Source organism: Symphalangus syndactylus, chromosome 3 (genome assembly GCF_028878055.3).
Source record: "Symphalangus syndactylus isolate Jambi chromosome 3, NHGRI_mSymSyn1-v2.1_pri, whole genome shotgun sequence".
Lineage (NCBI taxonomy): Eukaryota > Metazoa > Chordata > Mammalia > Primates > Hylobatidae > Symphalangus > Symphalangus syndactylus.
In genome coordinates, this window is record NC_072425.2 from 110552974 (window position 1) to 110841331 (window position 288358).

General features: G+C 38.4%; 5 protein-coding genes and 1 long non-coding RNA gene across 23 annotated transcripts; 2 read left to right on the plus strand and 4 right to left on the minus strand.

Annotated features, from left to right (window-relative positions):
* The first annotated feature begins 4277 nt into the window (after positions 1-4277).
* On the plus strand, positions 4278-61483 carry LOC129479521 (uncharacterized). Of its 3 annotated transcripts, none has more exons than XR_008656715.1 (2): positions 4278-4429; positions 61259-61483. It is a non-coding gene; the product is annotated as an uncharacterized lncRNA (long non-coding RNA). The 3 variants fall into 3 exon arrangements; XR_008656716.2 differs by lacking the exon at positions 4278-4429 and adding an exon at positions 11621-11804; XR_010120079.1 differs by lacking the exon at positions 4278-4429 and adding an exon at positions 59877-60650.
* On the minus strand, positions 9584-52922 carry GTPBP10 (GTP binding protein 10). 3 transcript variants are annotated; one of them, XM_055272777.2, is made up of 10 exons: positions 52769-52922; positions 46170-46363; positions 44315-44406; positions 43637-43781; positions 23686-23759; positions 21565-21617; positions 18309-18416; positions 17711-17788; positions 12858-12981; positions 9584-11046 (listed from the first exon to the last, which is right to left on the minus strand). In XM_055272777.2, the coding sequence occupies exons 1-10, from the start codon at positions 52799-52801 to the stop codon at positions 10784-10786; spliced, it is 1164 nt and encodes a 387-aa protein (XP_055128752.1). In that variant the 5' UTR covers positions 52802-52922; the 3' UTR covers positions 9584-10783. The 3 variants fall into 3 exon arrangements, with proteins under 3 accessions (XP_055128752.1, XP_063492480.1, XP_055128755.1); XM_063636410.1 differs by lacking the exon at positions 52769-52922 and adding an exon at positions 48405-50880; XM_055272780.2 differs by lacking the exons at positions 43637-43781; positions 44315-44406 and having other exon boundaries at positions 52769-52870.
* A 6289-nt stretch (positions 61484-67772) lies between the features above and the next one.
* FAM237B (family with sequence similarity 237 member B) lies at positions 67773-69618 on the plus strand. The gene is made up of 3 exons (XM_055272785.2): positions 67773-68000; positions 68213-68262; positions 69196-69618. Exon 3 carries the CDS (start codon positions 69199-69201, stop codon positions 69616-69618), a length of 420 nt encoding a protein of 139 aa, XP_055128760.1. The 5' UTR covers positions 67773-68000; positions 68213-68262; positions 69196-69198.
* Positions 69619-78471: 8853 nt separating this feature from the next.
* Positions 78472-151957, minus strand: CFAP69 (cilia and flagella associated protein 69). 5 transcript variants are annotated; one of them, XM_055272763.2, is made up of 23 exons: positions 151561-151949; positions 139912-139971; positions 137224-137289; positions 133298-133407; positions 130055-130131; positions 127092-127136; positions 123744-123893; positions 123461-123638; positions 121307-121430; positions 118302-118350; positions 118091-118212; positions 115600-115816; positions 112391-112555; positions 109057-109175; positions 107101-107219; positions 97692-97773; positions 93268-93460; positions 84657-84794; positions 83937-84013; positions 81628-81825; positions 80884-80970; positions 79384-79488; positions 78472-78686 (listed from the first exon to the last, which is right to left on the minus strand). In XM_055272763.2, the coding sequence occupies exons 1-23, from the start codon at positions 151678-151680 to the stop codon at positions 78516-78518; spliced, it is 2772 nt and encodes a 923-aa protein (XP_055128738.1). In that variant the 5' UTR covers positions 151681-151949; the 3' UTR covers positions 78472-78515. The 5 variants fall into 5 exon arrangements, with proteins under 5 accessions (XP_055128738.1, XP_055128737.1, XP_055128739.1 ...); XM_055272762.2 differs by having other exon boundaries at positions 127038-127136; XM_055272764.2 differs by lacking the exon at positions 81628-81825 and having other exon boundaries at positions 127038-127136; positions 151561-151957.
* Positions 151958-160050: 8093 nt separating this feature from the next.
* On the minus strand, positions 160051-187922 carry STEAP2 (STEAP2 metalloreductase). 7 transcript variants are annotated; one of them, XM_063636404.1, is made up of 7 exons: positions 187670-187922; positions 187379-187439; positions 183153-183258; positions 173527-174051; positions 170857-171384; positions 168310-168474; positions 165123-166016 (listed from the first exon to the last, which is right to left on the minus strand). In XM_063636404.1, the coding sequence occupies exons 4-7, from the start codon at positions 174016-174018 to the stop codon at positions 165729-165731; spliced, it is 1473 nt and encodes a 490-aa protein (XP_063492474.1). In that variant the 5' UTR covers positions 174019-174051; positions 183153-183258; positions 187379-187439; positions 187670-187922; the 3' UTR covers positions 165123-165728. The 7 variants fall into 7 exon arrangements, with proteins under 7 accessions (XP_055128742.1, XP_063492474.1, XP_063492478.1 ...); XM_055272767.2 differs by lacking the exons at positions 183153-183258; positions 187379-187439 and adding an exon at positions 160051-161133 and having other exon boundaries at positions 165869-166016; XM_063636408.1 differs by lacking the exon at positions 187379-187439.
* A 52356-nt stretch (positions 187923-240278) lies between these two features.
* Positions 240279-250664, minus strand: STEAP1 (STEAP family member 1). Of its 4 annotated transcripts, none has more exons than XM_055269991.2 (6): positions 250533-250620; positions 246883-246927; positions 245212-245326; positions 243762-244274; positions 243000-243164; positions 240279-240629 (listed from the first exon to the last, which is right to left on the minus strand). In XM_055269991.2, exons 2-6 carry the CDS (start codon positions 246915-246917, stop codon positions 240372-240374), a joined length of 1086 nt encoding a protein of 361 aa, XP_055125966.1. In that variant the 5' UTR covers positions 246918-246927; positions 250533-250620; the 3' UTR covers positions 240279-240371. The 4 variants fall into 4 exon arrangements, with proteins under 4 accessions (XP_055125966.1, XP_055125969.1, XP_063492481.1 ...); XM_063636411.1 differs by lacking the exon at positions 240279-240629 and adding an exon at positions 242365-242763; XM_055269994.2 differs by lacking the exon at positions 246883-246927 and having other exon boundaries at positions 250533-250664.
* Between the last annotated feature and the right edge of the window lie 37694 nt (positions 250665-288358).

A 288358-nucleotide genomic window follows, 5' to 3' on the forward strand; every position in this document is an offset into this window, starting at 1 on the left:
TTTAATGTTATATCCTCTTGCTGAATTGATCTCTTTATCATTATATAGTGACCTTCTTTGTCTCTTTTCAGTCTTTTATTTGTAGTCAATTTTATGTGGTTTAAGTATAGCTACTCCTGTTCTTTTTTGGTTTCCAGCTACATGGAATATCTTTTTCCACCCCATCACTTTCACCATGTGTGTCCTCACAGGTGAAGTGGCAGCATATACTTTGTTTTATATCCATTCAGCCCCTCTATGCCTTTTCATTGGAAAATTGAATCTATTTACATTCAGAGTTATTATTTGATAAGTACTGCCATTTTTTTGCTTGTTTTCTGGTTGTTTTGTAAGTCCTCTCTTTCTTTCTTCCTGTCTTCATTTATGGTTAAATGATTTTCTCTCATTGTATGTTTTAATTAGTTGCTTTTCATTTTTAATAAATCTATTATAGGTTGTTGTGTGAGATTACCATGAGGCTCACAAAAAAAGGTTATTTTAAGGAGATGACAACTTAGATTTCAAAAAAAGTGAAAAAAAAACTTGTACACTTTAACTCCATGTCCCACATATTTTGACTTTTAGTTATCTCAATTTACCTATTTTTATATTACCTACCTCTTAACAGGTTGCTGTAGCTATTATTGTTTTTGCTAGAGTTGACTTTTGGGCTTTATACTAGAGTTATAAATAAATTGCACACCATAATTACAATACTAGCATATTCTGGATTTATCTGTGTACTTAATTTTACCAGTGGATTTTGTATCTTCAAATGTGTTGGATTTTTTTTCTGCATTTTTTTTTTGAGACGGAGTCTTGCTCTGTCGCCCAGGCTGGAGCGCAGTGGCGTGATCTCGGCTCACTGCAAGCTCCTCCTCCCAGGTTCACGCCATTCTTCTGCCTCAGCCACCCGAGTAGCTGGGACTACAGGTGCCTGCCACCACGCCTGGCTAATTTTTTGTATTTTTAGTAGAGACGGGGTTTCACCGTGTTATTCAGGATGGTCTCGATCCCCTGACCTCGTGATCCACCCGCCTCAACCTCCCAAAGTGCTGGGATTACAGGCGTGAACCACCGCGCCCGGCAGCATTTCTTGTAAGATGGATTTGGTGGTATTCTGGGAAAGGACATACATCTCCTTCATATTTGAAGGATTACTTCTGGTTCCAGTATACTTGGATGGCAGGTTTTTTTTTCTTTCAGCCCTTTGAAAATGTCATTGCACTCCCTCCTGGTCTATATGGTTTCTGTTGAGAAGTCTGTTGCCAGATGAACTGGAACTCCTTTATGGTATTTGCTTATTTTATTTTGCTGCTTTTAGGATTCTCTTTGTCCTTGACTTTTGAGAGTTTGATTATTAATGCCTTGTGGTAATCTTTTTTGCATTGAATCTGTTTGCTGTTCCCTAACCTTCCGGTACCTGGATATTTATCTCTTTCTCAAGTTTTGTTATTATTTCTTTGAATAAGTTTTCTATCCCTGCTCTTGCTCAACTCCCTCTTGAACACCAATAATTCTTAGATTTGGTCTTTGGAGGTAATTTTCTGTATCTTCTAGGTGATTTTTTCCCCTCAGATATCTTTACTCCCAAAAGGTGATTTTCATGGCTTTTCACTGTTTTCTTTTTTCTCCTCTGTGTATTTTCAACTAGCCAGAGTTCACTGATTCTTCTGCTTGATCCACTCTGCTGAATTTTTCAGTTTAGCCAATGTATTTCTCAGCTCCAAGATTTGTTTAACATTTAAATCTTTGTTACATTTGATAAGTTTCTGAATTGTTTTTCTGTGTTATCTCGGAGATCCCTGAGTTTCTTCACAACTACTACTTTTAATTCTTGGTCAGAGAGCTCACATATCTCCAACTCATTAGTGTCAGTTACTGAGGAAACATTCTTTTGATTCTTCCTTTGAAATACCCACTTGCCCTTTATTCACTACAAATAATTATCATAATTTTATTCAAGGCCTCACCTCCTTAGATAAAGGTAGGCGCAAAAATTTCCATAAGTAATTGTGAATTTAAAATATTAGAAAACTCAATAATTTATTATTATTTAACATTTTTGTTTTGTTTTGAGACAGAGTCTTGCTCTGTCACCCAGGCTGGAGTTTAGTGGCACAATCTTGGCTCACAGCAACCTCCGCTTCCGGGTTCAAGCGATTCTCCTGCCTCAGTCTACTGAGTAGCTGGGATTACAGGTGTGTGCCACCATGCCTGGCTAATTTTTGTATTTTTAGTAGAGATAAGATTTTACCATGTTGGCCAGGCTGGTCTCAAACTCCTGACCTCAAGTGATCTGCCCGCCTTGGCCTCCCAAAGTGCCATGGTTGCAGGTGTGAGCCATGGCGCCCAGCCTATTATTTTAAATTTAAAACAGAAAACCTTATTACATACTAAGCAGTGGGCTTTCACAGATTATTTAATTCCAATAACTCCACATTACAAGCAGAGAAACTGAGATACAGAGTAATTAATGTGCCCCAAATCAAGAAGTATTAAGTGGTGGACCTTCTTAAAAGGTTGCTGTCATTGCTCAGAACTCTATAAACTCAGGCCAATCTCCTTATTTTAGATTTCTGTCTCTAAGACTTACTCTAAATGCTGATGTCAGGTATTCCTGAACTTGGAATGGCCTTACACTATTCTTTTAACCCAAATCTTATATACATTCACCCTTCTCTGAATATTTGTGTCTTCTCTAAGCTTTATACAATTCATAGACTCCAAAATGTAAACTAACTTGCAGATACTGTTCCCTTTTTGTTAGTCATATCTCACCAGAGCATTTCCAAGTCCATGACTGAAATTCAATAAATACAGATTCATAAAAATTACTCGCCATATACTTTTTCAGAAAAAACCTGTGAAATAAAAAAATAACATTATCTATTAATTGCAAAATTGGAAAATGTAATTGCAAGGTATATTATCACTATTAGTTGAGAAGTGAAAAGGGGAAAAATAGTGAGTCTGTTCTTTAATTACTATTAAAAAAATCTGAGGCTGGGCTTCTGCAGGCTTTATACAAAGCACAGTGCTGGCATCTGCTTCTGGCGAGGCCTCAGGAAGCTTACAATCATGCTGGAAGCTGACAGGGAGCCAGTATGTTACATGGTGAGAGTGGGAACAAGAGATAGAAGGGTAAGTCCCAGACTCTTTTAAACAACCGGATCTCATGTAAACTGAGCAAGAATTCATTCATCACCAAGGGGATAGTGCTGAGCCATTCATGAAGGATTTGCCCTCATGATCCAATCGCCTCCCACCAGGGCCCAACTCCAACATTGGGAATCACATTTCTACATGAGATTTGGAGGGAGCATTCAAACCACATCAAATAGGGAAGTGTTAAGTTTTATGCATCCCTCAAAAACTGTATGTTGAAGTCCTAATCAACATTACCTCAGAATCCAACCTTATTTGGAGATAATGTCTTTATAGAGGTAGTCAAGTTAAAATGTCATTAGGGTGGGCCCTAATCTGACTGGTGTCCTCATAAAAAGGGTAAATTTGGTGACAACCACACACACAAAGAGAACACCATGTACAGATGAAGGCAGAGACTGGGATGATGCTTCTACAAGACAAGATATGCCAAAAACTGGCTCCAAATCACCAGAAGCTAGACTAGAGGCATGAACCGGATTCTCTCTCATGGCTCTCAGATGCAATCGGCCCTGCCAACACCTTTATCTTGGATTTCCAGGCTCAAGAAATGTGAGATAATAAATTTCTGTTGTTTAAGCCACCTAGTGTGTTGTACTTTGTTACAGCAGCCCTAGCAAAGTAATAAAGGAAGGGAAGAAAGTTCTGAGTAAATTAAACAGTGAGATGTCACTTTACAAACTGTTAGAAATTTGTAGTGCGCCATCAAATTTGATAGCACATTTGCTTCTAAGATTCTTGAATAAAGCTACTTAGTGAAGAGGGGGAAGGAAGAGAGTGAAGAGGATTTACAAAAGAATTGGCCAATTAATAGGATAAGTAAAGGCTTTTGCCTGTAACTGCATTAAGGTGTTTTAAATCTTTGTCTCTTTTCATGCCTACTACCCGCTCCTACCATCAACACTAATTTTTTTTCGCAGTTTTAAATAGAAACTTTTATGTTGAGTTTTTGATGAGGTATTATAAACTTGGATTTACTGTAGTCCTCCGTTCCCCCCCCCCATCCTCAGTTTGTTACTTACAGTGAACTGTGGTCCAAAAATATTAAATGGAAAAGTTCAGAAATACACACTATTCTAAATAACACGAGGAAATCTCATTCCATCCTGCCAGGAGGTGAATCATCTTTGTCCAGCGTATCCACGTTGTATATGCTACCCTCCCATTCACCATGGATATAGATATCATCTGCTCCTGACAACATGGCTCGATGATCCAGGATCATCAAAGCAAAATATTCTCCTGAGGTATTGACAGAAGGTCAGCAGTAGCCTAACATCAGGTACGTTACAATGCCTACGTCATTCACCTCACATGACCTTATCATGTAGGCATTTTATCATCTCACATAATCAGTATTTCGAGAAGGAGACCATATTAACATAGCTTTTATTACAATGTTGTTATAATTGGTCCAATTTAATATCTTTAATCTCTTACTGTGCCTAATTTACGAACTTTATCATAGCTGTGTATATATAGAAAAAAACATAATATATATAGGGTTTGGTACTACCCAAGGTTTTAAGCATCCCTTCCCCCCATCCTCAGTTTCAGTTACTTATAGTTAACTGTGGTCCAAAAATATTAAATGGAAAAGTTCTGAAATACACACTATTCTAAGTAACATGAGGAAATCGTGGGGGAGTTTTCTGGTTCATATCTTTATAGGAAAGGAAGGTCATCTGTGCTCATTTTATTGTTCTTACAATTTCTCTTGACCCCAGAGTGGTACCACTTCCTGGAAAGATTCGTTTTCAAAACAGAGGTTCAATTTTTATATAGTCCTCTTATTTCCCCCATTAGAATTCACTGACTAGGCGCTTTTATTTACTCTGTTATTTAATCATGTTTCAAATCCATCCAAAGTCATAAGCTTTTACTCAATGTCTGCCCTTGATTTAAAATATTCTCAATCTCCCTCAATTTGTAGCACACAAAACTGAAGCATATTTTAGCTTATAATCATGTCTTTTTTCTTAAGAAAATTATACTACAGTCTTCTTAAAGCCTTTTATATAGAAATAATACCAGTAATAATATTTGGTAACCAACTAAAAAAATGAAAGTACCGATCAGAAAATATTGGCAGTTTCAGAAAAATATACTGGAATATGGGCCATGAACAAAGGAAGCTTTTGTCCTTTGCTTTCAACTTTCAATGCACTCAGAATTCAGATAGGAAAATACTATCTTGCCATATATTGCTTGCAAATTAGTTATAACATAAGCTGCATGTCCTGTTCTTCAAATTCCAAGTATTTCAAAGGCACATGACTTGGATAACAGCTATGCTTCACATAGCTTAGTATCTTATCTGTACATCCCAAAGAATTTAATTTCTATTATAAACACATTAATAATATATACCAAGGTGATTACTTTCTCTGAAATCTTCCAGGTACATTTTTTAAAAATTCTAACAAATTGCTTAAAATTTGTGGTTGATGGTCAGAAATGGTAGTTGAAATTGTCCCTGGCTTTTTCATGCTTACAAAAGCCAACTGAGCTATCCAGAGAGACATACAACAACTTTCCAACATCCATATTTTTTCTTCTTCCCTCTCTCCCTTTCTCATTTCTACTACCTATTTCATTTTGCTTTTTCTTCAGCTGGCTACTGACACCCACTCAAAACTAAAGCTATTTCCCTAATACATTTCCCTCTACTTGCCAAGCTCCAATTAGAAAAAAGAAAACTGGCTGGGCATAAATGGCTCATGCCTATAATCCTAGCACTTTCAGAGACTGAAGCGGGAGGATTCCATGAGGCTGGGAGTTCAAGACCACTCTGGGCAACATAGCAAGACCCTGTCTCTACAAAATAATTTTTAAAAATTAGCCAGGTATGGTGGCGCACACTTGTAGTCATAGCTACTTGGGAGGATGAGGCAGGAGGATAAATTGAGCCCAGAAGATTGAGGCTGCAGAGGGCTATAATCATGCCACAGCACTCCGCAGAGAGACCCTGTCTCTAAAAAGAATAAATAAAACAAATAAAACAGATACGAAATATCTCTTTAAGAAAAAAAGATGCTTATTTTTCACTGCTTAACCTTGCAATTAAAATTATGCATGTTATCTGCCAACACTTTTTGTCCACTGTTCATCTCATTAATTCTTGAGTTATAAACTTTGATAAGGCATAGACTTTTTTTTCTTTAATAAATGTCTTTTAAAAAATTTTCCCATCCTGGCCAACATGGTGAAACCCCGTCTCTACTAAAAATACAAAAATTAGCTGGACGTGGTGGTGCATGCCTGTAATCTCAGCTGCTCGGGAGGCTGAGGCAGGAGAATTGCTTGAACCAGGGAGTCAGAGGCTGCAGTGAGCCAAGATAATGTCACTGCACTGCAGCCTGGCAACAGAGCAAGACTCCGTCTGAGAAAAAAAAAAAAAAAATTCAAATTTTTTAGGCTCCCAAAAGAGCTTAAAAAACAACTCATGTATTCACCACCCAACTTTAAAAAAATGACATCGCTAGCAGGCAATACAGTGCAGTGTTTAAATAAGTTAAAATATGTGATTTACTCAGCCCAGTACCCAGCATATGGTAACATTACCACTTTAGATACGATTACTAGCACAGATCATGTACTCAAAAACAAGATTTCCGGATTTGTTTCACGTTCTATTCTGTAAGGAGAGACAGATTTAAACCAGATTTGAGATACTATTAAGGATTTAAATATATGCATTAAATTCAATTCACTATTTGGTCTTTAAACAAAATGTTGCCATATTTTTGCAATAAGATATCTTTTGTGTAGGTTTACACAAGTTGTATTATTGCTAATTTTTATTTTTAAGCTAGTTTTAAAGTGCACATGTGCTGTTGCTTTGAAAAATTATTTTTAATATATCTTAATGATAATGCAAATTTCTAGATGGGATTTGTAAAACTGGGTTTTCAATCTGAACTTTGCAAACATTGTGAAACTGCTTGGAAAATATTTTATGTGTTTATGTACATTTTTCGGCAAGACAAGTCTGTAGCTTTCATTAACTACTGAAAGGAATCTCTAACCTCCATCTTTGCAAAGCAAATAAGCACTGAGATAAAAGAAAACACATAACTTTACAAGGAATCTAATTGGATAAAACCTGAAATGAAATATCCTTGACCTAATTTTTCTCATTATAAAAGATGACTTTTTTCCTGATTATGTAACTAATGCATGTTTACCATTTTAAAAAAAGTTAATCTTGCTATGACAAATAATAATATGAATATATATCACAAAAAGCACAACATAATAGGTATTTTGGAATTTTTCAGTGCACAGGCCCAACTTCATAGTACAATATACTTAATACTGTATAAACTTATATTTCATGATGGTAAATAAATTTGATATTATAGAAAGCTCTGCAAGAACTACTGGGACTTTGTAAAAATTTGCTATACATTCAATTTAACTCTGGTTATTCAGTAATATAATAAGTGTTTCAAAAAAGCATATATTTTGAAAATTGCATTCTGAAAGGTAAAAATGAAAAGTCTTACTTAAGGACAAAATAAAATGCATCTGAGAAAATGTTAAAAGACTTACTTCAAAATAAGTCTTTGTTTCAAAATTATTTTCTATAAGATAAAAAAGGAATCTGATTTTCTCCATCAGAATAAAAATCAAAGGTCAAAAAAAGGTACATAGAGTACACTTTCAGTAACCAGAAAATACTAATGAATTGAACATCTTAGTGAGTCACGTAATAAAATGTTTTGGTTAGTCATGGAGTGGCACCCTGGGCACTACTGACAGCGCAAATAATCCTGAACAAACATCTACTACCCTTTGCCACAGCGCAAAATGAGATTATGGTGCCAGTACTTCTGACATTCACCTGATGAAATTGTCCTTACATTGCTACTTGTTTACATTTAGAAAATAATGGAGCTTAAAAAAAATAGCACTGAAGTTACAAATGTAAAACATACCCAATACAAAACCTGGTCACTGTGATCACTATAAATTCCAAACGCTTTTCCTCACTCTTATTCTTTTCTTGTGAAGAGGCTATTCCAATCCCCTGCAGTTTCTGTCATCAAAGGCAAGATATACAAGGGCACTAGGTCCTGTCTGTTCTCTTCAACATGGTACATACAGCACCTTGGACAGTGCCTGATAGAGGCGAGACACTCAATAAATACATGAGCAATGAAGAAAAAAGAAATGCAAGAAAAGCCAGTTTGGGGACTGGAATGAGAGGTAGGAGGAACAGAAAATAAAACAAATGTAAGTGAAATAATACTGGGAAAACGTCACTCACATTGTCAAATCAGAGAAAATTTAAGCTGAGAACGATGCATTATTTTTCTTTAATACTTTACAAAAGGATGAATAGCCATATCTCAGGCTGTATGCAACATTAAATTCCAAAATAATTTCTAGTAATTTAAAAATAGCATTGAAGAATAATTTTTTGAAGTACAATTTTTTTTTTTTTTTTTTTGAGAGGAAGTCTCCCTCTTGTCCTCCAGGCTGGAGTGCACTGGTGCGATCTCAGCTCACTGCAACCTCCGCCTCCCGGGTTCAAGCGATTCTCCTGCCTCAGCCTCCTGAGTAGCTGGGATTACAGACATGCACCACCATGCTCAGCTGATTTTTGTATTTTAGTAGAGATGGGTTTTCGCCACGTTGGCCAGGCTGGTCTTGAACTCCTGACCTCAAGTGGTCTTCCTGCCTCAGCCTCCCAAAGTGCTCAGATTACAGGTGTGAGCCACCGCGCCTGGCCTGAAGTACAATTTTTTAAAGCTCATTAACTTGCTACTATTTTGTAAAAAAACATTAAGTTGGAAAAAATTTATATAATGAATTCATTTGGGTAAAAATTTATACATAAAAAATTTCCGCAAGAACGTAAACTAATAATCATTTTCCCTGGGAAGAACTGAGCGGCCTAATGCAGAAAGGGAGCTTTTATTAGTTACTTATATGCTTTTGTACTATTTGAATTTTTTGTTTTTACAATCAATATGTACATTTTATAATAAAACTCATTTAAAGGGAAAATGTCCAATTTGTATTTGTGAAACACTCAGGTAGAAATTTAGAAATTGCAATCTCTTATAATATATTGATTGTTGATAATATTAAAGTTTGAATTTTATAGAGAGCCAGGGTCTTGCTATGTTGCTCAGGCATGAAGTCCTGGGCTCAAGCAAACCTCCCGCCTTGGCCTCCGGAAGTGCTAGGATTACAGGCATGTACTGCTATGTCCGGCCTGCACCACCATGCCTGGCCTGCACTTTCTATTTATTCTCTCTTTACTAAAATAAGAAAGTGGGAAATTAAATAGATTAGGACAAAAGAAAGTGAAATAGACTAGGACAAAAGAAAAGTGAAACATACAGATCAGTCTCCTCCAATTCAGGAAAAAATACTATAAGAAACGAAAATTTTCCAAAAGCTCAAATCACAAATATCTATCTTCTAGTTTCTGTTATATCTTTATTATCATTGAACATGTGTTCAAATTTAGGGTTTTAAGGTCTCCACAAAAAATAACTATTATATATTTAGTGCAACCAGATACAAGACAGGCTCAAAAACAAACAAAACTGAATTGCTCATTCTAATAATAATCTAGAGAATCCTTCTACATAAATTTAAAAAATGATCTCAATAGGGACAACCTAAGTAAAGGAATATCAGAGAATGTTATTACAGGTGGGCTGGCCATAAACTTGTAAAATGTAATTTTTTAGCTCTTTTTTTTTTTTTTTGAGATGGAGTCTAGCTCTGTCACCCAGGCTGGAGTACAGTGGCGCCACCTCGGGTTCACTATATCCTCCACCTCCTGCATTCAAGCGATTCTCCTGCCTCAGCCGCTAGAGTAGCTGGGACAACAGGCATGTGCCACTATGCCTGGCTAATTTTTTATATTTTTAGTAGAGATGGGGTTTCACCATGTTGGCCAGGCTGGTCTTGAACTCCTGACCTCAAGTGATCTGCCCTCCTTGGCCTCCGAAAGTGCTGGGATTACAAGCATGAGCCACCATGGCTGGCCACTGGTTATTTTTTACTGTGGACATACTTAATTACAAAATAATAACTTTAAAGGTATGGTTCTGCAATAATGACACATATATCAGAAGGTAATAATACCAAAAAAAAGATCTGTGAAAAAACTTTCAAAATAAAAAAATTAAATATAATTTTAAAAAATGATGTAGAAAAACTGGATTTATCATGTGTAACATGTTTTGAAATATCTATACATTGTGGAATGGCTCAATATAGCTAATTAACGTGCATTACCTTATGTGCTTTTTTGGAAAAACCACTTAAAATTTACTCAGTGACTTTCAAAATACATTGTTGTTAATTACAGTCACCAAGCTGTACAATAGGTTTCTTGAACTCAGTTGCCTTGTCTAACTGAAATTTTGTATATTTTGACCAACATCTCCTCAATCCTCCACTGCCCCAACAGCCCTTGATAACCACCATTCTATTCTCTCCTTCTATGAGTTCAACTTTTTAAGATTCCACATGTAAGTGAGATTATGCAGCATTTGTCTTTCTAAGCCTGGCTTATTTACTTAACATGTCCTCCAAGTTGTCACAGACGAAAGGATTTCCTTGTTTTTAAGCATTAAATACTATTCCATCAATACCATTTTTAATATATTTAAATTATATCCATTTTGGAAGTAGTAACAGCATGCTTTGATGGTGGCTCACTAGAAGATACTGTATCAGAAATCCACAAATTAAGCAATTGTTTCTTATGATGTGCATCATTTTCCTGGTTGGCCTGTTCATCCAGTGACTTTCTTATACAATTCTTTAATTCTTCGATTCCTTCTCCAGTAACTGCAGATATGGGGATGATATGTTGGAACTCTACAGTCCTCTCTGGAATCATGTTTTTTCCAAATAAATGCAGAAAATCTAAAAGAAAGAACACAAACTAAGCTGATTTCCATTGTTTTTGAAAGTTAGTTAAAACCATGTTAATGGTTTGATTTGTGAAGCAGGGAACCAAAACCAGCATTTTTCATGCCTTTTTTCACCTTTTCTAATAAGTTCTCAGAGCCTTTGGATTTTACTATTGATTATGGTAAGGTTCTTGACACATAATATACTTGTTAGATAAATATATTTTAAACCAAACTAAGTATGAGTAGAAGATGAATCATAAAAATGACTTACTTAAGGAAGTAATAAATTTTGTGTGGGGAGGTTAAATAAGGCAAGGCAGCATTGATTCTCTGAAAGACACTTTCTGTAAAAATAATAACATCATTTATAATTTGAGACATTCTACTTGGCCTCAGTACACTGGAGACCTTTAACTTCCCCAAAGTATAGGTTTATCATCAATGATGCTAGGATCCATACAAAAACTGAAGAGGGATTATAGAGAATTCAAGGGAAGATAATTTCAGATGAGTCCAATCTATCACCCCACAAGGGCTAACAACTGTTATATTACTTTTACCTCTTCCGTGTCACCATGGCATACTGTTTGGCTGGGGAGATGGCATACTGATTGGATGGATTAACTGATATGAACTAGAAAGGCTGGACTGAAACAGATTGGTGGAGAAGACAACATGCAGCTTGCTTTCTGAGATTCAAAGGCCCCGAAGAAAGTCCAGAGAGGATAACTCAGGATTATCACTAAAGGGCCTATATTTTATTTCACGGTATGTCAGAACAGCTACGGACTTCTGAGTCACCCCCACTTTCGGTATTTCCTCTGAAAATTCCCTTCTCTGCAAGATCAACTAGCAAACAGAACTAATGACCATATAAAGCAAATGTCATTAGGAATGAAGGCTATTTAGTATCAGAGAATATTTATATCCCATGAGTAGTTTATTAACTCAAGGACAGCTCCAACATATAGATTACACAGGGGAAAGATTTTTGAGACGAAAGGACCTTCTGGTGCTGTTTCACAGTCTTAGTATACTATAATCTATTTTCCCACAATTGTTACCAAGAATAAAAACAGAGACATATTATTGAAAAACATGTTAGCCACATACCATACACCCTAGTTTTCCTCATTTGTGCATGAGGTTCTCTACTAGACTCTGAATGAAACCACCATTGCCATAGGACAGAAGGTATTCTGCAAATGTCAATATTCAAAACTGTGGAGAATCCCTTTAAGTTACTTTACATATAGTTCAGGAAGTAAATTCCAGACAAATAAATCATTTTGGAGTCACAGCTTCTATTTTTGTGTCACACATACACAGGAAAAATGAAGTTCTTTTCAGAAGACTCATCCTCTTCAGAAACCTATAGAGTTAGTTTTGCCAAGAAACATACTTCTTTAGAACTTCTTAGTTCTGTTTTTAATTTTCTGATGTATAGTACTAGAGGAATGAAGAGCTTGTGAAGTATGTTAATGAAAGTGAAAGACTTCACAGGGAGATGCTGACTTTTTCCTCCTTTTATTCAAATCCCACATATGCTTTATGGGTCCAATTTAAGTTTCATTCTTCATGAAGCCTGACCTTTTTAGTTCAAATTAATCTTTCTTTTGTCTCCTTTAATTTACTGTCCATATCAAACATTCTAGAATTTGATAATTATTATGTTACAATGTTATTTACATGTTTTGTATATTCTTTCTTCAAACTTGACTTTTAAGAGCAGAAACTGCCAGTTTTCCACTGATTATAACAGCATTCTCTGTACCTTGTAATTATTCTTTAAATTAAAATTAAATGAATACATAGGTTTACCTTTAGGATTCTGGAGCTGGCTCATCAATTCATGGAACTTATCTTGGGCATCTGGCAAGTCCATTTTATTAACTGCCAAGAGTGCAGGTTTTGTCTGAAGTTCCTCTTTGTACAATTCCAACTCCTTTAAATCAAAAGAGAAAACTCAATAATTTTAGTACTGGTTTCTGTATAAACTACTTATTTGGTAATTAATGACCCGGGTGATCTAAAACCCATTCACATCACTGAAATGCAATAAATCCCAACAACAGAAAACAAAAGGAAGAATTTCAGAAAATGACTCTGGTTAGGTCATGTGTTAGTATGTTTTAGCTTAAATGATATCCTAGAGACAGTTGTAATTTTGCGTCTAGAGTCAAATATGGGTATCTGGACCTTACACAGAAAATATTCAGAAGTCAGTAATGATCAATGAATGTTATACCTCTAGTATTCTTGGAAAAAGTAAATGTACTTAGGAATAAATCTTTGTTACCTTGGATTAAACAACTGTTTCTTAGATAGAACATGAAAAGCACAAGTAAAAGAATAGATAAAAGGCAGAAGACTGCTTAAGGCCACCATGAGTTTGAGGCTACAATGAGCTAGGATCATGCCTGCACTCTAGCCTACATGAGAGAGTGAAGCCCTGTTTGTAATAAAAATAAATAAATATGTAAGACTGGGCATGGTGGCTCATGCCTGTAATCTCAGCACTTTAGGAGGCTGAAGTAGGAGCATCGCTTGGGCCCAGGAGTTCAAGACAAGCCTTGACAACATAGCAAGACCCCATCTCTACACAAAATTTTAGTTTAATTTTAAAAAAGGAAAGAAAAGAATGAAACAAATGGAATTTCATGAAAATTAAAAATTTTGGGTTGTTTTCTTGCTATTGAGAGTTGTTTTGCTTCCTTATGTTTTGGATATCAACCACTTATCAGATATATGATTTACAAATATTTTCTCCCATTTCCTTGGTTGCCTCTTCACTCTGCTGACTGTTCCTTTTGCTGTGCAGAAGCTTTTTAGTTTGATGTAATCCTACTTGTCTATTTTTCTTTTTGTTGCCTGTGCTTTGGGGTCACATTAAAAAAAATCATTGCTCAGACAAATATCATGGAACTTCTCTGTTTTCTTCTAGTGGTTTTATGGTTTCAGGCTTTAAGTCTTTAATCAACTTTTTATATATGGTGTGAAGTAAGGATCTAATTTCATTTCTCTGCATGTGGATATTCAGTTTTCTCAGTATCACTTATTGATGAAGAAAACTGTCCTTTCCTTACTGTGTGTTCTAGGTACCTTTGTTGAAAATTAATTGTAAATGCATGGATTTAATTCTGAGCTCTGGATTCTGTTCCATTGGTTCATGTGTCTATTGTTATGCCAGTACCATGCTGTTTTGATTACGATAGCTTTGTAGTAGGTTTTGAAATTAGGGAGTGTGAAGCTTCCAGCTTTGTTCCTTTTGCTCAAGATTGCTTTGGCTATTCAGGGTCTTTTATCGTTCCATACAAATTTTAAGATTTATTTTCTATTTCTGTGAAAAATGCCATTAGAATTTTGATATGGATTGTGCTGAATCTGTATATCACTTTGGGTAATACAAACCTGATTTAAAAATGGATAAAGAACCTGAATTGACATTTCTCAATGACAAACAAATGACCAATATGTGTATGAAAAAATGTTCAACATCACTGATCATTAGGGAAATGAAAAGGAAAACCACAATGAGATAGCTCCTCACACTTGGAAGGATGGCTATTATCAAAAAGACAAAAGATAACAAGTGTTGTCAAGGATATGGAGAAAGAGGAACCCCTGAACACCGTTGAGTGGGAATGTAAATTAGTACAGCCATTGTAAAAAGCAGTATAAAGATTTCTCAAAAAATTAAAAATAGAACTACCATATGATCCAGCAATCCCACTTCTGGGTATATATCCAAAGGAAATAAAATCAGTATGTCAAAGAGATCTCTGCATTCCCATTTTTACTGAAACATTATTCACAATAGCCAAGACATGGAATCAACCTCATTGTCCATCAATGGATGAATAATGAAAATGTGGTATACACACACACAATTGAATACTACTCAGCCTTAAAAAAAGAAAATTTTGTCATTTATTACAACATGGATGAACCTGGAGAACACTAGGCTAAGTGAAATAAGCCAAGCACAGAAAAAAAAATACTGCATAATCCCACTTATATGTGGAATCTTAAAAGGTTGAATTCATAGTAGCAGAGAAAATGGTGGTTGCCACAGTGCTTGGTGGAGGAAGATGGAGGGGTGTTGGTCAAATGGGAACAAAGATTCAGTTAAATAGGATGAATAAGCCCTGGAGATCTATTTTACAGTATGATGACTATAGTTAATGTATTATATATTTGAAAATTGCTAAAACAGATTTTAAATGTTCTCAACACACAAAAAATAGTATGTAAGATGATGGATCATGCTAATTAGCTTGATTTAATCATCTCACAAGGTATACATATATCCAAATATCACTTGTACACTTTAAGTACACACAATTTTTATGTCAGTTACACTTTAATAAAACTGGAAAATTAAATAAATAAATAATAGTTTTGTGCCACAAAGAATACACAAAAAATACACTGAAAAAGTGAAAAGACAAGTCACAGAAGGGGAGAAAATATTTTCAAATTATGTATCTTAGAAGGGACTTAATTTCCAGCTGGGCATGGTGGCTCACGTCTGTAATCCCAGCACTCTGGGAAGCCAGGTGGGCGGATCACTTGAGGTCAGGAGTTCAAGACCAGCCTGGCCAACATGGTGAAACCCTGTTTCTACTAAAAATACAAAAATTGGATGGGCATGGTGGCACATGCCTGTAATCCCAGCTACTCGGGAGGCTGAGGCTGGAGAATCACTTGAACTCGGAAGGCGGGGGTTGCATTCAGCTGAGATTGTGCCACCGCACTCCAGCCCAGGCGACAGAGCGAGACTCCGTCTCAAAAAAAAAAAAAAAAAAAAAAAAGGAGAAGGGACTTATTTCCAAAAATATAAAACATGCTTACAACTCAGCAATTAAAAGACAAGTAATACAAATAGTAATGCACACAGAATCTGAACAGACTTTTCTCCAAAGACACAGAAATGCCTAATAAGCACATAAAAGGATTCTTAGCATCATTAATCTTAAGAGAAATGCAAATAAGAACTGTAACAAAATACCACTGCACTCCCACTAGGATGACTAAAGTAAAAATGACAGACAATAACAAGTGTTGAGGAAAAACTGGAACATACACTGATGGTGGGACTGTAAAATGGCACAATGGTGCTACCAATTCAGAATAGTTTGGCAGTTCCTCAAAATGTTAAACAAAGCATTACTATCTGATCCAGCAATTCCACTCCTAAGTATATATCCAAGAGAAATGAAAACATGTCTATACAAAAACCTGCACACAAATGTTCACAGCAATATTATTCATTATAGACAAAAAGTGGCAAATGAAATAGGATCTATAAAATCCTGGAGGTAAAGCAAACACCATGTTGTCTTAGAGAGAAATCACATGGCTGAAATATAGCATCCAGGGGAGAGGGTTACGGAGGAGGACTGCTAGGTAGGGGCCCAAATTTGCAGATTTCATAAATCATGCTCAGGTTAGACTTTAACCTAACAGCTATGGGGGTCCATCGAAGTGTTTTAGGCAGGGAACATCAGCATCAGCTTGGTGCTTTTACAAAGATCACTCTAGCTGCCATATAAAAAATGGACTGGAGAGAAGTAAGGCAGGACACAGGGAGACTGGAAAGGACCAGATTCAATATTCCAGTAAGAAGGGTTGATGATTGTAACAGTGTAGATGAAGACAAGAGGATGGATTTCAGAGAGATTTAGGATAAAAAACTGACAGGGCTTGTGTAGGTGGTGAGAAGAATCAGTATATCATAGCCTACACATTCACTAATTTATGGGGATGGCTGAAAAGTTTTTTAAAAGTTTACTTTTATCCATATTAAGTTTAAGTGACTAATGGGACATCCAATCGAAGATGTCCAATAGGCATTTGGTCTAAAGAACAACAAAGGCCAGGTGTGGTGGCCCACACCTGTAATCCCAACACTTTGGGAGGCCGAGGTGGGTGGATTACCTGAGGTCAGGCGTTCGAGACCAGCCTGGTCAACATGGTGAAACCCCGTCTCTACTAAAAATACAAAAATTAGCCGGGCGTGGTAGCACACGCTTGTAATCCCAGCTACTTGGGAGGCTGAGGCAGGACAATCACTTGAGCCCAGGAGACAGAGAGAGCCGAGATCGTGCCACTGCACTACAGCCTGGCAGACAGAGCAAGACTCTGTCTCAAAAAAAAAAAAAAAAGAAAGAACAATGAAAAGATCTAGGTATCAGCTACAGATCTGGCAGTCATCAATATTATTAATTGTAACTAAAGCAACGGGAGTGGGTAAGATAGAAAATAAGGTTAGGACAGAACTCTGAATAATGTTACTTAAAGGATGAGAAAAAAGAGCCTAAAAAGTAGACTGAGAAATAGTGTAAGAGTAGAAACAGAACCAGAAGATTACGGGTCACAAAACTAAGAATGAGAAACAAGAAGAATTAGACAACGTGCCAAAGCTGAAGCAAGATAAAAATCTTGGAAGTATGTAATGGGGATTTGGAAGCCCAGGAGTATTTTATCCATTGCAGTAGTTTGAGGAGCAAATGAAGGTAGAGGAACTGGAGACAACAAGTTTAAGTAATTCTTTAACTGTCATCAAAGCTTTAAAGACGGAATATGTATAGACTGTAATTATGTTATTTCATATAGTCTTACATTCCTACATATTAGACCAAATATAGAACACAGTAAAACAGAAAACCTACTTTTGTAAGCAGTATTATGGTTTCAAAAGCTGTTCTGTATTGAGTGTGAGAAGAAAGCTGAAATCCAGAAATATCAACCTAAAAAAAAGAGAAGGAAAGAGACAGCCTTTAACATTAAGAAGAATAGCTATACATTTCTATGTTTTAAAATGTTTTACTCTCTCAAGCTAAAAACAGTTTCTCCATACTCTACTTGTTATTTAGTAATTCAAAATAAGTAACAGAAATCGAGGTGTTAAGATAACTTTAATTATTCTCATAAAATTACAGTCATTAATAAAATAAAAAACTAGGATAAGACAATTTGCATGAAGACAATCTCATATATAACTCTAGCATCATCAATGAAGAATGAAAGAGATACTATGATACTATATAATATGGTAGTATGTTGGAAATCTTAAGGAAATACATGTTGGCAAGTATGGCCAAACTTACATATGATACAGTAAACAATGTCACTTCCATCCCCATATTATAAAAGACTTAGTGGAGTAACATATGCTACCACTTTCTTATTTATAAAAAAATTCTAGAAAAACTAAATTCATTGGTTTTCAATTTATTTGAATATCACATTAGTATACATATGACTTACAACAAAAAGTAGTTGTCTAGTTCTTTCTATATGCTTGAGGAATTTGTGGCCCATTCCTTTGTTCATATGTGCTCCTTCTATTAAACCCGGAAGATCAGCTACTGATATCTAACACAAAGTTAAATGGTTAATGAAAAAGGAAAATGTATGAAAACCACAAGTTCAATTACATCCCAAAATTTTCAAGATATTTCAAATATAAACAGTTCCTAACTTATGATTACCACTACATCTTTGAAAAGCCAAGTATAAAAGTAAAATTAATGTACAGTATTAAGAATTAAAATGTTTTATCAGATATTAGAGTCCCGTATTTACTATTAATCTAATAATCTAGGAATTTTACAGATTAGTTTAACATTTGTTTATTTATTTATTATTATTATTTTAGAGACAGGATCTTGCTCTGTCACCCAGGCTGGAGTGCAGTGGTGTGACCATAGCTCACTGTAGCCTCCAACTCCTGGGCTCAAGCCATGTTCCCAACTCAGTCTCCCAAGTAGCAAAGACTCCAGGTGTGTACTGCCATGCCCAGTTAACTAAAAAAATTTTTGTAGAGACAGGGTCTCGCTATCTTGCACAGGCTGCTCTCAAACTCCTATCCTCAAGTGATCCTCTCACCTTAGCCTCCCAAAGTGCTGGGATTACAGGCGTAAGCCACCACACTAACCCCTAGTTTAAAATTTATTTATAATTTCCTAAATGGTATTGTCCAATATGAACTTTTCACAGAATTTCAACCTTTGCACTCCGAATTCATAAAAATCTACTAGGATATTAATGCAGCAGACATTTACCAGGTACAGCTCTGTATTTTAAACTCAATTTGTAATTATTTATTTGGCACCATTGTTCCTTTTCTGTCCATATTATACTAGCAGGATTATCAACCATTCTTACAAAGTATTAGGTTGGTGTAAAAGTAACTGTGGCTTTGGCATTACTTTTAATAGACTTTACTACATTAATAGAGGTGTGATTCTCCTCACCTGTTCTTTGCAGTGCCATGTTTGTTAATGCTTCACATTGTTGCAGGTCGTTACTGTTTATACTTAAGCAAATCTCATGGCATTACATGAGGAGCAGAGTTCTATCATCTAGAAGTTCATTCACCTGAGCATGCTTCCTTGTCACCTTGTCATCATCTCATTTTGTGCCAGTATTCAAGTAAGATCAGTCACGTGAAACAGCACTCGACAAACCCGAGTTGTAGTTGTGGCTCTCCTACTTTCTCCTACTTTTGGCCGTTACTTTTAATGGCCAAAACCACAGTTACTTTTGTACCAACCTAATTAAAAAATAAAGTTTCCTAGACTCCTTTCAGAGGGAATAATCATTATTAACCATCATTTTACACTTGTGCTTTTCTTTTCTTTTTTTGAGAGAGTCTCGCTCTGTCGCCCAGGCTGGAGTGGAGTGGGGCAATCTCGGCTTACTGCAAGCTCCACCTCCCAGGTTCACACCATTCTCCCGCCTCAGCCTCTGGAGTAGTTGGGACTACAGGCGCCTGCCACCACACCCATCTAATTTGTTTTAATTTTTATTTTTAGTAGAGACAGGGTTTCACCGTGTTGGCCAGGATAGTCTCAATCTCCTGACCTCGTGATCTGCCCGCCTTGACCTCCCAAAGTGCTGGGATTACAGGTGTAAGCCACCACGCCCAGCCACACTTGTGCTTTTCAAACCTCACTGTGCATCATAATCACATAGGGAACTCTTAGAAGCTACAAATGCCCAGGGCCTACCCCCAAGAGATTTAGTTTCAAATCTCTGGGGCCTAAGCATCACTTATCATTGCTGTTCTTAGACCAGCCAGATAATTCTGAAGTGCAATGAAGAAATGAGAGGCAGTACTTGACATCCCCTGCCCAGTGTAGATAAATAATTCAGCGTCTTAAAGGAAGCTGACAAAGCAGGATGCACAACAGAAGTCTCATGTCCTGAAATTTCCTCTACTGATTTCCCTTAAAAATTAGGTATAAACAATGTTCTCTTTTCCTCTAAATATTGTTCTATATATTCATATTATCCTATATTTAATATAATTCTACTTACAGTTAACATTCTATATTATAACAGAAGTTTTATGTTTTACTGTTATATCACTATTATAACTGAATAATTTTTTAATGTTTCTTTAAATTATGTCATAAAACTGTATGAACCTATATTGATGCATCCTTAGCACCCAAAGTCTATACTTTATATTGGTGCATTCTTGGTGCTGTACATTCTATAAATTTTAACAAATGTATACTGTGTCTACCATTACAGCAACACAATGTTGCTGTAATATTATATAGTATCATACTTTACTATATGTATCATACTTTATAGTGTACCCTAAAAGTTCTCTGTACTCTGCCTATTCATCTCTCCTTCCTCCCTAACCCTGGAAATCATTGATTTTTTTTTTACTGTCTCCACAGCTTTGCCTTATTCAGAATGTCATATAGTTGGAATCATACAGTATCACAGTCTTTTCAGATTGGCTTCTCTCACTTAGTAATATGCATTTAAGGTTCCCCTAGGTCTTTTTGAGGCTTGATAGCCCAGTTCTTTTTAGAGCTGAATAATAATCCACTGTCTGAATATATATCACAGTTTATGTACCCATTCACTGACTGAAAGATATCTTGGCTAAGGTTTGGTAATTACAAATAAAGCTGCTATAAGCATCCATGTGCAGACTTCTGTGTGTGCATAACTTTTCAATGTACATGGGTAAATGCTAAGGAGCACAACTACTAGATTGTACATTATATTTTAAATATTGTTACTTTCCTTTTTTTAGTTTTTTTTCTAATTATACAGAAGAGCCACTGCTGTTACTTACGAAGGAAAAATGAATTTTAATAGCTGGTTGAGACTAAAACTCCATTAAAACATTTTTTTTTTTCAAAAAAAGAAAGTTGGAATAAAATCATTGCCATGAACTTTAGAGAGCATTTTTAAAAAATGAAGATAAATAATCCAATATAGTAGTAAAAGAAAGACTTGCAATAAGAAGAAACCAAGACTAAGAAGAAGACATAATGTTGTAGGGATAAACTGGACCTAATCTTTGGAAGAAGAAATTAAATATATTATGATAGTGCTCAGAATTAATTTGACCAGTTTCACTTAGCATAAACAAAATCTTGTTACTTTTTCTCCCCTAACACCACAGAAACAGGCAAATACTATAATATCCAAGTAAGTACCAAAACCAAGTACTCTGACTTCTAATATAGTGTTTTACTTTAAAAATACCTACCTGTTTGAAATCACTGTACATAATCTTTCCAAGTTCAGGCTTTAATGTTGTAACTAAAAGGAAACACAGCAATAAATTAAGGCTAGAATTTATTTTAGGGCTGGTACTCTCAAAACTGTCTTGGCATTATGCATAAACAATATTTCAATTCAGATTTTGTTCTAATTTGCTAAAATGGAAACTATTATTATCTTTGCTATTTAACATGTACTTGGAGGACCAAGTGTTGTGGCTCATGTCTGTAATCCCAATGCTTTGGGAAGCCAAGGCAGGAGGATCATTTGAAGCTAGGAGTTCAAGATGAGCCTGGGCAGCATAGTGAGACCCTGTTTCTACAAAAAATGTACAACTAGGCAGACATGGCAGTGCACCTGTAGTCCTAGCTACTCCAGAGGCTGAGGTAGGAGGATTGAGCTCAAGAGTTCAAAGTTGCAGTGAGGTATGATCATGCCACTGTACTCCTGCCTGGGTGACAGAGCTAGACCCTGTCTCTAAAATAAATGAATACATAGTATTTGGAAAAAGACAAACACAGATTTTTATAATCTGTATAGGCCTAATGTAATTACTGAACCTCAACGTTCTTCTATTGCACTTTAAGGTGTGTGACAGATGTTCAGGAGGGTCAGATATTAAGTTTCTATCACTGGATCTGTGGGTGAAATTTTTCTAGTTCCTTCTCATTCAGTTATCCTCTAGTTCCTTCTCATTAAGCTTCATCAATCCTACACTAGCCTCTTTCCTATGACTTTTTGCTTTTCCTTCTCAAGTCCTACATATCTTATAACAAATACTGGCCTTGTGATTTATAGCAATTAGTCCAAACTTCACTCTACTTTGTCACAGTCTAATTTTGGAATGGCTTGATTTTATTTTTCAAGTTAATGGCATTCTGTGTCCTTTTAATGATGGCAGAGATCTTATCATACTCACCACTTTTAACCAAAGCTTCTTTTATATCTCATCTAGCTACCACAAGAGCCTACTAACTGGTTTTCTCAGACCCTTTCATGTCCCACGCCAATCCATTTTCTATATTTCAGGTGGAGAGCTCTGTGAGGAGCAAACCTAAGCATTTTATCCCTTGCTTAAATGCTTCCAATTGCTCTTAAGATATAAAAATCAAATACAGGCTAAATGGTCTATGTGACATGCTCTCTTACATCTCCAGGCTCATCTTGATTCTTTCCCTTACTTCATGTTCTCTAGACACACAAATCTACTCCCCGCCACCACTAAGCCTTTGTGTACATGCTATTTCCTCTGATTAAAGACCCTTCACCCTCCACTCTATTTTACTAATTAACTCGTAATTATTCCTCATATCTCAGTCCAAAAATCACACATCCTTAAGGAAGCCTAAGGCAGTCATCTACGCTCTTTCATAGTACCCTTGCATATTCCCTTATATTTATTAGTGATATATATGCCTTACTCCACTAGTCTACAAACTCAATACAAGTCAAAACAGTAACTGTTTCTGTTTATCAGTCTTTGTAATCCCAGAACCTAATGTGGCTCCAAAAATAAGTATCTGCTAAATGAATGAAAGTGTTCAACTCAGCCTTCCTGGTACTTATCACAGTGCCTGAAAAAGGGTAAGTGGTTCAAAAATCCTAACTAAACCAAATAAATGATTATGCGACAGAAAAATAAACGCAATAAAATAAGTGTCTAACCTGTTTAAGAAACTTTGCTGAGGGGTATAGAGGTTTCAAAGATTAATGGAAAATACAGCTGGGGAGGGTGGCTCACACCTATAATCCCAGCAATTTAGAAGGCCAAGGTGGGAGATCACTTGAGCCCAGGAGTTCAAGACCAGCTTGGGCAACATGGGGAAACCTCTGTCCCCACAAAAAAAAAAAAAAATTAGCCAAGCATGGTGGCACACACCTGTAGTCCAACTACATGGGAGGCTGATGCAGGGGGATGGCTTGAGCCTGGGCTGCAGTGAGCCATGATCATGCAACTGCACTTTGGCCTGTGCAACAGTAGTCTATCTGCCAAAAGTTTTTCACCTAAGGATACCCTCAGAGTTATCATTTTATTCATTCTCAGAGAAATACTAGTCTTTAAAAGTTTACCTCCACTCATTAAAATATACAATCAAATTATACTTACATGCGTAATCTGCAATTGCAGGTTTTGCATGAGAAACACGACTTAGCAAAGAGGATTTTCCAGCATTTGGGAATCTGAAACAAGAATATAAAATTATACACAAATGTCAATATTATTATCTCTGAATTCCTAACAGTTCAAGTAGCCTTCTTGAATATATTTGGGATTAAAAGTAGAATATAAATGTATTATAAATAATCTTGAAAAACTTGAGAACATACACTTATATAAAAGGTAAAGATAAATTCATGCTGGACACTGAAGATGTTTCAATATTTAAAGTGTATAATAATTATTCTTATTATGATTTAAAAATAAAAACTCGTTGGAAGTCATAGAAAAACAGAAAGAAATTAAAGAAAAAAAAGAAAAACACCAGCAACTTACTAACTCCAGCCATACACTGACAAAACATTACACTGTTTTGTAAACTGCTTTAAAAAAAATTTTTATAGACAGTTTCAAACATATACAAAAGTAGAGAGGTGTAATAAATTCCATTTAGCTATCACCCAGCTTCAACAAATATTAATACATTGGCAATATACTTCTTAAAATTTGGTTTGAACAGAAGTCCCAATAAGGTCTGTATGTTACAAATACCTGGTGTGTCTCAAATCTATTTTCAAGCTTCCCCTCCCATCTTGTTTCCCATCTGCAATTTAATTTTTAAAGAAACTGGGTCATTTGTCCTACAGAGTTTCTTTTCCAAAGTCTTCATTTTTCTACTAGCACCTACAAGGACACTTAACATGCTCTTTTTCCCTGTTTTCTGTAAAAAATTGGCAGTTTTTATAGAGTCTTAACCATGTTCAAGTTTTAATATTTTTTTGAAGGAAGTAGGGGAAAACTACTTTATAGTTGCTTGGCCTACTATTTAAAATGAATCATATAAGGTGAACACTTTTCAATGGTGAAGTGTAATTTACTTAACTAATTTCCTATTGATAGACATTTAGGTTGTCTACAATTTTTCACTCTAAATAACATTGTAAAAAATATGTATACAGGTAGACAGACACTGTTAATAGTCATCTCTGGGTGGTGGAATTCATAGACAACTTTATGCAAACAAGTGTGCATTTTTTTTTTGCTAAATAACTTTAAACAATGCAATGACTATCTTTAAACCTTTGCAACTTTTTTCATCTTTTCATAGCTTAATAGCTCATATCTTTTTATTTATTTATTTTTTGAGATGGAGTCTCACTCTGTTGCCTAGGCTGGCGTGCAGTGGCGTGATCTTGGCTCACTGCAAGCTCCACCTCCTGGTTCACGCCATTCTCCTGCCTCAGCTTCCCAAGTAGATGGGACTACAGGTGCGCGCCACAATGCCTGGCTAATTTTTTTTGTATTTTTAGTAGAGATGGGGTTTCACTGTATTAGCCAGGATGGTCTCAATCTCCTGACCTTGTGATCCGCCCACCTTGGCCTCCCAAAGTGCTGGGATTACAGGCGTGAGCCACCATGCCTGGCCTATTTCTTTTAGTGTTTTTATTTCAATAGCTTTAGGGGTACAAGTGTTTATTTGTTGTTGTTGTTACATGGATACATTGTGTACTGGTGAAGTCGAGGATTTTAGTGTACCCATCACCCAAGTAGTGTACATTGTACCCAACAGGTAGTTTTTCATCCCTCACCGTCCTCCTATCCTCCCTCCCTGAGTCTCCAATGTCCATTATACCACTCTGCATGCTTCTGTGTACCCACAGCTTAGCTCCCACTTATAAGCGACAATATGTGGCACTTGGTTTTCAGTTCCTGAGTTACTTCACTTAGGAAGATGTCTTCATTCTTTTTTATGGCTGAGTAATATTCTACGGTGTGTGTACATATAGATACACACACACACACACACACATTCAATTTTCTTCATTCATTGGTTGATGGGCTCTAAGGTTGATTCCATGTCTTTGCAATTCTAAATGATACTGTGATAAACATGTGTGCAGGTATCTTTTTAATATAATGACTTCTTTTCCTTTGGGTAGATATCCTGTAGTGGGATTGCTGGATGAAATGTTATTTCTACTTTCAGTTCTTTGAGAAATCTCCATACTGTTTTCCATATAGGTTGTACTAATTTGCATTCTCACTCAACAGTGAATTTTAGTGTACCCATCACCCAAGCAGTGTACACTGTACCCAATAGGTAGTTTTGCATCCCTCACTGCCCTCCTATCCTCCCTCCCTCTGAGTCTCCAATGTCCATTATACCACTCTATATGTCTTTGTAAGAGTTAAGTTCCAAGATGGCCAAATAGGAACAGCTCCAGTCTACAGCTCCCAGCAAGATCGACACAGAAGACAGGTGATTTCTGCATTTCCAACTGAGGTACCTGGTTCATCTCACTGGGACTCGTTGGGCAGTGGGTGCAGTGCACGGAGGGCGAACCGAAGCAGGGCGGGGTGTCGCCTCACCCGGGAAGCACAAGGGGTTGGGGGATTTCCCTTTCCTAGCCAAGGGAAGTTGTGACGGTCTGTACCTGGAGGAATGGTACACTCCTGCCTAAATACTGCGCTTTTCCCCAAGTCTTTGCAACCGGCAGACCAGGAAATATCCTCCCGTGCCAGGGTCAGCAGGCCCCAAGCCAATGGAGCTCTGCTCACTGCTAGCACAGCAGTCTGAGATTGACCTGCCATGAGCTGCAGCTTGGCAGGTGGAGGAGTGTTGTCTGCAATTGCTGAGGCTTGAGTAGGTGGTTTTGTGCTGATAGTGTAAACAAAGAGGCCTGGAAGCTCGAACTGGGTGGAGCCAACCACAGCTCAGCGAGGCCTACTGCCTCTCTAGATCCAACCTCTCTGGGCAAGGCATATCAGAAAAAATGGCAGTGGACAGCTTTGGCAGACCTTAACGTCCCTGTCTGACAGCTCTGAAGAGAGAGTGGTTCTCCCAGCATGGCGTTCAAGCTCTGAGAAGGGACAGACTGCCTCCTCAAGTGGGTCCCTGACCCCCGAGTAGCCTAACTGGGAGACACCTGTCAGTAGGGGCCAACAGACACCGCATACAGGCGGGTGCCCCTACAGGACGAAGCTTCCAGAGGAAGAATCAGGCAGCAATATTTGCTGTTGTGCAGCCTCCACTGGTGGTGATTCCCAGGCAAACAGGGTCTGGAGTGGACCTCCAGCAAACTCCAACAGACCTGCAGCTAAGAAGCCCGACTGTTAGAAGGAAAACTAACAAACAGAAAGGAATAGCATCAACATCAACAAAAAGCACATCCACACCAAAATCTCATCTGTAGGTCATCAACATCAAAGACCAAGGGTAGATGAAACCACAAAGATGGGGAGAAACCAGAGCAGAAAAGCTAAAAATTCCAAAAACCAGAGCGCCTCTTCTCCTCCAAAGGACTGCAGCTCCTCGCCAGCAACGGAACAAAACTGGACGGAGAATCAGTTTGACAAACTGAAAGAAGTAGGCTTCAGAAGGTCGGTAATAAAAATCTTCACTGAGCTAAAGGAGAATGTTCTAACCCATTGCAAAGAAGCTAAAAACCTTCAAAAAAGGTTAGACGAATGGCTAATTAGAACAAACAGTGTATAGAAGTCCTTAAATGACCTGATGGAGTTAAAACCACAGCAAGAGAACTTTGTGATGCATGCACAAGCTTCAATAGCTGATTGGATCAAGTGGAAGAAAGGATATCAGTGATTGAGATCAAATTAATGAAATAAAGCGAGAAGACAAGATTAAAGAAAAAAAGCTGAAAAGAAATAAACAAAGCCTCCAAGAAATATGGGACTATGTGAAAAGACCAAATCTATGTCTGATTGGTGTACCGTACCTGAAAGTGACTGGGAAAAAGTATCCAAGTTAGAAAACACTCTTCAGGATATTATTGAGGAGAAATTCCCCAACCTAGCAAAGCTGGCCAACATTCAAATTCAGAAAATACAGAGAAAAACATAAAGATACTCCTTGAGAAGAGCAACCCCAAGAGACACATAACTGTCAGATTCACCTAGGTTGAAATGAAGGAAAAAATGTTAAGGGCAGCCAGACAGAAAGGTAGGGTTACCCACAAAGGGAAGCCCATCAGACTAACAGCTGATCTCTTGGCAGAAACCCTATAAGCCAGAAGAGAGTGGGGTCCAATATTCAACATTCTTAAAGAAAAGAATTTTCAACCCAGAATTTCATATCCAGCCAAACTAAGATTCATAAGTGAAGGAGAAATAAAATCCTTTACAGACAAGCAAATGCTGAGAGATTTTGTCACCACTAGGCCTGCCTTACAAGAGCTTCTAAAGGAAGCACTAAACATGGAAAGGAACAACTAGTACCAGCCACTGCAAAAACATACTAAATTGTAAACACCACTGATGCTATAAAGAAACTGCATCAATTAACAGGCAAGATAACCAGCTAACATCATAATGGCAGGATCAAATTCACACATAACAATATTAACCTTAAATGTAAATGGGCTAAATGCCCCAACTAAAAGACAGACTGCCAAACTGGATAAAGGGTCAAGACCCATCGGTGTGCTGTACTCAGGAGACCCATCTCATGTGCAAAGACACAAATAGGCTCAAAATAAAGGGATAGAGGAAGATCTACCAAGCAAATGGAAAACAAAAAAAGGCAGGGGTTGCAATCCTAGTCTCTGATAAAACAGACTTTAAACCAACAAAGATCAAAAGAGACAAAGAAGGCCATTACATAATGGTAAAGGGATCAATTCAACAAAAAGAGCTAACGATCCTAAATATATATGCACCCAATACAACAGCACCCAGCTTCATAAAGCAAGTCCTTAGAGAGCTACAAAGAGACTTAGACTCCCACACAATAACAATGGGAGACTTTAACACCCCACTGTTAATATTAGATAAACGAGACAGAAGGTTAACAAGGATATCAAGGACTTGAACTCAGCTCTGGACCAACCGGACCTAATAGCCTTCAACAGAACTGTCCACCCCAAATCAACAGAATATATATTTTTCTCAGCACATCATACTTATTCTAAAATTGGCCACATAATTAGAAGTAAAACACTCCTCAGCAAATGCAAAAGAACAGGAAACACAAGAAACTGTCTCTCAGACCACAGTGCAATCAAATTAGAATTCAGGATTAAGAAACTCACTCAAAACCACACAACTACATGGAAACCGAACAACCTGCTCCTGAATGACTACTGGGTACATAACAAAATGAGGCAGAAACAAAGATGTTCTTTAAAACCAATGAGAACACAGACATAATGTATCAGAATCTCTGGGACACATTTAAAACAGTGTGGAGAGGGAAATGTATAGCACTACATGCCCACAAGAGAAAGCAGGAAGGATCTAAAATTGACACCCTAACATCACAATTAAAAGAACTAAAGAAGCAAGAGCAAACACATTCAAAAGCTAGCAGAAGGCAAGAAATAACTAAGATTAGAGCAGAACTGAAGGATATAGAGACACAAAATACCCTTCAAAAAAATCAATGAATCCAGGAGCTGATTTTTTGAAAAGATCAACAAAACTGATAGACCATTAGCAAGACTAATAAAGAGGAAAGGAGAGAAGAATCAAATAGACGCAATAAAAAATGATAAAGGGGATATCACTACCAATCCCACAGAAATACAAACTACCATCAGAGAATACTATAAGCAATTCTACACAAATAAACTGGAAAATCTAGAAGAAATGGATAAATTCCTGGACACATACACCCTCCCAAGACTAAAACAGGAAGAAGTTGAATCTCTGAATAGACCAGTAACAGGTGCTGAAATTGAGGCAATAATTAATAGCCTACCAACCAAAAAAAGTCCAGGACCAGGTGGATTCACAGCTCAATTATACCAGAGGTACAAATAGGAGCTGGTACCATTCCTTCTGAAACAATTCCAATCAAGAGAAAAGAGGGAATCCTCCAAACTGATTTCATGAGGCTAGCATCATCCTGATACCAAAGCCTGGCAGAGATACAACAACAACAACAAAAAGAGAATTCTAGGCCAATATCCCTGATGAACATCAATGTGAAAATCCTCAATAAAATACTGGCAAACCGAACCCAGCAGCACATCAAAAAGCTTATCCACCACGATCAAGCTGGCTTCATCTCTGGGATGCAAGGCTGGTTCAACATACAAAAATCAATAAACCTAATCCATCACATAAACAGAAGCAATGACAAAAATCACATGATTATCTCAACAGATGCAGAAAAGGCCTTTGAGAAAATTCAACGCCCTTCATGCTAAAAACTCTCAAGAAACTAGGTATCAACAGAATGTATCTCAAAATAATAAGAGCTATTTATGACAAAGCGACAGCCAATCTCATACCGAATAGGCAAAAACTGGAAGCATTCTCTTTGAAAACGGGCACAAGACAGGGATGCCCTCTCTTACCACTCCTATTAAACATAGTGTTGGAAGTTTTGGCCAGGGCAGTCAGGCAAGAGGAAGAAATAATGGTATTCAATTAGGAAAAGAGGAAGTCAACTTGTCCTGTTTGTAGATGACATGATTGTATATTTAGAAAACCCTATCATCTCAGCCCAAAATCTCCTTAATCTGATAAGCAACTTCAGCAAAGTCTCAGGATACAAAATCAATGTGCAAAAATCGGGGGTGGGGTTCCAAGATGGCTGAATAGGAACAGCTCCAGTCTACAGCTCCCAGTGTGAGTGACACAGAAGATGGGTGATTTCTGCATTTCCAACTGAGGTACTGGGTTCATCTCACTAGGGCTTCTTGGACAGTGGGTGCAGGACAGTGGGTGCAGCCCACTGAGTGTGAGCCGAAGCAGGGCAAGGCATCACCTCACTCAGGAAATGCAAGAGGTGAGGGAATTCCCTTTCCTAGCTAAGGGAAGCTGTGACAAATGGCACCTGGAAAATCGGGTCACTCCCACCCTAATACTGCATTTTTTTCAATGGTCTTAGCAAATGGCACAACAGGAGATTATATCCCACGCCTGGCTGGAGGGTCCCACGCTCATGGAGCCTGGCTCATTGCTAGCACAGCAGTCTGAGATCGAACTGCAAGGTGGCAGTGAGGCTTGGGGAGGGGCGCCCACCATTGCTCAGGCTTGAGTAGGCAAACAAAGCCACCTGGAAGCTCACATTGGGTGGAGCCCACCACAGCTCAAGGAGCACTGCTTGCCTCTGTAGACTCCATCTCCGGGGGCAGGGCACAGCCGAACAAAAGGCAGCAGAAACATCTGCAGACTTAAATGTCCCTGTCTGACAGCTTTGAAGAGAGTAGTGGTTCTCCCAGCATGGGGTTTGAGAACTGAGAACAGACAGACCGCCTCCTCAAGTGGGTCACTGAGCCCTGAGTAGCGAAACTGGGAGGCAACCCCCAGTAGGGGCAGGCTGACACCTGACACGGCCGGATACCCCTCTGAGACGAAGCTCCCAGAGGAACGATCAGGCAGTAACATTTGCTGTTCAGCAATATTCACTGTTCTGTTCTGTAGCCTCTGCTGCTGATACCCAGGCAAATAGGGTTTGGAGTGGACCTCCAGCAAACTCCAACAGACCTGCAGCTGAGGGTCCTGACTGTTAGAAGGAAAAGTAACAAACAGAAAGGACATCCACACCAAAACCCCATCTGTACATCACCATCATCAACGACCAAAGGTAGATAAAACCATAAAGATGGGGAAAAACAGAGCAGAAAAGCTGAAAATTCTAAAAATCAGAGCACCTCTCCCCTTCCAAAGGAATGCAGCTCCTTGCCAGCAATGGAACAAAGCTGGACGGAGAATGACTTTCATGAATTGAGAGAAGAAGGCTTCAGACAATCAAACTTCTCCGAGCAAAAGGAGGAAGTTCGAACCCATCACAAAGAAGCTAAAAACCTTGAAAAAAGATAAGATGAATGGCTAACTAGAATAACCAATGTAGAGAAGTTCTTAAATGACCCAATGGAGCTGAAACCCATGGCACGAGAACTATGTGATGAATGCACAAGCTTCAGTAGCCGATTCGATCAACTGGAAAAAAGGGTATAAGTGATTGAAGATCAAACGAATGAAATGAAGTGAGAAGAGAACTTTAGAGAAAAAAGAATAAAAAGAAACGAACAAAGCCTCGAAGAAATATGAGACTATGTGAAAAGACCAAATCTATGTCTGACTGGTGTACCTGAAAGTGACGGGGAGAATGGAACCAAGTTGGAAAACACTCTGCAGGATATTATGCAGGAGAATTTCCCCAACCTAGCAAGTCAGGCCAACATTCAAATTCAGGAAATACAGAGAACAACACAAAGATACTCTTCAAAAAGAGCAACTCCAAGACACATAATTGTCAGATTCATCAAAGTTGAAATGAAGGAAAAAATGTTAAGGGCGGCCAGAGAGAAAGGTCGGGTTACCCACAAAGGGAAGCACATCAGACTAACAGCTGATCTCTTGGCAGAAACTCTATAAGCCAGAAGAGATTGGGGGCCAATATTCAACATTCTTAAAGAAAAGAATTTTCAACCTAGAATTTCATATCCAGCCAAACTAAGCATCATAAGTGAAGGAGAAATAAAATCCTTTACAGACAAGCAAATGCTGAGAGATTTTGTCACCACTAGGCCTGCCCTAAAAGAGCTCCTGAAGGAAGCACTAAACATGGAAAAGAACAACCAGTACCAGCCACTGCAAAAACATGCCAAATTGTAAAGGCCATCAATGCTAGGAACAAACTGCATCAACTAACAAGCAAAATAACCAGCTAACATCATAATGACAGGATCAAATTCACACATAACAATACTAACCTTAAATGTAAATGGGCTAAATGCTCCAATTAAAAGACTCAGACTGGCAAATTGGATAAAGAGTCAAGACCCAAGAGTGTGCTGTATTCAGGAGGCCCATCTCACATGCAGAGACACACAGAGGCTTAAAATAAAGGGATGGAGGAAGATCTACCAAGCAAATGGAAAACAAAAAAAGGCAGGGGTTGCAACCCTAGTCTGTGATAAAACAGACTTTAAGCCAACAAAGATCAAAAGAGACAAAGAAGGCCATTACATAATGGTAAAGGGATCAATTCAACAAGAAGAGCTAACTATCCAAAATATACATGCACCCAATACAGGAGCACCCAGATTCATAAAGCAAGTCCTTACAGACCTACAAAGAGAATTAGACTCCCACACAACAATAATGGGAGACTTTAACACCCCACTGTCAACATTAGACAGATCAACGAGACAGAAAGTTAACAAGGATATCCAGGAACTGAACTCAGCTCTGCACCAAACGGACCTAATAGACATCTACAGAACTCTCCACTTCAAATCAACAGAATATACATTCTTCTCAGCACCACATTGCACTTAATCCAAAATTAACCACATAGTTGGAAGTAAAGCACTCCTTAGCAAATGTAAAAGAACATAAATTATAACAAACTGTCTCTCAGACCACAGTGAAATCAAATTAGAACTCAGGATTAAGAAACTCACTCAAAATCACTCAACTACATGGAAACTGAATAACCAGCTCCTGAATGACCACTGGGTAAATAATGAAATGAAGGCAGAAATAAAGATGTTCTTTGAAACCAATGAGAACAAAGACACAACATACCAGAATCTCTGGGACACATTTCAAGCAGTGTGTAGAGGGAAATTTATAGCACTAAATGCCCACAAGAGAAAGCAGGAAAGATCTAAAATTGACACCCTAACATCACAATTAAAAGACATAGAGAAGCAAGAGCAAACACATTCAAAAGCTAGCAGAAGGCAAGAAATAACTAAGATCAGAGCAGAACTGAAGGAGATAGAGACACAAAATACCCTTCAAAAAATCAATGAATCCAGGAGCTGGTTTTTTGAAAAGATCAACAAAATTGAGAGACCATTAGCAAGACTAATAAAGAGGAAAAGAGAGAAGAATCAAATAGACGCAATAAAAAATGATAAAGGGGATATCACCGCCAATCCCACAGAAATACAAACTACCATCAGAGAACACTATAAACAACTTTACACAAATAAATTAGAAAATCTAGATGAAATGGATAAATTCCTGGATACACACACTCTCCCAAGACTAAACCAGGAAGATGAATTCCTGAATAGACCAATAACAGGCTCTGAAATTGAGGCAATAATTAATAGCCTACCAACCAAAAAAAGTCCAGGACCAGAAGGATTCAAAGCCGAATTCTACCAGAGGTACAAGGAGGAGCTGGTACCATTCCTACCGAAACTATTCCAATCAACAGAAAAAGAGGGTATCCTCCCTAACTCATTTTATGAGGCCAGCACCATCCTGATACCAAAGCCTGTGAGACACAATGAAAAAGAGAATTCTAGGCCAATATGCCTGATGAACATCAATGCAAAAATCCTCAATAAAATACTGGCAAACCAAACCAAATCCAGCAGCACATCAAAAAGCTTATCCACCATGATCAAGTGGGCTTCATCCCTGGGATGCAAGGCTGGTTCAACATACTCAAGTCAATAAACGTAATCCAGCATATAAACAGAACCAATGACAAAAACCACATGATTATCTCAATAGATGCAGAAAAGGCCTTTGACAAAATTCAACAGCTCTTCATGCTGAAAACTCTCAATAAATTCAGTACTGATGGAACATATCTCGAAATAATAAGAGCTATTTATGACAGATCCACAGTCAATATCATACTGAATGGGCAAAAACTGGAAGCATTCCCTTTGAAAACTGGCACAACACAGGGATGCCCTCTCTCACCACTCCTATTCAACATAGTGCTGGAAGTTGTGGCCAGGGCAATCAGGAAGGGGAAAGAAATAAAGGGTACTCAATTAGGAAAACAGGAAGTCAAATTGTCCCTGTCTGCAGATGACATGATTGTTTATTTAGAAAACCCCATCATCTTAGTCCAAATCTCCTTAAGCTGATAGGCAACTTCAGCAAAGTCTCAGGATACAAAATCAATGTGCAAAAATCACAAGCATTCCTATGCACCAACAACAAACAGAGAGCCAAATCATGAGTGAACTCCCATTCACAATTGCTTCAAAGAGAATAAAATACCTAGGAATCCAACTTACAAGGGACGTGAAGGACCTCTTCAAGGACCACTACAAACCACTGCTCAATGAAATAAAAGAGGACACAAACAAATGGAGGAACATTCCATGCTCATAGGTGGGAAGAATCGATATTGTGAAAATGGCCATACTGCCCAAAGTAATTTATAGATTCAATGCCATCCCCATCAAGCTACCAATGACTTTCTTCACAGAATTGGAAACAACTACTTTAAAGTTCATATGGAAAAAAAAAGAGCCCCATTGCCAAGTCAATCCAAAGCAAAAGAACAAAGCTGGAGGCATCACTCTGACTTCAAACTATACTACAAGGCTACAGTAACCAAAACAGCATGGTACTGGTACCAAAACAGATATAGACCAATGGAACAGAATAGAGCCCTCGGAAATAATAACACACATCTTTAACCATCTGATCTTTGACAACCCTGACAAAAACAAGAAATGGGGAAATGATTCCCTATTTAATAAATGGTGCTGGGAAAACTGGCTAGCCATATGGAGAAAGCTGAAACTGGATCCCTTCCTTACACCTTATACAAAAATTAATTCAAGATGGATTAAAGACTTACATGTTAGACCTAAAACCATAAAAACCCTAGAAGAAAACTTAGGCAACACCATTCAGGACATAGGCATGGGCAAGGACTTCATGTCTAAAACACTAAAAGCAATGGCAACAAAACCAAAATTGACAAATGGGATCTAATTAAACTAAAGAGCTTCTGCACAGCAAAAGAAACTACCATCAGAGTGAACAGGCAACCTACAGAATGGGAGAAAACTTTTGCAATCTACTCATCTGATAAAGGGCTAATATCCAGAATCTACAAAGAACTCAAGCAAATTTACAAGAAAAAAACAACCCCATCAAAAAGTGGGCAAAGGATATGAACAGACACTTCTCAAAAAAAGATATTTATGCAGCCAACAAACACATGAAAAAATGCTCATCATCACTGGCCATCAGAAATGCAAACCAAAACCACAATGAGATACCATCTCACACCAGTTAGAATGGCGATCCTTGAAAATTCAGGAAACAACAGGTGCTGGAGAGGATGTGGAGAAATAGGAACACTTTTACACTGTTGGTGGGACTGTAAAGTAGTTCAACCATTGTGGAAGACAGTGTGGCGATTCCTCAAGGATCTAGAACTAGAAATACCATTTGACCCAGCCATCCCATTACTGGGTATATACCCAAAGTATTATAAATCATGCTGCTATAAAGACACATGCACACATGTGTTTATTGCAGCACTATTCACAATAGTAAAGACTTGGAACCAACCCAAATGTCCATCAATGATAGACTGAATTAAGAAAATGTGGCACATATACACCATGGAATGGTATGCAGCCTTAAAAAAAGATGAGTTCATGTCCTTTGCAGGGACACGGATGAAGCTGGAAACCATCATTCTCAGCAAACTACCATAAGGAAAGAAAGCCAAACATTGCATGTTCTCACTCTTAAGTGGGAGCTGAACAAGGAACACACGGACACAGGGTGGGGAACATCACACCGGGGCCTGTCAGGGGGTGGGGGTCTGGGGGAGGAATAGCCTTAGGAGAAATACCTAATGTAAATGACGAGTTGGTGGGTGCAGCAAACCAACATGGCACATGTATACCTATGTAAGAAACCTGCTTGTTGTGCATACCCTAGTACTTAAAGTATAATAAAAAAATTTTTTTAAGAAAAAGAAGAGAGGCCGGGTATGGTGGCTCATGCCTGTAATCCTAGCACTTTGGGAGGCCGAGGCGGGTGGATCACGAGGTCAGGATACTGAGACCATGGTGAAACCCCGTCTCTACTAAAAATACAAAAAAAATTAGCCGGGCATGGTGGCTGGCGCCTGTAGTCCCAGCTACTTGGGAGGCTGAGGCAGTAGAATGGCGTAAACCCGGGAGATGGAGCCTGCAGTGAGCCAAGATCGCGCCACTGCACTCCAGCCTGGACGACAGAGCAAGACTCCATCTTAAAAAAAAAAAAAAAGAAGAGTATGAGTTCTCTTTTCACCACATCTATGTCAGCACGTATTGTTTTTTGACTTTTCCATAATGACCATTCTAAGTTGGTAAATCATTGTGGTTTTAATATGCATTTCCCTGAGTATTAGTGATGTTGAACATTTTCTTATACGTTTATTGGACATTTGTATGCATATCTTCTTTTGAGAAATGTCCACGTCATTTGTCCACTTTTTAACGTAATTGTTTTTTCCTTGCTGATTTGAGTTCCTTGCAGACTCTGTATATTAGTCCTCTGTTAGATGCATAGTTTCCAAATACTTTCTCCCATTCTGTAGGCTGTTTACTCTGTTGATTCTTTCTTTTGCCGTGCAGAGGATTTTTACTTTAATTAGGTCCCGTTTATGTATTTTTGTTGCATTTGGTTTGAGATCTTAGTCATAAATTTTTTGTCTAGGCCAACGTCCAGAAGGGTTTTTCCTAAGTGTTCTAGAATTTTTATAATTTCAGGTCTTAGATTAAAATCTTTAATCTATCCTGAGTTAATTTTTGTATATAATGAGAGATATGAATCCAGTTTCATTATTCTACGTTTGGATATCCAATTTTCCCAGCATCATTTTTTGAATAGGGTATCCTTTCCCCAGTTTATGTTTTTGTGTGCTTTGTTGACAATCAGTTGGTCTTAAGTATGCGGTTTTATTTCTGGGTTCTCTACTCTGTTCCACTGGTCTAAGTACCTACTTCTATACCAATACCATGCTGTTTTGGTTACTATAACCTTGTAATATAATTTGAAGTCAGGTAATATGATTCCTCAAGATTTGTTCATTTTGCTTAGGATTGCTTTGGCTAGTCAGGCTTTTTTGATTCCATATGAAAATACTATGAAAAATAATATTGGTATTTAAATGGAAATTGTATTGAATCTGTAGATTGCTCTGGGGAGTATGGTCATTTTCACAGTACTGATTCTTCCAATCCGTGAACATGGGATGTATTTCTATTTGTTTGTGTCATCTATGATTTCTTTCAGCAGTGTTCTGTAGTTCTCCTTGTAGAGATCTTTCTCGACCTTGGTTAGGTATATTCTTATTTTATTTTTTGTAGCTATTGTAAAAGGGATTGAGTTCTTGATTTAATTCTCAGCTTGGTTGTTGTTGGTGTACAGCAGTGCTTTTGATTTGTGTATACTGATTTTGTAACCTGAGAGTTTACTGAATTCATTTATCAAATCTAGAAGTCTTTTGAAGGAGTCTCTAGGGTTTTCAAGGTATAAGATCATATGGTTGGCAAACAGATAGTTTGACTTCCTTCTTTCCAGTTTGAATGCCCTTTTTTTCTCTTGCCTGATTGTTCTGGCTAGGACTTCTCTTCGCAAACGTCTTTGATTTCTTTCTTGGAATAAATGTCTACATGAAGAAATACTAGATGAAATATATGCTCATTTTAAAGGCTTTTGATTATACTGCTAAATTTCCCTTAAGAAAGGCCCACCATGACGGCCGGGCGCGGTGGCTCACGCTTGTAATCCCAGCACTTTGGGAGGCCGAGGCGGGCGGATCACCAGGTCAGGAGATCGAGACCACGGTGAAACCCCGTCTCTACTAAAAATACAAAAAATTAGCCAGGCATGGTGGCGGGCGCCTGTAGTCCCAGCTACTCAGAGATGCTGAGGCAGGAGAATGGTGTGAACCCAGGAGGCGGAGCTTGCTGTGAGCTGAGATTGCGCCACTGCACTCCAGCCTGGGCGACAGAGCGAGACTCCGTCTCAAAAAAAAAAAAAAAAGAAAGGCCCACCATGTATGAAAGACAGTACTAGGAATGGGAGTTGCTTAAAACATACATTGCTAAATCTCATTCATATATTTTCATTAAATTTATCCAACAAATATTTATTGAGCACTGACTTTGTATCAGGCAACATACTGAGCAATGAGACAAAATGATTTCCGCCTTCAGAGTTCTTATTCAAATTTGAAGATGGTATTTCAAAAACTCTGCCAAACTTTCATTTGGAATAATGGTGGAATACTCTGCAAATATTAATTTGGAATTCTATAAAAACATATAAGCTGGAGGTATTTCAACAATTTCCCTCATTAAAGAAATCTTTATGTAATGAATTTAAAATAAAATTAGGTGTGGTTTCTTAATGACTTGTTTCTCCTGGAGCATATATTTTTTTCATACCCTGTTTCATCCAGGTTCTTATAGCTTTTGAAAAGCAAACTGCAGCCATTTTTGTCCATAATTATCACTAGCTGGACTTGCTTGTTTCCAACATCCTCATATTTTCATAATGATTGAGCATATAATGCAAGCAACTATTTCCAAGAAGATCAAAGTATGAATAGAAAGATGATGCTAATGATTGAAGAATAGATATTTGAAATTTTTTCTTGAAAATTTTAGAGGCTAAAATCCAACCTATGCAAAGATCAGATTTGACAACAGCAGCACAAATCTGTTAGTTGTACAATAACTTTCTTCTATGATTCAGTCCATTTCCAAAACCAGCTAAAAGGATATCTACTTATACCAGTATTCATAGTAGTAGCTCTTCAAGAATAGTTGCCTAATTTAAAAACACTAGGAACATTCCACTTAAAAATCTTTTCCCCCCATTCTCATTTGATATGCTTAAGGATCTTGATGCTTTAATTACTGACAGATTTCAAACCTACTTCTGAAAAGCCTAGTATTTCATTATATGCAGTTTTCCAATAAGTTGGCAATATAACGATGATGAAGATAGCAGCTACAATTCATTGAACGTACAAAAATGCAAAGCATGTATTCTGCTGTAAATGCATTATCTTACCCACCAACATTTTAAGGAAAGACCTATCTCCATACACTATTAAAGAAGAGACAACAAATGACGTGGTGAAAAGAAAAAAACTATAGTGAAGGAAGAATGAGAGAAAAGAAAAGAAAAAAAAGAAGAGAAAACAAGGGCTTAGAGAGGCTGTATAATTTACCCAAGACCAGCTGGCCAGTCTCCAGAGAATTTGAGATCCTAACCTAAATAGTCTAACCTGAGTCCTCCATGCCACTCCACTTTTATGACTAAGCCGTGCTAGGCTCCTCTTAGACTGTAAAGTTGTCTCTTCAGAACTTGAAACATTTTTATGCTAAAAGCAATTGTGATTGGCTGGACTGCCAGTCTTGTCCACAATACCTTATTAAGCCCATAATGTTCCTAAAAATACAGATTATAGAACTTACATCTAATAACTCTCATAACTGTGCTTTATTGAAAAAAATAAATGTGAATGGCAAGCCAGGATCACATCTTTCCTTGTTATAATTTTAGCAGGAATGAGGCCTCTGTGAACCCTAAACCAATGGTGGTAAGCTCTAACGGCTGGTCAGGCAGGGCAAAAGGTGAGGGATTCAGACTTACGAGTCTGGTAAAGAAGCAGTGAGATGACTGAAGAGGAAGATGAAAAGAACTTAGAAGCTATGGGGAAGCAAAAAATAGAACAAGGAATTTGGAGTAGGACAGTAATAAGGCAGTTTTCCTTATCTTGTCCTTAAGCTTTCCATCTGAATAACTGTGTAATACTGTGATAGGGCCGGAGGGAGAGGACAGGAGGGAGGGGGGATGGGGAAGAGAGAGCAAATGCAAATTGAAGTTTTCTCTTCCTTTAGGTATTCTGTATCTTGCTATCTATCCCCTTCTAGTGAGCAGCTGCACTGCAAACCCTACAGCTAAACAGCATTTTTCTTTTATTTTTTTAATAAACAACAGAAATTTATTGTCTCAGAGTTTTGGAAGCTACAAGTTTATGTTTAAGGTGTAGGTAGTGTTGGTTCTTTCTGAGTCTGTAAGAATCTGTTCCATGTCTCTCTACCAGCTTCTGATAGTGTCAGGCTTTCCTTGGCTTGTAGACGGCTTACTCCCCATGTCTTCCCATCATCTTCCATCTGTGTGTGTCTGCCTCTCCGTCTGTATTTCCATTTTGTATAAGGATACCAGTCACACTGGATTAAGACCCAGACTTATGACCTCATCTTAAGTTGACCATCTGCAAAGACGGTATTTTCTTTTTTTTCTTTTCTATTATTATACTTCAAGTTTTAGGGTACATGTGCACAATGTGCAGGTTTGTTACATATATATCCATGTGCCATGTTGGTGTGCTGCACCCATTAACTCGTCATTTAGCATTAGGTATATCTCCCAATGCTGTCCTTTCCCCCTCCCCCCACCCCACAACAGTCCCCGGAGTGTGATGTTCCCCTTCCTGTGTCCATGTGTTCTCATTGTTCAATTCCCACCTACCAGTGAGAACATGCGGTGTTTGGTTTTTTGTCCTTGTGAGAGTTTACTGAGAATGATGGTTTTCAGTTTCATCCATGTCCCTACAAAGGACATGAACTCATCATTTTTTATGGCTGCATAGTATTCCATGGTGTATATGTGCCACTTTTTCTTAATCCAGTCTATCGTTGTTGGGCATTTGGGTTGGTTCCAAGTTTTTGCTATTGTGAATAGTGCCGCAATAAACATATGTGTGCATGTGTCTTTATAGCAGCATGATTTATAGTCCTTTGGGTATATACCCAGTAATGGGATAGCTGGGTCAAATGGTATTTCTAGTTCTAGATCCCTGAGAAATCGCCACACTGACTTTCACAATAGTTGAACTAGTTTACAGTCCCACCAACAGTGTAAAAGTGTTCCTATTTCTCCACATCCTCTCCAGCACCTATTGTTTCCTGACTTTATAATGATGGCCATTCTAACTGGTGTGAGATGGTATCTCACTGTGGTTTTGATTTGCATTTCTCTGATGGCCAGTGATGATGAGCATTTTTTTGTGTGTTTTTTGGCTGCATAAATGTCTTCTTTTGAGAAGTGTCTGTTCATGTCCTTCGCCCACTTTTTGATGGGGTTGTTTTTTTCTTGTAAATTTGTTTGAGTTCATTGTAGATTCTGGATATTAGCCCTTTGTCAGATGAGTAGGTTGCGAAAATTTTCTCCCATTCTGTAGGTTGCCTGTTCACTCTGATGGTAGTTCTTTTTGCTGTGCAGAAGCTCTTCAGTTTAATTAGATCCTATTTGTCAATTTTGGCTTTTGTTGCCATTGCTTTTGATGTTTTACACATGAAGTCCTTGCCCATGCCCATGTCCTGAATGGTATTGCCTAGGTTTTCTTCTAGGGTTTTTATGGTTTTAGGTCTAACATGTAAGTCTTTAATCCATCTTGTATTAATTGTTGTATAAGGTGTAAGGAAGGGATCCAGTTTCAGCTTTCTCCATATGGCTAGCCAGTTTTCCCAGCACCATTTATTAAATAGGGAATCATTTCCCCATTGCTTGTTTTTGTCAGGTTTGTCAAAGATCAGATAGTTGTAGATATGTGGCATTATTTCTGAGGGCTCTGTTCTGTTCCATTGATCTATGTCTCCATTTTGGTACCAGTATCATGCTGTTTTGGTTACTACAGCCTTGTAGTATAGTTTGAAGTCAGGTAGCGTGATGCCTCCATCTTTGTTCTTTTGGCTTAGGATTGACTTGGTGATGCAGGCTCTTTTTTGGTTCCATATGAACTTTAAAGTAGTTGTTTCCAATTCTGTGAAGAAAGTCATTGGTAGCTTGATGGGGATGGCATTGAATCTATAAATTACCTTGTGCAGTATGGCCATTTTCACAATATTGATTCTTCCCACCCATGAGCATGGAATGTTCTTCCATTTGTTTGTATCCTCTTTTATTTCATTGAGCAGTGGTTTGTAGTTGTCCTTGAAGAGGTCCTTCACGTCCCTTGTAAGTTGGATTCTTAGGTATTTTATTCTCTTTGAAGCAATTGTGAATGGGAGTTCACTCATGATTTGGCTGTTTGTGATTGGTGTACAAGAATGCTTGAGATTTTTGTATATTGATTTTGTATCCTGAGACTTTGCTGAAGTTGCTTATCAGCTTGAGGAGATTTTGGGCTGAGACAATGGGGTTTTCTAGATATACAATCATGTCATCTGCAAACAGGGACAGTTTGACTTCTTCTTTTCCTAATTGAATACCCTTTATTTCCTTCTCCTGCCTAATTGCCCTGGCCAGAACTTCCAACATTATGTTGAATAGGAGTGGTGAGAGAGGGCATCCCTGTCTTGTGCCCATTTTCAAAGGGAATGCTTCCAGTTTTTGCCCATTGAGTATGATATTGGCTCTGGGTCTGTCATAGATAGCTCTTACTATTTTGAGATACGTCCCATCAATACCTAATTTATTGAGAGTTTTTAGCATGAAGCGTTGTTGAATTTTGTCAAAGGACTTTTCTGCATCTACTGAGATAATCATGTGGCTTTTGTCTTTGGTTCTGTTTATATGCTGGATTACATTTATTGATTTGCGTATAAGGCTGGTGGAAGAGGACACTCTTGTGAGGTCTACAGTGCTGAGACTAGATAGATCCTAAGCAGAGGCAAGAAGGATATACAAACAGTCATAGCAGGATTCAATTTAGCGGCAACAGTGCGTTAAGTCTGAGGATTGAGGTTGAATGTACTGGTCTTTAGCCATTTGATTAATGATACTTTAATGTCTCTATTAAGATCCAAGAGAGTTACATTGATCATTTTTCCCTTTTTATTTCCTTCTATATATTTTTAATAATAATATGGTTTGGATTTATTATTCTTTAATATCTGGTAGCATTATTTAACCTTCTTATAAAATTGCATTTGATTGATTTTTCTTTATTCATTCTCTAACATTCTCACCGATCTGTTCAATTACTCTGGTCTTAATTTTATAAATAAGCAGTAACTGAAACTCTATGTTGGCAATTTGAAAATAATATTTAGCAGCATATTTTCCTAGTACATACACAACACACAAATTCCATAAATTAGAAATAATTATGGCCCCAAATTACCATTTACATTTATTTCGTATTCAAGAACTATCTCTCTGAAAGTATAATAATAAAAATATGAACAATACTTACCCTACTAGACCTACATCAGCTATAAGTTTTAGATCAAGGTGAATTATTCGTTTCTGGCCTTTCAGTGGTAAGAAATTTGTAAGTAATTTACCACCAAGACCTCCTTCAGCTACCAAAATTCTTTCATTCTCTTTATTGAGTTCTCCTTAAAAAGAGGGAGAGAAATACTTACAGCAAAGATTAATAAGTGAAATCACTAATGCAATATATTTCTTTCAGAAATACAGGCAAGGAAATTCAAAATTACAAATCTATGGATTAGTAAGTGGAATCATTAATGTAATATTTTACTTTCAAAAATACATGCCAGGAAATTCTCAATTACAAATCTATAATTAATAAGTAGAATCATTAATGTAATTATTGTTCTTTCAGAAAAACAGTCCAGGAAATTCCAATTTACAAATCTATTAAAAGTTTGACCCCAGAAAAACACTTCAGTAAGCAACTGAAAAGAGTCTAGTTATACATTTTAAGACCAAGTAAGAACTCTAACATCTTTAAAACAATCTTAAATCTAGTAGTCAATTTAACTTTTATAAGTTTTAAAAATGCTCTCTTATAGAGTAGTAGCTAAAATTTGGTTAAAAAATCTTCTGAAACTCAAGAGAAGCTATTTCATTGTTCATTTTAGAAAATGTGCAGTTTTTACAACTTTCAGAGTTATAGTACACTCACCTATAATTTTACCATTTTCATCAGTTACTGAAATACCCACAGGTACAGGGATTTCACAGTCTTTTCCTTTGGAGCCTTTCAGTGCACTAATTCTACCAAAAAAAAGTATATATATATATATATGTATATGTATGTGTGTGTGTATATATATACACACACACACACACAAAATGGTTTACAAAGAAGAGTAGCAATCAATTCTCTGGTTAATGCAGATGTTCAATGGTCAAACACAGGGTTTAAAAAACTAAAATTATCCCTAATTATTTCTTTGCATTTTAGACTATTATATCCCACTAAAATGGCATTAGGTAATGATTTAAGTTACTAAGCTAACCACCAAAGGTCATTTTAACCCGAAACTAAAATATTGCAACCATGAAATGAAGAGATTATTGCTACAATACAAATAGGGTAGAAAAAGCCAGGCATGGTGGCTCACGCCTGTAATCTCAGCATTTTGGGAGGCCGAGGCAAGAGGATCTCTTGAGTCCAGGAGTTCAAGGCCAGCCTGAACACCATAGCATGACCCCATTTCTACAAAAAAAAAAAAAAAAAAAATTTTAAAAATTAGCTGGGCATGGTGGCACACACCTGTAGTCTCAGCTACTTGGGAGGCAGAGGTGAGAGGATCACTTGAGCCTGAAAGGTAGAGGCTGCAGTGAGCTATAATAGTGCCCACTACACTCAGCCTAGGCAACAGAATAAGACTCTGTCTCAAAAAAAAAAGAAAAAAATGAATCTATAAAATCCACCAAACAGCAAAGCTTCTAAAAAACTAACCTCAAATGAGAGTACTTACATTATAGAAGGCAAATCTGGCTACTCTTAAACTGCTCATAAAAGAAAAAATTAGGCCGGGCGCGGTGGCTCACGCTTGTAATCCCAGCACTTTGGGAGGCCGAGGCGGGCGGATCATGAGGTCAGGAGATCGAGACCACGGTGAAACCCTGTCTCTACTAAAAATACAAAAAAATTAGCCGGGCGTGGTGGCGGGCGCCTGTAGTCCCAGCTACTCGGAGAGGCTGAGGCAGGAGAATGGCGTGAACCTGGGAGGCGGAGGTTGCAGTGAGCCGAGATCGCGCCACTACTGCACTCCAGCCTGGGCGACAGAGCGAGACTCCGTCTCAAAAAAAAAAAAAAAAAAAAAAAAGAATAAATTAGTACAAATGTTTTAGTAATTCTACTTCTGGGAATTTATCAAAATAATAATTGAACAAACATGTAAAATAGTTTCTACACAGAATGCTGCACTGTGGTTATAATCGTAAAAAAAAAATCAACAATAACCTAAATAGACACATGACAAAATAAATTATTATTTATTATGCAGGTATTCTGAATAATTTTGACATGTGAAAAAAAGTAAAAATAGCAGATTGTAAAATACTGTACTCTCATTTTTGTATTCTAAAATTTTAGGCACATAATTGCATTTGTGTAAACACACAGAAAAGTCTTAGAAAAGTCAAGAAAAGGTTAATAGTGGTTATCTTGCCTTCTAATGGTGGTGGGGTAGAGTAGCATGGTTAAGACTAAGAAAGTTTTCTTATAGGTTGTCAAAGATAATTTTAGAAGAAAACAGTGGGAATTCAGATAATTTTCGGTTTCTACAGGGGAAGTGCAAAAAGAATACAGATAGACATTGGGAAAAGGAATGGATAAAAAGTTTTAAAACTCTGAAATATTTTTAGTATCAGTCTTTTATGAGTTGAGACATTTTAGGCTTTTGCTCAGTTGTAAATACAGGAAATAATTTACTTCAAATTAACAATTAAGTTTTTATTTTGTAACTTAAAAAGATTTCCAGAAGGGTTTGATTTTCTAAAATTTAAGTCATTCAGTAATTACTTACTTGCTGTTTGCTCCTACTCCAGCCACAAACCGTTTCTGAGGATACTTGTCTTTAAGTTGTTTTAAAGTCATTCTGTTCTGGGCTACAACCCAGACGTCACCACCTTTTCCACCTTCTCCACCTAAACGAGGATAACCCATTCCACCAGATCCTCCCCTGGTGAAGAGTCTTAGGTTATCAATGAAATTTCCATACTTAAAAAAAAAAAAGAAAGAACATTTGTATACCAAGTGTATCATCTTGGAACCCCTTTCTAGTTCTTTCTTCCACTAAAATTTCTTTTAAAAAAATCGTTTGGCCAACTTGGCGAAACATGAAAAATACAACAGACAAACCAACCAACCAACTCAGTGACAACAGAACAGGTCTACCCTGGAGTCATACTCTAATTTTTTCTATTTTCCTCCCTTTCTGATCCTTTATCCCACTTTCTTTTTCTTCCTCTTCCTTCTCCCTCTTCTTTGTCAAATAGAGGATTGAGTTATTATCACTGATCCACATAAAGTCCCTCTCTCATTTATTTTAACTCCCACCCCCCATTTTTATTCCCCGACTTCCCATGTGCAACCTTCCTAATATGTTTGATATGCATCTTTTTGTTTGTATGTATTTTTAGAAAATGTTTGTTTTTGTGTGCAAAAAAAATTAAAAAAAAATCGTTAATTGCTTTTTATATGCCAATTCTATAACATTTTCTTAGCTCACCTCCACACCTCCGATCTGATCCCCTTTCCCATTTGATTATCTCTCTTAAGTCCCTTTTAGTTTTTTCAATTATCAATTATTGTCCCACCTACCCTGAGGGTTTCTGACTTGGCCCTGTTTTCATTCTAGACTTTCTCCCCTGGGTAATTTCTGCTGGTACCAATAACCATCACCTAGGTGAGATATTTTCTATGCCCAACCTGTCAGACATTTCTACCAGGATGAAAGCTTTTAATAGTATAAATCAAATGTGAGCAGAATGTGTATTTAATTTATATCTGAAATCCCCCAATATGTAACTTGTTCTTATATATCAGTTGAATAAATAATAGCCACCTCAAAACTAAATGTTAACATAACAAAACCAAACTCTTCCGCAGGTAAAATCTGTTCCTCCAATGTTTTCTAAAGTAAGGGAACCATGGTTTACATATTAATTGAGACTACACAAATGGAAGTCTTTCAGACTACACCTGTTTCTTGTCCCAAAGCCCTACTAACTCTCTTCTCTCCAGTACCACTGCCCTAGTACCTGCACCACATGAGCTCCTTTCAGTGTCTAGGCATTTTTTCCTTATTGCATTCTCCAACTTGTTGCCTGAAATATTTTTCTGAAATTGATCTGATCTCTAATCATGTTTCTCCTTTACTCAAAAACCATGCATTAAAAAAATGCTTATGAGCCAGGCACGGCGGCTCACGCCTGTAATCTCAGCACTTTGGGAGGCCGAGGCGGGCGGATCACGAGGTCAGGAGATCGAGACCATCCTGGCTAACACGGTGAAACCCCGTCTCTACTAAAAATACAAAAAAATTAGCCAGGCGTGGTGGCGGGCGCCTGTAGTCCCAGCTACTCAGGAGGCTGAGGCAGGAGAATGGCATGAACCCGGGAGGCAGAGCTTGCAGTGAGCCGAGATCACACCACTGCACTCCAGCCTGGGCAACAGAGCGAGACTCTGTCTCAAAAAAAAAAATGCTTATGAAATAAAGTAAAAAATTCTTAGTACTACAATTGACACATGAACAACACTGGTTTGAACTGTGTGTGTCCACTTATATACAGACTTTTTTCAATAAATATATTAGAAAAATTTTTTGAGCTTTGCAACAATTTGAAAAAACTAAAAAAATTGAAAAAAGTTGTGTTACAAGTGCAAAAAATACATAGATACTAATCTATTTTGTCATTTACTTCCATAAAATATACACATATCTATCTTAATTTTTTAAAAACTAGAGATGAGATCTTGCTATGTTGCCCAGGCTGGTCTCAAACTCCTGGCCACAAACAATCCTCTTGCCTTGGCCTCCCAAAGTATTGAAATTACAGGCATGAGCTACTGCACCTGGCCACACATCTATTATAAAAACTTAAAATTTATCAAAACTTACACACACACTTACAGATCTTACATGGCAGCATTTGCAGTCAAGAGAAATGTAAGCAAACGTAAAAATGCAGTATTAAATCATAACTGCATAAAATTAACTGTAGTACATCCTGGAATACTGTAATAATTTCGTAGTTACCTCCTGCAGCTATCCTGTGAGCTCAAGTGTTCCAAGTTGCCACTTAAAAGGCCATGTGATGCTAATCATCTCCCCATGAGCAGTTCGTCTTGCCAGTACATTTTGTAAGTCAGTAAAAAGTAACCTCTCACAGTTCTCTTGCATTTTTCATCATGTTCAGTGCTATACTGTAAACCTTGAACACCACCATGGAACTCATACAACATGCCACTAGTGATGCTGGCAGTGCTCCCAAGAAGTAAAGTCATGACATTATAATAGAAAGATGAATTGCTTGATATGTACCACAGATTAAAATCTGTAGCTGCGATGGCCTGCTATTTCAAGATAAATGAATCCAGAATAAGAATCAATGTAAAAAAAGAAAAAAATTCATGAAGCCACTGCAGCAGCTATGCCAAGAGGTGTGAAAACCTTGCACTTTTTGTGGATTTTTTTATCTTGTATTAAAAATGCAACTTTTATGCAGATGCAGGATTGCTATTTTAAAAACATAGACTAATACAATTCAAGAAAAAGTTAAGTTACTATATGACAACTTAAAAGCAAAAGGAATGTGAAGGATCTAAAGATAAAGAATTAATTGCCAGTAAAGGATGATTTGATAATTTTAGAAAGAGGTTTGACTGTGGAAGACAGTGTGGGGATTCCTCAAGAATCTAGAACTAGAAATACCATTTGACCCAGCCATCCCATTACTGGGCATATACCCAAAGGATTATAAATCATGCCACCATAAAGACACAAGCACACGTATGTTTATTGTGGCACTATTCACAACAGCAAATACTTGGAACCAACCCAAATGTCCATCAATGATAGACTGGATTAAGAAAATGTGGCACATATACACCATGGAATGCTATGCAGCCATAAAAAAGATGAGTTCCTGTCCTTTGCAGGGACATGGATGCTGCTGGAAACCATCATTCTGACCAAACTATCACAAGGACAGAAAACCAAATACCACATGTTCTCACTCATAGGTGGGAACTGAACAATGAGAACATCTGGACACGGTGGGGGAGAGGGACATCACACACTGGAACCTGTCATGGGGTGGGGGGCTGGGGGAGAGACAGCATTAGGAGAAATACCCAATGTAAATGAAAAGTTAATGGGTGCAGCAAACCAACATGGCACATGTATACCTATGTAACAAAACTGCACGTTGTGTACATGTACCCTAGAACTTAAAGTATAATTTAAAAAAAAAAAAAAGAAGAAGAAATAGGTTTGGCTTTGGCTTTAGAAATATCAAGATAACAGGAGAAGCCAGTTCTGCCAACTAAGAGGCAGCAGATGAGTTCCCAGATGCCATTAAGAAAATCACTGAGGAGAAAGAGTATCTCCCAAATCAGGTTGTTAATGCTGATGGAAGTACCCTATTCTGGAAAACATGCTACAAAAGACATTAGTAAGGAAGAGAAGTGAACACCAGGATTTAAGCCAGGAAGGGATAGGCTAACCCTACTGTACTGTGCAAATGCAGTTGTGTTTATAATCAGGACTGTCCTTATCTATAAACCTGCTAACCCCTCAATCTTGAAAGGGAAAGATAAACATCAGCTGCCAGTCTTTGTTGGATAAGAAGGCCTAGAGAACAAAAACCTTTTCTCTGGACTGGTTCCATGGATGCTTTCTCCCTGAAGTCAGGAAGTACCTTCCCAATACGAGACTGACTTATAAAGTTCCTCTGCTATTAGATAGTGCCCCACCTCCCCACTACCCAGAACCCCATGAATTCAACACCAAAGGCACTGAAGTGGTGTCCTTGCCCCCAAACACAATGTCTTTAAATCAGTCTCTAGATCAGGAGGTCGCAAGGACCTTTAAGGCTCATTAAACATGATTTTCTATGGAAAGGACTGTCAACTATGGAAAAGAACACCAATAGAGAAAACTTCAGGAAAATCTGGAAGTATTACATCATTGAAGATGCCACTGTTATTGAAAAAGCCATGAAAGCCATAAGCCCAAAACAATAAGTTTGTGCTAAAGAATACTTTGTCCAGGTGTTGTGTTATATAACTTCACAGGATTTACAACAGAGCCAATCAAGGAAATCACGAAAGAGACTGTGAATATACCAAAAATGGCGGGAGAGTGGGTAAAGGACTTCAAGAAATGGATCTTGAAGAAACTCAAGAGCTAACAGACACTAAACCAGAGGAATTAACAGAAGACAGCTTGATGAGTGCTTCAGATCCAGTGCCAGATAACAAGGAAGAAAACACAGAATAAACTACCAGAAAAACCAACATTAGATAATCTGGCAGAAGGGCTCCTATTATTCAGGACTGATTTTGACTTCTTCTATGACATGCATCCTTCTGTGAAACAGGCACTGAAACTAAAGCAAATGGTGGAAGAGGTATTGGTACCCTATAGAAACTTTTTTTGGGGGGAAAGAGAAAAGCAAAAGCATGACAGAAATTACGATGTACTTCCATAAAGTTACACATAGTGTGTCTGCCTCTCTTGCCTCCCCTTCCACCTCCTCCACCCCCATCCCTTCTGCCTCTGCCACCCAAGAGAGCAAGACCAACTCCTCCTCTTTCTCCTCAGTCTACTCAACATGAAGACTATAAGGATGAAGACCTTTACAATTCACTTCCATTTAATGAATAGTAAATATATTTTCCCTTCCTTCTGACTTTCTTAGTAACAGTTTCTTTTCTCTAGCTTAATTTATTGTAAGAATACAGTATATACTATATATACAATATATTTTATATGTGTCAACTGACTGCTTATGTTATTAGTGAGGCTTCCAGCCAACAGATTATTAGTAGTTGTTATGGAAGGGAGTTGAAAGTTACATGAAGATTTTCAACTGTGGCGGGGGCACCTCTAACCCCCATGTTCTTGAAGGGTCAACTGTATATCCAAAGCTACTAAAATACCCTTCTGGTATCTTTTTTTTTTTGAAACAGGGTCTGGTTCTGTTGCCTGGGCTGGAGTGCTGTGGCACTATCATAGCTCACTGCAGCCTCAAACTCCTGGGCTCAAGCAATTCTTCCACTTCGGCCTCCCGAATGGCTGGGACTACAGGCACCACACCACCCTGACTGTTTTAAAAATGGGGTCTTGCTATGTTGCCCAGACTGGTCTTCAACTCCTGGCCTTAAAGGATCCTCCCACCTCAGCCTCCCAAGTAGCAAGAATGATAGGCTCACCTACCATGCCTAGTTCCTTCCTGTATCCTTTTCATTTGCTCAACCCTTCTTCTCTTCCCCTTTCTCTGTACTACATGAAATACTGCCATTTCTACATGCCATTCTGCTCATCCTTTTCCTCTACTTAGAATGTCATTTGTTTTTCCTATCATAAATCCACCTAAATGTCATATTTTCTAACGTCTTTCTAAATTCCTCTAATCAATTCTCTGACTTCGCTGGCTCTCCCAGCAATTTGATTATATCTCTATTATTACACCTTTATAAATCGTACGCTGCATTTAGTGTTTACCTGTTTCCTTTACTAAATCAAGAACTTCTTGTAGGTAAAGGACTTATGTATTAACCTCTTAGGCTATTAAAATCAAAATAACTTACGGAGTAATTTCTTAAATTCATAATCCACATCTCTAGTCATTTAGGATAGCTATTATAAAAAACAAATGGGATTTTTTTTTTCAAAAAAGTTGAAATACTGACCATTCTGATATACTAGAGGAGAGTTTCTACAGTTCCATTAAATATGTAACACTTTTTTCCTGCTCTAGATAAATCACATTCAGGGGCTTAGGAGTCTTACTTAAAAGGAGTATTTTACTCTGGTCGTTAGAAATAAAGTAACGGCCAAACATGACGCAGGCAACGTTTCAAAAAACATTACTAACAAGATTTAAAAATAAAAATTCAAAGCAGTTGTAAATTTTTACGGAAACGATTCTTAAGACAGACACTACACAAAAATCGACCTAAATGTTCTGCAAGAAGGCACATCAATTACACGCTTTCGTGTCTTCATAAAAATCCATTAGAAAAACCTTAAACAGTGCACTCAAGGAGAAATACATAAAAACAGGCTGAGGACATTACTTAAAGGAAGAAAAAACCACCACCACATTTGGGCCACAGCAGGCAGGTATCCCAGTTCCTCATGCCACGTGCACACGATGTCTCTGAAAAACTTCAAACCCTGCCCCTACCCCCGAACAACCGTCCAAACCACGCCAGGTACACACACCATTGTCACCGCTTACTGACAAAGCGCGACTACAGGAGGGGCGGAGAAGTCTATGGGAAAACCAAGGAAGCAAGAGGCCGCCACGAAGAAAGTCGTGGAGAGACAGGGGAGCAAGGGAGAACCCGAGCCGTCAGCGCTAAGGGGACCAAGCTGAGGGGACCCGCACTGACCTTTCTGAACAACACCCAACTGCAATGCACCATGGCTGCAATAAGCCAGGAAACCTTCTTGCGGAAGCGGCACAAAGCGAAGTACAGCGCGGCCTTTTTACGTCACCCCCGGCCGCCGACGCGTTCCTCCTCCGCCCACACCTGCGGACTGGCGCATGCGTCGTGTGGTGCTCTCGAGCGCCAACAGCCCCATGCGCTGTGCGTTGCAACCCACGGGTTGGGAGAGAAGGCGTTTTATCTATTAAAACACAGATAATCTCGAGAAGCCGTGGGACAAAGGACAGTAGGGCGCAAGTTGCGTGTCTCAGGAATTAACATTTTGAATGGAATGGAACTGAAGACTCAGCAGCCTTGGAGCAGCTTTTATGCTAATTGAGAAAACTAAGAATCCTCACCCTCAGCGTGAAAAAACCAACAACGGACCATAAAACCAAACGTGTAAAAAACACAGAAACTCAACTGGGAAAAAAGAACCCCCAAAAGCCGTTAGTTCAGTGACGAGCTGAGTAGTCTCCCGCCTAAAGCTTCCAGGAGACAATGAGTTTAAAACTTGGGGCCGCACAAAATTTTATTGAAAATAATGTCAGGATCTGAGATCTGTAAGAGGACTCTCCTGTGCAGTAAGAGAAAGAAACTTGTTTTCAACTGTCAGAAAGTAGCTTCTTGGAGTCGGGAAGACGGGTTTTCATCCGTCATTTGAAGCGTGCCTTTGTGAGAATTAAGACACGATGTGAAAACCCCTCTCTGTCTTTGATTACTTCTCAGGACCAGAAGAGAGTAACTTTCCCCAGCCCCTCATGCAGCGAAAAAATGTATGCAGCTGAAGTAAAGGGCCCTGCACAGCGCTGCCAGCCGTATAACTCTTAACAACCCAAACTAATAAATCGTAGAATCCTTTCACACCTTGATACGATATGTCTCTGTGTCCCCACCCAAATCTCATCTTCATTTGTAATCCCCACTGGGGAGGTAGGGAAGTGATTGGATCATGCGGGGCGGTTTCTCCCGTGCCGCTCTCCTGATAGTGAGGGAGTTCACATAAGAGCTGATGGTTTTATAAGTGTTTGGAAGTTCCTCCTTCGTTTTTCTCTCTCCTGCTGCCATATGAAGAAGGTGCTTGTTTCCGCTCCCCCTTCTGCCATGATTGTAAGTTTTCTAAGGCCTCCCCAGCCATGTAGAACTGTGAGTCAATTAAGCCTCTTTCCTATATAAATTACCCAGTCAGCGCAGTTCTTTATAGCACTGTGAAAACTAATACCTCAATGTGACAGTGTCTTCTACCTCTCACTTAGGACAGTGATTATTTGGAAAGACATGATGTGAAAACCCCGTCTTGATTACTTTGCTGCTACTGGACCTCCTGCTTACAACCATCAATCAGAAAAGCTGTAGCTGTCATTTAACATGCAATAGTTGTATTTTTCCTCTGTGGATTTCTTTAATGTTGAATATTAACACCAGCAACAGATGTTGATTACCATCAGTGTTCCCACCTCTCATTAATATGAACATTAGGTTGTTGCTGTGTAGATGTTTTTAATTTAATGTTAATAACATTTGCTGCCATTAAGATTACTATCTTACTAGATTTTCCTATTGTGTCAGAATAGTATTGAGCCCAGTGTACTTATTTTCCAATGCCTATTTCTTGTTAGTGAACACAATCTCAAATACTTTTCTTTCACGTAACATATACATGAGGAAATGATCGCAGCAACTAAAAAAAAAATGAGAGATTGATATAGAAATATCTCAAAATGATGAGGATCATTGTGTACTGTAAACAAAGAAGAAAGCATGATATTTACCTCTGATAAAATGTGGTCAGAGCCTGAAGTATTTATTATAACTCTCGTTACCAGATAGTAAAAGAAACATTGTGTAACTGGAAACTGTCCCCTTTAAAATGTACAGCTAAAAGGAACATGAGGCAAAATGTTTAGGACACTATTCAGACCTAAGGCAGAAGTCATTGTTGGAAAATACTAGTATTTCTGCCATGAAGAGCAAAGAATGCCTCCCTAGGGTTGCTCAGTTTGATGTATGGGCAAACCTTTAAAGTCAGTGGCACTGAAGAGTCTTGAATAAAGTCCCAAATAAGCCATTGACATGACTCACAATTTGGTTTTAAAAATATTTTAACACAGGCAGGGCGCGGTGGCTTACGCCTGTAATCCCAGCACTTTGGGAGGCCGAGGCGGGTGGATCACGAGGTCAGGAGATCGAGACCATCCTGGCTAACACGGTGAAACCCCGTCTCTACTAAAAATACAAAAAATTAGCCGGGCATGGTGGGGGTGCTTGTAGTCCCAGCTACTCAGGAAGCTGAGGCAGGAGAATGGCTTGAACCTGGGAGGCGGAGCTTGCAGTGAGCCGAGATAGCGCCACTGCACTCCAGCCTGGGTGACAGAGCGAGACTCCGTCTCAAAAAAAAAAAATATATATATATATACATATTTTAATACAAAGTAATGAGGGTTACGAAAAAAATTTAATAGAGTTGTTCTAATTACAATTTTAAATAATTTTATTTTGAAGTAATTTTTAATTTACAGAAAAGTTACAAAAATAGCCAAAAGAGATCCCATGTAATCTTTATCCAGTTTGCCCGAATGTTAACATCTTTTATAACCATTTTTCAAAACTAAAAAAATTAATATTGCTAGAATATTATTAACTAAACTACAGACTCTAATTGCTTTCACTGGTTTTTCAGCTATGACTTTACTCCAGGGTCTAATACTAACACCACGTTGCATTTAATCTTGTATTTAGTGTAGATACACTTAAGCATAAAATAGACAAATATATAATTAACAAATCTAGTATTTTGTGATGTTATATTGCTTAATTTTGTCAGCAGACTAAAATGAAAAGTGTCTAACTTCATTCTCGGCCTTGCAGAATATTTCAATTGATCTTGTGTCATCCTCTCAACTGCTCTTAATTAGATTTCTACCTTTTGTCTATCATGCTTTTGGTTCTGCTTGTTCAAGAGTCCCTAACAAGGTCCATCTGGCTCAGGCTTTGTGCTCAGTAGATACTCTAGGAATATTTGTTAATTTATTCAAAGTTGAAAGACAAAAACCAGATTGTTAACTCCTATAGCATACGAATCACCTGAAGTGGAGCATAGAGTTATTCTTACTCATTAGCCTTATAATCCTTCAGATGTAACAAATCAAATATTCTTTTAGTTTCATGCCATCAAAATATTACAAGTCTGAGAACCATTATATCTCCCAAATGATGAAGTTAAATGGATCAAACAAATGAGGTTTGCATAGTAGGTAAGACCTCTTTAAGTAAAAATGAAGTATTGTCAAAGAGATGGCCTCAGGCCATGTAATTATTGTCTTCAAACAAGGCCTATGGGAGGGAGAAAAAAGTGGATTTATCTTACTGCCTTTCTTCCTAGGAACTTATACTTCAACTATTCATTCATTTATTCATGCATTAATATAATAATTTCTGTGTTCTGAATTTGTCCCACATACTCAGCTATGTGCTGGAACACTGTCATGGGTACTGAAATAACTAAGCAAGAATAAGCAGAGTAGTTGTGTCAATGACAGAAAGAAGCAAATTTTAATCTTTCTGATACCTGTATTCATAGTGAGTGGAGGAAATGTATTCCTATGGAACATGATTTTGCTTCGCTGTTAAGGCGCTTTGCTTTTAATTTGAAAGATATAATGTAAAGGTTACTTTTTAAGAAGCATTTCTAGAAATCTTGAGAATTCGTAGAATCATTTTTTAAGACCCCCCATTGTCAACCACCTGTACCAGAGGAATCAAACTATTTTAAGGGTCTTCTACTATCTTACTAGTCATCGGTTAGTCTCATTTTTTATACTTTATTTCAATCATTATAGATGTAAGAATGGCAGTGGAATTATCAGAAGAGACTTCCATGATAATGCTTCCTGTTTGTTCAAACAAGAGGACTTATGAGCAGAAAAGTTGGTAATGTATTCAGGATTCTCACTTACCGAACTCATTTTCTTTGCTTCTTGTTACTGAGATTTCATAAAGCAATAACCACTGACAGTAAATTGGAATTCTTAGATAATATGAATAAAAAACAAAAATAAGAGCCCAGGCATAGTGGCTCACACCTGTAATCCCAGCACTTTGGGAGGCCGAGGAGGGCGGATCATGAGGTCAGGAGATCGAGACCATCCTGGCTAACATGGTGAAACCCCGTCTCTACTGAAAGTAAAAAAAAAAAAAATTAGCCGGGCGTGGTGGCGGGCACCTGTAGTCCCAGCTACTCCAGAGGCTGAGGCAGGAGAATGGCATGAACTGGGGAAGCGGAGCTTGCAGTGAGCCGAGGTCGCGTCACTGCACTCCAGCCTGGGCGACAGAGCAAGACTCCATCTCAAAAACAAAACAAAACAAGAACAGTAAGGGAGAAGTCTGCTGCCATGATCCAGTCATCTCCCATGAAGCCCCTCCTTCAACACTGAGGATTATAATTCAACATGAGATTTACTTGGGGACACAGAGCCAAACCATATTATTCCTCCCCTAGCCCCTTCCAAATCTCATTCTGCCCCCGGCCCCTCCCAAATCTCACGTCCTTCTCACATTTTGGAACACAATCATGCTTTCCCAATAGTCCCCCAAAGTCTAACTCATTCTCTCATTAACTCAAAAGTCCAAGTCTAAAGTCTCACCTGAGACAAGGCAAGTCTCTTCCCCCTATGAGCCTGTAAAATACAAGGGAAGTTAGTTGGGGGTTCGCGACAAGCCTGAGCAACAAAGCAAGACGCTGTTTCTACAAAAAATTAAAAATAATGAGTCAGGTGTAGTGGTGCATGCCTGTAGTCCCAGCTACTTGGGAGTCTATGGCAGGAGGATTGCTTGAGCCCAGGAGTTTGAGGCTACAGTGAGCTCTGATTATGCCACTGCAGTCCCACCTGGCAACAGGATAAACCCTGTCTTAAAAAAAAAAAGAAGCTCAGCAAACCCCAAGAAGTTGGATAAATACAAAGAAAACCACACTGTTGTAAAGAATTTGACCTCTGTCCCTGGTTCCTGGGAGATGACCTCTCAATCCTTGGAATTTTTTGGAGTGATAGAATTGTCTTTTATCCTTGATGGGCCCTTGGGATCACACTCGGGTTTATGCAAATGAGATGACTCAGGCTGGGGGCTGACCATATCAGAATGACAAACTATGTTATTACATGTGATATAAGCTGTACCTCTTGGTAGGATGGTGGGTGGTGAGTGGTGGGTTGTGGGGGTGGGGAGGGCTGGGGATTCAGTTCAATCATGTGACCAATGATTCTGAAACTGATGCAGCAGACCCCTAGATGGTTTTTTTTGGATAAACATAGAAATTGACCCTTCTGGTCTTAAAGCTTGAAACTTACCTATCTTTTATCTGAGTTCCTCAGGAAAGGACCCCCCAGGCCTCTCAAAAAGTATCAAAGAGGCCAGGGACAGTAGCTCTCACATGTAACCCCAGCACTTTAGGAGGCCAAGGTAGGGCAGATTGCTTGAGCCCAGGAGTTTGAGACCAGCCTGGGCAACGTGGTGAAACCTCATCTCTACAAAAACTACAAAAATTAGCTGGGCATGGTGTCATGCACCTATAGTCCTAGCTACTTGGGAGGCTGAAGTGGGAGGATTGCTTGAGTCCAGGAGGGTGAGGCTGCAGTGAGTGGTGATTGTGCCACTGCACTCTAGCCTGGGCAACAGAGTGAGACCTTGTCTCAAAAAAAAAAAAATAAAAATAAAAAAAGTATGAAAGAACTGAAACTCACCAGACAATGAGAGTTCAAGCCCTTCATTCATCACGATTGGTTTCTTACCCTACCTGAGTTCCTGCTTTTCCACACATAATTATGTTTCTTTCCTGCTAAATAAACCCCTAATTTTAGTTGGTCGGGGAGATGGATTTGAGACTGATCTCCTATCTCCTTGGCAGCAGCACCCCATTAAAATCTTCTTCCTTGGCAATAATGATTGTCTCAGTGACTGGCTTTCTGTGCGGCGAGCAGCAGGACCTAGACCAAACCCCTGATATTTCAGTTATAATTCAATCAATCATGCCTATATAACAAAACCCTAGGCTGGGTGTGGTGGCTCACACATGTAACCCCAGCACTTTGGGAGGCCAAGGTGGGTGGATCACCTGAGGTCAGGAGTTCAAGACCAGCCTGGCCAACATGGTGAAACCCCATATTTACTAAAAATACAAAAATTAGCTGGGCATGGTGGTGCGTGCCTATAATCCCAGATACCTGGGAGGCTGAAGTAGGAGAATTGCTGGAACCCAGGAGGCAGAGGCTGCAGTGAGCCAAGATCATGCCACTGCACTCCAGCCTGGGTAACAGAGTGAGACTGTGTGTCAAAAAAAAAAAAAAAAAAAAAAAAAAAGAAAGAAAAAGAAAAGAAAAAAAATGAAAGAAAAGAAAAAAAAAAACTCCAGTAAAAATTCTGGGCATCAAGGCACAGGTGAGTTTCTGTGATTGGCAATTATATATTAATAATTTAGAAAAGTAATGTTCTTAGGACACAGAAGCTTTGTGTTTGGAACCTTCCCAGACTGCACTCTGTAGGTCTGTTCATTTTCTGGTCCTGATCTATATCCTTTATAATAAAACTATAAGTATAATACTTTCCTGAGTTCTGTGAGTCATTTCTAGCAAATTATAGAACCTAATGGGGCAATGAGAATGCCTGAATTTGTAGCCAGTCGGTCAGAAGAACAAGGACCTAGGAACCCTGGGCTTGCAACTAGTTTCTGAAGGTGTTACTGGTGGAAGGTATCTGAGTTACCAGCGATGAATCTGTACAAGTCTGCAGCAACATCAGTTCTTTACTCCTCAGAATAAAGAATTTGATGGAGGGGCATAAAGCAGAAAAAAAAAGAGACTGAGGCAAGTTTCAGAGCAGGAGTGGAAGTTTATTAAGAAGGCATTAGAACAGGAAAGAAAGGAAAGTACACTTGGAAGAGATCCAATCAGGCAACTTCAAGAACAAGTGCAGTGTTTTACCTTGATCCTAGGACTTTATACGTTGGCCCCTTTCCCATGATTCTTCCCTTAGAGTGGGCTGCCTGCATGTGCAGTGCACTCATGCTTGGGAAGTGAGCATGCGCAGTGTGTTTAGTTGTACACATGCCCATCTGAGGCTTTTTTCCCTTTTCTGGTGGTGTGCCCTTGGAAGGTCATACTCCGCCATTTTGTCTCTTAATGTGCATGCCCAGGAAGTTCCTTCTCTCTGGCATCTATATTCAGTGAATACTTCAGTGCAGTAGCTGTGGATCATCAGGAAATGACCTCTCCCTTGCACTGGCTACCAATTTGTCACTTTTAGAGAGTCAGTTTGATAATTGTTGAACTGTACCCTTAACTTGTGAAATTTGACCTCACTCTAGGTAATGTCAGAATTGCATTGCACACACCTGGCACATTGTCAGCAAGTTGCAGAAAACTAAAGATATTTTGAAAGCTGTCAGAGAAAAGTGACACATTACATATAAGGGAATTGTGATTTGAATGATTGATGTTTTCTCATCAGAAAAAAATAATGGAGACCAGAAGACAGTGGAACAACACCTTTAAAGAATAAAACAAAACTCAAAACTACATTAAATTCTATATCCAGTGAAAATAATCCTAAAAGAATGATGGTGAAGTAAAATACATTTCCAGATAAAGAAAACTAAAAGTATATGTAGCCAGTGGACACTTACTATAAGAAGTACCAAAGAAGTTCTTCAGGTTGAAGAGAAATACAACCAGATGGAAAATCAGGTCTTCGGGGCAAAACATAAAGAGCACTGAAAATGATAATATTGCATCATAGGATTTATAATGTGTATAAATGTAATGCATTTGACAAAAATAGCGAAAAGGATGAAAAGGTGAGTAAATGAACTCATACCTTGCAAGATTTCTACATTTTAAATGAATTGATTCAATATTAACTCTAACTAGTCTGAAATATTAAGGATATATATTGCAATCCTTAAACAACCACTGAACAATTATGCAAAGAAGGAAAAGAGGATCCTAGAATACACGATGTTTATATGCCTTTTGTGTTTGTTTTTATGTCCTAGGATAAATTTGTATTTCTTGTTCTTAAACAATAACAAAATATTTTCTACTAATCATCCCTTTTGGAAGAGGCAAGGACTAGTGATCTCTTTTTCACATCCCTCCTGAACTATTTTTTTCCTGTCTCTGAGACAGTCTTTTGTTCATCTTTTTCTCCTGTGTTCCTGAAAAAAGAATGCCTTCTTTCTCTTCAATTAGCTGTCAATAAGTGCTTGTTTTCTCTGAAGGGTACTTACTTGTTTCAGCTTCATTTCCTGCTTTCTTTCTCCCCAAGGTGATTGAATCACACTTTGATAAATACATTGTTATTAAAGTTTACTAGAGGCAATTGCAATTGTAGATGTTTCAAATTAATGTATTTCATTATACTGAGTCAAAAAGTTAATGAATTGAAAAATTATTCTTTTTGTAGGTATTGAGCAGCATTATTCAGTCAACATGTCCCGACGGTGTGTGGAGTGACCTTCTAGATTTTGTGGGGAGTGATGATGGCAATGTTTCCTGGAGAAGCATGCTCAATAAAGGAGAAATGGGATTAACACAACTGTGACAAAACTGCACTAAGTGATTGGAAAGTAGGAAGCGTGTGGGCAATTGAATAGGCTACTGGCCTGATTAAACCAGGAAATCTCAGGCAGCACTGGAGTTCTGAAAGAATTAAGGGGTGTGGCTGGTGGAAAGCTGACAAAACTCTCTCAGAGGGGGCAATAGCATGGATATGAAATAGAAATCAGCTAAAAATATTTATTGTGTCCTTTGTACTATATACCAGTCATTAAAAACATGTGAAATAGAGACATTATTTTTATAAGCTTGTAGGAGAACATTATATGCACTCATGGAAGAAAGACAACATATTATAGTCATTCAAAAATGGATGTCAAGTAGTATAGTGAATATAGATACCCAATTGCAGAGGTAAAGCTGAATTGTGTAGAAACAGCTTTAGAGTTGGGTCAGGTGACAGAGATAAAGAGAGAGATGCTCTATGATATAACTCATAGATGAAGTCTGGGGAAAATAGAAATATTCTAGGAACGGGATGATGGTGAATATATTGCTGCTCGTGAAGACGATTCTAATAAAAAATGCATGGCTTAGAAAACATACTTGCTTAGTTAGATGCCTTGTTTGGACTATGATGATAAATTAGGTGGATTCGTTAGGTAATACACTTGACTTTATAAATAACCAACTGTAAAATCTAAACATTTACATAAATTTATCATGACTCTTTTAACGTGTGTTGTGTGCTTCTGAGTTTTGCCGCTTCTCTTCTATTTTGCCAAATGAAAAATCTGTCTCAAATCCAATTCTCCTACCGCTCTCTAAAGTGTTTGACCCTACAGCAGTCTTCTGGTTCTTCAACTATGTCCTCTCTTTGGTTCTATGACATTATATCACCCTGGAGCTTACATAGGCTGATTATTCTTTCCCTTCTTCCTTCATTGATTCCATTTGCAGTTTATGAGCTCCTAAATTTGGGCATAGGTCCTCATATTCATCTCAACTTTCTTTTATCAATGTATACTGTCATGGTGGCACTAATTCACTAATTTTCTTTTTTCTTTTCTTTCTTTTTTTTTTTTTGTTGAGACAGGGTCGCACTCTTGTTGCCCAGGCTGGAGTGCAGTGGCATGATCTCAGCTCACTGCAACCTCTGCCTCCCAAGTTCAAGCAATTCTCGTGCCTCAGCCTCCTGAGTAGATGGGATTACAGGTGCACACCATCACGCTCAGGTAATCTTTGTATTTTTAGTAGAGACGGGGTTTCACCATGTTGGCCAGGCTGGTCTCGAACTGCGGCACTAATTTTCTGTCAAAACAGAGACCTCTCAAACTAGTTATATTTCTAGATAAATTTTAGATATTCCAGAAGATCAAGAATCAACTCTAATACCACACATCCTAAATCAAATTGGTTCTCCCCTAATCATCTTCCTTTCAATCTTTCATATTTGTCAATGTCACTCCATAAGCAGGTATGCTGAAAGCATTCGTTCTTTTTTGTTTTAGCTCCGTCTCATATCTACGCAATAAATCACCATGTTTTATCTTTATTTATTTATTTTTTTTGAGACAGAGTCTCGCTCTGTCTCCATGCTGGAGTGCAGTGGTGCAATCTCGGCTCACTGCAACCTCCGCCTCCCGGTTCAAGTGATTCTCCTGCCTCAGCCTCCTGAGTAGCTAGGACTACAGGCGTGTACCACCACGCCCAGCTAATTTTTGTATTTTTAGTAGAGACAGGATTTCACCTTGTTGGCCAGGATGGTCTTGATCTCTTGACTTTGTGATCTGCCTGCCTCAGCCTCCCAAAGTGCTGGGATTACAGGTGTGAGCAACCACTCCCGGCCTATGTTTTACCTTTCTATCTTTGAAATATGTCATTTCTGTCATTGTTCTAAATGTTTTATTATGCATTATTTGATAATAGAAAAATATGTATTCTAACAGATATATCCTATACATGTTATATATATTCTAAATATTCTAACATATATAGTTAGAAACCATAGGCATAAGAAGACTAGTGAAATCACTGTCTGTAGAGGCTCTCTATACATTCTTTCCAGATCTTGTTTCCTCGTACATCCAAACATAACCACTCTCCTGAATTTGTGTGAATTACTTCGTTACTATTAAAACTGCTTTATCAAATGTATGTATTTGTAAAGAAATAATATATGGTTTAATTTTGCTTGTCTTTGAACTTTATAAAAATGATATATTCAGCAATTCATATTTTAAAATCTGTAACTCATATAGCTGTAGTCTATTTCTTTTCACTGCCAAATAACATCTTGCAATGTTGGATATACCAGTTAATTTATCTATTACGTTAGTGATCATTTTGATTTTTTCCATGTTTTTGCTTTTGTGAACAATGCTACCATGAATATTCCATTTTAGGATATGTTGCTTGTCACCTATTTGCAAGAATTTCTTCAAGATATATTCCTGGGATTGAAAAACTTATTGCAAGTTACATACTTGTTCAGACTTAGTAGATGGTGCCAGTTTGTGTTCTAGACTGATTGTACCAATTTATGCTCCTCCTAGCACTATGCGAGAGTCCTACTGCCTCATGTGATGATTAGTTATATGTATCAACTTGACTGGCCATGGGGTACCCAGATATTTGTTTAAATATTATTTCTGGGTGTGTCTGTGAATGTGTTTCTGGATGATTCTAGCATTTGAATTGGCAGCCTGAATAAAGCAGATTGCCCTCCCCATCAGCCAATTCATTGTACAGGCATCATCCAGTTCACTCAGGGCGTGAATAGAACAAAAGGGTGGAGGAAGGGAGAATTTACTGATTCTTCCTGAGTGATTGAGCTGAGACATCAGTCTTCTTCTGCTCTCACACTAGAACTTACACCATTGGCTGTCTGGATTCTCAAGCTTTTAGGCCTAGACTTGAACTTACACTGTCAGCTTTTCTCATTTTAAGCACTTTGGACTCAGGCTGGAACTATACCACTGACTTTCCTAAGTCTCTAGCTTGCAGATGGCAGATTGTGGGGCTTCTCAGCCTCCATAATCACATGAACCAATTTTTTATAATACATGTCTTCATATATATATATCTTTATATAAAATATAATATATACATATGTTAGCTAGATCCTATTGGTTCTATTTCTTTGGAGAACCCTGACTAATATTCTTCATATGTTCACCAACACTTGAAACTTGATATTTTTTGAGTCGGAGTCCCACGTCACCCAGGCTGGAGTGCAGTGGTGGGATCATAGCTCACTGTAACCTCAAACTCCTGAGCTCAAGTGATCTGCCCACCTCAGCCTCCCAAGTAGCTGGAACTACAGGCACATGGCACCATACTCAGCCCAGTTAAAAAAAAAATTGTGGAGTAGGGGCCTTTCCAAGGCTGGTCTTGAACTCGTAGCCTCAAGTGATCTTCCTGCCTCTGTCTCCCAAAGCACTAGGATTACAGGCATGAGCCACCACACCCAGTCCCCAACACTTGATATTGTCAGACTTGTTAATGTTTGGCCTCATGGGTACAAGTGCACATCTCATGGCCCCACTATGTTGCCCAGGTTGTTCTTGAACTCCTGGGCTCATACAATCCTCTTGCCTCAGCCTCTCCAAATGTTGGGATTACAGGCATGAGCCACTGAATCTGGCCTTCTTTAGGAGAATTTTAGCTATCTTAGGCGTTTGCTTTACCATATAACCCCCTAGAGTCACATTTTCATTAACCTTGTTGCACTTTTCTGCCTGCAATTAAATAATGAATATGCGTGTGTATTTATTCATTATTTATGTTTCCTAATCTATGAAATGCCTCTTTATGCCTGTTGCCCAGATTTCTATTATTGTGTTTATCTTTTTCTTGTTGATTCGATGGAAGGGTCTTCTATCGTGGCTGTTAATCCTAATCATTTGTGATTATAAGTGCTGAATATATCTTCTCTCAGAATATAATTATTTTTTATCTTTATAGTGTCTTGTGATTAACAGGACATTAATTTTAATGTAGTCAAATGTATTAATTATTCTTTTATGGTCAGCACTATTTGTGTTTGGTGTAAGAAGTTCTTCTCAACCCCAAGATCAGAAAGATATTCTTCTGATGTTCTTTTTAAAGTACAAATGCTTTGCTTTTCACATTTAAATTAATAATATACCTGGGTTTGATTTTTATGGTGGTATAACGTAGGAATCTAATTTCATTTTCCATATGGATAACCAGTTTTCCCAGCTTTATTTATAGAAAATCCACTGTTCTAATAAGAACATTTGGACACAGGGTGGGGAACATCACACACCGGGGCCTGTTGTGGGGTGGGAGGAGTGGGGAGGGATAGCATTAGGAGATATACCTAATGTAAATGACGAGTTAATGGGTGCAGCACACCAACATGTCACATGGATACATATGTAACAAACCTAGGCCGGGCGCAGTGGCTCACGCTTGTAATCCCAGCACTTTGGGAGGCCGAGGTGGGCGGATCACGAGATCAGGAGATCGAGACCATGGTGAAACCCCGTCTCTACTAAAAATACAAAAAATTAGCCGAGTGTGGTGGCGGGCGCCTGTAGTCCCAGCTACTTGGAGAGGCTGAGGCAGGAGAATGGCGTGAACCTGGGAGGCGGAGCTTGCAGTGAGCGGAGATAGTGCCACTGCACTCCAGCCTGGGTGACAGAGCGAGACTCCATCTCAAAAAAAAAAAAAAAGTTATCTATTCAGAATACCATTCCTGTGTGTGTGTTATAATAATCATACCCAAATATGTACTCCTATTTAGTACACTACTCTAATTCTAATATTAGAATATTCTTTAAAAATGCATTTTAATGACAACTATTACCTGTCTCCTTATATTTTTCTATATTTTACAACTTTTCAATAGGCTTTGCAATACTTGTATACAGATAAAAACGTTTTATGAAAAATAAAGTATATCTTTCAAAAAAGACGGACAGGAACTATGTGGTTACTCAACAGAGAAACTGAGCCAATTCATTTTAGAAGGAAATATTGAAAGGCCAACATTAACCCAGAGATGGAAGGGGTTGCTTCCTTTGGGAGTGGGGACATGTGCCCAAGGTTAAGTCACATGGGGCAACAGCTTTGGTGGGTGGACAAATTCCTTGGGAGGGTGGTTTGTTCACATTTCAGCTGGGATGTTGGATTACGTCACTCTGCATCTCTGCTAATTGTGGGAGTCCATGATTAATGGCAGACTGAAACACTTGGAAGTCTACAGCAGAAGAGTATCTGGTGTGAGAGGGATTCGTGTGTATCCTACCTAATCCGAGTAAACAAGTTTTCTCCTTTTCTCAGTTCTGTTTTGTGCAGGAGGTGGTCCTGCAGATAGAAGGGGCATAGAAAGGCATTGCCAGGGCAGAACTAATGATTGACCACGTTAGCTCCACCAACATGATGAGAACAGGGTGGAGCTTTGAATAATGGTGGGTGCTGGAAGAAGTGAGCTTTAGCGGGGACAGTGACTGGGGAACTGGGCTGTTTGGTTTGGCACTCATCTCACCCCATGATCTCACCATCCCAGCTCAAGAACCTGTGAGAAGGGTGGCCTGCCTGAGGGCAAATGGGGATAAGGCAGCTGGCTTTGATTTCCCTAGCCCCATCTGATCATCGCTGCTGGGCTATAGGCAGAGCAGGCAGACTTAAACTCATACATAGTCCAAGTGATGTGTTGGGGCTGAGATTGATGGACAATATACATATGTGAAATTCAAGGTACTTGCTCAAGTCTTCATCCATGAAGGGATAAAGGAAACTTTTCCTCCAGTGTGTATTTAGGTAGAAGCAAGGGTATGTTTGCGCTTGTGTATGTGTTAGTGTTAATAATAAACGGTGTTTAGCTAGAGATTAGAACCGTTCAAGGAGGTTTAGGCTTTTAATAGAGTCCACAGCCTTAAGAGAATTTTTCTCTGGGTAGGAGAATACGGTGTGGAGCACGGGTGGGAGGAGGGAGAAGATAACTTGGGTATGTGGACTGACTACTGCCGAGATGGATCTTCTCAGCGAGGAAAAAAGAAGGAACAAAGTAAGAAGGAGAGAGCGAAGAAGACCCTGAGACTTTGGCATAGCAAGAAAGTCGGAGGCGGGCAGGAGAGGCGAGAGCAGCGTCCAAGGCAGGGGCGCAGGGCGCAGGGGTCCCCGAGGTCTGGAGGCTGGGAAGTTGGGCGAGGTCAGGGAGGGGCCTCGAGAGCGCGGCCACCCACGCTCTGCCCCCTCACTCCGCCTCTAGAAAAGGATCGCAGTCCCAACGGCGGGTCTGTCTCGGGAACCCCGCGTGGCCGCAGCAGAACCCGCAGCTTCACCCGCGGTGAGCCAGTGCCAGCCAGAGCCTCCCAGCGCCGGAGCGCACCGCGGCCGAGACGGTTCCGCTGGGCGAGCTCGGGCTCCCAGTGAGCGCTCGGGGTGGGTGCACAGCGCTGCCTCGCCCAGTTCGCCTGCCTCGGGGAGTGGGTCCGCTGGGCAGAGGGTGCCCTGGGCAGGGGTCGCCCGCGCTGAAACCTCTAGTTCCTCCTGGGCAGGAGGCGCCCCGTCCTCCTCCCAACCAGCGTAGCGCACCCAGGACACGGCGCCGGGACGCGCGCCTCGGACGTCGACCAGAGGTCCTCGACTCCCGCGTGGGATCCCTCTTCTCCGCCCAGGTGACCTGACCCGGGGCGGGGGGCACTGGGGGAGGCGCTAACCTGAAAGTGAGGGGGAAGAAATTCCCTGGTTCTACCCTAGCCCCTCCGATACAACATGTATCATAAACTGCCAGCTTTCAGCTCAGTCTGGGGAATTTGCACAATTTTCGACGATGTGAAATGACTTGAATGTCCTGTTTAGATTTGTTTCGTATGATTTCTCTCTTCAGCCCAACTTTTTTGGGGAGGTGGCAGACGGCAGTGTACAGGGGGGAAAAAGGTGAGTCTTGTGTTCTGGATCTGTTCTCTCCCTATCCCTCCCCGTTGGCTGTCAATGTTGTAAGAGGGACATTTCCAACAGCAGCCTTGAATAGCAGGTGTCTGGCAATTCAATGCCCACTTAGTCCTTAACTTCCTCTTATGTGCTTTGGGCCGATTTTACCCAACAATCAATTGGCAAGGAAGCATGCAAAGAGGCCTTAGAAAAATGTCAAGATTTTGCTGAATGTAATGGGCCCTGCACTATCTCATCCTACCTTATATCACCTTTGTTTTCGTGCCACTTCATGTATGTCTATGTTCATCTTCTCCAACCAGCTCCTAAACGAACTGAGGAAGGCCAAGAATACACCGGATATTAGTGCGTAACAAGTATTTTTCAATACATGAAAATGGAAGCAGCAGTAACTTTGAAACTTAAACGGTGCTTGTGAGATCTAGTACCATTTGGGTTAATAATATCTCAACAACAGCAAAATACTTCGTATGGTTACATGTAGAAAGGACTGTATTTTGATCCACTTAAACTTAGTTGAAATGTGTTGTGGTAGGTAGGAGTCTTGGATAGGCAGTCAGGAATCTGAAGACTTGCAGAACCGTATCACTAATGATCTAATCGGTAAAGGGAGAAGGTTGGAGCATAAGCTCTTTAAGGTTTCTGCCAGTTTTAAAGGTCTGTGATGAAATGAACCTTTTGCATTTTCATAAACGTGTTGGATTTCAAAGACTCTCGATCAGAACGTTAGAAATCAAACCGGAACTGTAATATCCTAAAGGAAGATGTGATAATCAGTAACTTAGAAAAAACGAATACCTAGTAAGCAGATTTGGCTGGATCAAAAGCAAATATATGTGTATTTACCGTTTTTTAGATCAAGTGATTGAATAACTTTTTTAAGTTAAATATACCCTCCCTCATTTTTTTTCTGTATAGAATATGTGTTTTGCTACGAGAAGATGGTTCTATCTACAGCTGGGCTGCGTGATGCTGATCAATCTGGTTAATGCTGACTTTGAGTTTCAAAAGGGAGTGCTTGCCAGCATCAGCCCAGGAATCACCGAAGACATTGATCTCCAGTGCTGGAAAGCTTGCTCTTTGACATTGATAGATCTCAAGGAACTCAAGATGGAGCACAACGTGGATGCTTTTTGGAATTTCATGTTGTTCTTGCAAAAATCTCAGCGGCCTGGACATTATAATGTCTTCTTAAACATAGCTCAGGATTTCTGGGACATGTATGTAGACTGCTTGCTTTCAAGATCTCATGGAATGGGCAGAAGACAGGTGATGCCCCCCAAATATAATTTTCCACAGAAAATAACAGGAGGTAATTTAAATGTGTATTTAAGAGAATAGCAGTTTACTTTTCTTTAAAAGTCACTATTTAATTCTTCCGATTTTTTTTCAAGTTATCCAACAAGGTAACAAATTTGCCATATTTAGCTTTTTTCCCTAAAATGATAGGTTTTGATTCTCATTTTTACTCATTTTATATTATTTACAAACCACACAAGCTCTGATGTACAAACAATTCTAAATGATCTTAGAATGTAATACGCTTTGGTAGATAATTAAAATTATCCTTGTTTCCCCATGAATAGTTCATAAGAAAGCCATTTAACCCTGTAATTATTCATATTACATTCGTTGAAGAAATTTTAAACATCAGACATGTATTTAGGCTTTTGAAATTATTTTTTTCAATAGGGTTGTATAAAAGCAGGAAATTTAAGAGTCATATTGGAATGAATATTAACAATTTCTTCTTTTAAATCTTACAGGACTAGATTTTACAAAATGAGAGTATTACATTTAAGAGAAAACATGGAAAATACCTCAAGCAAGATGACAGCGACCTGAAAACTTGTATTTATGAGGTCAAATATTTCTTGTCATAGTTACACAAATTATTTCTTTAATACTGATAAACGTTTTTTGTTGTAATTGCTTTATTGCTATTGAATTATTCCAATATTTTCAGATAATTTCTCAATAATTTTTTACTTAGAAAGTGTCTTTTTAAAGTGTCTTTGTTTTAAAGAAAACGTCAATTAAAAGGCAAATGTGACTTTTTTAGATACAATAGTCAATGGAATAAAATTGTAACCAGTTTTATGAGGTATCTTATATATTAATATTGACTTTTAAACTGTGCCAAAACTAATGGCAGTATTATCCTAAAAAGTAATATTTAATGTAGTATATTTTGTGGTTTCTGAAATGTACATTTCATTACCAAGCCATCTTCTATATTAAAGTATTTTTCTATGCATTAAGGACTAAAACCTTTTTATGTTCTCATTTTTATTGTCTTTGTTTTGAAAAAGGAACAATAAACAAAAAGACAGTAAGAAACTTCATTTTAGTAAAGTACAATTTGATAGAATTTTTGTTAGCTGAGTTATTTTTTATATTGCCTATTTATATCTCACATCTTATTTCAAAAAGGATGCGAAGCTTTAAAGAAATATACCGAAGAAAAGGAAAACATGAAGTAGTGGAGGAAATTGGAACAATGGGACATGAAGACAGGGAAGTAATACAATGGAGTTATGGTTTAGATTAATACTTTTTGAATGCATGTCGTAAAAGCCTATACCTTTGATAAAGGGTGCCTATAAATTTGGTCTGTTTCCAACTTGTCATAGTAAAGAGGGACACATGAACAGTTTTAAGATTCACATGCTTACAAGAAAAACCAAACCACATGTTTAACAGAGGTCCAGCCTTTTCCAGGACAAAGAATCAATAAAAATCTGACCCATAGGTTTTCACAGTGGCTACCATGGTTTACAACACTGGTTTCAAGTATCCTTACAATGATAGGTTCTCTCCTATACAGTCTGATTCCGGTACACTCAAACTCAAATATAAAATGTTTTAAAATCGGCTAAAATAATACTGAACAAGTAACAAACTGTCTGATGGTTTGACTTGATCCAAGAATAAACTGAATTAAAGGAGGGGCATTCTTTGCATGATTGACTACTTTCAAATTCTGACGATGTATAGACCATTTATTAGGGGTTTTATATATAAACACTCTTAAAATTACATTTTGCATGTAATTTCAGGGGGCTGCATAAACCCCAGGTTAGGAATTTTCAATATTAAAGGACCTCATAGTGTTCAGTAATATTATTTCATATAACCAATTTTGCATGAGTAGCAGATAATATAAGACTGTAGGGCTAATAATTTCCTAGATTGAAAATTTTTTATCTTGCCAATTAAGGGTGGATCCCTAAGCTCAGAAAATCAACTGGTTGAAGGGTAGGGCTAATGTTCTCATAAAAATGACCAGACAGCTATCCAACTAGAATTCATTTCCTGCAGAGGAGCTGAAGTGGTACCTAGAGGCAGTGTTACGGTTTTCCTTAAAAAACAGTTCTCTTTTACAGTCTGTGGGCAAATGATTGAAGCTCAAAAGTTCAATACTGTAAAGCAAGACCATGTAATTTTAGTCTAAAAAAATTGTTCAACCAGTTGTCCTCAATCACTCATAGTTGTCATGACAATTTTATTGACGTGATGATAAACATTTTAGCTTAAATCAATAAAATTAGTCTTCCAGTTAATGGCAAAATGGTTTTCTAGTTCTTTTAATTGAATTTACATACTACATTGGGTTAAAAATAAGAACATTTGCTAAACTGGGCTATCTGGTTTTAAAACAGTTCATCTTAAGCTTTTTGATGGTGATTACATACCGTAAATTCTTCCCCGTTTTTGGCACAAATAGTGTCATCTGCATATAAAAAAACTTATTCTTTCTGTTCATCACTCATTCATTCAACAAATATTCATTAAGCTTTAGGGCATATTAGTGAACAATCCAGACGTAATCCTTGACTCACAGAGTTGACACTGAAGTGGGACAATGTAGGGATAGACTGAAAGATCTAATTCAAAAGCAATTTTATGATATCAAAATAGAAGATAAAAAAGGTGGTCAAAATGAAGCTGAATAGGGACAATATGTATTTCTCTTTTGTCCTATCCAAAATCATTTGACCGTCTAGAGATCGTTTTAAGAAACAAACCACCAATTCTTGTAGTGGCGCCGTGGTAAAGACTCAGTTTCACAGCTTTGGGTTTATGCTGAGCTCATTTGGCTTAGCTCATAACCAATTATTTTTCAGACAGCTTAAGGCTGAGGAGAAAAAAGATGGCAAAGGATCTAATATTGACCCCACAAATATTTCTTCATTAAGATGATACAAGGGATAATAATTATCTATGTCTAAAGTTCCTGTGCTGTTTCTATGGAATCTTTATTTTTTCTTTTTTTGAGATGGAGTTTCACTCTTGTTGCTCAGGCTGGAGTGCAATGGCGTGATCTTGGCTCACTGCAGCCTCCATCTCCCGGGTTCAAGTGATTCTCCTGCCTCAGCCTCCCGAGTAGGTGGGATTATAGGCACCTGCCACCACGCCCAGCTAATTTTTTGTATTTTTAGTAGAGACGGGGTTTCACCAGGTTCACCAGGCTGGTTTCGAACTCCTGACTTAAGGTGATCCACCTGCCTCTGCCTCCCAAAGTGCTGGGATTACAGGCATAAGCCACCAAGCCCGCCCAGAATCTTTTTTAAACTTTAAATAAACTTTTAATTGTGTTTATTTTTATTTTTTATTTATTTATTTTTTTGAGACGGAGTCTTGTTGTTGCCCAGGCTGGAGTGCAGTGGCACGATCCTGGCTCACTGCAGGGTCCACCCCCCGGGGTTCATGCCATTCACCTGCCTCAGCCTCCTGCGTAGCTGGGATTACAGGCGCCCGCCACCTCGCCCAGCTAATTTTTTGTATTTTTAGTAGAGACAGGGTTTCACCGTGTTAGCCAGGATGGTCTCAATCTCCTGACCTCGTGATCCGCCCGCCTTGGCCTCCCAAAGTGCTGGGATTACAGGCGTGAGCCACCGCGCCTGGCCTAATTGTGTTTATTTTTTAAATTTTTATTTTAGGTTCAGGAGTACACATGCAGGTTTGTTCTATAGGTAAACTCATTTCACGGGGGTTTGTTGTACAGATTATTTTGTCACCCTGGTACTAAGCCTAGTACTCAATAGTTATTTTTCCTGATCCTCTCCCTGTTTCCACTCTCCACCATCAAGTAGGCCTCAGTGTCTGTTGTTCCCCATTTTGTGTCCATGAGTTCTCATCATCTAGCTCCCACTTCAGTGAGAACATGCGGTATTCGGTTTTCTGTTCCTGTGTTGGTTTGCTAGGGATAATGGCCTCCACCTCCATCCATGTTCCTGCAAAAGACATGATCTCATTCTTTTTATGGCTGCATAGCATTCCATGGTGTATATGGACCACATTTTCTTTATCCAGTCTGTTATGATGGGCATTTAGGTTGATTCCATGTCTTTGCTATTGTGAATAGTGCTGCAGTGAACATTCATGTGCATGTGTCTTTATGGTAGGATGATTTATATTCCCCTGAGCATATACTCAGACATGGGATTGCTGGGTCGAATAGTAATTCTGTTTTTAGCTCTTTGAGGAATTGCCACACTGTTCCACAATGGTTGAACTAATTTACACTGCCAGCAACAGTGTATAAGCATTCCCTTTTCTCTGCAACCTCGCCAGCATCTGTTATATTTTGACTTTTTAATAACAGTCCTTCTGACTGGTGTGAGATGGTATCTCATTGTGGTTTGATAGCATTTCTCTAATGATCAGTGATATTGAGCTTTTTTTTCGTACGCTTGTTGGCTGCATGTATGACTTCTTTTGAAAAGTGTCTGTTCATGTCCTTTGCCCACTTTTTAATGTTTTTCTTCTTGTAAATTTGATAAACTTTTCATTTTAAAATAGTTTTAAATTTGCAGAGAAGTTGCAAGGATGGCACAGAGTTCCTATATACCTCTCACCATTTTTTTTTTCTTTTTTTTGGCAAGGTCTCGCTCTGTCAGTGGTGCAATCACGGCTCACTGCAGCTTCAATGGGCTCAATTGATCCTCCTATCTCAGCCTCCCAAATAGCTGGAACTACAGGTGTGGTGTACACCACCACTCCTAGATAATTTTTGTATTTTTTGTAGAGTCAGGATTGCACTCCATTGCTCAAGCTGGTCTCCAACTCCTGGACCCAAGTGATCTGCCTGAGTCAGCCTCCCAAGTGCTGGGATTACAGGCCTGAACCACTGTGCCTGGCCCCATGTTTATTCTCATTGTTAATATCTTAACATATGTGTCACAACTAATACACTGAAACCAATACAACTAAACTTCCTATTTTATTCAGATTTCAGTAGTTTTTCCCTAAGCTCCTTTTATTGTTGTTCCAGGATCCCACGTTACACTGAGTTGTCATGTCTTCTGAGGTTCCTGTGGGTTGTGACAATGTCTCAGACCATGTTTTTGATGACCTTGACAATTTTGAGTACTGGTCAGGTATATTGCAAAATGCCCCTCAGTTTGCGTTTGCCTGATGTCTTTGTTAGACTGGGATTATAGGTTTTTGGGATGAAGACCACAGAGGTAAAGTACCATACTCAACGAGTCATACCAAGGGCACATGTCATTGACGTGACTTGCCATTGGTGGTGTTTAACCTTGGCTAAGGTAGTGTTTGCCAATTTTCTCCATTGTAAAGTTTCTTTCCACTTTCTTTCTATATTATATCCTCTGGAAAGAAGTCACTAAGCATAACCCATACTTGAGAATGGGTAGTTATCTTGTACCTTCTTGAGGAGGGAATATCTACATAAATCATTTAGAATTCTTTGTATGGAGGCTTCCCCCACTTTCACTCTCCCTTCCTTCCTTTTTTCCCTCCTTTCATCATTTATTTATATCAGTATGGATTTATGAACATTTGTTTATACTTTGGTTTATAATCCAACACTACATTATCGATTTGTTCAAATCAATCCAGCTTTGGCCACTAGGAGCTCAGTAAGATGCTCCAGACTCATATATTTCTGCGCCAGCCTTAGAATTAGCCATTTCTCCAAGAAGCCCTGGCTCATTTTATTGGAGAATGATATTGGAAACCAAAGTTGGGGTATTAGGTCTATCTATAGAATTTTGACCTGATAGCACCAGGACAGTTCCTGGATGTCAGGGTCTGCTATTCTTTCTCAGAAAGCATCCCTGACATTTTCCTTGAAAGGCGACTAAATATAAGCAATAAAGAAAAATGGTTGCTAATGAAACTAATGTAAGTTAAGGTTGTGTTGGCAGAATGTGTGTAAAAATGAGAGGAACTACACTGATCCTGCTCACCTGAAAAATCTTTGTTCCATTTGGTCAGAGTTTAGAGGAATATTAACAAATTGTAGCACTTCAGATGGAGCTGACCAGATTCATAAATTCTAGAAACTACATTATCAGTAGAATGATGAAAGAAACTGGATATTTGACCTCAAAAGACTTAAGGTGGATGACATAGTTGTATATAAAATACTTTATGTTCCATAAGGCAGACTGATGATGCCAGATGGATGAAAGTTATTCACCTAATTATTCACTGATTTTTCACCCAATGTAAGTAAGCACTGTCTGACAATTAGTTTAATCATGCTAGAATGAGCTCTCCCATGTGGTAAAAGTCTCATTACTGAGATTGTTGAAGCTACTTTTATCTGTGCTCACTGAATTCCACACTTTTATTCTTTTGACTTTCTTTTCATTCAGTTGGTTAGCAAAAGTTTTAGTTTGAAAGCTTCAAATTTTGTCTCACCTGACTAATGTAAGAAAATATACCATCCTCCTCTCAGCCGGCAGGATCGGGTAGGCATCATGTCCCCTAGGGCTCAGGGGTGGTGTGAGAGTATAGGATGTGATGAGAGACAGAGACTTAGAGTTAGTGACATTGTGAGAAAGATTCATTCACTCACTGTGTGGTGGCTGGAATTATAATATGCAAACTTGGGTGAATCTGTCTACCAAGTGCAAGTGTCTGTATTAAGGAACATTACTGCTCTCCATCAACTTACACTTATTTGTCTATTAAATAGCTGCTACATAATAATCTGCCCTGTTTTACCTTTCTTCTTGATGATGGGCAAAATACATGGAAGAAGAAAGGTTCACAGACATCACAAATTATCTAGATTACAGTCCTGATCAATCTGAGACATTTAGTTGTACTACATACAAAAATGATACTCAAGGAAGTAATACTATTTCCACACCTTGGTTATATTCATGTAGTAGTATTTATGCCTCACCATTTTGGAGAAAATCTATCATGTTATGAAGTAAATACATTTAAACTAACATGTTGTCTGTGTTGAGCATTACTTGTATAGTATTTTGTTGGCTGAATCTTCCCTCTGAGCTCAGTACTTTGCTGCATTTGCAGAGCTCAAGGGAAAGACTGCCAGTAGCTGAGGCCACCATCACATTATCTAATAATTTATTTCCTGAGATACTGAGTACAATAATTAATGAGATATGGTCTCTAACTTGTTCTTAGAGAGCTTATAGTCTACAAAATGGAGCAAAGATTCATTGTTCTTAGCCATGGACACTTTACATCAATTCTGGGTATACTGAAGTGTACCTAAGATGTATCTGGTATTTTTTGTATGAGCATCTCATTGTTGTATGCTCCTACCCATGCTTAGGGTTTCTTGTGAAGGAAAGAAACAAATTAGGCCTTCTAGTATCTTCTTGAGGGTGGCAGACTAGAGAAAGGGATTCAGGAGAGAAAAAAGCTCACTGATAAGCTGATGCATGTTATCTACTCCTATGGGGCACAAAAGGATGGGCATCTGGGCCAGGGTGAGAAGCCGCCAATCAAAGGTGAACTGGCAACTCGTTCTAATTAGAACAATAACAATAGCTGCAACCTCTATCCCTCAATGAAGATGTTACTGTCTTCACAGACAGGATAATGGAAAATCCCTAGAGGAATGTGAGTTGGGGGAAGAGGAGGAGGAGGAAAGAAGGAGGAAAATGTGGGTCCATTGAGGTGATAGAGCCTGCTCTTATCTAATAATGAAAGAACCTATCTGTTTTCCCAACCCTGTATTCAATGGCATCATGTTGGTAGCTTGAGATTGGTAATAGTGGCAGTATTTATACCATGTGAATTGGTGAGAACATGATGTAAATCAGGGCTTTTCCCTCCTGGAGAGCTAGTTGTTTACATTTACCAGTACACTGCTGAGTGTGCCCCACGGGCCCAGAATCTAGACTCAAATTCCAGTTTATTTTCCTAAGAAACAGGTCCTTGTCTCTCTGATCCCTGGACATGAACTCATGTCCTTTGTGACTTCCAGGCTGGAGGAGGGGTGTGAAGGGAATGAAGGCAGGAGAGGAAGACTTTATAATGGCATCCAGGGACACAGATTTGCTCTATGTCCAGCATAAAGGCATTTATCTCCTATTCTTTGACAAGATACCTCTACCACCAAACGAGGGAAAACACTTCCCCCATTACACCTTTCCCTTCCCCATTAAAGATGAGAAGTAGCATTAGTTTGCTTTGTATATTTATATATTAAGAGTAAAACCAGCTGTAGTTTTCTTTTTCTTTTTTACCATTTAGCTCATGACTAACGTTTGCTTTTATAGCAGAGAAAACATAATTTTATTTTGACCAACATATTTGTTGCAGAGTTATTGTTTATCTTGCTGCCCAATATTCATATATACTTGCTTCTGATAATAGCACCCTGATTCCCCACACTATCCATATGTTTTGGATGGAGTTGCCCTGCTTCTGGCTCCAGGAATAGGCAGTACTCAGCCATGGCCAAAGTCATGGTGAATGGCTCAGGACTACTGTAAGCATGTGGGCAATCAGGGGTCCTGAGATGCATAGGCAGTTGCAGAAACCACAGAGGCACAGGCATCAACCTAAGAGAATGTAAGCCAGGAGCTGCTAGGGAAGAAGATCCTACTCATATAGTTTTAGTCCTTAGATCTAGCAATGCCTGTAGTCTAAATTCCTCCTAGATTTGATAGATATAGAGCCTGTAAGAAATTTTTTTTCTGACTTAAACTAGTTGGAATAGTTCACATGCAACCAACAGAGTCCTAACTGATGTACTATGTTTTACAATTTCACTTAATAAAATTGGTAGCGTTTCCAAAGAAACTGATGACAACTCTTCTGATATTACACGTTGATGTTTTCCATAAAAATAAATTATATGTCCTTTTATTTTTATAGTATTTTACTAAAATATTTATACTAAAATACTTATTCTAAAATATTGGCTTTACATATGTATAAAGATATATTCAGCTAAACAATTACAAGCTGATTTTATTTCAAAAAGTCTCTACAGTATATTACGTAGGAATACTCTTTTTTGGTGCATCCACAATTTTAACTGCTTTCACCCTCTGCAAGGCTCCTCCTCGAATGGGCAGTTTTTTAAGAGCAATATCTGTATCAGCCAGAGGTCCTCCTACTAATCGGGCAGGAGTGCTTTCCACTGTTACTACCCCACCAGAGGGCACCTAAAAAAGGCAAAAGGTAAATATCTAAAAGTCCATTTACATAATTTTCAACAAGAGAAAAACTCATTCATCCTTCAGCTTACTTTTGAAAAGACACAAATGTAATGAGTAACTAGGAGGCAGTTATGGTATAATAGAAAGATAAGGGCATCGGAGCCAGGAAAAGTAGGTTTGAATTCTATTTCTATTGCTTATCAGCTTTGTAACTGGGGGCAAATTAAGTCTAGCAGAGGATACCAGGAACACTTGGGATCTACTTGCCAGGAAAAGGAAGCACTGCATCTTTTCTGTTAAAGAGATATAAGGACAGTTATAAGCTGACTAGTGTTTATAGCAGTTTCTTAGAAATCCTGGAGGGCTGGGCCTACTCTAAACCAGAACTGGGCAAAAGTGGATATACGTTGGAGATAAATATGCCTTAATGATATGAAATTTGAACAGCAAAAAGAAAAAATGTGAGATGAAAATTCCATAGACATAATATTTTGGGGGCCTAAGTTTTTTTTTTATTAATTTTTTTAACTTCTAATTTGTAAATTTAAAATTTTTTTGAACAGTTTTATTGAGATGTAATTCAATACCACATAATCTATCCATTTAAAGTGTAAAATTCAATGGTTTTCAGTATATTGCACCATTGTTCAAACACTCTAAATTTAATGTCTATTAAGAAAATGTTATGGAGAAAGAATCTTACCGTTGTGTTAAGGCCTTTAATATCTGTTTGGTGAAATATTGCATTTTGTGGTCGTTTATGGTATCTGGAGGCTTCTATAGCTTTTTCTTGCAGTCTTTTTGCTTTCTGAGGATTTTTAAATTAGAAAGAAAATATTAATTGCTATTAAATCAGTAATGATGGTACTTACAATGAAAAACATATTTAATTGTGTCTGGCTTATGCTTTGACTGTTTATTAGATAGTGCTGAAATCTGCATTTACTCATTTAGACTAAAAAGACAGTTATTAGTAAGTTAGATACTTTGCACATTGAAGAAGACTCCAGTCAACTAAAAGTCTTCCAGAGATTTCTGGAAGTACTGGTCATATATGACCAAGGAGTCAAGCAGATCCTGAAGAAATCAGGTTCAATTTTTAGCACATAATTTAATAAGCTATTAAATTTATATCAGGTGATGCATGTTGCAAAATATGTTGCATAAATTATCAACTGATTACACTTGTTTTAAGCATTCAGAATAATATAAATTATGTAATTCACTGCAGTTATATTTAAGCTATTTGAAGTTATTTTCAAGGTATTTGCTACACTAAACAAGTGAAATGTGAAGTAATAAACGACCTGCAGGAAAGCAGCTGATTTTCATTAACTAGTGCTAAAAATACAGTCAGTTATGAAGACATTTTATAAGTAGAGTTGGGAAGAACTTTCAGTGAAAAGGGAGATAACTTGGTACCTTGAGTGAGATTGTTCTTAACTTTGGTTTTGCTATCTTAATATGGTTCCACTGTCTTTGTGGACTAACTTAACATTTAGCAATTTTATATCTACAGGAAGTATTGGAACATTAGGTAAAGTGTATCCAAAGTATCAGAAATGAAGGAGAGATTTTTTAAAAAATGTATCCAAGATATTAATGGAAAAGGGTGGGGAAAAGTAATGAAATTCTGGAAATCCATGGTGTTTCTCACATATTTCAAGTGAACGATTAGCACTATACATTTTTTAGATTAGTTTCTAGCTTACAGTTGAAGTAGCTTACCACATTTTTCTACAAAGGGATATTTATCCCCAATTCACATTTAAGTTTTAACATAATGCTTCTTTTGGTGATCACAGAGGGGAAAGCTCTTGGGGGACAGAGTAATACAAAATAGTTGCTCTTTGTGTCCTTTACTTTGTCTTTCACAGAAAAGAAATCAATGAATAAGCAGGTTCAGAATGGAAAGCAGAACACATTTTCCTGCTCATTCCTGGCTATCATCTTCTTCTTTATGTAGGTCAACAACATCAGCCTTGTTTCTCCCTGATAAACCAAATGAAACTCAAAGCAGCATCTTCTGTAACTGTGAAATGCAGTTTCACTTATCACTCTAAATTGCATACGAGCATCTAATAGTGTTGGTATTATATGGAAAGGTCACTAGGAAAAACTGAATGAATATTTGTTCCTGAAAAAATCTGTCTGTAAGAGTTGGCTATTTGTTGTGGATACTATAATACATTAAAAATCCTACCTTTAACGTTTTAGCATTTGATGTTCTAGCCAAAAAATTTTCCCATGATTTATTAGCCAGCTCTCTTTGCTTGTGCGTGGCCTGTATCTGAAATGAGAAAGATAATTAAGTTTCAGTTTCTTTTTTTTTTTGAGACAGAATCTCACTCTGTCACCCAGGCTGGAGTACTGGCATGTCTCAAGTATCTCTCTGCCTTTTAAAAATTTAAGACTGTAGAAATAAAATTATAATGCAAAAAAACAGCATTGAATATAGGAACTCAATGTCAAACTCCATAGTTTCTTTTAAAACTGCACAGAGACACTGAAAATAACTCTAAGAGAAAACCACAAAATAACTCAAGGCTGAAACACCCACAAGTAAGAAAAATACATCTTATGGATAACTTCATCTGGGTTTATACATTGAAATTATTATCTTGAGCCTTAATGGTATCTGTGGCTTACTTTCTTATTGATATATAATAGTTGTACATATTTATGGCATACATGTGATATTTTTATATGTGCACACAATGTGTAATGATCAGGGTAATTGGGATATCCATCCCCTTAAACACTTATCATTTCTTTGTGTTAGGAGCATTCCAAGTCTTCTGGGTATTTTGAAATGTACAACAAATTGTTGTTACTATAGTTGCCCTACTGTGCTATTGAACAACAGAACTTATTCTATCTAACTGTATTTTTGTGCCCATTAACCAACCTATCTTCATTCTCCCTCCTCACTATCTATGTAGCTTACTTTTGCATATACTTTTTGTTCATTTTGCACATCTTGGCGTGCTTGGCTTTCAATTATCTCACTTTGCAGAGAAGCAACCATCTTTCCAATATTTTCTGATGCTGTTGTAATAGCTTCCAAAGCTTTTTTATCTGTAGTGACTGGTCTTAATTTTTCTAATTTTATTTCTTCATATATTTCATTCCATATTTCTCCAATCTGTTACAATAAAGTTTAACAAAGTTAAATTAACCAAAAATAAATGATGCAATTGTACAATTATACAATTTTTTTATATGGTTAGTCACTCCTGTTAACACTTAAACTTTTCCTAAATTACTTCCTGGTAATAAGTGCATTGGGAATGATTGAGGGTACCAGCTACATTTGAGTACTCAGTAGGAATTTATCAAATGTTTTTCAATGGTATGTTATTCATGGATAAGGCTCTCCTATGCCTAGTTCACTGCCATCATCACCATCATCACTGCCCTCTAGTTTATAGTTACCTTGATTTCACAGCTGCAGAAACTGCTGATTTATTCTCATCTTTTTGAACTACCGTTACATTCCTCCCTAAAGCCCTGTATTGAAGGCTAGGTCAAGATGAACTTTTAGGAGAATGAACATGGGGATTACTAGGACCCTGGAACCCAGCCACCCTGAGAAAGGGGCCCTGCCCCTCACCTTCTAGCTAAGGCAAATTATAATGGAATCTCAAGCTTTTAACTCCATGGTTCCATCATGCCAGTGGCTCCATCTCATATTCTAGGCTGTCTAGAAGTTAATGTTCTTGACTGTATTTAGAATTAGAGAAAAAAGAGCAGAGTTGTGCAGCAGAAGTGTGCTGGACCCATAAAATTAAAGAAAAAAATTATATATCTATGATAAGGAAAAAACTCATCTTTGGGCTGAATGGAGTGGGTGGATCACTTGAGCCTAGGAGTTTGAGGGCAGCCTGAGAAACACAGTGAGACCTTGTCTCTACCCCGCCCCGCCTGCCCCCCCCAAAAAAAGGCTGGGTATGGGGGTACACACTTGTAGTCCCAGCTACTTGGGAAGATGAGGCTGGAGGATCAAATGAGCCTGGGAGGTTGAGCCTGCAGTGAGTTGTGATCATGCAACTGCACTTTAGGCTAGGTGACAGAGTGAGACTCTGCCTCAAAAAAAAAAAAAAAAAAAAAGAAGAAGGAAAGAAAGAAAGAAAGAAAATAGAGGTTTACTCATTTACAACATTCAAATATACAGTACTAATATTAGTAGAAGGAGAATGTTAACTTAAAAACACTTTCTTGAGACTTCAAAAGTACTGACAAAAATATAACTAGCAAGGTAAGTAACCTACTATCTTTTAATCAAGATTGGATCATAATATAATGATAAAATAATACTTTAATAAGTATTAATAATTTATTTTAATAAGTAATAACTTATTTAATTTCAACTCCAAAGAGAAGAAACTGTATGGCCAGGCTGGTCTCGAACCCCAGACCTTGGGTGACCTACCCACCTCGGCCTCCCAAGGTGCTGGGATTGCAGGCATGAGAATACAAAAATTAAAATACAAAAATTAGCTGGGTGTGGTGGCGGGTGCCTGTCATCCCAACTACTTGGGAGGCTGAGGCAGGAGAGTCACTTGAACCTGGGAGGCAGAGGTTGCACTGAGCCAAGATCATGCCATTGTACTGCAGCCTGGGTGATGAGCAAAATCTCCAACTCAAAAAAAAAAAAAATTTTTTTTTTTGCTAGGCTTCTGAATAGTTTTATATCAGTTTTTTTTTTTTTTTTTTTTTTTTTTTTTTTTTTTTTTGAGATGGAGTCTCGCTCTGTTGCCCAGGCTGGAGTGCAGTGGTGCAATCTCGGCTCACTGCAAGCTCCACCTTCCAGGTTCACGTCATTCTCCTGCCTCAGCCTGCTGAGTAGCTGGGACTAGAGGTGCCTGCCACCACATCCAGCTAATTTTTGTATTTTTAGTAGAGATGGGGTTTCACCATGTTAGCCAGGATGGTTTTGATCTCCTGATCTTGTTATCCGCCTGCCTTGGCCTCCCAGAGTGCTGGGATTACAGGTGTGAGCCACCATGCCTGGCTTACATCAGTTTTGTACATCTTCTTTCATGAACTAAGTTGGATGAAATCTTATCCCATGAAAAACACCCAATCATGGGATGGGTGTATGGTGTGTTTCTTCAACAGCATCAGATGCAAAACGAAAAATAAAAACTATACAGTATGTAGATGATTGCTTACAACCATGAATAGATCTTTTATTTTCCAGTTAATTTTTTGCTATCTAGATTTTAATAATCAGGTTATTAAAAAGATACTTACTTTAAAATCAAGATATCTATGTATGATACAAAGGGTGACAAAATCTTCAGCAGATAGGCCAGGTAAATTTTCAAAATCTAAAATAAAGTTTATAAAGACAGAATTACTTTAGCAGGGCAAGTGATTCTAAGAAATATCTATCTATCTATCTATCTATCTATCTATCTATCTATCCATCATCTATCTTAAAACACATGCTAAGTTACTTTTGACTTCATCTTGATTTATGAAAAAGTTAATTCTGTGAGTAGCTTGTGAGTAGGCTTCCTTCTATAACACATTTCTGCCAGGTCATCCAATATATAGGAATCATTTCTTTCTGTGTTGTAGTCAGACAGTAATATCTTACTTCAGAAGCCGAAGAGTGTTTGATAAGCTTTTTCCTTAATAGAAAGCAAAGACTTAAAAAAAAAAAAAACTCAAGTGACTCAGAATGTCAGTATTTTAAGCTTAATCATCTAAACTAACTGTCCTTAATCCTATCTGCACTATTGGAATTGCCTGGGGAGCTTTAAAAAATACTAGTGCCTGGATCCCACACACAGAGATTCTGATTTAATTGGTGAGGGGTGCAGTTTGGGAATTGGGGTAACAATGGAAAATGAATTTCTCTGTATAAAGAGGCTTTTGCTCATTATATTTGAAAAACTGACTCCAAAGTAAAATCAGTATGTATACTTAGCAAAACAGACTCTTGCACATTTGAAGAGAACTTCTTACCTAGTTTGCCCAATATAGCATAAATTTTTGCTCTAATATTCTCAGAAACATCCATAACCGCAATAGATGGGCAGTTAGCAGGCAGTGGGATGATTTTTTGCTCTTCTTGAAAGCTAGTAAATAGAGGTTTTTTTGTATCTAATCATTGGATAGCATGAAAATAGAAAAGGGACAGATAAAAACCATAGTAAACAAATACTTAATTTTGAGATTTTAGTCTAGATAACATAAAATATATAAAAATATTGTAGCAAAAAAATAGTGCCTATTACATGGTTACACTTTTGAAATAATAATTAAGCAGCTATTTCTTCCCCACTCTGTGGCAAAATTTAGAGCCTTCATTTTTATTGTTTATGTAAAATATTAAAATTTCACAAAATTACTTTTTAAAAGTAAAACTTCTATGTAAATAATTTTAAAAATTTTGAAATCCAGAACTTGAGTAATGTCAGTTTAATAGTGATGTAACCTTGTTTACTTTTGGTTTCTATATATTATGCTATAAATATAAAAACTATTTTATGATGCTATAGGTCAAAACTCAGAAACGATAAAAATGGATTGAAGATACAAGTCATCAGAAGGGGAAGTATTTACATTTAAAAATAAACAATACTTAAGGAAACATATCTAAAAATAATAAGAACCATCTATGACAAACCCACAGCCAGCATTATACGGAATGGAGAAAAGCTGGAAGCATTCCCTTTGTAAACTGGCACAAGACAGGCATGCGCTCTTTCACCACATGGTATTGGAAATCTTGGCCAGAGCAATAAAGCAAGAGAAAGAAAAAAAAAAGCATCCAAACAGGAAGAGAGGAAGTCAAACTATCCCTGTTTGCAGATGACATGAGTCTGTATCTAGAAAACTCCATAGTCTCAGGCCAAAAGCTCCTTTAGCTGATAAACAACTTTAGCAAAGTTGTGGGACATGAAATCAATGTACAAAAGTCACTAGCATTCCTACACACCAACAGCCAAGCCAACAGCCAAGTCAGAAACACAATCCCATTCACAATTTTCATAAAAAGAATAAAATACCTAGGAACACAGCTAACCAGGGAACTGAAAGATCTCTATGACGAGAATTACAAAATACTGCTTAAAGCAATCAGAGATGACACAAACAAATAGAGAAACATCCCATGCTCAAGGATAGGAAGAATCAATATCATTAAAATGGTTATACTGCCCAAAGCAATTTACAGATTCAATACTATTTCTATAAAACTATCAACAACAATCTTCACATAACTAGAGAAAACTATTTAAAAAATCATAAGGAACCACAAAGAGCCCCAATAGCCAAGGAAATCCTAAACAAAAAGAGCAGCACTAGAGGCATCACGTTACCTAAGTTCAAACTAAACTACAAGACCACAGTAACCAAACAGCGTAGTACTGGTAAAAAAACAGACACAGTTCAATGGAACAGAATAGAGAGCCCAGAAATAAGGCTACATACCTACAACTACTTGATCTTCAACAAAGCTGACAGAAACAAGCAATGGGGAAATAACTCCCTATTTAATAAATGGTGCTGGGATAACTGGCAAGCCATATGCAGAAAATTGAAACTGGACCTCTTCCTTATACCATACAGAAAAATCAACTCAAGTTGTATTAAAGACTTAAATGTAAAACCCAAAACTATAAGAACCCTGGAAGACAACCTAGGCAATACCAACCTGGACTTAGGAATGAGCAAAGATTTCATGACAAAGATGCCAAAAGGAATCACAACACAAGCAAAAATTGACAAATGGGATCTAATTAAACTTAATAACTTCTGCACAGTAAAAGAAACTATCAACAGGATGAAAAGCCAACCAACAGAATGGGAGAAAATTTTTGCAAACTATGCATCTGACAGAGGTCTAATATCCAGCATCTATAAGGAACTTAAACAAATATATAAGAAAAAACACAACCCCATTCAAAAGTGGGCAAAGGACATGAACAGACACTTTTCAAAAGAAGTCATACATGCAGGCAACAAGCATATGAAAAAAGCTCAATATCACTGATTATTAGAAAAATGCGGGGGGTGGAGCCAAGATGGCCAAATAGGAACAGCTCTGGTCTACAGCTCCCAGCGTGAGTGACACAGAAGACAGGTGATTTCTGCAATTCCGTTTGAGGTACTGGGTTCATCTCACTAGGGAGTGCCAAACAGTGGGTGCAGGACAGTCAGTGCAGCACACTGTGTGCGAGCTGAAGCAGGGTGAGGCATTGCCTCACTCGGGAAGTGCAAGGGGTCAGGGAGTTCCCTTTCCTAGTCAAAGAAAGGGGTAACAGACGGCACCTGGAAAATCGGGTCAGTCCCACCCTAATACTGCACTTTTCCAATGGGCCTGGAAAATGGCACACCAGGAGATTGTGTCCCGCACCTGGCTGGGAGGGTCCTATGCCCATGGAATCTCGCTGTTTGCTAGCACAGCAGTCTGAGATCAAACTGCAAGGTGGCAGCGAGGCTCGGGGTGGGGCGCCCGCCATTGCCCAGGCTTGCTTAGGTAAACAAAGCAGCCAGGAAGCTCGAACTGGGTGGAGCCCACCACAACTCAAGGAGGCCTGCCTGCCTCTGTAGGCTTCACCTCTGGGGGCAGGGCAAAGACAAACAAAAATTCAGCAGGAACCTCTGCAGACTTAAAAGTCCCTGTCTGACAGCTTTGAAGAGAATAGTGGGTCTCCCAGTGCGCAGCTGGAGATCTACGGACAGACTGCCTCCTAAAGTGGGTCCCTGACCCCCAAGCAGCCTAACTGGGAGGCATGCCCCAGTAGGGACAGACTGACACCTCACTCGGCCAGGTACTCCTCTGAGACAAAACTTCCAGAGGAACTATCAGACAGCTGAATTTGTGGTCTCACAAAAATCCACTGTTCTGCAGCCACTGCTACTGACACTCAGCCAAACAGGGTCTGGAGTGGACCTCTAGCAAACTCCAACAGACCTGCAGCTGAGGGTCCTGTCTGGTAGAAGGAAAACTAACAAACAGAAAGGACATACACACCAAAAACCCATCTGTACATCACCATCATCAAAGACCAAAAGTAGATAAAACCACAAAGATGGGGAAAAAACGGAGCAGAAAAACTGGAAACTCTAAAAAGCAGAGCACCTCTCCTCCTCCAAATGAATGCAGTTCCTCACCAGCAACGGAACAAAGCTGGATGGAGAATGACTTTGACGAGTTGAGACAAGACGACTTCAGACGATCAAACTACTCCAAGCTACGGGAGGAAATTCAAAACAATAGCAAAGAAGTTAAAAACTTTGAAAAAAAATTAGACGAATGGATAACTAGAATAACCAATGGAGAGAAGGGCTTAAAGGAGCTGATGGAGCTGAAAGCCAAGTTTCGAGAACTATGCGAAGATTGCAGAAGCCTCGGGAGCCGATGCGATCAACTGGAAGAAAGGGTATCAGCAATGGAAGATGAAATGAATCAAATGAAGTGAGAAGGGAAGTTTAGAGAAAAAAGAATAAAAAGAAACAAACAAAGCCTCCAAGAAATTTGGGACTATGTGAAAAGACCAAACCTACGTCTGATTGGTGTACCTGAAAATGACGGGGAGAATGGAATCAAGTTGGAAAACACTCTGCAAGATATTATCCAGGAGAACTTCCCCAATCTAGCAAGGCAGGCCAACATTCAGATTCAGGAAATACAGAGAATGAATACAAAGATACTCCTCGAGAAGAGCAACTCCAAGACACTTAATTGTCAGATTCACCAAAGTTGAAATGAAGGAAAAAATGTTAAGGGCAGCCAGAGAGAAAGGTCGGGTTACCCACAAAGGGAAGCCCATCAGACTAACAGCTGATCTCTAGGCAGAAACTCTACAAGCCAGAAGAGAGTGGGGGCTGATATTCAACATTCTTAAAGAAAAGAATTTTCAACCCAGAATTTCATATCCAGCCAAACTAAGCTTCATAAGTGAAGGAGAAATAAAATACTTTACAGACAAGCAAATGCTGAGTGATTTTGTCACCACCAGGCCTGCCCTAAAAGAGCTCCTGAAGGAAGCACTAAACAGGGAAAGGAACAACCGGTACCAGCCACTGCAAAATCATGCCAAATTGTAAAGACCATTGAGGCTAGGAAGAAACTGCATCAACTAATGAGCAAAATAACCAACTAACATCAAAATGACAGGATCAAATTCACACATAACAATATTAACTTTAAATGTAAATGGGCTAAATGCTTCAATAAAAAGACACAGACTGGCAAACTGGATAAGGAGTCAAGACCCATCAGTGTGCTGTATTCAGGAAACCCATCTCACGTGCAGAGACACACATAGACTCAAAATAAAGGGATGGAGGAAGATCTATCAAGCAAATGGAAAACAAAAAAAGGCAGGGGTTGCAATCCTAGTCTCTGATAAAATAGACTTTAAACCACCAAAGATCAAAAGAGACAAAGAAGGCCATTACATAATGGTAAAGGGATCAATTCAACAAGAAGAGCTAACTATCCTAAATATATATGCACCCAACACAGGAGCACCTAGATTCATAAAGCAAGTCCTGAGTGACCTATAAAGGGACTTAAACTCCCACACAATAATAATGGGAGCTTTTAACACCCCATTGTCAACATTACACAGATCAACGAGACAGAAAGTTAACAAGAGTATCTAGGAATTGAACTCAGCTCTGCACAAAGTGGACCTAACAGACATCTACAGAACTCTCCACCCCAAATCAACACAATATACATTTTTTTCAGCACCACAACACACCTATTCCAAAATTGACCACATAGTTGGAAGTAAAGCTCTCCTCAGCAAATGGAAAAGAACAGAAATTATAACAAACTGTCTCTCAGACCACAGTGCAATCAAACTAGAACTCAGGATTAAGAAACTCACTCCAAACCACTCAACTACATGGAAACTGAACAACCTGCTCCTGAATGAATACTGGGTACATAACTAAATGAAGCCAGAAATAAAGATGTTCTTTGAAACCAACGAGAACAAAGACACAACATACCAGAATCTCTGGGACACATTCAAAGCAGTGTGTAGAGGGAAATTTATAGCACTAAACGCCCACAAGAGAAAGCAGGAAAGATCCAAAATTGACACCCTAACATCACAATTAAAAGAACTAGAAAAGCAAGAGCAAACATGTTCAAAAGCTAGCAGAAGGCTAGAAATAACTAAAATCAGAGCAGAACTGAAGGAAATAGAGACACAAAAAACCCTTCAAAAAATTAGTGAATCCAGGAGCTGGTTTTTTGAAAAGATCAACAAAATTGATAGACTGCTAGCAAGACTAATAAAGAAGAAAAGAGAGAAGAATCAAATAGATGCAATAAAAAATGGTAAAGGGGATATCACCACCGATCCCACAGAAATACAATCTACCATCAGAGAATACTACAAACACCTCTATGCAAATAAACTAGAAAATCTAGAAGAAATGGATAAATTCCTCGACAAATACACCCTCCCAAGACTAAAACAGGAAGAAGTTGAATCTCTGAATAGACCAATAACAGGTTCTGAAATTGTGGCAATAATCAATAGCTTACCAACCAAAAAGAGTCCAGGAACTGATAGATTCACAGCCGAATTCTACCAGAGGTACAAGGAGGAACTGGTACCATTCCTTTTGAAACTATTCCAATCGATAGAAAAAGAGGGAATCCTCCCTAACACATTTTATGAGGCCAGCATCATCCTGATACCAAAGCCTGGCAGAGACACAACCAAAAAAGAGAATTTCAGACCAATATCCTTGATGAACATTGATGCAAAAATCCTCAATAAAATACTGGCAAACCGACTCCAGCAACACATCAAAAAGCTTATACAACATGATCGAGTGGGCTTCATCCCTGGGATGCAAGGCTGGTTTAACATACGCAAATCAATAAATGTAATCCAGCATATAAACAGAACCAAAGACAAAAACCACATGATTATCTCAAAAGATGCAGAAAAAGCCTTTGACAAAATTCAACAACCCTTCATGCTAAAAACTCTCAATAAATTAGGTATTGATGGGACGTATCTCAAAATAATAAGAGCTATCTATGACAAACCCACAGCCAATATCATACTGAATGGGCAAAAACTGGAAGCATTCCCTTTGAAAATGGGCACAAGACAGGGATGCCCTCTCTCACCACTCCTATTCAACACAGTGCTGGAAGTTGTGGCCAGGGCAATCAGGCAGGAGAAGGAAATAAAGGGTATTCAATTAGGAAAAGAGGGAGTCAAACTGTCCCTGTTTGCAGATGACATGATTGTATATCTAGGAAACCCCATTGTATCAGCCCAAAATCTCCTCAAGCTGATAAGCAACTTCAGCAAAGTCTCAGGATACAAAATCAATGTACAAAAATCTCAAGCATTCTTGTACACCAATCACAGACAAACAGAGAGCCAAATCATGAGTGAACTCTCATTCACAATTGCTTCAAAGAGAATAAAATACCTAGGAATCCAACTTACAAGGGACGTGAAGGACCTCTTCAAGGAGAACTACAAACCACTGCTCAATGAAATAAAAGAGGATACAAACAAATGGAAGAACATTCCATGCTCATGGGTTGAAAGAATCAGTATCATGAAAATGGCCATACTGCCCAAGGTAATTTATAGATACAATGCCATCCCCATCAAGCTACCAATGACTTTCTTCACAGAATTGGAAAAAACTACTTTAAAGTTCATATGGAACCAAAAAAGAGCCCAAATTGCCAAGTCTATCCCAACCCAAAAGAACAAAGCTGGAGGCATCACACTACCTGACTTCAAACTATACTACAAGGCTACAGTAGCCAACACAGCATGGTACTGGTACCGCAACAGAGACATAGATCAATGGAACAGAACAGAGCCCTCAGAAATGATGCCACATATCTACAACTATCTGATCTTTGACAAACCTGACAAAAACAAGAAATGGGGAAACGATTCCCTGTTTAATAAATGGTGCTGGGAAAACTGGCTAGCCACATAGAGAAAGCTGAAACTGGATCCCTTCCTTACACCTTATACAAAAATTAATTCAAGATGGTTTAAAGACTTACATGTTAGACCCAAAACCATAAAAACCCTAGAAGAAAACCTAGGCAACACCATTCAGGACACAGGCATGGGCAAGGACTTCATGTCTAAAACACCAAAAGCAATGGCAACAAAAGCCAAAATTGACAAATGGGATCTAATTAAACTAAAGAGCTTCTGCACAGCAAAAGAAACTACCATCAGAGAGAACAGGCAACCTACAGAATGTGAGAAAATTTTCGCAACCTACTCATCTGACAAAGGGCTAATATCCAGAATCTACAATGAACTCAAACAAATTTACAAGAAAAAAACAATCCCATCAAAAAGTGGGCGAAGGACATGAACAGACACTTCTCAAAAGAAGACATTTATGCAGCCAAAAAACACATGAAAAAATGCTCATCATCAATAGCCATCAGAAAAATGCAAATCAAAACCACAATGAGATACCATCTCACACCAGTTAGAATGGTGATCATTAAAAAGTCAGGAAACAACAGGTGCTGGAGAGGATGTGGAGAAATATGAACACTTTTACACTGTTGGTGGGACTGTAAACTAGTTCAACCATTGTGGAAGTCAGTGTGGCGATTCCTCAGGGATCTAGAACTAGAAATACCATTTGACCCAGCCATCCCATTACTGGGTATATACCCAAAGGACTATAAATCATGCTGCTATAAAGACACATGCACACGTATGTTTATTGCGGCACTATTCACAATAGCAAAGACTTGGAACCAACCCAAATGTCCAACAACGCTAGACTGGATTAAGAAAATGTGGCACATATACACCATGGAATACTATGCAGCCATAAAAAAGGATGAGTTCATGTCCTTTGTAGGGACATGGATGAAACTGGAAACCATCATTCTCAGTAAACTATTGCAAGGACAAAAAACCAAACACTGCATGTTCTCACTCATAGGTGGGAATTGAACAATGAGAACACATGGACACAGGAAGGGGAACATCACACTCCGGGGACTGTTGTCGGGTGGGGGGATGGGGGAGGGACAGTATTAGGAGATATACCTAATGCTAAATGATGAGTTAATGGGTGCAGCACACCAACATGGCACATGGATATATATGTAACAAACCAGCACATTGTGCACCAGTACCCTAAAACTTAAAGTATAATAATAATAAAAAAAATACAAAAATAAAATAAAAGGAAAAATGAACAGAAATGTATAAAATGCCAAAATATTATTTTGAAGCAATCTATTTACATCTCAATGAAATATTATCGAATCTATCTGTAAAAGCAGAAAACCCAAAGAAGCATCTTTAGGAACTACTTTAATTTTTTTTAGTTAAAGAATATAATTAAATACCATTTCTTAAAAATATTCTCTAAAAATATGAACCTACTACTAATTTACTTAGTTTTCTTCCAGTCACTTAGGATAGCAAATTTTTCAAACCCTTGTAAAAAAAAACAAAAAAACAAAAAAAAAAAACTTTAGACAAAGGGGTGAAAGGCCTGATGCCTTCCTAATACCATTTAAAGATCTTTAAAAAAATATACATTAATTGCTTCTACTAACAATTATAAATATACTCACCAATGATCTTCCCATTTTTATCACGTTTTACTCCTAGTTCTTTTTCCTCCTTTCTCCATAATTTAATTAAAAGACTAGCAGCTGTCTGATCCTTCTTCCCTTGCCAAGCATTGACATGAGCTGCAGTTTTGGGATTATCACAAAATTCAACCATTATTCCAAGTATTAGATTACAGAATTTTTTTTGGTTCAACTTTAGCAAGGAAACAGAAAAGGAAAAAAGTTGCAATAAATATTAAGAATTATTGTCTTCAAAAAAAAAGAGAGAAACACTTGTATTATCATTAAGTTTCTTCTAAACTCAGAGTCAGGAAAATCTCCTGTTAAAATGGACACCCATTGTAATCGCTATATTTTCAAACATTAGAAATTTAAAAGGATAAAATGTTTTAATATAATTCTGAAGTCATTATAAACATATATTATGACCAAAATGTGACTGATGTGGTTGAGTTGGAAAAAGGAGATTTGCAAAAATAAGATGTTCATTTTAAGTGGCGAAGCTCAGTAGTGTTATACAGAGTTCTCGGTAATTACAGGATCTTTCCAATTTATATGCTTTTTAAGGCTTGTAAAGATTCATACTAACTGTAATCTCTTTGTTATTAAGAGAGTAACTGATGGTAACTGCAAATGACAATCACATATGAAAATAAAACAAGATGTAATTTGGTTTTGTGGCAATCATCATCCATAAAAGAGTATTTAAGGATTCAAAAAAATTCTATTATAAAGCATATTTCCTTTATTTTGCTACAAGTAGTTTTCAGCACACCAAAATTTAGGTATAGAAAATTCCATCCAGGTGGAAGGGTGGCGAATGTTCAAATTCATATGTGTGGTAGTGATTCTTGGAAAGAATTTGAGGTCCCCAAAGGTGTATTTTTGGGCAAATGAAACCATAAACTCCGACTGGCTTCTGCAGATGCCAAAGGGCTCTTTTTCAGCTAACCCTGGGAAGGCTCTGTGGGAGGGAGGTCGGAGCCAGCTGTTTCTCGATCGTTGATATATCTTTGGATTTTATTTGTACATTAATGATATTAACACTCCAGTCGGGGGTGGGGAGTCCCTGATGCTAGGGCTGGGGTGGGTGGAGTTTGAAGACTCTTGGGAAAGCCTCTCCTGGGGCCACTGTTGGGGGTGGGAGTGAGCCCACCACAGTGGCCACTGGCAGGCCCCCACTTCAGGCCCAAGTCCTGGGATGGGGGGAACAGTCACTGGGTCTCAGATTCTGAGACTGTTGTTTAGCTTACCTTTCTGCTAGGATTGGCTTCCCACAGAGGGCAGGGCCCATCCTAAGCAGCTTCCAAGTCCCACAAAGGTGGCTTGTGGGAGGATTTGGAAGGAGCTGCATTGTGGGCGGGGAGTGTGTGGGTTGAGGTCATACCAGCAAGTAGACTAGGAACTGAGCCCAGGAAAGGGGGATGTTTTCCTGGTGTTTGGATGGTCAGCTGGGAGTGTCCATCGTCAGGGGAAGATCAAACACAGGTGCACTCAGCTGCCCAGGGCCTCTGGGTCACTTGCCTTGACTTGCAACTTGCTTTGAACATCACGACCAAAGCAGCAGGTTCTGTGGTCTCTCAAACTGATTTTTATTTGCCTCTCTGGCTGCAAGACTGCCTGGAACCGCCTGAGGCCTATGCATCTGAACAAGTGGGTCTCTCCCATGGGCACCAGGAGTGGGTGCCAGCCAGCCCCGAGGATTCCCAGCACCCCACCTATGGTCTGGCCAGCATAGGCTTGCTAGTTCCTTCTTGGTCAGAGGCAGCTGCATGGAGGAGGGAGGCCAAGGGTTCGGTCTAAGCTGTGCCCTGCCACCTGGCAGGAGGCCTACTCACAGCCCAAGTCATGGAAACAGGCTGGAGCAGCCCAGGAGATGGGCCCAAGATGTTCTGGATCCCTTGGGTCCTAGTGTTATGTTCCAGTCTTCCCACCTGTGCTCAGGATGCATCCCTGGGATCCAGCCCCCAAGGAAGCCCCTGCTGGGATGGTGTCATCTATGAGTTTTGAACCAGTGTGGTATGGTCCTTGGGAGCCCTGCTCTGAGCTTGCCACACTGCTGAGAGCACCCACTGTCCTGTCCAGAGTGTCAGTGGTCCTGACCCCCAATGTGGGCAGGGGCTGGGCAGGAGGGTAGGGTCTGCCGTGGGTTCAGAGGACCCTACCTCCTGGCTGGTTTACCTGCTGTTGCCCATTTTCTCTGGGTACTGCTGGCCAGAGGACTTTAGCTTACCCCTGAAGAGCCTGTCCATGTCATTTTCCTACTGCCATAGACACCCTAAGCCCAGGGCCCCTTGAGGCCCAGACTCAGCCTGCCCACTGGTGCCGGAGATGGAGTGGAGTGGGCCTAGATCCGAGGGATGCTACCTCTCCCTTTCCCACTTGAGGACCCTGGGGAGAGATGGGGGCGGGGAAAATGGAGGTATGAATTTGGGGTAAAAGGAAGTGAGATCTCCGCTTGCAGGTCAGCCCCAGCCTTGCAGGGCAGGCTGACTTGACTCAGGCCCTGTGAGATAGAGGGCGAAGCCTGGCCCCGCCCACAGATCCCCTGCTCCTGTTGTATTCTGTTGTAAATCATTTGGCAAGACTATTTTAGTAACTGCTGCCTAACTTCCCTGTGTTCTATTTGAGAGGCGCCTGTCTAGATAAAGTTGTCTTGAAATTAAAAAAAAAAAAAAGAAAAAAGAAAATTCCATCCAGAGCAATGGCCTCCATAATCTAATTCTTCTATGTGAAATACTTTTTGTTGATTAACTTTTACAGTATACTGTTATTTGAATATAGCAAAGGAAATATGTAAGCTTTTGTTTCAATTGCAAACATCAGCAGTTTCCTTTTATAAAATGAAAGGATAATAATATTACCTGCAAAGGGTTATTATGAGTTATATGAGACTCGCTGGCACATAGTAAGCTCTCATTAACATTTAACCATTATTAGCAGTTATCATTACATACTTTATATTTCAGCAGAATGGTATTAAGCAAAACACTCACGGAAATGAGTTTTTTTATTTCTCTACTTCAGGAGACAGGCAAATGTGAAAGATTGAAATTGATATAAAATTTTCATTAAATAATATTTGTAATTTGCAATTAATTTGGTTGAATCAGCATTAAAATACTCTAATATTCATAATAACAGTAAACACAGGAATAATGTTAGGCACTATATTTAATCCATAATATATATGTATGCATGCACACTTAGATGCACACACAGACATACAATCACTCATTTAATCCTTCCAACAATACAATAAGATATATAATGTTATCTCTGTTTTACAGGTGAAGAAGTCGAAAAGAGAGAAATGAACTAACTTTCAGGGAGGTTAAGGGGCACAAATAATTTTAGCACTTTTGCTAAGTCAAAGTAGGTTTGTTATTCTGTTAATAAAATCAAGAATGGTGGCAATCATAGAATCACAGACAGGGAGCTGGCTAGAACTTTGTGTGAGAACCTCTCTCAAAGTTTTATTGAAACAAAATTGTATGTTTCCTCCCATATCATCCTGACTATGGATTCCAGTTAGAATTGAGGCTAGTAAGGGGCTACATTCTTTTTTTTTTTTTTTTTTTTTTTTTTTTTTTTTTTTTTTTTGAGACATAGTCTCGCTCTGTTGCCCAGGCTGGAGTGCAGTGGAGCAATCTCGGCTCACTGCAAGCTCCGCCTCCCGGGTTCACGCCATTCTCCTGCCTCAGCCTCTCCTAGTAGCTGGGACTACAGGCGCCCACCACCACGCCTGGCTAATTTTTTGTATTTTTAGTAGAGATGGGGTTTCACCGTGGTCTCGATCTCCTGACCTCGTGATCCGCCCACCTCGGCCTCCCAAAGTGCTGGGATTACAAGCGTGAGCCACCACGCCCGGCTAAGGGGCTACATTCTTCACAGCTGCTAGATGGCACTGTCTCTACTGGAAGGCCTCGCTTGCTCACATCTGCTCATTCTGCAAAACAATGGTCCATGACTCACTAGACTTCACGTTACCTCCAAATAATACATAGTTCTTTAAAAATGCTCATCTTTGATCCTTGTCTAACGTGGCCCTTACCTTTTAATATCAGGGGAAGAAACTAGAAGTTATTAATAAATGACTATGGGTTTTCATATGGTCGAGCTCTTCACCAACTGTTTCTTAGCAGGTTGATGGAGTACAAAGAAAAAACAAATTCTTTGTTCCCGTGTATTTGAAAACATTGAAAAAACACTGGTAAAATGATTTTCCAACCAGAGGAATTTTCAGAGCCTTTAAAACACTGTGTTTTATGAATCTCTAGGAGCAATTTTGTTTAAGACTGTACCTTTGAACATGATTTGGGGCACATTTATTCATAGAATTGTGCTCTGTGGCATTCAGTTTGGAAAAGGTCTTTATTAGACATATTTGTCTTTTGTCTTATGATTGTTATAGCCATACTTACTGCTAACAAATCCAAAAGGAGAAAAATGCCTTCCTTTTCAAGAAAATAATCCTCTGAAGGATAACATCCCAAAATACAGCACCTTAAATTAAAAGAAAGTTATTCATTTGACATTTATTGTTAAACTGAATTTGTACAGCTTTATTTTTATCAAAGCATTTTCAAAGAATATGTTTTCTTCATTTTCTTAAATCAAGTAGCTAATGTTTTTACCTAAAAAAAAAATAGAACTTTGAAGAAACTTTACCAGCGTTGTTTAGTTTCAACGTTTTTAAAAACCAATATCCATTCTTTTTCATAACTGCCTATTTCTTTCCTACAAATAAAACATTCTCCTTTGCTTTCATGATATTAATTATTCTTAGTGATCATCTCTGGCTGGTCTCGTAACTTTTTTTGCAAGATATATCCATTCATTGTTGCTGTAAACCAAAAATAAAATTCTAAGCCCCCCAACCAACTGAAAGAACCCTTCTCTCAGCCAAGGCATTCCCAAGTAAACTTGAAAAACTAGTTCAGGCCATGATGGGAAGGAGGCGTTGGACATGCCTCATTATACCTTCCTGCCTTTGGAATTCAGGCACAACTGACCAGTGAGTATTAACATTAAAACAGAGATCTTAAGAATGAAAAAACAGGCTCTTCACAGCAATGAGATACCAAATTCCAACTTGATTCTGGTATAGCATCACATGACAGTAGGCTCTGAAAGAAATCAAAGTATTTTACCCCAAAATATATTCCTTTGACATATTTTTAAATGGTCCTGCAAAGCTGTCTCTTCTAGGGAAAATCTACATTCTGTAGTGAATCCCCTCCCCTGTCCAAGTATTTTCCTGATCCAGGAGAGATTTAACTAAGTCCGGCACCTTTTAAGGTCTGATAAGAGACATTTACCAACTATTCTACATAATAAGAAACTTGGTCTCAACAATCCCTTATTTTAACTCAGATACTCCTTTCTATTGATCCCCAGTTTTTAGATAATAACTTACCCATTTCAACAGATAACAATCAGGAAATTTTTGAATCCACCTCTGACCTGTAAACTCCTGCTTTGAGTTGCCTTTCCTTTCCGAATCAAACCAATGCACACTTTATGTGTACTGATTGATGTCTTATATCTCCATAAAACGTATAAAACCAAGCTGTAGCCCAACCACCTTGGGCACATTTTCTCAGGACCTCTTAAAACTGTGCCTCAGGCTGAGCGTGGTGGTCACGCCTATAATACCAGCACTCTGGGAGGCTGAGGGGGGTGGATCACCTGAGGCCAGGAGTTCGAGACCAGCCTGGTCAACATGGCAAAACGAGGTCTCTACTAAAAATACAAGAATCAGCCGGGCATGGTGGTGGGCACCTGTAATCCCAGTTATTCAGAAGCCTGAGGCAGGAGAATAGCTTGAACCCGGGAGGAGGAGGTTGCAGTGAGCTGAGATCACGCCACTGCACCCCAGGCTGGGTGACAGAATGAGACTCCGTCTAAAAAACAACAACAACAACAACAACAACAAAAAAAAAAAACAAAAAAAAAACTGTGCCTCAGGCCTTGGTCAATTATATTGGGCTCAGAATGAAACTCTGTAAAATATTTACAGGTCTTGTCAACATTGCTATTTCAAGATGTTGGTGCACTTCAAACACTGGATAATTATTGATTATATCTCATCTTTGCAGTTGAGATTATTTTGTCAGAGGTGTTTGAACGAGAGCAATTCCATCTTGAATAGGGGCTGGGTGAAATAAGGCTGAGACCTACTGGACTGCATTTCCAGAAGGTTAAGGCTCTCTAAGTCAAAGGATGAGACAGGAGGTCAGCACAGATACAGGTTATTAAGGCCTTGCGGATAAAACAGGTTGCAGTAAAGGAGCTGGCTAAAACCCACCAAAACCAAGATGCTGACAAAAGTGACCTCTGGTCATCCTCACTGCTACACTCCCACCAGCACAATGACAGTTTACAAATGCCATGGCAACATGAGGATGTTACCCTATATGGCCTATAAAGGGGAGGCATAAATAATCCACTCCATGTTTGGCATATCATTAAGAAATAACCATACAAATGAGCAACCAGCAGTCCTTAGGGCTGCTCTGATTTGCAGTAGCCATTCTTTTATTCCTTTACTTTCCTAATAAACTTGCTTTCACTTTACCCTGTGGACTCACCCTGAATTATCTTCTGCACCTGATCCAAGAACCTTCCCTTGGGGTCTAGATCAGGACCCCCTTCCTGTAACATCCTTCTGGCAACCACGGAAGGGACGATAGTGAGAAAATCCCTGACCCAAAGACTAATATTGGGTAAGTGTTGGGGTCTGGTAACATCTTTCTGGCAAGCCCAGAAGGGACAATACTGAAGAAAGCCCTCAGCCCCAAACCAAAGGAAACAGACAACAGCACTGGTTGGCCGACCTTGGGTGAGTGGTGGGGTACTCGGCTGAAGGATGGCATTGGGTTAGAGGTCAACTTAGGGGAGTTAGAGTCTCTCCTTAAGTCAAAGTGGGTTAAAAGCCTCTCTTATTAAAAAGCAAGGAAACTTGACTGACCCTGGGTTCGAAGGCCAATTTAGGAGGGTTAGAATCCCTTGTAAGATTTAGGGGGTTAGAGGCCCCTCTCAGTAAAGTCCCTTTTGGCTAAGAATGGGTTTGGCACTATGGGATGTTAATTGCTATTCTCTTTGGAATAATCTGCCTTGCACTTTCTGCTTATGGTTATGGGTGAGAGGATTAGGCACATACAGGATTGTGGGACAAAGGAAGCTTTTTCCTCCCTAAAAGGGGAAACTTGAGAGCAAATGGGAATGCTGGAAAAGAACCCTTCTCGACTGAAAAGCGACTGGCTGAACTTTTGGTTCAGTGTTGGCACCAATGGGCAGGTCTTTCTCTGGCCTCTCTGAGCACCTCACCTTCCCCACACTGCCGCAAACAATGCTCCCTTCCCTTTTTCCCTTCCCTTCCCCTCTGTGCAAACCAGCTGAATGAATGGTAAAAATCACTGTCTCCTCTGTAAAGTTTTGATTAATGGGAAAAATGATTTGAAAGCCTAATCTTAACCTGTAGCCAAGATGGTGTACTTTGTCTTTCTGTATTGTTCTGTCATAAAGAGGGGTACCTTAGGAGAGAACATAGGGTTAGGACACCTTTAAGCCTGCTTTCAAGATGGCCCAGCAAACTGGTCAGTTACAAACTTTGCTGCAGGTCCCCCAAAAAACTAAAGCTGGATGAGGTTTCTCTCTTGTCTTGTATGTCCTTGGGAGCTTGACCTTGTAACCTTGTGGCCATGCTTTCTCTTTTCACAATGGCGGCCCAGATTCAGGGTTCAATTCCTGGCTTAGGGAAGGAGTCCTTCATCTTCTGCGTGTCTCCATATTTAAATGTATTATGTGTGTGATGTTTATATATGAAACAGCTCTAATTAGTTTATTAATAATAAGACCTTAAATCAAATATTTTTTCAGAAAAGTAAAAAGCAGAATGCCATTTAGTTTATGTGACTTTAGTAATCTTTGGGAAATCAAGACAGTTTTAATAAAGATTATTGGTAAAACAAAAATATCTTCAAAAATGTAACATTTGGTGTAAATTATGCAGATCAGGTATCAGGTTTTCCAAATACTTTACGGTCATAAATGGCTTCTTTGACTTTTGAAAACTGTTCAATTTATTTAGGAGCACTAGATTGTAGATAGGGCTGGGGACATGTGAAATTAGCCATGCCCCCTAGCTATGCACAGAAGGTTGTAAAGAAAACAGATGTTATATAAAAAACAATCTTGTATGGTAGATTCTTGTGCTAAAGTAAAACAACTCATTGTTTAAAAAGAGGGATGTTTAGGAAAAGTCAGAAAGTCTAAGCATGTCATAGTCTATGCAAGTCGTGAAAGGATTAGTGAAACGGAATTTGTGCAAGAAATGTTGTACAATTTGAAGGTCGTTAGGCCCCCTTAATGCTTCATAAAATGCCACTATGACTCTTACTGTAACTTGCCTGCTTTATGGCTAGGTAAGGCCTGGGACACATGGAATAAGACGCTGGAAAGAGTCAGACCTTATCTGTACTTCTGTCTGGGTCCTCGGCTCCATGCCTAGTACATAATTAGAATGCTGAACTTACCAAGCTTTTTGCCAAAAGCAAAAGTTGCCAAGAGTTAACAGCCTAACATGTATTTGAGACTACTAAAGAAACAGTTTTATATGTAAGGTGTATAAAGAAAGTGAAATGTGTTTTTGGCAAAAGATTATAAGAAGTCACGGGAATGTGGATTTTTTTTTCCTACATTAAAGGGTATTTTACAATTAGATAAGATAAAGCTGAAGGTTTAAGCAAGTTGGGGCAGGTTTGTGAAAAATTGTAAAAGAAATTCTGTGTGTGGCCATTGGCTAAAATTAAAGGGGTATTATTCAGTTTTTCTGTAAACTGAACATTGGCATAAATGACAACAGGTTTTTCTTGGAGCAAAATCCTGTTTATGATCTGCTCTTTAACAGAAATTGTAAAGGGTTATAAAAGGTTTATGAGAATCTTACCTTATGGTCAAACATTAAAATTGGGTAGATATGTCGCTAGGTTTTATTAAGAATTGAGTTTAAAATTAATAGTACACCAATGTAAAGGTAAAATTTGGCTTATTTTGTATAAACATCACACAGGAAGCATTGTCAAATGTGAAACTGTATTTAGCTTTCTTTGGGCTATATTTGCATAAATGTGTTATTGGTATGTGTTCCAAAATGAGGGAAATGCCTACAATTCTGATATGACTTAGCATAGGTCACTAATACTTATAATTGCTACATAAAATCGTTGTATGCCACTGAGATAACTAAATTGCTTTGTCAATCGTGTTTTTGACTGTGTGATGTTTTGTCATCCACAAACAATTGTTTTGTTTTGATCCTCTTCAAAAGGTCGTTTATAGTCAGCTATAGAACAGGTATTCTTAAATGCAGGTTTCTGATAACTTTGGAGATTGTGACCTCTGAATAGAGGAAAAAATCTTTCAGAACTCTCACAGAGAGCTGAAATGTTCATGAATATCAAACAGAAATTAATTTTGTGGACTAAACTAATAGAAGTCTAAAATAGTCTTTTTAACTTGTTGCTTAAAACGTTGCTGATCCTTTTTCCCCCCCCAGAATCAAGACAACTCATCTTTGGAGCTATTTACAGCTTCTAACAATTGGGTAAAGTATGCTCGTGTGAACAAAATTTGGAGCATATTTGTTTTTTTCTACCCAATTTCTCCAGAATTTGACAACTATTTGTGAGTATTCTTAATTTATGGCAATATAAATTAATAAATTAGGTATTTGCAACAAGAAGTATAATAACAATCTGTTTTCTTTTGCAACAGAACACAATTGGAGACACTGATTATTTTACTAAGGCTTTGACTGGAATGGTGTGCTTTGGGGAATCAGACTTGATGTGTAAAGCCAATAAAAGTCCTTTGGGAAAGCTTGGTACTTTGTCTACACAGTCTCTGTATAGGGTTCCTGGCCTGTGGTAAGTAAAGAATGTCACTTTCTGACAGGCCCAGGAGCCCCAAGTTATCTTGGGACCTCAAGAGAAGAAAAATTTACCAAACTCTTAGGTATGTGAGGGTACAAACCCATGGCTGGGCTTGGCTTTAAAAAAGTCTTATCTGAGATTCCTTAAGGAACAGAGTTCCATCAAAGCCAATTCAAATAGCCCATATGGCAAATAATTATTCACTGCACTTTATACAAATAATCAGGCCAAGTATAATAAAGCAAATTGGTCTTACTATAATTTGTCTTTAGGATAAATGGGAAACTGGAGAGAGAAATATGTTTCAGGAACTATGGTACACCTGTTGTTAGATTCTAGTCTCATCAAGTTTGTTTCTGCAATTTAGGCTAACGCTGCTCATTCCTGGGAACCAACCAATGATCTCTGACTGCTGCTCAGAAGAATCAAGAGGGCTAGGTAATGTGAAAACCAGAATTGATATTCTATTCAATTTTATCAATATTAATCAATAATTAATATTCAATTGTTACTCTTTCAGATATCACTTCTGTCAGAACTCAAGAGTTATGAATGACCCTTGACATACCGATGCTTTCTGACTGAGTTCCCCTGTACCCTGAACACAAGAGACCCTAATAGATAGGCAGGAATATCATCACCCCTCTAGCCTGAAGATGTTACAGAAGACGGATCTTCATCCCTCTGCAACCCTAAGGATTAAGGCTTCTCTTATAAAAGGGATGGAGAAAATGTCAGATGCATTTGAACCAGGGCAACTCCATCTTGAACAGGGGCTGAGTAAAATGAAGCTGAGACCTGCTGTGCTGCATTCCCAGAGGTTACAGCATTCTAAGTCACAGGATGAGATAGGAGGTCGCAAAAGATACAGGTCATGAAGACTTTGGGGATAAAACAGGTTGCAGTGAATAAGCCAGTTAAAACTCACCAAAACCAACATGCTGACACAAGTGACCTCTGCTTGTCCTCACTGCTACACTCCCATCAGTGCAACAACAGTTTACAAATGCCATGGCAACATCAGGAAGTTACCTTATATGTTCTATAAAGGGGAGGCATAAATAATCCACCCCGTATTTGGCATATCATCAAGAAATAACCATACAAATGGGAAACCAGCAGCCCTCAGGGCTGCTCTGATTATGGAGTAGCCATTCTTTTATTCCTTTACTTTCCTAATTAACTTGCTTTCACTTTATCCTTTGGACTCACCCTGAATTCTTTCCTGTGTGTGATCCAAGAACCCTCTCTTTCAATCTGGATCAGGACCTCTTCCCTGTAACAATTTGCTAAAGTGCCTGCTTTGGTTTGTGCAGCTCACATGGAATCAGGGTTTAAAGCTGCTGCTGGGGCTACTTGCACTCTTCTTCCTGATAGGGAATGTGGACTGAACAAGCTATCACTGGTGGTAGCAACAGATACTATTCTCAGTTCCTCCCAGAAATTGCAAGCCTGCTGTGGTCACTTTCCTGTGTCCCCTTTCTAAACATAGCTCCCTCTTTAAAAAAAAAAAAAAAAAAAAAAAGAAAGAAAAGACATTGTTTCTACTGCCTGTTTCATCATGGTGCATACGCAGGAGGAGTAGGATAGAGGCTGGTATATAAAATGCCATCAGCTTTGCTCCTCCCATTCAGGTGGTCCCAGGTTTTACCCCTGGGGTGGCCAGAGATTTGGGCAAACACTATTCTGGGTGTGCCTGTGAAGGTGTTTCTGGAAGTAATTAATATTTTAATCAGTAAACCGAATAAAGTAGCCTGCCCTTACAAATGTGGGTGGGCCTTATGCAAGCAACTGAAGATCTAAACAGAATGTAAAGGCTGAGTAAGAGGGAACTCCTCTGCCTGACTGCTGAGCTGGGACTCAGGCTTTCAGACTCAAATGGAAATATTTGCTCTTCTTGGGCTTCAAGCATCCAGCTTTCAGATTGGCACTCAGAACACTGGGTTTTCTGGTCCTTAGGCCTTCAGTCTCAGACTGGAACTACACCATCGGTACTCCTGGGTATTCCACTTGTTGACAGTAGTTCCTGGGACTTTTCAGCCTTTATAATTGTGTGAGCCAATTCCTTATAATAAATCTCAATGTCTCTTTCTCTATGTTTTTTTCCTACTGGTTCTGTCTCTCTAGGGAATCTTGACTAATATAATATCCAAATGCAAGGGGTCAGCAAAAGCTAAGACAATCTTAATGGGGAAGGAAAAAGTAGAAAGACTTACTCTACCAGATGTCTAATTAAAAAGACCTAATTATTAAAATAGCACATTACAGAAGGATAGACAAAAGACCAGTAGAACAGCACAGAAAGCCTAGAAATAGATCCAAATATATATGGACATTTGATTTGTACAAAGAAGGTACTGCAAAGCAGTGGGTAAAGGATGGTTTATCCAAAAACAGCATTGAATTACATCCATACAAAAAAAGTAAAACTTGTACCTCACCTTACACCATACATACAAATCAATTCCAGGTAGATTGTAGGTCTAAATGTAAAGGGCAAAACAATAAGGCTTCTAGAAGAAACATAGGCAGTGAACTTCATGACTACGGGGTAAGGAAAGACTGTTTAAACAGGGCACTAAAAGTACTGACCATAAAAAAAGACTGGTAAATTGGACCACACTGAAATTAAGACTATTGGTTCAACAAAAAGAGAGTGAAGAGAGTGAAAATGTAAGCCTCAGAGTGGCAGAATATATTTGACAAACATATAACAGAAAAAGGCTCATATCCAGGACATATAAAGAACTCTAAAAAACAATAGGTAATTCAGTAGAAAAGTGAGCAAGAGACTTGAGTAGGGATTTCACACAAAAAAAAGGCTATTTAAATGGCAAATGAACTCACTAGCAATCAGGAATATGAAAATTAAAACTACAAAGAGACACTGGCACAAGTCCACAAGAATGGCTGCAATGAAAGACACAACGCAATGTGTTGGTAAGGGTGTGGAAAAAGGAGAAAACTCCACACTACCGGGAAAGGTGTAATTGATGTAAGTACTTTGGAAAAATTTTTGGTATTATCTCCTAAAGCTGAACAGACATAAAAATGCCCAGATCTGGGCATTTTTACATCTAGGTGTATACTGGACAGAAATATCTATGATGTTTAATAAAATATATGCACACAAATTTTTTTTATAAGCCTAGGCTAATTTGTGTTTGAATCTTAGTTTTTAACAAAATGTTTAACAAGTAAAAACAATGTAATTTTTTAAAAAACAGAAGAAACTTTTAGAATAAAAATATAAAGAAAGAAAATATTTTCGTATGGCTATACAATGTGTTTGTATTTTAAGCTAAATGTTATTACAAAAGAGCCAAAAACTTAAAGAAAATGAAAACATTTATAAAGTAAAAAAAATTTACAGTAATCTAAGGTTAATTTATTGAGAAAAGAAAAATATTTTAAAAGTAAGTTTAGTGTAATCTAAATGTAGAGTGTTGATAAAGTCTACAGTAATGTATAATAAGGTCCTAGGCCTTCACATTCATTCACCATTCCCTCACTGACTCACTCACAGCAACTGGTACTGCAAGCTCCATTTATAAGTGCCCTATACAAGCGTACACATTTTTTTTTATCTTTTATTCTGTAGTCTTACTGTACCTTTTTTAATGTTTAGGTATGTTTAGATACACAATACTTACCATTGTGTTATAATTGCCTACAATCTTCAGTACAGTAACATGACATAGAGTTTGTAGCCTTTAGGCTATACCATCTAACCTAAGTGTGTAGTATGCTTACCATCTGTTTGTGTAACTACATCCTATAATGTTTGCATAAGACGAAATTGCCTAAGGAAACATTTCTCAGAATGTATCCTCACTGTTGTAAAGTGATGCATGACTGCTGTGAGTCTACCTAATTTGATTATAGCAATACTCACCAAATGCTGTCCAATGTACTAAAAAGAAGTACATTATAGCCTAAGCCACTCTGTAACTTCCTGGGGTCTGTTTTCATCACATGAAGAACTATATCTACTCCTTCAGTTCCGAAAATTTCCTGTTTAAGATATTTGTTTTAAATTATTTCTTGAAATAAATAAATAATTCCTCCCTTTCCTACTTTATCGGTCCCCTAATATTGCTTTTTTTACCAGAGAAATACAGCAACATTGTTAGAAAAATACTATTTTTACTGCAATTTAAAAAACTGTACTTACTTGTTCTCAGGAATTTAAAACAAATTATTATAAAATTAATCATTTTAAGAGGGGGCATCAATCAACATGCCAGCTTAATAATATCCCTTGATATTTTTTGTTTTATTCTCTTTCTCCTAAAAAAAGTCATAAAACTTGCACCTTGATTTTCTTCAATATTATAATCAATGCAGTCTAGCATTATGTCAGATCAATTCTTAGATAGTAAGAACTATCAAGCAAGATTTTCTAATGACCCCAAGGGAGAAATAAGATATAAATGTAGTTAAAACATTTAATAATTTATGTGAAGTTTTAACCACTTAATATTTTTCTCTTACTAATTACCTTTCTCATTGCCTTGCTGTTCAGTTCTGGTTCCCAGTAAGCAAGATTACGATTATTTTTCCAGAGGAGCCCAGGCACAGGGTGGTAGAATACAATGAGAAGTTGCATCAAAGCTTGGAGCTAAACAGGCATTCACTTAAAATCTATCTATTGAAACCATCATTTTTTGTTTTTATCTTTCCAATTCCATCCCTTGCTATTTAACATTTAAATTATCAATCTCTGAGACTCAGAGTTCACTATGGAGCTAAAAAAGATAAAAGGGGATTAAGATCTCATTCTAACTTTTGGCTTTAGGTTTGAACCCAATTCAAACCCCAAACAACATTTAAAATGGTACAGCCCACTCTGGAAAACTGTTTGGCAGTTTCTTATAAAGATACATCTACTTTGTGATACATTAATTCCAACTGTAGATATTTACCCAAGAGAAATGAAAGCATTATACCCACTAGTACAAGACTAGTACAAGAATATTCACTGAAGCTTTATTCATTATAGCTGTAAATAAAAACAACCCAAGTGCCTATCAATAGGGGAACAGATGAACACATTTTGGTATATTCACACAATGGAATACTATTTAGCAATAAAAAGAAATGAATTATTGATACATGCAATGACACGGATATATTTCTTTCTTTCTTTTAATTTTTTTTTTTTTTTTTCAGATGGAGTCTCGCTGTGTCACCTAGACTGGAGTGCAGTGGTGAGATCTGGGCTCACTGTAACCTCCTAGGTTCAAGCAATTCTCATGCCTCAGCCTCCCGAGTAACTGAGATTACAGGCGCACACCACAACACCTGGCTAATTTTTGTATTTTTAGTAGATACGAGGTTTCACCATGGTGGCCAGGCTGGTCTCGAACTCCTGACCTCAGGCAATCCACCTGCCTCAGCCTCCCAAAGTGCTGAGATTACAGGCCTGAGCCACCGTGCCCGGCCAACATGGATATATTTCTAAAATATGATGCTGGGTGACAGAATCCAGACATAAAAGAGTAAATACTGTGCGACTCCATTCATATAAACTTAAAGAATAGGCAAAACCAACCTATAGGAATAGAAAACAGAACAGTAGTTTGTCTGGAAGCGAGTGGGGGCATGGCTTCTAATGGGATGAGGAAATTTTATAGAGATAGAAATATTCTCTGTTTTAATTGGGGGTATTAGTTAAATGGGTGTATACTGTTGTATATTCTGTACCTTTTACTTTATATAATTATGCTCTAATTATTAGCAAAAATATTAAATTTTCACAACATTAAATACAATTATAGAGACTTCCAAAAATAGTTCATAGTGTTAGGTGACTGGGAGACCTGAACAAAACTTTCATAGGCATACATACCTTCCTTTGAATGTGATTCTCACAAAGACCAGATAGGATAAATAATATATCAGACTGGATTTCCAAAAGAATGGCTTCTTCCTTTTCATTAGGCTTGCTTATTATATTTTTAAAGATTCCTGGTATGAAAACGTTTAAAGAATGTATAGTTATTGGACACTACTTTTATTTTGATCAATTACTGTTTGGAAATCTCTTCTAAAAAGTTTATTTGGCTAGAGAAACTTCTATTTTATTATTTATTTTTATTTGTTATAAAGAGACAGGGTCTTATTATGTTGCCCAGGCTAATCTTGAATTCCTCGGCTCAAGTAATCCTCCTGTATCGGCCTCGCAAAGCATTGGGATTACAGGCATGCACCACCATGCCCAGCCTAGAAAAACTATTTTAGAAGAGTATTTTCATTGCATAGTAACCTAGAGGCTGCAAAAGGAAGATGATAAATGAATTCCTGGAGCTTTCAATACAATCAGTAGCCCCACCTACATATATAGAACTTCTCAATGTAATCCATAGCCTCACATATATAGAAATTCTAGTTCAGAATTAATAGTATGTCATTAAAAGATGCCCCAATAACCTGAAACTTTGCTCAGCAAACTGTGTTTAAAAATATGCAGAGTTTCATGAGGTAGGAAATGAGTGCCTTTGCAAATATATGACCAAATTTCCTGACTGTGGTTTGCCTAATCTCTTCCTCTCCTCATGGTTAACAGGGTCAAAAGAGATCAAGGCAGATCTCTTTAGGTGTGTTTTCTATTCCTGTTATTGCTTTCTGCATCTTTCCTTGATGTCTAACTAAAGGTGTTTTAAACAACTTTAGGTAACAGTATTCCATATCCTTTAAAATCCCTCTTTTGCTTCTAATTGAAATTGAAAAGGACTGAAGATGGCTACTAACACTGATGAAATGATATTCATGATACACTTTTGCCTCAAAAAGGATTTTTTTAAGCTTTAAATAAAGAAAAAAAGTCACTTTTTCTCTGTTAAAGGGGTAACTGGCATTAGTGGGAAAGTATGGAGCTATGTTCCAAAGTAGAAGGGCCACGGAAATCATAGCCTATCTCCATAACCGGCCCTGAGTGACTACTCTAGGTCCCATTAGGATGAATTACAGGTGGGGGATCAGACCCTAAGAGAGGCTAGATGGGCCTGCTGGAGGCCCAGGGCTGGGGTATGCCATGGATAGAGGGGCCTATATCGCTTTATCAGGAACTTCTTCTGGGAATCCAGTTTGACTGGCCATAGGTCTGCTTCTTCTTTCTAGATCATCTCATTCTTCTTCCTACCTGGGTGCAGGCAGAAACTTTCCCTGCTGCCTGTAACACATAGTATAATGCTCATATTTCTGTACCCTTCAACTCCTTGCCTTTATTCTCTCCTTGTTATAGATCATTCTATTTCTCCCAGATTCTTCTTCCTAAAACATAACATTGTACGTATAACCTCACTAATCAAAACACTTTGAGGCTCTCCATGCCTTAAGAGGATGAAGTTCGAACTACTGTCAATCACTCAAAACTCATTCCATCTTGGCCTCTGATTATACAATTAACCTATCTTGTGTTATTTATCTTCATAAAACTTTGGCTTCTCTTAAACTAGTTCTGAACACATCACCATGCATATTTCAGGACCATGTCTCTCTGTTCATGGTATTTCCTTGCTTGAAGGCCTTCTCTTCTTTTCCACCTCTAAACTACCCTTACCTCACAGAATCCTAAGACTTCCTAGCCTTGAAAACTACCCAAGCCTCTTAGTTTCTGTAACATTTACGCTGTACTACTCATTAAGTGTCTAACTGATGACGTGTAGGCTAACACATGCTATCTTTCTATGATATATGTAGTTTCTATTTTCTCATTAAGGAAAAGGTCCTCAGTGTCCTGCTCTATATGTGTTTGTAACCCCAGTGTCTACATAGGAAGTATATAAACATTTATATTTTATTTCAATAGTTTTGGGGGAATAGGTGGTTTTTGGTTACATGGATAAGTTCTTTATTGGTGGTTTCTGAGATTTTGGTGCACCTGTCACCAAGCAGTGTACACTGTACCCATGAAGTGTATAAACATTTACATTTAAATTCTAGTTACTACTTATTAAGCACGTTACTACTACAAAGCCATGTTAGACTCAATAAGACAAGGTCCCTGCCTCTAGGAACTTAACATAAAGATCAGCTTCTTTCCAGTTAAAGGGAAAAGGTTCTAAGAAGAAAAAAAACATTGCTATTTGTTTGCCCTTTTCTCTACCCTATTCCCTAGTGCAGGTAGGATTAAGAGATCTTCCTAGACATATGAAAGATTACATTTCCTGGATTTCCTCTGGTTAGACTGAGTTTTGTGCAACAGAATGTGCACAGGAATGATAAAATGTACTTTCAGGTTTGTTCATCCCAAACAAACTGGGCAAAAAGGTAAATGTTTTCACCTAGCTCCTTTTCAATATACTTCGATTTCCTGCTATTTCCTATATTATTATTATTGAAGAGCACCACTCCACTCCACTAATGATGGAAGAGTAACCACCTTAATTTAACAAGTAGAAGATTTTTTGAGTAGGCATTTATAATTAATTGACATCTAGCAGATTATATAATTGACTAGTGAAGCAATCACTGCATACGAACGACTGAAATAGCTCTTTTCAAAGTCAAGGAAAAGTATGATCTAGAGAATTATTTATTTTTTAAATAACAAAAGGCAAGGCAGCTTTTGTTTAGGGGTTCTGAATTTTACGCTGAGTTTATATGTATTTATTTTAGGAGATACTCATTAAGTGTCTAATTGATGACGTATAGGGTAACACATGCTATCTTTCTATGATATCCATAATTTCCATTTTCTCATCTAGCATAGTCAAGTGTAAGTTAAAAGTCAAGGATATTGTGATATTTCATATCAGAGAAGAAACTCCTCTGTACATTTCTGTAAATACCAACGTATCAATGTTCTGTTATGACACATGCATTGGAACATGCCATGTTATCCTGTTTTAAAATAGCTCCAAAAGGCTTGGTCAAAAGTGGTGACCTTTATTACTAAAAGAATAAAACATAACAATAGCCCATTTTAAAAAAAGATAAAGATAATCCTAAATGAAATGATATCTGAGTTGAAGAAATAAATGTTTAAAGGGTTAGTGAGTATGATATTTCAATAAGAAGACACACTGATTTATAGCAAAAATATGAAACAAAAATCAAGAAAATATTCAGGAGTTTCTCTGTCATAAAGACAAAATAAATTTTGGAAAAACATTTCAAACAAAACTACTACTATTAAAAGTATTCCTCTTTCATCAGTAAACCACCGTGTTATATTTTACCTATCATTTGCTGAATTGTTTCCTTTTCACAAAGATCTTTGTTTACAGTCTCATCTTCAAGGTAGACCATGGCTCTCAGGAGTCTTAAACTGTAACGCATCTGGGCAAACTTGTTGCCTCGGCCACCTGAACCATGAAAACTGTTACCATGACTGAAAAACGGATCTGTGGAGAAAAAGTGATAATTTAAAACAAAAACATTTCAAATAAACAAATTAAATATATCAGATACCTTATACATCTATCAAAAGTTTAAACAAATGTTAAAATTTTGTCATATTTGCTTTAGTTTTTTTAGAGAAATAAAATATTACCCCTTTTCCCTCTTACTATTCTCAGAATAGAAGTATGTGTTTTAGAATTTTACTCAAATGTATCATATTATATGTATCTTTTGCAATTTGCTTCTGTTACTCAACATGTTTATTTTAAAAATTATTCACATTGTCACAAGTAGATCTAGATTATTCATTTTAATTGGCTTCAGCATTCATTTTTATAAATGAATTATAGTTTATCCATTCACTAGTATAAACTGTTAAAATAAACTTTCTGGTTCATGTCCTCTTATATCCATTGAGAAGAGTTTTTCCATGTGACCAGAATATAGGATACATCCACATTGAATTTTACTAAAGGTGCTAAATTGTTTTCCAAGGTGTTTATATAGCTACAATGTATAAGATGAGTTAATTTTTTTTTTTTAAGAGACAGGGTCTTGCTCTGTTGCCCAGGCTAGAGTGCAGTGGTATGATCACAGCTCATTGAAGCCTCAGTCTCCTGGGCTCAAGCAATACTCCCACCTCAGCCTCCCAAGAAGCCAGGACTACAGGTGTGTGCCACTATGACCAGCTGATTTTGTTTTTTTTAAGAGATGGGGGTCTCACCATGTTGCCTAGGCTGGTCTTGAACTTCTGGCCTCAAGTGATCCTCCTGCCTTGAAAGTGTTGGGATTACAGGTGTGAGCTACTGCACCTGGCCTTGATTTTCCCCCACGAAATCTGTTAAATGTGAAATGGTAGTTTATTGTTGTTAATTTGCATTGATCTGATTGCCAATGGGATTTAGAGTTTTTAAATGTTTTTTGAAAATCTGGGGTTTTCTCTGTGACATGGCAGTCCCTAGTCCTTGTATACTTCTCTACTGAGTTGTTTTCTTGTTGATATATAGGAGTTCTTTATGAACCTGGATTCTAATCTATTATCAGTCACAGGAGTAGTAAATGTCATCTCTCAATTTGTAAATTAGTATTTCACTTAGATTTTGTCAAACAGACATTTGTACGTTTTACAGTAGTTAAATGCATTGGTCTTTTCTTATACCTTAAACTCATGAGTCTTTTTAAAGAAACCTTTCCTACCCTGATATCTAGCAAAAAGATATTTTACCATGTTTTCTTCTAAGAGTTTCACTGTGTGACTTTTCATATTTATATCTTTTTTACTTTTGCAATTGATTTTTAGAAGAAACAAAGTGAAGAGGTCTAATTTTTATTTTTTCATTTATTGAAAAATTTATTTATTTATTTATTCATTTATTTTTTCATTTATATTGGAAGACCAACTGCCCCAACACCACCTTTCCCTCACTGATTGGCAATATCATCTCTCAGAATGCCAGCCTTCCATATATTCCATGCCATTGGTCTATCCATGACCCAGTACCACATAATTTTAATTACTATAGCTTTATCACAGGTCTTAATAAGTAGCAAGGCAATACTCCCTTCTTTATGCTATGCTTTCTTTAAAAGCTTCTTTCAGAAGTAGCTTTATGTTTCTAGATAAAAAAAAATGTTGAAAATTCTGTTCTGAGTATTGCATGTTGGTTAAAATTGTGGGTTCTATTATAGAACCTGGGTTAAATTTTTGCTCTGCCACTTGTGGCCAGGAATAATTATTGAGCTTCTTAGACTGAGTTCTACCCATCTGATACACAGGGATAATAAGAATACCTATAACCTCCTAAGTTTGTTGAGAGGACTAAATGACTTAATACTTGGAAGGTGTTTAAGGCTCAGCAGATAGTAGGTTCTGAATAACTATTAGCTATCAGTGTTTCTCTTATTAGCCAGCATTTCCCCTTTTGCCTTAAAGTCTTCTACAAACATAAATGATATAAAGGATAGACTGAAGCATTGCTTTATTTAGTGGAAAATAACTTACAAGACTAAATTTTGCAGCTCACCATATTAGAAACTAGAAAATAAAAAGGCTATCATTTTTTTCCTCCTTCATGCATAAATGGGTGATATTCTTGATCTAATGAAAATGTATCATACAAAATTATTTCCAGAGTAAAATTTCTACCAGAAAAGAAGCAATATCTTCCTTATAAAACTTTTTAAAAAAGAACATATTTCTTATTTCCTTTCTAAGAACTAAAACAAAATACCAACAAATTGGGGCTCTACTAATTTGGTAGACCACACTGGAGTCATTACTTCTGGCTAGAGATCTAGATTTTAAGCTCCATAGAGAAAAGGATATTTATTTTAAGCCTAACTGTATTTTCAGTAGTTAAGACAGTATCTAGTACCCAGTAGGCAGTCATAAATATTTGTTGAATGAGTGCATTATAATACTGCCAGACTGTGCAATATTGTAATTGATTTCAGGCTCACACCTGCAATCGCAACACTGTGAGAGGCTGAAGTAGGCAGATGGCTTGAGCCCAGGAGTTTGAGACCAGTCTGGGCAACATGGCAAAACCCTGTCTATATAAAATACAAAAATTAGCTTCGCGTGGTGACATGCACTTGCAGTCCCAGCTACTGGGAAGGCTGGGGTGGGAGGATTGCTAGAGCCCAGAAGGTTGAGGCTGCAGTGAGCCATGAGCATGCCATTGCACTGTAGCCTGGGTGACAGGGTGAGACCCTGTCTCGACAAACAAACAAAGCAAACAAAATATTGCCAGGATTTATTTTCTTCCCAAATATAATTTTTAGATAGGTCTAATAATATAAAAATTTAAGTTACATGTATGATTTCTTTCAGGTGTGCATCAACTATGACATTTACTAACGTCTGACTTTAAATAAAATCTATGTTTTTCTTAAAACAACATATAAATACATTAAGAAGATGGGTCTATATGTTTTTACTTCTTGTGGCTTTAATTAACTTCATTGTTATTTCTATGCATATATTGAGCATTCAGTTGAAATATGAAGATTAGAATTTTGACAGGAATCTTGAAGGGCCACTCACCTTCACTCTCACACCATTCTAGAAATGCAAGGACTCGAGCATTTCCCTGGCATGACATGTATTCTTCTATTAATAAAGGAGCAACTGATGACAAAGTGGCAATTGCATGCAGTTGTAATTCTTCATGCTGTGCTGCAGACCAGTGAATTATTTTTTGTTTCTCAGGCTTCTTAACATAGGTAAACAAAGCCAAAATAACTTTGCCATCAATTAATAGCTGTGAGAAAGAACAAAGGATACTTTGTTAGAAACATGGCTAAAAATACTTTAAGGCTATTAAATAAAAAATGTACATTTTGATGTTTTATTGAGGATTATTTCAAAATAATTCCTTTAAAAAATAACCCCAATCTATGATAGGTACCAAAAAAACCCGCAAAATTAAATAACAGTTATAATCCTCTTTTCTGAGGTATGTACTCTCTGACAATAATATAAAATATGTATTAATTTTTTGTTTTTGCTGCTCATATATGCAATGTAGTTCCTGCTTATAATAAAACCATAGGAGTAGAATATTTTGGGGCAAGTGCTGACATTTTTTTCCTCACTCTCTTTTTAAAAAGGAAATATCTCACAGACTCAGTTGTGTACCATAAAAAATAATTTTGTCTGAGGTAATGACTACAGTGAATATTTAACCACATACAACAGAACTTACATAAACATTCTACCAAATAAATGTCAGTTAGGTCACAAGGTGTGTTTCATTGCATGCCTAGTACTTTAAAATTTTATTGAACCCATCATTTTAATAAAAATAAGATTAAAATGCATAGCTATTATGACAACAGAATTAATACAGCTGATTCTGATGGATGCATATTTATGATTCACAAGAGAATAAAATACCATATGCTATATTTAATTTTCTTTTAATTTGGCATTATTCTATAAAGATTTTAACAAAAACAATTAATTTTTCTAATTCCCTACTAGTCCACATGAAAAGAATGCAAGATTTAGAGTTGAGAAAACAAGAATAACTACTACTTCTAACATTATTGCTAGAATTAAGTATATAGTGTTTCAAAAAACCCCCTGTGTATTGCAAATGATAGTGTACATATTCATGATTATTACTAGTAATATTACTGGACCACAAATTATGTGACACATAAAAATTGTTGATTTCACCGCTGACAAAGCGTTTTAAGAAGCTCCTCACCATAATCTGTGCTACTTGGCTCTGTTGCCTATAAAAATGTTGTTCAATCAATTAGAATTGACTTATAAACTGTAGTGTAAATTTTATTATCTTTATAGGTCTAATTTTAATATTTATATAATACTCTTGGAATAATGAACCATACTTTATGGAATAATTTTCCAAATGATTTTCCATTTGCATTTTGGAAAATACATTTAGGTTCTACACATTATGTAATTTTTTGTCACAAATAATAAAGTTACAATTATAAAGACAATTTTTCCTTTCCTGAGCATTTGAAAATACATATATTCCTTAAAGTTGCATTACTAAGAAAATGCTCAGCTCAGTTAAATCCTCATAATAATCTCGAGGTAGGTGTTATCCCCATGTTGAAGTTGAGCTACCTGGGATTTAGAGAAATCAAACAACCCATTCAATGCCACATAGCTAGAAAGTGGTAGCACTGAGATTGTCTGACTAAAGCCTTTACTGCTAGACTATCCCATCTTTCTATTATTGGTAGTGAAGTTGATAGACTGAATTCCTACTTCTTTTTCATGGTAGTCCTTGGAGCTTGGTAGAGTTTTAGACTAAATGGAAATTTCACTTAATGCAGTAACTAACTAAACAGAATTGTTAATAATACATTTACTATCACTTTATAGTTTAAAAAGCCTTCATCGCAACTTCACAATAGACCTGTGAGCAGGGCCGAAGCATTATAATCTTTCCTTTACAGAAGGAGGAAATGAACCACAGATAGATGAGGTAATTTTGCTAAGGCTACATAGCTAGTAGGTGATAAGCCAGAAGTGAAATTCAGTTCCAATGTTCTTCAAATTACATCACGCTGTTATGCAGGAAACAAAGTATTAAGATAAATTCATAGAGAGTAAAAGTAACTAAAGACATTAGGTTTGTGTGATGAAAAAGCAGGTTCGTAAGAGTTTGAGATTGGTATCACAGAGGTTAATAATTTTCTCCAGCATTAAATCAGTCCTTGTTACTATGGTCAGAGACAGATTATTAGGCTGGAATGGGCCTATGTGAAGCTTCTTTCATTTTATGCTGTCTAATTCAAGAGATTTAACTGTATTATTAAATCTCTTAGGTTCTACTATTTTTCTTTGGTTTATGTGGTTTAAATTTAAGTACTTCATGGTTTATTAACAGATAAGCAAAGAAAAATTTTAAAGTTAAAATTCAGGCCAGTAAGATTTTACTACTTTCTACGGTAAATATATGAACTGATAAAATATTTACAGTCAGGACTTTAAAATAGTTTTACTACAAAGTGAGACAATTTTTATTGATTTTCCTGCCTTGATTACTCTTTACCTGTACAGTAGGTAAATCTTTACATAAGATCACAATTATATTGAATAGTAATTTCTTCAACTCAAAATCTTCATAGGAATTAGAAAGCTTAAGTCCTTTTACCAAAAGATTTTGACTTTTAACTGTGAGGGAAAAAAGAGTAAAATGAAAGCTTAAATGTTGTACAAGACTCATCAAGATAATTATAAGTTTAAAGTTTTATGTTTTTTACCTTCATTAAAGGTGGCAAACAGTATCAAATCCTTGGTAAAGCCACATTCCTAATATAAATACATAAAATAAGCAGAAAGAGGAATGAATAAGATGAAAGTTATGATGCAGATGCTCATATTTACTACTTATGTACATTTATCAAATTTTCCTACTGTCATTCATTTAAATTCATAAAGCATGAATAGTAATAAAGGGTGAAGCAAAAAATAAAAACATATAGCCAGATAAGCTTATAAAATTAAATAAGTCAGATTTATTTAATTTTAAACTTACTTCTGTAGGTTCTATGAAATATTTTATATTATTCTATGAGTAGTCTGTTTAAAATTGTTAAGGATCCAAAGTATATTAAGTCTTTACAGTACTTCTATAATTCATTATCTATATTTCAAATGACACAGTAAGGGAGGAAAATCCAGTTATTCTCAACAGCTTTTCTTTTTAAACACTTCCACTTCTACCCCAACCATTCTTGTTACGTCAAATGTTTGGTCAAGAGATAATAAAGTAGTTCCTACTTAGCATGAAAAGCCCTGCAGAATCACCAGAGTTGCAAACATTTTAGCATGTCAGCATTCCTGACAGAGATATCCTGGTTAGACTTTGCACATTAGGGAGAGTTTACAGGGGCAAACCCTGGGCTTACAAGCTTGTAGTTTATAGCCCCATTACTTTAGGATCTATATGGTTTCTTTAGATGCTGAAGATATTATTTCCTTTGACTCACATTCGTGAAATTCATCTGAGTGTTTGCAAGGACACTAATGAGAAATTACTACCTGACCGGGGCTTCTAGAGAAACAAAGGTCCACCTATAAGTTGCAGCTTTAACTAGGATACTATGTAGGACTGTTTCCCTATTTGCACAGCATGAATTCCATGACTCTTGGGACTACTTGACGTCCACTGTTAGTGGGCTGAGGTCTTCACAGCCAGTTCTTTGTAGCACAACTAGAACTTACGTGCCTGACTTGTGAATATTGTTGCCAAGGATCTCTATTAAATAATTTCAATCATTCAGTGATTTTTAATTATAAAATATGTGAAGGCTCAGCTTCTGGTACAGATAAGTAGTAGCTCCAAGAGAAATTCTCCTGCTGGTGACAAATAAAACTATCTTGTGACCAAGAGTAAGCAGACACTGGAAGGATGTCAGAATTTTGTAGAAGGGAATGGTACTACATGTTTCCCATTTTAAAAAAGGCTTTTGGGGCCGGGCGCGGTGGCTCACACCTGTAATCCCAGCACTTTGGGAGGCCAAGGCGGGCAGATCACTAGGTCAGGAGCTTGAGACCATCCTGGCTAACACAGTGAAACCCTGTCTCTACTAAAAATACAAAAAAATTAGCCAGGTGTGGTGGCGGGTGCCTGTAGTCCCAGCTACTCGGAAGACTGAGGCAGAAGAATGGTGCGAACCCGGGAGGCAGAGCTTGCAGTGAGCTGAGATCGTGCCACTGCACTCCAGCCTGGGTGACAGAGCGAGACTCCGTCTCAAAAAAAAAAAAAAAAAAAAGAAAAAAAAAAAGGCTTTTGGCCTGAGAGCAGGCCATATTCTATACCTCGTGGGAATGCTAAAACTCAGAGTAACCCTGTGGTCTTAGTGGCCTGAAGAACGAGAGGACAGAGGCAACCACAGCCACTGGAAAGTGAAGGGAGAAATCCCATAAAGGAGACAGCCAGAGAGAGAGAATGCTAAATTCTGTGTACAAACTCTTCCCAAATATCTGGCTGATATTTGAACCACACAAGTGCAGAGAATACTTCAGCATCCCAGGCAAGAGCTGAATTGAGATTTGGGCTGCCATACCCCAAAGGGATGAGTACAGCCAGGTTAAATGTATAGTTATTAAAAACTCTTCAGAGGAGTATACCAGAATCTACAGTAAAGATGCTCATAATGAATAGAAAGATAAGAACTCTCAGGAGAGACACTATAAAAAGGAATCAAAATAAGTTCTAAAACTGAAAAATATATCTGAAGTAAAAATGCACTGGATGAGATTAACAGCAGAATGGAGATGACAGAAATAAAAAAGTCAGTGAATTTAAATATATAGACAAATACAAATTATCCAACCTGAAGAATAGAGAGAAAAATGATTGAAAAAAGTGAGCAGAGCCTCACAAACCTGTGGGACAATATCAAAAAGTCAAACATAAAATTAATCAGAGTCCCTGAAAAAGCGGAGAGAGAGAATGGGGCTGAAAAAATATTTGAAGAAATAATGGCCAAGAGTTCTCCAAATCTTCTTAAAGACTTAAATTTATATATCCAAGAAACTCTAAGAAACCTAAGCAGAACAAACCCAAAGGAGATCTCACCTTAGCACATCATTTCAAAACTGCTAGAAACCAAAGATAGACTGAAAATCTTGAAAACAGTGAGAGAAAAAGATGATATATTATACATAGGGGAATAATGATTTGAAATAATGGATACTTCTCATCAGAGTCCAGGGTGCTCACCATTACACCATGGAACCTCACACTGAATATTTCTCATCAGAAACAACAGATGACAGAAGACAGTGGAACTTTATCTTTGAAATGCTAAACAAAAACATTTTTCAGCCTAGAGTTCCATATTCAATGAGCATAGACTTTAAGAATTAAGATGAATTAAATATATTTTCAGATAAAAGAAAACTAAGATAATTTGTTGCCAGCAGTCAGCAGATTTGCACCACAAGAAATTGTAAACGAAGTTCTTCCAGTGAAAGAAAAATGATGCCAGATGGAAACTGAAATCATCAGGAAGGAAAGAAAAGCATCATAAGTGGTAAATACGTGTATAAATCACACAATATGAGGAAGATTCCAAATTTCCAAAGGATTGCAAAGAAGAATTGGCAGAGTGATAAGCACACTGGTGACCATCATGATATTACAGCATAACTTAGCATTACAACAAAATACGCAAATACTCCAACATAATATAGGACTTCTTTCACCCACACCCACCACTTCCACAATTAAAATTAATGCAATTTGATTCATACTTACAATCATTGGTGCTTCAGGATTTTGAGCTATAATTGTAGTGATCACTAATATGTCATTTCTAAGCTGACGGTCATAATGACTGAAACCTCTCATAAACAGATTTTTAAATACTTCCTTCAAAGCCCTAGAAAGTAAAATCATATTTTAAAAACTATATTGTTATGCACTAAATGTTTGTGTCCCTCCAAAATTCATATATTTAAATCCTAACCCCCAGTGTGACGGTTTTAGGAGTGAGGCCTTAGGGAGGTAATGAGCCCTCGTGAATGGAATTAGTGCCCTTATAAAAGGGACTCCAGAGAGCTGTCTCGCTCTCTTTCCTCCATGTAAGAATACAAGATATCAGCAGTATGCAACCCAGAAGAGCACCCTCATCAGAACCCAGCCACACTGGCGCCCTGATCTCAGAATTCTAGCCTCTCAAACTATGAAAAATAACTTTCTGCTGTTTATAAACCACCCAGTTTATGGTACTTTGTTATAGCAGCTCAAATGAAAACACATACTTTTATGGAAATACTACCTGAATGTCTATCAACAAAATCTCCCTTTTTATATTATACTATTCATTTGAACATATTTCTAATATTTTTTACACTTCCAAATCTGCCTCTAATTCTCTATGTACCGGATAAGAATCCACTAAACCAGTCTATTACACATGGTGGTCAAAGTGACAGCTCTATAACACATTCAATCATGTCATTTTCCTTTGTAAAACCATTTAAAGACTATTCTTTGTTCTTAGGATTAAGTCCTACCTCCTTAACAAGGCTTATTAGGCCTTTCATGTTATGGTCCCTGATAACATTGTTAGCCTCATCTCTCACCATTGTAGCCTGTTCCTTCTGCTCTCATCATACTGAATTTTAGTTTTCTGATTTTGCTAATTATATTTCCACTTGTTTTCCCTGTCTAGGATGCTCTCCGCATGCAAAACTTTTCTGTGTTACCAAGTCCTGTTTGTCATTCAGTTACTAGACTTGAGTTCATTAGGAAGCAGTTATTAATTCTCCAACTCTGAGTTAGGTTCCCTTGTATTAATAGTAGATATTTGTTGCTTTGCCTCCTGGGACCTACTTGCCCTTTTTACAAGAAAAGCATTCTTATTTTTATTTAGGCATTTACTCCTTCCTGACTTTTGCTCCTGTGAGGCTGCCTTCAGTTGCCTTTTCGCCAGTCAGAGCATTTTTTCTTTTGGCACTAATAAATCACTGTGGAACGGGCATTTGACCAATATTAGACCATTCAGGGCCAAATTGGACTCAATTCAAAGACTTTTCTCTGAGCCTTCAGGATAGCAAGGTTTCTCTTCTGCGTGATTTGAGGTTGAGATGATGTGATCCTAGACTTCTTAGGTCTTACTACATAGGCTTGGGTGTGAAGCCAGCATCATGGAAGACAATGTAGAGAGAGGAGGGAGGAAGTCCTAATATCTGCTGATCCCTGAATAAAGCTGCACATGAAACCAGTTTTATCCTTGACTTTGTAGTTAAATAAGCCATAAATTTTCTATATTGCTTTGATCAGTTGGATTTTTAGTCACTTGCAAACAAAAATGTGCTGATTGATCTTCTGAAGAACATGTAGCATCTTACAATAATCTGTTTCATAACATTTAGTATGTTCTCTTTTAGTTGTCTATTTACTTGCCCATCCCTCCTAGCACAACGTAAATTCCACGAAAGCAGAGACAATAGCTATATTGTTTTCAGTGGTGTTTCTATCGTTTAATACTGAAGCTGGCATAGAGCAGACAATTACTTGTTGAATAAGTGAAGAAGCAACTTGAAGGCTTACTCACATTTTGTTGCTAATGCTTACTGCAATATCTGGGAGATAGTAAGCACTCAATAATAGATCCACTGGATAAATAAATGAAATAGTTCTTCTAAAGTCTAATTTTATTTTATGTATATTCCAAGGTATATTTTAGTGTTAAGAAGCTACTTCAAGAGCCTTCCACATAGAAAAGTGTGGCTTGTTATTGTGCAGATTCATTTATACCATGGAACAAAAAAAGATGTCCTGAAACATAGCCATTACATGAATCTAAAACGTAATTGAACACAGATTCAAAGAAAGATATTAGTTATGTCACTGGCTGTCATTTTAAGATTAAAAGAACATTCCTATCCAACCACATACACTTACAGCAAACATTCCAAGTTACTAAGCTGTTGTATGACTTCTTCTTTTGAAGATTTTTCCAGCAAGTTCCAAAGTATTTCTGATGAACGAAATAAAAGCTGCCCAGAGGGATCTGGGTCATTGAGGTGAGTACAGAGTCCACTGGCTGCTTGTGCTTTCATCATTATAGTACAATTAACTTCTGAAAATAAATTTTAAAAATTATTTGTGCTTTACAATATTGACATTTTTAGACAGAAACAAAAGTAGTTGACAATGAAGTGTTTAAACTTAATAATATACAAACCAGAAGTTGAGAGATGCTGCAGAACTTTAAGTACCCAAAGTTTCTCAACAAGTTGATTTTCAAGCAAGGTCATTGACTGGACCATTGTTTTTGCTAATCCTCCAACTTCAGCCATTTGAATCTTGTATGATGAACTCGCTTGCTGGTAACCTAACAACAATTCATTAATAAATACAAATAGTTATCTCACAGAATGATCATTAAGACAAAAGAATGAGTAATTTATTATTAAGCAACAGCAAGAAAAACTTTTTAAAAGTGTATGGAATTTAAGAATTGTGCAGCATAGGGATGGGCCACATTTTTCTGTAAAGGGCCAGATAGTATTTTAAGCTTTGCAGGTTATAAGGTTTCTTGTCAACTGCTCAACTCTATAGCACATTGTAGCAAGAAAGCAGTAATAAACAGTACAAATATAAGTGGGCATGGCTGTATTCTAACACAATTTTGTTTCAGTAGGCCTAGTTTGACCTGGGACCCAGATTTTGCTGATCCCTGGTGTAGTATTTAAAATAGGACCATGAATTTTGGAAACATCCTAAATTCTAAAAAAAAGCAATATTTCTTGTCAGTAGATATGACTTTCTATAACGGAAAATGATTTGATTACAAATACTGAATGTTTTCACTAGTCAGTTTCACTGTTTAGGTCCAATGCATTACTTCAGTACTTTCAAGGGACAACAATTACGTAGTGTCAGCAATAAAATAAGAGGTGAAAAATGTAATGCTACTCTGATAATTGTGAAAGAATTTAATGGTATTTGAGGGAAGTTTGATTCTTGGTGACACGTCTTATAAAAATTCCTTCTGTCTTAGAACCTGTGAGAAATACCAACTCTCCTTTTGATGCAGGTACACAGGTGCCTGCCTAACTACATTCAACTAGAGGGATTAAATAAACACCAAAGGGTCCTCATTTACTGAGATGAGGCTTTATTTTTTCTTAGTGATCTCACTTATCTAACTCCCTGACTTTTTGATTTTTGAGTCCAACTAGATTCCTTAACTTTGTCCTAGTTCTGAGGTATCTGTCAGTTTGTCTTATATTTGTAAATATGATCTCTGGCTGTGGACAAGGCTCTGTCCAATGCCCTGATGAGCTTTCTATGATATGCTCTAGCTATTCACCTCATGAATTATAAAAAGCATTTAAAAAGTAAGAAGAGGAAGGTAAAAATTGCCTATATTTTCATCATCTAGAGATAACATTAACATTTTCATATATTTCTTGTGATATTTTTAATGTATGCATACAATTTTAACAACATACTAGTATACAGAATTTTATATTCTACTGTACTCACTAAAACTTTTATTGTAAGCTTTTCCCCATCCTATAAAGTATTTTCAAAAATCATGATTTTTATGTGCATAATAGTCTATCATACGGATGGACCAAAATGTACTTTATACTTACTGTATCTTTTTCTATTGCAGGTACATTTTAATAGAGGGATATAACACTATTAAAGCTCATGGACTTAATTCCTGTCTCCAGGGCTATGTCTCTTTCAACTGCTATACTGAGGACTTTTCAGCTGTGGTCCCAGATGTCTGGCCATACCCATCACTTGAAACCAACTGTGGGATAGTGAGAGCACTGATTCCTAATTTTCAGAGCCTGACCAAATCAACCTCACGTCTTTGCCCCATAATACTCCTTTGTCTTAAGTCCTACACCACTTGTCTCCCTTTCTTTGAAGGGCGTCTGTATTTTGCCAAGGTTAACTCTAAGCTTGTGCTCTTAATTCCATCCTCTTGTGCTTTCTTTGAGAATTTCGCCTTCCCATTTCTTTCTTACCAGCTTCTAGCTCCTCTGCCTACAAATGTGATTTCTTCCTATCCTAAAAACAACAAAACCCAAATAACCTTTCTCTGACTTCGCACTAGCTGAGCTGTTCTCCATCTTCTTTTTCTTCACTATCTGATCTTAAGATATGTCTGCATTCATGAACTGCCACTACTCTCTCACTCTCAAATCCAGTGCCTCTACTCTCACAATCCTCTGATTATTTAATCCTGCATCTGCCCTGACCACTTTATATCAATAGATCTGTCAAAGATTAACTACAACTTTTCAGGTGTCACATTAACTTGGTCTTTTAACTCTTCAATTACAGAAAACTGCAGCATTTGACACTGAGACAACTTCCTCCTCCTTTGTCAAATATTTCATTCATTGGCACACAAGACATGGCAATCTTTAGGTTTTCTTCCTCCTATTTGAGCCTCCCTTCATTGCCAATTTCTTTTAATCATTTTTTCCAAACCTCAATATGGACACTCTCCATGTCATTCTTGATGCCTTGCTGCTTATATGTTTTATGTCTTGGCAAACTCAACCATTCTGGTGGCTTCAATTTTCAACTCTATTTGGGTGGATTCCAAACCTGTATTTCTGGTCCCTGTTGCTTTTAGTATCCAATACCTTTTATCTACCAAGACACTCCTACCCATCTATCTCATCAATAGTTCAAATTGGACATTTAATAATCTCCTTATTCATTTCTCTAGTTTAGGTGTTGTTCCATTTTTTTGTTTTACTTTTTGACTTCTGTTTTCCCTGAATTTCTGTTTTCTTTTTTTTAAATTGTCTTTTTTTTAACTGACTTCTGGTTCCCATTTTTCCTTAGTCTTAAATAATCTTTCTTTTGAACTACCATAGACTCTTATTTCTACCTATATTAAGCATCATATAATTTAAGAAATTATTGTTTATACCTTCTCTCCCTTCCTAGATTGATTAGAAATTACAGCAACTATGAAGGTAAGAAGTACATCTTAACATTATATCCTCACAGTGCATGTGCCACTGTCTTGGTCCCAACCAATCCAGTGTGGTTCATTTACCACTGTATATTAAGGTCCCTTAGCTATAACACATAGAAGTATTTTCCCAAACAGGATGGAGAATGGCCCTGGCATTGGTAGTTTAACATTTAACTGAGTGGGGGCAGATATTATAAATAATTATAAAGTGTTTAAAAATAATTTTATCAATGGTAATAAATAATATAATAGTAACATTTATAATAATTAATAAACTAAATTGGGCATCACTTTACAAATTTGTTCATATTTAGCATCAGAATAAAAATATGCAAATCAAAAACTGAAAAATACATATGTAACTTTTAAAAGATGACTGAAGAGCTCAAGACTACAAAAAAAGCTTTCTTTTTAATGTGTTACATTTATGAGCCCACTGTGTCTGTCAAATTCAAAGAGATATGAGAATGTTCTATTTTCTAAATACACAAGTTATCACTGAAAGACCATTGTAAACTTCACCTGGAATATGCTTCTTTGGTGGTTCTGCATGATAAAAATCAACAATACACTTACAAATTTGTATTCTCAATTCAGAACTCGGTATTTTCATTAAGTCACCTGCCAGAAAGATAAACAGGTGCTATTAAACAACACTGTCATAAGCTTATTTGTAGAATTTAGGCATAAAATATTAATATGATTATTAAAAATATTCTCAGAGATTCAAACTGGATCATGTTCAATTTATATACATATTTTTATACATATGCTCACACACATACATACATATACATATAAACAGTACCCTGAATCCATCCTTATACATTTGGCCCCTCAATCAATTCAGCCTCTCCTTTCTAGGGAGAAAAGAATGATGATTATTAACACAAATGCTAGAACCAGACTGTCTAAGATTAAATCCTGGCTATGCCATTTACTACCCATGTAAACTTGTGTCTTACTTTTCTCATCTATTAAGCAGGTATAACAATAGTTACCACATTTAAGATTGTTGTGAGAATTAAATTAGCTAATATGAGAAAAGGGCTGAGAAAAGTATCTAGCATATTGTAAGTTCTACATGTGTTAGATACTATTATTTTGACAAGACATGGGTTAGCATTTTTCTCCCTAACTAGAGGGTCAGTAATTTTTTGCCTTTACTAATGCATTCTTTGCTTAGAGAAGTTCCAGGTGAACTTTGCTCTTCAATTTGTTGGCAGACCGGAAGAGAGTGAGTTTTTAAGCAGCTGCCCCACATGCAAGGGTAATAGTTTTATGTTCAAGCTGTTTGCGTGGGGTTAGCGAATAGGAAGGTTCGTTTTCAGTCATATCTAAACTATAATTAAATTGGCTTCAGCCTGTATTTCAAACTGGATTGCATCTACTCTGTTGAAGTCCTATACACATGATCCTCAAGGGTATCTGAAAATGATCTGTGGGACTCTGGAAATGATCCAGGTTCTCTGAATGCCCAAGGAGAGCGGTAGTCAGTAATATCGACATTAGAACTAAACTAGAACTGGTTGGACTCTCTGAGGGTAAAAGAATAATTAGGACTTCCTCTTTTGCATTAGCCCTTGCAAGATGCTCATCTCTGGAGGTGGTCAGCAAGTGGGGTGGCAAGTGGACAGAAGGAGGAAGCACAAAGGAAAGCCTGACCCTAGCTTCATGAGAATCTCTGCAAAAGATATCACTTAAAAGACAGTTTTAAGATTATTCTAACTCTAAATTTTGTTTAGTTTTTGGACTGTTCTTTTGGAGTTGCAAAATCACTACTTCGGTTTTACAACATATTAGGCAACAGGAACAACTAAGCTTTTCCAACAAGACTATCCAAATATGCAGGCTTATGGGAAATTCTAGGGTCTTTCATCTGCTTTTCCACTGTTTTAGTTCCTGTAAATTTAGATAATTTATCATAGCTTCCTGTTTCATAATCCCAGGGCCAAGTACCAAATTCTTCCCCCATCCATTTCCAGAATCTTGCTTCTGAGTCAGAAATATCTATGTATCATTTGGAAGAAAATGTAATATAACTTATTAGTACGTAGTAGAAACTGGAAGTTCTAACTAAAATCATGAAGAGTTTTTGTTCAACATTTCATCTTATATACAATTATTTTAGTTTAAATTAATGTTTCCAGCCATTAAAAAAATCAAGAGATAGAAGAGCAGTACTTGCAGTCAGTAATCAGCGAAGGAAGCTCATTTAAAGAGTTCATACTGTTGTCATATGAGATAGTAACATGTTCTGCAGGCAGGGTACCAGTCATTAAGCAAAGAACAAGTTGACACTCAGTAAAAAGTGGGCCATGTATTTATAATACAAGTGACTGTCAACACTCTTGGAAGCAATATTTTAAAATAATGGCAACAGGGGTATTTAAAAAAATAACGTTATCAACAAAAACTACACTTTTTATCTATTACTACTACCATGTCCTCTTTTGGGTTGGCTTCTCATTGTAAATTTCCACTGATGATAGAGATTCACATAATTAAAAATTCCCATATTTCTGAACCTGCCTGCTTCCTAAGGTGTTTTTCTTTAAACTGCCCCCCTCATGTTTAACCTAATCTCCACAACACCTTCACCTACTCTAGGATATAGAGTAGGTGAACCCTAGGTAGTTTTCCCAAAGTAACTAAAATTAAAAACTGTAACACCTACTGAGATATAAAAGGGTTAGTGTCACGTTAAAAATAAAAATCCTTTTTTTCTTCATTCCAGTTGAATCTCTAACATCTTTCTATATGGAGTATAATGCTGGGAACATCACTATTCAGTAAACATTTTTAAAAATGCATTGGATCAGTTGTGTATCTTTTATTCCTCCTGTACAAATAAAGACCTAAACTAGTAAGTATAGATTTAATGTAGGATTTGTTTTGGGAACATATCATATCCTCCTGTCATATCCCAGGAGCTGACTCAAAGAGCCAGTGTTTCCCTGATCTAATTTCCTAGGAAATTGTTTTCTTTCTCTAGAAAATCAAATGATAACCCATATATAAATGCCTACCCTTTTATGGTATTTTTCATATTTTTGTGTACAAAATATAGGCATCTGCATCTTTATGTCTGTTATGCTGAAGTTGTTAATATGCTATCATTTTATGATTTGATTTAAAATTTTAGATCATTTAATGAATACTTCTATGATTATAGCAATTAAATATTAGAGTTCAAAGTTGAAATGTTTTTGTGATTACTTAAAAAGGGTATGTACACTTTCTGATTTACAAAAATAGTTAACAAACACTTCATCAAACTAAATAATAATTCATCAAACTACATAATCAGCCTGTCCTTGTACTTAGAAGATGGACTTTTATTGGTATCATGAAACAACCTGAACAGAATACAATACCAGAATTATCACCAAGCACACTGTAATTAATTCACTAACAAGAGAAGATCCTAGATATGGAGAAGGAGTCCTCTTAGCGAAACTTGGGGAAAATAGATATTCCCTTGTCAGTAGGACCTGTCATATGTTACATCCCTATACCTCAAGGAAATCTTAACTTACCCAGAAGTGCAATTGAATTAGCAGTATCTTCAGCATAAGTTATTTCATCCGACACTTTCTTTTTCAAAAATGGCAAGCTTCAATAAGAATGAAGAATTGTAAGAGTAATTTTTAATAAAGTCTTTGATTGAAGCATAATTTGTAAGTGGGCGAGAGTTCATTTCTAAAGAATAAATTAATAATAATATTCTATTCTTTAGCCCTGGGGAATTGACAACTATTAACTACCAGTTGTAATCCATAGTATTATAGTTTAATAGTATTGTAACTATTAAAAATGTTTCTGGGGCCGGGTACAGTGGCTCACGCCTGTAATCCCAGCACTTTGGGAGGCTGAGGTGGGTGGATCACGATGTCAAGAGACAGAGATAATCCTGGCCAACATGGTGAAATTCTGTCTCTTCTAAAAATACAAAAATTCACTGGGCATGGTGGCGTGCACCTGTAGTCCCAGCTACTCGGGAGGCTGAAGCAGGAGAATCGCTAGAATCCTGGAGGCAGAGGTTGCAGTGAGCTGAGATTGCGCCACTGCACTCCAGCCTGGTGACAGAGTGAGCGAGACTCCATCAAAAAGAAAAAAAGAAAAAAAATGTTTCTAACGAACTGACCAAAAAGAAAATATTATATTAATTATAAAAATTAAGAAATGGATGTAAAAGGCATAGGTTAAGAAAGCCATTTTGCATCGCTTCATGAATAAAAAAACTTAGGAACCCTCTTTCTCTTTGAGGTCAAAATAGTAATAAACTATAGCTATAATTATATCAAAGTTAGTATGATATTGGATAATCTGATACAAACCATAGATCTAAGCTCACCAGTAACTTAAAAACTGGTTAAGAGCTTTTCCTGAAATTTTCAAAACTCTAGGCAAAATCGATAGTTTATTCATTCTTAGAGATCAGTGCATTTTTGCTTATTAGCTGGGTTAGTAACTATCCACAAAATAACAGAATGGTTTTGCAGACATTAAGGCATTCAAGCTAACAGATATTAATTATATTAGAATCACATTTCACAACTACTATAACCAAAGTTATTTTAAAGTAACTTATTTATAAATCATAAAAGATCCAGCACATAAACCTGGGTCAGTCCAAATTTCAAAGAAAATACAAAAGTTATTTGAGTTCAAAATTTGAACCTCCTGTACTATTTAAAGTACAATATATCCTATAGAGGACTTTTAATTCATATATATATATATATATATTTTTTTTTTTTTTTTCCGAGACGGAGTCTTGCTCTGTCGCCCAGGCTGGAGTGCAGTGGCGCGATCTCGGCTCACTGCAAACTCTGCCTTCCGGGTTCACACCATTCTCCTGCCTCAGCCTCCCGAGTAGCTGGGACTACAGGCGTCTGCCACCACGCCCAGCTATTTTTTTGCATTTTTAGTAGAGATGGGGTTTCACCATGTTATCCAGGATGGTCTCGATCTCCTGACCTCGTGATCCGCCTGCCTCAGCCTCCCAAAGTGCTGGGATTACAGGCATGAGCCACCGCGCCCAGCCAATTCATATTTTTCAAGAAAAATTAAAGAAGTAGTTGAAAATGGCATTGAGAACTATCACATGAGGATGTATCAATAGCAATATACAGGCCAATTTGAATTTAAAGATATCTGAAGAGCAAGCTACAAAAAGGACAATTTTATAAATGTCACAGAAGTTCATTTCTAGTGTTTGTCAGAATTTGTCATTTGAAACAAATAACGTATTACATTTTATCCAGCTGCTTGTTGGATCTCTAAAGTGAAGGACTCTAAAACTAGTACTTTTTGTTCCCAAACTTTTTCCTTTTCTAGCAAAGGAGACAACCTATAAGATAAAGCATCAGAAGAGTTTTCAACCAAAAAGTTTATGAAAAAATTAGCATTATACTTCTAATGCAGTAAGAAAACCATACTACTTGGAGGCCAAAACGGAAAGGCTTGACATTATTATTCTATTTTTATTGCTTTTACCTTCCAGAAATGTCTTGAAAAGAGAAACAAGTGAGGGTGAGGCATAGAGAAGTTATCTAGACATAAGCCGAAATTAGAAAAGTAGAAAAAATTAACAATGTGAATAATTATGAAATATGAGGGAAAATGAAGCCTACAGCTAAAAAGGATTTATCATGTTATACAATTAAACATTCAGTCACAAGTTTTCGTAGAGAAGGAACTTTGTGCAGAGCTCTGTAGGAGCATATATGTTGAAAGCAATTCTTATAAACTTGGCATTCTAGGACTTGCAAAGTCTTGAGATTTAAAAGTTTTACATTATATAATCGTATGTCAATATAATAATAATTTCCAATTTGTTCCTTGAAAACACCAGAGCAACCATTTATTTTCCATTGTCCCTATTAAAAAGCAAGGCATGGTATAGGCATTCAATATATTATTTTGGTTATTTTATTCAGATATCAAAAAACATAAATTTAAGTGGTTATATTTTAAATATTGCTGGTAAATCTAAAAGTGAGAGTTAGAACCTACCATGTATGCATAATTCTACTAAACCTTTCTATTATTTATATATTATTTGTATATTAAAATAAATAATTGCTATCTAAAAAGTTAAATTGGTAGAAAGGTTCAGAAGGCAAAATTGTCAGAAAGGTTTATTCCTCCCTACTACATTACATTTAGCAACTAAAAATGGATATTTTAATATATACCTAGATTAGCCAGTATGTGGCACCAAGGAAGCACCATATACTCAGTTCCCAGAACTTTGTTAGAGAACCAACAGTAGAAAGAAAAAGACATGTTAATTTTACAATTCTTACCTCTAACTTACATTTTAAAAATATGTATCAAATGTAATTGGTGATTTTTATTCTTCACTCAAATTTCAAAAATCAAATATAACCTAATATATCTTTGAGACCAAAATTTTCTAAAGACAGAGAAAAAAACTAGACTGAAACTATAAGCATATCCATAAGTTCACTCAAAGATTTTCTGAAAATACTACAATTCCTTGGTTACATCTAATATTTAGCATTTACTTCAGAGTAACTAATTACAAGAAAGCATTTCAATATACTTAGAATTTAATCTCTTGTGGCTAGCAATCTCAGACCACAGCAAACTGATTAACTGAAATACCAACTGCCGGAATCAAGTGATCAACTGAAGTTTTCTGAGTTTTGTAGCAATCTGCTACACTATAATGCATTGTATGTTTGCGATATAAGAAACATAATAAAATACTCCATGTTACTGCAAAATAAAGTTAAAGAACGATAACTTACCCACACAGTTTTATGATATCATATGCAGATTCTACAAAACGAGGCTGGTTTTTTATTTTTCCTGCACACAGATTCAGAATTTTAAATATTTGTGCTAAATCCCTTAATGGCTTTAATATTTTTAGTTAAGAAATAAAATTAAGATTAATATCTTTATTAACATATTCTTTATAGTATTTCTGCGAAGAAAGTCTATAGAATTCCAACTATTTTGCCAAATGTGGTAGATACTGTTTTAATTATTCTTATTTTGAAGTCTAAAAAAGGAAATTTAGAACCATATTTTTAAAAAAACCATTTCATTTTTGCCTCAGTAAATGCCTACTCAAAATTTTTTTCCTCTCACAACTTTAGAATTGGATTACCAAATGCCACAACACAGATTCAGTTGATCAATAACTTCCCACTGGCAATGAGTAATAGCACATTGAAAACATTAACTTATTGATTCGGCTCAATTATACCCTTCATCTTCACCCCTTACCCCTGCCCACACAAACATATGCTGTCTCAGAATAAGCAACCCAAACCTTACTTTACTCCCCTATTTTATTAATATTAAACTGAGATGCATTTTCCTGTGTTTAAGGCTTAAATTGGTTAGGATTTTATCTGAAACTAATATGAAAGCAAAATATGGCCTTTCTAGATATTCAGATAAAAGCATCTTTTATCTATTTAAAAATCCTGCTGGCTGGGTGTGGTGGCTCACGCCTGTAATCCCAGCACTTTGGGAGTCCGAGGCAGGTGGATCACGAGGTCAGGAGTTCGAGACCAGCCTGACCAACATGGTGAAACCCCGTCTCTACTAAAAATACAAAAATTCGCTGGGCATGGTGGTGCGTGCCTGTAATCTCAGCTATTCAGGAGGCTGAGGCAGGAGAATCGCTTGAACCCAGGAGGTGGAGATGGCAGTGAGCTGAGATCGTGCCACTGCACTGCAGCCTGAATGACACAGTGAGATTCTGTCTCAAAAAAAAAAAAAAATCCTATTGGCACATAAACACATTTCATTGATTTTGTTTTACAGCTAAGAAATTATGGTAGATGTGACTTACACTTCTTAGTTGAATCTTATTACTTCTAGCCTTTTTCTAGGACCTTTTAGGAAAAGATGGGAGAGCAGAGTACACTGGAAATAGAAAGCTCTGTTAACTTCCTAGAGAAGTGACCGAGATACTTCTCTAACTTTGTTAAGTTTTACAACTTCTATAGCCAGCCTATGAAAGGGATTCAGAAATAGGGCCAGTTGCCACCAACGGTTTAACATGAAGAAAAAAAAATGGAGGTGTTGAGGTGTCAGGTTAAAATAGGAAAAGAAATCCCTGCTAGTAGACATTTTCAGCTACCAGTAAATAGGTCTTGATATACATAAGCCCTAAGATTGAACAGGTCCAAATAAAACCAAGGCTAAAATATAATAAAAGATTTAGATAAAAATATAAGAAACATTTTCCTGAATGGTAGTCTTAAGAGGTTTTGAACTGTAATGAGCTAATATTAGAGCTTGATAACTTTTCCTTTTTTTCTTTTTTTTAGAGACAGAATCTCACTCAGTCACCCGTACCCAGGTTGGAGTGCAGTGGCACAAACACAGCTCACTGCAGCCTCGAATTTCTGGGCTCAAACGACCCTTCCACCTCAGCCTCAGCCTCTGGAGAAGATAAAACTACAGGTGTGCATCACCATACATGGCTTTTTTTTTTTTTAGAGATGGGGTCTTGCTGTGTTGCCCAGGCTGGTTTCAAACTCCTGGCCTCAAATGATCCTCCTGCCTCAGACTCCTAGGGTGCTGAGATTATAGGCATGAGCCACAGTGCATGGGCTTGATAACTTCTTTAGACCAAGTCAGACAACTGTTCAAGATCATTTTCAGGGTGTCCAGTGTTTTGGATTCCCTGGCCCACACGGGAAGAAGAAGAATTGTCTTGGGACACACATAAAATACTCAAACACTAATGATAGCTGATGAACTAAAAAAAACTGTCAAAAAAATCATAATGTTTTAAGTAAGTTTACAAATTTGTGTCGGGCTGCATTCAAAGCCATCCTGGGCAGCATGCAGCCCACAGGTTGAGGGTTGGACAAGCTTGATTTAGATGAATACTATTCGAAGTGTGGTCTATGGACCACTGTCAGTTCTGGCAAGTGTATTTACCAGTCTGTGACAAAATGAATACAGAAAGTGAGAGTGGACATATAAAAACTTTTATAACAATCTAATATTTGTGGGATACTTTTATTGTATTTTACAGTAGCATATATATGTAAATGTTAAAAAAATGGCCAGCTGCGGTGGCTCACACCTGTAAACCCAGCACTTTGGGAGGCCAAGGCGAGAGGATTGTTTGAGCTCAGGAATTTGAGACCAACCTGGACAATATAATGAGACTCCACAAAAAAATAAAGAATTAACTGGGTGTGGTGGGTGCATTCCTGTAGTCCCAGCTACTTGGGAGGCTGAGGTGAGAGGATCGCTTAAGCCCAGGAGTTTGAAGTTGCAGTGAGCTATGACTGCCCCACTATACTCCAGTCTGGGCAACTAAGGCTGGATGGAGACTCTGTCTCAAAAACAAACAAACAAACAAACAAAAAACCCCCAAAAACAAAACACAACAAACTGGTTCTTATCCACAGGTAGTGTTTGTTTGTTTGTTTGTTTGCTTGTTTTTGAGACAGGGTCTCACTCAGTTGTTCACACTGGAGTATAGTGTCACAATCTTTGATCACTGTAACCTTGAATTCCTGGGTTTCAGCAATCCTCCTGCCTTAGCCTTCCCAGTAGCTAGGAATATGGGCACATACCACCACACCTGGCTATTTGTTTTTTTGTAGAGGCAGGGTCTTGGTATGTTGACCAGTCTGGTTTTGAACTCCTAGCCTCAAGAAATCCTCCTGTCTTGGTCTCCCAAATTGCTGGGATTATAGGTGTAAGCCATCGCACCTGGCTTTCATGTACAGATAGTTTTAAGACACACTGGTTTCCATGTATTCTGATCAGGGTGGTATATTTAGTAGGGATAATATATTTATATAATATTTTGCAGATTATCAAGCGCTTGCATGTACATGATCTCATCTAATCTTGCTAACAACCTCATGAGCTTCTATTACTTTACAAGGGTGGAGAAGTTAAGAAGCTTATCAAAGGTACAACTGCCCATGTAAGTTAATAGAAATAATGACTTTGACTTGGCCCTCTAACTACATCCATTGTCTTTCTGAATCTACAAAAACTGACATTATCCACAGTTACTTGTGTTATATTGTTTCTTCAATTTTATTTACATTATCTGATAGAAAATACAGTCTTGTAAAGAATATAAAATGTTAGATATTTTCTGTAGTAGACAGAATAATGGCCTCTCCAGTATTTCTGTGGTAGACAGATTAATGGCCTTCCCCGAGATGTCCATGTCCTAATTCCTGGAACCTGTAACTATGTTACATAGCAAAGGGACTTTTCACATATGATTAAGAATTTTGAGATGAGAAAATTATACTAGATTATCCAGGTGGGCCCACCATAATCACAGGGATCCTTATAAAGGAAAGAGGGAGGAAGGGAGGGTCAGAGAGAGAAGATGACGTGATGACAGGAGCAGAGGTGAGAGTGATGCCAGTCGGAGGAAGAGGGCATGAGGCAAGGAATGTAGGAAGCCTCCAAAAGCTGGGGAAGGCAAGGAAATGATTCCTCTCTAGAGTCTTCAGGAGATATCAGCCCTGCCAACATCTTGACTTTAGTCCATTGAGGCTGATTTTGGACTTCTAACCTCCAAAACTGTATGATAATAACTTTATGTTGTTTTAAGCCATCAAATTTGTGGTAATTTGTTACAACAGCAATGGAAAACTAACACATTTTCTAATAGAAATTCTCATTTCAGAATAAATGAAATGAACATACATATATATGTAAAGGATACAAGTCCATTCTGATAACACTGTACCAGTTTCTTGACAAATTTAAGTTGTTTTTCTTCCAAACCATCCTAAAACAAATGACCTATTTTAGTTCCTTTGTGCTATTAAATCTGTTGAGATTTTTAAAAATTCTCAACATAAAAGTAGACACTTTAAAATTATCAAGTAATTCTTAAATTACTATATTATGATGTAAACATTATAAAATGTTTTCTGAAACAGTGAAGGTAAAAATAAACTATCAGAACGACTGTTGTATGATCTAGCAATCTCACTACTGGGTATTTATCCAAAAGAAAAGAAATCAGTAAGTATATCAATGAGATACCTACAGTCCCATGTTTATTGCAGCACTACTCACAATAGCAAAGATATGGAATCAACTTAAGTGTCCATCAATGGATGAATGGATAAAGAAAATATGGTCTATATATACAATGGAATACTATTAAGCCATAAAAAAGAATGAAATTCTGTCATTTGTAGCAGCATGGATGGAACTAGAAGATATTAAGTGAAATAAGCCAGGTTTAGAAAGACAAATATCACACATTTTCTCTCATGTGTGGAAGCTAAAAAAGTTCTTCTCATGCAGATATAGACTAGAATGATAATTACCAAAGGTAGGAAGACTGTGGTAGTGAATATTTGTTAGCAAAGTAGGGTGACTAAAGTTAACAACAATGTATTGTATATTTCAAACTAGCTAGAAGAGGGATTTGAAACGCTTCCAACACATAGAAATGATAAATGCTAGAGGTGGTAGATAGCCTAAATACTCTGACTTGATCATTACACATTTTATGCATGTAACAAAATATCACAAGTACTCCATAAATATTTACAGACATTATGTATCAAAAATAGACTATTATTTAAATTTGATTAGGAAATTGGGAATTAAAACTAGGTTAATAGAAAAGCAGTAATTTGCTTCCAGAAATAATATTAACAACAGTTAAAGCATATTGAATATTTTTTCTATGTCATGTACCACATGGGTACTATACATACATATCACTTCATTAATTTCCAAAATGACCCTATTAGGAAGATACTACTATGATCTCTGTTTTCCAGAATAGGAAACACAAGCTAAAACATTTTAAAGTAACGTGTCCAAAATACACAGCTAAAAAGTGGTGGTGTTAGAAGACAAATTTGGAAAGCTGACTGTAGAGATTGTATTTTTAACCTCTAAAATATGCTCAGTGTTCTGTGCAAGCCAAACATCTTAAGTCAATTAAAAATGAAAATAAGCAAGTAAAACTTCTACACAGTGATGTGTTTCCATGACTGAATTCTGTCTGTCCTTTTAATCTTAAATGTTCCTGAAAAGCTGTGATATTGTCTATACTTTTTCTCTGTAGCCTTATTAAACAGCTAATAGGCGCTCTATGTAGTTGTGGTTTTTTAAGGAAATGTAGATATAGTCACAGTAAAAAATAACTTCTCACAACAATGATAGCCAGCAAAAGATAAATTATTCCAATAGTCATTTTTTCTCCTTTCTATGTAAAAAAGCAGAGAATAAAAAATGTTAAAACAGTGAACAAATTTTTGTGCCTCCTATTCATAGGACATTGTTTTCTTTTGATAGGCTATATTACGGTCAACCCATTTACTTAAAAAAAATTTTTTTTTATTATACTTTAAGTTCTGGGATACACGTGCCGAATGTGAAGGTTTGTTACATAGGTATACACGTGCCATGTGGTTTGCTGCACCCATCGACCCGTCATCTACATTAGGTATTTCTCCTAATGCTATCCTTCCCATAGTCCCCCATCCCCTGACAGGCCCTGGTATGTGATGTTCCCCTCCCTGTGTCCATGTGTTCTCATTGTTCACCTCCCACTTATGAGTGAGAACATGCAGTGTTTGGATTTCTGTTCCTGTGTTAGTTTGCTGAGAATTATGGTTTCCAGCTTCATCCATGTCCCTGGAAAGGACAGGAACTCATCCTTTTTTATGGCTGCATAGTATTCCATGGTGTATATGTGCCACATTTTCTTTATCCAGTCTATCACTGACGGGCATTTGCGGTCAACTCATTTTCTACTTACTAACAATATGTATTCCTTTTTGGAAATCATCACATAAGTTCCTAGTGTGTGCTGGCTTTTAGGCATTCAGTTGATTCTTGATAACATCAGGTGGTAATATGAGCATGTGTACATATACATTTGTTATCTTTTCTCTCAATGTCTACTCTCCCAATTTTGAGTCTTGTGTCTAAAATAACTTAATTTCCATTACATCCTATATATGATTGTTCTCAAAATAAATTATCTATGTGTATATTTTTGTGTGTATCTATCCTGATTTCATAATTAGGACACCACGGTACCCTGTTTTCTACCACTTCCCTCCTCCAGTCCTATCAGGTAACAAGCACTTAACAGAGGCTAGATGATCCTTTCTGTACTCTTAGGATTCCTTCTGTTACAACCACCATGGGTTTGTCCATCTCATAAAAGCAAATCTATTCTCTTCCTCCAGTCTCCCCACTTCATTAAATATATTCATGCTAAATTTAAACAGTCCTTGAATATAAGATATGTACTATTTAAAATGTTTTCAACAAAAGGAGATAAATGAGACTTACATTTCAAGGAATATATGTTACCTTTCAGGGATATAGTTTGTAAGTAATGCAGCGGAGTAATTTTCTCTCAAAGCTTACTCACTTTATCAGTCTCTTCGAGGAGTTTGATGACATGATTGAAGTCCACAGGCTTGAAAACACCCTAAAAAACATACAACTCTTACTATTCTATATCATCTTCTATATCAATAAGCCATATCTAACACACTAATTTATATGATACTTTCCCTTGGTAACTTAAAAAATGTTTTATGACACTAAGATAGTAAGGGGAGAATGAAAAGTAGATGAAAACTTACAGGAATAAATAGATTTTGGAGTAAAAAAACCCCTCCTGAATTCTAGTATTTCATATAATCTTAATGTTTTAAAATTTCATCAGCCCTGAAGGGCCCAAGAAAATATTTAGAATAATAGTACTTCCATAAGTTGAGAAATAAAATTATCTTGTACTTGTATGCACATTACACTAAGTTTGCCTATGCAGATATATGGTAAGAGTAGCTTCTAAACTACAGGTAGGAGATTGCCTTTCTCAACTAGGTATCCCCTTATCTCAGTTAGTACCAGCATTCTTCCAGTCATCCACATTAAAAAAACAGGAACTTCCAAGTTCTACAGATTTTACATCTTAAATATTTCTTGAGCCCATTCCATCTTACTGATTTATTCAGTTCTTAGCTCTTACTTAATTTCACGGGGTTTCTGCTGTTCTCATCGACTCCACTCTTGCACCCTTCAACACCATCCTCTATTCTACCATCAGAACAATAAAACTCAAATCTGAACATGACCCGTCTAAACTATTCAATGACTCCCCATTAATGCCTCTCACATCTCCTCTGTTGTCACTCATATTGTTACATTCCTGTTCCTCTCCTTGGTTAATTCCCACAGGTCCTTCAAGATGAAGCTCAGGTGTTACCTTCCCAAAGGATGAAAAAGGCTAGAAAAATGACGTGCTCTCATAGCACCCTAAGTTTATATCCATTAAAATTCCCATCACATTGTTCTGAGAGGGTCTACATGTTCGTTCCCCATCACTCCCTGCCCCAAAGTTCTCTTAAGAGCAAAAATTTTTTTGCTTTCAGGCACTCCTGGCATCCAACACTGGGCCTGACATATAATATTGTTAGTTGCTTAATAAATACTTGGAAAATGCAACCAAGAGGAGGCTATATTATAATAAAGTTATTCATAGGTAAAGGGGAAAGTAAATGGGTACTATCATCCAAAGTTTAAGTAGTAGACCCCGAGCACCCAAAGCAATCCTGAGAAAAAAGAAAAGAGCTGGAGGCACCACACTATCTGACTTCAAAATATACTGCAAAACTATAGTAACCAACACAGCATGGTACTGGCATAAAAACAGACACATAGGCTAATGAAACAGAACAGAGAACCCAGAAATAAGTCCCTGCATTTACAGCCAAATCATTTTCGACAAAGGTACCAAGAACATACAGTGGGGAAAGAACAGTCTCTTCAATAAATGGTGTCAGGAAAACTGGATAGACACATGCAGAAGAATGAAACTAGACTCCTATGTCTCATCAAATAAAAAAATCAAATCAAAATGGATTAAAGACTTAACTATAAGACCCCAAACTATGAAGTCACTGGAATAAAACATTGGGGAAACATTTTAGGACACTGGTCTGGGCACAGGTTTTTTTGGGTAGGACCTCAAAAGCGCAGGCCACAAAAGCAAAAATAGACAAACGGGATTACACCAAGCTAAAAAGTGTACCCACAGGAAAGAAAACAATTAACAGAGTGAAGAGACAACCCAAAACATGAGAGAAAATATTTGCAATCTATCCATCTGACAACGGATTAATAACAAGAATATACAAGGAGCACAAACAACTCAATAGCAAAACAAGGCCGGCCACGGTGGCTCACACCTGTAATCCCAGCGCTTGGGAGGTGGAGGCGGGTGGATCATCTGAGGTTAGGAGTTCGAGACCAGCCTAGCGAACATGGTGAAACCCCGTCTTTACTAAAAATACAAAAAATTAGCCAGGTGTGATGGCGGGCACCTGTAATCCCAGCTACTCAGGAGGCTGAGGCAGAAGAATCGCTTGAACCCAGGAGGTGGACGTTGCAGTGATTCGAGATCACGCCACTGCACTCCAACCTGGGTGACAGAGTGAGACTCTGTCTCAAGAAACAAACAAACAAACAAAAAAATACAAATAGCAAAACAAAACAAAAAACCCCAACATGCAGTGTTTGATTTTCCCATTAACCCATTATCTACATTAGGTATTTCTCCTAATGCTATCCCTCCCCTAGCCCCCCATCCCCCGACAGGCCAGTGTGTGATGTTCCCCTCCCTGTGCCCATGTGTTCTCACTGTTCAACTCCCATTTATGAGTGAGAACATGTTATCAAACACTGCATGTTCTCACTCATAAATGGGAGTTGAACAGTGAGAACACATGGGCACAGGGAGGGGAACATCACACACTGGCCTGTCGGGGGATGGGGGGCTAGGGGAGGGATAGCATTAGGAGAAATACCTAATGTAGATAATGGGTTAATGGGTGCAGCAAACCACCATGGCATGTGTATACCTGTGTAACAAACCTGCATGTTCTGCACATGTATCCCCAAAACCTAGAGTATAATAAAATAATAATGATAATTTGAAAAAAAAAAAAAAAAAACCCCAACAACAAAAAATGAAATAATCCAATCAAAGGTAAAGTATTTATGATGATACAGAGACCTACAAATTCTTTTTTTTTTTTTTTTTTTTTTGAGACGGAGTCTCGCTCTGTCACCCAGGCTGGAGTGCAGTGGCGCGATCTCGGCTCACTGCAAGCTCCGCCTCCCGGGTTCACGCCCTTCTCCTGCCTCAGCCTCTCCGAGTAGCTGGGACTACAGGCGCCCGCCACCACGCCCGGCTAATTTTTTGTATTTTTAGTAGAGACAGGGTTTCACCGGGGTCTCGATCTCCTGACCTTGTGATCCGCCCGCCTTGGCCTCCCAAAGTGCTGGGATTACAAGCGTGAGCCACCGCGCCCAGCCGAGATCTACAAATCTAAGTGTGGTTTTGACTATATTTATCTTGGGGATTAATGCCTTGCTACCTGACATTTTATCTTAATTCAGTGTTATGTCACAGTGCTTACCCCCATTACGGGAGTTAAGCTCTCCCAGTTTCCTTTGTATCTTCTTTCCTGCTTTCACGCTTACTTCTACTTTAAATTAAATGTTTGAAAAGGTGATGTAATGATGATATAAAAGACATACAAAAGCGAAAAAATCCTACTTATTCCTATCATGTAGTAAATGCATCTATTTTTATTTTTATAAATTTTGTTTTTCCTTACATGCATAACTATTTTACATAATTTCACTTAGTGTTAGTTAATACCATGGCAGCTTCTGAGTTTTAAATCTGCAATACATACTTTTCCATACTTCTACATAATCATTATTACATTGTCTTAGTTTTAGTATTTCCTTGCCTTTAAAAATTACAAATTCATATATTCTGATCTCAAGAAATTTCTTTCAAAAACAATTTAAAAAAATTAATCCTAACTGAGACATCATGGCATCAAAAACAATTTGTAATGAAACATGCTAACTTTAAGTCTGTGGAGTAAGTATCCGAATGAGCTCATTTACTCAAAATTATATTTATTTTTATTTATTTTTGACATAGAGTCTTACTCTGTTGCTCAGCCTGGAGTGCAGTGGTGCAATCACAGTTCACTGCTTACCTCAACCTCCCTGGGCTCAGGTAATCTTTCCACCTCAGCCTCCTGAGCAGCTTGGACTACAGAGGCACACCACCCCACACTTCGCTAATTTTTGTAGTTTTGGTAGAGATAGAGTGTCGCCATGTTGCCTAGGCTGTTCTGGAATGCCTGGGCTCAGGCAATCTGCCAGCCTCAGCCTCCCAAAGTTTTCAAATTACAGGCATGAGCCAACATGCCCAGCCATTTTTACTTTTAAAAATAATTTTTAAAAGGATTTATTAATATTAATCTATACCTGGTCTTATGTTACCATTAAAAATTGTTAAATATTACTGTTAAATAGTTAAACTTACTGTTACAAAAAATTTTGGTAAATAGACTTCTGCATTTTAAGATTTGGGGATTTGGCAGTGATATCCACCACTACCTCAGCTGTCTTTTCTCTTTTCCTCCTACACTCTCAGATTTTATACGTGCACACACACACACACACACACAGAGAGTGGGTTTTTCTTTTCTGGTTTTCTGAAATATTTGTTTAGAAGGTTAGACAAGGATATTGGAATGAAATATCAATGCAGGTTTTTTTTTTGTTTTTTTTTTTTTTTTTTTAAGGCTAATCAAGGGAAGCAGTGGGAATGGAAAAGGAAGAAATCTGTAACTGGCTGTAATCAATTAGCTGTAAACAGCACCAGCCCAGTGCAGGATTTTCTTTCTAATATTTGTGTGTATTTTCAGATTTTTTCTCCAAATGAGCAGGTATAATTTTTAAAACAACAAAGAGTAGTAAAGATTAAAGCATAGATTCCTCTTAGATTTATCTTGCATTATCCATTTCATGTTACTCTACGTTTTACCTGCTTGGCAGATTTTTAAAGATTTCTCTCTCTCCCTCTACCTTCCCTAGACTTTTCCTCCTTCTATAACTATTTATTAGTAGGTTTTTTTGTTTCAGAAATCGTGCTAGGTGTGGGGAATAACAATGTCTTCACCTCACGCAGCTATTGGTCTGGCATGGGATTTTATAGAAGGTTTTTTTTTTTTTTTTTTTTGAGACGGAGTCTCGCTGTCGCCCAGGCTGGAGTGCAGTGATGCAATCTCGGCTCACTGCAGGCTCCGCATCCCAGGGTTCACACCATTCTCCTGCCTCAGCCTCCTGAGTAGCTGGGACTACAGGCGCCCGCCACCTCGCCCAGCTAATTTTTTTTTTTTTTTGTATTTTTAGTAGAGATGGTGTTTCACCGTGTTAGCCAGGATGGTCTCGATCTCCCGACCTCGTGATCCGCCCACCTCGGCCTCCCAAAGTGCTGGGATTACAGGCGTGAGCCACCGCGCCCGGCCTAGAAGGCTTTGTATGTAACACAAGGATCTTAAAAAGCCATTGAATGGTTTGAGACTGAACATATAAACAAAACTGGTCAGACTATGTGTGACAAAATAACTCTGGCCAACAACCTCTGCAGCAATTGGCTCAGAAAAGTCAGGATTTGGCCAATGACTGCCAGCTTTCCCGGTTTTTGTCGCTCTGCTTCCAACTTAAGACCAATCAGAGAAAGTCAAATATGCTTTCCAAGTCAATCACAGAGGATACCCTACTTCTAGCTAGCCCACTTCCAGCTTTCCCATGTCAGCAACCTACAATTAGAGTAGACCTGAAGCCTCCCCCACACCTTTTTTTTCCCACTATAAAGCTTCCCAGGCTGCATTGGAGTCTCTGCCAAAAAGTGATAGTGGCTGACTCCCTCCCTATAGCAACCGCTGAATAAACAGTCTCTGTTTATTGTGGTAGCCTTCATTTATTTCCACAAGATTTAACCAGAAGAATTTAATTATGAAAAGATCATCTTGTATGCTGTGTGAGACTGAACTGGAGAAGACTGGGTTGGAGGTAGATTGTAACTTTGGGCCTTGAATAGGTAGCAGCAACTGGTATAGACAACAGCAAATGGAATTAAAAACATCAAAGAGGTAGATTCAGCAAGACCTAATGAGTTACTGGACGCAGTGGGAGAAAGAAGGAAAAAGCTGAAGATAATTCCCTGGCTTGAGGAATTACATAAATGATTTCACCATTTCCTGAGACAGGGAATGCTGGAGGAAGAGGTTTGTGTTGGGGGTTGGAGATGAGAAAAATTTGGGGCAGAGGTTTCTGAATCATAGGCTTAACGTGACAATTGAAGATTTTGGGTAAATGAGATCACATAAGCAGAGAGTAGAAACAAAACAGAACATACATATGTAAATATCAAAATACTATCATCTTAAGATGTTTATGGAGAAATTGTAAAAGCATTCACAAAACCTTTTAAGATCCAAAGTTTAATAAATTGCTTTGAAGAAAATTAGCCTTACTTCACTCAAATTATAGGATGAACTTATTTCCCACTTTACCCAGGGACATTTCAGAGGGGAGAAACCTGCTCATTTGATACTCAGTTACAGGGAAAGAGACTAACACTTATAGTGGTCCTTTCATGTGTCTGGCATTTTTGATCTCAATTAATCTTCAAATCTACCAAGTAAAGGTAGCACTATTATCCCTCTTAATGAAACTGAGGCCCTGGGACCTAACTTGTTAAAGCCACATAGCTATTAACAATAAATGGGCCAGCGGGTATGTCTAATGTAGAAACTCTGGTTCTTTGTTCCTTAGTTCTCTGTCTGACTCCTCAATGGACAACCAACTCTCTGACTCTCTCTCTCTTTCTCTCTCTCTTCTCTCTTTAAAGAGTGGGGGTCTCCCTATGTTGCCCAGGCTGGCTTCGAATTCCTAGGCTCAAGCGATCCTCCTGCTTCAGCCTCTCAAATAGCTGGCACTATAGACACATGCAGCCAACTACAGAGGTTATTTCTTGCAAAAACCCTATAAACAAGGCTAGACAATTTTAAGCACACAGTTCATGGAAGTATTACAGACAGTGACAGGATATGACATCAACTAAAAGATTGTGGAAGTTCTCATGGGTTCTCAGAGGGAGAGCAAATTTGAGCAAGGAAGTTCAGGCATGATACCTACGCCAGTCAACTAATCACTATATTAATTGTTATTCAAAGTGGGAAATGAGGTCCTCCAACTAGCAGCACAAGAATCACCTGGAAACCTGTTAGAAAAGCGGAGTACTGGGGTTCATCTAAGACCTACAGAATCAGAATCCACATTTTAATAAGATCCCCATGTGCTCCATATGCACATTAAAGTTTGAGAAGCACTGCTCTAAAGGGGGTTGGGATTCTTTAGAATGAGGGGAACAACATTAAATAGAAAATAGATAAAGGGTAACCAATTAGATATCTTGTGATTTCAACATATGATTAAGGTGAATTTCACTGCCAATCCCATCACTCTCCAGGGGATAAAGCACTCTTTAAACTACATTACCTCTACCTTCCTGTAGGAAGCCAGAGCCACATAAACACTGGGATTAATACTAGAAAAACAATCTGAGAACTATCTTCCTATTTGGTAGGTTTTGATACCCAGTGTATTAGTCTGTTTTCACACTGCTATAAAGACACACCCAAGACTGGGTAATTTATCATGGAAAGAGGTTTAATTGACTCACAGTTCCACCTGGCTAGGGAGGCCTCAGGAAAAACAATCATGGCGGAAGGCAAAGGGGAAGCAAAGACCTTCTTTACAGGTGGCAGGAAAGACAGAGAGAGAGAGAGAGCAAAGAGGAAGGGCCCCTTATAAAACCATCAGATCTCGTCAGAACTCACTATCACGAGAACAGCATGGGGGAAATCACCCCCATGATCCAATCACCTCCCACCAGGTCCCTCCCTCAACACCTGGGGATTACAATTCGAGATGAGATTTGGGTGGGGACACAAAACCAAACCATTTAACCCTGTAAATATCATCTGAAATTATTTAATAATTTAATAGGCTGGGCGCAGTGGCTCATGCTTGTAATCCCAGCACTTTGGGAGGCCGAGGCGGGCGGATCACGAGGTCAGGAGATCAAGACCATCCTGGCTAACACGGTGAAACCCCATCTCTACTAAAAATACAAAAAATTAGCCGGGCGTGGTGGCGGGCGCCTGTAGTCCCAGCTACTCGGAGAGGCTGAGGCAGGAGAATAGAGTGAACCCGGAAGGCGGGGCTTGCAGTGAGTCGAGATTGCACCACTGCACTCCAGCCTGGGTGACAGAGCGAGACTCCGTCTCAAAAATAATAATAATAATTATTATCATAATAATTTAATAAAGCTGTTATGACTAGAGTCATTAATAATAGCAGAAAGTTACCATTTATGGGGCACTTGGAATGTATGTGCTGGGCACTGTGCTAAATGCCTTACAAATACTTTAATTCTCACAATAATTTGATGAGGTAGGCATTTCTAAAAATATCTTTTACAGATGAGGAAACAGACACAGAAAGGGCAAGCAACGTGTCCTAAGTTCCTCACAATTAGAAAATGGCCACCAAGCAGGGCACGGTGGCTCACGCCTGTAATTCCAGCACTTTGGGAGGCCGAGGCGGGCGGATCACAAGGTCAGGAGATTGACACCATCCTGGCTAACATGGTGAAACCCCACCTCTACTAAAAATACAAAAAATTAGTCGGGCATGGTGGCGGGTGCCTGTAGTCCCAGCAACTCAGGCGGCTGAGGCAGGAGAATGGCGTGAACCCGGGAGGCGGAGCTTGCAGTGAGCCGAGATTGTGCCACTGCACTCCAGCCTGGGTGACAGAGCAAGACTCCGTCTCAAAAAAAAAAAAAAAAAAAAGAAAATGGCCACCAAAATTCTGGCACTATTTTATTGTTTCGAAACTGGAGAAGTATGAGAAATCACTTTAAAAAAGAAGATGCTGGAATCACTACAGTAGGGATTATCAAAATTTTTATAGAGAGAAAATTTGAAGATATAATGCTTACATAGAATATGTCTATGAGAAGTTCACAACATGAAACAAAAATAACAATTCAATATCCCAGATTCCTAAACTATTGTTTTCCCTATTTACTAATAACTTTACTCATAATCTATATTTACATTTTCCATAATTCTACCAAAGAACATTTCAAAGTTGTTAAAGTTAGAAAAATCTAATACTCTGTGAATACCATTTGTAGTAGCTTAGATAGAATTTATAGGAGCTATTGCTTTTTACAAAAGCTATTTTTGTGAAAGATGCAGGAAAAAAAATACCACTTAATGCAGAAGTAAAGCATACACACAGAAAAATCAGCAAAATAACCCGTACATTTTACCTGCTGCCTTAGGCAGCAATATTCAAGCCTATTTCTTTAATTACTAAAAACTAAGGTTAGGGTAACTGAAAGGTTCAATTTAGGTCTGTAATAAAGAAAATGATATAAAACAGCTATTAAAAGCCCAGGTAGCCAAAGTAGCATTTCTATATTAGGAAATCCAGCTGCAACTTAGAAACATCTCTGAAGGGATAAAGTGAGCAGACCGAAATCTGCATTAAAGCAAGTAAGACTTCAGGGGCATCCAGTCTCACTCTCACATCCTGGAAGCCAGTGGGAACAATCAGAATTCTAGAGAATCCCTTAGCTTTAAGGCCCAAATAACTTTATGAGCTCTAGTTCCCTGGATAAAGGATGATGACAATGACAATGATGATGTTGATAACTGCTTGTTTTCAATATATAGGTCTCTGTATAAGTTCTCTATATCATTGTATAAGTTTGCTTATATATTATTTCTTTTTGTTTTGTTTTTTGAGACGGAGTCTCACTCTGTTGCCAGGCTGGAGTGCAGTGGCACAATCTTGGCTCACTTCAACCTCTGCCTCCCATGTTCAAGTGATTCTCCAGCCTCAGCCTCCCGAGTAGCTGGACTACAGGCGTGTGCCACCACGCCCACCTAATTTTTGTATTTTTAGTAGAGACGGAGTTTCACCATGTTGGCCAGGATGGTCTTGATCTCCTAAACTCGTGATCCGCCCTCCCCAGCCTCCCAAAGTGCTGGGATTACAGGCGTGAGCCACCGCGCCCGGCCTATATATATTATTTCATTTAATCTTTACAATGGATATGAGTACTATCATTATCTCCATTTGATAGAAAGGTTAAGATACTTTCCTTTGGTCACATAGCTGGTAAGTGATGAAGCTGACAATGAACTGAAGTAGACGTGATACTCTCACCTTTAGCCACTAGGATAGAAGCTTCTGCTTCTCAGAAGCACACACAGGCAGAAGAGAAGTTTGCAAATGTGCAGTGGTTTGAAAGAACTGGAAACAGTTCTCAGGATCTTTCCTAAACTGGCCTAAGGCAGAGGCCTAAAAGGTTATCATTTTTTCGTTCCAGGGTCTCTAGACCCCCGTTCTATGAGTAAAGAAACTGAGTAACTCAGTTAACTTCTCATGAACTTAGAGTTTTCGTTTGTAAAAACAACCACAGGCAAAAAACAAGAAGGCTGAGGATCACTAAGATTTCTCCCAGCTATAAGAAGTTCCTATTCTATTTCTTTGGGGAGAAACTACCTTTTTCCTCAGTACTTCAAAAATGTTACTACTCCTAGAATTAGTTATTAACAAGTCAGAAACATGAATTAATGCAAATTGATTGCTTTCTTCTTGGAAGAGAATCCTAGGCCCTGGAAAGAGCAGTAGTAATGAAAGAAAAGAAAGAAAATTAAAATGGGGAGAAAGTGCACACACATATACACAGGTATACTTGTTTTATTTGGTATGTTTTGGACTATTTTGGCAATGGCTTTTAAAAAGTATTTTTCCTTAAAAAAGAAAAAGCCACGCTTGCTTGCCTTGTATAACGTTGCCCAATTTTTCTTGGAGCAAGTAAAGGAAGACTGAGAGCCATCAGTTATCAAATTCACATACTTTTCAGTTTTGCCCCTTGCCTGGGAGTATGGCTGTACTGTTGATCTTTCTTGCAGCCCAGGGAGTGGAGAGCTATTGTTCCTCAAAATTCTCCCCGCTCAGATGGGAATAGGTACACAAAATCGATTAGGCAAATTCCCCTAACACCTATTTCTCCTCATGCAAAGTGCTGTTGCTCCGCAGGTTACTGCGTAAATGTCAGACCTCAGAGAGCTCAACTCTATTCCCATGGTAGAAGAGGTCCCCAGTCAACTGACCACTCCCAACGAACTCTCCAAGGCTCCAGGATGTGAACGCAAGAGACAGGGTTCCTGACGCAGCCTGAGATTTGAGAAGCCTCAACAGGAATTCCCACAATTGCCCCACACCATTAGTATGAGGCAGGACAGGGTTCCTCCAGGAATTCGCGGCTTTTAAGGCACGATCAAACCTCTCTGGGGGAGCAATGGAATCCTAGTAGGAAACAAACAACTTGGGGTTTCTAAACACCTCCGCCTCGAATGGAGATCCAAGGGCCTCAAGTGGAATTTCTCAACAGATCAACTTGCAAGAGTGAATTTTGTATTCATAACAAAAGCAAACCCAAAACCAAATACAGTACAAGCATAATAAAACAAATCAACTCTATTCTCTCCCGGTTCTCTCCGACCCAACCTGTAACAACCAGCTTCCAATTTCATATTTTAAAAATGCTTAATTTCTAATTTTAACAGCGTTTTCCTCCTCTCTGTGTGCAGGCTTTAGTCGCAGCAAATTTAAGCATGGGAAAATTTACATCTGTATCAAGAACATCACTCGGTAACAGGGATCTACGTATTAAAAAGTTCAGTGCAAACTGATCAGGTCATCAAATCAGATTTTGCTAAGAATGATTCCTTTCCTCCCAGTAGCTCTATGACCGCTTTTCGAAGAAGCGCGGCAAAGCCCCGCCTACTCAGTTTGCTGGGACCCTCCAGGAGGACCACACAGCGCTGGTCCCCGCACAGGATGGTTGACAACAGCCAGCCCCTCGCAACCGGTGCAGTTCTCAGGGGGTGGGGAACCAGATTAGCTCTGCGCTTGGAATCTCCATCCCGCGGCTTCCCCCATCTTCACTCCTGTCCCCAGTTCCGCCCTTGCCACCCCCAGGTCTGGACCCCGTTTCGAGACCTCACCCCCACCCCCTCCACCTCTGAAAGCACAGACACCTGCTCATACCTGCGCCTCATCGTCCTCCGTCACCACCCCAACCACTGGGATTTGACTGGAACTGCTAGACTTGTTCCTGATGCCGGATTCCTGGGCCTCGGCGGTCGCCCTGGCTTCCTCTGTCCACATGGCTGGTGGCAGCGGGGTGGAGAGTGAGGGGATCTTCCTGTCCTAAGGTGCGCCCGCAGTCGCTGGGCCCAAAGAGGCCCCGCCACCGAGAAGGGAAGGCAGCCTGAGAGTCGCTAGAGTCGCGAAAGGTCCCAAAATTCCGCCAGGCGCCTAGGCCACCGCCATACAGTCCGCGTAGCGCCGCTGCCGCCCCCCAGCTGACCCAGGCGTCTGATCCCTGGCCGGCCGGTTGTTAACACAAGCCAGCACGTTGCTAGGGGGCGGGGCCAGAGGCTACGGAAAGCCGGAGAGCCAAACTACCCCAAAGCCTAATTGCACTCCGCGCCCGGCGAGTTTGCAGGCTTGAGGTAAGGAGCCTTCAGGAGGCACCTCGGTAGGTAGCGGCTAGTGGTGCCTTAGGCGCCCGATGTGTTTCGGTCTAGATAGTCTTGCTTCAAACAGGCATGAGTGGGTGGAAGGGTGAGGGATGTCTATGGGATACCTTGGGCGTGATACGATGGACGGATAGTGTTGAAAGCGTTTCTCTCACCCCAGGGGAATGACCAGTCTCGCTGACATTCCCCAGCTTTTATCTGTACTTTACTGGCCCAACTGGACAGTTAAATAAACAAACATAAAAGGTATTGTACAAAATGTTAAAAGGCTTTTGAGTCAGATTATTGAATCTAGAGCGAGTTATCCCTTGAAGTCTCACTTTTCTCATCTGTAAAATAGGACTGTTGTGAGGATTGAATGAGATGACGGTGTTTGTTAAGTGGTGCTTGGCACGGCATCCCGCATGGTCAAGATTATCATTATCTTTATTACTGTTTGAGAACTAAAAATTAAATCCTAAGCCCCACAACCGACTGAACGGACGCCCTTTTGGCCAAGGGGACCCCCGATAAACCTTAAAAGCTGAATTCCTGGCCCTGACGGGACGGAAGGACGGACACGCCTCGCTATACCCCCCTAACTCCTCCCTTTTCACGTCCCCCTCACCCCTGGTTTTTTGAGACAGGGTCTCACTGTGTCCCCCAGGCTGGAGTGCAGTGGCAGGATCGTAGCTCTGCAACCTCCAACCCCTGGGTCAAACGATCCTCCCGCTTCAGCCTCGGGAATAGCTGGGAGTACAGGTGCACATCCCACCTAGCTCGGCTCCCCCTCCCTCTGAGGGCTTAGACTCAACAACTGACGAGCATTAATGTTAAAATAGTGATCAGAAGGCTAACAGAATGGACTCTGTGGCAATAACAAATTATAAGCAAGACCTAAGGCCATGCCAGGCAAGAGTTAAGTCACTCACACCCACACTTAAAGAATAACCTATGTTTTAACTGCTGCAGTGTTTTTATTTTTCTCTAGCTGTTAAATAAGAATTGCCCTCGGCATAAGCAATATTGAAATAATTGCAGCTCATCCATGGCCAGATGTTGACTAACAAGACCCTTCTGTTCCACAAGTCATAACTGCAGTTTTGATTGGACAAGCGACTGATTCAATAACTTTCCCCTGATAAAAGACCACCCACTATGGACTGGTTCTGGCAGGTTTACAGAGACTGAGCACTAGTACATTCATGTCTCTGCTTCTCCTTTTGATGTATAGGGACTGTAATGCATTTAAATGTTAAGTTTCCACTCCACAGTGAGCATGGGATGCATGTCACATGCATGTTTATTCATCACCCCTCTTAGTGAAGATTCACAGCTCCTCTTACAATCTGTTGAATATGTCTGTTTAGCCAACTCATTCAGCATAAAGCTTCGGCTCCAACTCCACCTCCTTCAAAGTGCCTATTGACTGTCTCTGTGGGAGCCTGGGCTTCCCAGCCTGCAGAATGGCCAGCCTGCAGGTTGTAACTCAATATAAGAAATAAAATCTCCTTTCTAAATTTATAGATCTCATGATTTTTCAGTTGACATGTTGTTGCCTATCCATTGTAGCCTGAATAATAATACAAGAAGGGTCAAGACTATAATGGAAAGCTTCTCATGATGATCATCAGTATAATTTAATAACTCAAACACCATAACTGAAAATTAAAAAAAACTCTGTCTTTTAATCTGTTTTTTAAACTTTCAAAAATTATTCAAGATTTAAACGTGCATTTTTGTATTTTCCATAGAATTTATGAATTTAAAATTACATATAAACTCAATGAAAATAAATATTACTCCACTTCTCAGAGCTTCTCTCCTCATTTCTAGAATGAGGTTGATAAGTGATTTTGAAGGTTCCTTCTACCTCGGACTTTAAATATTTCTGGCCCTAAAAGAAAAATGGGAACACTAGATTGGGACTGGCAGCACTTGATTGTAAATCCTAGCCGAAGAGACCAAGTTTTGTTGAGAGTAGTGAGCACTTCTAGCACCTGTTTCCACACTTCTAGTCATTCTTCCACTTTTCTCATCCTCAGCCCTCTGAAACTGTGAGATCACCAACACTTGGGATCAAAGTCTATTAACACTTTTCAGTTCTCATCCTGTTGTACTAGTCTGTAGTATTTTATACTGTTGACCCCTCTCCTCTTTTTACAACTCCCCTTGCCTAGGCTTCCACGTTCTTTTTGTTTTTCTTTCATCTCTACAGCTACTCATTGGTATCTTTTTTGTTTGTTTGTTTGAGACGGAGTCTTGCTTTGTCGCCCAGGCTGGAGCGTAGTGGCGAGATCTCGGCTCACTGCAAGCTCCGCCTCCCGGGTTCACGCCATTCTCCTGCCTCAGCCTCCCGAGTAGCTGGGACTACAGGCGCCGGCCACCACGCCCGGCTAATTTTTTGTATTTTTAGTAGAGACGGGGTTTCACCATGTTAGCCAGGATGGTCTCGATCTCCTGACCTCGTGATCCGCCCGCCTCGGCCTCCCAAAGTGCTGGGATTACAGGTGTGAGCCACTGCACCCAGCCTCATTGGTATCTTTATGGGCCCAGCACGCTTCTGCTGCACGACTCTGCTGCCTAGCTACTGATAGATAGCTTTAAAACCACTCTTAGATCTTACATCTAGAGGGCAGTTTAGTAGGTCTAAGGTTGCTTCCGCCTAGGGAAAGTGCAAAGTGTGTTAAGTGTTTTATTCATATGACCTTAATTGCTGTTACACAATCCAAGTAAACCACGTCAAAAGGAGACTGAAACTACTTGGATGAACACAATGGAATCCTGTGGAATGGCACCCCAAACCAAGATGGTGGCAGAGAGCTGACAATTGGATTATTTGCGTATCCTTTGTGTGGTCATCCTAGCATCTCAGGATCAGGAAAGATGAAGAAGAGGGAGGGGAAAGAAAAATTTCCACTTAAAGTAGAGCTTGCCTAGGAGACATCAACTGACTCTTGTATTTTAACACCAAAGGCTGAAGCTGATAAGGGTCTTTAAGCCTCAGTGAGCTTAGACAGGCACCTTCCTCACTGGACCTAACTGAAGAGACTTTCCTGACTAGTGAACAATGGGATATTTATTTTATTTAACCAACGGTGTAGAGACCTATATATTCATTCTGCCCTATATCCAGAGTGCCAGTTTCCAACGCTTAATTAGCATAAGCCCCATGAGCTCCCCACTTCTAACATTTAAAAACCCCTGACTTTCCCTCCTCAGTGAAATTCTTCATGGAGTAATTTCTCTTGCTTGGCAAGTTAATAGACTCAGCTTTGTAGTTTTTTTTTCTAGCTCTAACGGTATTTGTTTTACTCATGGACAGGTGAGAAGGACAAGGATAGAGGAGTCTTCAAACACTCCACAGCCAGCCATCTTGGGTGAATTACTGCAGTTTTCGAAAGGTGTCAGCAGGTTTCCTCCCACATAACATTTGCATTATGTTGTACATGCCACCATCTTCAGATGGCTAATCCCTATGAAATTCAGTTCACATGACATTTTCTAGGAAACCTTTACATCCTTTGCTGTGTTTGGTGCAACCTTGTCTGTCATTCTGTTTTTGTACTCATCACATACTTAATGGTATCAACTGGTTCAGCAATTGGACCCCTTCCTACTGTACTGAGATTCTTGAGAGTCACTTTGATATGCACTCCAGACCCTCAGCATACTGTCTAGAGCAGTAGTTTTCAAAACCTAATGTGTATCAGAATCATCTGGAGAAATAGTTAAAACAGAATCTCAAGCCCTACCTGCAGAGTCTCTGCTTCAGTAAGTCTGGGTGAGGCCCAAGGATATGTGTTTTTAACCAGTTCCCAAACAATGTTGATGCTATTGGTCTGGAGAACATACTTTGGGACTTCCTGGTCCATATCATACTAGTTACTCAAAAAATGTTCATTAAAAGATTTCAAGGATTATAAATTACTTTTTACTTTGATTTGAAGCCAAATTAAACCATTTTGTAAGTTATCCAAAGTAAGGTAAATACTCCAGGTCCTTGCTACTCAAAATGGGGTCCTTGGGCTACTTGCACTGGCATTACTAGGGACTCTGTTAGGAATGGAGACTCTCTTGCCGCATGGTGGACCTACTGACTCAGAATCTCCATTTTAACAAGATCCTCAGGTGATCAGTACACACATCAAAATTTGAGAAGCACTGCTCGTGTGTGTGTGTGTGTGTGTATGTTTGTGTGTGTTGTCATTATTATTGCTTTGGAGTAGTTTTAACAGCCTCCATAAAACTGGCTTTCACTAATTATTCCATTTGTGGATTTTCCAAGTCCTTCGTTCCCAAATAATAGTGGGTTTACTCTTCTTCTTGGTAAGTGCACAAAGATTAAGCTTCATAAAAGCTTTAACTTTATATTTGGTATGTTGACTTAATTTTAATCATTATTTATTGCTTCTTCTGTTATGACACAAAAACACAGAAGGGTGAAAGGGTGAAATGAATACTGAAGGAGTAAATTATTTCAGCAAAAAAGATAAATAGCAGAGAAACATGAGAAATGAGTTATACCTACAGAATAGAAATGCTTGAATGTGGTAACAATTCTGCAGAATTTAATAGCTCTGTTAAGTTACAAATTGCAATTTCTTAGTAGCACCTGTAGACTTAAAGATCAACTAGTAGTTTTAATAATATATTGACTTACAAGTTTTACTTTTAAAAGTAACAAAGAAAGCTAAATATGTTTTAAAATAAATATACTACAAATTGTGGTTCTATTTTCCTTCTTTTTCTTGTTTGTACTCTGCCTAATTAGCAATGTTTAGTAAAATTATAATTATTTCTAATCATATGAATAATTATATATTCTTGAATTAAGAATATGTCTAATAAGTATTTTAGACTACATATGAATTTCGTAGTCTCTACTGTCAGATGTTCTAAATGTGCAAGCAAATGTTATTCCTTTCTGAATTAGAGTAATTTATTTTAAATAAAGAATGTTTAGGCCGGGCGCAGCGGCTCACGCTTGTAATCCCAGCACTTTGGGAGGCCAAGGCGGGCGGATCACGAGGTCAGGAGATCGAGACCACGGTGAAACCCCGTCTCTACTAAAAAATACAAAAAATTAGCCGGGCGTGGTGGCGGGTGCCTGTAGTCCCAGCTACTCGGAGAGGCTGAGGCAGGAGAATGGCGTGAACCCGGGAGGCGGAGCTTGCAATGAGCCAAGATTGCGCCACTGCACTCCAGCCTGGGCGACAGAGCGAGACTCCGTCTCAAAAAAAAAAAGAATGTTTATAGCACATATGAAGTCTAGTCATAGTTTTTAGTAGGTTAGCTTTAGGGAAATTTTGTAAGAGAAGAAATGCATACAAAACCAGAATTTATTATACTTATTTTTTTTTTTTTGAGACAGGGTCTCACTCTGTCACCCAGGCTGGGGTGCAGTGGCATGATCTCTGCTCACTGCAGCCCTGACCTTCCTGGGCTCAGGTGATCCTCCCACCTCCCACCTCCCACCTTAGCCTCCCGAGCAGCTGGAACTACAAGTGCGTGCCACCGTGTCTGGCTAATTTTTGTTATTTTTTGTAGAGATGGGGTTTCACCATGTTACCCAGGTTGGTCTTGAACTCCTGGGTTCAAAGGATCTGCCCACTTTGGCCTCCCAAAGTGCTAGGATCACAGGCGTGAGCCACCGCTCCCAGCCTATACTTCACTGTTTTAAAAAACTTTTTCAGGTTGACAGCACAGAAACAAAGCCTAAAAACAAAACAAAAGTAATTACCTCTTTCCAACAGAATCATTATTGTACATTTGGGAAGAATAAGTACTTGTAACAGAAAACAAAAGTAAAAGAATAGTCACCCCTGAAGTCAACCATTCTAATGAAAAGTATACTAACAATAACCCAAACTGCAAGTGATTTTTAAGTAGGAAGCTGCAGGAACTACTCATGTTTAGTGGAAAAGTAAACAAATTGAAAGTAAAGAAAATGAAAAGAAGAATTTATAAAGCGCTACTTTTACCCAATCAAAGCTGCAGTTCCATGATATGGGAATAATTATATAAAAAAAATATTCCTGAGATTTTAGAACAACTGTTTATTGTGTTTAAATGGTGGGTGGTTATAGTGCAATGACCCCAGGATGGAACTGTCTTTGTTGTGGAGCAAGATTAATCAGACAAGTTTGTTCCAATGACATTAATTATTTGAGTTCTATATCTAAATTGACTTGTTCTGATTCTGTGAACCCTGTATTAACTTTTGAGGACTGCTGTAACAAATACCACAGACTGGGTGGCTTTAACAACAGAAATTTATTTTGTTACAGTTCTGGAGGCTAGAAGTTGAAGACTAAGGTGTTGGCAGGATTGGTTTCATCTTGAGGCATCTCTCCTTGGCGTGCCGTGTTTTCCCTTTTACTTCATGTGGTCTTCCCTCTGTGCATGCCTGATTCCTAATCTCCTCTATGAGGACACCAGTCATATTGGATTAGGGCCCAACTGTACGACCACACTTTACCTCTTCAAAGATCCTATCTCCAAATACATTCTGAGGTAGTGTGGGAGTTAGGATTTCAATGTATCAATTTTGAGGAAACACAGTTCAGCCCATAACAGATCCCAGTATCTTTTGAATTATAACTTCAATTCTTATAAACAGCAGATTCAAGAATAAAGTATGTTTAATTAAGGCACAAATGGTATTCTTGCCTACAGGACACTGATATTTCACACAGTAGTGCTGAGTTACTACTCTGATTTAACAGTGTGTCACTGTATATTTGATCAATGTGAATCTGCCCCTGAGGGGTTTTTCTACTCTCAGGGGTCTCAACAAATCTGGATTTTGAGTCTGCAGGGTCCTGTGCCTGACTTTCTCAAAGTCATCATTTGTCTCTTGTTTCACTTCCTGTTAGAAGAATCCACTACCAAAAGTACTGTACTAGTCTAGGTTCCCCAAGCCTGCCATAAATAAACAACACCAACATTCACTTGCTGCCACTCTATGGGGAGTACTATCTCTGAGAAACAGAAGTGAGGAAAAACATGGAAGTGAGGCAGTAGGAGAAGGGAACACAAACACAGGTGTTAGTGAGCTGGTCATAGCTTTGCAACAAGTGCAGTTAATTTCTCGGTCTTTGAGGATATTTTCATGAAGGTCTTATGAATTATTGCACTTTAGAACAGCCTATCTGGGGGAAAGGAAGGGAGAATTTATCTACTAGCTTCATTTTGTGCTGTATCTCCTTGATCAAATTTCACTCCTTAAGTAGGATTGCCAGATTTAGAAAAATTTTAAAAAGCCCATGCTTATAATAAAAAGTAATTTATTGTTTGTCTGCAATTCAAATTTAACTGAGAGTCCTGTATTTTACCTGACAATCCTACTCTCAGGATATTAGCACCTAAGCATTTCCAGGCAGCAGCTGGGGAAGCCAGAACCTCCACGGACAAATCTGGTGCACAGGCACAAAGGTCAGTTTCTCCTTGTCAGTGGCACAGCGTACAGGACTCCGCAACATATAGCAGTGTGGCGGTGGTGGTAGTGGCAGCAGCAGCAGCAGAAACTCTTTTTTTTTTTTGAGATGGAGTCTCGCTGTGGCCCAGGCTGGCGTGCAGTGGCGCGATCTCGGCTTACTGCAGCCTCCGCCCCCGGGGTTCATGCCATTCTCCTGCCTCAGCCTCCCGAGTAGCTGGGACCACAGGCACCTGCCACCTCGCCCGGCTAATTTTTTGTATTTTTAGTAGAGACGAGGTTTCACTGTCTTAGCCAGGATGGTCTCGATCTCCTGACCTCGTGATCCGCCCGCATTGGCCTCCCAAAGTGCTGGGATTACAGGCGTGAGCCACCGCGCCCGGCCCAGAAACTCTCCTTTAGGACAACAGGGTAGCGCTAGGCCACTGGCCAGGAGGCAAGGCATGAGGTGGAAGCAGTGATGGGAAGGGCATGAGGAAGAGGCAAGAGGATGTAGGCATGGCTGCATGGATGCACGGTGATAAAAAACATAATTTTCTGTAAAAATGAGTATTGATTTATTATAATATTCCTTTAGTATCCATCATAGACCACATTATACTAGATACTGGGGATTTAGTAGTAAATAAGACAAAATTCTGCTACCGGGGAGTTTACAGAATAGCTTGAATATTGTGTGTGTTCTGATTTAAAGATGCTTAATGAATGCTAGTAAAATGAAATAATGTAATAAAATAAATGTAAATGGAGGTTTTTCTAAATGACTATTTCAGTAAAAACAAACAAAACTCCTCCAAAACTAATCACATGTATTGCTTTCTGGATGCTTCTGAAAAGAAATAACTCAGAAAAGTATTAGAAGGCCTCCATCGAATACTAGAATTATTATTCAGTGAGAAAAAAATCCACGTGTATACAACATTTCAAAACAGAAGTTAAAGCATTAAATAATACTTTTTATTTAAATGTTTATAAGGCAGATCTATGAGAATGATAGAAAATGTGGTGTGTAATTTGATAGCAATATTTTGGAGATTACAGAGTTTTAGTAATTACCAATTACACAGTTAAAAAGAAGATAATATATTCCAAGCAGATACAAAATATGTAGTGAAAGATCAAGGCAAGAAAATGGGTATAACTAATTGACAATGGAAAATCAATTTTAATGTGAATTGCACATTATCCTTTAAAAGCTTTCAAAAGAAAGAATTATTGCAGTCTAGTTAATTCAGACAGTGTTAAACAGTATCAGGATAAAGAACTGAAGGGCAGAAAGGATTAATTTTCACTTCATGTAACAAACCCAGATTTACAATGGCTTAAACGCAGGGAAAAGCAGTGGAAGTAGGGAAGTAGTCAAGGTCTTTCTGGTCTCTAATCTGCCTTCCTCTTCGGGTGTGGCCTTGATCCTCTGGAGACAGCTGCCAGGGCTCCTGTTATATCCACAATCCCAGCAGCAAGATGAAGGGATGAAAAAGGACACATGCTGCCTTCCTTTGAGGAGACTTCATCTCACTGGCCAACACTCAGTCACATGTACACCTAACTGCAAGGACAGCTGAGGAATGTAATGGGCAGCTGCTTTTAAAGAAGTAGAGTCAATAGGAAGACAAATTCCAGTTCCAGCTCAGCCTGGATATCTGCAAAGCTGCAAAAGATCTTTTTTTTTTTTTTTTTTGAGACGGAGTCTCGCTCTGTCACCCAGGCTGGAGTGCAGTGGCACAATCTCGGCTCACTGCAAGCTCCGCCTCCTGGGTTCACGCCATTCTCCTGCCTCAGCCTCTCCGAGTAGCTGGGACTACAGGCGCCCGCCACCACGCCCGGCTAATTTTTTTGTATTTTTAGTAGAGACGGGGTTTCACCATGGTCTCGATCTCCTGACCTCGTGATCCGCCCGCCTCGGCCTCCCAAAGTGCTGGGACTACAAGCGTGAGCCACCGCGCCCGGCCTGCAAAAGATCTTTAAAGACAATTTCAAGAGAATATTTCCTTAAAGTTGGCAATTTGGAGATCATACAAAAGCATCTGCTTTTGTGATTTAATTTAGCTCATCTGGCCACTGGAAGAATCCATACAGTCTGCCTTAATTTTGGATGAATGCACGATGGAAATTCAATAATTTAGAAAGTTAAAAAAAACTCAGTATGTTAGGCTGAACAAAACAATTTTTAGTATCATATGGAAAGAATCTCTGAAAATTAAGTGCTGTATAATTTTCTCATACCAAAAAAAAAGTGAAGAACCCATTCATTCATGTAAAATTCACTGTTTAAAGGTAAAAACAGATTGAGTTTCCACTGAAATTATTACAGTTTCATTTAGGGCTAATCATTTGTACTGAATATACATCAGAATTTGTTTTGCCAACTGATGAACAATTGAAGGTAGGGCATCTCATTTCACAATATAAATCTTAACACTGTGAGGTGTGTTATACTATGTATGTATCCTGCTTTAAGTCATGGATTTACAAAATAATTTCAACACATTTTAGGCTGTTTACTTATTTCAAAACAGGGATTTCATAGACTGACACAGGAATAATTAGTTCAGTGTTCACAGTATTCCAAAATAAATATTTACTTATTACATTTATGACACTTTATTTAAAATACCACATTAGAAACTTTAAATATTTCATAAATAAATCTCTTTTTTGGGGGGAAGCTCTGTACAGAATTTATTATGAAATAGCTTAATGGCAAGTGGTAATTTAGAAGAATTAAGTTATCAGATAGGAGATATATTAAAATATTAAAAAATTGGATATATTCTTGAAGCCCTTTTACACAAGTAATTTCTATAATTTGATTATAATGAAAGTATAATATACCTTGTTACTATTATCAGATTAATTTTTGAAAGTAAAATTCCTTAATCAAGCCAAGGTTATGCTGCTTTATAAGAAATTAATCAGGTAGTTTAACACTAGAGCTCATTAGCCAACCTGTATGTAGCACAAAATAATCATCTCTGATAAATACCTATAAATATATTTTATTCATACTTTTAAATATTTTACAATTCAAATAAAAACCTTATATGTAGACAATCTGGGCTAAATTTCCAGGTATGTTTTGAAAAATAATGTTAGCATGAATAGATTCATATTTAAATATGATTTTAAATATTCTTAATAGAGGAGACATAAATATTTACATAAAAGCTAAGTAGCATGATACAGCTCATGGTGATTTTCCTCATAGGAAAACAATTACTTGATTTTTTTTTGCATAGGATTAAGACTGAGTATCTTTTCTACATTCTTTTAATTTTCTAAGGGGCACTTCTCAAAACACAGATCAGGTAGCAAATCTCCACTGCTCTAAGGTTCTCACCACCACTTTCTCACATCCAGCAATAGTAGAATTCAGTCCTACTTCTGAGGCCAGAAGAATGGTTTAGAAAAATAATGATTATAAAAAATAACAATTAAGAAAAATAATCACACAGAAGTAAAATAAAGCAACTAAACATCATAGTTTTGCATTTTTAGAAAAGCATTTAAACATTTAGAATTATAGTAAATATATTACATTTATTCTAAAACTTCAAAATTATTCTGTTTTTGTAGTACTGAAAAGAAGAGAGTGCCATTTGAAAAAACAGATGCATCTTTTATACATTTTCACAAAAGTTTGTTTTTCATATTTTTAAAGGCCCCATTTATCTGTAACAGTGGTATTTTTATTTAGAGTATTGGCTACTTAATATATACATGCAACAATATATGCTTTAATAGTCATTTAACTTTTAGGAATATTTCATTTCATTTTCACATTAAATGGTTACGCATAGTGTTAACAGAGTGGAATTTAAGGAACAAGAAAATATTGAAAATATGCTGTTATTTTCATTAGTTCACTATAATAGAATGTTTTTGCCCATAAAAGTTATCATTGCCCAACTGAATTCCTACCAAGAACTAACAAGTGATTCTCAAGTGGGGAGAAATATAATTAAAATAAAGAAAATCGAGGGCTCAGTTAGAAAGTACAAGATAATAGGCCGGGCGTGGTAGCTCACACCTGTAATCCCAGCACTTTGGGAGGCCGAGGCAGGCGGATCACGAGGTCAGGAGATTGAGACCATCCTGGCTAACACGGTGAAACCCCGTCTCTACTAAAAATACAAAAAGAAATCAGCCGGGCATGGTAGTGGGCGCCTGTAGTCCCAGCTACTCGGGAGGCTGAGGCAGGAGAATGGCGTGAACCCGGGAGGCAGAGCTTGCAGTGAGCCGAGATCGTGCCACTGCACTCCAGCCTGGGCGACAGAGCAAGACTCTGTCTCAAAAAAAAAAAAAAGAAAAAGAAAAGACAAAAAAAAAAAGAAGGTACAAGATAATAAAATTTACCAAGAGGAGAACATTGGAGAATCATGAGTGAATTACCAAACTGACAATGCAGTTGTAGAAAAAGAGCCACTGGTGGGAAAGGTAGCCTCTACTAAATAAAAGTCTTTTTATTGTTGGCAGTTGGATTCAGTAGTACCTATGTGGGTAAGTTTAGAAATGTTATAATTGCAGGAAGAGGAATGCACATAATTGTATCTTGTCTATAATTTTCTGTTTTAATAAGGAAATAGCAAATGGGGGTGGGGGGAATGTAGGGCATTCTACAGTTTGAGCAAAATGCAATTAAATGTGGAAGGACAGCACTGAAAAATTTTATGAATAATCTGTATGATTATATGTCTCTAGAGTAGATTTATAATTAGCCACTTACCCTAATATCTTTCATGCTTGTAAAGTGCTCCCTAATGAAGGGTTATGCAGACAGGAGAACTTCTCAGGAAGAGAAAAGGAGAAGACCAACTCTACAGAGATTTTTGAAGGACTCCATGGGATCTCAGCAATTTAACACTGCTAGGGCCCTTCACTGCATAGGGAGGCATATGGACTGCCATGGGTCTCCAGGCTCATGTTCCAAGCAAGAATAGGGTAAGTAACTGTGAATTACCCTACAAGCAGTAATAAGTTTATTATAATAATATTTTTATACATTTTTTGGATGCACCCAACCCACTCTAAAGAATGTCAGTGACTTTATACAAAAGAGGAAGCATCTAGATTGGCATTGTGAACATAATGCATAGGGGTGTGGCGGGAGCTCTAGAGCCTAGTGGTTAAAACCGTGGCCTCTGGAATATGACTACCTGGACTTGAATCCTCACTCTGCCATTTATTAACTGCATGACCTTTGAAAAATAACTTTTCCATCCTTCGGTCCCTCATATGTAAAATGAGGATAATAACTACTTATCTCACGGGGTTGTTCAAAGTATTAAATGGGATAATACAAGTAAAGTACTTAGAACCATACCTAGCACATCAGAATCCCTCAAAGAACATCAGTATAATCCTATACCATAGCAAGTGGTGACTGGTTAAGGTGCGACAAAGGTCAGCTGACAGATTACTTGTGTGCAAACTTGATACTTTTGTTCTAAGTAGGAACTATTATACAATTCCTAGGATTGGTACCGTATTAGACATAGCAGTTTTGGAAGCCAAATGTTACTGAATCCTCTTCCTGATCAGTATATTAATATGAAAATGAAACTGCTCTGTAACACAATAAAGAATAAAATCTTTCATGAGGTATGTATTATCAGTATGTATTTCATGTCTCCAATATATTTTAAGTATAATTTCAGGTTTAATTTGTCTTTTTAATTTGTGTCTCTTCATATAATCACATTGCTTCATACAATTAATTTCATCCTTCAAATCCTATTTTATGAGAGAAATATAGGAATGCTATCATGCACCCTTCCCTAGATGCTAACATAATGTGTCCTTTCTTAAAAATAATGTATAATAATGCATTTCTACTTTTTAAGTTGAATACTAATTAAAATCTTAATCTTCAGAAAAAAATGTATATCCATTGAATTATTTAAAAGCTTAAAATTCTGCTGGTTTGCAAATTGTTTTTAACATTATATCTATATTATTAACTGTAAGTATTTTTGCCTGATTATGAAATATAAAGTAACAACAGGGTTACAGTTGTGCAAAACAAAACAAAACATACCTAAATTACAATAATATGTTGACTAGAAAAATTCATATTGGCAAACATGACATTTGTGAAAATTAACTTGAAGAAAACTCTATCACTAATTCAGCTGAAATCTCATTTAACAAGTTTCAACCCACAATAATTTGACAGCATACTTGTAACTGAACATAGAAGTCATAAAAATAATGGCATGAGTAGAACTTTATATGTCAGCTGTGAACACCATTTATCATCACATTACTGTGACCCTCTCCGGGGAGATATGAGGAATTGTTCCTCCAATACCTTCTTCCAGAAATTGGCTCTTTTCCCAGCCTTTTTTAATTCGTTTTAGCTTTCGGCTTATACATGGAAGGAATAAAATGATCTTACCCAGAATTACAATTGAGGGCAAAACAAGAGCAAGAACAAAGTTTGGTGGTGTATAAAATCTGTAGTACTCTTCTTCAAAAGCTCGTTTCCATCCATAAATTAAAACATGGAAAGTACTTATTAGCAGAGCAACATATCCAAGCGTAGACTTGGGCCAGGAGAGGAAGGAAAAGAAACAAAGAATAAGAAACAAATGACTGAAACTCATAAATTAAGCTATCAAGATATACCATGTTTATATTTTGATAAAACTATTTTGTCTTAAATTATCAAGTTAACCTTTGTCCTCTACTGAATTAAACAATATTAATATTTTTATATATGCATATATATGTATTATTTATATGCACACCTTATGTTACACAAATAAGGCCCTACTGCATACAGTTTAATATTCTTACTACTTCATTTATTTTATCAAGAACATTTTCCTCATGTCATTAAATATGAAAATGACATTAATACTGTATAATATTCTATTGAATGGATATTCATAATTTGTTAAACCATTCCTTTTTGTTGATAATTTACTGTTTCCAACTTTCCTCAACTATAAATGTCATGTTAGGCCATTTTCCATATTTTGATTTATTTTCTTAGGACTGGTTTCTAATAGTAGGATTATTGGTCAAAACATCTAGCTTTTCCTTAAGGGTACTGATACATACTGCTAAACTCTTCTTTATAAAAATTATTCACATTCCCACCAGTTGTGTATTAAAGAAATGTGTATGTATGTGTGTGTGTATACACATACACATAAATATAGTCATGTGCCACATAAGGGCATTTTGGTCAACTATGGACTGCATATACAACGGTGGTCCCATAAGATTATATAACTTATTTTTACTGTACCTTTTCTATGTTTAGATATGTTTAGATACACAAATATTTACCATTGTGTTACAAGTGCCTGCAGTATTCAGTACAGTAACATGCTGTACAGGTTTGTAGCTTGGGAGCAATAGGTCATGGTTTGTATAAATATGCTCTATGAGGGTCACATGATAAAATTGCCTAACGACTCATTGCTCAGAATGTTCCCTATTGTTAGGTGACACATCACTGTTAATACATAAACAGACATATGGTAAAATTAAATAAACTAATTTAAAATTATTAAAATTAATTAAATTAAATTAAAATTAAATGAGCATCCTCATGGGCACACACACACACATATACACACTGGTTAATAAGCAAATATGAAAAATCCTGCAGTATTAATATAAACAATAATTCAAATATAGAGTTTATTAAGAATACTTCAGTTAGGCACTTTACAGGTTAAATTCTAAAAGCTCACCATTCTTTAGTTCGCTAAATTATTATGTTTAAGACTGCTTACTTTGAAAAATAGTCTGTTATATAAAAGTAATATTACATCAGTATAATGATGTAATGTCTAACTTTACTGGAAAATATCAACCCTCCAGCAGGCAAAATATTTGCAATTACTCATCTAAATTTATAATGATAATTTGCATCTGTCTAGAACCTTCCATTTCTTTTTGGGTATGATTAAACTAGCTGTTGGGAAAGTACTCTTCCTTTTCTTCAAAAAGGAAAAATAAATTCAGATAAGCATTTGGCCCTGCTTTGAATGAGATTTTTACAGGACCTTAAAAACAAACAAGCAAATAAGCAACGAAATGAAACAAAACTTAAGTGTACCACCAAAGGACATGAATCTGTCTACTACGCTGTAAACCATTTGGATACAACCAGTACAGATTTTGTGAAAATATAGGAAGGGTCTATGCTTCAGTTATATATTTTTAAAATATGCAACCTTATTATTTAGATATTATTGGAGAGGGTGAATGTTTAACTTATTAAAGAATACAATGGTGGTTTGAAATCCCTTTACAGACATCCATACATATTAGTATACTACTGATATACTAACAAAGTTCTTAAGGCTGATTGCATGTCATAATCCATTAATCTAGTTACCTAGTTTGCTACTGCTTGTGTTTGTATGTGTGTGTATATATACACACATTTCTTTGAAACATTCAGATTGACATCCCCACTTGAGTTCAAATTAATAAGATTTTTCTGGACAAATCAAGATGACTCAAAACATAAAATAATTTTTCATTCACTTGGCTAATAATAAATTGACTTTCAACATTAAATTTGATCTAAGCTTATCCTTCCCCACTTTTTTTTTCTCTTTTAAGATAACTTTTTCATTCTTAACATAGTATATGGGAAGGCAGTGCTGTCAAAGTCTTCCAGTACAATCATATACTGTCTGATCTTTCACTTACTTAACCAGAGCAGTCCTAAGATGGCTTCCAGCATAATGTATCTGGATTCATAAATACAGCCTCAAAGGCACCCTTTTAATAAGGAACATATTTAAAATGCAGTTGTTCTTAACAAGCAAATCCTATCCTGCACAATCCTTCACCAGACAAAACCCCACATACCTGAATAAAACTGAATTCTCTCCAGTTTAAAGCATTGCTCACTGAAGGGATAGAAGTGACTGCCAGGAGGGAAAGTAAGCCAAGGCTCATTATGCCAAAGGAGATATACATTTCAATTCTCCAAACTTCTTCCTCATTCCAAGAGTTTTCAATATTTGCATGAACCTAACAAGAAAGCGAATGTGAATTTCCTTTATTTAGTAGAACATTAACTGATTCAGCACAGAGTTCACTCTTGGCATAAGAAGAATCTGGTCATATACGGATATATTTAAGTTGTACTAATTCAGTCTAACAAACCATTACAGAGACCCTGTTACTGGATGATACTGCTCCAGGCGTAAGGGAAAAGAGAATTAAACAAAAGGAGGACAAAACTTTCTCTTTCCTTGTATACGTGCCAGAATAGAGGGGCAAAGCTTTGCCATCATCATTACAGGGACTCTGGAGTCAACACCATAAAATACCTAGTAGTTGGTTCTAGGGTGACACAAAAGAAGTTACCGACAGTTAAACTTAGTTTTGAAGTAATATTACAAGCTGGTTTAAACATGGTTGAATATCTGGGATATAGTCTGGCCTTAGTTCAACTTGGATCCAGTCAGGGAATTTCTAAACTATGTCAGTATCTTCTTCCATCACATGAATAATATATCTCTGTTTTATCTTTCTTCTCATCTTCTCTTCCTAGAAAGCTGTGATTTCCCTGGCTATAAAGGCCAATGGAGCTCAAATATTTATCCACTTGAACTGCCTCATTTAATATGATCCCCAACTATCCAATTGTGTCATTTATATACAGTATTTTTTCCAAACGTCTTTTCCTTACATTGATAATGGGTATATAATCAAGTCAGACAGTTAACTCTGAATTTGTGCTATTTTGTGTAGGGACTACCTTTAGAAGTTCTATTTACATTCAGAATATAATTAGAGTATAAATCAAGTATTGGACTCTTTCAGCTGAAATTTTTGATTTAAATAAGTATCTATTAATGGAAAACAGATTCTAACAACAGTTTAACTTTGTCCAATTCCAGTTAACAACACATACTTGAAATTTAACAACAACGAAAAGCTGCTTCTTAGCTATTAGTTCCCTGAGGCAATCATACCATCATCTTGAAAGAGGCCACAGAGTTCTTACCATCTTCTTATTTGATATCTATACAATACAGAATAACAGCATTACCCAGTGTACTCAGAGACTACAACCTGGATCTACCTGCTCTCCCAGTTCATTCATTCATCCCACAAATGGACTGTTTGAGTGACCACAATGTCTAGGCTCAGATCTAGGCACTGGGTATGTATCAGTGAAAAAGATAGACAAAGATCCCTCTTCTCATGAACTTACATTCTGATGGGGGAAGGCAGACACTGGTAAATGTATTTTTAACATGGAAATCAAGTGTGTTAGAAGATGGTGTTATTAAAAAAAGAAAGGTAGAGCAGGGTAAGTCAGAGGGATTGGGAATACTGGTTAGGGCAGAGGCAGTGGCATTTAAAATGGTATCCAGCGTAGGACTTGCTGAGAAGGTGAGATCTGGGCAAATGACTGGAAGGAGGTAAGGGAGCCGACTGAGCAACAATAAAAGCCTTAGTATCCCATTAAGAGAAGTTGTTTTTTTTTTCTCAGAGAGTGAATGGCTTAAAGGTTATCAATCTACTAATTAGAAAAATATTATTTTAGGTTTTATTGTTGAAACAAGCTTAAGTACTAGATGCCACATACTTGGACTATGATGCCTTTGATCCTTACAAAATGCACATGCTTTTACACATTTGTTTTGGTGCAATGTTCTTGGCTTTCATTGAGAAATGCCATACCAAACAGCTTCAGGGAAACCCCTTAAATTACATTTGTGGATTGGGAATTATGGAGGAAAACCATAGTCAACCTCATCATCAAGCCCCTTCCATGAAGCGCTCCCTGAGATTTTTTTTTTTTTTTAGAGCTAAGTGCTAGAAAAGCTTCACCCGTGGAACTATTATCTTTTCTGGTTTTTGATAACAAGAGCTTTGTAAATAATAGGGTCTCCTTTCTCATTGTATTGAAAATCTAAAAGCCAAAAGAGAAGCTGTGTAGACACTCTTCGCAGAGGTGTATTCGACTTTTTGATCCTGATCTTGTCTTCCTGTTCTGTTTTGTATTTTTACTGGTTCTAATTTTATTGTATACATTTACTGAGAGTTGCCTCATCATTTTGTGGAGCACAGCCAATTATAAAACATTAAAATAATGAATTGTTGAATACTGAAAGCACTCATTGCAATTATAACATTGAAAAAGGGGGGGAACCCAACTTTCTATTTTTCTGCTTTTATTCTGTATGGAAAAGGATGGTAGCAGCCTTTACTTAAATAATTTTGAATTAGCCACATAATTATTATGCAAAAACATTGTTTAAAGAACAATTCTTTCCCCTCCCGTAGTATACCAAAATCAAATTTCCGTTACAGGGCATGTAAAATTTTATGTTTTACAATTTATACTAATAAAAAGTATTTTACTAGCATCATATAAATAACAAGCACATTCAGTACCTGCTGATAAGCCATGTTGAGAAACAAATATCTCTCTGACCTTCTCATCGGTAAGCAGAGGCTATAGGCAACATGGACCACAGCGAAGAAAAAACTTAGTAATCCGAGCTGTTTTCTACACTGTAACCAGGTTTCCAACCAAGGCGGAAATCTCCTATACTTGGTGCCATAATAAAGTTGATAAGCAGCTGCCAGAAGACCTGCTAGGTATACCAGGGAGAGCAAAGTAATGGCAACTATAGGTAAGGTTTTATTCACAATCTCTATAGGAATTTTGTAAAAGTCACTCTGTTGGTTTCTAGCATACGGATGAATCACATCTCTGACAAAGGAATAAAGGAAAAAAAATGTGGCCAAGCTTATAGCTACCACCACTGGCCCTCTCCAGAGAGTAAAGAGTCGTAGGGGTAAATTTTCAATCTCTCTCGCTGATGATAAGGATCCCAAGTCAATGGGAATGAAATTCAACTGGCGGGCAAGTTCAATAACCTGTTGTCGGGCTTGAATATTGTTGCTGCATATATAAACCTGTGGAAAAAACAGAAAGACTCGGCATTACCATTGTTGTTTATAAAAATGGTAGCATCGCATGCTCCACTTACGGAGCATCACCTGTGATGACCTTGAGTGATGCAAATGGTTAAAGTTCAGGAGATAAGGCATTTATGAATGTATTAACCTATTATTAATAGGTTTTAAATAGTGTCATAAAAACAAAAAAGTCCTCACCACTTGTGATAATAGGACAATAAAATACAGGAAAATGTAGCTACAACCTGGATCATCAGGGGGGATCCCCCAGGTGGGGGTGGGAGGGCAGGTGGAAAGAAAGGTGTACTCTTCTAGGCCACATGGTTCAGTAGCAGCAGCCAGGTAAGGCCCCCTCTCCAGGGGTTTAGGTAGACTTTGAGCTGCTGGCCATGCCCCTGCCCCACTCCACCTCTCTAATTCCCACAGGGGACAGTGTGGGGCTGGCAACCCCTGCTGTAATGAACAATATGTAGTTTTAGGACTGTAGCAGTTCTGTATAGTAGTATGAGTGCAAACACCGCCCTTTACAGATATTTAGCATGAGTGGAAGTGGGCATGCACTTTGGATGGTGGCATCTGCAATTAAAACCTTTAAATTATGTCGTGGTGCTGTATTTTTAATAAACTTTAGTAAGATTTTAAGTAAAATTTAGGCTTAGAAACCAATACACCAACTATCTCAGAAAAACCATAATCATCTCAGGTATACTATTTCATTGGTCAGTATATTAAATTCTGTCATCTCTAAATAATGATGATTACCTGGCAAGTAAAAAAATTATAAGGCTTAGTTAATTTAAATAGAAAAGCAACTGTCCTTTTCTAAGACTAAGATATTACTTTTACAGAAACTCTAATGACGTGATGGGTGGAGGCGAGGGTAGGCTTTCAAACTATCGAAATCTGTTAGATACTATAACATAATTGAAAATTCAAAAAGTATTTATTGAGCACCAAGTTCATTACTGGAGTGAGCTACTAAGATTAATGGGTAGGCCACCTCATTCAGGGCTAGAAAAATATTGCTATAGAGTCTCCAAGTAATGTTTGGGGAAAACAAATTCCTAAATATATCCCTGAAGATGTTTGTATAAGGACTCTAAAATAGACCACATAGAGATATTTGCATGTTTCTTTTTACATAATGGTGACAATATAACACTCTTTGGATTATTAATCTTGGATAACATTAACCAGATGAATGACAAATAGTATTTGAATGAATATTATATAATCATTTATGAACTTTTAAAATAGAGGTCCTTTTATAACACAAATAAGAAAAAAGTATTCTAAATTTATTACAGTTGTGACAATGGTGGAATAAACTTTTTTTAAAACTCATTTGGAAAAAAATTTGTATAAATTATAATACAGTATAATAAGTCTAAAAATAAACCAAACACTCAAAATAAAGGCACAAACACTACATAATACAAATTTAGACTATTTCTGTAGCTCATTTTGAATTTAATCACTGTTCCACATTATTTTCTGTTAAAAATTTAAAATTGGTATAAATATGGGTATATTATTAAATTCAGGTTTGTCTCATTTGCTTATTCTATATCCACTGCTAAACTTTGGTGGATATGCAAAAGAGAAAAAAGGATTCAGAAATAGCCTGTAGAAAAGCATATGTTCTTTTACTAGTCATTAAAATAAAGACTGGAAAGTAAATGGCTATCATGACTCTGATATACAGCATACAATGATATAATACTGAAACTTATTTTCTAAGGAATCTCATCAACTGTCTTTACGGACAAAAACAATAAAAGTATTTTATAATCGTGCTTAATTGTAATGCATAAGCACATTTAAAAGATTTTTAAAACATATTTTATGTGTTTACTTATAAAAGCTCATTCCACAATGGTGTTGACAGAGCACCCCATCTGCTTTATGCTCAAGTTGAACTGGATGACGTTCACATTATTTCCCCAGCTTTCCACATCATTTTGGGAATGGGAATGTGCCCTTACAAGGTCAGGACATTAATCTTCAGGTGCTCATAATTAATTTTCAAATGATAATCATTGGAAAGTGTCAGAATTTGGTTTTAAAATGTTTGATATTTGCTTAGTTGTTTAACTACAAAATACCAGATACATAAGAATAAAAATGTAAAATACATACCTGCCGGCTGGCATCCTTAGGTCCTAACTGAAGTGCCCAAGCTGAGACAACATTAAATCCTTTGACAATCAAAGAATCTGGGAATAATGAAGCCAAATATTCAGCATTGGATTCTGGGTACTGGTTTATCCTCATGTTATTGCTCACATCAATCAGGATTTTACCCACAAGCAAATGTCTCAGGTCCCACAGGGAGGTATAATGTTCTCTATGTATAGCAACAAATATTATATTTGTTTTTGTGAGAGCATCTTCATGATGAGTGACATCTACCACATGAGGAAAAAATTCAGAAGCAAACTTAGGATTTCTACTTCCTATGACCACATGATAGCCACATCTAATAAGTCGAATGGTCAAGGATTTGGCAAAATCTCCACTTCCAATCACACCTACAGTGACCTTCTTTGCATCTTTGATACCATTTATGCCATTAGGTAAAAAAGTTTCACTAAGGCTCTTAGGGCTTCCCATCATAGAGATTGATTCCATGATATGGACGCTTCCAAGATCACCAAGAATATCCTAGGGGAGAGAAAATAAAATGGTCATCGGTTACCTATTACTGAACATTAAAATACTTCTAGACATTGTAATAATGTCCTGTCTTTCTAGAGGTAAAATATTTCACCACACTTTAACATACAGCACAGTAAGACACAATTTGTAAGCTAAAAAAGGATCACTATTCTGGTTTCTCTTCATATGATATAAATCTTTTGGCTTTTAAAAAAGCATCTCAATAGGAAAATTAACTGTCACAAAGGTGATGTGCTAAAGTGGGGCTTCTCAAATTTTAATGTGCACACAGATCACTTGGGAATCTCGTTAAAATGTAGATTCTGATTGAGCAGGTCTGGAGGGAGGCTCAACATTCTGCATTTCTAATGAAAGCAATACCAATGCTGGTCTGAGGACCCCTCTTTGAGCAGCAAGGCACTAGTGATGCAGGACAGGAAAGCCCCCAGATGGGGGCTTAGCCCAGGAGAGTACTTGGCTTTGCCTGGGAAAGAATTCAAGGGCGAGCTGGTGGTGTTAAACAGCAACGTTTATTGAAGCAGCAGTTTACAGCAACAGCAGAGGTACTGCTCCTTGCAGAGCAGGCCTACCCCATAGGCAGTGTGCCTAGAGTAGCAGCTCAGCGGCAGCTCTGCAGTCATATTTAAACCTACTTGATTTATATGCAAATTAAGGGTGATTTATGCAGAAATTTCAAGGACGAGGGTGGTAATTTCTGGGTTGTTGGGCTGTTGCCATGGAAAGGGGTGGTAACTTCTAGGTGTTGCCATGGCAATAGTAAACTGACATGGCACACTGATGGGCATGTCTTATGGGGAGGTGCTTCTGCTCTGACCTCAGTTTGGTCCAGTGTCTGAACCTTGCCTCTGGATTCAAGTTCTGCCCCCTACCTCACTAGAGCACATGAAAAAAGGGACTGAGGTTTTCACTCAGAACTTTTTTGAAAAACACACTTGTAACAAGTATGATTACCCAGCTTTTGAGCAGATCAGAGGCAGCAAATCACAAATGCTGCTGGAGGCAGAGAGGACTGTGATACTAAGTGATGGCTCACAAGACAAGAGAAGAAAGAAAAACCGTTTTTTAAAAAGCCATTTAAACCAAAACTGTCTAAAGTCATTTGGGGTGGAGATTATAAAGTTCCCTATATACTTCAGTAGCTAATGACTTTATCATTAAATGAGAGCTAGACAAATTAGCTAACAATGAACCCTGGCACTTAAATAATATCTTAAGAAAAATAGGCATCAAAATATAACAAAAGAGTAAATACCATGGACTTCTATCATTCACCCTAGATCTTACAATGTATCATTGAGAAAGATAGCTTACCTATGGAAAAAGGGATTAGTAATGTGTTTATGGTCTTAAATTATATAATATGTATGAAATCTTTTTCTTCCCCTTTGTAAAGAACATGGCTGTGCTTTGGTCAAGGACAGGCAGAGGTAAACATCCAGAGTGAGTGAGTTCAGAGTGCAGGCATATAACTTCACTTGTTACTTGTTATCATAGCCATGTAGACATAACAGAAGCTCACCACCATCGCTATAACATAGGGAAAACTCATCAGTTGGCTCTAAGCCACTATTGTCTGTAAAAGGTATAATTGTCCTGCTGACACTGCAGAGGCACTCTTGTGCTCAGAGACAGAGAGTCCGAGCTGTCTGTCTTTGCAGACAGACGGGGGAGCCAGGACACAGCTTGGCTTGCCCATGCCCAGAGAGAGAAATAGTTAAGCTGCTGACCCTGAAGGCAAGGGAGCTGTGTGTGTGGGAGCCACCAGACTAAGCAGCTGAGACAGGATGGACAGTGTGAGAAAGTTGTTGGTCAGAGTTGCTGTTGAATAAAATCATCTTTCACCTGCCTACAGCCCTTCGAGTATTCTTTCTGCTCATCCACCCACGCCCTTTGGACCGCAACATGACGCTCTTTTATTTGTTGGCTGCATAAACTATGATGCAGTTATTCTTTTTTTTTTTTTTGAGACGGAGTCTCGCTCTGTCGCCCAGGCTGGAGTGCAGTGGCGCAATCTCGGCTCACTGCAAGCTCCGCCTCCCGGGTTCACGCCATTCTCCTGCCTCAGCCTCTCCGAGTAGCTGGGACTACAGGCGCCCGCCACCACGCCTGGCTAATTTTTTGTATTTTTAGTAGAGACGGGGTTTCACCCTGGTCTCCTGACCTCGTGATCCGCCCGCCTCGGCCTCCCAAAGTGCTGGGATTACAAGCGTGAGCCACCGCGCCCGGCCAATGCAGTTATTCTTCCTGGAAAAATCTCTCAAATTATTTTTTAGTTGAGAGACTAACATCTGAAATGTTCATATTTGGAATAATTTGCTGAAGAATACAAATCAGGTTGCCAGGAATTAGTGTCAAAATTGGGTCTGAAAGAAAAATACTCTTCCATTCTACCCTCATTGCACAATTTCTTTTATGCTCATAGCAGATGTGGACCATTTCAGAGGATTTAATGGACTTTACAGGCACAGGTGGAATGTTTCAAAAAAAAGTTGGGGTTTTTACTAAATGAAATTTGAAATGACTAGAGCCAGGAAAATTCAACTTTTTACCCTAGAAATGAGTCACATCTAGTAACTCCAAATACATCAGTATGTTAAACTTTAGAAATACAATAATTATAGTAATATTACTTAATGCTTATATAGGACATAATGTATTTCAGCTCTCTTGTGGTTTTTATGTATTAAGTGATTGAATCCCCACAACCACCCTAAGAGACAGGTGCTAATACTGTCATACCCACTTTGCAGATGCGGAAACTGAGACCTGCAGAAGATAATTAATTTATCCAAGGACATAAAGACAGAAAATAGGGAAGCCAGGATTTGAACCCAGGTAGTCAGTCCAGCTAAGACGTGTTATTTAGGTGCATGTAACGAGTTTAGGAAAGGGTATTTTTTGGGGGTTATAAGTATCAAGGTGTAACAATTACAGTTCTACTCAAAGTAGTATATTATTCCTTTTTCTTTGGTCATTTCATTGCTCCTCAGCGTTACCTAGGAGCAACCGATCCTGGGAAAGAAGAATATTTACTATTTTTAAATCAATTACATGTTTCATTTCACACCTTTCAAGACAGACCACTCCCTTGGTGTGGTCCATGCACCCAGAAAGGCAGGCAGGAGTCAGAGGTACCAGGGTAGGAAAAAAACCTGTCAGTGTCCATTTGGAGATGTCACTGGCTATGTTGGGAATCAGGAGCGGTTAAAGAAACCAGAAGTAATGAAATCCATGCTCACTTCATTCGAAAGTTAATGGTAATCATGTGCATTATCTAACGGTGAGAAAGGTTGCTAGATTCACACAAGGGAATCCAAGTTTCCTATATCCCAGCCCAGAGTTCTTCTGAGTATATACTGTAGCATCTCCCAAAATATAAGAATTGCAAAATATTTAAATCTAACAATCATGATGATCAAGACTTTTTCAAACAGAAACAAAAACAAAACAACATTAATTATCTGCTTATTTTGCAAAGCAAGTTCAAACTCCTTCTGTAAATCAGAATGTGAACAGATAAAAATTTTATTTTTCTGGGGGTTCCTTTATAGGTGACTAGTCATTCTTCTCTTGCTGTTTTTAGAATTCACTCTTTGTCTTTTACTTTTGACAATATGACTATAATGTGCTGTGGGGAAGATCTTTTTGTATTGTATCTGTTTGGAGATCTCTAAGTTACCTGTATCTGGGTGTCTATATCTCTCACTAGACTTGGGCAGTTTTCATTGTTGAATAACTTTGAATGCAAATGGATTAAACTTTCCACTTAAAAGATATAGACTAGTAATAGATAAAAAATCATGACCCAAGTATATGCTGGGTACAAGAAACCCATCTAACATATAAAAACACATGTAAGACTGAAAGCAAAGGGATGGAGAAAGATATTCCATGCAAATGGAAACCAAAAGTCGCTATACTTATATCAAATAAAACAGAGTTTGAGTCAAAAACAGTATAAAGACACAATGAATGTCATTATATAATGATAATAGATAAATTCTAGCAAGAGGATATAACAATTCTAAACATATATACGCCCAACAACAGACCACTCAGATATATTAATATAAATAAAATGTTATCAGATCTAAAAGGAGAAACAGACGCCAATACAACAACAGTTGGGGACTTCAACACCGCCTGCCAGCATCTAACAGATAATCTGGACAGAAAATTAACAAAGAAACATTGGATTTAAACTACATGTTAGACCAAATGGACCTAACAAACATTCACAGAACATTTCATACAACAGTTACAGAATACAAATTCTCATCAGCACATAGACATTCTCTAGGAACGACCATGTTAGAACACAAAATAAGATTCAACAAATTTTTTAAAAATCGAAGTCATATCAAGCATTTCCTCAGACCACAATGGAATAAAACTAGAAGTCAATAACATGAGGAACTTTTGAAACTGTAAAAATGAATGATTAAACAATATGCTCCTAAATGACTATGGTGGCAAAGAATAAATTAAGAAAGAAATCAAAAAATTTCCCTCAACAAATAAAAATAAAAACACAACACACCGAAACGCATGAGATACAGCAAAAGCAGTGCTAAGATGGAAGTTTATATCAATAAGCACCTACACCAAAAAATCATAACGATTTCATAACATAAGTCATAAGGTACATAACTTCATAAGTCATAAGGTACATAACTTAATGATGTACCTCAAGGAACTAGAAAAGCAAAAACAAGCCAAACCCCAAATTGGTAAAAGGAAAGTAATAATAAAGATCAGAGCAGAACTAGACAAATTGGGACTTAAAAAACAATACAAAGGATGGATGAAACAAAAAGTTTTGTTTTTTGAAAAGATAAAATTGATAAAGCACTTGCTAGACTAGCCAAGAAAAAAAGAGGAAATACTCCAATAAAAAATCAGAAATGGAAAAGGAAACATTACAATTGATACCACAGAAATACATAAGATCATGAGAAGCTATTATGAACAACTATACACCAACAAACTGGAAAACCTAGAGGAAATGGATAAATTGCTACACACATACAACCTACCAAGATTGAAACGGGAAGAAACGGAACACCTGGACAGACCAGTAACAAAAAAAGTTGAGGCAGTAATTAAAAAACTCCTAATAAAGAAAAGTCCAGGGCCAGATGGCTTCACTGCCGAATTCTACCAAACTTTCAAAACAGACCTAACACCAATTCTCTTCAAACTCTTCCAAAACATTAAACAGGAGTGAATTCTGCCTAACTCATTCTATGAGGTCAGCATTATCGTCATACCAAAAGCAAACAAGGCTCAACAAAAAAGAAAACTACATACTAATATTCTTGATGAGCACAGATACAAAAATTCTCTACAAAATACTAGCAAACCAAGGGCCAGACATGATGGCTTATGCCTGTAATCCCAGCACTTTGGGAGGCCAATGCAGGAGGATGGATTGAAGCCAGGAGTTTAAGCCCAGCCTGGGCAACATAATGAGACCCTCGTCTCTACAAAAAATTTAAAAAATAGCTAGGTGTGGTGGTACACACCTGAAGTCCTAGCTACTCGGGAGCTGAGGCAGAAGAATCACTTGAGCCCAGAAGTTGAAGGCTGCAGTGATTTATGATTGTATAACTGCACTCCCTCCTGGGCAACAGAGCAAGACCCTGTCTCCTAAAAAGTGTGTGTGTGCATGCGTGTGTGTGTCTGTAGAAGCAAACCAAATCTAACAACTCATAAAAAAAAAACCATATCATGATCAAAGGGGATTTATTCCAGGAATGCGTCCCAGGGATACAAGGATGGTTCAACATATGCAAATCAACAACTGTGATACATCACCTAAAGAGAATAAAGGACAATAACCATATGATCATCTCAATAGATGCAGAAAAAACATTTGAGAAAATTTAGCATCCCCTCATGATAAAACTTGCAACAAACTAGGCACAGAAAAAATATGCTTCAACATAATAAGGGCTTATATGATCTATGTAATAATAATAATATAGCTATCATTATTTTGAAATGGGGAAAAGCTCAAAGCCTTTCCTCTATGAACAGAAACAAGACAAGGATGCCACTTTCACCACTTCTATTCAACATCATATTGGAAGTCCTAGCCAGAGCAACCAGGAAAGAGAAAGAATAAAAGGTACCCAAATTGGAGGTCAAATTATCCCTCTTTGCTGATGATATGATCTTAGATCTAGATAAACCTAAAGATTTCACAAAAAAACTCTTAGATCTGATAAATAAATTCAATAAAGTTGCAGGATACAAAATCGACATACAAAAATCAGTACCATTTCTATACACCAACAATGAACTTGCTGAAAAAGACACCAAGAAGGCAATCCCATTTACAATAGCTATAAAAAAACAAAAACAAACAAAAAAACAAAAAACAACTAGGAATATATTTAACTAAGGAGGTGAAAGTTTGCTACAAGGAAAACTACAAAGCACTGTAGAAAGAAATTAAAGATGACATAAACGAATGGAAAAACATTCCATGCTTATGGATTGGAAGAATTAATATTAAAATGACCATACCGCCCAAAGCAATATACAGATTCAATGCAATCCCTATCAAAATACCAATGTGATTTTTCATAGAATTAGAAAAGACAATCCTAAAATTCATATAGAACCAAAAAATATCCTGAATAGCTGCAGCAATCCTAAGCAAAAAGAACAAAGCTGTAGGCATCACACTACCTGACTTCAAAGTGTATTACAAGGCAATAGTAACTGAAAAAACATGGTACTGGTATAAAAACAGATGCACAGACCAATGAATGCAACAGATTAGATAATCCACAAAAAAAATCCACACATTTACAGCCAACTGATTGTCAACAAAGGCACCAAGAACATACACTGTGGAAAGGATATCCTCTTCAAATATATGGTACTTGGACGATTGGATATCTGTATGCAGAAGAATAAAACTGGACCCCTGTCCCACACCATATGCAAAAATCAACTCAAGGTCAACTAAAGACTTAAACATAAGACCCAAAACCCCTCACTTCAAGAAGAAAACATTGGGGAAATATTTGAAGACATTGGTCTAGGCAAAGGTTTTATGGCTAGGACCTCAAAAGCACAGCAACAACAACAAAAAAATAGACAAATGGGACTATATTAAACTAAAAGACTTCTGTGCAGCAAAGGAAACAATCAACAGAATGAAGAGACCACCTATTGAATAGAAGAAAATATTTGCAAACTATTAATCTGATAAGGGACTAATATTCAGAATATACAAGGAACTCAAACAACTCAAAATAAAAAACATATAACCCCATAAAAATGGGTAAAGGTCATGAATAGCCATTTTTCCAAAGAAGACAAACAAATGGTTAATAGGTATATGAAAAAATGCTAAGCATCACTAATCACCAGAGAAATGTATATCAAAACCACAATGAGATTTCAACTTATCCCAATTAGAACTGCTATTATTAAAAGAGAAAAATGGCAGATGCTGACAACGATTCACAGAAAAGGGAATCCTTATATGCTGTTGGTGGAAATGTAAATCAGTACAGCCACTATGGACAACAGCATGGAGGTTGTTTCTCAAACGACTAAAAATGGAACTACCATACAATCCAGTAATCTCACTACCGGGTATTATCTACAGCAAAAGAAATTAGTATATCAAAGAGATACCCGTCCTCACGTGTTTTTTTTTTTTTTTTTTGCGCACTATTCACACTAGCAAAGATATGGAATCAATCTACATGTCCATCAACAAATGGATAAAGAAAATGTGGTATGTATACACAATGAAATATTATTCAGCCTTAAAAAATGAAATCGTGTCATTTGCAGCAACATGGATAGGAGTGGAGGCCATTATGTTAAGTGAAATAACCCAGGCACAGAAGGGCAAATATCGCATGTTTTCACTCGTGTGGGAGGTAAAAAAGTGGATCCCATGGACGTAGAGAATAGCATGAGAGATAGCAGAGGCTGGAAGGATGTGTTGATGGGAGGAGGGGAGGAAGAGATGTTGGTTCATGGATACAAATGTACAGTTATAAGAAGTAAGCTCTGATGTTCAATAGCAAAGTAGGTTGCCTATAGTCAGTAACAATGTACTGTGTATTTCAAAGTAGCTAGAAGAGATGACTTGAAATGTTCTTAACACATAGATATGATAAATACTCAAGGTGATGGATTCCCCAAAAACTCCAACCAGATCATTACACATTCTACGGATATAACAAATACTCACGCGTACCCCATAGATATGTAACATGTATCAATTTGTTTTAAAAGTTAGTCTGGCCGGGTGCGGTGGCTCACGCTTGTAATCCCAGCACTTTGGGAGGCCGAGGCGGGCGGATCATGAGGTCAGGAGATCGAGACCACGGTGAAACCTCGTCTCTACTAAAAATACAAAAAATTAGCCGGGCGTGGTGGCGGGCGCCTGTAGTCCCAGCTACTCGGAGAGGCTGAGGCAGGAGAATGGCGTGAACCCGGGAGGCGGAGCTTGCAGTGAGCCGAGATTGTGCCACTGCACTCCAGCCTGGGCGACAGAGTGAGACTCCGTCTCAAAAAAAAAAAAAAAAAAAAGTTAGTCTAAGCAGGCTTCTTCAAGAAATAAATCCTACTTCCCTCAATGTTCTGAAAACCCCACTGGCCAGTGAGGGTGACCTGAATATTGCTGACCTGGCTTGGCACTATGCTTATGGTAGTGAGGGAGAGTCCCACTGTTTGGCACATGGAGTAGCAGAACTGCAATCTCAGAGCTGCTTCTGAATGAGCTACTAAAGCAGTGTTTCTCAACCCTAGGTGCACGCTCTAATGACCTGGCGAGTTTTAAAATACAGTGATGACGGGTCACCCCCCACCACCCAGTTTTCACTTAATTGGTCTGGGGTTCATCCTGAGCAACAGCATTTTTTAAAAAGATTAGCAGATGTTTTATTATGCAACCAAGATTGAAAATCACTCTAGTAAAAGATTCAGAATTCAATCTAATACTTTCATCATTTGGCGATAGTAGATGTGGCTTTCTGACTCTCACTCATGTTAATTTTTACATTGTTGTTTGTAGTAATGGAAAATTACACTTGCGAAAGAGTAGTAGTTACCTTTGAATACAGGACGCTGAGTAATATGCATGCAGTTCTTTCCCCTTTTCCACAAGGAGGGGCAGTATCAGAAGGTCCACTCACTATTTCCAATTTCCTCTCTTCACTTTCTAGGAAAGGCAATGCATTCCTTAAAGTGCGTCACTCCTTCCACAACACACTTTGTTCCTGTTGTTTCATAATATTCAAAATTCGGAATGTTTCCATGACTGTATCTCTTCTTTCTGTTCTACAAGGGGATCCCCTCCCCAGTTCTCCAGGCATCACCATCCTGCTGACCTGAGCAGACCAGTGTTTCCAAGGGAATGACTCACTAGAAAGGCACTTGTCAAACTTTAATGCAAATATGATCACCTGGGGACCTCTTTAAAATGCACACTCAGATCCTCTAGTTCTAGAGGGAGGTTAGGCTTTCTGCATTTGTCACAAGCTCCCAGGTGATGTCCATAGTGTCTCCACCTTTTCTTTTGAAGTTATTCTTAAGGAATCCAAATTAAATAACTGATAAAACGATGTCATTTATAGGGTGGGCGTGGTGGCTCAAGACTGTAATCCCAGCACTTTGGGAGGCCGAGGCAGGTAGATCACTTGAGGTCAGGAGTTCGAGATCAGACTGGCCAACATGATTAAACCCCGTCTTTACTAAAAATGCACAAAAATTAGCCAGGGGTGGTGGCAGGTGCCTGTAATCCCAGCTACTCGGGAGGCTGAGGAAGGAGAATCGCTTGAACCAGGGAGGCAGAGGTTGCAGTGAGCCAAGATCGCGCCACTGGACTCCAGCCTGGGCAAACGAGTGAGACTCAGCCTCAAAACAAAAACAAAAAACAACTACATCATTTATAGAAAGTTTTGTCTTCATGGTGTAGGGGTGAAAGAGCAGGCCTAAGCTTCTGCAATCACTTTGATTCTCTGAGTCTCAATTTCCTTTGTTAAACGGCAAACAAATAGGTTATACTTGACTCTGGTGGTAGTTTCCAACACTAAATAAGTCTTGAAGCTGTGTAATAATGGTAATATCACCACTCTATATTTAACACTTTAACTTTGGGAGCTCAATCTAAAAGTGTGTGTCAAGGACATAGTTTTCTTGAATGGGCATTTGACTGGCTGTACACATTTAATACTTGAGAATGTATTACTATGATAGGGAATTCAGTTACACTCAGCTAGACAGCCTTTTAAGGTTTTCAGTTTAGAAGGATTTCCTGAACATTCCTGAAGCTGAATGGCAGCTGTTGTGCTATGTTAATTTTGAAAAATAGAACCTAATTTGTTTCACATATAAATAGGGCATTTATTATTGGATGACAGAAACTCTGAAAGGGCTGTCCACAGAGGTTTTGATGACATTTCACAACCTGCAGATTTGGAGAGGCTATCAAGAAAACAGAATTCTCCAGGGCCATGAGGTGGGGTGGTGTAATCTTCACTTTGGAAGCCCACATCTGAACATCTCTTCTTCATCTTCTCTCCTGCAAACACTCAGCTCCTTTGAAGCTCATGGTACTTCACCATACCCTCTCCCTGTCCTTACTGCTGTCCTCTACTGACTTCTAGTTTATTCCTTACGACTGCAGACTCTGGCTCCCAGTATACCATGGTCATCCTCTCTACCCTAATAGCTATCATGTTTTTCCTGGACTTTATCATTCAAGTGGATGAACCATTCAACTTCAGTGGCTCTTATTTCCTCGACTTATTCATTGGAGGCAATGCATTTTTGCCTCTACCCCACCTCAGTCACTCACTTCCTGAAATCTCCAGGCACTATCTCCAGGACTTCCAATAATCTTCGTTTAAATATTCACACTGATAATTCTAAACAGCAAAAGAAATCTGATCCGTTGACCTCTACCTCTCTAATTGCTTAATATCCTGCACTCTCCTTCAGCCTGCTCTGGTTTCTCTTTAAACCGAGACTAGATTTATAGTCACTCCCTTAAAAAGATCCTCAACTCTCGTACTCTCCATCATATCTGCTTGGCAAAACTCTAGTTATCAATTTTCTCTGTATCTGTATACAAGTTGGTGAAGGTTGCTGGAGAAAAACCAGAAAACTGAGCTCATTAGTTTCACCTTAAATTAACAATCACCAATTTTACCTATCAAAGACCAGTCTATCCACTTATGTCCTGGAGAGCCTCCCTTTTTGCCTCTCAAGGGAATATGGTTATAACTTCTTTCTGTGACATCTCAAACTTAGCAGGTTCAAACCTGAACTTTTTCCACCCAGAGCTGGTCCCATTCGCCTGGAAATGTGTAAATGCCACCATTATCCACCAGTTGCTCCAATCAGAAAATTGGGAGTCATTCTTAAGTCCTTGCTGAGCCTCACTTTTGACATAAAATCCTGCACCAACTCCTGTTCTCCAACATATTTCATAAACACCTCTCCACCAATACCAGGCTAGTCTAGGTGTCTATCATCTCACCTGAACTCTGCAAACATTTCCTAATGGGTCAGCCTACTTTCTCTTTTGACCCTTTCCAAACCATCTCAACAGCTAAAATCATCTTAAAATGTAAATCGTCATAAAATGTCTCTCCTTAAAATCAGTGCTCCTTGTACTTAGAACTACAGTCACCTTCCTGACTATCACATAAAAGGTCCTGAATGAGTGAGTCCCCGCTTCCCTTCTCTAACCTTATCTGTATATTGTCCACCCACAGCATCCTCTTCTAGAAGGAGGAAAGAACAACCACTTTATGTACCTTGGGAACTTTCCATACACTGTTCCATCTCTATAGCAGAATAATTCACTCAGCCCTTGTTAAATTTATTTTGTAATATTTTATATAATTGTTTCTTTACTGTTTACTATTTCCCCCATTGGACAATAAGCTGCATGAGGGAAGAACCATGTTTGTCTTGTCCGTGATCACTGCCTCCACATTGTCTGGCAGTGTAACTAAGGATGCAATAAAAATTCTTTGTTATGGAATACATCAGAAAAATTCAGGACAAAAAGACATGTAATAATTCTCTAGATCAGACTTCTCTTTTTGTTGAAAAGACATGTGGGCCCTGAAGGGGTAGGTGATTTATCAATGTTATTGTTATGTTAATGTCTCAGTTACCTCAATGTCCTGGTTTCTGGCCCAGCAGGGATAAATACGTCTCCTGTCTCCTGATGTCCTATGTCCTTTATCACACCTGCAGTCTTACTCTTTCACATTTTTGGTGTATCCTCTTTCTCACTTTTCTAACTCATTTACAATCCTTTCTTTAAAAATTTGTCTTCACCTGTCCTGTTTTTTCAGTATTAAAATACAACTATGCTCATTCACCACATTTTCCATAGCACCAGTACAATAAAAAGTGACTTGAATAAAGCTTTTCATTTCCTTACTGCACACTTTGCTCGTTATCATTCTCAATATTGTCTCATTTCCCCATACCCTGACAGAGTGACTAGCTAAGAGGCAGAGAGTGCGGCCATCCCAATGGCAGCACATATAGTTACTCTTTATGTTTCTAAACATCCTGCAAATTATTTAGGACGGGTGTTTTGTTTTGTTTTGCTTTTCCATTAAATAGCCTCTAAGCTTTGAAGCAACCCAGAGAGAATCGGAGTAAAAAAATTATAGGGTTAAAGAAAGAAAAAATAAACAGAAAAATAAATTGAAGAAATAATAAAGTCAGAAAAGGAAGGATGGGGAGGTGGTTTGGAAAACAAAAAGGGTTCCAAGCAGCGGGGCTGTTAAAAGGACTAGAATCTAAGTCAGGAGGTTGGGGGTGAGGGTGAGGGAGGAGTCTGAATTCTTCTCCTATACTGATGAGCGATAATTAACTATGGCCTGGACTGTCTTTCCATCTAAAAAACTAACTGCCCGAGGAGTAAAAACTGACACCAATCCTTCTCCACGGGGTGGGAGAGATAATAAATGGAAATCTTCCAACAAAAATGCTCTTTATCTCTCTGCTCTATTTTAAGAGCAAGATTTTTAGGGCATAATTTTCAACAAGTTTTGGCTGAGGCTGAACACAGGGCTCAGAGATAATTTAGGACAGTCAAAGAACAGGCCAATTACTTTCTAACAGAAATGGCCTAAACACCACGATTACATTACTGGGAAATAAACCAAATGACTGCTAGAAATACCTGTTCGCAAAGCAGCACTGCATGATCTTCCATGAAATGCCCTGCATCAACCCAAAGTAGCAGGGAGACTATCAAGGGGGCGAAAGTAACCTGCCTGTTCTTTCCTGCTGGGACACATCCTACCTGGGACAATGTCTCCTTGCCTTCTTTCTCCTGGGCCCAACCTCAGGACTTGCCCTTAGCTCTAGGAACCAAGAGGAGGAGGAGGGGGAATCAGTGGAACAGACACCCTTCTCCACCCTTCTCACTTTCCACCTCAAGGTGCCAGGAGAAGAGGGACCCCGCAGCCCAGGACAGACGCCCGCAGAGGGCGCAGAATCAGGGAGGATGGATGCAGCGCGTGGCGCCGACTGCATCTTGACCCTCAACTCCGCCGCCGCCACCTTCTTTCGCGCTCCTCCCCGACCCGCTCACCTCCGCGCCCCCCGCGCCCTCCACGCCGGGCAGGGGCGAGCCTTGCAGCTCCCCAGGAGTGGCGCCGACTCCCCAAGGGCCCACCCGGGGGCCAGGGCCTACGGACTGCACCTCCGATTGGCGGCTGCAGGGTGGCTGCCGCGGCGGTCGCACTCCAGCTGCTTCCCCGCCTACCCAAGCTGGATCGCGTACAGCCGGCAAGGAGGAAGGAGGGAGGCGCGCGGAGGACGGCTTGCAGTGACGCGCCGCTAGGGGCTGCGCGCCCGGACAGCTCGTGGCGCCAAGGGCCCGAGGAACGCTGACTGGAGTCGGGAAGAGCCGTGGAGCGCGGGGGAGGAGTCGGGGAGCTCGGAGGGGGCGGGGGTGTGTGGAGGGAGCGGGGTTGTGTGGAGGGAGCGGGGTTGTGTGGAGGGAGCTGGGAAGGGCCCAGAGCACCGAGGGGGAGCCAGCAGTGAGTGCACTGGGGAGCTCCACACACGCGGCTCCGCAGCTTTGCGCGCCCCTCTACCGGGAGCGGCTGAGTATCCGCCTGGCTCCCCTGCGGGGTTCCTCCGTGGTCTTCCGGAGATTCTTTATGAAGCAGCTTCAGAATAGTCAAGCCTATTTTTCTACTCCATTTCTTTTTGTAATGTGGGGTCACCTTTCCGCTCTAGAAATTGCTTTTCTTACGCGATTCCCACCCCAACTCTCGCCAAGGGCCCTGGTTCTCACCTCCCCAGTCTTAGCGTCTGACAAGCCTCCAAGAAACTGCGCTTTTTTCTTTTGTAAGTGTTCTTTTGCCTCATGTTTACCCCACCCCAAACGTCTTTTGACTAGACTGTGTCTTTGGAATAAAATGTTCGGAAATACCCTTTCATGAAAACTCCCTCGGATAGGAGGACCCTCACAGACCCTGGACTGCAGAGATTATTCTGTTGACTTTGACATTCACTCTAGCTGGTGCCGCGCGAGCTTTGGTGTGGGGGAAAGGAAGGTTAGGCCGTGAGTCAGGAGACCTGTGTTCCTGCAAAAGCCATTTACCTTCTGGGGCCGCAATGGCTTTGAATGTTTCAGGGGATCCCCTGAGAGCACCTTTGGCTCTGGGTTTCTGTAAATTTTCTCCCTGCTGATTACCAAGTAAAAGTACCTTTTATCTTTTGTGTAGAAGGTGTCAGTAGAAGAAGCAAGAGATCTTTATTCCCAAATATAAAATCGATTTACCAAAAATTCTCAAATTTGGGGAAATTTTTTTCATACATTAGTAAAGTACCATTTCAACAAATTAAGTTTAAAAATTATCCCTCTAGGTGGTTTATTAACCAGACCAAAAAAAAACCAACAACAACAACGAGAGGGGGGTCCTAGATCGATCACTGGGGCACTGCACTTTCCCCTTTGTAGTCCATACACAGATTAACCTTTGCAAATGCTGCTTTGGAAATACATCCTTTGTTTGACTTGAAATGTAACCCCTCCCCTACCACCAAATATTATTAAGGTTTAAAGTTTAGGCAGAAGCTAAGGTTTTAACGATGTGTCAGGGTGTGGAACAATCGACAGCTGGTAGAATACTTTCCATTTTGGTTAATGGGAACAAGTCGTTAAATCTAATATCAATTTTAATAATTTCACTTCAACAAAACTGTCAAATAATGAGATTCGTGGATTTTTTTCTAGTAGTTCCTCTGGAGAACTTGTGGAGAAAACTCATGAATCTTAGCAGTTAACGAAAAGTATATAGCTTTTCCATATATTTTTTAAAAACCATAGAATTATATAACTTCCCCATGGGGATATTAAAAGAAATTGCACTTTCTAACGTCTACAACCATAAATTATCATGTAAAACACGTAGGTAAGCCATATATTTTAAGTATTTTTAAAAGCTGTCTTAACATGGGCTTTGACTATTGAGAAAATAGATAAAGTAATGTGAAATCCCTTTTCCCAAATGAGACTCAGTGAGTCAACAATTTGCAGTTTCCAGAAGGGATGTCTCTTTTTCATGCCTGAACTATTAAAATAAACAAATATCTTTGATGGAAAATCTAATGTTGCCAAATGTGTTCCAGAAGACTGTTGGTGTTAATGCAAAGCATGATTCCTTTAACTTCCATAGTAACTAATTTTATCATTGTTTTTCAGTTGGAGATGCAGAGTATGGAAATGATTTTGCAAGACTTTTCCAGGTCATGAGGTGCTCTCTGAGAAATCTCTTCTGTTCCCTAAAGTAGTAAGTGACTCAACTGAAGCAAAGCAATAATTATTAAATGGATCTCTAGTGGCCTAGAGGCATTAACATATTTTTTTCCTTTGAAGTTATTATACAGTTAAATAACTTTAGAGTGGTAGTTCCCAAAATGTGTGACTTTAGGCACTAGTTTGCCTAAATGCTGCTCTAGCAAGTCATTCACTACAAAAATATTGAGCCACTTCTGTATGCCCTGGCTGGCACACTAGGAACAGTGGTGAAGAAGACAGATATATTTACCTGTCTTGATAGAAGTTACAGTTTGGTGAAAACGATAAATTAGTAACAAGTGCAAATAAGATTTATGCAGATTTATTTACACAAAATAAATGTAAGTCGTGATGTAAATAGCAGATTTTGAGATAAACAATAAGAGGAATCTCTTCATTTTAGAGATCCACAATGTATGTTAATAAATTAAAGGCTCTGAAAATTCCTATGGTAAAAACATTTTACCTAACCTATTCCCCAAACCCCCAAATTTGTTTTGAACAAATTTGTTTGTAAGCAGTGCTTATAATAAAATAGAATAATTTTTGTGAAATGCTGCTTTGTTTTAAAACCAAAGAATTCAATAAACATGAAATTCTGTTAACATCACCTTACATTTATTTGTCAATGTACATTAATATGCATCAATAGATTTATACATATAAATATAATGTTTGAAATAGACTGTGTTTGCACATGTTTATACCAGCACAATTCACAATTGCAAAAAATATGGAACCAGCCTAAATGTCCATCAACAAACGAGTGGATAAAGAAAATATAGTATATATACACCACAGAATACTACTCAGCCATAAAAAGGAACGAAATAAGGGCATTCTCAGCAACCTGGATGGAATTGGAGATGATTATTCTAAGTTAAATAACTCAGAGAGGAAAACCAAACATCATATGTTCTCATTCATAAGCTGGAGCTAAGCTATGAGGACACAAAGGCATCAGAATAATATAGTGGAGTTTGGAAGCTCAGGGGGAAGTGGGGTGAGGGGTAAAATACTACACATTGAGTACAGCGTACACTGCTCTGGTGATGGGTACACCAAAATCTCAGAAATTACTGCAAAAGAATTTGTCCATGTCACAAAAAGCCACCTGTTCCCCAGAAACTATTGAAATTAAAAAAATAAATTGTTTAAGTATGATAAAAAAAAAAGAAATACACTGTGTTTGAACACAAAATGATACAGAAGGATTTATAAATCTATTAAAATGCTTGAATGTACATCTGTACAAAACACATATTTATAATTAACATTATTTCATAAACATACTTCCAGAGATCAACATGTTCTAAAGTCTTATAATTCTTAATGGCTATATAGTTCATATATTGGTATAGACTAGTTTTCCCTTCCTTCCTTCCTTCCTTCCTTCCTTCCTTCCTTCCTTCCTTCCTTCCTTCCTCCCTCCCTCCCTCCCCCCCCCTCCCTTCCCTTCCCTTTCCTTCCTTCCTTCCTTCCTTCCTTCCTTCCTTCCTTCCTTCCTTCCTTCCTTTCTCTTTTTTTTCAGGGTCTGAATCTGTAATCCAGGCTAGAGTGCAGTGGCATGGTCAAGGCTCACTGCAGCCTCAACCCCCTGAGCTCAAGTGAGTCTCCTGCCTCAGCCTCCCAGAAGCTGCATTACAGGCACCCGCCACCACACCCAGCTAATTATTTATTACTTGTAGAGAGGGGATCTCCCTAGGTTGCCCAGGCTGGTCTTAAATGCCTAGGCTCAAGTGATCTCACATCACCCATCCCTGTCACAGTGTGCTGGGATTACATGTGTGAGCCACTGTGTTTGGCCTAGAATAGTTTTCTTAACCCTAAATTTTAGGAAAGTACATTTTCTGATTCTTTAACTATTGTAAGTAACACTGCTTTAACCTCCTTGAACAAATTACTCTTTGGAGTAATAAGTGATGGGAATATTTTCTTGGGATATATTTTTTAATGTGGGTTTTTAATTAAAAGAAATTTTATTTTTCTGTTTACATAGTCTCATATTTCTTTCCATAACAATTGAAAAATCATTATAAAAATATGGATGTACTTTTATCTTTTAGATTCAGTATCTCATTGACACTGTATATGTAGTATATATATATATTAGAGACAGGATCTCACTCTGTCACCCAGGTTGGAGTGCAGTGGTGTGATCACACCTAGCTGCAGCTTCAAACTCCCAAGCTTAAGCAATCCTCCCTCATCAGCCTCCCAAGTCCCCAGACACAAGCACTGCTTTATTCTTTAAAAAAAACACAAAGACATTATTTCATGGTTTCATACTGTTTCATCGCCTTTTTGATGCCCATTGTTAATACCTGATAAAAGAAACCAGCTTTAAGAAACAAATACGACTTCTGTTTCTATAAACATAAATGTTTGACCTTCATGACTGTAAAGAGATCAGAGGATTAGTAATGGAGGAGATATTAAAGCAGGAGCTGATTTTAATCTCTGTTTTATTATCTTTTAAAATACATTTAACGTAGTTAACTTATTTTTAAAGAAAATTTAAGTAAAACGGAAATGTCCTTTGAAATGTTGGAATTTTATGACTCTAAATCCAACTATCTCTGAAAAGAGATTGCTGTTTATTTCTAAACAAATGTTACCAGAATTGATCACAATGTTTTTAAGTAACAAAATGCTTTATAGTACCAGTTTCATACAATACATCAAACTAATTTCTATTAGATGTGTAAGTTTTAAAATTTCAAAGTCACATGGAAAAGAAAATCAGAAAAAGCAGAAATGAATGTTTGTCATATTGCTGGTAGACTACTTAAGCTTGAATAGATGACAGCAATCTCAAAGATCAAGATTTACAAATTTGACTAAATAAAATTTAAAGTTCTATATATTTTTTCCAAAACATAAACTGAGTGAAAATGTTTACTCTGAACTGGATGAGAGATTAATGTCTTAAATATTTCAAAATTGCTCACACAAATTCGATGAGAAGCAACAGTTTATGCTTGCCATAAATGGGCAAGAGAATTGAGCAAACATTTTAATAAAGAGGAAATAAAACTTTAATAAAAGAGACACTGGGACAGCTACTGTGTACAGACTTTCCATAGTCTTTTTATTTTTTCCTGTTTATTGATTTTGAACAATCAACTATTTCCCTCTAAAAGTAAATCACCAAGGAATGTACTATTCAAAGGACTTTAAAATTTGCAGTGCATCTTAGTCAAGGCAAGAAGTAAGAGGTAGGTCATTGACTTAAAAGTGCCAAGAACAACATTCTCCTGTTCTTATTTTTATTATACAATTACATAATAAAGTAATTCCCATACTTTCCAATATTTGGTATGTATGCTAGGCCTTATTATCTTAATTCCTACGTTATTTTACAGCAGTCACTTTACCCATTTTATGAATATCATCAATGTTCTGAGGCCCTCTTTTCCAGGATTATGTCATTTAGTTTTTTATTTTAAAATAACAACTAATAACTTTTACCCTTTTTTCACACTATTAATTTGTGTTTCAAATATTTATTGATTGTTTGTGTGCCACTCTCTAAGGGACTGGGGACACAACAAGAAGCAATAAAACAAAAAATATCCCTGTCTTCATGAAGCTTACATTCTACTTAGAGCTGTCAATCATGTGCATAATGTTCTGCCCAAAGGCACCTGGCTGAGGAGTTGAATGGGGAGGGGGACACTGGAGGTGGATAAAATTCATCTTTTACTCTGCTCCCACCCATGCCTTTTTCTTTGCACAAATGTAGCTGCTAACCAAATCCTGAGCATGGGGTGGGATGAACATGTATGTGTGTGTGTGTACAAGCAAACATGCACATGCCTGAATCATTTTCTAATTTGTACCAAGATGCCAAAGATGAGGCATCAATTCTATTGAAGAAAGACAGACAATACCTAAGTTATATAAATAAAAATATAAGCATGTTTGATGATGATAAATGCTACAGGAAAAATTAAGAAAGGGAAATAAATAAGAAATATGGACAGGAATGGCCTTCAAAGTGACATTTTAGTGGGAAGTGAGAGATAAGTAGGTGAGCCATGTAGACAGCTAGGGGAAAATGTCCTAGTAGGGGTGAAATCAAGTGGAAAGACCCTGAGGCCAGACAGGAGCTGTGTCCACAGAACAGCCAGCTTGTCTTGAAAAGACTGAATGAGACCAACTAGTGGGAGATGAGGTCAGAGAGCTTGGACAGAAGGTAGGATGTGGGGATGCAGTTGGGCTGAGATTGTTTAGGGCATTGCAGGCTAAGTAAGGAATTTAACAGAATGAGATGTGAAGCCTTGGAGGATTTTAAGCAGATGTGATAGGATTTGATTTATATTTTAACAGACTAACTCTGGCTACAGTGTAGTAAATAGATTGAAGGGAGACAAGGATGGAAGCAGGGAAACTAGTTAGGGGGCTGTTGTAATAATACACGTGAAAGGTGATAGTGGAATAGATGAAGGTGGTAGGAGTGGAGTTAGGGAAAATGTAGGATTCTCAAACGTATTCTAAAAGTAAAACCAACAGAACTTGATGGTAGATTGACTGTGGGGTCTGAGAAAAGAAGAGTCAAAGATAATGGCAAGATTTTAGGCCTGATCAACAGGAGGACTTGGCGTTGCCATTCACTGAGAAGGTAGAATGTGTCAAACAAAATTAGGATGGGAAATAGATCAGGAATTCAGTTTGGGGAATGTTATGTTAGAGATGATAAGTGAGGAGTTGGATATTTGAGTCTGGGTTTCAGAGGAGAAGTCTAGTCTAGAGATATTAATTGGAGTTATTGGCATATGAGATATACAAACCATGAAATCACCAATGGAGTGAGAGTAGTTAGAAAAGAGGAGAACCCCAATGATTGAGATTTGGAGTATTCCAGGGTTTGGTAGTGAGAGACAGAAGGAGTAAGGATAAAGGAAACTAAGAAGATGCCACTAATGAGGTAAGAGAAAAAGCAGGACAATTGAGTGTCCTATAAGCCAAGTGAAAAAAATATTTCAAGGAAAGGGGAATAATCAGCTGTGTCAAATACTTTTTATTTTTTCCTTTTTTTAGAGACAAGTCGCTATGTTGCCCAGGCTAGACTTGAAATGCTGGCCTCAAGTGAACCTGCCACCTCAGCCTCCTGAGTAGCTTGGCCTTTGAGTGATCAAGTAGAATGAGAAATGAGAACAAGATTTAAAATGTGCAGGCCAGGGGGCCCAGTAGCTCATACCTGTAATCCCAGCACTTTGGGTGGCTGAGGCGGGAGGATCACCTGAGTCCAAGAGTTTGAGGCTGCAGTGAGCTATGATTACAGCACTGCATTTTGGCCCCATCTCAAAAAAAAAAAAAAGATTATTGGTAACTTACCTGAGAGGAATTGGTTCAGAGAATGAGAAAACAGAAACTGGAGACAGCAAGTATAGGCAACTCTTCTTAAGAGTTTTGTTGTAAGCTGAAGAAGAAAAATGGTGTGGTAGCTGAAGGAGAAGATAGAGTCCAGAAAAAAAAATATTTTAAAATGGAAAAACAATCCTATATATGTATGGTTATGGGAATGATCCAGCAGAGATTGAAAGATTGATGATTTAAAAGAGTGGAGCATTGTTTCAGCAAGGTCATTGCGTAGGCAAGAAGAGATGGTATTTAGTGGATAAATGGTGAAGCTGGCCTTAGATAGGAGAATGAGCAGTTTATCCTCAATAGAAGAAAGGGTTATAGATGGGTCCCTCATGCAGTGAAGTGGCTAGATGTTGTGGGGGGCATGTGGAAGTTCTCTTCTGATTGCTTATTTTATCTCGTGAAATAAGATGCAAAGTTGTCTGCTGGGAGTGAGGAAGAAGAAGGGAAATTTAGGGAAAGAGGAAAAGGCATAAAAAATGAAGCGAATAAAAATCAGTTAATAAGAAGGTGGAAATAGGCTGGGCACAGTGGCTCATGTTTGTAAACCCAGTGCTTTGGGTAGCCAAGATGGGGGATTATTTGAAGCCAGGAGTTTGAGACCAGCCTGGGCAACATAGCAAGGCCCCCTCGTCTCTACAAAAAATAAAAAATTAGCTGGGTATGGTGGCACACAACTGTAGTCCTAGCTGCTCAGGAGGCTGAAGCAGGAAGATTGCTTGAGCCTAGGAGTTCAAGGTTACAGTGAGCTATGATGGTGCCACTGCAGTCCAGGTGGGGTGGCAGAAGAGACCCTATCTCTCTAAAAAAAGAAAAAGAAGGTGGCAATAATCCAAATGTATCAGTAATCACCAGAAATATGAATGGAATAAGCTATTCGGTTAAAAGAGAGAATTTTCAGACTAGGTTAAAACAAGTACATATATATGCTATTTATAAAAGTTAAGCATAAAGCTCAAGAGCACAGAACAACTAAAAATTACAGATTCAAAAAAGATACCAGGCCAATATCAACGAAAAGAAATACGATGTAAGTATATCACTATTGAGGTAGGTGAATAGCAGAGGAAGCTGGGGGTGAAGGGGAACTGTTGGATGTAGGCTAGCTTAAGGAGAACGTGCAAGATAACAAAAGCAGAGGGCTGTGTGGTGGCTCACACCTGCAATCCCAGCACTTTGGGAGGCAGATGTGGGTGGCACTTGAGGTCAAGAGTTCGAGACCAGCCTGGCCAACATGGTGAAACCGAGTCTCTACTAAAAATACAAAGATTAGCTGGGCATGGTGGCACATGCCTATAGTCCCAGCTACTCCAGAGGCTGAGTTAGGAGAATCGCTTGAACCTTGGAGGCGGAGGTTGCAGTGAGCTGAGATCGCACCATTGCACTCCAGCCTGGGCGAAGAGTGAGACTCCATCTCAAAACAAAAACAAAAGCAAAACAAAAACAAAAGCAGAGCATACTAGTTAAAAAGAGGTAAACAGTAAGTTGGCACAATAAGGGAAAGGCAAGAATGAGCAATTAGCCTACAAGAGATAAAGTAAGGTTAAGGTGCAATAAGGGAAAGGCAAGGATGAGCAATTGGTCACAAAAAAATAAAGTTGAGTAAGCTAGAGTAAAAAAACATAATAAAAGGCCATGAAATGTTACAAATCGGGGCTGATACCACTTGCGGGTCAGCTCAGTCCATTGCAAATTGTACTGTGCTTAATAAATCTTTTGCTGCTTTGCTATTTGTGTGTCATGTCCAGTTCTTTGTTCAGTGAAGAACCTGGGACTTCGCAACATCAGCTGGTAACATAGTAGTTTTGGTAAGCCAGCCTGGAGGTAAGCGCCAATTTGGGATTTTTATTTTTGGTTTTGCTTTCTGTTTCTTTCCTCTGATGGCACTCTTCAGGGGCACAAGATGGGCAGTTAAGAGCCACTAGGGTGCCCCCCCGCTGGAAGACTCAGGACAGGATAACCTGGTGGGGAACGGAGCAATTAGGCTTCGCCAGGCGCAAGACAAATCCCTGTGCCTGTGAGGTATTTGTGTGTGTGGCAAGACGTAATATTTTGACTTTTGTTTTCGTAATGCTGAAACAAGAAATTGGTGTACCCCGACCCAAAGGACCAAGGCAATAGCTAAATAAGGAAAAAAACGCTGCTTCTTTTGTGAGGGACCAGATCTGGATCGTTTTAGTTTAGCAGACCTGGTGCTAAGAGAAAAATCCTGGTGGAGACTCTTGGATCATTGCCTAAGTTATGCACAGATCCATCCTGGTGGAGACTCTTGGATCATTGCATAAATTGCGCAGCAGATCCATGGGGAAATCACTGCATGTAGTTTATCTGGTCAAAGGGCATTCTCTTCCCTTATCGAGAGGCCAATCTTTAACAAATTCAAGCTAGGGAGTCTGCAATTCCTTGCCCTTCAAACTACAGTTACCACAATAGTTAAGGAAACCATTTGGGAAAAAAAACTATTTTGGCCAGCTACAGGGGTGCCAAAAGCTGAGGGCTGCACCTGGGGACTAAAGGGAAACTTAATCATAGGTCACCAAATATGGCAGAATCCTTCTTCAAGTGGTGCTGATGCCCATCTAAGGCCAGAGACATATGGCATGTCATGAAGAGGCCCATGCAGGGGATGCCCTCTTGGCCCTCAACCCCAGCATAGGCCCTTCCATGGGGTACGCCCCAGTGTGTGGCCCTAGGCCAGTATGCTCTCAATTTCAAGTTTTCCTTGTTCTCTACAGACAGAAGACAAGAAACTTGGTTTCAATCTCACCCGACTTCCCCCTTGGCTGCATCCTCAATCACTGGGGGAAGGTTCAATCCCAACAGATATCCCCAGAGCATGTGCAAGCCATATGTGGATTAGACCCACCCCACACCAAACAAATCTGTTCTTTTCTGGGGATGGCTGGATTTTGCAGAATATGAATTCCCAATTTTGGATTTATAGCAAAGCTCCTTTATGAAGTCATATGGGGGCCAGAGAATGAGCCAATTGAATGCACACCAAAAATAAGGGAGGCCTTCACTAAGTTAAAACAAGCTGTCAGCAAGGCTCCTGCACTAGGCACCCCAGACCTCACTAAGCCTTTTTTTTACATGTAGCTGAAAGGAAAAGTATGCTTTGGGAGGCCGAGGCAGGTGGATCACGAGGTCAGGAGATCGAGACCATCCTGGCTAACATGGTGAAACCCCGTCTCTACTAAAAATACAAAAAATTAGCCGGGCAAGGTGTTGGGTGCCTGTAGTCCCAGCTACTGGGGAGGCTGAGGCAGGAGAATGGTGTGAACCTGGGAGGCAGAGCTTGCAGTGAGCCGAGATGGTGCCACTGCACTCCAACCTGGGTGACAGAGTGAGACTCTGTTTCAAAAAAAAAAAAAAAAAGTGAAAGGTATAGTGGTGGGTTTCCTAATCTCCAAATTAGGATTAGAATCTTGACCAATTGCTTGCTTACTTTTCAACGAAATTGGACAGAGTGTCCTTGGGGTGTCCAAGCTCCTTGTGGGCAATAGCAGTCACTGCTATTTTAGTAGAGGAAGCCGCTATAATCATAGCGGCTCTGGGTCAACCACTGGAAGTACTAACCCCATGCCAGCTTAAATCAATCTTGGAGGCAAAAGAACACATGTGGATGACAGGAGAAAAGTTAACCAAATATCACGCTATGTTTTTAAAATAATCCAGTAGTTATCCTTAAAACTTGTAACACCCTGAATCCAGCTTCACTACTGCCTACAGGCCCAATGATCATTCCTGCAAGCAGATAATTGTACACATGTATTTGAGCTGGCCTGATCTAAAAGATCAGCCTGTCCCAGACCCTGAAGATGACTGATTCACAGACAGCAGTAATTTTGTGTCAAATGGAGAATGCTAGGCTGGGTATGCAATAGTAAATTATAACACCATATTGAGGCCCAGCTGCTGCCCTCAGGCACATCCGCATAAAAAGCTGAGACCATTGCTCTTACTTGGACTCTAATACTAGAAAAAGAGAAAAAGCTCAACATTTATTCAGTTTCCAAATATACATTCCTTGTGGTTCATGTTCATGCCACAATCTGGAAAGAAAAAGAATTACTAACCAGCAGCCATTCCCCCATAAAACATGAGGCTGAAATTCTTCAATTATTAGAAGCATATATCTACCAAAGGCTATAGCTATAATTTATTGTAGGGGGCATGAGAAACACTTAAGCCCATAGTGCTGGAAAACAGGAAGGCTGATAAGAAAGCCAAAGTGGCAACCCTCAGAATACAATACCAACCAGTTTTAGCTGTGTTTCCTTATGCTGATTCCCCTGTAAAACCTAACTACACAGTACAAGGAAAACAACTAATAAAAAGAGCAAGGGGGTCAAAAACAAAGACTCTGGTGACATATGTGGCCAAAATTATATCTCCCTTAAGCAACCCAGTGGAAAGCTATAAAAACCTTGCATGACTCCTTCCACCAGGGGAGGGATGCCATACTAGCCATGGTAAACAAACTATCCGATCTAATCTGGCTTCAGTGGCTAAGCAAGTTTGTCAAACCTGTTCACTGTGTGCATTTAACAACCCAGGAGATAAAATGCCTCCCCTAGTAGAACCCATCTATATGCAAAGTTTCAAGAAAAGGTACTCAAAAGGAGAGTTCCAAGGCAGATGTAGACATCATAAATAATTCTCTGCTACAGGGATCACCAGTCTCTCAGAGGGAACCACAGCTGCCTCCATGTAACTCTTCACCTAGCACGCCAGAAGAAAAACCACAAGAGTCAACAGAAATCCTGCTGAGTCCTCTGCACAATAGAAAAGTTACCCCATACACCACCCCCCAAGCCTATTTCCTCTCAGAGAGGTGGCAGGGCCAGTGTGCCCAATGCTAGTCCAAGCCTCTTTTTTGGTAACAGATACACAGCAATGTAAAGAAAAACTAGAGAGTTACTCTGAAAATCCTAGGAAGTTTGCAAATGGTTTTCAAACCTTGTCTTTGGGTTTTTGACCTTTCATGGGAGAATGAAAAAAGGAATAACTGAGGGAAGTCACCCAGGAAAAGGAGAAAAATCCCAGCTGTGTTTTACAGCTGGTTAAACTAACTGTACACTAACCTAGACCCAGCCTCTTAACAAGGGAAAGCATTTATAGCTCAGCACTTCATAAGCCAGTCTGCCCTTAATATTAGATGCAAGTTTCTAAAGTTGGAAATGGGGCCTCAGACACCTCAGACACAGCTTCTGGATACTGCTTTTACGGTATGCAACAATCGTGACCTAGAGAAAGGGAAGAAAAATAAATGACAAGCTAAAATTATGGCTGCTGTCACTGGCAATGCCCTAAAGGACCAAAAGATGTCAAAGGGAAACCTCTGAGGGCCCAAATGTAGTAACCCTTGCTTCAAGTGCGAAAAGAATGGACATTGGACGAAGGATTGTACCAGACTCCCACCAGGCCCCTGCCATCAGTGCAAAGATACCAGTCATCATCTCTGGCATTAGAGGATTGACTGCCCCACTCCCATCTAGGGGCTTGGCCAGTCAAAACTCTAGCAATGCAAAGGGAGGAACTGGATGAAGACTGAAGGGGCCCAGGGTCTTCCTCACCACCCTTGGTCCAGGAATATCATAATTATCATTGAGGAACCCCAGGTAACTCTGGACAGCATGGGCACCCAAATTCAGTTTCTTTTCGATACAGGGGCAAACTACTATGTCCTTACTGCTTATGCAGGAAAACTTCCTCTCAGTCTATAAGTGTTATCAGAATGGAAGAAAAGCCACAAACTAGATTTTTTACTCCTTCTCTGACTTGTCAATTTAAAACAAAGAACCCAAATATTTCAACAAGAATTTCTGGTAGTGCCAAGTTGCCCAGTTTCCCTGCTAGGAATGGTATTATGGTCAAAATAGGGGTGCAACTACAATTCAAGACCCAGTTAATAGTTTCAGAAGAGGAAAGGAAGCATGGGGTCTAGGGGCCAAAACTGGAATTCTTGATAAAATGGAATATTATTACTTTAATATTCCAAAATATGTTATGTCAATCTAATCACTCCCATTACAGTGCTGATGAAGACTATAACCCCTTATGTGTTGATGACTGTTATTCAGCTATGAGGCCTAAGAACTTTGACCCTTGGGGAGAGTGGGATCCAAACATACCAGCTAATAAATCTGGGATAAACACCAATAAACCTCATGTAGTTCTACAAGGACCTACCACAGGGATTTCCCTGGTGGGAATAGCATACTCTTTCCTGTGTGGAAACTAGGCCTATTTGCAACATGCCGGTAAAATAGAGAGTCCTGTGTGCTATTGTGGCAGCATCTTCTGATGCACATTGCCCTATGCTTGCATGCCCTGAACTTTACACTTATCATTTTCTTTCTGCTCTTAATGATTTTTGTTCTTTGGGTTGTTTAATTCTGCATCTCTCTGGGAAGCATTGGAGGCCGGAAGCCTCCTAGTTTCTAGTCTTATTAAAAAAGAAAAGAATAATTTTATATAATTTGGAGGTTATCTAAAGGTCAACTCAAACTATGGACTAAAAATGTTAATTATGAAGTAAGCTAGAAAGGAATCAGTAAGTAGGAAAAAGAGAGACATGAAGAAAGATATAGACATGAAGATGTATTTTTTGGTAAGGAAGATTAAAAAGGAGAATAATTTTATATAAAAAAGCATCTTGTGTGGTAAACTTTTGTCCTAAAGTAAAATGACTTGATTATTTAAGAAAGAGAAAAGTTTAGGACAAGTCAGAAAGTCCAAGCATATCATAGATGGTCTGTGCAAGTCATCATAAGGTTCATGAAGTGGACTTTATAAAAGGAATTTTGTAGATGATTAAGTTGGTTATTATTAAAAAGAGATTATTTATAATAATCTTCTAAGATTGGTCCGCTATATTAAAATAAAGTTTTCTTAAAGTATTGTTTTTCTCTCACAAAAATTGCAAAATATTTTACTTTTAATTTTATGACCTGTTTCTTTTAAAAAAAGTTTCTCAGAATCTTATCTCAAAAATTAAATTTTTGCTGTGTGTCACTGCTTTCAGCATTTTTTTTCCTCCCCTTGAGAAGGACCAAGAAATAACTCTTTCCTTCAGGTTTTTGGTCAGCTCCTGTAACTTTGTTCCTCTGGCTCTAATTGCATTGACAGGCTAAGGGAATAAGCTGGAGCCAGACAACCTGGCTCAAAAGCTTGTTATCTTCTTTTAAAATTGGCTACCACCAATCATCTTGCCCATATGAGGTCCCCTGTTAGGCAGGGTCACCAGTGAAAGCCAGCAGGAAGATGGTACAGAAGAAAGACCATCCGCCTTCAGCACCCCATAAAGATTTATGACACTCCCTGAGGTAATGTTGAATGCATGTTCTTAAATAAGAAACAGGGCAAGGATGCTCTCTATCACCATCACTGTTCAACATTGTACTTGTAGTCCTGGCTTCTGCAGTGAGGAAAGAAAAAGAAATGAAGTATAATGATTGAAAAGGAGGGGGAGAAATTGTCATTCGTAAATGAAATGGCTTTACATAGAAAACCCAAGGGTCCACAGAAAAATAATGAGATTTAATAAGAGAGTTTAACAAGATTGCTCAATTTAAAACATTAACATAAATAAATTATTGCATGTCAATACATCAGCTATGAGCAGTTTAATAGTGCAATTAAGAAAGATACCATTTATTATGGCAATTGAAAATACCAAGTACCCATTAATAGATCTAACAAAAGATATGTAAGCACTTCATGAGAAAAGTATAAACCATATGGAAAAAGACATTAAAGAATATCCAAAGGTCTTTCATAATCTTGGGTACAAAGACTCAGAATTGTGAAAATGCTGCTCTTTCCAAATATATCTAACAATTCAGAGTAGTTTCTGTCAAAATCCCATCAAGATTTTTAAGGCATTAGATGCATTAATTCAAAAATCAATATGGATGAGCAAGAGGTAAGAATAGTCACAAAATTCCCAGAGAAGAAGAGCAATATAGTATGATTTGCCCTCCTAGATACTGAGGATAATTATATAGCTACAAAATTATATATTGTAGGGTTAGACAGACTAAGGGAACAGAATAGGTAGCATTAAAATTGACCCAGGCACAATAACATGCTGGCAGGAATGTGGGGAAAGGGGAACCCTCATACACTCTTGGTGGGGATGCAAATTAGTATAGCCACTATGGAGAACAGCATGGAGGTTCCTCAGAAAACTAAAAATAGAATTACCATATGATCCAGCAATCCCACTACTGGGTATATATCCAAAAGAAAGGACATCAATATATAAAAGAGATAGCTACACTTCCCTGTTTTTTTGCTGCACCATTTACAATAGCCAAAATATGGAATCAGCCTAAATGTCCATTAATGTATAAATGGATAAAGAAATGTGTTATATATACACTATGGAATATTATTCAGCCATAAAAAGGAATGAACTCCTGTTATTTGCATCAACATGGATAGAACTATAGGCCATTACGTTAAGTAAAATACAAATATGTCACATTCTCACTCATATGTGGGCACTAAAAATGTGAATTTCATGAAGATAGACAGTAGACTGGGTTACTGGAGGTTAAGAAGAGGGTGTAGGAGATGAAGAGGGAAAATAACAAATATGAATGTATTTATTACCACTGAACTGCAAGCTTTAAAATGGTAAATATGGTGAATTATATATGCATATTTTTCCTCAATTAGAAAAAAAACTGGTGCAGGCATAGAGGAAAAAAACTTGATTTATGTCAGAGCAGGCCTTGTATGTCAGTGGGAAGGAAGAACTATTGTTTTTTGTAACTGAGTATCTTAGCTTTAAAAAGCATTTTAGACTTTATTTCTCTAATCTCAGAATATAGCTTTGAAATGTACTTTGAAGCTCTTTGTTTCTCCCTCTTTCCCAGTAGAAACTTCCTTGCACCATGCATGCTTATCTAACTATAGGCTTGCTTAGAAATTCCACCAGCTAATCTCAAAACAAACCAGGTATGGAGACCTAGCTGCAGACTTCTCCCTCTTCAGGTGGTTAATTTACAACTCATCTGGTAACCTAGATGGGGCCAGCCACATCCAGATGAGCAATAGCTCAAGATAGCCATGGGAACAACACATGCAGGCCTGCACCCTGCACTACTCCCACTCCCATGTGTTTCCCCTCGTAAACTCCTTCACTTAGCTTAAAAATTTGAGATGGTTTCTTTGCAGCTTGAGCCCAGCAATTTCCGCAACTGCTGGCATTTGAATAAAGCTGCTTTCCTTCCACCACACCATGCCTCTTGTGCACTTTTCAGTTACCCGAAAAGCCAAACCTGAGTTTGGTTACATTATGTTACTTTGTGAAAAATAATTTTATGAAAAATGTGAAATTGTCCTTTACCCCACAAAAATCAGTTCTAGTAAAATAAAATACTTATTATGAAAAGGAAAACTTGAAAACATAGAAAAATATCTTTATATATATATATATTATATTTTCAAGTGGCACAGTCATGGCTTCCTGCAGCCTGGAACTTCTGGGCTCAGGTGATCCTCTCACTTGGGCCTCTCATAGTGCTGGGATTACAGGCATGAGCCACTGTACCTAGCTAGGATAGGTCTATTAAATAAGACATATATAATAATATGAACTAGCAGAGGAAAAAATGTATCCATTTGACATTAAAATTAAAAACTCTCTATAATGAATGGAAACCATAGAGAAACTGAAGAAGGTTAGTCACATTGTGAAAAGATATTTGTTATATATCATAAACCAAAAGTTCAGGATGGTGTGTACCTCTCAGGGTTGGATGGGAAGCCAGTTATAATAAGGCAGGGCACTTAGGGGAGCTCTGAACACTGTTTTATTTCTTAAGCTGGGTGTCTGGTACATGAGTGTTCATTTTATTATTATTATTTTAATTGTGTATACATATTTCATACACATTATATATGATATAATTTAATTTTCTAATGAAATAAAATTTAATTCCAAATGACCAGTAAAAGAAGTGTATTAGTTTCATAATTGAAAGATCCAGTGATAAGGAAGCTTCAGATGTGGTTTGATCCAGAGTCCACCCCTATGGCTAGGGAAGAGGTAATTTTCCTTCAGAGCACATAGACTGGATTGGGAAAGGATGAATACTAGAATAAAGACTCACTGAAAGAGAGAGTCTAAGCAGGAAAAGTTAAGAAATGTATAGAGCCACAAAGCATTAAACAGGTGCCAAAAACAGTTGTTAGTATTTCTCATCTTATACTCAACTTTTAAAATCCTTGTTTTTCCTGTTTGACTTTTGCTAACTTGGATTGACAGCTGGAATGAAGCATTAAGATGAATAATGATTTTATTATACCCCCTAATCATTTTGTACTCATCACATTTCAACTTATGCTTTAACTTTTTGCCAAAAAGATATTTTGATACAATAATAAGCCCTCTTTTTAAGTGTGATGATGTTTGAATGTAGTGTTAAAACCTGTTAAAATACTCATTGCTGATCACTCATAAAAAGAAAAATTTGTTAAGTGACTTCTGTGCCTGTGTTCTTGTATTCCAGATGTGTCTACAGGTCGTAATTATGGCCACAGTGATTTTTAATGTAATTGCAACTTTTAATTTATTTTATATTACTTTATTATTACCTTAATTTTTCATATTTTTTCAGTTTTTGAATGTTATTGTCATGTAAAACCTTTCCCAAGCTAATTAGGATGATCACAGCTTATCATTTATTCAGCATAATTATGGAATTATTTAGATAATTGTCCAATAGTTTTTAAAAATTATTCATGATAATTATTTCTTTAAGTTCTCTTAAATAGATTAAGTGCTATTTAATTTTATGTTTTCTTCATGATGCAGGGTCATTAGGAATGTAGATTACTTTGTTATAATTACAATAATTTGTGATGCAAGTAGCTGTTTGCTTATGTGCTTAAGGGAACTACTCTAACTGGTGAATTTAATTTTTTCACATCTTTTTTTGTCTCTATTCTCAATGTTGGCTTTAACTTTCTAATGTTATTAATATCCCAGCACCTAGCAGCAAAACTCTTCTAAGTTGTATCTTAGCTGCTATAAACTGATACATTAGTTAAAAATTTGCTTTAAACATGTTAAAAGTATCTGTAAGTAGGTTCTGAGTAAAATTCGCACTAAAAATCGAAGTATTTAAATTTCAATGCAAAGATTTTTGATATCACTTTTGTATCACAATAGTTTTTACATTTCTAATTATATTTCTTTCTTTTCTGATAAACTTTTTACCAAGTTTCCAGTTTTATTTTATTTTATACTTTTAGAGACAGGGTCTCACTTCATCACCCACGCTGTAATGCAGTGGTGTGATCATCGCTCACTGCAGCCTCACACTCCTGGGCTCAAGTGATCCTCCTACCTTGGCCTCCTGTGTATCTAGGACTATAAGCATGCACCACCATGTCGAGCATTTTTTTTTTTTGTAGACAGGGTCTCACTATGTTGCCCAGACTGGTCTCAAACTCCTAATCTCAAGAGATCCTCCCACTTTGGAGTCTGGGATTACAGGTGTGAGCCCTGTCCCTGGCCCAGTTGTTTTATATAGTTAAAAATTTTAACAAAGTTCTTAAAACAATAATAATGAGTTATTTTATTTTTTGTATAATTTCTATTTTTAACTCTACATCAATAAATTATATTTGTATATATTTATGGGGTACAAAGTGATGTTATGATTGATGTATATAACGTGGAATAATTAAATCAAGGATGGATATTAACATATCTATCACCTCAAATACTTTTTTTGTGAGAATATTTGAAATTTACTCAGTGATTTTGAAATATGTATTATTATTTATGGTATTTACTATGGTGTACAATATATCTCAAAGAATAAAAACCCTTATTTCTGTTGCCTAATTGAGGCTTTGTATCATTTAACTATCATCTCTCTATTCCCCTGTCTCTGCTGCCTCTGACAGCTGCCATTCTACTCTCAGCTTCTTTGAGTTCAACTGTTTTAGATTCCACATATAAGGGATAACATGCCATATTTGTTTTTTCTGTGCCTGGCTTATTTCACTTAGCATCATGTCTTCCAGGTTTATCAATGTTGTCATAAATGTCAGGATTTCATACTTTTTTATGGCTGAATAATATTCCATTGTGTATATACAGCACATTTTCTTTATACATTCATCCACTGATGAAGACTTAGATGAATTCCATATCTTGGCTATTGTGAATAATGCTGCAATGAACATGGGAGTGCAGACATCTTTTTGACTACTAATGGCAAATATTTTGGGTAAATACCCAGAAGTGAAATTGCTATATCTGGGTTATTTTTTTTTCTTTGGAGGCAAGGAAGGCCTGTATTTATTTATTTATTTATTTATTTATTTATTTATTTATTTATATTGTCTTTTTTTATTGTACTTTTAAGTTCCAGGGTACATGTGCACAACGTGTAGGTTTGTTACATATGTATACATGTGCCATGTTGGTGTGCTACACCCATTAACTCATCGTTTACATTAGGTATGTCTCCTAATGCTATCCCTCCCCACTCCCGCCACCCCACAGCAGGCCCCAGTGTGTGATGTTCCCCTTCCTGTGTCCAAGTGTTCTTATTGTTCAATTCCCACCTATGAGTGAGAACATGCAGTGTTTGATTTTTTGTCCTTGCGGTACTTTGCTGAGAATGACAGTTTCCAACTTCATCTATGTCCCAACAAAGGACATGAACTCATCCTTTTTATGGCTGCATAGTATTCCATGGTGTATATGTGCCACATTTTCTTAATCCAGTCTATCATTGTTGGACATTCGGGTTGGTTCCAAGTCTTTGCTATTGTGAATAGTGCCATAATAAACATAAGTGTGCATGTGTCTTTATAGCAGCATGATTTATAATCCTTTGGGTATATACCCAGTAATGGGATGGCTGGGTCAAATGGCATTTCTAGTTCTAGATCACTGAGGAATCGCCACACTGACTTCCACAATGGTTGAACTAGTTTACAGTCCCACCAACAGTGTAAAAGTATTCCTGTTTCTCCACATCCTCTCCAGCACCTGTTGTTTCCTGACTTTTTAATGATCGCCATTCTAACTGGTGTGAGATGGTATCTCATTGTGGTTTTGATTTGCATTTCTCTGATGGCCAGTGATGATGAGCATTTTTTCATGTGACTTTTGGCTGCATGAATGTCTTCTTTTGAGAAGTGTCTGTTCATATCCTTTGCCCACTTTTTGATGTTTTTTTTTTCTTGTAAATTTGTTTGAGTTCATTGTAGATTCTGGATATTAGCCCTTTGTCAGATGAGTAGATTGCAAAAATTTTCTCCCATTCTGTAGATTGCCTGTTCACTCTGATGGTAGTTTCTTTTGCTGTGCAGAAGCTCTTTAGTTTAATTAGATCTCATTTGTCAATTTTGACTTTTGTTGCCATTGCGTTTGGTGTTTTAGAAATGAAGTCCTTGCCCATGCCTATGTCCTGAATGGTATTGCCTAGGTTTTCTTCTAGGGTTTTTATGGTTTTAGGATTAACATTTAAGTCTTTAATACATCTTGAATTAATTTTTGTATAAGGCGTAAGGAAGGGATCCAGTTTCAGCTTTCTACATATGGCTAGCCAGCTTCCCTAGCACCATTTATTAATTAGGGAATCCTTTCCCAATTTCTTGTTTTTATCAGGTTTGTCAAAGATCAGATGATTGTAGATGTGTGGTATTATTTCTGAGGGCTCTGTTCTGTTCCTTTGGTCTATATCTCTGTTTTGGTACAGTACCATGCTGTTTTGGTTACTGTAGCCTTATAGTATAGCTTGAAGTCAGGTAGCGTGATACCTCTAGCTTTGTTCTTTTGGGTTAGGATTGTCTTGGCAATGTGGGCTCTTTTTTGGTTCCATATGAACTTTAAAGTAGTTTTCTCCAATTCTGTGAAGGAAGTCATTGGTAGCCTGGTGGGGATGGCATTGAATCTATAAATTACCTTGGGCAGTATGGCCATTTTCATGATATTGATTCTTCCTATCTGTATATCTGGGTTATTTTATAATCAGGAAAAAAGCACTAAATGTGAATAAAAGTGCTGAATTATTTTAGTTATAATGTTACCTTTCATGGTCCAGCCTCTAAAGTGCTTGAATTCTATACTTCCTACTCATGATCTTGACTATGAGCTTTATTAATTGCATTCCAGGCTATGTGTAATTTCTATTCCAAAAGAGTGTTTTCTATCTTTTTGAAAACAGTCAAAAAGATCTTTTTCAATTTATCTTTTTCTTCGAAATTATTTTAGTGATTTTATTTTATTTTTAGAAAACTTTTTTTAAAAAAACTGACAATTATATCTCAATTTGGTATTAAAACTCTATTTTGCTGGTGCTTGGAAACTCAAAAATCTCCATTTCTATAGTATAAAATACAGAATCTTAAAGCTTTTCTTTAGTGTATTTCCAAATTGCCTACCTTATTTTACTTATTATGCCTCTATGTAAGCCCTCTTTTTCCATCCTATTGGCCTAGAATGTGTCATTTTTAGTCCTGTCTCCTGTGGGACTCTACTAAATGGTCCATCTTTACTAAGTGATCCATTGGTTAGATCCGTTTCCTTTTGAAACCTTTCCTGAGCTTTCCAAACTCAAAAAAACTCTACCTTCTGTAATTGTTTATGACACTTATTATTATTCTCTTGGAACATGAATACTATTTTGTATTGCCGTCCTTTCTAGATGCCGTCCCTTCTGGATGATTTTGTATGTGCACAACACCTAGGAGTGTTTATCCACAATACTTGGAAGTGTCTTACATATTTGGTAAGGTTGTAATGATGGGTGGGCTCGTTTCACTTAGACTATATGCCAATAGTCTACCTGAGAGTGTTCCCGTCCTTTCATGAAGAAGTAGTGTGTATTTCCTTTTGGCAGAGGCATCCTTGCCAGCAAGATACTAGGAGTACACATTTCTACCAGGAAAGCAAAATACAGACTGGAAGCCAAAACTCAAGGAATTCTGGCCAAAGATGTAAAGAGCCAAATTCTCTCAGAAATGGTTTCCTAGAAGTAATTTGTGCTGACTATGCTTCAGTTCAAACAAACTCCTTTAAGAGCAAAATAGCAGTATGTGATATATCTAACCATTGTAGATAGCTAGCTTGAAGTGGGAGTATATATATATAACTGTTGGCTAAAATAATCTAGATTATTGCTTCAGCAATCCCGTTCATTTTGAAAAGTAGCAACTCATTTTCTGCAGATATGTAGTAGTAAGTGCACATCGTTTTAGAATTGGAGTATCTTTCTAATTACTGAACAGCTCTTGTCTGGTGTGGACTTTGGTTGAAGCTAGTGTGTTGAAGGTTTCTTTTTAAAACTGAGTGCCATAGTATAGTGACACTAATATCTATATTCATATCTATAATTATCCAGATATATAATAAATGTTTATTAAATGCAAGCTACGTCTCTCACAGGATGAAAAGAAATATAAGCCATTGTCCTTGCTTTTAAGAAGTTTGCAATATGGATGGCTAGATAGTATGTGTTACTTATTGAAATATGAATTCATAATAGAATAAAGCAGTTCATCGTTATTTAAGAATGATACAACAAAAATATGAGAGAGAAAGGGAGAGAAAGCAGTTCCTTCAGGCTGGGATGACTATAGATATCTATATGGAAGTAAACTCTGACTTGCACTTGAAGAATGGGTAGACTTCGAACAGGAAAGAAGAGAGAAAAAAAGGTATTTTTGGTGAATAAAGAATGTGAACAATGTGAACAAGGCCGTGGAGTCAAAGTCATTTTAGGAAGAAAGTGAGTAAATTGACTTTTTTGGGGAGGTATAAAATTGTAGATTAGACCAGGAGAATCTGGGTTGAGATTATAGAAAAGTGTGAATGCCAGGTAAGAACTAAAGACTTACCTTTAAAGTGAGAGAAGACTTTGAGAAAAGAAAACATATGATCCAAGTTGAGTTTTAGGGAAGTTAGTTTGTCAGCTATGTACCGTTTGAAAAGGAAGATAGAGACAGTAATATGGGGATGTTTAGAAGACCAAGAAAGCAGTTGAAGTGTGAGGTAGAATAGAGGATATATGTAGTATTTCCGTTCAGCATCCCCTCTTTTCTGATTCAGTGATTCAGGTGGAGATGACACCATTTGCCCTCAAAAGCCATAGGCAGGCCGGGCGCGGTGGCTCATGCCTGTAATCCCAGCACTTTGGGAGGCCAAGGCGGGCAGATCACAAGTCAGGAGATCGAGACCATCTTGGCTAACATGGTGAAACCTTGTCTCTACTAAAAATACAAAAAAATTAGCCAGGCGTGGTGGCAGGCGCCAGTAGTCCCAGCTACTTGGGAGGCTGAGGCAGGAGAATGGCGTTAACATGGGAGGCAGAGCTTGCAGTGAGCCGAGACCGTGCCCACTGCACTCAAGCCTGGGGGACAGAGCGAGACTCTATGTCAAAAAAAAAAAAAAAAAAAAAAAAAAAAAAGCCATAGGTAGAGCACATGACCCAAGTCTGGTTAACTAAGACAGTCTATTTCTCTGGTCATAATTATTGGTTCAGAGATGGGCACATGATCTAAACTAAGACAGTTAGAGTTATCTCTGGAACTTTTCCTTCTAGACCTGTGGAGAAAGATGTCCTCTTCCCAGTGATCCTAATATTGTCAGTGGTCATCTCTTCTGTTACCTTGTGTGGTGGCCAGCCTCCATGATATTCCTCAATAGTTCCTCCTAATATTCATGCCCTTGCATAATCTTCCTCTATATTGTATCAGAGTTTGTGTGATGAATAAATGTACAGCAGAAGTGATGGTATGTTGTGAATGAAACTGGGTAGGAATGGATGCTACAGAGTCCAAATTGGAATTAGCAAGACTTGATAACTGGATTTTTAAATGCAAGGGAACACAAAGTTTTTGAGTTCGATAAAATAGCTATGTCATTAACAGATGTGACAAAGTCTGGAAGGGGAATTTTTTGCTTTGTTGTTGTGAAAGATGGGTGGGGGAGATGAATTTATTTTCAGGTTGAGACCCTTGATAACAATATTAGGAACAATGGCTGGTATTTACAAACATGAATAAACTACTCCACAAAATAGTGAGTTATCTGTCCTCTGTCACTGTATATATTCAGGATGTTGGAAATTGGATGTCTTTTAGTAATACAACATATAAAGTCATTTCCAGCTAAGAGATTTGGTTATTCTGTTTCTACTAGTTGTCACACACACACACACACACAAAGAAATTCTAAAAGTAAATGGAGACAATAGCCACAATCTTCCCTACCATAGACCTCTTAATAGTTTCTCCCTGTTTCTCGCTTGTTGTTTCATGTGAATTCTAATCTCTACTGGAGCATGCCCAAGGTATTAAGTCATTTTTGCCTTACTGTAAAGTAATACATGAGACTGGGTAATTTATAAAGAAAAGACGATTAAGTGGCTCATGGTTCTGCAGGTTTTACAGGAAGCATGGTGCTGGCATTCGCTCAGCTTCTAGAGACCTGCTCCCATGTTCCAAACACCTCCCACAAGGTCCTACTTCCAACATTGGAGATTATATTTCAGCATGAGATTTGGGCAGGGACAAATATCCAAACTATATTCCCAGCATGGTGGGCAGGCTGGAACTAGGATTGGAGGCTTATGGTCACACTCAACTTTCAACTTTGCAAATTATTTCAGTTTCATTCTTACTTGATTCTATGCTGGGTAAAATTGGCCATCTCACAAAATGCTCAGAAAAACAAAAGGTACTCTGGCAATGACAAACCCATGTGTCCTCCTTCCACTAGAAATGATTTTATGCTCTGTAAATATCTCTCTATATTATCCAATATCCTTTAATTCCCTTTTTCCCCAATTTTCTTTCCTTTTTAAAAATTTATAATCTATTTCTTATTTCTGAAAAAAACTTTAACACAGTCGTGAAGCAAACAAGATACGTTATTTGGAAAAAACAAAACAGAAATGTAGAACAAGGAAGTTAGGCTAGATAAACACTAAGATTTCCTTTAGTTCATAAACTTAAATAATAAATCTTAGGCATTTTGTATTCAGCATCAATGAACTCCTTGAATAATAATTGAAAATATTTTTAATGATACAATTATACAAACTATGTTTTTTGATGCTTTTTCATCCAATCGTAAAATTCTAAGAACATTTAAAAGGTATTTATGGGCTTGAAAAAACTGACATTCTTCTCTATTAAGTATCTTATTGAAAAGAGGCCAAATCTTGATATTCAATAGAGTTTGTGCAACACAGCAAACAAGGAAGTGGAACAATGCAAAGAAAACAAATTCACCAATCCCCTGCCTCCCTTGCCCCACACCTTGGAGTCACTGAATACTTTTTCTTTGAAGTCTAGAAAAATCTCTTCTTGCATGATTTGATTGGTGCCTTCCCTAGATATTTTGCACTTACTTTCCCTGCATTCAGTTGAATATTTTCATGAAAAATAGAGCCTTGTTCAAAAACATTTGTTTTTGCAACTGTGAAAGATCTAGCAAAAGCACTGGTAATTTTAGTAATTTTCTAAAATCACACAGCAGAGTTTTTGTCATTGGAAATACACTATTGGAAATACAAAGTTTTCTTAAGTCAGGTAGGAACATCAAAAGACAAAGCTGATGCAATATTCACACAACAATTGTTTGATGAAAGCAAGGGAATTTCCAGTCAACCATTTCTAACCACACTTCACCTGGCTAACATTAGGGCTATTTGACTTTTTAATTCTATTTGCATAAAGAAAGGGAAGCCAAGAGAGAATCATGAGTCAATTTGTTTCATAACTTTCCTTGCATGATGCTGTTCTTTTTCTCTGTTTCTCACTCTAGCTTCCCTCTTGTTGACAGTTCATCTCACATAGGCTGTTTATAATGGAGAAGAAATTATCTTTCAGGATAAAGGCAGAATGCCAAAGTGGGTGGCAAACTTTTGGCAGTATTCTGGGTTTTCTTAAACACAATGCACATTCTTTTTCCTTTATCCTCTTAGAAGTGAAAAATGAAACTCACCAACTTTTATGGAACAAATTTAGCTCAGCCTTCAGCTGACCTAGTGTTATTTTTTTCTATAGTTACCTCAGGTAGAAGATGCCTGAGCATTCTTGTGCAAGATTATTAAAAAATATATTTTGCTGCTTTTTTTTTTGGTATGACTTTGCAGCATACTAGTGTAACTTAATAATAAAATTCCTCTTTTCATGTCACAAGTTTGGTTTCCCTAGTTTAAAATTATATGTTGAATTATGAAAATCAAGTATTTATTTACCAAGGAGAAAAAAGAATTCTATTTTGGAATTGTTTATATAGGCTTAGTGTAATTTCCCACTCATATTTTTTTCCTAACAAGTTGTCTGGAAAGCCATTCCTCCTCTACTAGTGATATTATACAAATGTAAAGAAAATCTGAAATAATTTTTATTTTCACTGACTTCTTATGAATGAATCCCAATTTTTGTATTTTTGCTGAAAAGAATGAAAAGATTGATTTTGTCAAAATGGACTACTGTGAGGAAAGAAACATGGTTTGCGATTGAACAATAGAGAGAGTAAAATACTGGCCTATATTAAAATAGTTGGCCTTAAAGAAAATTCGGAGAGACTAGATTTGGATTGTACGTATAAAAACAATATGTTAATTCTCTAGCCTATGTAATATAGATTTAGAAAACTAGTAGGTATAGAAAGCTTAGGCAATAATGGGCTATTTTGTAGTTGCATTTCAAGTTTTTAAAACAATTTTCAATAAGTTTCACATTAGATTTGCTTTTTGGTAAGCTAAAAAATAAATCTCTAAAAGGAAGAAATGGTGGCTGTTCACTCAAAAGCATATCTCATTATCTTGACTAGTCCATGGGATTTTAATAGTTATTCTGGAAATGCTTTTGAAGAGGAACTATCGATGAAGTTTTGCTTAAATGTTAGGGCTGGGTATCTAAAAACTGAAGTGAAACCCAGAGATGGGTCAGGAAGTCATAGTGGTGACTAACAGAGGTGACTAATGGAGATGTCAGATTGTTCATGGCCTTCTGTGCCACCAGAAAGAATTTTGCCATAAAGTATTTATGAGCAGTCATTGAACAATGCCTGGATGTGGGTTTTTAAGTGTCTCTTTTCCTAGCACTGTTACATACTCTATTCTTTTGGCAACCTGAAGCAGTCGCAGAACTTACTGAGCTGGTGAGCTCATTAGGCCAGGACTGAAGATTCTGACGGGGTGGGGAGATTTGCTTTGTTTTGCACCTTTGGACTCTTCTCCAAGCCTTCCAATGACACAGATGTACATACTTTATCACAAACAGGAGAAAACACGAGAGTATAGAAGGATTGGTGCTGAGCTGTCAGGATGACATGGTGGCACCAGTACTGGCTACAAAGTCAGGAGGCCTGCCCCCCAGCCCTTGTTCTGCCACCCACAAGCTCATGACTCTGGAAAAGTCTCTGTATGCTGGCCTCATTGTCATTTATAAAGGAGACTTCATAGGGATTTACAATTTGAAATGATGCTAGTTAGCACTTACTGATATTATATTGGGTTACAGATATTAGATTATAGATTATATTACAGATATTGGATTGTAGATGTGTAGACATTAGAATGTCTTTGTATAAATGCTGCTTCTTATGAGAGATGGATGCTAGCTGGATTTTAGAGAAGCAGTTGGGTGATGATACATTGGCACCAGCCCATTTATAGCTGGGATCAGAATTATAATTGCCTCTTTCCCTTCAGAACATGAAGCTTTGTGAGAAAAATGTTAATTTTACTACACTTAGCTCACTATTGATGGCATCCCTTCTAGCAATACCATCTACTGCCCAGTTTTTTCTAGAGCCAAATCTTAGCAATGTGCATAGTCACCTACTTTGTCTCCTCAATTATTTGGAATCAGATTCTTCTTTCCAAAGAAAAAAGTCTTTAATCTATCTTGAGTTAATTTTTGTATATGGTGAGAGATAGGGATCCAGTTTCATTCTTCTACATTTGTCAACTTGGTTAAAGATGAGTTGGCTGGAGGTACATGGCTTTACTTCTGAGTTCTCTATTTTGTTCTGTTTATCTATGTGTCCATTTTTATGCCAGTACCATGCTATTTTGATTACTATATTTTTGCAGTATAATTTTTTTCTATTTCTTTTTTGTTCTTTTTTTGACTTATAGTTTACCCTGATAGAAGGCCTTGTAATATAATTTTAAGTCAGGTAATGTTGATGGCAGCAACCGCCCGCCTGGAGTGGTGGCTGCGAAGACACCAGCTGCAGGTGGGGAGGCGCTGCCTAGGCTTTGAGCGCCGTGGAGCCGGTGGGAGCTGGGAACAGGCAGAAGCCTCATGCCCTTCCGAACTGGCAGTGCAGAAGCCTCAAGCTTCCCAGGTACAGCTGCAGCCACCCAAGCCACAGCTGTTGACCTGGGCATACCTGTGTTCTTGGGGGCCCAGGAAGCCCCTCTGCCCCCTCAGGCTTGGAGATGTTTGCTCCCACTGCCTGGCCTCTCCCCACTCCTGGTGCCTGCTCTGATCTTGACGCAAAGTTGAGGCTGAGCCTGGGTGCTGTCACAATCTGGGTGAATGCACATGCTTGGGGCAGTGCTGACACACCAGCCCCCTGCTGCCTTGGCATCCTTCAGACTTTGGGTATCAACAAGCATGGGAGAGGGTGAGGGGGGTTGCTGAAGGCAGCTCAGCACTGGCCTGCAGTTGCCCCTTGGCACAAACAGCCTGAGTGCTGTGGATTACAGCAGGAGGCAGGCAGGCTCTTGGGCAGAAAGAGGCAGGTCCCTAGTGAAGCCCCACCTTTGAGCCAGGGATGGCCTGAATCCAGAGGCCTGGCTGAGGAGCCAGGATGGGAACTTATGGTGTTTTCTCTGGGCTCCCCGTGGCCACCCATGAACCAACCACCACCCCTTCCTCCCCTCTGAAGCCCATGGAAACTCCTGGGCTCAGCCAGATCAAGGAGATGATCAGATGACTGCCTGTGGAGAAGAGCTACCCACTCCAGGGTCTCCTCTGTCACTTAATAAAGCTCCTCTTTGCCTTACTCACGTCCACTTGTTTGCATACCTCATTCTTCCTGGATGCAAGACAAGAACTCAGGACTTGCCAAATGGGAGGGCTAAAAGAGCTGTAACAAAAACAGGGATGAAATATGCTCCTTGCTCACCATGCTGCAGGCAATAAGAAAGAAAGAAGAGAAGGATAGACAGCTGTGGCCCTTTGGGGATCCCAGACCTAGGAGCTCCCCAAGCCAGGGCTGTGTCACCCTCTCTGAGGCTCTGCAGATTCCTGGCATCTCCAAGCTTCTGGGTGCTACCACATTCCCTGGTGCCAGCTGTGGAAGCTACTTCAGATATGCCTGGTCCAGATGCAGCCTCATAGGGAGCTGGAACCCATGCTGGCACCTGGAGCTGCCAACCATACCACAGCCGGTGTGCCTGGCTGTGCCCAGTGGCTGAACCCCACTCTCACTCACACACCCCTTGCTACTCTGTGCCTGGCTTGTCTTTGGTAGGCATGAGATTTGGGCCAGTGGTGTGAGCCAAGCACAGCCTACTAGGCCAGGTGGGTGGAATGAGCCCAGTGGGCCTGAGTAAAAACCTGGGGAAATGCGCCACCAGCCACAGAGGTTTCTGGCTGGCAAAGCAACACCCCAAGGATCTCGTGACAATGTGATGCCTCCAGCTTTGTTCTTTTGGCTTAGGATTGCTCATTGGTTTATTTTACTTATTTATTTCTTTTTGAGATGGAGTTTCACTCTTTTTGCCCAGCTTATTTGTTTATTTTTAAAACTTTCATCCTTGAGGCGTGTTCCCATTCTCCCTACCACTGTTTCTATTTAAGATATTTCTATATGTTCTTAAATAGGCATGTCTTTTTGTATGACAAAGGTATCTTGTTGTTTTCCATGAGTGTTTTTCTTTTTTTAACTTAATAAACAGTGTTTTACTATGCAGGATAGTTTTTTATATTAAAAAAATATTTGGTAACTAAACTGGGTGTGGTGGTGCTGGTCTGTAGTCCCAGCTGCTTGGGAGCCAGAGGCAGGAGGATCACTTGAGCCCAGGAGTTAGAGTCTAGCCTGAGCAACATAGTGAGATCTCATCCCTAAGAAAAAAAAATAGTAATAATAGTCTTAATTCCCAAGAATCCCAATTGTTTCTGTTTTTTCGTAGCTGTCATATTTTTGCTAATTAAAGTAATATATTCTCGAATACCTCCAAATAAATTATACTTAAAAAGTCTTATTCTGTTGCTGCCATTAATTTTCTTCAAGTTTTAGATATTCTGTTATTTGAATCAGATGATCCTTTCTAATGATGTTAATTTTCCCCAAGTATTTGGTGATAATTTGATTGTCTGTTAATTTGGGTTCCACTTTTGGTGATAAAGAAGGAGCAGTAGAATGTGTGGCCCAGAGGTCTACTGTATTAGTTTCCTAGGGTTGCCCTAACAAACCACAAACTAAGTGACTTAATAGAAATTTATTTTTTCACAGTACTGGAGGCTAACAGTCCAAAATCTAAGTACTGTCAGGCCATGCAACCTCCAAAGCCTCTAGGAGATTATTTTCTTCTTCGAGCTTCTCTGCCTCTGTCTTATTATTATTATTATTATTATTATTATTATTATTATTAAGAGACAGTGTCTTGCTCTGTCACCCAGGCTGCAATGCACTATAGCTCACAGTAGCCTCAAACTCCTGGGCTCAAGTGATCCTCCTGCCTCAGCTTCCCAAGTAGGTAGGACTACAAGTACATGCCATTATGCCTGGCTAATTTTTTATTTTTTTGTAGAGACAGGGACTTGCTATGTTGCTCAGTCTGGTCTTGAGCTCCTGGCCTCAAGCAATTCTCTTACCCAGGACTCCCAAATTGTTGAGATTACTGATGTGAGTCACCATGCCTGGCTCTCTGTCTCTCTTTTCACATGATTGTCTTCTCTCTGTGTCTGTGTGTCTTTATGTCTTCATATGGCGTTCTCTCTGTGTCTCTCTCTTCTTCTTCTTCTTTTTTTTTTTGAGATGGAGTCTTGCTCTGTCACCCAGGATAGAGTGCAGTGGCATGATCTAGGCTCACTGCAACCTCCACCTCCCAGGTTCAAGCAATTCTCCTGTCTCAGCCTCCTGAGTAGCTGGGACTATAGGTGCCTGCCACCACACCTAGCTAATTTTTGTGTTTTTAGTAGGGACAGGGTTTCACCATATTGGTCAGGCTTGTCCCAAACTCCTGACCTCAAATTATCTGCCTGCCTTGGAATCCCAAAGTGCTTGGATTACAGGCATGAGCCACTGGCCCGGCCATGTCTCTCTTCTTACAAGGGCACAAGTCATATTGGATTGAAAGACCACCATACTACATTGTAACCTCATTTTGACTGATTACGTCTGCAATGCCCTATTTCCAAATAAGGTCACATTCTGAGGTACCAGGGATTAGGACTTTAACATATCTTTTTGGGGGGGCATAATTTAATCCATAACTATGGGGAGTAGTTTGTTTACTGGGTAAACATGGGCTTCCTGTCCTTACCTTGTACTTTTTCCTGAAGCTATTCTGGGAGTCTCCTATTTCAGAAGTCTTACTTTAGAGACCTGTACATGACACTTTATCTTGGTGGCAAATGCTCTAGTCAGACTTCCCTTTTCTTTCTGTGCCTCTGCTGTCACTGTGGAAGTCTTGCTGGACTCTGCTTCTCAGACTCCAATACTGAAGCCAGGAGCCTTTCCCAAAGCCTTTTAGCTTTGTTTATAAATGAGATCTGTAGCCAGCTGTGCAGGTCTTTGGGTAGAAGGGTCACTGGCCAGCTCTTGCGATGGTAGTCCTTTAATGATTCACCCAGTGTTTTCTCCGGGGTTGATTTAGCTTGCTTACTTGGAAAATAATACTCATCTGCGGTTTTCTTAGAAACTATTGCTGCCTTTTGCAATAGCCTCTATTTGAATCTTGTGGTGCAGTCTCTGTACTTGTTTCTGTTAATCTGATCTCATCGGTGTCTCCTCTCCCTGAGATGTTTTTTGTGTCCCGGAAATTCCTCAAATAATCTTGTCCACTGATGCTACCCTTTTCTGTTTTTCAGTCTGCTATGGTGCCTTCTTTAGCCATAGCTTTTCTTTAATTTCAGTAGGATTTGGGTGAAAAAGAAGATAAATCGTGTGTGTTTACTTTGCCATAATTACATAGTATAATGTGTTGATCTAAACTAGAGGCAATCAAACTTGTTTTATAATGGTCTGGATAGTAAATATTATAGGCTTTGTGGGCTATAATGTCTGCATTGCAAGTACTCAGTACTGCTGTTGTAGTGCAAAAGCAGCCATAGATAACACGTAAATGAATGGAAGTGGCTGTGTTCCAATAAAATTTTATTATAAAATAGGTAGTAGGCTAGGTTTGGCCTATCCCTGAAACCAGTGGTTCTCAAACTTACCATGCATCCAGAATCTTTGGAAGGTCTTGATAAAAAATAGATCACTCAGCTTATTTCCCATTTCTAACTTAGTAGGTCTGGGCTGGGGGGTCCCAGGACTTGCATTTCTAGTAAGCTCCCAGATGATGGTGGTACTCCTGGTCTGTGGAGTGTACTTTGAGAATCACTTATCTAAGTCATTTTTATTTTCTAAATACCACTATCTCAACCATTTATTGATAACACAACCATGTTCCTCATTCATTCATTCATCTAACAAGTATTTATTGAGCTTCTACGATGTGCCAGGCTCTGTTATAAGTCATGAGAATACTGTCACAAATAAGATAAAATCTCTGTTCTTTTTAGTAGGAGAACCAGACAACCAGGAAACACAAGTACACCTATAAAAGACATAATATGCAGAGTAATAAAAACTATAAAGCCGAGGAAAAGGATACAGGAAAGGAGCTATTTTACGTAGAGTAGTCAGAAAAAGGCACTCTGAAGAGGTAACATCTCAACATAGATGCGAATGATGAAAAAAAACTAGTCATGTAAAAACTGAGGCATAGGTAGAACATTCTAGACAGAGGATATAGAGAATACGAAGGGCCTAAGGTAGGAATGAGCTTATTTTTGAAGACAAGAATACCAGTGGAATGTGAGTGGCTTGAGTGAGGTAAAGAGTGGCAGGAGATGAGTTCAGAAAAGCGAGCAGGGTCCAAATGTTTTGGGGATTTGTAGACCATGGTAAAGAGCCTGGGTTTTGTTTTAAAATTTATGTGAAAACATTGGAGAGTTTTGTGCATAGGAGTGACCAAATAGCATTTACATTTTTGAAGAATTACACTGGTTGCTGGGTGGAAAATATTCTGCTAGTGGTAGCAGGGGATGAGGGCAAGAGTGGGAACAGGAAGACCATTTTGGAAGTTTGTTGCAAGAATCCTAGGAGAGAGATTGCAGTGACTTGGACCTCGATGAGTTTAGTGAGTTTGCAGTTGGATGCAGAACATACTTTGGTGGTCAAGCCTGTAGAATTTGCTGGTAAATTGGATATGGGTATGAAGTAAAAGGAAGTACCAAAGATAACTCCTGAGTGTCTGTCTTGAGCAACTGGGTGCGAATGGGAAAGAAATTAAGATTTTACCTTTAGAATCTTATGTTTGAGATGCTTTTTAGATATTCAAGAGAAGTTGTCAAAAAGGCAGATGTAATAGGCTGCAGCTCAGGTGAAAGCCTAGGGATATAAATTTGGGACTCATCAACATACTTTTGATGTTTTTTATTAGGTTGGTGCAAAAGTAATTGAGATTTTTGCCATTGAAAGTAATGGGGAAAAAAGCAATTACTTTTACACCAGCCTAATATTTAAGGCCATGAGATTAAAGGAGATGATTACTTCTATTGTGGTTGTAGAAAGAGAAGAAAAGGACATCAAGGAGTCAATCTTGCTAACATTGAGATGATAGGAAAGGGAAGAGGAGCCAGCAAATGACACAGAAAAGTCACTCAGGGAATAGGTTTTCCCAGAAGCCAAGAAAATAAAATGTTTCAAGAAAGAGAGGAATAAAACTTGTCAAATGTTACTTGGTGAGCAAGTAAAATGAGGACTGAGATTTTATCACTTGGTCATCTTGACGAGAGAGGTGTAGTGCAACAGTGAGGGATAAAATTGTACAGAATAGAAGACAGAAAATGGTAGAGGGGGACATAGAGATAACAAATGTAATCAACTCTCTCTAGTGATTTCTGCTGCTGGTCATTCCTGGGTTATATGTACGAACCCTGGGATCAACTAGAAAAGCAAGACCAATTATAAAATCTCTGTGCCTGAAGGTGTTGAGTAGCTAACAAAGTGGTGATGGGTAATAAGTCTTGGAGGAAGAAAGAACCCAAGAGAGGTAAACCCAGTACTGAGGTTTACTTTTCCATTAGGGGATTCTAGAAGAGGTAACAGAGAGCTTAAAAGACTTGAACAGTACTTTTAGTAGCCTCAAGAGACTAATGGAACAAAATCTGTAATCCAGAGTATGCCAAGGAGGAGAGCCATTGGAGCCACTCTCCATCAGGCTCTGGGTCGGAATCTCAGGGAACTTACTCTTAGGAATAAATGTGAACCAGAAGTAGTTCAAGTTTGGCAGGGGCTTAAACCCAATTGTAAGTAAACTCAATTCTTAAAATTAGATTAAGAGATTCCCACATTGTTAGAGCCCCTAACTGACTGTCTGAAGAAAATACAAATTCTCTCTGGAGTAACATGATGTCACCATAGCTTCAAATTATTTGTATGATTTTAAAAAATATAAGGTCCAGCACTCAGTAAAAGTAACCAGTTCATGTTAGGACATAAAATGAATTAATGAAAAATAAGGAGAAAAAAACCTGACAGTAGAAACAGACTCACATGAACTTCAGATGATAGATTTATCTTTAAGATTCTTATTCTGCTGAAGGAGATTAAGGACAAGAGTAGGAAATTTGACAGAAAATTGGAAGCTATGAAAACAAATTAAAATTCTAAAACTGAGTTTACCTCAGAACTAAAACGAAAAACTCAGTGGATAGATTTAATAACCGATTAGACACAATTGAAGAGAAAATTAGGAAATAGGTAGGATTACCCAGGATGAAGTATAGAAAAAAAAGAAAATAAAAAGAGAGTTATAAAATAGGAGATATAGTGAGGACATCAATCATGGGTGATTGAAACCCTGAAAAAGGAGAGAGAAAAATGGGACATCAGCAATATTTGAAAAGATAATGGCTGAGAATTTTCCAAATCTGATAATGGTATCAAACTCCAGATTCAAGAATGCCTACAAGCCATAACTAAGATAACTAACAGGAAAACCAAAGTTAACCTCACTATAGCAAAAGTACTGAAAACTAATGCAAAAAAAAAATTATAAAGTAGCCATAGGGATCTCATGAAGCAACGGTTAGAATAAGATTTTTTTGTCATTCATCAGAAACGATGAAACTTTCTACAAAGTTCTGAAAGAAAATAACTGCCCTCTTAGATTTCTAAACATCTAAAAATGTATTCTTTAATAATGAAGATAAAATAAAGATATTTTAAGAACAAAAACTTGTGAGAAAAATTTTTTTCCAGCAGGCGTGCATTATGCACTAAAAGGAACACTAAAGATTTTTTTTTTAACCAAAAGGGTAACTGTGTATAAATCTCAATAAATATAAATCCATAATTATAATTTCTATTGAGTTTAAATATATATAGAATTAAAATACACGACAACAATAGCATATATGTCAAAAGGGGGTTAACTGAAGTTAAAGGGTAGAAGATCCTGAGATTGAACAAGAAGAGGTAAAAGTGCCAATTAATATTAGGCTGCTATGTCAATGATGATATTATAACCTCTAGAGTAACTTCTAAAAATAGTAAGATGAAGTATGCTTGCTTGAGAAGGGAAAACTGAAATAATAAATAATCTCAATCAATCTGAAATGAGGTCATATAAGAAAGAAAGAAAAAAACATAGAACTAATGAGGAAATAGGAAGCAAATAGTAAGGTGGTAAAATTAAGTCCAAATATATCAATTGTGACATTAAATATGTAGGCCTATAGGTTGCAATTAAAAGCAAAGATAGCCTGACTGAATTTTTTTTTAAAAACTAAACTATATACGGTTCTCAAAAGACATCTAAAAACATAGGAAAATAGAAAGGTTGTAAATAATAGGGTGAGAAAACGTATGTCAGGCAAATACTAACCAAAAGAAAGCTGAATAGGTAAATTAATATCAAAGTGGCAAGTATCTATAGTAAGTTTGTTTTAAAGGTTAGCAGAGAAATGTGTAGAAACTACAGGGGGACGTTGGTCCAAATTTTTATTTATTTATTTATTTATTTATTTAATCTAATGCTTGAGTATTAACGGGAATAATCCAGCAGAAAGGGGTAAATTGATGACACAAGAGAGATAAGTGCAATTTAAGACCAAAACTCTTTGAGTTGGACATAGACTGGGAGAGGATAATTTTTCTGTTGTAATACGCAGAAGATATGGGTACCAGATGCATGTACATCGATCAAGAGATTTTGTTGGTGAGAAGATGAACTCATTCTCTTCTGATTGCATATATTTCCTAAGGAAAATCTACCAATTGGGTATAAGTGGAGAGACTATTGTTGATTTTAATGGAAGGAAGATGTGTAATAGCAGTTTCAATAGGAGAGAAAACAGAGTTCTTAAAGAAATATATGAAGATAAGCCAGTACTGAAAGTTCACTTAGCATTGTGATCACAAATTTAAAGTGAGGCTAGTCAGTGCGGTAGTTGTATGCTGTTTTCCAGTCACATTCATCTTCTTCAGTAAGGGTGTATGTTGTGGGAAGTCAGGTACCCCGAACGGAGGGACTGGATGGCACATTTATATAAAAGGAAAGGGAGAGATGTTGTGGGAAGTCAGGGACCCCGAACGGAGGGACCGGCTGGAGCCACAGCAGAGGAACATGAATTGTGAAGATTTCGTGGACATTTATCAGTTCCCAAATAATACTCTTATAATTTCTTATGCTTGTCTTTTTTTTTTTTTTTTTTTTTTTTTTTTTGAGACAAAGTCTCACTCTGATGCCCAGGCTGGAGTGCAGTGGCATGATCTCTGCTCACTGCAAGCTCCCCCTCCCAGGTTCATGCCATACTCCTGCCTCAGCCTCCCAAGTAGCTGGGACTACAGGTGCCTGCCACCATGCCCAGCTAATTTTTTGTATTTTTAGTAGAGACGGGGTTTCACTGTGTTAGCCAGGATGGTCCCAATCTCCTGATATCGTGATTTGCCTGCCTCGGCCTCCCAAAGTGCTGGGATTACAGGCATGAGCCACTGCGCCCAGTCTGCCTGTGTTTACTTTAATCTCTTAATCATGTTATCTTTGTAAGCTGAAAATGTACATCACCTCAGGACCACTATTGTACAAATTGATTGTGAAACATATGTGTTTGAACAATATGAAATCAGTGCACCTTGAAAAAGAACAGAATAACAGTGATTTTAGGGAACAAGGGAAGACAACCATAAGGTCTGACTGCTTGCGGGGTCGGGCAGAATAGAGCCATGTTTTTCTTCTTTCAGAGAGCCTATTAATGGACATGCAAGTAGGAGAGATATCGCTGAATTCTTTTCCCAGCAAGGAATATTAATAATTAATACCCTGGGGAAGGAATGCATTCCTGGGGAGAGGTCTATAAATGGCCGCTCTGGGAGTGTCTGTCTTATGCAGTTGAGGTCTCCTGCAGTACCCTCAGGCTTATTAGGGTGGGGAGGAAACCCCACCCTGGTGAATTTGAGGACAGACCAGTTCTCTGCTCTCGAACCCTGTTTTCTGTTGTTTAAGATGTTTATCAAGACAATACATGCACATAGACCCTCATCAGTAATCCTAATTTTGCCCTTTGCCTTGTGATCTTTGCTTTTGTCCTCACCCTGTTTCCTCAGAAGCACGTGATCTTTGCTCTGCCTTTTGCTCTTTGAGGCATATGATCTTTGTGACCTATTCCCTGTTCGTACACCCCCTCCCCTTTTGAAATCCCTAATAAAAACTTGCTGGCTTTGCGGCTTAGGTGGGCATCATGGTCCTACTGATATGTGATGTCACCCTGGAGGCCCAGCTATAAAATTCCTCTCTTTGTACTCTCTCTCTTTATTTCTCAGCCGTCTGACACTTAGTGAAAATAGAAAGAACCTACGTTGAAATATTGGGGGTGGGTTCCCCCAATAGGTGTAGAGTAGGTAAAGAGTTTAATCTGTGCTCCCTTCCCTCACAGGTGAAGTAAGACACCAGCATAGTTTGCCTTCATCAATGCTACACTTCCCAGACCAAAGAAGACCATCATGCTCCCTCTGTCCTCTCTTTATTGTGTATGGGTAGTGAGGTGGTGAGTCTTTGTAGTGCTAGTTTTGCTGGAGGCGCCTCCCAACAAGCCCTCTTGGACTTCACAGTTAAATGTTTTCTGAAATTAGAATGAATCTTATTTAGCACCGTTGTTTCTCAGCTGTTGATCTAGTTGTCAAATTAGGGAAAAATGGGAAAGAACCCACTTTGAACTTCAAAGCATTGCTATACCCATCTATAGACACAGAACAAGCAAATGAATTTAATTTCTGTCTTGTAGGATCCCTGCTCCAGGGCATATGAAGCTAAGTCATTCTTCACTTTATCAGCATCCCCTTCTATGTTGTCAGTATCTCCTCCTTTACTTGAGCAAGTTTGAGTATAATTCTCTGCCTTTCAAATAAGCAATTTCTGACAGAAAGAGATGGCTAGTCAAAATTACTGTATTTAATTCAACAAGGCTTGATGATATACATTTGCCAATTAGTAATTGAGAAAGTTGGAGTAACTTAAACACTCTGGGGCTCAATTTCTTCATCTGTGTAAATAAGGAAGAGTTTTCAAATTGTGTACTGTGGAGCCCAAATTGTCACAAGGGCTTGTGAGCAGAATGGAAGAAGTAACAAAAGGGCAGGCCTCCTGGTCCTGCTAGTCCACTTCAACTCTTACCTCTGTTATATGCTGGGCTTTTGTTAGAGATTTGCTCAACAAGTTTCTTTTTATTAAAAAAACATGAAAATAAAACCCATTTTCCAGCTCTTACACTGTTTAACTCCACTGTGTTTAAACCCATGAATACTTTTGTTATAGTACAACTTCAAGTTACAAGACAAGGGTAGGTTTGAAATTATTTCCCAGGATCATGTGCTTAGGCATGTGTCAATCATTATGGCATGCTCATCAGCAGCCCTAAGCATAACATCCTAGCTCTCCAACACTGAGATCTTGTCCAGTCAGTTATTCCCTGGTCCAGTGGAGGCGCAGGAAGGGATTTTGATCCTAAGAAAACCAACAAGTTCCTTACCATTACAATTTTGGCACCTATGTTTTGTTCCCCTCTTCTTCCTGTTTAATATTGTTCAGCAATAGGAATATTTTGCTGAGAGAGGCCTCATTTCAGTGGGGTCATGCCTCTGGGCAAGGGATTAGAGTGTTCAGGTGACCTCATCAGTTTCTTCCAGCTCAATAATTTTATAGCTGCAGGAACTGGCAGCTTGTTCTTGGCACAGTTAAAATGGGTACCCATTAATAATTCTCAGAATATAACATATTCAATATCAATAAATATGAGGACCCCTGATCAGCTGAAGAAGCAAAACTAGCTGAGAATAAGAAGGTACTGAACTTTAGCTTCAGGTCGTGTGTATTGGTCACAAGTCAGTGATTCATTAATTTATTAAAACACAGGATTATTTTCTATAAATCAAAGATCAAATAAATATATTACTTCTTCAAAGGGCTTCTTGAAAACACCTGGAAAAATTGGCATGAAGAAAGAGGACTTGTAATTAACCAAGTAAAACTTAACATTAAATCCAAACTGGAAAAATTTTAACTCTTTTACTTTGAAAACAGATTTTAGAAAAAAGGAGCTAATACTACATGTTGTTCATTTTCTTGGAAGAAAATTCTACAGTTAGTGTTACTAATGAAAATCACATAATTTTGTTATTAATTTGTATGTTGAATTTTATAGATTCCACATTTTCTTCTTTTCTAAAAGTTTTTAAGGGAAAAGGAATAAATATGGTGGGATGTAATCACATATAATGCAGAACTGCCTCACGTGCTACTTAGGACCTGACAAAGAAACTCCCAGCAGCTATATCAGTAACGTTTCCTTATTTCAAAGTTATGCACTCTGGACCCTGAGCAGCCCTGGAAGCCTGTATGTTCTGTTCTTTAAAAGTTTTGCAATTTCATTTTGAGGACACCCAAATATATAAGTATATTCTGGATTGTTTCTACACCTTTTAACTACATAGTGATTGTATATATAATCATATTGACTTTTAGTGTTGAAGACTTTTTCTCCCATCAAAAGTTGGAGTGAAATTGTTCCGATACTAATATTCACTAAACTAGAATTTCTTCATTTTTTCTAACATCAGTCCTTTGCTATCCATTTATATTAAATCTCAAACCCAGACATTTGGAGGGAAGTAATCAACTAAAATTTAGTTTGGAATGGAAATTAGCATGAGCAGCAACATTCTCAGGATTCTTTTCTTTTTTTGGGGGGGTGGGGGATGAACTCTCACTCTGTTGCCCAGTTTGGAGTGCAGTCGTGGCATGATCTCAGCTCACTGCAGCCGCCGCCTCCTGAGTAGCTGGGATTACAAGCGTGTTTCACCATGCCCAGCTACTTTTTGTATTTTTTAGTAAAGACAGGGTTTCACCATGTTAGTCAGCCTGGTCTCGAACTCCTGACCTCAAGTGATTCACCTGCCTTGGCCTCCCAAAGTGCTGGGATTACAGGCGTGGGTGCCCAGCCTCAGGATGCTCTTTTGAACGTTAATTCCAAGAATGTTAGATAAAGTGATACAGGCTACATTTTTCTTATGAGTTTTTATATTATTGTATCTGAAAATGTGGTAGAAATTTCACTGTTCACAAATAAAAAAGACATTATTTATATGATTTATATTAATGGATGACAAACTTTTAAATGAAATAGGTCTCTGAGGTATTTGTTAAGAGCAACAGATTTATAAGTGTTGGTAAATTTTTTAAGCGTCATTTATTGTTTCCTCTGAAGTGGGTTTAATGTGTGCACTTAAGTAACGTTTTCATGACATTAACTGTGTCCAATTTTAAAATTTGTATATGTGCAAGAAGGATTATTTGACTTTTTGTATCATATTCACTTCATTTCTAATATTATAATACCTTATTTTTGGAACAGATAAAGAGGAGTAATGGGAGGAATAGTATATGAGACCTTACTGACTGGTTCTTGGGAGTGACTGTTAACATGGATTGCAATACTCTTCTTTTTAAATTTTTATTTATTTATTTTTTTGAGATGACGTCTCGATCTGGCACCCAGGCTGGAGTTCAGTGGTGCTACCTTGGCTCACTGCAACCTCTGCCTCCCATGTTTAAGCAATTCTCCTGCCTCAGCCTCCTGAGTAGCTGGGATTACAGGTGCCTGCCAACATGTCCGGCTAATTTTGGTATTTTTAGTAGAGAAGGGGTTTCACTGTGTTGGCCAGGCTAGTCTAGAATTCCTGACTTCAAATGATCCACCCGCTTCAGCCTTCCAAAGCGTTGGGATTGCAGGCATGAGCCAGCCCACCTGACCGCAATCCACTTTTAAATGGATTTGTGGAAAAAGCACCGATTATAATTAAACTCAGTGGCATTTAGGTCACACATCTCATTCATCTGATCAGTGATCTGACACCAACTTGACAGGGGAGAGTCACATCTTTTAGGGTTTCAGGAATCAGTGGGAGAGGCATGCTATGAAAGGGCATGTGAAGGAAGGCTGTGATTTTGTGTCTGCAGGTGTGCACTTCTACTATGTCGGGGGAGAGGTGTATGCTGAGTGCGTGAGTGACAGCAGCATCTTTGTGCAGAGCTGCAACTGCAACTATAAACACGGCTTCCACTCAGCCACTGTCTATGAGATCTCCAGCGACTGCAGCCTCAAGGTCTTCAACAACCAGCACTTCGCTCAGCTGCTGGCCCAGTCAGTTCACCATGGCTTTGAAGTCATGTATGAGCTGACTTAAGATGTGAACTACATGGATGAGTTTTGTTAAGGTAAGGAGTGCTTGCTATCACATTATAAAATGTTTAGTGAAAACCAAATCAAAACAAAAAAGCACTCTGACTGATGCGGCAGTTCTGCAGTCAGTTCAGATAGACAAAACCAATTTTTTTTTGAATTCCACTGTTTTTAGGAGGAGCTCCTCTTTGAGTATGAACTGTCTTGAGTATGATTTATATGAAAATTCTTACACGTTACTTTTTATTTATTTTTTTGAGACTCTGTCACCAGGCTGGAGTGCAGTGGCATGATCTCGGCTCACTGCAACCTCCGCCTCCTGGGTTCAAGCAATTCTCCTGCCTCAGCCTCTCGAGTAGCTGGGACTACAGGTGCATGCCACCATGCCCAGCTAATTTTTGTATTTTTAGTAGAGACGGGGTTTCACCATGTTGACCAGGATGGTCTCGATCTCTTTTTTTTAATTTTACATAATTTTTTATTAGTTTTCTTTGATTCTGGATATATATATATATGTATATTATATAATATATATATTATTATACTTGAAGTTCTGGGGTACATGTGCAGAAGGTGCAGGTTTACTACATAGGTATACACGTGCCATGGTGGTTTGCTGCGCCCATCAACCCATCATCTACATTAGGTATTTCTCCTAATGCTATCCCTCCCCCAGCCCCCCAACCCCCAACAGGCCCTGGTGTGTGATGTTGCCCTCCCTCTGTCCACGTATTCTCATTGTTCAACTCCCACTTATGAGTGAGAACATGAGGTGTTTGGTTTTCTGTTCGTGTTAGTTTGCTGAGAATGATGGTTTCCACCTTCATCCATGTCCCTGCAAAGGACATGAACTCATCCTTTTTTATGGCTGCATAGTATTCCATGGTGTATATGTGCCACATTTTCTTTATCCAGTCTATCGTTGATGGGCATTTGGGTTGGTTCCAAGTCTTTGCTATTGTGAACAGTGCCGCAATAAACATACATGTGCATGTGTCTTTATAGTAGAATGGTTTATAATCCTTCGGGTATATACCCAGTAATGGGATTGCTAGGTCAAATGATATTTCTAGTTCTAGATCCTTGAGGAATCGCCACACTGTCTTCTGCAATGTTTGAACTAATTTACGCTCCCACCAACAATGTAAAAGTGTTCCTATTTCTCCACATCCCCTACAGCATCTGTTGTTTCCTGACTTTTTAAGGATCGACATTCTAACTGGTGTGATATGGTATCTCATTGTGGTTTTGATTTGCATGTTGGTAATGACCAGTGATGATGAGCTTTTCTTTTGTATGTTTGTTGGCTGCATAAATGTCTTCTGTTGAAAAGTGTCTGTTCATATCCTTTGCCCACTTTTTGATGGGGTTGTTTTTTTTTTTTTCTTGTAAATTTGTTTAAGTTCTTTGTAGATTCTGGATATTAGCCTGTTGTCAGATGGATAGATTGTAAACATTTTCTCCCATTCTTTAGGTTGCCTGTTCACTCTGATGATAGTTTCTTTTGCTTTGCAGAAGCTCTTTAGTTTAATTAGATCCCATTTGTCTATTTTGGCCTTTGATGTCTTTGCTTTTGGTGTTTTAGTCATGAAGTCCTTGCCCATGCCTATGTCCTGAATGGTATTGCCTAGGTTTTCTTCTAGGGTTTTTATGGTTTTAGGTCTTACGTTTAGGTCTTTAATCCATCTTGAGTTAATTTTTGTATAAGGCATAAGGAAGGGATCAAGTTTCAGCTTTCTGCATATGGCTAGTCAGTTTTCCAAACACCATTTATTAAACAGGGTTTCCTTTCCCCATTCTTGTTTTTGTCAGATTTGTCAAAGATCAGATGGTTGTAGATATGCGGCATTATTTCTGAGGGCTCTGTTCTGTTCCATTGGTCTATATCTCTGTTTTGGTACCAGTACCATGCTGTTTTGGTTACTGTAGCCTTGTAGTATAGTTTGAATTCAGGTAGCGTGATGCCTCCAGCTTTATTCTTTTGGTTTAGAATTGTCTTGGCTATGTGGGCTCTTTTTTGGTGCCATAGGAAACTTAAAGTAGTTTTATCCAATTCTGTGAAGAAAGTCAATGGTAGCTTGATGGGGATAGCATTGAATCTATAAATTACCTTGGACAGTATGGTCATTTTCATGATGTTGATTCTTCCTATCCATGAGCATGGAATGTTTTTCCATTTGTTTTGTCTTCTCTTATTTCCTTAAGCAGTGGTTTGTAGTTCTCCTTGAAGAGGCCCTTCACATCCCTTGTAAGCTGGATTCCTAGGTATTTTATTCTCTGTGAAGCAATTGTGAATGGGAGTTCACTCATTATTTGGCTCTTTGTTTGTCTGTTATTGGTGTATAAGAATGCTTGTGATTTTTGCACATTGATTTTGTCTCCTGAGACTTTGCTGAAGTTGCTTATCAGCTTAAGGAGATTTCGGGCTGAGACAATGGGGTTTTCTAAGTATACAATCATGTCATCTGCAAACAGAGACAATTTGACTTTCTCTTTTCCTAATTGAATACTGTTTATTTATTTCTCTTGCCTGATTGCCCTGGCCAGAATTTCCAATACCATGTTGAATAGGAGTGGTGAGAGTGGGCATCCTTGTCTTGTGCTGGTTTTCAAAGGGAATGCTTACAGCTTTTGCCCATTCAGTATGATATTGTCTGTGGGTTTTTCATAAATAGCTCTTATTATTTTGAGATACGTCCCATCAATACCTAGTTTACTGAGAGTTTTTAGCATGAAAGGCTGTTGAATTTTGTCGAAGGCCTTTTCTGCATCTGTTGAGATAATCATGTGGTTTTTGTCATTGGTTCTGTTTATGCGATGTATTACATTTATTGATTTGTGTATGTTGAACCAGGCTTGCATCCCAGAGATGAAGCTGATTTGATCGTGGTGGATAGGCTTTTTGATGTGCTGCTGGATTCGGTTTGTCAGTATTTTATTGAGGATTTTCGCATCAATGTTCATCAAGGATATTGGCCTGAAATTTTCTTTTTTTGTTTTGTCTCTGCCAGGTTTTGGTATCAGGATGATGCTGGCCTCATAAAATGAGTTAGGGAGGAGTCCCTCTTTTTCTATTGATTGGAATAGTTTCAGAAGGAATGGTACCAGCTCCTCTTTGTACCTCTGGTAGAATTCGGCTGTGAATCCATCTGGTCCTGGACTTCTTTTGGTTGGTAGGCTGTTAATTGCTGCCTCAATTTCAGAACTTGTTATTGGTCTATTCAGGGATCCGACTTCTTCCTGGTTTAGTCTTGGGTGGGTGTGTATATCCAGGAACTTATCCATTTCTTCTAGATTTTCTGGTTTATTTGCATAGAGGAGTTTATAGTATTCTCTGATGGTAGTTTGGATTTCTGTGGGATCGGTGGTGATATCCCCTTTATCATTTTTTTATTGCATGTATTTGATTCTTCTCTCTTTTCTTCTTTATTAGTCTGGCTAGCAGTCTATCTATTTTGTTGATCATTTCAAACAACCAGCTCCTGGATTCACTGATTTTTTGAAGGGTTTTTCGTGTCTCTATCTCCTTCAGTTCTGCTCTGATCTTAGTTATTTCTTGTCTTCTGCTACCTTTTGAATGTGTTTGCTCTTGCTTCTCTAGTTCTGTTAATTGTGATGTTAGGGTGTCAATTTTAGATCTTTCCTGCTTTCTCTTGTGGGCATTTAGTGCTAAAAATTTCCCTCTACACACTGCTTCTAATGTGTCCCAGAGATTCTGGTACATTGTGTGTTTGTTCTCTTTGGTTCCAAAGAACATCTTTATTTCTGCCTTCATTTCCTTATGTACCCAGTAGTCATTCAGGAACAGTTTGTTCAATTTCCATGTAGTTGTGTGGTTTTGAGTGAGTTTCTTAATCCTGAGTTCTAATTTGATTGCACTGTGGTCTGAGAGACTATTTGTTATGATTTCTGTTCTTTTACATTTGCTGAGGAGTGTTTTATTTCCAATTATGTGATCAATTTTAGAATAAGTGTGATGTGGTGCTGAGAAGAATGTATATTCTGTTGATTTGGGGTGGAGAGTTCTGTCCATGCCTATTAGGTCTGCTTGGTCCAGAACTGAGTTCAAGTTCTGGATATGCTTGTTAATTTTCTGTCTCATTGATCTTTCTAATATTTACAGTGGGGTGTTAAAGTCTCCCACTATTATTGTATGGGAGTCTAAATCTCTTTGTAGGTCTCTAAAATCTTGCTTTATGAATCTGGGTGGTCCTGTATTGGGTGCATATATATTTGGGATAGTTAGCTCTTCTTGTAGCATTGATCCCATTACCATTATGTAATGCCCTTGTCTCTCTTGATGTTTGTTGGTTTAAAGTCTGTTTTATCAGAGACTAGGATTGCAACCCCTGCTTTTTTTTTTCCTTTCAATTTGCTTGGTAAATATTTCTGCATCCCTTTATTTTGAGCCTATGTGTGTCTTTGCATGTCAGATGGGGCTCTTGAATACAGCACACCAATGGGTCTTGACTCTTTATCCAATTTGCCAGTCTGTGTCTTTTAATTGAGGCATGTAGCCCATTTACATTTAAGGTTAATATTGTTATATGCCAATTTGATCCTGCCATTATGATGCCAGCTGGTTATTTTGCCCATTAGTTGATGCAGTTTCTTCCTAGAGTCAATGGTCTTTACAGTTGGTATGTTTTTGCAGTGGCTAGTACTGGTTGTTCCTTTCCATGTTTAGTGCTTCCTTCAGGAGCTCTTGTAAGGCAGGCTTGGTGGTGACAAAAATCTCTCAGCATTTGCTTGTCTGTAAAGGATTTTATTTCTCCTTCACTTATGAAGCTTAGTTTGGCTGGATATGAAATTCTGGATTGAAAATTCTTTTCTTTAAGAATGTTGAATATTGGCCCCCACTCTCTTCTGGCTTGTAGGGTTTCTGCTGAGAGATCTGCTATTAGTCTGATGTGCTTCCCTTTGTGGGTAACCCGACCTTTCTCTCTGGCTGCCCTTAACATTTTTTCCTTCATTTCAACCTTGATGAATCTGATGATTATGTGTCTTGGGGTTGCTCTTCTTGAGGAGTATCTTTATGGTGTTATCAGTATTACCTGAATTTGAATGTTGGCCTGCCTTGCTAAGTTCGGGAGGTTCTCCTGGATAATATCCTGAAGTATGTTTTCCAATTTGGTTCCATTCTTCCCATCACTTTCAGATACCCCAGTCAAATGTAGATTTGGTCTTTTCACATAGTCCCATATTTTGTGAATGCTTTGTTCATTTCTTTTCACTCTTTTTTTCTCTCATCTTCTTGCTTTATTTCATTGAGTTGATCTTCAATCTCTGATATCCTTTCTTTCACTTGATTGATTTGGCTATTGATATTTGTGTATGCTTCACAAAGTTCTTGTGCCATGTTTTTCAGCTCCATCAGGTCATTTCTGTTCTTCTCTAAACTGGTTATTATAGTTAGTAATTTGTCTAAGCTTTTTTCAAGGTTCTTAGCTTCCTTGCATTGGGTTAGAACATGCTCCTTTAGCTTGGAGGAGTTTGTTACTACCCACTTTCTGAAGCCTACTTCTGTTAATTCGTCAAACTCATTCTCCGTCCAGTTTTTTTCCCTTGCTGGCGAGGAGTTTTGATCCTTTGGAGTAGAAGTGTTCTGGTTTTTGGTATTTGCAGCCTTTTGGCGCTAGTTTCTCCCCAGCTTTGTGGATTTATCTACCATTGGTCTTTGAAGTCGGTGGCCTTCAGATGGGGTCTCTGAGTAGACGTCCTTTTTGTTGATGTTGATACTATTTGTTTCTGTTTGTTAGTTTTCCTTTTAATAGTCAGGTCCCTCTGCTGCAGGTCTGCTGGAGTTTGCTGGAGGTCAACTCCAGACCCTGTTTGCCTGGGTATCACTGGTGGAGGCTGCAGAACAGCAAAGATTGCTGCCTGTTCCTTCCTCTGGAAGCTTTATCACAGAGGGGCACCTCCCAGATGACAGCCAGGGCTCTCCTGTATGAGGTGTCTGTCAGCCCCTACTGGGAGGTGTCTCCCAGTCAAGATACAGTGGGGTCAGGGACCCACTTGAGGAGGTAGTCTGTCCCTTATCAGAGCTCTAATGCTGTGCTGGGAGAACCACTGCTCTCTTCAGAGCTGCCAGGCAGGGATGTTTAAGTCTGCTGAAGCTACACCCACAACCACCCCTTTCCCCAGGTACTCTGTCCCAGGGAGATGGAGGTTTTATCTCTAAGTCCCTGACGGGGGCTGCTGCCTTTTTTTCAGAAGTGCCCTGCCGGGAGAGGAGGGAATCTAGAGAGGCAGTCTGGCCTCAGTGGCCTTGCTGAGCTGCAGTGGGCTCTGCTCAGTTCGAACTTCCCTGCAGCTTTGTTTACACTATGAGGGTAAAACCGCCTAGTCAAGCCCACTAATGGCAGATCCCCCTCCCCCCAACAAGGTCAAGCCTCCCTCGAGCTCAGACTGCTCTGCTGCTGAGCTCAGACTGCTCTGCTGGCAGGGAGAATTTCAAGCCAGTGGATCTTAGCTTGCTGGGCTCTGTGGGGGTGGGACCCGCCAAGCCAGACCACTTGGCTCCCTGGCTTCAGCCCCCTTTCCACAGGAGTGAACGGTTCTGTCTCATGGGTGTTCCAGGTGCCACTGGGGCATGAAACAAATCTCTGTGGCTAGCTTGGTGTCTGCCCAAACAGCCACCCAGTTTTGTGCTGGAAACCCAGGGCCCTGTTGGCATAGGCACCAGAGGGAATCTCCTGGTCTGCGGGTTGTGAAGAACGTGGGAAAAGCATAGTATCTGGGCCGGTGTGCACAGTACAATTCCTAATGGCTTCCCTTGGCTAGGAGAGGGAGTTCTCTGACCTTTGTGCTTCCCTGGTGAGGTGACGCCCCACCCTGCTTCGGCTCGCCCTCCCTGGGCTTCACCCACTGTCTAACCAGTCCCAATAGGATGAACCGGGTACCTCAGTTGGAAATGCAGAAATCACCTACCTCCTGCATGGATCTTGCTGGGAGCTGCACACCAGAGCTGTTACTATTCGGCCTTCTTGCCAGCAGTCTCAGATTCCATGCTTAATAGGCCATAATTTCTTACAGGCTTCTTTAGACATGTAGTCTATGATCTGAAAAATCACATCAGAATCAGATATTTCTTTCTTGTTGCCATAAAACATTAAATGTAACTCATTAAATAGTAAATATATCATTTTAACTTTTTTTTTAAACCAAAGATAATAAAATCTGTATTGAGCAAATCTTTAAGGAAAATAAACCCCAGGTGGACTCATTTTGTTCAGGAAGGAGAGCTCTGCTTGCAGAAGGAAGGCACTGGGCTCACAGCCAGCTGTTTTCTAGGCGCTGTTCCTTCTACTCCAGGAGGACCCTGTGCGTGTTATAGCATAATGACACTCATATCTATGTTCATATCTATAATTATCCAGATATAAGTGTGTTGACCATATCAAAAGTTTTATTTAAAAATCACCCTTTCAAAGGAGCAGGAAAAATACCTTTTCCTTTCCACTTCCCAAACTGTATGTCTTTCATAATTATATTTGTGTACCCTGAATCTAAAAAAACCCACTGCATTCCTTAACAACTGAGATGACTGTAAACAGCACACAATGTACAGAGCACACACTCTGTTTTTGTTTTGGTTAAAATATCTGCTCCTTCTGTGGAATTTTTCTATCCTGTTTAATGGTATCATTCTTAAGTTATCCAAGCTAAAGGAATCTTAGAAGCTCTACCCTAAATGCCTTCCTCCCCCTTGTTCCTCATATTCTGTTGTTCATGAATGACTAGAACTTCTATCTTCCTATCATATTTCATTAGCTTTCTTCTTTTATCTTCTTCTCTGTAATGACCTTCATTTGGGAATTTATTGTCTCTGCCCTGGGATATTGCTGTTGGCTCCTTAAATATTTTTGTTGTTTCCTAACTTGTCTTCACCCTTTGCCCCTCATCATTAAATTAATCTCCTGGATAGTCTACAGATAGATCTTTCTAGAATGGAAATCTGATGTTTAGTGCCTAAAATAATGTTTAGGAGCTCCCAAATAATGTTTAGCTCCTATTTGAAGTTTTCAGTGGCTTCCCTACTCCCTAAAGGGAAAAACCCAAACTTAGTTTCATGTCATACAATGACCTTGACCTATCTATCCTTTGTCTATATGTAATCTGGTATTTCTTTCACATATTCTGTTGCAGCCCCTCTAAGCTAGGTCTTCCAACACATCACATTACACCCTGCCCTCCCATTCTGAGGAACTTTTACATACACAATACCCAGCTCAAATAGTTTATTTTTTTCTGGCTCAACCTTATACTTTCCTGACTTTGCTCTTGTAAACAGAACCGGTCATTTCTTCCTAAGTGATACCAGTATATTTAGAATCCATTGGTGTACTAAAATTTGTCTTCCCCATGACCGTGAGTAGAGACTATATCATTTCTATCTTGATATATCCTCTGTTTAGCACTGACCTGGCATATGGAATATGTTCTATAGATGTTGGTGAAGTGAGTAAAAGAAAATTCAAGCTTATACCAGAACATTATAATTGTTCTTTTAAAGACATCGTTTATTGTTTTATTTGGCTCATAACAATATTACCCAACCATTGTAAAAACTTCAGAAAAGCTACAGAATGAATGGTTTAGTTCTTATCAATCTTTGAGTAAAAATGGAATCTAGATGTTTTCTGCCTTGCTTTTAAGACCCTTGTTGATTCCCTTTCTCTTATAACTAGGAATCCTCAAAAAAGTATATTCTGTGTTTCAGAATAGGCCTGTTGTTGCTTGTTACCATGGCTAACAAAGATAGGGCTCCCATAATCAAGCCAGAACTTGGCTATTGTCCCTGAAATCCTCGCTGAGGTGCCACTTCACTTGCAAACAGTTCCAAGCTGCAGCCTCTATGTCTTGGTACTAGCAAGGTTGAAACTTGATTTCTCCTTCTCAGTACTGGAGATGCTGACACTTTGCCATGCAGGTGAGACTATGGTACTTGAATGCTGCATCTCAGAGCTGGTTGATTAGACATGTGTCATGTTTAATTAAGTGGTCCCATAGTATGCTGTTCCCTTGATGAATCTGGTTTGCAATTCTAGAGTCCTAGATTTCTTTTTTTTTTATGCTTAGTTTTTTCTCAAGGGCACTCTTGTCTGCCCTGGCTCCAGTTCAGAATTGCTGCTCTCAACTCCTTTCTTCACTGCCTGCAAATATATCTCTGTATGTCTGAACTCCAATAATGCAGAGTTCAAATTTGTGCCCAAGGAGGTTCCTTATCCCCCATGTAATAATGAATAATCATCCTTTGCAATACAACAACAAATAGAAAAACTAGACTCCACTTACTGAATAGCCTGTTTTTCCTAATATGCACCATTAGCTTTATTGTCTTTAATAATAAATGGCTCAGCACTATGAAAGATAAAGCTTGTGATTACTTTTGCTAATTAGGAAAAACCTCTGAAGCAAACAGTTGAGTTAGCAAGTCCTGACAGCTAATATATAGTTAGCTAATATATAGTTAGCTAATATATAGTTTGTTCTTTCAGGAAATGTTATACTTTTACCAGTGCATTAAAGTAAGTTAAACTGAATTGTACATGACTCAGGTGGAAATTACTGAATTTACTTTTTTCTCCTGGATAGCCTGAGTTTCATTTTGCCTGGCTGGTATCTGATATTACCATGCTGCTTTACTTGTATAGACATAGTCTGAGTGTTTTTGGAGATAAGTGTTCCATGAGTTAAACCTGGGTACCCATGGTTAAAACTTCATGGTTAAAGACAAATGAAAGTTCTTTAACAATCGTAAATAAATGCTTATTACGCTTTTGTTGTAGATTCAGATAAAATTATCTTTTCATAGCTAATGATACCTGTATAATGGGTAGCAACAACTGGTATTTCAAAGCCCTTGATTATTTATAATGCTACATAATCTGACAAATCAGATGTGATTTTTTTGTCATGCTTACTTTTATCATAGAGAACGTGCTAGATATTCGTATTAAAAAGTTTTTTTTTGCTTTGAATAAAATCTGCAAGGAAATATAAATATTTCAAAGTCATCACACATATACAAAGAGAAACATCGAGATCCTTGAATAATCATTTTATTAACAAATACAAACTTGAAATGTTGGTGATAAAATATATCAATATTGAACAAAAATGTGTGTAAACAGTAATTCTACAACTGGGAAGATATCTCAGTTTTGTTAATTTTGGTGACATCTTCCCAACCATGTCTAATCTTCAGTATCTTCTTCCTCAAGCATGGCAGGAATAGTATGCTTTTAAATATCAGGACAACAATTGGAAGGAAAACAGCTATCATAAAAGTTGGAGGTGTATACCATACAAATTGTTTTATATCTATCCACTTATTCCAGGCAAAAATCAATGCGTGTATTGTGCCCAGTAGAAGGGAAACAATTCCTAGCTTGCTCTGCAAAAGAAAAACAAAATTGGTGAAGATTGGTTCAATAAGAGTTTATCCCATCCTACCTCATCTGGATATGCTCTGTTGCTTGGAAATCCTTTATCTATGATTGTTTTCCTATCACATTTCTCAACAATGTCCATTCACATCTTTCTACTCTTTTCGCCTGTCCTCCTCACCTTACTTTTGGGTAATTTCTTGTCTCCAAGCTATCTAAGTGAACAAAATTCACAGCCTTTCTTTGAAGGCAGGTGATCAAAAACTTTGTCTACTCTTTCTCCACCATTTTGTTCATCCCCTTATGATATTTATTTTTTGTGCTTTGTCTCTTGTGTATTTGTCTTAATTCTGCTTATCACAAGATACCTAAAATCAGGGACTGAGTCTCACTTATAACAGGATCCCTGCAAAATCAACACAATGATTTGCACATTTTAGATGCTCAATTAAATATAGGTAGATTGACTGAAGATTATAGCAAAAATCAATTTGACTTCAGTGATCTTTATCAATTGTGAAGGTGACTAATGTGATTCACTCTGATTTTGATAAATGAATAATGAAGTGAATGAACTTGGCTTATGTTTTTAAAAAATCAAATATTCTGATAACATGGAAATAATATGAACAATTTTTTCAATGTCTGCACAAAATAGAGAGATCCAGAGATGTGATGAAACATTTCAGCTTGCATTGGGATGCTTTGTCACTACACAAATAAAGTTGCTTAAAAATAGTTGTTCACCTATGTAATCTTAACAGTGTTCTGACAATACCTCTTTTATATGACTTCTGACCTCTATTCACTTTACTGGAAATGGTCATTAGCCTGCCAGAACAAATCTAACTCACAATTATTCAGGGGCATTCTTAAGTCCCAGTGAATACAATCAAATAGCTAAGTTTATGTTTTCAGATATGAATCTCCAAGGTAACTTGTAGTGTAACCAGTTCTCAGATTTTAAGTGAAACATTTCTAGGTTACTAGTTGAAAAATACATGTCATTGGTTGAAAATTAATTTTACCAAATGTGTATTATATACTTATTATGGGCTAGGTATTGTGCATATAGTAGAATAGGCTCAGTTGTCAAGACGCAGTCTTAAATTCCTAATGAAGTCTAAAAAGCAGTGTTCATCATATGTGTAACAGGCAGAGCAATGTGTGAAGAAAGCTATTTAATGAGGACCAAAGAACTCCAATGGCTATCAGGCTGAACCTACAAAATTAGGAAATTCTGTGAGAATGTGGTACCAACTCTAAGCCACACTGGACTAATTCAGATGGAGGCATACTTTCCAGCCTAATCAGATGCCTAATAAAGTGTTGGAGTGTATGTGTGGACATGTAGAAGGGATAGTTGGGAATGTCTGACCTTGTGGAAATTTCCAAAGATGTCTACCCATAAAAGGTAATTGGCAGTGTTTATGACTGAATTAAATTTAGTCCTTTGAATCTTGTCAGACAAGGATCCCAGAGTGATTCTGGCACATCACTCTTCTTATGGATAATCTACCACCAGAAGATAAACCTCAGTAAATCTGAGATCGTTTTAAAATTCCAAGAATATTTAGAAACTTCAAGTGAGTAAGTATATAAAATGTAAGCTGGAAAAAGCAGCCTTTGAAATGAGATACTAGAATATCTTTGGTAGATAAAAACTCTATTATTTCAAGGAGAGAGTTTTTGTTTCTGGAAAGTGCTAAGTTGTGTAACATAAAAGGCATTACTAAATTCAGGTGACAGGTAAAAGAATATTTTTATTTTTTAAGAACTTATAAACCATGCATATTGGATTCCTAAAATATCACATGAGATGGGTAGCAAATTGTCTAACAAGTTTCGAATATTAGAATGGGCAGGCTGAGCGTGGTGGCTCACGACTGTCATCCCAGCACTTTGGGAGGCCGAGGTGGGCGGATCATTTGAGGTCAGGAGATTGAGACCAGCCTGGCCAACATGGGGAAACCCTATCTCTACTAAAAATACAAAAATTAGCTGGGCATGGTGATGGGTGCCTGTAATCCCAGCTACTCAGGAGGCTGAGGCAGGAGAATCGCCTGAACCCAGAGGCGCAGGTTGCAGTGAGCCGAGATCGTGCCACTGTACTCCAGGGTGGGCAACAGAGCGAGACTTTATCTCAAAAAAAAAAAAAAAAGAATATTTTAATGCCTTTTATTTATGTCTAGGAAACACTTGTCCTAATTAGAAGCAATAGGGAAAACAACAGGAGAGCACATTATTAATTGGAACAAGTACAAGATCTTTGCTGTTGAAAAACATTTGTTATTTTTTGTGGGGTAAAGTCAACATATTCTATATCATAAACACGAAAAGAAGATTTACCTCTTAGGGTTATTTTATATATTACTTACCTGAATATAGTGAAATTCTCTCCATGTCAAAGAGTCACTCACAGATGGAATAGATGTCACAGCCAACAGAGCCAGTATTGCCAGTCCCACAATTCCCAGAGACACATAAATCTCCATTCTCCAAACATCATGCTCAATCCAGGCATCTTCTTTATTTTGTTGGACCTACCAGAAGGTAAGTAAAGAAAGAAGAAATGCAAACAACAGTTATTTCCTGAATGTGAATCTCCTTCTACACTCTTCCCTGTGTCTACTATGAAGCCCTGATAACAGGTCTCCACAAATTTATGACTTTTTCTTTCTTTTCTTTTTGTTGCATTCCTCTAAGACAAATGACATAGGCGCTATCACTTTTTTTCTTGAATGCAACATTTCCATAATCTATTAACTTTCTAATAATTATTTGATGGTTTACTTGGATAGAACTGTAATGTGCATGCATATGTGGTAAACAAGGAGAACAACAATATTAAAAAGTAATCTTGTGAGGGTGGTAGAAGTTTGAAATATAGCCTTGTCCATGAACAAAATGTTTCTTATTTGCTAAAGTTGTACCTTATTTTCAGCTTAAAAAACATTTCTCAATATAAAACCGACTGACAATCAAGCCCTAGTGAAATTATAATAAAAATTTTAAAATAGATGACTTTTTCAACACAGAGTTTCAACAGGGTTGGGGTATTGATATTACAATGAGAAATGATTAATTTGTTAGGTGACTTAGACTTTTTATTAGTAACAGTGTCAACATTGTCATCTTACCTGTTGATATGCCCAGTTTAGCAACTTGTATCTGTAGGATCGCCTCATTGGGTAAGACAGACTATAAATTGCATGCAGTACAGCAAAAAAGAAACTGAGAAGCCCAAACTGCTTTCTTGTTAACATCCACTTATCCAACCAATGTGGAAACTTCTTATACTTGGTTCCGTTATGAAGTTGGACAATTGCTGCTATCACACCTGGCAGGTAAACCAATGCCAAGAGAGTGATGGAAACCACTGGCAAGACTTTGTTGATGACCAGGATTGGAATTTTATAAAAATATTGTTGATGGGAAGTTGCTAAAGGGTGAATTACTTCCCTCAGAAGAGTGTAAAGAAAAGTCAGAGATGCTATAATAGCAGCTATTTTAATTGGCAAGTGCCATTGTGGAAAGAGTTCCTGTGTGTGCTGAAGTTCTGAAGGGCAGTCAAATTCATCAGCATGGGCTGTTCGGTGCAAATGCAAAAGCACAGGTCTTTTTAGCGTGCTAGTCTCTCCCGTGTCCTTATGCTACAAAGGAAAGAAAATAAACATCTTAAAATTGAACAAAACAATGGGATATCTCTTGAACTAATTACTTATTGCTCAGTCATTGTGCTTCTCATTGAATAAGGGCATTCAGAATCTTGCTTTTGAATACTGGTTAGTTGAAGATAGCATAGTCTATGTGGCACTGAAAGGCTTTTGTCTTTAGGACAAAAGAAATACATGCTTCAGACAGGTAAGACAGTTAACTTGAAAAATGAAATTAATTCATTTTATGCACACTGTTACTTTTATAAAGTATATGCTTGTAATTTATTAATTACTTTTCCCTATTAAAATTATTAAGATTAAATAAATAATTTCTGCTAAAACTTCCATTGAGATAATTTGGAAGTTTGGAACCAAAATTTTCTGCCACTTTTTCAGTCAAAAAATGTAGTAAGAAACACTTAATCCTGTGTTTGATCAAAAGTGGAACAAGTGATTCTTATCCAAAAGTAGCTTTATTTTGGTTATACAGTTAATCATCAATTTACTAGATGATCTCTTGGTAAGCTGCCATTGTGTCTATGACAAAAATGTTTGCTTACAAAATTACTGTTATATGGGCATTGATGACCTTTTTTTTTTTTAACTTAGAACTATAGACTGTTAGAAAGAATTGGAAGGGCCTTGGGGATGATCTGGTCCAAGGCTTTCATGGTATAAACAAACTAAGACCCCAGATTTTCAGTAACTTATTCAAGGTTATTCAGCTAAGTCCCTGACAATCAGTGAAGGTACTATTTCTCTCACATATGCTACTCTGTCCTTCACAGTATCAGTGACAGTAATCCAAGTGCAGATATCAGCAGACTAGGGTGAAAAATCACTTTCATAACACTAGGAGATACAGAATGGCATCTGAATTATGTTGAAAGATGTAAATTATTATTTATTATTGTTATTATTAATATTTTACCAAATAATCATCTTCTTCTAAATTTCTCCTAGGCTTCATTTTCCAAAGTTCTTCTTGGTTTGTAATGTCTTTTCTGCTTTCCATTAATTCTATAAAATAGTATGGCTTCAGCCACCTGTGAAAATAAAAATATTTACTTTCATGTTTATTCTACTTATGATGTGAATGTTTGAGGTAACAATATAAAAAATTTACTTGCTTAAAGACTAGAGTGGCAGATAAAGTACAATAAAAATTCAAATAGTGACTGACTTATACATTTAACTTCATATTATAATCTGTAAGAGTTTCAAACCAATGCCCTCTTATCAACAGTAACTGCTCTTCTTTATCCACTTATTTGTTCAATGAATAACCCAGGTGCCTGTATGGATTACAAAGGGTCAGATGCTGCCTTTTACTTTAGGAAGATTTAATTTCAGGTTTCCATCTGGAGGAAAGCCAACTCCTTTCAATGGCAAATATATTTAGGAATGCATTATATTGAGAGTAATAATGTCATCAATGGAGGCTGGAGGTAGCTGATATAAGATTTATGTTTAACAGAATTTTGGGGTTGACACTGGAGTAAGAGGTTGGTCCTTGTTTGGAAGATGTGAATTGCTAGTATGTTTCCAGTGGGAATGGTGAGTTGTGCCAAATTAATGATGTTCCCAGTCTTCTGGTCAACCCTGTGGAAAACAACTTTTCAAATTTCTCACTTGATAAAAGAATCTTTTCCTTAGCAAACTCACAGATTCTCATCCAGGATTGGTGTAACATTTTTTAGGGAAAGGAAACATATGTCACAGTATTATTCATTGTTTTTATTAGTTCTGAATTTATTTCCAGAGGAACACATCTTCAATTTACACTTTATGAAATTCAATGAGAAAAACAGATTAGATATATGACAATTTGATTGACAGAAAATATCCCAAGTGTTTCTGAATTTTAGACCACGTGTAGTACTTTTTTAGGTGGAAAGCTGTTTCCAGGAATAGTTTAAAATACAGTGATGTGTCACATAACATTTTGGTCAACGACTGACTGCATATGTAACAGTGGTCCCATAAGATTATAATGGAGCAAAAAAATTCCTATTGCCTAGTATTTACAATACTATACTTTTTATTATTATTGTGAAGTGTACTCCTTCTACTTACAAAAAAAGAGCTAACTGTAAACAGCCCTAGGCAGGTCCTTCAGGAAGTCTTCCAGAAGAAGGCATTGTTATCATAGAAGATGGCAGCTCCATGCCTGTTACTGCCCTTGAAGACCTTCCAGTGGGACAAGATGTAGAGGTGGAAGACAGTGATACTGATGATCCTGACCCTGGGTAGGCCTAGGCTAATGTGTGTGTTTGTGCCTTAGTTTCAACAAAAAAGTATAAAAAGAAAAAAAAATTAGAAATAGAAAAAAAGCTTAAGGAGTAAGTATATAAACAAAGAAAATATTTTGTATGGCTGTATAATGTGACTATATTTTAAGCTAAGTGTTATTACAAGAGAGTAAGAACAATAAGTTAATAAAGTAAAAATGTTACAGTAAGCTAAAGTTAATTTATTAGTAAAGAAAAAATTTTTCAATAAATGTAGGGTAGCCTTAGTGTACAGCATTTATAAAGTCTATAGTAGTGTACAGTAACGTCCCAGGCCTTTACATTCACTCACTACTCACTCACTGACTCACCCAGAGCAACTTCCAGTTCTGCAAGTTCCATTCATAGTAAGCGTCCTGTACAAATATACAATTTTTTATCTTTTATATGATATATGTATGTTTACTATACCTTTTCTATATTCAGATACACAAATACTTACTATTGTGTTTCAACTGCCCACAGTATTCAGCATAGTAACACGCTATACAGATTAGTAGCCTAGGAGCAATAGACTATACCATCTAGCCTAAGCATGTAGGAGGCTGTACCATCTAAGTTTATGTAAGTACACTCTATGATGTTTCCTCAACAATGAAATCCCACCTTACAATGAACTTCTCAGAATGTATCCTGTCATGAAGAGGCATGACTGTTCTTAAAACATTCTCCAAGTTTTAAAGGTTTAACCATAACAAAGAATAAAGAGTTGCTTTTACATATGCCAACATTTACTTTGTTGAGGCACTCTTGGAATATTTTCCAGATATTATCTATTTCAAAATTACAGAACATTCATGATGAAGATATTTGTTGTTTTAGTTTGCCCACATTCTTTTCAGATTTAAAACATTTCCTCCATTTGGAGAAATGCCCCTCCTCTCTCCAATGCGGTTTTGGGAGGTTGCGCAAAATAGTAACGCTCATTCCCTGGTCACAGAAGTGGGTATATGACTCAGGCCTGGGCAGTCAGTTTCCTGTTCTCCCATTGATTGGCTTAGCGATGGCACAGAACCCTACTTAAACCATGGTCATTCTCTGATATTTATATATGGAAGTGGAAGAGAGAGATGAGATATCTTTAACATTTTGTTAAGATAGGACAGTATAAGCCTGCCATGCTTTTTTCTCCGTGCTCTAAGAAGGAAGATGTTTTCATTAGAAAAGAAGAAAGCCAATACGGAAGCAGAAGAAGAAGCAGAGAAAGATACAGAAGAGTCCTGGTGGCATATTTCAGTATTTAGAGTCCCTGAGACTAGATCCTGAATTTTTCAGTTAGACAGTCAACACATTCCCTTTTTTTTTGGTTTAAGTTAGTGTAGTTTGGGTGTTCACCACTGGCATGTAAAAGAATTCTGAGTAAAGCATATGCCAATCATCAAGTATTTATGAACCCAACTCTGTGACCAACATTAAAGAGGAAAAATAGAAATGACACTCCTGCCTGCTCTGGAGGAAATGACACTTTATCTCCTTAAGAAGCATTATTCCAAGTCATTTGGTGACTTAACCAACTGTATTAGGCTGTTCTCGCACTGCTATAAAGAAATACCTGAGACTGGGTAATTATTATAAAGAAAGAAGATTTAATTGGCTCATGGTTCCATAGGCTGTAAAGGAAGCATGGCAACATCTGCTTCTGGGGAGGCCTCAGAGGGCTTATAGTCATGGCGGAAGGTGAAGTGGGAACAGGGGTCTTACATTATTGCAGTGGTCCCCAACCTTTTTGGCACCAGGGACTGGTTTCCTAGAAAACAATTTTTCCAAGTAGGGGAAGGGGGATAGGGTTTCGAGGTGAAACTGTTCCACCTCAGATCATCAGGCAATAGTTAGATTCTCATAAGGAGCACACAACCTAGAACCCTTGCATGTGCAGTTTGCAATAGGGTTCGTGCACTTACGAGAATCTAATGCCACCGTTCATCTGACAGGAGGTGGAGCTCAGGCAGTAATGCTTGCTGGCCTGCCGCTCCCCTCCTGCTAGGCAGCCCAGTTCCTAACAGGCAGTGGCCTGTTGGCCACAGACTGACTGATACCAGTCTGCGGCCACGGGGTTGGGGACTCCTGCACTAACGTGACAACAGCACCAAGGGGGAATGGTGTTAAACCATGAGAAACTGCTCCCATGGTCCAATCACCTCCCACCAGACCCCAGCTCCCGCACTGGGGGTTGCATTTCAACATGAGATATGAGGGGGAGACACAGCTCCAAACCATATCACCAACATAATAGTTTGTGGGGTGAGGGAGGGAGGTGCTAGGAATGGAAATGTCACCTACTATAATCAAATATAAGAAATAATTCACTATGTTTAGAAGATCTTTTAACTTTGAGAGTTGCAGGATGGTAAGGATGCTAACAAATCCACCTACATTTATTCAATATGAATTCATTAACTATATTGTGAACAACAATGTAATGCAGGAGGAATGCAAAGTTAAATGAGATAAAGCCTCTGCTCTGAAAAACCTTGAGGTCTAGGAGAGAAGGCAGGCATTTCAACTGCATGATCAAGCGATGTATCCTAGAGGAGGATAAAGTTTTATAGGCAGATGGTGGCACGGGAAGGGAAGTAGAGGAAAAGGCTCAGCGCTGTCTTCTAGACCCAGTCCTGGGGTAGCTAGCAGGTTGGCAGTGTTTGCTGACTGATGGCCACTACAAACGGAGTCTGGGTGGAAAACCAGAGTGGCCCTGGAGAGTTACCCAGCCATTTGTCTGCATGGTAAGGAGTCCACACTCAAGAGCAATGCCAAGGAAAAGCCCATGACAGTGAGGAAGCTTGTTGACTGTGTGGCCCACAGTCAACTCTATGCCCATAAGCCAGGAAAATAAACTATGAGTCAAATAAATTTGTTGATTTCCATCAGACATTAACCAAAATGTAATTTAAGTTCTACAGTAAAATCTTTTCATAAAAAGAAAAACAACAGAAAACAACCTAGTGTTAAAATGTTAGGAACTCCAGAATTCGACCCAAAGTTCTCTTTCACTCCCTTTTAAAAAAGTGAAGCGTATTTCTAATGCGACTGCTGTTTTGCTGTACCAGGATGGCTGCCCTGGTGTTCCTAAATGTTGGCACAGCCCAACTGACTCATGTATATGTCTCACAGTTCAGAATATGAAGAAACCCAATGACTGGAATACACTGTGGGTTGCATTGCATTTCCAAACTTTTGTACTTTAAAGTGCACACTTGTTTTACATTTAACTAAGTGAAGTCGAGTTTTTTGTTTTTTTTCACTGGGCTGTTTTTCTTTTTAAGCATTGCTTTCCCTCTGTGCTCAACATTCATGTTAAATGAATAACCTTTTATTACACGTCAGGATGTGGAGGGAAATGTATTTTACAAAAGTAGCAAAGTAAGAAATTTGGAACTGTACAAAAAATTTATGTCTACAAACTCCTTCCAGTGGATTTGACCAGAATTACATATTTAAAGCCTTGATTGACTATTTCGGAGGGAACCTGAACCCCACCCAGATCCTGAAAGAGTAGGGCCAGTGTTCTAAGGACTAAAAATGAAAACCTCTGTTACCAGGAAACCCGAAGACGAGAAGTAGCACGATTTTAAGTACTGTGCACCAGTCATTCGTCAATGCACAGCAAACTCTGGCGACTTTGCCACGTTAAAAAACTTGCCATCAAAATCCAACCTGAGCACAAACTTAATAATCTATCACAACCTTAAGCCCCTAGCGAAAAGGGTTCCTGTGAGTCCCTGGCTCCCCCCAACCCCCCGCCCGGCCACAACCCAGCTGGGCTGGAAGGCAGCGCGCCCCAGAGCCGCGCGTAAGGGGAGAATTGAGCAGCGCTCGCCCAGGAGGGCCGCTGTCCAGGTCACGAGAAGGCATGCGACCCGCTACACCCCTCCCAAGACTGGGAGCCGGCGCCCAGCCTTGCAGGGACACGCGGGCGGACTAGAGGAGCAAGCGGCCAGTGAGAACGATTCAAGGGACTCACCCACTCCTCGCCGTAGCTTGACCGTGAGTCTCGGCTGCCGCTGCTGCCCCGAGGTGCCGGCCCCACGCGGCGCCTGAGCCTCCAGAGCGCGGAGCCTCCAGGCCTGCTGCAGGCCCCGCCTCCTTGTCAGTTGCGCGTCCAGCGCCACCTGTTGGCGCCCGGCGTCCGCAGGGTTCGGGACCGTCCTCGGAGGCTAAGACTCCCCAAGTCGCACTCCGGCCTCTCCCAGTTTCCTCTCAAATGCCCTCTGCCCTGACCTTGAGGTCCGTTCCGCGCCCTCCAACCCCTCGCCTTTTGTTTAATCTCCACTAAGGAACGTTTGTGCATTTCTCTAGAGCAGTGGTTCTCAGACTTCAGCGTGTATAAGATTACCCGGGGGCTTATTAAAACACCGATTGTTGGGCTGTCCACCCACAGTTTCCGGTTCAGTATGTCTGGGATGGGGTCTGAGATTCTTATTTCTAACAAGTTCCCATGAGATACGGAAGCATTCCCAGATCACACTTTGAGATAGACCGTTTAGAGCTTACAAACCCTCCCACACGTTAGCTTATTTATTTTTATTTCATTTTATTTTATTTTTTTGAGACGGAGTCTCAGTCTGTTGCCCAGGCTGGAGTGCGGTGGCGCGATCTTGGCTCACTGCAACCTCCGGCCCCGGGTTCAAGCGATTCTCCTGCCTCAGCCTCCCGAGTAGCTGGGATTACAGGCGCCTGCCACTGTGCGCGGCTAATTTTTGTATTTTTAGTAGAGACGGGGTTTCACCATCTTGGCCAGGCTGGTCCTGAACTCCTGACCTCGTGATCCACCCGCCTCGGCCTCCCAAAGTGCTGAGATTACAGGCGTGAGCCACCGCGCGCAGCCACCTTATTTAAAACCTAACAGCCGGTCCTGAGGTGGCTGTGATTGACAGTTTGAGGAATCCGAAGCTGAATTTCTGAGAGTGACTTGCTCCCTGAATTGTTCAAATTGTGTACCTTTAATCGCACAAACCCTGCTCCTCAGCCGAAAAAAAACCCCTTAAACCCTATGTTTACTCCGTCCCTCCCTTCCTTGCCTCAGCTTTTAAGTGCAGCTTCCCATATCCTAGCTCAATGAAGTATTCCAAACCTAAAGTAAAGTTAACTGTTAATATTCCAAAGTTTTAGAAAAAGACAACTTGAGCAGGGGATTTACTTCTCCCTGTTGGAACCAGCCTCAATATAGTGTCTTGAGACATGAATTGCAAAATTCTGGGGATTTGGTATACAACATTCTCAGGACTAAGCTGAGTAGAAAACACAAAGGAAAATAAATGTGCAACCACATTTTCCATGATTGATTTTTATTCACTGCTAGGGCACCGAAGACTGTTCATTTTTTAATATAAATATTTTCTGTAGTCACTTTCCATGGATTAAATGTTAAAGCCCTTTGAAGATTAAATTACCGTGGACTGCCACCTTGTGGTAGAAATAGAATCTTACACCTGTTGTTTCTAGTGAAACTAGAAAATAATTTAAAAGTTTTAGAAAAAAAATCTGTGTAATCTTTGTATGTGCAGCACAGACCACAAAGAATTAAGACTTTTTAACTATCTAAGCATTGTTGAGTTTTAAAAATGATCATGGGTCTTAAATGGTCAGACAAAACGATATGATCTTATTGTTTAACATTTGGTAGAACAAAGGTCATTCTCTTTTTCACAATCTATTTTCCATATGAAAAGGGCAAAGAGTTATTATTGTGTTAACATAATAATATATGTTGATATGAATATGGCTATATAGCAAGCTGCACTTAAAGCTGCTTTTCCTTTTCTAATTAAAACAGTTAAAATCAAGCCCCAAATATTTTTGTTTTATAATTAGACTTTAGCAATTTTATTTCTGCACTTCTTATAAAAGTTTTTTTTGCCCAATATTTTAGTGTGGAGAATAAATAGAGTATGTTCCAAAGTAAAATGATTAAAAGTGTGAGATTATTTATCAATTAGTTTGTAGATATTATAAAAGCAACACAATATTCGATTAAGAAAAACATGTTACTAAAAAGCTTTTATTGAGTTGCCAGGAGTTAGTATCATAGATGAACTATCTGCAATTTTTGCATACAAATAACCTGTAATTTGAGGTATGAGATAAGGAAAAAAAATTTTTGTAGTGGGGGCAGGTAATACAATGCTAGAGCATCTCAGAATGCTGAGTCAGCCTCTTTAGCACATATTTTAAAAACAAGTGTGGCTTGTGGAAAGCCACATTATGCTATTGCAAATGTTGAAAGGCAAGTTGCTAGTTTTGCTGTGACTCTAAACAACTAGAGGATTTAAAATGGGAGTTCAACCATGAGTTACAAATAAATTTGGATCTTTCAGAATACTCTGTAATAAACTTACACTATAGTGAGAGCACATATTAACATAATGGACCTCGGTGTTATTTGAGGTCAAATACTAAACTGGTGACTTCATAATAACATGCTGTGGAGAAAATATAATTTAGAATCCATGAGTATTTTTGCCTGACAAATAAGCAACCTGATCTTAGAACCTGATGAGACGACCACTTTAAAAGTAAATGACCTTCCTTCCCCCTTCCTTCCTTCCTTCCTTCCTTCCTTCCTTCCTTCCTTCCTTCCTTCCTCCCTCCCTCCCTCCCTCCCTCCCTCCCTTCCTTCCTCTTTTCTTCCCTCTGTGGCCCAGGCTACAGTACTCTCAGCTCGCTGCAGACTCCCTGCGGCCGGCTCCTGTGATTCTCCTGCCCTGGCCTGCGGGCTGCCTGGGATTGCCGGCGCGCGCCACCACCCCTCCCTGGTTTTTCTCCTTTAGCTGGAGGCGCGGTTTCGCCATGTCGGCCAGGCTGGTCTCCAGCTCCTGACCTCCGGTGGTCTGCCCGCCTCGGCCTCTAGAGGTGCTGGGACTGCAGACGGAGGCTCGCTCACTCGGTGCTCAGTGTTGCTCCGGCTGCAGTGCGGTGGCGTGGTCTGGGCTCGCTGCAGCCTCCGCCTCCCAGCCGCCTGCCTTGGCCTCTCAGGGTGCTGGGATTGCAGCCTGTGCTCGGCCGCCGCCCCGTCTGGGAGGTGGGGAGCGTCTCTGCCTGGCTGCCCATCCTCTGGGTTATGAGGAGCTCCTCTGCCCGGCCGCCCCGTCTGGGTGGTGAGGAGCGCCTCTGTCCAGCCGCCACCCCATCTAGGAAGTGAGGAGCGTCTCTGCCTGGCCGCCCATCCTGTGGGATATGAGGAGCTCCTCTGCCCAGCTGCCCATCGTCTGGGATGTGAGGAGCGACTCTGCCCGGCTGCGCCACCCCGTCTGGGAAGTGAGGAGCGCCTCTGCCCAGCTGCCCATCGTCTGGGATGTGAGGAGCGACTCTGCCCGGCTGCCACCCCGTCTGGGAAGTGAGGAGCGCCTCTGCCCGGCCGCCCTGTCTGGGAAGTGAGGAGTGCCTCTGCCCGGCCGCCCCGTCCGGGAAGCGGGGAGCGCCTCTGCCCGGCCGCCCCGTCCGGGAAGCGGGGAGCGCCTCTGCCCGGCCGCCCCGTCCGGGAAGTGGGGAGCGCCTCTGCCCGGCCGCCCCTTCTGGGAAGTGGGGAGCCCCTCTGCCTGGCCACCACTCCATCCGGGAAGTGAGGAGCGCCTCTGCCCGGCTGCCGCATCTGGGAAGAAGTGAGGAGCGCCTCTGCCCGGCCGCCCCGTCTGGGATGTGAGGAGTGCCTCTGCGCGGCCGTCCCATCCGGGAAGTGAGGAGCGCCTCTGCCCGGCCGCCCCGTCTGGGAAGTGAGGAGCGCCTCTGCGCGGCCGCCCTGTCTGGGAAGTGAGGAGCGCCTCTGTGCGGCCGTCCCATCCGGGAAGCGAGGAGCACCTCTGCCCGGCCGCCACCCTGTCTAGGAAGTGAGGAGCGTCTCTGCCTGGCTGCCCCGTCTGGGAAGTGAGGAGCACCTCTGCCTGGCCGCCCCGTCTGGGAAGTGGGGAGCGCCTCTGCCCGGCCGCCCCTTCTGGGAAGTGGGGAGCGCCTCTGCCTGGCCGCCCCGTCCGGGAAGTGAGGAGCCCCTCTGCCCGGCCGCCACCCCATCCGGGAAGTGAGGAGCGCCTCTGCCCAGCTGCCACGTCTGGGAAGAAGTGAGGAGCGCCTCTGCCCGGCCGCCCTGTCTGGGAAGTGAGGAGCGCCTCTGCCCGGCCGCCACCCTGTCTAGGAAGTGAGGAGCGTCTCTGCCTGGCTGCCCCATCTGGGAAGTGAGGAGCACCTCTGCCTGGCCGCCCCGTCTGGGATGTGGGGAGCGCCTCTGCCCGGCCGCCCCGTCTGGGAGGTCTACCACAGAGGCCAGAAGCAATGTGGCGGCTGGACGTGGTAGCTCACGCCTGTAGTCCCAGTACTCTGGGAGGCCGAGGTGGGTTGATCACTTGAGGCTAGGAGTTCGAGACCAGCCTGGCCAACATGGCGAAACATATGAAAAATACAACAGACAAACCAACCAACCAACTAAGTGACAACAAAACAGGTCTACCCTGGAGTCGTACTCTAATTTTTTCTATTTTCCTCCCTTTCTGATCCTTTATTCCACTTTCTTTTTCTTCCTCTTCCTTCTCCTTCTTCTTTGTCAAATAGAGGATTGAGTTATTATCATTGATCCATACAAAGTCCCTCTCTCATTTATTTTCTTTAATTCCCACCCCCCATTTCTATTCCCCGTCTTCCCATGTGCAACCTTCCTAATATGTTTGATATGCATCTTTTTGTTTGTATGTGCTTTTAGAAAATGTTTATTGTTTTGTGTGCAAAAAAAAATAAAAGTAAATGAAATACTATTGTGTGAGAGATAAAATAAAAAATATCATACTATTAAAGATAATCACAATGAGAAATAGACAGTAAATTTTAAGTAAATGACAAGAATTATATTAAGTTTTTTCCTTTGGAAATCAAACTAACTCCTGAGGGGACAGCAATTTAAGTAATGATCAACACTATTTCCAAGTCTGCCTCTTACGAAAGAAGAATGGTCAGACTTTTATTTTAAACGACGGCAAAAATTACCTAAGTTCAAGGAGAAATATTTTGTCAAAATGATTGTTTTAAGACAGATATGATAAAGGTTCACTGGCCAAAATTTCTGATTCTGTTAACCTCATATGATGCATTCTCTTTACTAGTTTAAGATCTACCATAATCCTCAAAGTATGTGGTCAGTTTGTCCCTAGTGTCTGCGTTTAAAAGTGGTTGGGGGTAGAGGGGAGGTCTGTTCTTGGGACTGGAGGTTTTAACTATTCTTCTGAATTCTTTCTCCCAAACTCAAAGTCCCTTATTGCTCTTTCACCAAGACAGGCAACAGTAAACATCTTTTCAGGTAGGTTGTAAGAGTAGGTGCTTCATTTCCAAGCTCACAGATCTCTGCCTGAGTACTGCTCAGTGATGTTCAAAATGCTGTGATATATTCCATTGGCTTTAAATATGTTGTGATCTGTGAAAAGACTAGTTCCTGGCAATGGTACCATATTAAGCCTTATCAGTTATTTACATCCTACTATAAAGAATATTTCAGCCTTTTCTGAAAGTACGTTCTGGCATGGAGAAAGAAATATCAGGATATCGAACACTTATAATAGAAGGTTATGAAGGGGTTATACCTTAGGGAAAAAAGAAGTGTTAGGACCACAAGGACAAATTTTACCACCTTCATAATATTACCTATTCTAGGCAACTTCTCCCTGCCCCACATGTCCATATCAAGCATTCCGTGATAGTGAAATAAACTATCTTTAAACCTCTCTATCTTGGTTCTCTTTGTTATAGTAGCTTAGCTTAGTTCATACTCTACCTTGTTTGATCTAATATTATAGCACTTTTCAGAGTCTATCCATATTACAGATTTTTATATGTGTTTATATTTCCCTCATTAAATTGTGAGCTCTAAATTAAATTGTGAGCTCTAAAAGAGCAGAGACTGTGCCATTTTTATCTTTGCATCTCTTGTGAATTAGAGATTGATGGAACAGACTCAAAGTAAATGCTTGTGGAATGTGACTTGCGCCCCTGGGCTCCAGTGAAGTCATATAAAGCACATGGATATGGAACCCACGAATGTCTAGGCATCACTTAGACCAAAGCTGTGGGCACACATCCATTTGTTGTATGTTTTATAGGGAACATTTTCTTATCTATCTTCCATAGTCCACATCCTCCTCCTTCTTGCTTTCTGTTACAGGAACACGTGGGTCCAGGGATGCCACTGTCACAGGAACTACAGGTCTTTGATGTCTTGAGTTGTAGGAGATAGGGAGCTGGAGAATATTGGGTGGGGAAGCTGGTCCAATGGATAGGTGAAGAATGCTGATTTGTAGCGTTGGAGCTAAAATTATTTATTTATTTATTTTTAGAGACAGAGTCTCACTCTGTTGCCCAGGCTGGAGTGCAGTGGTGTGCTCATAGCCCATTGCAGCTTCAAACACCTGGACTCAAGCTGTTGTTCTGCCGTAGCCTTACAAGTAGCTAGGACTACAGGTGTGCACCACCATGCTTGGCTAATTTTTAAATGTTTTATGGAGACAGGGTCTTGCTATATTTCCCAGGCTAGTCTTGAACTCCTGGCCTCAAATGATCCTCCTGCCTTGGCCTCCCAAAGTGTTGAGATTACAGGCATGAGCCACCATGCCTGGCTTGACCTAATATTTTTAGTAATGGATTCTGCCTTAAAAGTCACGACATGTTTACTTTTTCCTAGATTTGAGCTTCCAGAAGAAAGGATGAAAGGTGGGATACTGTCACTTGTGAAAATACTACTCTTTCCTAAGACTGTGTAATGTTATATATTACCTCATTTAATTCTCCCAGTATCCCTGCTGTAGAGTTATTATCCTCAGTTTATAGGTGAACTTTAGCTTGGAACATTTAAGTAACTTGATCAAAGTGTTTAGAGGTCAAGCTGAGACTTCAGTCAAAGTCTATTTGACTCCAGTACTCTTTCCACTGTACTGGACTGCCTCTGTGACCACATATAATCAATCAAAATTTCCTCAGGCTACACAAAATTGGGAGGATTCAGGGAGGTAACAGTTAACAGAAATTATCTTATGATACATTCAGTTTTTCTTTGGTATCAGTTAGGGTATGGGCTAAGCTACTACAACAAAGAATACCAAAACAATGTAGAGTGATTCTAAGAAGATGGTTTCACTGTCATGTAAAAGTACTGCAGTGAGTATTCCGATTTAGTAGAGTTAGTCTGCTCTATGAGGTCATTCAGGGATTCCCAGATTCTTTCATCTTGTTGCTCTGCTGTCTCCAAGTGCACTGATCTTGGCACTGTGATTGAAATTGTGGCATGGGTACAACCGTGATCTAGATTTCAAGAAAGGAATGAGTACAAGATCAAGACAAGTTATTTTATTAAATAATTAAGACAGAAACTGTCCAACCACTTCCTCTCATTTTCCATTGATGACAATTTACTTATATGGCAAGATAGGAAGGGAAAGTAGTCTCTAACCAGGTGGCCAGTTTTTAAGGTCTACCGCTATGGAAGCAGGGATAGCAAATTTTGGTGAACAATTGGAAGCCTCTATCACATTTTTACCTACAATTCTGATCTCTATGTTCATATTAGATTGGGCGCTTTGATTTCTTTCTTTGTTAGGCTGAATGCCTTCTTCATTCTGGAGTCTTTCTTGGGATTCAGGGTGTAAACTTGCTAGTCAACAGTGTGTCTTACACTGGAGACCCCTTGTGTGTCCTGACCACCAACATTCCTGTTTAGAAGTTTTCTCACATGGCCTTCCTGTTGGCCCTCCATTTATGCCTGGGCATGAGGAATATTCAGTGGGAGCACTGCTTGGTTCCACCATGGGTGTCCTTCCTATCTGATATGGTTTAGCTGTGTCCCCACCCAAATCTCATCTTGAATTGTATCTCCCATAATTCCCATGTGTTGTGGTAGGGGCCCAGTGGGAAATAATTGAATGATGGGGATGATTTCCCCCATACTGTTCTTGTGGTGGTGAATAAGTATCATGAGAGCTGATGGTTTTATAAGGGGGAACCCCTCTTGCTTGGTCCTCTTTCTCTTTTTTCCGCTGCCATGTAAGATATGCTTTTTGCCTTCTGCCATGATTGTGAGGTCTCCTCAGCCAGTGGAACTCTGAGTCCATTAACCTCTTTTTCTTTATAAATTACCCAGTCTTGGGTATGTCTTTATTAGCAGTGTGAAAATGGACTAATACAGTAAATTGGTACCAGTAGAGTGGGATGTTGCTGTAAAGATACCTGAAAATGTGGAAACGGCTTTGGAACTGAGTAACAGGCAGAAGTTGAAACAGTTTGGAGGGCTCAGAAGAAGACAGGAAAATGTGGGAAAGTACGGAACTTCCTAGAGACTTGTTGAATGGCTTTGACCAAAATGCTGATAATGATATGGACAACGAAATCCAGGCTGAAGTGGTCCCAGATGGAGATGAGAAACTTGTTGGGAACTAGAGTAAAGGTGACTCTTGCTATGTTTTAGGAAAGAGGCTGGTGACATTTTGCCCCTGCCCTAGAGATTTGTGGAACTTTGAACTTGAGAGAGATGATTTAGGGTACCTGGAGGAAGAAATTTCTAAGCAGCAAAGCATTCAAGAGCTGACTTGGGTGCTGTTAAATGCATGTAGTTTTAAAAGGGAAACAGAGCATAAAAGTTTGGAAAATTTGTAGCCTGACTATGTGATAGAAAAGCAAAACCCATTTTCTGAGGAGAAATTCAATCCTGCTGCAGAAATTTGCATAAGTAACAAGGAGCCAAATGTTAATTGCCAAGATAACGGGAAACTGTCTCCAGGGCATGTCAGAGACCTTTGTGGCAGCCCCTCCCATCACAGGCCTAGGAGGAAAGTTTGGTTTCCTGGGTCAGGACCAGGCACCCCTGCTGTGCGCAGCCTAGGGACTTGGTGTCCTGCATCCCAGATGCTTTAGTCATGGCTAGGAGGTGCCAGGATGTGGCTCCATCCATGGCTTCAGAGAGTGCAAGCCCCAAGCCTTGGCAGCTTCTATGTGGTATTGAACCTGTGGGTCCACAGAAGTCAAGAATTAAGGTTTGGGATCCTCCACCTAGATTTCAGAAGATGCATGGAAATGCCTGGATGTCCAAGCAGAAGTTTGCTGCAGGGGCAGGTCCCTCATGAGAACCTCTGCTGGGGCAGTGTGGAAGGGAATTGTGGGGTTAAAGACCCCACACTGAGTCCCCACTGGAACACTGCCTAGTAGAGCTGTTAGTAGAGTGCCACTGTCCTCCAGACCCCAGAATGGTAGACCCACTGACAGCTTGCGCTGTGTGCCTGGAAAAGGCACACTCAATGCCTCCCCATGAAAGCAGCCAGGAGGAAGGCTGTACCCTGCAAAGCCACAGGGATGGAGCTTCCCAAGACCATGGGAACACAACTCTTGCATCAGTGTGACCTGGATGTGAGACATGGAGTCAAAGGAGATCATTTTGGAGCTTTAAGATTTGACTGCCCTGCCGAATTTTGGACTTGCACTGGGCCTTTAGCCCCTTCATTTTGGCCAATTTCTCCCATTTAGAATGGGTGTATTTATCCAATGCCTGTACCCCCATTGTATCTAGGAAGTAATTAACTTGCTTTTGATTTTACAGGCTTATAGGTGGAAGGGACTTGCCTTCTCTCAAGTGAGACTTTGGACTATGAACTTTTGAGTTAATGCTGAAATGAGTTAAAACTTTGGGCAACTGTTGGGAAGGCATGATTGGCTTTGAAATATGAGGACATGAGATTTGGGAAGGACCAGGGCAGAATGATATTGTTTGGTTCTGTGTCCCCACCCGAATCTCGTCTTGAATTGTAGCTCCCATAATTCTCACATTTGTGGGAGGGACCTGGTGGGAGATAATTGAATCATGGGGGCAGTTTCCCCCATGCTGTTCTCATGGTAGTGAATAAGTCTCACAAGATCTGACGGTATTATAATGGGAAATCCCTGTTTCTCTCTTCTCTGCCACCATGTAAGAGGTGCCTTTTGACTTCTGCCATGCCATGATTGTGAGGCCTCCCCAGCCAGGTGGAACTGTGAGTCCGTTAAACCTCTTTTCTAAAAATAAATTACCCAGTTTCAGGTATGTCTTTATCAGCAGTGTGAAAACAGACTAAAACACTATCATAAAATCTGTTCTTTTTATTTATAGAGAAATAGGCAGGTGCCATAATTGAAAACCAATACTGGGGGCATTAAGAAGACAAATCTATTATATATTTACTTTCTCTTATTTTAAGCCAGTTACCCATAATCATCATCTTCTTTTGGGATCCATTCTGCTCTAGGTGGCACCTACCCATTTTTGTGCATTTCTGCCTAATCAGGATTATTATATTCCCAAGAGTGAGACATCTGTGCGCAGCAATCTAGAACCATGCCAGAGCAGCTTTTCCAGTTTCTCACAGGACCTTGGATTTCTAGTTTTTCTGACCACCTGAAGCCGGTTTTATCTTTTCTTAGTACAGAAAATACCTAATCCCTAATGCATATACTGTGCATTGTATATACACAATATTGCTAAATTAGCAATAATGCTAAATCCTGTTATATAAGTTCAACTTAAGCAGTTACTTAAAAGATTTCTGCAAATAAATTTCAGTTTGAAGGTAAGTATCCATAATGAAAGTATAAGCAAACAAAAAGTGGCAGAGTTGGCATTTTTCTTATCCAAGTTTAATCTCTTTATCAGCTTCATTACAAAGTAATTTTCTGGAAGCCATCCAGAAAACTATTTAAAATGTGGATTTATATACAAAATAGGTAATGTTAATGACAAGTAGTCTTATCTCGGGATATTAGCTAATGAGAGAGAGAGAGAGAATACGTATGTATTTATATGTATCTAGCTATAAATATATTGGGAATGCATACATGGATGGGGGTGTGACCAAAAGTTAGAGAGATCTTTGTTGTAGGGAAAAGGGGAATGTGGAAACATTCAGTAAAAGAATCAGGAGACTGAGATAATTTTTCTTCTGCACTCTACTTACCTTGTACTCAGCCTTCTCTGTTAGAATGTAAACTAAGAGGGACAGGAATGACTACTTTCCATTTGGCTCCTCATGCTTAATATGAAGTATGGTATGTAGTGAGTAGTAGATAAATAATTATTGAGTGAAGAGTACCTTGGGGAGAATTCCAAGGACAAACAAGTGGTCCACAGTTTCAAGAGCTATAAAAAGGCCAAAATAAGATAGAAAATAAAAAAAGAGTCTGCTGGACTTATCATTTAAGAGGACTCTGCTAACTGTATAAGAACAGTCTTTGAGGGTGGAAACCAGACAGCAGTGCAGCAAGGAAGAATTGGGGAAAGAAAGAGTGAAGACAATGACTGTAGCTTCCAATAAGTTTGCATAAAAAAGAAGGAGAGAGGCTGGACATGGTGGCTCACGCCTGTAATCCCAGCACTTTGGGAGGCTGAGGTGTGCGGATCACGAGGTCAGGAGATTGCGACCATCCTGGATAACACGGTGAAACCCTGTCTCTACTAAAAATACAAAAAATTAGCAGGGCGTGGTGGCAGGCACCTGTAGTCCCAGCTACTCGGGAGGCTGAGGCAGGAGAATGGCGTGAACCCAGGAGGCGGAGCTTGCAGTGAGCCGAGATCACACCACTGCACTCTAGCCTGGATGACAGAGCAAGACTCCGTCTCAAAAAAAAAACAAAAAAAAAGGAAGGAGAGAGCTGGGGAAGTGGCAGGAGAATGGTCTTTTGACGGTAAGAGAGATTAGATTCTCCTTATAGACAGAAAGAGAACAACATAAAAAAGAGATTGAAGATATATGAAAAAGAGAGAATAATTGATGGGGGTACTGGAGAAACGTGAACAGAGATGAAATCCACAAAATAGTGGAAAGATTATCTTTCAACAGAAGCAGAGACGATTCTTTCTCAGGAATTAGAAGAAAGAAGATAAATGTGAGTTGAAATATTCACAACTTTGTGGGGAGAGGTGAAGGACAATAAGTGAGCTCATGACTGGTGGTAGTCAAGACCAGTTGAAGGCGATGGAGGGTATGGACTTTGGAACTGCAAAAATTGAGGACTTGTTCCCTGCCTTCCACATTTATTTGGGTGAAATGAAGAGATAAGCTATGCAAATAATTGAGTTCGCTGGAAAAAATTTCAAAATCACCAAGAAGAAAGTGGTGGGTAATAAGATAAGAACTAAGGTACTTAAAATTCAAATAAGTGATAGTGCAGTCATTTGGAATTTATCTGATTATGGAAGATATGACGTTTTGAACTTGTTCCTAGAAGAGTGAAAGATTTTTCACTGGAAAGAAGAAAAAGAATGGTTTTGTTTTCCCTCTGAAACCAGAAGTGATGTATAAGGATTAAGTATTCCTTTGGCCTAGCAACAGTTTTATGTCCAGGAACTTACTTTATACATTTAGTAGCATTCCTTCCCTAGACCTACTGCATGTGTGGGATAACCAGGGAATTTCACAGGGTACTGGTCGTGTTTCTTCAGTGCTTCCTGAAAGAAGATTCTTTAGTGCTTCTGGAAGGAAGCACTTAAGGACATGAGCTCCTTAAGGTGTTAGCCATCTTTAGATCTCTACCCATTAGCAGGGAGCTTGACTCATAGTAGCTGGAGCTCAAAAAAATTTATTGAATTGAATTCTCCCACTCGGCTTTTGCTCTAGGCCTCTTTTCAGTTCTGCTTTTAAAATTCTGGTTAGCTTCCCCAAATCCACCATCTCTGCCTACTTCATTTGTACACATCTCTGTTATAACTCTTTTCTCGTCATATTCTAGTCAGTTGTATAACATACTTGTCTCTCTTATGGATTGGCTGCTGCAGAATCCTTAAGAACCCACTGCAAGCTTCACAGGGGAAATTGTTAGTTGGGTCAAATTGTTAGTTGCAGTCAAATCCACAGAGACAGATTTGTGGGCAACAGAGCGAGCTTTATGCACCGTTTCCGTTTGAGGGGGATAGGATTCTTCTTCTAATTACCAATCAAGGAAACAACTCATATTACTAGTATCACAAAGGGGCTTTGGAAAGCGAAGACTTTCACCTCCCATAGAGCTTGATGTGGTGGGGCCTGCTGTGTTATGTGGCCGCAAGGTGGCTCTAGAGACTTTTGCATTAAAAACAAATGCCATCAAGGTCCTCTGGTGCCGCTGCTTTCTCCTTACGTGGTTTTACCACCAGACTTTCTCAAACTTAGTGGAAAAAGAAAAGATGATATTTTGTGTGGTTGGGTTGGTGTTATGCTATTTGAGCATATTCTGTGGTCTAAATAGTTTTCATGAAGTTTAGAGAAAGCATTAGGCTATGTATGTTTAGGCTCACTTCCATCTCTCTCTCTTTCTCTCTCTCTGTGTGTGTGTGTATCTATCAATCAATCAATCTATCATCTATCTCTAACATCTGTTTACTTGTTGTATATATGTTTGTATCTTTGTATAATAATTATCATTTATTTTCTATATATCTACATCTGTATGTGATTTTTTTAAATGCTTACCATTTCAAGCATGTCACATACATTATCTTGTTTAATCCTTATAAAAACCCTTAAAACTAGGTACTTTCATCATTTTACTGGTGAGGAAATTGAAGCTTAGAGAGGATAAATAATCTCAAGGATACAAAGCCTTTTTACTCTTTATAACCACAATATAATGCTTATCATAGTTTCCTTAACTTTCAGGTCTTTGTGAGTTTAAAATATTTGCAAGAACAGTTTATAGGCAATTATAAGAACAATAATAGTCAATTGATTAGAAAGAGAAGAAAGTTACTGACAAAAATGTTTATCTCTGGCTCCTGACCTGTTAATTATTAGTTTGTGTGTGTGTGTGTGTGTGAGTGATGAAATCCTGTCCTTGATCAAAGTAGACATATCACATCCTAACTCTCATTATCACTGAAACACCATGTGATCTATGCGGGTTATTGTAGAAAGGCAGTTAGATAAATCATTCTTTTCCCCAAACAGCTTTAACAGCCCCACTTAAATCTTGGACATTATTTCAGTGATTGGCTCAAGAATCATGAACAGCAGCAGTGATCTGAGACATTGTGAGAAGATTACTTATTTGATCATTTTATTCCTGTCACCATGGCCAAGGACTTCATTCATTCAAGGGGTTGGAATGATTGTTCTATTGTGTATACTTAGTTTAGAAGTCATAGGTAGAGTGAAGGAAAAACTATCTTTCTAAATCTGAGGCTTATGATCTGTAAAATGAGAAAGCAATGCAATCTATTTCATAAAGTGGTTGTCAAGATTAAATGAGATAATAAATGTAAAATGCTCCACATAGGGTCTGCCACATAGAAGGTGTTCAATGAATGCTATCACTATTATGGGAGAATAATGGATGGTAGCATTGAATGAAAGAACCGGCAGAAGGAGAAAGGAAAGGGCAATGAAGAATGAAAGAAGACCATGTGTACTAAGGGACTGAGGAGAATAGGGGAGGAGGCCCTTAGTTATATCCAACTAGGCTGAAATAACTCTTCATTAGTTCCTCAGTCCTGATTATAACCAACCACAAAGCCGTAACAATTATCGCATAATTTAACCATGTTATAAGACAGAAAACAAGTTCTGGGACTTATTCAAGATCAGCCAGTGACAGTTCCAGGTATAGAATCCAAGTCTCCTGGATTCTATACCTGAATAGTGTTTTACCACTATTTACCACTATTTACATTGTGTTATGTTAATCAGGACATTTGCTATCATGAGGCTGAGATAATTTTTGTTTCTTTTGTATGAACTCACTTTACAGCACTGAGTTGCTGAAACATAATGCCACACGGAACTGAGGGAGGGCACAGCATTATAACTTTAAATCAAAAGGACAACTTACATGGAGACTTAGTTCTCCTTGACATAGTATCCTCAAATTCGTGGTACATTCAATACATCTCTTCTTAGAAAGGCTACACATAATGTGATTTTCCCCATTATGAAAGAAATATGGCTTCTTCTGTGTGTGATCTCTTCAAGATTCTTCCTATTATTTTTACTTATGATATAACCTTATAGAGATTTATTTCTTAGTAAGCTCCCAAATAAAAATAGCAGTCACTTGATTTTGTGGGCTAACATATTTTCAATGGAGTTACACTTTCAGAGCCTTCTTTAGAGAAAAATCTTGCTCAAGTAGGTGTATTAGCATCTATCTTTTATATACATGGCTATTGGACAAAAGCACATGAAGAGTAATCCATTGAATTGTTTCTCAAGTTTTAGAGGCTGCCAAAATGGAAGGACTCTTTCTTCAAATAGTACATTTAAAAATTTCATTTGTAATCCTATGTGTAAAGTAGCTCTACCATTCCTGTTTCATTACTTTGTATGTTTTATGTTATTAATTCCTTATGTTGTTCATTCCACTATTCAAATAAATATCTTTTTAAAAATATTATACTTTTCCTCCCACTCTCATATATACGCATCAACATAAGTAAAGAAGAAAATTGAAACTGTGATAATACTTTAAAAATTATTTTTATTGGGACTTCCAGTTATAAAAGTGCATGTTAGTTGAATAAATGTGAACAGAAACAAAAAGAATTAGTGGTAATTTCACCAACCAAATGGAGTTTACCTGTTGACAATTTGATATGCCTTTCCAGAGAAAGATAGACAGTAGATAATATTGTTTTATATACCTGGGATTATACTAGATATTGCTGCCTTTTGCCATATAATTGTCACTCAATTTGCTGATCTCTCAAAGCAGTATCTTAGTAAAGGAGGTGTGATCTGACGGGAAGCAATACATCCACAGAGAACAATGGTGAGTGTGGAAAACAAAAATAAAGTAATTTCTACTGATGAAAAGCTTTGGACATGTGACTGTCTCTGTGATTGTCAGGTATTTTGCTGACATGGGGCTCAGAGATTTGAAAGTGTTTGGGATAGATAAAATCAAGAGACAGGTTGTAAAGAAGGAAAAAGGAGGAAAATACTAATTTTCTTGTTAAATCAAGGACAGTGTTTAAATGGAGCTGAGTGTGTTGATTCCGTTTCTGTGATTTAACCTACTGAAGCAGCTATTTTCATCACTGACACCATTAAAAAACCCTCTAGGTTGCCAGTTTTTGTCACTTCAAACAATGCTGCAATAAACATTCTTGTACCAATATCCATACTCATTGGTGTTTTTATCACTCTGTGATAGATATCCAGGCAAGAGATTGTTGGGTCTGTGGCTGTATGAATTTTAAGTTTAATTGACAATGCCAGATTGCTTCTTTTTAAAATTTTAATTTAATTTTTTATTGATACGTAATATTTGTGCATATTTCTGGAGTATATGTGAAATTTTGTTTCATGCATAGAATGTATAGTGATCAACCTAGGGTATTTAGGATATCTATTACCTTGAGTATTTAATCATATCTATGTGTTGGGAACATTTCAAGCCCTCTCTTCTAGCTATTTTGAAATATATATTACATTGTTGTTAACTATATTCACCCTATTCAGCTATCAAATATCAGAACTAATTCCTTTATCTATCTCTGTGTTTGTACCCACTAAACAACATCTCTTCATCCTCCTGCCTCTGCATCCACACACCCTTCCCGACCTCCAGTATCTGTCTGTACATCTATAAGATCACCTTTTTTAGCTTCTATATATGACTGAGGACATGCGGCATTTTTTCTTTTTGTCCCTGTGTTATTTCACTTAACATAATGACCTATGATTCCATCCATACTGCTGCACATAACATGACTTCATTCTTTTTTAAGGCTGAATAGTATTCCATTGTGTATACGTGCCACATTTACTTTATCCACTCATCTGTTGATGGACACTTAGGTTGCTTCCATATCTTTCCTATTGTGAATAGTGCTGCAGTAAACATGGAAGTGCAAATATCTTTGTGAGATACCGATTTTCTTTTCTTTTTGATAAATATCTAGTAGTGGGATTGCTGGATTATATTGTACTTTTATTTTTAGCTTTTGAGAAATCTCCATGCTGGTTTCCATAGTGGCTGTACCAATTTACATTTCCAGCAACAGTGTATAAGAGTTCCTTTTTCTCTGCATCCTTGCCAATATCTGTTATTTTTTTTGTCTCTTAGTGATAGCCATCTAACTGGGTTAAGGTGATATCTCATTGTGGTTTTGATATGTATTTCCCCAATGACTAGTGACACTGGGCATTTTTTCCTATACCTGTTGGCCATTTGTATGTCTTCTTTTCAGCAATGTCTATTCATGTCCTTTGTCCACTTTTTAATAAGATTATTATTATTTTGTTACTGTTGAGTTGTTTGAGTTCCTTGTATATTCCAAATATTAGTCCTCAGTTGGATGAATAGTTTGCAAATATTTTTTTCACATTCAACAGATTGTCTCTCCACTCTATTGGTTGTTTCCTTTGCTGTGCAGAAGGTTTTTAGTTTAATACAGTCCCATTTGTCTATATGCATTTTTGTTACCGGTGCCTTTGAGGTCTTACCCAAAAAATCTTTGCCTAAATCAATGTCCTCAAGTGTATCCCTTATATTTTCTTCTAGTAGTTTTATAGTTTGAGGTCTTATGTTTATGTATTTAATCTACTTTTATATGTAGTGATTTTTTGACTTGATGTTTGTATTTGGTGAGAGATTTTTGTATAACATATAGAGAGTTTTTTTGTATATGGTGAGAGATAGGGGTTCAGTTTCATTCTTCTGCATATGAATATCCAATTGTCTTAATAGCATTACATTATTTTCCAGTGTAAGTTCTTGATGCCTTTGTCAAAAATCAGTTGGCTGTAAGTATGTGAATTTATTTCTGGATTCTCTATGCTGTTCAATTGGTCTATTTGTCTGGTTTTATCTGATGCCGTGCTGTTTTCATTATTATGCCTTGTAATATATATTGAAGTCAGGTGCTGTGATGTTTCTAGCTTTGTTCTTTTTGCTCAGGATTACTCTATTTGAATTTTTTTGGGGGATTCCATATGAATTTTATAATTTTTTTTTCTATTTCTGTGAAAAATGACATTGGCATTTTGATATAGATTGCATTGAACCTGTAGATTGCTTTGGATAGTGAGGTCATTTTAATGATGTTAATTCTTCCAATCCATGAGCATGGGACATCTTTCCATTTGTGTCCTCTTCAGTTTCTTTCATCAGTGTTTTGTATTTTTCCTTGTAGAGGTTGTTTTACCTCCTTGGTTAAATTTATTCCTACTATTTTTTTAAATAGCTATTGTAAATGGGATTGCTTTCTTGATGTCTTTTTCAGCTAATTCATTATTGGTGTACAGAAATGGTACTGATTTTTATATGTTGATTTTGTATCTTGCAACTTTACTAAATTTATGTATCAGATCTAAGAACTTTTTGGTGAAGTCTTTAGTTTTTTCTAAATATAAGATCATGTTGTTTGCAAAGAGGGAAAATTTGACCTTCCTCTTTCCAATTAGGATGCCTTTTATTCCTTTCTCATGCCTGATTGCTCCGGATATGACTTCCAGTACTATGTTGAATAGGAGTGGTGAAAGTAGGCATCTTTGCTTTGTTCCAGTTCTTAGAGGAAGCTTTTCCTTATTCAGGATAATGTTAGTTGTGGGTTTATCACCATGGTCTTTATTATGTTAAATTTTGTTCCTTCTATGCCTAGTTTCTTGAGAATTTTTGTCATAAGGGCGTGTTGAAATTTATCAAATGCTTTTTTTTGCATCTATTGAGATGATCATATGGGTTTTGCCTTTCATTCTGTTGATGTGATATATCATGTTTATTGATTTGCATATGTTGAATCATCCTTGCATCCACTGGATAAATTCCACTTAATAATGGTGTAGTATCTTTTTGATGTATTGTTGGATTTGTTTGCTAGTATTTTTTTGAGGATTTTTGTGTCTATGTTCATCAAGGATATTGGCCTATAGTTTTCTTTGTTTTTGTTGTGTCCTTGTCTGGTTTTGGTAACAGAGTAATGCTGTCCTTATAGAGTGAGTTAGGGGGAAATCCTTCCTCTTCAATTTTTTGGAATAGTTTGAGGATAATTGCTGTTAGTTCTTCTTTGTAAATTTGGTATGATATGGCAGTGAAGCCATCTGGTCCTGAACTTTTTTTTGTTGGGACACTTTTTATTACTGATACAATCTCATTACTCATTACTGGTCTGTTCAGGTTTTGTATATCTTCCTGATCCAATCTTGGTAGGTTGTATATGTCCAGAAATTTATCTATTTTCTCCAGATTTTCCAGTTTGTTAGTGTATAGTTATTAACTGGCACTGATGTTAGCAGGTCTAGGATGGCTGACTCTTGGGCCTTCAGCTGGCTTACTCAGGTACCAGCAGTGGGCTGTGCAGGTAGGTGGGTCCTTGGGCCCCTGGGCAGCAGGCATGGTATGGGCTATGGCAGTAACAGTGGTGCACCAATCCTCTGGCTCCCAAATGGTCCATGCTGGTACCGTGTGCAGGTGAGTGCCCACAGGTGGTATGTGCAGGTGAGTGCCAGCACGATGGTAGTGGCAGGTTGGGTGGGTCTATCCTCAGGTTCCCAGGTGGAGTGCTCAGGTACTGGGGTGGATGAAGCTGGGCTGAGTGGGCCTGTCCTCAGGCCCTCTGGTGGTGTGTGTGGGCACTGGCTGTGGTGGGCAGGGATAGGGTGATCCCCAGGTCCCCAGTGGAATGCTTGGGTAGGGGTAGCAGTGGCTGCGCTATGGCCCTGCTGCTGGGGAGAGTGGGGTTGTTTTCAGTGGCAGCAGTCATACACAGGTGACTGGTGACATGGCTTTGGCCTCAGGTGGTAGCTATAAGTGGGGTGACCTTTCTTCAGGGTGCTTTTAAATGTGTAATGGCCCTGTTACTGGGGGCTGCACAGTTGCTGCCAACAGTTTATGCTTTGGCTCTGGTGGCAGCAGCTGTGGATAGGGGATGTCAATGGGATGCCAGAGTTGTGGATATGTAGGGGCTATTCAGCCCCAGAGCAGGATGCAGTCTGGTGGGGACTGGCTTTATAAAATAGTGCCTTGCTGTAGGTGCTTAGGACTTGGGGAGTGTGTGGCACCTGGTGTGACTTCCTTTCCTGAAGCAATGCCATCACATGGTCTCCAGGAGCACCCTATGTTAGTCTCAGAGCCTGGTGGGTCAAGGGTCTCTCCTGTGGCTAGGAATGCAGGAGTACCTGGTGGGAATGTGGACAGCTAGGGGTCACACTAACTTACTCTTTCCCCCACAGTGGGGAGCCTCTCCAGCCTCCTAGCTGATCCAGTCTGAGCAGGCTGCCTCAGTTCTCTCTCCTTCATTGCCTCAGTTGTTAATTGTCAATTCCCTGCTGCATGGTAGCATTCCCTCTCAGGTGATTTACTCAAAGTGTGATTATCTACTGTTTCAGTTCTTCTTTGTAGAGGAGGTGAGTACCAGATGCTTCTAATTACCCAATCTTAAGCCCATCAAAGGATCAAGCTTTTGATCCATTAGTAAACTAACTGGCTGGGCCTGGAGACCTAGTCACAGCTGGATGTAATTATGAAGATCCCTGCATCCTCTCAGAAGGAAAACTCAGAGCTCACCAGGCAATGGACGGACAGGACAGAAAGAAAAGAGAAGAAGGTAGAGGATGCTTGCTTACTTGTGTCCAGATCTCTTTTTAAAAATACTTTTAACATCTAACATTTTGTCTAGCAATGCCTTTTCCTGCGGCCCCACTGATAGTGGGCTTTACTGAACAAAGAATTTGCTAATCTGATGAATATGTAATCTCATAATATAGCTACTTTAATTTGTTTTTCCTCTGACTACCTGAAAGTTCAGTATATCTTCATAGATTAATTGGCCATTTGGAGTTGCCTTTCTGTAAATTATCGATTCCTATCATTTCCCTGAAGTTCATATTGGTTTGTGATTTAGTTAACAATTTGGAGAACTTCTGATACTAGAGGGATTAACAGTTTATCTGACATATATGTCAGAAATATTTTTTTTCAACTTGCTATTCCTCCTCCTCCTCCTTCTTCTTCTGCTTCTGCTTCTCCTTCTTTCTCCTTCTCCTTTTTCATCTTCGAGACAGGGTCTTGCTCCGTCACTCAAGCTGGTGTGCAGTGGCGTGATCATTGCTCACTGTAGTCTGCCTCAAATTGCTGGGCTCAAGAGATCCCCCCTCTCCCACCCTAGCCTCCCAAAGCACATGAGTCAATGTGCCTGGCCTCAACTTGGTATTTCTTTACTGATTTTGTTAGGGCATCTTTTGCCATATAATAATTTATTTCTATAAAGTTAAGTAGGTCTACTTTTTTAAAAAAAAGTTTAAAGTTTTATATATATATATAAAACATTACACATTTATATATATATATAGTCTTCCAGATTTTTTTCTCAAGTTTTTTTTTTTGTTGCTTAATTTAATATTTGTCTTTAAAGCTTCTCAAATTTGGTTCTGTGTATTGTGGAAGATAGGGATATAATTTTATTTTCCTCCAGATGGGTGGTCACTTATTCCAATCTATTTTTTTCCCTACAGAAGTTATTTTTATTTTTTGAAAAACTGATATGTAATAGTTGTATATATTTGAGGGTACATGTGATATTTTGATATTTGCATACAATATATAGTAATTAAATCAGGGTAATTGGGATATCTATCACCACAAACATTTATCTTTTCTTTGTGTTGAGAATGTTATAATTCTTCTCTTCTAATTATTTTGAAATATACAATAAATTATTGTTAACTATAATTTCCCTGTTGTACTACCAAATACTAGAACTTATCTATCGAGCTATATTTTTTACCCATTAACCAACTTCTCCTTATCCTCCCACCCACTTCCCTTCCCAACTCTGGCAACCACCATTCTACTGTCTATCTTTCTAAAGAATTTCAATATCACATTTTTCAGAAATAAATCCTCATATATGGTGGAATCTCTTTGGGTTTAGCTTTTCTGTGTTTCACTATTTGTCCTTTGCCATGAAATGACAAATTGATTTGAATACAATGGCTTAATAGCACACTTTGATATCTGGTAAGGAAAATTGTCTCTTACTTTTACTCTAGTTGTGTTTTTAATGAAGCTATATATGCACACAGTTTAATAGTCAAATAGTTTTATATGGCTTTTTTCCCCTTCAAAAACTGGCAGTGCTTGCTGGCTCCTCTGCCCTGCTTTCCCTCTTTCAGAGGCAATAATCAAGTAACTGATAGATTCCTATTTTATGTTGAATTTTACATTGATATCCTACTATGGTAGATGAGGATTCAGCTCTCTTTTGTTCCCTATCCCCACCACACATGCACCGTACCTATCCCCCACCCACTCAATGTCATTTTGGTTAGATAACTATTCACTAATTATATTATTATAACTCTGACACTCTCTTCAAAGATGAGGTATTTAGCGTACTGTGATCATTCTCCACTCTTTTTTTTTCTTTTTTTATTCTTTTGAAACAGAGTCTCACTCTGTCGCCCAGGCTGGAGTGCAGTGGTGCGATCTCGGCTCACTGCACCCTCCACCTCTGGGGTTCAAGTGATTCTCCTGCCTCAGCCTCCCAAGTAGCTGGGACTACAGGCACGCACCACCATGCCCAGCTAATTTTTGTATTTTTAGTAGAGACGGGTATGACCATGTTGGCCAGGTGTAAGGAACGTGGCTGTGCTTTGGTCAAGGATAGGCCAAGGTAGGGTGTTTACATCCTGCGTGACTCAGCAAGTCTAGAGCACAGGTGTATAACTCCACTTGTTATCATAGCCATGTAGACATAACATAGAGAAGACCACTATAACCATAACATAGGGAAGGCCATCACTCGGCTCTAAGACACTATTGTCTGTAAAAGGTATAATTGCCCTGTTGACACTATACAGGAGCTGGTGCCGAGAGAAAGCCAGAGCTGTCTGTCTTTGCAGACAGATGGGGCTAGCCAGCACACAGCTCGGCTCGCTCATGCCCAGAGAGAGAGAGTTAAGCTGCTGACCTTTAAGGTAAGGGAGAGCAGGCCACACAGCTGTGTGTGGGGGCCGCCGGACTAAGCAAGCGAGATAAGGGTGAACAGTGTAGAGAGCTAGTGTAAGAAATTTGTTGATGAGAGCTGCTGCTGAATAAAATCGTTCACCTGCCTATGGCCCCCCAAGTATTCTTTCTGGTCATTCACTCACTCCCTCCTCAACACGATCTTTGGCATAGTTGTGAACCTGACACCAGACTAGTCTTGAACCCCTGACCTCAAGTGATCTGCCCGCCTCAGCCTCTCAAAGTGCTGGGATTACAGGTGTGAGCCATCACACCCGGCTCCATTCTTATAATTTTTATCTTCTTAAGGATTTATAATGATCTTTTTTGTTGTTGTTGTTTGCTTGCTTGCTCAATTTTAAATATACTTACCATTCATTCACTTCCAAACTTAGCATCAACTTGTCTCAAACTCCTCCCAAGATGTTCTGATGCCTTAGGTATTCTATTAATTTCTCCATTTTAGAGAAATCTAAATGTTTCCTATTAGGCTCCTGTCTGGATTAGTTGCCTGCTGTGCGTGATGCACAGGTGTTTCCCTGAGATCTCCCTTTGCCACCACCTGGAGGTTCTTTTTCTCTTTTTCTTGCATTTAATCTCCTCTTTGCTGTATCCCAAGGTTTCTTATTTCTTGGTTAATAACTTTGTTGAGGTTGAACACACCCTTCAATGGACTCTGAAAAAGAGAGCATGAGAAACAATTGACACTTTGCATGCATGAAAATCTTTATTTTATCCTCACACTTGATAGATTGTTTGGCTGCAGATAGAATTCTATGTTGGATATTATTTTCCTTCAGAATTTCGCAGGCATTGCGCCATTGTTTTCTAGCTTCCAGTGTTGCTTCGAGAGGTCCAAAGCCATCCAAATTTCTTATGTTTTGTTTTTGATCTGTTTTTTCTCTGTAGAAACTTGATCTTTAATTACTCCCACTGTGCTGAAGTTTCACAATTGTGTGCCTTCTTGTGGGCCTGTTTTTAATCTAGTCTCCTGAGAAGTTGTTGTGCATTTGCAATCTGGGGGCTGACCACGAGGGTGTTAACATTCCCCTCACCTTGACTAAACTTTAGACAGGTTTCTTCTGGATTACAGACTTCTTTTGGCCTCTCTTTTCTAAGAGCATTTGCTTTAGAAAATTTGGAATTATAAATTCTTTCTCTGCGCCTTTGAGATGTGAATCTTTTGAAAGGCCTCTTCGTGGTTTTACAACCCATGATTTTCTTTCTCAGGGAATTGTCTGCCAAGGCTTTGAAATGTATTATAATAATCAAGGAAGCTGGGGCCCCTATCACTCATTCTCCGTGGGAGGGTAGGAGCCTAAGTTTGGTGGAATGGCTCACTCCAAATTGTTTTTTTTTTTTTTTTAATTATTATTATTATTATTTTTTTATTATACTTTAGGGTTTTAGGGTACATGTGCACAATGTGCAGGTTTGTTACATATGTATCCATGTGCCATGTTGATTTCCTGCACCCATTAACTCGTCATTTAGCATTAGGTGTATCTCCTAATGCTGTCCCTCCCCCCTCCCCCCACCCCACAACAGTCCCCGGAGCGTGATGTTCCCCTTCCTGTGTCCATGAGTTCTCATTGTTCAATTCCCACCTATGAGTGAGAACATGCGGTGTTTGGTTTTTTGTCCTTGCGATAGTTTACTGAGAATGATGTTTTCCAGTTTCATCCATGTCCCTACAAAGGACATGAACTCATCATTTTTTATGGCTGCATAGTATTCTATGGTGTATATGTGCCACATTTTCTTAATCCAGTCTATTGTTGTTGGACATTTGGGTTGGTTCCAAGTCTTTGCTATTGTGAATAGTGCCGCAATAAACATACATGTGCATGTGTCTTTATAGCAGCATGATTTATAGTCCTCTGGGTATATACCCAGTAATGGGATGGCTGGGTCAAATGGTATTTCTAGTTCTAGATCCCTGAGGAATCGCCACACTGACTTCCACAATGGTTGAACTAGTTGACAGTCCCACCAACAGTGTAAAAGTGTTCCTATTTCTCCACATCCTCTCCAGCACCTGTTGTTTCCTGATTTTTTAATGATGGCCATTCTAACTGGTGTGAGATGGTATCTCACTGTGGTTTTGATTTGCATTTCTCTGATGGCCAGTGATGATGAGCATTTCTTCATGTGTTTTTTGGCTGCATAAATGTCTTCTTTTGAGAAGTGTCTGTTCATGTCCTTTGCCCACTTTTTGATGGGGTTGTTTGTTTTTTTCTTGTAAATTTGTTTGAGTTCATTGTAGATTCTGGATATTAGCCCTTTGTCAGATGAGTAGGTTGCAAAAATTTTCTCCCATTCTGTAGGTTGCCTGTTCACTCTGATGGTAGTTTCTTTTGCTGTGCAGAAGCTCTTTAGTTTAATGAGATCCCATTTGTCAATTTTGGCTTTTGTTGCCATTGCTTTTGGTGTTTTAGACATGAAGTCCTTGCCCACGCCTATGTCCTGAATGGTATTGCCTAGGTTTTCTTGTAGGATTTTAATGGTTTTAGGTCTAACATATAAGTCTTTAATCCATCTTGAATTAATTTTTGTATAAGGTGTAAGGAAGGGATCCAGTTTCAGCTTTCTACATATGGCTAGCCAGTTTTCCCAGCACCATTTATTAAATAGGGAATCCTTTCCCCATTTCTTGTTTTTGTCAGGTTTGTCAAAGATCAGATAGTTGTAGATATGCGGCATCATTTCTGAGGGCTCTGTTCTGTTCCATTGATCTATGTCTCTGTTGTGGTACCAGTACCATGCTGTTTTGGTTACTGTAGCCTTGTAGTATAGTTTAAAGTCAGGTAGCGTGATGCCTCCAGCTTTGTTCTTTTGGCTTAGGATTGACTTGGCAATGCGGGCTCTTTTTTGGTTCCATATGAACTTTAAAGTAGTTTTTTCCAATTCTGTGAAGAAAGTCATTGGTAGCTTGATGGGGATGGCATTGAATCTATAAATTACCTTGGGCAGTATGGCCATTTTCACGATATTGATTCTTCCAACCCATGAGCATGGAATGTTCTTCCATTTGTTTGTATCCTCTTTTATTTCATTGAGCAGTGGTTTGTAGTTCTCCTTGAAGAGGTCCTTCACATCCCGGCTCACTCCAAATTGTAAAACTACTCCTGTCATGAAGATAGAGTACAAGAAAGTTTACTTTTACTTTGGGTGGAGCCAATTAGCATACACTGGTGGTCTAAAATCCCCCACCCCAGATCTTGAAACCTCTCCCTCCCTTTGTTTCAGTGAAGTTGAGCCCAGACTTAGTTTTGGCCTGTCTTTTCTACTGTGACTGTCTTGATTGCCTTCTTTTTCTGTCTGACTCTGGTACAACTTTTGCTTTGACAGAGTTTATGTCTTTTGGTTCTAGAAAATGTTCTTAATTCTTTGTTGGTGGTTCTCTCTTCACTATTTTCCTTATTCTTCTTTCATGGTCATACAGGGACCCAGGCTTTTCATTATTAGTTTTATCCTGTGCCTCTGCCATTTCTGAGGGCCTTGGAATTCTAATCTAAATCTCTGAATCTGGCCAGCAGATAGGAAAAGAGAGGGAGAGTCACTTTGGGAAGTTTTTATTGACCAGGTGTAGAACCAGTAAACAGCATTACAGTAATGCCTGGCATTACAGGGGTCTACAGCCTTCCAGCCTGTCCTGTTTGTTCACTTAGATGCCATCTCAACTCTGCATATTTTAGTTTAGTTTTGCTATAATACTGTCCTATACTGGGGTAATAGGTTCTATGTAAATTCTCAAATCATAATGGCTTAATACAGTAAAAGCTGTGGGGCAAACACAGTTATACTTAGTGACACCAAATATAAGGCAAGTTGGGAAAATGTAGTCTAGCATGTGCCCAGGAGGAGAAACGAAAAAAAAAAAAAAAGGACTCTGATGAACATAAAGCAGTCTCTGCTACTGTTTGCCCTGCTGGTCTCTTATGATCTGTCTCACATTCTTTGTACACACAGAACATATTACCCAGTCCATCCCAAAGGCAGATAACCCATCTGGTCACTGCATCCCATTACAAGTCATGGATTTCTGGGAGATACGCAGTTTTCTCTACGAGGGCTGGATGTGTCTATTTGTGAACTATTAACACATGAACCAGGAGGAAAAATTGTCTACTCTCCTTGCCCCTTCAGTGTTGATGGTACAGGGAAAAGGAAAACTCCCATATGGAAAAGAAAAGGATGGGAGAGATACAGCAATCTCTGGCTCATAACTTCTGAAATTCTGTTAAACAAGCATTCAAAAGCCTGCCTATCCTGGAGGTGGAAGAGATTCCTTGGTTTTCCCCAATTCTTCTTTTGGAAAGGCACTCCTTTGATCACTCTTCATGGCCCTTGGATCTTCCGGGAGGTCCTTTCTTGCCCATTATGCTTTATGCTTACATCAGAAACAGGCTTTGACGATGATGACTTTTTTTGGGAGTGTATGTGGCGCTCATTGTTCCTTCCTTCCCAAGTGTTATATTAAGGCTTTTCCAAGCCAGGCTTTTAAAAACCAGCCTCATGATTTCTTTGACAATTCCACCAACATTTTGATAGTTTTTGATCTATTTTATTTTAGAAAGTTGTATGCTGGTCACCAGTCACATAGATTTTTTCCTAGACATAATTATTAAGGTTTCCCTGTTTGTTTCTTCACTCTTGTATCTTTCTACTTAAACGTGGCTCCTCTGAGTTGTGGCTTATTGGGAAGGTGGTATCTTTCTTCTGATTTCTGTTGCAAAGCTGAGTCACTTAGCAGAAAAAGCTCACTGGACTTTGTTCCTCAAAGTATTAAAAAAAATCTGTCTTACTATTTGGATAAAGAAAAGCCAGATTTTTCAAACCCTATAAAGTCCTTGGACTTTGGGCTTTTTCTGTTCTCTTCTGTTACTGCTTGAAAAACAGGCAAATTCTTACCTGAACTCCTGTCTTTCATGCCATACCTTGCTGAAGGCAGGGTAATAGTAGCCAATATACGTGATCTCTCTGACACTTTCTGAACACTTCCTTTAGGGCTATAGACTCAGTAAGCTGTGGCCTGTCTTCAAGTTATCACAGAGGGCAGTTTTATCAAATGTTTTGCCTGGCATTACAGGGGTCTGCAGCCTTCCAGCCTGTCTTGTTTGTTCACTTAGATGCCATCTCAACTCTGCATATTTTAGTTTAGTTTTGCTATAATACCATCCTATATCAGGGTAATAGGTTCTATGTAAATTAAAATATGAAATAGCTGTTTTGATAAATTCTCAGATCATAATTGCGTAATACAGTAAAAGCTTGTACCTTGCTTACTCGAAGTCTAGTGTGATATTCAGCAGACAGCCTTCTATACAGTTATTTAGGGAACGAAGTTCTTTCAGTTTTGTGGCATCAAAATTTATACTGGATCCTTTGCATTTGATTGGCTAAAAGGGGAAAGTAAGATATTTACTTATAGGAAGTTTTGATGAAACACATCACTCTCATCCACGTTTTAATGTCTAGAATTCAGTCACCTGGTCATTCTTCATTGCAAGGGAGGCTGACGAGTGTGGTCTAGCTGTGTGCCCAGAAGGAAAAGGAAATTGATTTTGGTGAACATGTAGCAGTAGCTGCCACCTCTTTTGTTTTAGTCTCTTTAGAGACTAAACCTTCAGTCTCCTGCCAGGGTTGGAGAAGGGCAGTTTTCTGCCTGTTGTGAGTGGAGTTGAGATTTAGGATCTAACTGGTTCTTAAATAGATTCTTAACCAATCTAACCAGTCTAGCGACTAAAGCTTCAATCTTTGCTCTAGTCTCCTATTCTTCCAGAGGTATGGTTGATACTGCAATTCCGATTTTTTGGGAGTTTTGCAGTGTAAATTTGTTTGTCTTGACTTTCCACAATGCTGATTTAGGTTTTGGTTTCTTCAGGTCTGATAGATGATTTGCAAAACATCCATCTATTTTTTAATTTCCAAAATTTTATTGTTACTCTGCACACTTCTGTTTTCTCTGTCACTGTGGGTTTGTGACTTACAAAAAATTCCCTGTGAAATCATTTTAGTAAGCCTTTAGGAAAGAAAAGGGGTTACTACATATGTTTAATCCAATGTCTTTTTCCCCTCGGTACTTTTCATAATTTTCTTGGAATAACTTTTCATCTTTAGAGGAAATGTTTGAATATATTTTGATATATTAGTAGCAGCATGGATATGCATCCAATAAAAAGAATGTAAGCTCCTTTCCATGTGACTTAAAGGTATGTCCAATGTGTTGTGTTAAAAAAATAGAGCTGGACAGTAGTTAGAGTGGTAAAAACAGATCTTACACAGGAATTATTGCAGTAGGAAAAAAGAGATTTTACTACAGAAATGAAATCAATTCCAAATTACAGCAGGGACAAGTGGGGATTCATAGCCAAGAAGCAGGATGGGGGCTGGTGGATAGAAAATTAATAAGAGGTATTTTCTCTTAGGTAGATAGAAATTACTAAGAAGAAACATCAAGGATAAGGGGGATTCTGGCTAAACTGACTTGACAGGATTCTTCTAAAGCTGAGTGACGCAGGCCTGACAAGAATGGACACTGAAGACCAAGGCCAAAGTCTAGTTGAGAAGACAGCTTAGAGAAACCTGACTAAGATGGTTAGTCAAGGAAAGGGTGGTCAAGGAAAGAGTCTTTGTCAACTGTTAAATGACTTAATAACCACGTGTGTGGGTGTGTATGCACGTGTGTGTGTAAAACATGGCTATATGACTACAGGAAAGGATACACTCTAGCTGATTAACATTGGTTATCTGGCTGGGGAAAGGGGGTATGTGCTTGGGAGGAGAAAGTAGAGTAGAGAAAGGAGGCAAGTAAAAGAAAAGTGAACTATTTAAAGAAATTAGTCTACAAAGATAGCATTTGTCATATCATTCCATTTATTTAAAATTTACAATATATACACATATGTATATACTGTATGTCTAGAGACATGTTTGAAAGAGTGCTTAAGATACATTAATTTTGGTGTGGCAGATTAAAAATGTCTATGAATTTCTTGACATGCCTGCTATCAAGAGGTGGGCAACTATGAACCTTTGTCTTGGACCTGGACAAGCTCTGTGACTGCTTTCACCAACAGAATGTAGCAGAGGTGATGTTCCAGATTTAGGCCTAAAAAGAATGGCATCTTCCAATTCCAGGTTTAGGCCTAAAAAGAATGTCATCTTCCAATTTCTTCTTTTGGAACAGTGGTTCTTGGAGCCCTAAGCTGCCATGTAAGAAGTCTGACAGCCCCAGGCCCTAGAGGATGAAGTGACATGTAAAGAGAGAGGCCAAAGATCTAGACATGTGAGTGAAGAAGCCACCTTTGAAAAAAAATATTTCTAATGACATGCTTGAAAGGATGCTTAACAAAATGCTAATTGTATCATCTTTGATCTAGCATTTTAGATGATTTACTTTCTTGCTTAGACTTGCAAAAGAGGTTTTGTAGTGATGTAGTTGAAAGTATGGATACTGAAGCCAGGCGACCTGGGTTCAAATACCATACCCGTCACTCATTAATCTGGGACAAGTTAACTAACCTTATGTGCCTTAATTTCCTTTTCTATGAAATGGGGATAATAATAGTACCTGCCTGATCAGATTGTTACAAAGATTAAATTAACTAATTCACATAAAGAACTTACAAGAGTGCCTAATAAATGTTAACTACCATTAGCAATAATGCGTCATTCAAATTATTTTCTCTGATCCTATGGAAAAAAAGACACTAAGGATGGCAATATGGACACACTAGCCTTCACTCTTTTTTTTAAAATTTTATTATTATTATACTTTAAGTTTTAGGGTACATGTACACAACGTGCAGCTTTGTTACATATGTATCCATGTGCCATGTTGGTATGCTGCACCCATTGACTCGTCATTTAGCATTAGGTATATCTCCTAATGTTATCCCTCCCTGCTCCCCCAACCCCACAACAGTCCCCAGTGTGTGATGTTCCCCTTCCTGTGTCCAAGTGTTCTCATTGTTCAATTCCCATCTATGAGTGAGAACATGTGGTGTTTGGTTTTTTGTCCTTGCGATAGTTTGCTGAGAATGATGGTTTCCAGCTTCATCCATGTCCCCACAAAGGACATGAACTCATCCTTTTTTTTATGGCTGCATAGTATTCCATGCTGTTTATGTGCCACATTTTCTTAATCCAGTCTAACATTGTTGGACATTTGGGTTGGTTCCAAGTCTTTGCTATTGTGAATAGTGCCATAATAAACATAAATGTGCATGTGTCTTTATAGCAGTATGATTTATAATCCTTTGGGTATATACCCAGTAATGGGATGGCTGGGTCAAATGGTATTTCTAGTTCTAGATCACTGAGGAATTGCCACACTGACTTCCACAATGGTTGAACTAGTTTACAGTCCCACCAACAGTGTAAAAGTATTCTTATTTCTCCACATCCTCTCCAGCACCTGTTGTTTCCTGACTTTTTAATGATTGCCATTCTAACTGGTGTGAGATGGTATCTCATTGTGGTTTTGATTTGCATTTCTCAGATGGCCAGTGATGATGAGCATTTTTTCATGTGATTTTTGGCTGCATGAATGTCTTCTTTTGAGAAGTGTCTGTTCATATCCTTTGCCCACTTTTTGATGGTTTTCTTTTTTTTCTTGTAAATTTGTTTGAGTTCATTGTAGATTCTGGATATTAGCCCTTTGTCAGATGAGTAGGTTGCAAAAATTTTCTCTCATTCTCTAGGTTGCCTGTTCACTCTGATGGTAGTTTCTTTTGCTGTGCAAGAGCTCTTTAGTTTAATTAGATCCCATTTGTCAATTTTGGCTTTTGTTGCCATTGCTTTTGGTGTTTTAGACATGAAGTCCTTGCCCATGCCTATGTCCTGAATGGTATTGCCTAGGTTTTCTTCTAGGGTTTTTATGGTTTTAGGTCTAACATGTAAGTCTTTAATCTATCTTGAATTAATTTTTGTATAAGGTGTAGGGAAGGGATCCAGTTTCAGCTTTCTACACATGGCTAGCCAGTTTTCCCAGCACCATTTATTAAATAGGGAATCCTTTCCCCATTGCTTGTTTTTGTCAGGTTTGTCAAAGATCAGATAGTTGTAGATATGCAGCATTATTTCTGAGGGCTCTGTTCTGTTGCATTGGTCTATATCTCTGTTTTGGTACCAGTACCATGCTGTTGTGATTACTGTAGCCTTGTAGTATAGTTTGAAGTCAGGTAGCGTGATGCCTCCAGCTTTGTTCTTTTGGGTTAGGATTGACTTGGCGATGAGAGCTCTTTTTTGGTTCCATATGAACTTTAAAGTAGTTTTTTCCAATTCTGTGAAGAAAGTCATTGGTAGTTTGATGGGGATTAACCTTCACTCTTAAATTCTTTGTTAACGAACTCTATGTATGGACTTAAGAAAGTAGAGATAAAATCTCACACATAAGGAATTTTGAGGTTTATGATATTTCTTATGTATAAAGTATCAAATTGGCACCTACAAGGTAATAAAATATAGTTTAATTCTAGTATATTTGGGAAATATTTAGACTAAATCAGGTAAGAGCCACAGTTTTAGGAGCTGCAAGAAGAAAATTAAGTAATCCCCACAAGTTGGATAACTTGTTGAGGATTACGATTGTGGCCAGCAATGGGAAGGAATTAAATGCCAATGTTCTTCAAGAAATGAGAATAACATTAGTTTCTGACATTTATGTGTCTGTACGAAAACTATGGTGTTTAATGAGCTCTTTGGTTAGATCCAATCTCACCAAAGTTTTAACTCCGTTTATGGGGAAATATTTTTCCTATGAAATGGAATGTAAGACAATAAAGGTAATAAATGAGAAATAGAATTCTATCATTGCTTTATTTAAAATAAAGGATTATCTATAGACTAGTTTCCCTAAAACTGTGCCAATGTGAGTAAACTAAGTGGAAAAGAAATTCTCCTGATGATAGATACAGACCAATAAAACTTGCTGTAAATGTATTTTGGATTTGAATCATGCACACTGACTTTTTACTTTTATTTATTAGCTGTGCTGCGATCTTCATTCTGGCTATAGTGAAATGCCCTAATTTTGTGGTAATAAGATGCATATGACCCAGTTCTCAAAAATTATTAAACTCCAGATGGATCTTTCTCCATGATATATTCATGTCAGAGGGTAAAACGTGTTGTTTTATCTTCTTAAGTTTCATAAATGTGGATCTCAATGGGGAATGAAGGGAATATAAGAAATGAACATAATTTCCTCTTTCCTAGAGTAATGTCAAATAATGTCTTAATTCTTGGTCTTCATTTCATTCAAATGGGAAGTATATTTGAGTGTCTATTCTATGTAAACCATTCTGTAGAATTTAATGGAAAATTTAAAGATTCAAAAGGCGTTAAAGCCTCATTTTGAGGGCAAATTGTATGTAACTATTATATAAGGCAATATGACATAAGAGCCATATTAATTTATGTAGTATATATATTATGACCTAATTCTAAAAAGAGAATACCAGGAGTCAAAGAATGCAATAGAGGTAAAAATCCATAGTATTGTGGGATCCCAGAGAATGAAAATATTATATTAATTTTACCTGGAGAATCAGGTAAGGTATTTTAGCTGGGTCCTGAGGATAACCAGGATTTTGATTAATAGGGAAGAGACCATGTAAACAAAAGTGTGTAAATGTCTAATTCAACCAGTCAATGGCATAGGATCTGTTTGGGCCACAATATATGAAGATAGGCAATAAAGCCCCAAGTGTATTAATCTGTGGTAATTCATATGTTTGAATACTTGGCCCTGAGTTTTTAGGTACACTCAGTGATAAGCCTAGATTAGCAGTCTCCAAATTATCTATTTAGAAAGCTAGTTCAGTAAAGTGTCTGGAGGTGTTCCAAAAAAGAAAGAAATGGTTCCATAATTAAAGAGGTTTTGGAATTCTTAGGCTAAAACAACCTATACAAAAGCAGGACTTTTCAGAGCCTTTACTATGCTGGTTAGTATACTAAGTTAATCTTCCAATGTGAATTTTGGCTATGATGTTTTAAGTGTTGTAAAAATATTGTTTAATTTGTTCAAAATACCTGATTTTCATACTAGGTCTCTTTATTTAATGTCATTTAACTCATTCTTTTTTCTTCTTTCTTTTCTTTTTATCTTCATCTGTCCCTGTTTCTTTCCCTCTCTCTTTCCTTAATTTTTTTCTATTCCAACAAATTCTAAAATTATGATTTCAAGAACTCTGTGACCTTAAAGTCTGTGCTGATTATAGAAAATGAAGTACACCTCTTTAAGAAATTGATTATTAAAATACTGATAAAAATAAGTATTTGCCACTGTTGATCTCAGATCTTACACTACCATCCTTCTAATGATGGCATATGGTTGTTCTTATATTCTTATGTAAAAATAATTCCTTCTAATCAGGGGAGGATATCTTTATAGTTTTTCTCTAATGTTAACCTGGAGTGCAGCTTCTGAGTGGTGAGGAAAAAATGGGACACTTGTCTGCCAGATCAGGTGAATCACTCTGCAGGTCAATGGGCGATATATCTCCACCAGGCTCCCTAAAATTATTTTTTTTGGTTGCTCTCAGGCTTGCTATATGCATGCACTGAAAATCAAGCATTTTTCTCATTGTCATTAAAGCATGTAAGAGGTAGAGCTAGAATTAGAACCCAGGAATCTCTGATTTCAAAATCACTACATTTTATTGCCTGCTGCTATGGCAATTTAGAACTACATAGAAAAATCACCAAAAAGAGGCTACCATTCTTTATGTCTATTCTGATAACCTATAAAATCTAAGAAACATACGTTAGACTCTGATCCAGAATTTTGAAATAATTTCTTTGTAGAGGTGGCAATTAGCATGCAAACAACAGACAAATAGAAAACACACAAATAGAACAGAGAAGTGAAAAAAATGTAGCTTTTAAATATTGTAAATAAATATCTTTTGAGATCCAGTAATAGTGACATCACTATGCATATGAACGAGAGATAAAATCTCATTTTCACATTTGGATGAAATAAAAACCCTTTTGAGATTGACACATTCTGCAGAAAATTTAGGAGAATACATTGTTTATTGATTGTGGCAAATTTAAAGACTATTGGTAGAGAACACTACATAATTTTGAAGACATTTTAAAGAAATAAATACTGTAAAAATATAAGTATAAAACAAGAAAGATAAAAATAGAAACGAGTAACTTTCCTTTGTGAGAGGAAGAGAACACATGATATAAAGTAGTGAAGCAATAAAAATAAATCTTTAATCAGAGCACTGGGAGACATTAAATTTCCTTTTATACAAGTTCAGTGGAGACCAATCACTCTTAAGTACATGCTCTTCAGGCTGTATTCGGAGTGGAGGTGTGAATAAGGAACCAGCTAATGTGTGGAATTGGTTTTTTAAAAATGTGAAAATGCTTGAGGTTGACATTTGTTAAAACCTATTCCACTAAAATGGTATAATTTTTAATAAATACCCAAGAAACCAAAATGTTAAAAGATAAATCAACCTTCTCTTTTCAGATCTTTTGCAGCTGTGCTATTCTCACCCCTACTGTGACTCTTTCACTTGTAAATTCGTCACAACAAAAGGACAAGTCTCTCATTTTTGTGGCCATAAGGGAATAAGAGAAATGCTATTTAAATTGTTAAAAGTCCTTTTTAAAATGCTTTCTTTATAATAAAGACAGCACTTTAATCTGAAGAACAATTCCTTTTCACATTTGTTACCTAATATACTGCCCAGTTTCAACTGATCATTTTGATCACTTTAATTATTAAATATGGAATAAATTCCCCTTTTCTCCATTAGGCTATTTAACTTTAATTTTCATAATGTAATGGAGTAGGAAAGGTTAAGGGTTCCCCTCCTAAAACCCAAGTAGAAAATTTCATTCATTTTCTAGGCAAGAGTGGCTATAAAAAAGATCAAATTTCATAAGTGCTTAAGGAAATAGGTTCTAGGAGGCAGCAAAGGACCTAAGGCCCTTTGGAGAGGTTTTCCAGGAATTAAATATTTTCCATCATGACTCTTTATTTTCCTTCCCCTTCCCCTTGCTAAATACTAACCCTTCAACCCATGAGGGCCCATTTTCCTTCTGGGTTTTGGGGTGACAGAACTCTACTAGTTTGTCTTGAAACATACCATGCTTGAGAAGGAAGATTGAATGGTGGGAGAAGTAGATTGAAGCCAGTTGATTAGGGTGTTTAGCTGTTAACTAAATTTTTGTGTGAGGAGAGGTCATCAGAGAGTTGGTGCTACCACAGAGTCACATGTCTCTCTATACCTAAAACCACAAATTTTTTTTTTTTAAATAGTATGTTCAATAGGAAAAAAAAAAGGGTTCTTTGTCACTGAAGAACTTCAGAGCTTCATACAGACCAGTAGTTCTCAAACAACTGTGCATGGGAATCACTTGCAGGGTTTGTTAGAACAAATTGCTAAACTTCAATCCCAGTACTGCTGATTCAGTAGGAATGGGGTGTGGGAAGAGACTGCATTTCTAACAAGTTCCCAGGTGGCTCCTGCTGCTGGTCTGCGGAACACACTTTAAGAACCACCTTAGAGTTCTAGTAGGAGAGCTGCGACTCACTTGTGTGCCTCAAATGAGTTTCAAATGAACTGAAATAGGAACTACCTCATTTTGAGGGGTAGCAAGAGGATCACAGAGAGACTAGAGCCAAAGTCTGTTGCCTGTGACCGAGATGAGCCTTGTCTGTTTATCCCTGTGTGCCATATTAATACTATTTTCTAAATGTGCCATGACATGATAAAGTTGGGGGTACAATCAATTATAGAACATTAAGGTTTCTGGTGATTTGATTGTATTGGGAAAAAACTCAGTAGGCACAGCTTGTTGTCTTTGAAATAGAATATTTAAAATGCTGTAATGGATCCTCCAATTTTCCCCAAATGGTGACACTTTGTAAGAAGAGAAAGGAATGAGAATATTTGTTGAGCAAGTTCTTTGTGGCAGGCACTTTGTGGCTAAGTATTAAATAGCTTATCACGTTTAGTTCTCACCACAACCTATAGGTATTATTTTGTTCTTCTTCACATAACTGGGATTTAAAATACATAATAATTGTCTCAAGGTCACAGAGCTGGTAAATGGAACCAGAGTTAAACCCAATTATCTCTGATTTGAGTTATAAGCTCTATCACATTGTCTCAGGGATGAAATGCAAATGAATGGGCCCTTTCCTTACATCATCTGTAATGGAATCAGTTTCAGAAACAGTTAAGCCAAGTGGAGGTTATATGTACGTTCTCAGTGAAGAGGCAACCAAGGGAAGTATGATTTTATTGGCTTACCCAACTCAGATACTTTAAGCTTGCAGGGGACTTTTTAGTTAGAAGTTTTAAGCATGTGGTTACCATGTCACTTCATGAGTGTGTGCATGTTTCCCTTTGATGTTTAGCTGCAGTTGACACTTGTAGTGTTTCATAATTTCTGGCTATAGCACATAGGCACTATGAAGGATGAACTGGACAGCTAAATGATTGTAGGAGGATTTACTCAATAATGGGTTTGAGGATCAGAGTTTTTGGGTATTTTCCTTTCTTCCACATCTCTTTGTGGAGACTATCCAGAGAACTTCATCTAGAAACCCTCTCTCATAGCCACTGTGCCCAGCCTTCTCTGTGATTTAGACTCTTCTACCATTTCATGTCTGCCACTTTGTTTTTATACTACCTTAATTTCTAACTCATGAACACTCTTTACACTTAATTTGCATTTCTATTTTACGTGAGCCTCAATTAATCACTTGTAACATTAAAAGTGCTCATTAATTTTTTTTATTGTGACTCCCCTCACATTTATTCCATTTGCTGTGTGCCCCATTTGTAATGGGGCACCTAAATAGAGGTTTTAACTGGATGATATATTGATTATTTCAGCACGTTTTTTTTC

Bases quoted from the DNA above. Each gene is read 5' to 3' on its own strand.
- CFAP69 (XM_055272762.2), bottom strand. From the start codon at position 151,680: ATGTGGACAGAGGAAGCCAGGGCGACCGCCGAGGCCCAGGAATCCGGC. The intron at 109,176-112,390 runs GTAAAATATAAC...TTTTCATACCAG, and splicing joins AACAATTCAGCAAATGATAG to GAATCTTTAAAAATATAATA. The intron at 79,489-80,883 runs GTAGGATTTTTA...AAAAATCCTCAG, and splicing joins CAAATGCTAAAACGTTAAAG to AAAGCAAAAAGACTGCAAGA.
- STEAP1 (XM_055269991.2), bottom strand. From the start codon at position 246,917: ATGAATGGAACTTGCAGAACTGGAAGTTGCTCTGG. The intron at 245,327-246,882 runs GTGAGTCAGTGA...TTATTTTCACAG, and splicing joins AGAACTGGAAGTTGCTCTGG to GTGGCTGAAGCCATACTATT. The intron at 244,275-245,211 runs GTAAAATATTAA...TTTCCTTTGTAG, and splicing joins TAGAAGAAGATGATTATTTG to CATAAGGACACGGGAGAGAC.
- STEAP2 (XM_055272766.2), bottom strand. From the start codon at position 174,018: ATGGAATCAATCTCTATGATGGGAAGCCCTAAGAGCCTTAGTGAAACT. The intron at 171,385-173,526 runs GTATGTATTTTA...TTTTTTCCACAG, and splicing joins CTAAGGATGCCAGCCGGCAG to GTTTATATATGCAGCAACAA. The intron at 166,017-168,309 runs GTATGTGGGGTT...TCCTGGCCCAAG, and splicing joins GAGAATTCAGTTTTATTCAG to TCTACGCTTGGATATGTTGC.
- GTPBP10 (XM_055272777.2), bottom strand. From the start codon at position 52,801: ATGGTGCATTGCAGTTGGGTGTTGTTCAGAAAG. The intron at 21,618-23,685 runs GTAAGTATAATT...GTTTCCTTTTAG, and splicing joins TGCAATTGCAGATTACGCAT to TTACAACATTAAAGCCTGAA. The intron at 12,982-17,710 runs GTAGGTTTTCTG...TTTGATTTAAAG, and splicing joins CCATAATACTGCTTACAAAA to GAGTTGGAATTGTACAAAGA.
- FAM237B (XM_055272785.2), top strand. From the start codon at position 69,199: ATGTGTTTTGCTACGAGAAGATGGTTCTATCTACAGCTGGGCTGCGTG.